The sequence below is a fragment of the Myotis nattereri genome (genome assembly GCF_964212035.1).
Source record: "Myotis nattereri genome assembly, chromosome: 18".
Taxonomy (NCBI): Eukaryota; Metazoa; Chordata; class Mammalia; order Chiroptera; family Vespertilionidae; genus Myotis; species Myotis nattereri.
Window position 1 is genome coordinate 6799898 of NC_138093.1, and position 285874 is coordinate 7085771.

The 285874-nt window shown below is 52.8% G+C and overlaps 2 protein-coding genes across 3 annotated transcripts; one reads left to right on the plus strand and one right to left on the minus strand.

The window, feature by feature from the left end:
• The first annotated feature begins 13258 nt into the window (after positions 1 to 13258).
• Positions 13259 to 30109, plus strand: DDX20 (DEAD-box helicase 20). The gene is made up of 11 exons (XM_081112498.1): positions 13259 to 13591; positions 13989 to 14083; positions 20940 to 21108; positions 22003 to 22117; positions 22237 to 22379; positions 22525 to 22663; positions 22757 to 22815; positions 24508 to 24590; positions 24809 to 24914; positions 25031 to 25132; positions 27289 to 30109. The coding sequence occupies exons 1-11, from the start codon at positions 13300 to 13302 to the stop codon at positions 28440 to 28442; spliced, it is 2457 nt and encodes an 818-aa protein (XP_080968624.1). The 5' UTR covers positions 13259 to 13299; the 3' UTR covers positions 28443 to 30109.
• A 7243-nt stretch (positions 30110 to 37352) lies between these two features.
• On the minus strand, positions 37353 to 171667 carry KCND3 (potassium voltage-gated channel subfamily D member 3). 2 transcript variants are annotated; one of them, XM_081113170.1, is made up of 8 exons: positions 171413 to 171538; positions 165185 to 166359; positions 46508 to 46670; positions 41830 to 41931; positions 41352 to 41441; positions 39952 to 40008; positions 38677 to 38924; positions 37353 to 38040 (listed from the first exon to the last, which is right to left on the minus strand). In XM_081113170.1, exons 2-8 carry the CDS (start codon positions 166288 to 166290, stop codon positions 37839 to 37841), a joined length of 1968 nt encoding a protein of 655 aa, XP_080969296.1. In that variant the 5' UTR covers positions 166291 to 166359; positions 171413 to 171538; the 3' UTR covers positions 37353 to 37838. The 2 variants fall into 2 exon arrangements, with proteins under 2 accessions (XP_080969296.1, XP_080969297.1); XM_081113171.1 differs by lacking the exon at positions 39952 to 40008 and having other exon boundaries at positions 171413 to 171667.
• Positions 171668 to 285874: the final 114207 nt, after the last annotated feature.

Consider the following 285874-nt stretch of genomic DNA (forward strand, 5'->3'; position numbering starts at 1 on the left):
AGCAAAGAGCGCTTCTGCTTATCCTGGGAGATGAGAGAGGGAAGGAGGATGCAAATGAACATCTTTAGACGTGAAGGCTTTGCAGAGCCCCTTCTCCCAGGTCCTCAATTACACTGACGTGCCCACGTGTTTCGGGCTCGCGCCGAGAGCCCCGTGGGGAGAAGCTGGAGCGGTAGCCGAGGGATGGAGGGAGGAAAGGAGAGGCGCGGGTCTGTGCTTCTGTGACCTCTCGTCAAGCCCAGGTGCCCCCCCCCTCCCTTCGAGGTCGCTCTTCAGGACCCCGCGTGGGTCAGAAAAACCGACACCCGCGGGATCATGCTCCGGCATTTCCCACGCGCGCTGGGCGAGCCTGAAATTGCATTTCTCTGCTCCCTGGAGGCCGCCCCGCTGGCCCTCCCCACCCTCTGGCTTCCTTGCAGCTGTGAGCTGAGATGCAATGGTTCTCAACCTTCCGAATGCCGCGACCCTTTAATACAGTTCCTCCTGTTGTGGTGACCCCCAACCATAAGATTATTTTCGTTGCGACTTCATAACTGTAATTTTGCTACTGTTATAAATCGTAATGTAAATATCTGATGTGCAGGATGTATTTTCAGGGGTCGCGACCCACAGGTTGAGAACCGCTGTAAGGGCTCCTTTCCCGTGGGGCGGAGTGTCCAGAGGGGAGCCACCCCCAAGGCCCCCTGGGCCAGTCCTGGAGGTGAACCCTATGGTGTGGGGTAGAGAGAGGAGCCTGGACATCAGCCTAGAGTCCACAGCGGAAGCCTTACAGGGAAGAAGACCCCAAAGGGGGTTCCCCAACCCGAGGGCAGAGCTTCCTCACTGACACGGAGCACACCTGTGGTCTGTGGTTGCCTGGTCTTCAGAGTCAAGTTTAACCTGGTGTTTCTGCATCCGAGGGCTCAGGCACTGGACTCCTGCGGGAGGATGGGGTGGCTGCCGGCACAGCTTCCGGCACTGCGGCTGGGCTCATGGCAGAACCTGGGGCTGGGTGGGCACGTCCTCCAGACTCTTGACAACACGGGATGACGTTGAGCAAATGCTTTCCTTCCATTGGCCTCAGTTTCCCTGGCTGATGGTTTAAACCTCATGAGTCTAACCCTTTTATACTCCTCAGAAAACTCGACTCCCACAATGATCCGTGTAGTCAGGACGAGGGGAATCCGTCTTAGAGATAAAGGCTATGTCAGCAAAGCCAGACCGCATTCCATCCATCCGCTCCTCAGAGGATGACTGTAGTCTCAGCGCCGCGCTCGAAAGGAGGTCCCGGAGAAGTCGGAGGTGCTATTTCTGTGTGGCTCCCACGGGACTTTGGAGGACAATTACTGCCAAACGCTGAGTCCTTCCGTGATGCTGGGCCATTGTGACTTTCTTGCTCCCTGTCCCCCGAGAAGGCCAAGGTCACACCCGGGGCTGTGGGGCTCTCTCACCTTGTTCCTGAAGGAGGTCATCTGGGCAGAGCAGGAGGCAGGAGTAGGAAAAAGGGCTGCTCCCCTTCTCTCTTTTTCTAAAAAGGTTTAAGTGGTAGAGAATCAAGCCTGTTGCCATGGTTATATAAACATGGGTAAATATTTCTGGGCTGAGGATGGGGGGGTGGACATGATCCATTTTTGCAGAAGAGGAATCAAATGGTCAGCCTCCTCCCTTCTGCCCCCCAAAAGTCAGCCTCGAGGGAGGATGAGATTATCTCACTCGGAAGTGAGGACTAAATCGGAGAGTTTGAGATTGGTTTTGAACATGCTTTCTCACAGCCACCACCCTGAGCTGGGCTGGAACCCTGAGCAGGCATCTCAGCATTTCCCCCCTGCCGGTGGGATAAGTGTAAGGGAGATGGTACAGCCCCTGGAAATGCCGTCTATGGGTGTCAGACTCTTGGGGTTGACCCAGCCTAGTGAGGGAGGGTGGCCCCTCTGTCCCACTGCCAGAGCCGGAGGGTCCTGGCACCGATGACTAACCTCAAAGGGAGGGGCAGAACCAGCTGTGTCCCAACAGAGCTCAGCTCCTAAATTAAACAATGGAAACGCTGCCATTCTCCTGGCCCGGGTCCACAGCCCCCACCTGGAGCACCCGCCCCCCAAGTCCTGGCTAGCTCCTGAAGGCCAGCCCCGGGGTGAGGTGATGTCCATCTCATCGCCATTGGCAACAGAAGAGCTGGGGGCTCATCCTGATGTGAGGAAAGAAACACGTGACCACACGCCGTCTGGAAACCTCATCATCACATCACCGTCCCTAGGGTGGGGTCTATGTCCCCAGTGCCCTCACGCTCCACCCCTTGTGGCTGCCAACAGCCATTACCCGACCCTGCCCCCCGCCCCGCGGCTCCCCCAGGCCTCCTGAGCACCAACAGGAAAGGCTGATCCTAGAGATAAACACGTGTTGTTGGCAAGAGTTCAGATGTCACTGCGAACTGATCTCTCCAGGCGAGCAGGCCCAGAGGTGCTGAGCAGAGACTGCGTGTCTGAGTGCGCACACATCGGGGTGCTGACGGGGCGGGGGGGGGGGGCGGTGTCTGGATGGAGGCCCAGCTCTTCTCTGAAGAATCTAACTCCTACCTTTCATGGCATCGTCCTCTGTCCATTTGACAGAGGACCGGGCGCCTTGCCTCTTCCAATCCCAACTCCAGGGAGACAGCAGAGGGAGGGAGCGGCCTCTATGCTGGGCGGCCTCTGGGTTCCCAAAGGAAGAGTCTCTTTGGGTTTTAATCGAAGACCCCTCTGACTTGGTAGAGGAATCAAAGACTGCTCGTTAGCAGCTCCTTAGCTTTCGGGGTCTCCCAACGTAGCGAGTCATTCTCCCCACTCACAGACAAAGCCATTGAGGCCCAGAGAGTTTGGTCTGTGTGGTGATGCAGTAAAGTCTCCCTGTCTCCAAGGTAACCCCTTTCTGGTACCCTGGTCTGCAGAAAGCAGGCTTGCTGAGATGACTAGGGCCACGGAGGAGAGAGTCCCGGTAGCTCCCCCTCCACAGCACCGCCATGGCTTTTGCACGTAGCACTAACCTAGACATCGCTCCCACGGCCTTACCTTCTTTACAAAGTCACGCGGCGGCAAGACGGGGCTGTTGGTTATGCAGGAGCTAAATTTTTTTTTTTTTTTTTTTTTTTTTTGAGGAGAGAAGAAAGACATTGGAGGAAGAAATAGAAGGACAGTAAGTCCTTACTTATCATTGTCGATGGGTTCTGAGACTTTAGCAAAACGACATATAAGGAAACCTTTTTTACCGTAAGCTAATCGATACAAACAAGAGTTAAGTTCCTGTGGCATCTCATAAAGGGACATTGAGTGAGATGCCCTTATTCGAGGGCCTGCTCTATAATTCTTTGAGAAAACTCCGTGTATGAATGGGCTAACTCATCTGAACAATTCAGAGGGAATTTTAAGTGCAAAATTAGGCTAGTTCAAATAATATACAGAGCCCTTCTTGGAATTAGTTGCAGCTCTGGGCCTGGTGCTTATAGTACCTGAGTGATGGCTTATTGCTATTTGGAAAGCAAATATTTCCATTTTGTAAACATTTGCTGGAAAAGCAAACATTTTTTTCAACTGCAAAACACCTGAAGACTGCCAGGGCACAGCTAAAGGAAACGCTTAGGAGATTTGTGCAAACGAACGCTGGTGTACTGCCCTGACAAGGAAAGGGGCTCGCTCCGCACGCTCCTGGGGGACATTCGGCCACATCTGACGTCCCAGAGGCCCCGCGCTGGCTTCCCTGGCCTCGCCGTGGCCTGCAACTCAGAGCGAAGGCTCATTTGATCACACACCACTTGGCCATCGCCACCAGCTTCTAGTAGCTGTGGGCGAGGACCAGGGGTTGGCAGCCTGCCAGGGAGAGACTTGTTAGCGAGAGAGAAAGGAGGCTGCCTGCTTCTCCTCCCCAGGCTGTGCAGTGAGGAGGGAAAGAGGTCACGTCTGGGGTTTGGCTTAGTCCAGTGGTCGGCAAACTCTTTAGTCAGCAGAGCCAAATATCAACAGGACAACGATTGAAATTTCTTTTGAGAGCCAACTTTTTTAAACTTAAATGATATAGGTAGGTACATTGTTATTAACTTAATTGGGGTCCTCCTAAGGCTTAGGAAGAGCCACACTCAAGGGGCCAAAGAGCCGCATGTGGCTCGCGAGCCGCAATTTGCCGACCACGGGCTTAGTGTGTCTTCGCTTCCACCAGGCAGCTCCACCTCCGCTCCTTTTCAGGGGCCAGAGACCTGTCTTAGCCCTGATCAGACCTCAGCCCTGGGGGATGGTGGAGATTTCGGCCTGGACACCCTGAGGGGACCCAGTGTCGGGGTGACAGCCGCTTCTGTGGCGGCTTCTGCTCACCTGGGGTTTTGTGGGGTGGGTAGTGGCAGCGGCAGCAGTCCGTACCGAGACAAAGCCTCGGGTTTCCAGAGTGGAGAGCCAACGAGACCAAGAAACACTGTCATCGCTTAACAAATGAAGACACATATTGAAAAACAGGAGCTGAACATGCAAAGGAGCTCGGGCTGTTCCCGCCCCACCCCCTCCCGCCTGTGGACAGGTTTTCTTTGCTGTGATTATTCCCCATGAATCACCATCCGCCGCAGCGAGTGAGGCGATGAGAGTGAATAATGAACCCCAAATGGGCTTTTGTGTCTCTGCCTGGAGGGTTTGGGACATAACTAGCATTTTCATCTTTCTGACTTAGCGTCACAGCACTGGGGGAATAAGAGGGACCTTCTAGATAATCGGGGACTGTGAGCTCGTGGAAAGACCAGAAGTCAGGGCCGGGGCGGAGGGCGGGGCTGCGCATCCGGCCTGCCGCTGACAACACAGGGCTCCTCCTGCATTCAAGGCCTTCCTTGTGTCAGGCTCTGGCCTGCTCCTCCCAGACGCTCGAGGCAGGGGCTCCTCTGCCTCCATCCTGCAGATGAGGAAGGAGACAGGAGCCAGAACCCTCCGGGCACCAGAGGCCCTGGCTCGGGCTCCGGAATCCACACCCTTTGGAACGGACGAGTAATTTTATTTTAAAACTTTTCTGTTTGTCAATCCTCACCAGTGGATATTTTTTTTCCATTGCTTTTCAGAGGGAGTGGGAGGAAGGGAGGGGCAGAGAGAGAGAGAGAGAGAGAGAGAGAGAAACTTCGATGTGAGAGAGACACATCATTTGGTTGCCTACTCCATGTGCCCCAACAGGGGCTGGGGATTGAACCTGAAACCCAGGTATGTGCCCTTGATGGGGAATCGAACCTTTCGGTGTGTGGGCCAACGCTCTAACCACCTAGCAACACAGGCCAGGGCGAGACAAGTAACTTTAACCTCTTCGGGTCTGCTTTCTCCTCTGCGCTCCCTAAAGTTTGAACACTCTAACATTTCCTGCCCAAGCATTTCATTTTACAAGTCAGGAAAGTGCAGAAAGGTTAGGGGATTCTCCCTCGTCACTCACGTTGCTAACGGCAAAACCAGCCCAGAAAAACAGACCCACCGATCTTTTTACCCTGTCCACCAGGCAAGCCCCCCCCACCGCCCCCAATCTCACTTCGGCAGGTGTTTCTAGAGGAACCCCACTCCTTGCCTTTGAGACCTTCGGTGCTATGGTTTCAGATGATAGACTGGAGGTGTCAGGATGGGTGGGGCCAGTCACAGCACCAGGCGAGCTTAGGAGGCTGGTGATATCTGCCTAACCACCTCGGACCCCTCTCTCTGTCTGCTGTGTGCTATCTTTCTCAGGGATCGGAATCATGCGGTAACCACGGAAACAAGCATGGCGATGCCGTGTCTGGCGTGGCACATACACGCTCTCCCCAGGGAGTGGTGTTTACACTTGCTCGTCCTCATGGAGAAAATGTGCGTCCGTCTCTCACCCAGACGTCCTTCAGGGGGCAGTGATGACAGTCTGCCCCTCCCTACCCTTCCCCCTGCCCTTTGTTCTCCCCCCCCCCCCATCCCCGATGCAGTCATTCCCCAGGGGGGTGGTGAGTGTGCCCTGGGGGGAGGCAGGGTCCAACCATGTGCCCAGCAGCCAGTGTGCACCGCCCTCAGCACCCCATCCTGGGGTTCCCCTGCCCCCTCCCGGGGAAGGAGAATTGGAAAGGGGTGCAGGTGTCAATACACAGATCCCAGAGTGCCTCCCAAGTGGGGACAGGGTGTGAGCGTGCACAAGGCTCAGACACTGGAACGCGCTCTCGCCCCCCGGGGAGTGGAAAGTTAGCCTTGGCAGGTGAGGAGCCGGTGCCAGGTGAGGACGCCAGCGGGTATCGGTGTGATCTTCTCCAGTTGCTGTTGCTGGTGTTGCTGACACTCTCTCCCCGTCCCCCGAATTGTAATTAGGCGGCTGGGCAGTGGCTGGGAAGGGCCTGGGCGTGTGGAGAGGGGCGCGAGGCCTGCGATGACCGCCTGGCTCTGGAAGCTGGCCGTGCCCGTGGCAGGTGGGCTGCGCTGAGGCAGCTGAGAGTTGGCATGTGCCCGTGGCCCACAAAGCAAGCTGTGTGGCTCCGTCGCTCTGGTGGGTGGGAGGAGAGATGGCAGCCCAGGGACTAAATCTGGGACGTTCTGCCATATGGCGGATGTGGGAGGCGACCGGGGCCTGACGGCAGGCAGGGAACCTGGGGTCTGGGACCGGCTCTGCTGCCTCGAGACGGCCCTGCACACGGCCCTATAACCGTTCCAGGCCTGGTTCGCTCTAGCTGGAAGGTGGGGCAGGTCATCCCAGGCTACCTGCCCGTGGGAAGGGAAAGTGTCTACAGGCCCTTTGGAAGGTCAAGAGCACGGTGGCCAAGCGCATGCTCGGAGCCTGGGGGCGGCAGCAGCCCGCGGGGCATCTGTGTTGCAGCCTGTGCTCGGAGAGGGACATGCGCACCTCACACCCACACCCCTCACCGCCCATCTCAGGCGGCACAGGGAAGGGGTGGGCTGCTGCTCTCTGACCGTCTGGTCTTCCCGCCGCCTGGCGCTGGGCCCCTGCCCCCTACCCGAGGCGGCAATCCCTCTGCCCTCCCTCCTCTGCACCCCGCCTGTCAGTTTAATTTAACGAGGTTGCGGGAGAGGTTTGATCTAATCAAGCCGGTTGCTGTATCCATTCTGCTCCGAGGTCCCTGGGTGTCACCACCGAGGCTCCGATTAGGCAGTGACAATTACTTTTTCTGCCCTGGCTGGTGCCCCCCCTACCCCCCTCCTGTCCCAGGAGGGACCTGGGAGGCAGGCCAGGCTCCTGGGACCTAAGAATGGAGGATCAAAGGAGGGACTCGTCTGGCCAGAGAAAGCCCCCGTCTGCCTGACATGGCCTGGTTAGAGCTGAGGGCAGCCCGAGGGGTGGGGGCAGAGCATGTGAGCAGCTGCCTGGAGCGGCTGGAGGCGCCTGAGGACAGAGCTGTGCAGCATCTGTGCCATCGTAGATGCTCCGGAGATAAACCCACTTTGCCTCATTGTCAGGACAGGGTGGAGGGTGCGGGTGGAGGGTGGAGGGGCGGCCCTGGGGGTAAGGGACCCGTATGCTCTGCACACCCCAGGCCACAGGCCTTTTATTCCAGGGGCTCTGCCTGGATTCTGGGGTCCGGAGCAGAGAAACAGCAACAAAAACAGGTGAGACTCCATCCGTCTGAGTCTCCGTTCTTGGCAGGACATCAGCAGTGGCCGGAGGAGCTGCCCCCTGGAGCAGGGTTCAAGGGGCGGCAAGGGTGTGGGGTCACCGGCGTGTGTGCCTTGCGGGGCCGGAGGGTCACTGGGGTCGGGGTGGTGGTGTGTGTATAATGTCAGGCGGGAGAGGAGGCCAGGGGGTCTCGGTGCAGACACCTCAGGGTTCAGAGGTTTCAAAGTCCAGAAGAAACCTCTCCTCTGGCCGGTTCAGCCTTCCATGTCCCTCCTCTGCCAGGAAGCGGGTGCTCAGCACCTCTGTTCCCGGGCAGCTCACTGGAGAGAGACAAAGGCCCCCGAAGGCCATGGGAGTCCTGGGGGGGGGGGGTTGCCTTTTGCCTTTTGCTCCTTTGTGTCACCTCCTCCCATCGGGCTGGGCAGCTGACAGGTGCAGCCTTCCCAGGCCCCTTCAGGGTCCCCTCCCTGGCGTTCGTGTCTCCCCCAGATATCCAGCAGACAGCATCCTCCTCGGAGCTGCTATGACGAGCAGACACCCTCCTGACAGCCCCAGCGAGAATCCCTCCAATGCATATTCTATTGAGTGCATCTCACCGCGGCTGACAGCCGCTTTATCAATTACATTCCACGTTCCCAGCCTTCAGAGACGCCACGGGCCTCCCCACCTAATAAATCACAGGCCCCCAGTTATTGTTAAATGTCCCATCAGTCTCTAATAAAACCCCTGCCAACAGGGCCAGGTTATTTATTATGCTGCCCCGACGAGAATGAATGGGGCCCCGCTCTCACACGGAGAAGAGCGAACGTGATGCCTCCGTCCCTGAAGACGGAGGGTCTGATATTAAAGGGGCAATTAATCACCCTGGGCCTTGGGCAGAGGGGCGTGCCGTCTGGAGAGAGGGAGGATGGTCTGGCAGGTAAGTCACCGCGGCGAGAGGTGGCTGCACAGGGCAGGGGCCCCGCCTTTGCTGCGCACCCCCCCACCCCGCCCTCTGAATCCGGTGGGAAAAGGTCTGAAGGTCTGGTCGCCCCCTCGGCCGTGGGAGCAGCCACTTGGGATTAAGCAGGATCCTGAATAATAGATTCTGTCCGGAGGGCCAGGTACTCGTACTTGATAAACTTGAGAGAACGCGTTTATTGATGCTGCCAGTCCACTGAGCAGATGAACTGAATGAAGAGTGAATAGAGGAGCCCGGCTGGTGTGGCTCAGTGGTGGAGCATCGACCTGTGAACCAGGAGGTCACGGCTCGATTCCTGGTGGGGCACATGTCCAGGTTTCAAGCTTGATCCCCCGTGTGAAGCGTGCAGGAGGCAGCCGATCAATGACTCTCATTATTTATGTTTCTCTCCCTCTCTGAAATCAATAAATACATACATGTTAAAAGAATGACTATAGGAGGGAAAGAGAACTCGGGAACCGGTGCTCAGTCACCGCTGGCTGGAGATGGGCACGCAGGGAGCACTGGCGCCGGGAGAGCCATGTGCCACCACCGGCAGGACCCAGGACCTGTGAGGGGCAAAGCGGCCCTTGCAGTCACCTCTCAGGTAGTTCCCAGACTCCCATCATGCTCCACAGTCTGCAAGTTAAAATCCAAACCCCTCCCCTTGGCCGTCAATCCAATCCCACTCTACATGTCTGACTGTATTTCTCTTGCTACATAACACTCCCCCCCTTTCCCAAGAACACAGCACACTCGTTTCTTGGTAAGTTTTTACTGATTTCAGAGAGAGAGGGTGGGGGGAGAGAAACATCCATGATGAGAGAGAAACATCAATGATGAGAGAGAAACATCAATGATGAGAGAGAATCATTGATCGGCTGCCTCCTGCACGCCCCCTACTGGGGATGGAGACAGCACCCCGGGCCTGTGTCCCCCACCCACCCGGAATCAGACACTGACCTCCTGGTTCATGGGTCGATGCTCAGCCACTGCGCCACAGCGGCCGGCAGCACTCATTTTACATGGGTTGTGGTGGCAGCAAGGGCCTCCCTGAGGTGGGAGGGATGTATCTCCGCAGCCTCGTTTCCTGGTAACGCTGTCATACTTGCTCCCTTCGCACTAAAGGTCTGCGTTTCCTGAACGACTGTGGTTTCTCCCGCTTCCATGCCTTTGCACAAACTGTTCCCTTTGCCCAGAATATCTCCCTAACGTGTCTGCCTGGGGAGCTCTCCTCCACCCCCCTCACTGCCTGGCGAACCCCTTACCTACGTTCGCTTCGGCATCAGCCCAGAAGCCAGCCCCAGGGCTTCCTGGGACTCGAGCTCTCTCTCCTGGTGCCGCGGTCTTGGCAGCAATGCTGGCCTTTGGGACGGGGATGAGGAGGACGGGGGAAGAAAGCGATTGCTCTCCGAATGCCAAACGCGGTCTGCCTCGGTTTCTCAGAAGTGTTTCCTCTCCCCCACGAGAGCCGCACGAGCAGCAGGGCAGGCCCGGGAAATGTCAGTCCTGCGTGTGATTTTACACCGGCCCCTGTGGCTTGCGTGGCGCCTCCTGGATCAGTGTCTCCTCTGCGCCTGTGTCTCTCCCTGAAGGCAAGGGCGCTGTTTTGTCCTATTTTTGTGTCTCCAGCGTTTGGCTGATTCATCTGAGGTGTCGGGAGGTTTTTGTGGAAGGATGAATAAAGAGATGTTTGTGGATGGAATGCAAATGGTAACGTTGCCTACCCTTTGTTGCTTTGCGTGTCAAATGAGAAGAAGTGGCTATAAAAGCTTAGTACAGTCCCTTCTTTTCACATTTTCCCACAGATCCTCACCCCCGGGGCGGGGGGTGGCGTGTCCCTGCCTTTACTTACATTATCTTCTTTCCCTCTGGGTATAGGAATGATTGGAGGGGACCATTTGAACCTCAACATCCATTCCATTTGAACCTCAACATCCATTGGGAATCTGAGTCTTACTCCCCCTTCTTCCATCTCCCAGGTACCTGAGGTGAGACAGGCTTTCCAGGCAGAAGGAATCGCATAAAGGAGGCTGGGCACCCGTTGCGATTTTATCGGGGGGGGGGGGGCGGGCGTTGAGACCAGGAGGCAGACAACAGTCCAACTGGTTTCTGTGCCCGTTCCTCTCATGCCTTACGGAGCTATTCAGTGGTCTCTTGCCTTTGCGTTTTATCTTTACAGCGCCAAAAAGTGTGATCAAACACATTATTGCAACTTTTGGCTACAGAGGAAAACACTGTATTGATTTGTGTTTTTAGTTATAGCAATACAATTGACTCCCAGTAACCCCACTGCAACATTTGTGTCATCACCAGCACATGCAGTAACAGAATGCTGCTAGGACGGCAAGTGTTCTTGTCTGGAGAACTAGTCTTTTTGTTTCCTTGGGCAGGAGAGCTGGGTCTTCGGCAGTGACGGGTTTGAGTTCTGCAGACCACACCTGTGGGCAGACCACACCTGTGGGCATGGAGACACGGCAGGGACTCTTGAGCAAGAGAGTGTCAGCCAGTCGACCCATGTTTCTGAGGTCCACCACCGGCCTGGTGCTGGGCTGGAGAGCCTGGGGCACCCGAAATTCCTTCCTTCAGAAGCTCATCGTTTCTTGAGTGCGAGGGACAGACATGTAAACAAGGAACAAGAACATGGTGAGAGCTAGACTGGAAGTATGTGCGGTGTGAAAGGGGAGCCTGGGTTGGGCGATAAAAAAGGTGGTAACGAGGAACAGGATCTGGAGCTGGACTCAAACAACCTAAGAGATCCGCTTAAGGAAAATCATGCCGTCACCCGCGGGGTGGGTGGCTGGAGTGGGAAGAAGCTGGGCAGGGACAGCATTCAGCAGGTGGTTGCAATAGTTAGGATGAAGAAGGGGCCTCATCGGGCAGGTGCTAGGCTAGGGAGACTGGAGAAGAGGAACAGGTGAGATATGTGGAGACAATTACCTGCACCGAATGGTTAGAAAGGGGAGAGGGATGGTAGAAGGTGAAGTTGAGAATAATTCCCAGGTCTGTGAGATTTGGGAGTTGCCGGGGTTCTTGTTCCAGCATTAAGAAGGGTTCAGCAACCCGGAGAAGAGGCTGTGTGTAACTTAAATAAGAGTCCAGAGACGAAGCATAATTTTGAAAGGCATTTGGGGGTCAGAGGAGCCTAGCTAAAGAAACTAAGTTCTCCTTGTCTCAGGACCCCATGCTTTTCATTAACACAAACTGTCCTGAGGCGAGGCAGAGATATACTCTTCAAAGGGTCAGGTTTCATTTACCGAGTCCATTGTCAGATTGGAAGACTTGCCTACGGCTGTTCAGGGTTTGGCCAGTAGGAGGCAATATCATGTAGATAAAGATGCCCTGAGCTGTCTGGCAGCAAACAATTGAATGCATCCTGTTCAGGTTTGGGGAAATGCCCTGGCTACTCCAGATGATCCAGCCCTGCTGAGCGTGCTGGAATGGCTCCCGGCAGGGGATCAGGTGGGTAAGAGAGGTGGGGTACCAAGACGAAGCCTGGCACCTTTCCCGCCCCCTCCCAGGGGTGCCCCTTCTTTCCTACGGACGGTTGACATTTTCTACCTTTCTAAGCAAAATGCATCTCTAGGACCCTCTTTCAATGAGATTATCATGCCCAAGTCCCTCCTATAGGCTTTGGAATCACTGAGTGGTGTGTGTGTGTGTGTGTGTGTGTGTGTGTGTGTGTGCATGCACAATTGAAATGTAAGGACCAGGATTATGATATAAGGACAAAGGAAGAAGTTGGGTTTGGATGCAGAATTTTTAAAGTTTGGAATTGTGAATAAGTTGCAGACATGGAATCACGACTAAAGCTTGTTATAGGCAATCAGTTATTCCGTGAATAGTGAGCACTCACTGTGTGTCCGACTGTCCCTTTCCCATTAGAGACGCAGCGGCAACAGGACAGAACAGGCCTGTCCTCACGGAGGGGGCGACACCATAAGCCCACGTCATCGTCGGCAGTGGGAAGTGCCACGGAGGAAAGCAGAGCCGGGGAGGAGGAACGGGGAGCCGCAGGCTGGGAGCTTAGGGTGTCCCGCAAAGGTGGTGAAAAACTAAGCACCCTCGGAGGGATCGGGAGGGATGGGAGCAACGCACAGAAGGGTTACATTTGCGACGTCCGTTAGGCATCTACACGGGGACGCTGAGAAGGGGGATGGGTGTCCAAGCCTAGAGTTTAGGGTGGTGATAGAATTCGGGAGTGTCAGTCCGTCTGCCAGCTTCCATGCAATTCACTTGCATTAGCGCTCGGGCGCCGGGCGCTGCGCTGGGGGCTGGGACCCGAGATGAATACCTCGGTCCCGCGGACGAGACCGGACCGCGCGGTCAGGGTCTTCTAGCCAGACTCCCGGCGCCTTCCGCGGGCGCAGAGGGGCGGCGGGTGGGCGCCGGAGAGGGAAGGGCTGTGGGGAGGCGACCGCCGAACCCAGGCGGGGAGCCGGGAGCGTGACGTGTGCGCGCGTCACAATGAGCGCGCGGTGCGAGCGTGAGGCGCGGCGCGGGGCCCGAGGACCCGCCCACAGAGGCCGGGAGGCGGGGCGGCGGCTCCAGCGCGGACGCGCGGCGCCCTCTGCAGGCCGCAGGCGGCGACGCACCGGTATCCTCCCCGCTCCTCCCTCCGCCTCCCCAGGCCGCACGTGTTCGCGGCTCTAGCTGCAGCGACGTCTCTCCACGCCTCCGACTTCCGCCCCGCCCCGCCCCGCCCCGGCCGGGCGTGTCCGTGTCTCCGCGGAAGAGTGCTAATAAAGTTTTCCTTCTTCTCGCTCTCAGGCTCCCGCCCCGCCCCAAGTACCGCGAGATCACGTGGCGCGGCTACCATGGCGGCGGCGTTTGAAGCCCCGGCGGCCTTGGCTCCCGAGGAGAACGCTGCTCCCCCGGAGCATGTGGCGGAGCCTGTGGCCGCCCCCCGCAGGCCGGCGCGGAGCCTGCGGACGGCGCACGACGTCAGCGGCCCGCGGACCCGCACGGGGGACGTGCTGCTGGCCGAGCCCGCGGACTTCGAGTCGCTGCTGCTGTCGCGGCCGGTGCTGGACGGGCTGCGGGCGGCCGGCTTCGAGCGGCCCTCGCCCGTGCAGCTCAAGGCCATCCCGCTGGGGCGCTGCGGGCTCGGTGAGGGCGGGACCCCGGGGCGCTGCGGGCGCGGGGAGGGCGGGGAGGCCGAGGGGGGCCCGCGGGCGGCGGCGCGGTCCGGGGAGAGCAGGCAGGCCCTGCCCGCGTGCAGGCCTCCGTTAACCGGCTCCGGTGCAGCGGGGGCGCGGGGCTGAGCGTAAAGCTGGTTGCGGCTGCTGCGCGCGGGCACGTGGCTCTCGGCTGGAGGGGACCGACGGGAGGGTCGGGCACGGGCACGAGGCGCGCTGCCGGGCACGGCCTGCCGTGTCGAGAGCTAACTGGACGCGGAGGCGCGCGCTGGGGATTTCTGCAGGCCCTGCTAGCTCCGGGGTTCCTGTTTGGCCCCCAGGCACCCCCAGTCGGTACCGTCTAGTGATCATTTTGTTTTTCTTTGCAGACTTGATTGTTCAAGCGAAGTCCGGCACCGGGAAAACCTGCGTCTTCTCCACCATTGCGCTGGACTCGCTTGTCCTGGAGAACTTGAGCACCCAGGTGAGTTCCCGCGGAGGAGGGTGCGCTCCGCGGGCTTTACCGCGGGGCGGATGCAACACCAGTAGCTCCTCAGAAATAGATGCGAACTCGGTGACGGACTGAGGGAAGCCACGTGGAAAGTATGAAAGTGAGACAGCAGGGCTGTCAGCAGAAGAAACATACCGACCTGTAGAGAATGTTCGTGGGTTTATTTGAGCCAAAAGCCAGGGAGCAAGACACCAAGGGATTGAGGTAATGCCGCAGAGAATGGCAGGTTTGCTCCTTATTTTACGCATTACCATCAAAAGAGGAGCTGCAGGTGGGTGACATGAAATTCACTGGTGCTAGATTAGGGAGGCGGGAGAAAGCAAAGCAGGGAAACCCTTGGGATTGATTGAAAAGTCCAATGATAGACACATGTTTTGCACAGGTGGGTACAGGATAATTCAGTCACTAATATGATAGCAATAGCAATGAGGATTTAAGCTTTCCCCCCTGGTGCATTGGTTGTGCCCCGAGGGGTCTGGAAAAAGGAGTTACCTTGACATTCCAAAGGAATCTTCCATAATAATAAACGAGTAATATGCTAATTAGACGATGCCCTTCCGGATGAAGGGGATGAGGCAGAACCCCTCCCCCCCTCCCCCCAAGGCTGCGGTGGGGGCCGAGCCCCTTGCACGCATTCCGTGCATCCAATGCATCCGGCCTCGTGTTATCATAGATGCAAAGACAATAGACAGGCTTAGTCAAGGTAAGGATTGACTTTTTTTTTTTTTAATATATTTTATTGATTTTTTACAGAGAGGAAGGGAGAGAGAGAGAGTTAGAAACATCGATCAGCCTCCTCCTGCACATCCCCCACTGGGGATGTGCCCGAAACCCAGGTACATGCCCCTGACCGGAATCGAACCCGGGACCCTCCAGTCCACAGACTGACGCTCCATCCACTGAGCCAAACCGGTTTCGGCAGGATTGACTTTTATCAGGGAAGATGCTAGCCTAGGACATGACTACCTGCCATAAACTGCCTTTAGTTAAAAGTTTTAATTTCAGACCATCCTGCGTGGTTACTTTAGGTCTCTGAATATGCAAGGCCGCCATGCTGGCCTTCCCTGAGCTGGTCAGGTTAGCTTGTGGCTCCTCTTGGTCCCCAGGCCATTGAGTGGTGGTGGTGGGGCTGGTGACCAAGGATGCATAATTAGTGTTAGAAGCTAGGAATTTTCTATTATTACTGCATCTTAAATAGAATGTCATGCATGTCAGTTATGTCATTACTTGAGAATACCGATTGATATTATTTTTTGCTTGCTCATGAGATTGGGGTGAGATTTAGCATTCGGACTGGTTCATGGCCGTGTGGTGCTCTGGCTTTTGCTGATAACTGCAGGTGGCTGGTCCAGCTCGGTGAATGTATCATTGGTCTCCCATCTTCTAGGGCAGGGGTGGGGAACCTTTTTTTCTGCCAAGGGCCATTTGAATATTTATAACATCATTCTGGGGCCATACAAACTTATCAACTTAAAAATTAGCCTGCTATATTTAGTTAAACGTTTAATTAACTCACCCCTAATGGCTTGGCTAGGATGTGGCATTCCCCACCCCTGACAGTCTGTTGGAATAGGTCTAAGGTGAACAGGAGATTTGAGTTTGGGGGTCATTTCTTAAAAGATTTGTTAAGCCCATATTATTAATAGTTTGCCAGGCATTGGGGATACAAAGATGAAGCCGGTAAGATCCTTACAGGTTTGCTTTGTGGTTTAGTAGTTACAGCAAGCTATTTCACATTCTCAGTCATGTATCTAATGATGGTTTTTCACCCAGAAACCTACATTCTTGGTGTGTAAAGCTTTTGGAGTCCTACCTTATACCTACCAAATCCTGGGAGAGGCTGCACAGAGGAAATCCTTCGACTCCCCAAGGACCTGGGTTATTCTACTTGTGAACGGCAACATATTTGAGATTTAGGCTTTTGATAATTTGTCAGCAAGGCAAATGCCAAAACCCTGAATAAGTTCCATAAATAAGACCTGTATTTTTTAAAATTTAAGATCTTTGTGTTAAGAAGTAATACATATTCATTTTTGAAAATGGGGAAAATTCAGAAAAATGAATAAGTACCAGAAAACAAGTATAATCTCACATACCTAGAGAGAAACTGCTATGAACAGTTTTGGCATATTTTCTCCTAGTTTTTATTTATTTGGCATATTTTCTCCTAGTATTTATTTATTTATTTATTTATAGATCTTTATTGTTGAAAGTATTACATATGTCCCCTTCCCCCCCTCTCCCCATTGACCCCTTCTAGCCCTTCCTGGCCGACCCACCTCCCCCCGCCCCAGGCCTTCACTACCCTATTGTCTTTGTCCATGGGTTATGCATGTGTGCATATAAGTTATAAGTTCTTTGGTTGATCACTTCTACTCACCCACCCTCTCCCATCTTCCCTCTGAGATTCTGCATTATGTTCAATGCTTCTGTGTCTCTGGATCTATTTTGTTCATTAGATTCCACATATGAGTGAGATCATGTGATACTTGTCTTTCTCTGCCTGGCTTATTTTGCTTAGCATAATACTCTCCAGGTCCCTCCATGCTGTCTCAAAGGGTAAGAGACCATCCTTTTTCAGTGCTGCATAATATTCCATGGTATAAATATACCACAGCTTTTTTATCCACTTGTCTACTGATGGGCACTTGGGCTGTTTCCAGATCTTTTTTTAATTTAAAATATGTATTTATTGATTTCAGAAAGGAAGGGAATGGGAGAGGGAGATAAAAACATCAGTGATGATAGAGAATCATTGATTGGCTGGCTGCCTCTTGCACACCCCACACTGGAGATCGAGCCCACAACCTTGGGCATGTGCTCTTACTGGGAATTGAACCGTGACGTCCTGGTTCACAGATTGACTCTCAACTACTGAGTCACGCCGGCTGGGCTCCAGATCTTTGCTAGTGTAAATTGTGCTGCTGTGAATATTGGGGTGCATACATTCTTTCTGATTGGGGTCTTAGGTTTCTTAGGGTATATTCCTGGAAGTGGGATTGCTGGGTCAAATGTCAGTTCCATATTTAATTTTTTGAGGAAACTCCATACTGTTTTCCACAATGCACCAGTCTGCATTCCACCAGCAGTGTACACTAGGGTTCCCTTTTCTCCACAGCCTTGCCAGTACTTGTCATTTGTTTTGTTGATGGTAGTCATTCTGGCGGGTGTGAGGTGATACTTCATTGTCTTTTTAATTTGCATCTCTCTGATGATCAGTGACTTTGAGTATTTTTTTCATATGTCTCTTGGCCATCTGTATGTCCACTTTGGAGAAGTGTCTATTTAGGTCCTTTGCCCATTTTTAAATTGGGTTGTTTGTCTTCCTTTTGTTAAGTTGTATGAGTTCCTGCCGAAACCGGTTTGTCTCAGTGGATGGAGCGTCGGCCTGCGGACTGAAGGGTCCCAGGTTCGATTCTGGTCAAGGGCATGTACCTGGGTTGCGGGCACATCCCCAGTAGGAGGTGTGCAGGAGGCAGCTGATCGATGTTTCTAACTCTCTATCTCTCTTCCTTCCTCTCTGTGGAAAATCAATAAAATATATTTTAAAAAAAAGTTGTATGAGTTCCTTATACATTTTGGATATGAACCCTTTATCAGATGCCAACTGTGTTCTCCCTCCCAGTGGGCTCCCTTTTCGTTTGTTGATGGTTTCTTTTGCTGTGCAGAAGCTTTGTATTTTGATGTAGTCTCATTTGTTTATTTTCTTAGTGTCTTTTGCCCTAGGACCGTGGTCGGCAAACTGCGGCTCGTGAGCCACATGCGGCTCTTTGGCCCCTTGAGTGTGGCTCTTCCTAAGCTTTAGGAGTACCCTAATTAAGTTAATAACAATGTACCTACCTCTATAGTTTAAGTTTAAAAAATTGGGCTCTCAAAAGAAATTTCAATCGTTGTACTGTTGATATTTGGCTCTGTTGACTAATGAGTTTGCCGACCACTTCAGGAGATACTAGTATATCCGTAAACATACTGTTAGGAGAGATGTCTGAGATTTTTCTGCCTGTGCGAAAATACCTTCTAGGATTTTTATGGTTTCACGATTTACATTTAAGTATTTTATCCATTTTGAGTTTATTCTTGTGTATGGTGAAAGTTGGTGGTCTAGTTTCATTTTTTTGCATGTATCCAGTTTTCCCAACTTTTTGTCTTGCTCCTATTCTTAACGGAAACGCTTTTAGTTTTTGCCCATTGAGTATTATGTTGGCTGTAGGTTTGTCATATATAACCTTTATTATGTTGAGGTATGATCCCTTTATTCCTACTTTACTGAGAGTTTTTATCAAAAAAGGGTGCTGGGTTTTATCAAATGCTTTTTCTGCATCTATTGATATGATCATGTGGTTTTTATCTTTCAGTTTGTTTATGTGATGTGTGTCATGTTTATTGATTTGCAAATATTATATCAGCCTTGCATCCCTGGGGTAAATCCCACTTGGTCATGGTGTATGATCTTTTTAACATATTGCTGGATTTGATTTGCTAATATTTTGTTGAGGATCTTAGCATCTATGTTCATCAGGGATATGGCCTCTAATTTTCTTTCTTTGTAGTGTCTTTATCTGGTTTTGAAATTAGGATAATGTTGGCTTTGTAAAAAGAGGTTGGAAGTGTTCCTTCCTCTTGAATTTTTTGGAATAGTTTGAGGAGGATTGGTGTTAGTTCATCTTTGAATGTTTGGTAAAATTCTCATGTAAATCCATCTGGTCCAGGACTTTTGCTTGCTGGAAGTTTTTAAATTACTGCTTCAGTTTCATCAGTTGTTACTGGCCTACTCAGGTTTTCTTCCCGATTGAGTTTTGGAAGATTGTATGGTGTTTTGTTTTGTTTTGTTTTTTGTCCTCACCCAAAGATATTTTTCCATTGATTTGTAGAGAGAGTGGAAGGGAGTGGGAGAAACAGAGAGAAACATTGATGTGAGAGACACCTTGATTGGTTGCCTCTCATATGCCCCTGTCGGTACAGGGGATCAAGCCTGAAACCAAGGTATGTGCTCTTGACCGGAATCGAACCTGGGACCCTTCAGTCCTCAGGCCAACACTCTATCCACTTAGCCAAACTGGCTAGGGCTCCTTTCCTTTTTTTGTTGCTTCTTTCTCTTTTCCCTGTTTGATTTTTCTTCACAACACTTTTTACTTCCTGCTATTATTTATGTACTAGAGGCCTGGTGCACGAAATTCATGCACTCAGGACGGGGGTGGGGGGGGAGATCCCCTCACCCTGGCCTGCGCCCTCTTGGAGTCCAGGAGCCCTTGGGGGATGTCCGACTGACGGCTTAGGCCCGCTCCCAATGGAGTGGGCAGAGGCATCAGCTCAGGTTCTGGTTGAGAGGTGCTCCCCCTGTGGGACTGCACTGACCACCAGGGGGCAGCTCCTGCATTGAGCATCTGCCCCCTAATGGGCAGTGCATGTCATAGCGATTGGTCGTTCTGCCATTCGGTCGATTTGCATATTACCCTTTTATTATATAGGATGTTTGTTTATTGTATATCTTATCATTTGTTTATTATATATCTTCTTACCAGTGTGTGGGCTCAGTGGTTGAGTGTCAACCTATGAACCAGGTCTCAGTTTGATTCCTGGTTAGGGCACATGCCTGGAGTACAGGAGGCAGCCGATCAGTGACTCTCATCATTGATGTTTCTAAGTTGCTCTCTCTCTCCCTTCCTCTCTGAAATCAATAAAAATAAATTTTTTTTCTAAAATGAAATTTTAAAAAAAAGAATGAAAGTGCCATTAGAGCAAGGATTTTGTACCGTTAAATGTTGACTTCACAGCAATTTGTATGTTGCTTAGAACATAGTAGGTTCTTACTTAATACTAGAGGCCCAGTGCATGAAATTTGTGCATGGGTGTGGTCCCTTGGCCTGGCTGGTGATGGAAGCACAAGCATCTGGGTGGAAGGGCAGGTCCCAGCTGACCTCTGGGGCCTGGGCAGCACCTGGGTCCCGGGCCCTCACGCGCCCCCCCTCCGACTGAGTCACGGCGCCCGAGTCCCCACATAGAGATGCGGTGGGTGTGGCCGGATGCCGCGGACCGGGGTGCAGCGTGGTCTCTGGGCCGCCCCGCGTGCGGGCGGGCAGTGCGCTCTCTCCTGGCTGGCCTCGCAGACTGACTCCTGTACGAACCCACGGGGAGCCCTGTAATCCCGGTGGCTGTGGCCCGGCTCACCTGGAAGAGGCCGCACTGGTGCAGGGTGGGTTCCTTGCGGGCGTCTAGCACCTGAGTGTGGGGTCCCTGGCGCGCGACCCCTGGCGTCCTGGGGGAGGGTAGCAGGGGGAGTGAGAGTGAGCTTGGCAGGCATCCCACATGCTCACCGCACCTCCGCCCCCATCACCCCTGCCCCCAGGTAGCTGACGAGAGGTTGCAGCCCCCCTCCGGGGCACTGTGGGAGGTTGGTCACCACCACCCACCCCCAGTTCCTCGTACCAGCCTGGGGCCTGGCCCCGATTGGGCGATCAGGGCCTGCCAGTCGTTGGTCGCCATCTGCGGGGCAATCGGTCAGGGTGATCAGGCCCCTGCTTGCAGCTGCCTTGGCCTGGCACCGCCTACTCACCTCCACCATCCTGCCCCGGTCCCGCTCTTGTTGCGGCTCTCAGCGCCTGCCTCCACTGCCACTCGCTGCCAGTGTGTGCCGCCCCCTGGTGGTCAGTGCATGTCATAGCAAGCAGTCAAACTCCTGGTTGAACAATTGCATATTAGGCTTTTTTTTATATAGGATTTGCTGAATGAATAAACTGATCATTCAAAGGAAAATAGCTCATTATATAATACGCCAATCACATGTACTTATTTGATTGACTCATTAAAGGTGTGTTTTACATTTTCTTAGATTTTGATCTTGGCACCTACAAGAGAAATTGCTGTACAGATACATTCCGTTATCACGGCCATTGGAATAAAAATGGAAGGCTTGGAGTGTCATGTCTTTATTGGAGGGACTCCTTTACCTCAAGACAAAACCAGACTTAAAAAATGTCATATTGCCGTTGGATCTCCTGGTAAGGTATCAATGCCTGTCCGTAACAGGAGCTTTTAGGAACTAAACATTTCTTTAAAAAAATAAGTTTTTATTGATTTTTAGCGAGAGTGGAAGGGAGAGGGATAGAGAGATAGAAACATTGATGAGAGAGAAGCATCATTGATGGGCTGCCTCCTGCACACCCCCTACTGGGGATATGTCCTGATCGAACCAGTGACTTCTTGGTTTATGGGTCAGTGTTCAACCACTGAGCCACACTGCCTTGGCTGAACACTTTTAATATAACAATAATATTGTGCCCTCGCTGGTTTGGCTCAGTAGGTAGAGCATCGGCCTGTGTACTGAGGTGTCCCAAGTTCGATTCTGGTCAGGGGCACATGCTCAGGTTGCGGGCTCGATTCCCAGTGAGGGGCGTGCAGCAGGAGCTGATCAGTGATTCCCTCTCATCATTGATATTTCTATCTTGCCCTCTCCCTTCCTCTCTGAAATCAGTAAAAATATATTTAAAAACACAATAATATTAAGGCTGTTGAAGAGCATGTATAGGGCAGGCTTCTGAGAAAGAGGCGCGAGATGACTTTCAGGAAGCCTTTCTAAGCCATGCATTGGGTTATTCTTTGCTTTAATCATCCAGTCCTGAATCACTCAGGATTAGAGTCTAGCATTCAGCCCCTTAGCCATTCAAGTTTTTGATAGGAATAGTGTATTTTCCATACTTATTGCTAATGACATGTGAGGGGGGAAATGGAATTGGGCAAAATCAGAACTCAGAATTTCTGATTTGTGGTTTAGTGCATAAATGAAGATTGCATCAGGATAGTCAGCAATACAACCTCTGAGTAGAGTGGCATTGGCTGAGACTTGCACAAATTTTTTTCACCATAAATATTTCTTTTTTTAAAAAAAAATTTAGGCAGAATTAAACAACTGATAGAACTTGACTACTTGAACCCAGGCAGTGTACGTCTCTTTATTCTGGATGAAGCGGATAAGCTTTTAGAAGAAGGCAGCTTCCAGGAGCAAATAAAGTAAGAAATACAACTAACTTGGCTATTAAAATGGTGCCCCAAAGTGTCTGTCTGTAGGTTTTCCAGGTGGTGATTACTGCCTCAATCGTTTCCATGGCGTGTGTTCTTCTGTTTTGCAGTTGGATTTATTCTTCCTTGCCTGCCAGTAAACAGATGGTGGCGGTGTCAGCTACTTACCCAGAGTTTTTGGCTAATGCTTTGGCAAAGTACATGAGAGACCCCACTTTTGTAAGACTCAATTCCAGTGACCCAAGTCTCCTCGGTGAGTGTAGATACTGGACACTCACATTACTGGTGTGCGACGCTCTGGGATTTTCCTTGGTGCCCGTTGCCTGTGGCTTTTATATGTGCTCTTATGGGGTTGCAGCGAACGGTGTTTTAACAGACGGCTCTTGGCTTCTCCATAGGTTTGAAGCAGTATTACAAAGTTGTCAATTTGTACCCTCTGGCCCATAAGGTTTTTGAAGAAAAGGCCCAGCATTTACAGGAACTGTTTGGCAGAATTCCGTTTAATCAAGCCTTGGTCTTTTCGAATTTACACAGCAGGTAATTACGTGAAAGGCCGCCTGGGGGAACTTGTGAGAGAAAAGAATGGGTGTGGGGGCGTCTGTAAATTCTCACCCTCTGTCATTTTCACAGAGCACAGCACTTGGCTGACATCCTTACTTCCAGAGGCTTCCCCGCGGAGTGCATTTCGGGTGAGTTCATCTCACTTTAACCCTTGGTAGTATCCTGAAGCGCAGCCTCTCGGGTCAGGGCAGAAATACCGCGTCCAGAGTTGTCTTGGGAGGGTGAGGCTGTGCTGTCTTCAGAGTGAAGGAAATGCCAGGTTCGTTTTTCACTGGGATTTTTAAAATATATATATTTTTATTGATTTCAGAGAGGAAGGGAGAGATAGAAACATATCAGTATATTCTTTTAAGAAGTAATTTGGTATATAATAAAAAAAATTAGAAAACTGGACTTATATTCACACAAAGTTTGTTTTTGTCATCTTAAGAGGAAAATATTTTGCTTCTTGACAATCATTGTTAAAATGTTAAAGAATCGCTAACTGAACTGACTGTTTTATGGTCTTGTGGTTGGCAAAAGTGATTCATTTTGACACAAACCCAAGTTATGACTGCTGGCCTAGTAGGAATAAAAGCTTTCAAGGAATGTTTGATCAGTGAGGTCCATTTTAGAGGAAGGGAGAGGGAGAGAGAGGAAAAAAAAAAATCAGTGATGAGAGAGAATCATGGATCGGCTGTCTCCTGCATGCTCCCTACTGGGGATCGAGCCCGCAACCTGGGCATGTGCCGTTGGCTGGAATCGTAGTCCGCAGGCCGACGCTCAATCCACTGAGCCAAACCGGCCAGGGCTAGAGTTTTTATTTTTATTGATTTCAGAGAGGGAGAGAGAAACATCAATGATGAGCACAAATCCTCGATTAGCCGCCTCTTGTAGCCCCCACACTAGGGATCCAGGTTCATAGGTTGATGCTCAACCACTGAACCTTGCTAGCCGGGCCTTTTTAGAGTTTTGATTGGTATCTCAGCTTAGTCTTTAACCTATTAGCTTGTTTAGCCCTGGTATATCATGAGATACTGGGGACACTGTTTTCTGATGGACTAATATTTTGACTATAGATCACACTTCAACACAAAATTTATAAATAGCCGATTAAAGCAATTTTTTTTAAAATATATTTTTTTATTGATTTTTTACAGAGAGGAAGGGAGAGAGATAGAGAGTCAGAAACATCGATGAGAGAGAAACATCGATCAGCTGCCTCCTGCACATCCCCTACTGGGGATATGCCGGCAACCCAGGTACATGCCCTTGACCGGAATCGAACCTGGGACCTTTCAGTCCGCAGGCCGACGCTCTATCCACTGAGCCAAACCGGTTTCGGCGAAGCAATTTTATTTTCCTAAGAATTGTTATACTTTACATGTGACTTTCAGATATAATATTGTATCTGCAGGCATAACTTAATCACCATTTAAAATTGATTTAAAAAATATATTTCTTTATTGAGTTCAGAGAGGAAGGGAGAAGGAGAGAGAGATAGAAACATCAATGATGAGAGAGAATCATTGATTGGCTGCCTCCTGCACACACCCTACTGGGGATCGAGCCCGCAACCCAGGCATGTGCCCTAGGCTGGAATCGAACCTGGGACCCTTCAGTCCGCAGGCTGACTATCCACTGAGCCAAGCCGGCTAGCGCTTAAAATTGATTTTTTAAATTTCAGGTGTATTGCTTAACCATATTTTAAAAGATTCTGACTGTAGGTCTTAACCTAGATTTGCATATAAGGACAGCATTAACTTTTTAAATTGTTAAGACTGGGAGTTGTGATTCCTGCTTTTTTTGGATTTGATAATTGTGTGTTTGGGTCTTTTTAGGCAACATGAATCAGAATCAGCGTCTTGATGCTATGGCTAAACTGAAGCAGTTTCATTGCAGAGTCCTCATCTCCACAGATCTGGTAAATATCCTCTTCAGTTTGGGTGAATAATAATAATGTCTTATATTTTTATCTTTGTTCTTGAAATTAGTCACAGAAATGAATTTCCTTTTCCTTTGCTCCTTCCTCCTAAATATCTTCTTGTCTTAATTTGGCTCCTGGTTAGACTAGAATAGGGTGGTGTACATGGGTACCATGCTGCAGGGAATGCAGACAGTTGCTCTCTTTCTCGATTTAAGACTTCCCGTGGGATTGATGCCGAGAAGGTGAATCTGGTTGTAAATCTGGACGTGCCACTGGACTGGGAGACATACATGCATCGGATTGGCAGGGCTGGCCGTTTTGGTAAATAGACAAGTTGGTGTGCTTTGTTTAAGGGGAGGAATCTGGAATGTGACAGTGGACTTGGAGTGCCATTTAGGTGAAAATGACTTACTACTTAACATTCCCTCTGGCTTTAGGTACTTTGGGATTGGCAGTGACCTACTGTTGCCGGGGAGAAGAAGAAAATACGATGATGAAAATTGCCCAGAAATGTAATATCAACCTTCTGCCTTTACCAGGTATATTTGTTTGTTTCATTTTGCTATCAAAATAATAGTGATAATGATGAGAGGCCTAATAAAAATAGCCACTAACACAGAACACTTATATCGTCTCAGGCATTGCTCCAAGTACTTGACGTGTGCTAACTCGTTTAATTCTCACCACCATCCTAGGAGGTGTGTGCTATTACTGTGTGTATTTTGTAGATGAGGATACTGAGGCATAGAGAGGTTAGGTAATTTGCCTAAGGTCTTTCAGCTAATGAATAGCTGGGAGAAGATCGCAAGCTAATTGTTGGCACATGAAAAATGTCTTACTACATATTAGCTCCGTTTTTTAGTTTGTAGCCTTGTAATTTGATTTTATTGTTTTATAAAGGGAATATTTTACTGCATATCGCTGTGAAGGCAATTCTTGCCATATTCTCTTTTGTCACCATGGGGAAGGAGCAGTATCTTTTAAACATTGTTTTGAAATTTTTGAAGTGTTTTCTTTTGATTTTAGTGAATCATTTCTCAAGCTGCTCTTTTTAAGTGCCATCTTAGAAAGTGTGTGTCTGAAACTATTAATGACCTCTTGAAAACAAAAACCCTAAGAACTCTTATGTGGAAATATAGTTTATTTGCTATGTTAGTTTAGTATGCTTGTTAGTGTATATATCAGTCTACATATGTGTATATGTACACACCCATAACTGTGTACTTATATAGTGTATTGTATGACCTGGAATATGGGATATGTAGTTACTAGTGGCCCGGTGCACAGATTTGTGCACATTGAAAGGAAATTAATTAGAAGAAATATTTTAATATCACTATTTGCCCTTTCTTTATAATAGAAATGTCAAAGATGAAAGAAAATTAGAAAATGTATATGAAAATAATATATAAATTGATTAATAAACAGTAACATGATACAACAAAGATGTGATATGAAAACAAAAACATATAAAAACAACATTGATTAAAAACAGTGACAGATAAATTGATTAAACTTATTCAAATATCTCCCCGTATATAACATTAAAAGTAAAAACACTTTTAGAGTGCTTGACTAATTTCCCTTGTGATGAAGTATTTACAGCTTTAACTTTAATGTCACATGCTCTTCAAACTTGAAAGAAAGTAACATATAACTGACCATGTCCAAAAACTGGTTCAGGTAGGAATATTCCTACTCTGTCTAGATTGGCATCAGTGAGAGCTTTATATGTATTGCTCATGTGCAAGTCAACGTTTATTTTTAAATTGCCAGTGCGCGCCATATGTACCAGTTGGTTGGATGGACGGTTGGCCACTTAGCCTTTCATATATATAGATTATAGATTGAATAATCCTGACAATGAAAATTTTACCAAATTTATGCTTAACTCCTATAGTGATTTTTTACAAAGCTAAATTAGTCACAGGTCTGTGGATTCTAATAATTCTGACTTTGTAATAAGTCATTTTGTAAATTTTTTTTTACAGATTTCTTTACGCTAAGCCAGCAATTTTCAACCTTTTCCATTTCATTGCACACATAAATTAATCATTAAAATTCTGTGGCACACCAAAAAATATAGTTTTTGCTGATCTGACAAAAAATATAACTTTAATTTTGATTTATTCATGTTGGATGGCTATTGTGTTGGCTGCTGTCATAGTTTTACTTGACAATCTAGGAAAAGAGGTCAGTGCGCCTGACCAAACAGTCAGGTATTGCATGTTTTAAAAATTCTTACTGCACACCTCTTGAAAATTGCTGCTCTAAGCTTATGTCCTTATGTACAAAACTAGAGTCCCGGTACACAAATTCGTGCATGGGTGGGGTCTGGCCAGCCCGCCCCGATGGGGGCCGATTGGGGGCAGGGCCGGCCGGGGCCGGGGGAGGGGCCACGGGAGGGCTCCAGGGCGTGTCTGGCCATCTCGCTCAGTCCCGATTGGCCCGACCCCAGCAGCAAGCTAACCTACTGGTCAAAGCGTCTGTCCCCTGGTTGTCAGTGCACGTCATAGTGAGTGGTTGAGTGGTCTTAGCATATCATTAGTATATTATGCTTTGATTGGTTGAATGGACGATCGGGTACTTAGCATATTAGGCTTTTATTGTATAGGATACTTGTTTTATGAAACCATTCAGAAAATGCTGGTCTAGAGCAGCTGGAGAATGTTAATATGTTATTCCTTTTTTGTAGATCCCATTCCTCCTGGTCTGATGGAAGAATGTTTGGATTGGGAGGTGGAGGTTAAAGCTGCTGTGCATACAAATGGCTTAGCAAGTGTACCCAGCCAGCCCCTAAGAAAGCAAATGCAGAAAATAGAGAGAACCTCTCAAACTCAGAAAGCTCATGGTAACCACATGGCTTCTTGTAGAAATACTTCCGTATCTGCACTGTCAGTCAAATCCAGAAACACCACCAAACAGAAGCTTCCTGTGAAAAGCCACTCGGAGTGTGGGATCCTTGAAAAAGCAGAATCGCCCAAAGCACCGGGCCGGGCCGTGCAGTCGGAGGAGCAAGAGCAGCATTCTGCCGAGACCCCTGCAGAGCGCGCCCACAGTCCGCACCAGGCCAGAGCGGACTCCCCCGTGTCGCTCCCCCAGATTCCTTGTCTGTCTTCCTTTAAAACCCATCCGCCGTGCGCTTTGACTTTTGCAGAATTGTCGGAGGATTATGAGCACTATATCAAGGAGGGGCTGGAGAAGCCCGTGGAGATCATTAGGCACTACACGGGTCCTGGGGATCGGGCTGGGAACCCTCACAATGGTTTTGTGAGGAATGGAATTGCTGAAGAGAGAGTGCGGGTGTTGGCAAGTAGTAGTCAGTCTGGAGACTCTGAGAGCGACAGTGATTCTTACAGCTCAAGGACTTCGTCCCAGAGCAAAGGAAATAAGTCACATGTGGAAGGCTCTTCTGACGTTCAGCTGAGGGACTTGGCATCGACCCCTGTGGCTGGCCATACCTCTTTGGAACAACCTCTGAATGGAAATGACACCCCGAATCTGGTAGATTGTCAGGAATCACCTGAAACCCAGACAAAGGCAAGGCATAAAGAGGGGGCTAGCCAGAGCGCTAAGCAGAGCCGCAGGAACCCTCGGCGCTCCGCTCGGTCGCAGACAGAGCCCCAGGAAAATGAGTGGTCTGACCGCCAGAGGGACGCCCAGGCGGGTCTTTCGGGTCCCTACCAGGACTACGAGGAGTACTGGAGAGCTTACTACCGGGCCTGGCACGAGTACTATTCTGCTGCGTCTCAGTCCTACTATTGGAATGCTCAGAGGCATCCGGGGTGGATGGCGGCCTACCACATGAATACCATTTACCTACAGGAAATGATGCGAGGCAGCCAGTAATGACGGCCATACGCAGACCACCTGAAGCATCAAGTGATTCCTTTGACCTATAGTAGAGTGGCCGGTAGTGGCATTTTTGAGGAGCTTGAAAAGTCTTAAGGCTTTCTGCTGGGATACCTTCATTTTTCAGTTTGTTTGACCTACTAGGTATATTATCTTATTTTAAGAAACTTAATGGGCCGTATTCTTGAAATGTTTGGGGACAAAGAGCTAAAAGGTCCCAGGTGCCATTTTCTATAAGCCATTCCAAAAAGAAACATTTGAAAAGACTGCTATACCACTGCTTACTTAAGAAAATAAAAAGAGTTGAGGTTTGAAAACGGTTAGTTTATGCTGCGGAGTTCTTTACCAAAGGCTTGGGCTGCACTTCCATAGAGGTATGTACGTTCTTATAGAAATTTGTGATAAGTCAGAAAATCCCCTTTCTTTTAGGTTTAGGCAGGAAGGAGTAAACGTTGCTTCCAACTTTCCCAATAGTACTTGATTTGATGCTCTTTGCTTCCAGTAAACTTATTTGTGACAGTAAAAATACAAACTTAGCCAACTTTGTTTTGACATCTTGTTCATCTGTTGAATATCTTGTTTCTAAGATTATGAACGCTGCCCACTTCTTCACACTGCATTCAGCAGCTGAGCACATCAGGAAGAGGAGCAGCTTTTTATCTTGGTTAGTTTTTTTAAAAATATATTTTATTGATTTTTTAGAGAGAGGAAGGGAGAAGGAGAGGAATGGAGAGTTAGAAACATCGATTCAGCCACCTCCTGCACACTCCCTACTGGGGATGTTCCCGCAACCAAGGTACATGCCCTTGACTGGAATCGAACCTGGGACCCTTCAGTCTGCAGGCCGACACTCTATCTACTGAGCCAAACCAGTCAGGGCTCATCTTGGTTACTTTCTGGATCTTTTTAATGCATCTGATGAAAGCAATGTCCCAGGAAATGTCTTATCTGTAAACCAGAATTGGATGTGTTTCTAATTCCAAGGGGTTCCGAGACCCTCTGAGCCCATGAGGAGCTGAGGTTAAGAACGGCCTTATGCTGGGGGCTATGGGAAGGTCCTCACTCTTCGTGTGAAGTATCTGGTGGAGGCTGGAACTCCTGTTCAAACTCTTCCCGTGTGTCCTTGTGTATTCTAGAGCTTCCCTCAAGTTTTTACCTAATACTAGGGTCTAAGGGAAGTCATTTTTCTGCGATATACATCTATAAATTATGATTTAGAAAAACGTAATTGTAAATTATTCTTTCACTTCTTCTCTGTGGCAGTCCTATCATGGAACACGTTTGGCTCCCAGGCCTTTTCTGTGAGCTGTGTTTGTGGTGAGGGAATCCCTCCTGGATAGCGATATGTATTTATTTAGTTTTGAAAAGGAAAGCTCTCTGTGCCTGTGACCATACTTGGCTAGGCAGCATAATCAGTTCCCACAGGGCTGTGAGCACACAGCCGAGGCCATTGGCATTTTCCTTCCAGCACTCACATAGCACCGTCCCCAAGTTCTGTTTAACTTGGATTCCTGTCGCTTGGGATGGCCAGTGGTAGGGTTTGCTTATATGTATCAGGTCTCGCCAGATTAGAGTGAATGAATTAACACTAAATAGCAAATCCATAATTAGGACCAGTGTGTCAATAGAGACTAATTACTCATTTAAATAAAAGTATGTCATTGCTATGTAATTGAACGTACCTCTCTTTTTCTATCCTTTTCTCCTCAATGTAGCCAGTTGCGCAGTTTGTCATTGCTAGGGGATTTTAAATGGAGCACCGCTGCATCTTAATTAGAAATGAGGTTACCCATTAGTCTCAGAATTAATTGGATTCTCTTTTAAGGTTTGTTGTATTTTGTGTTTGTCCTTTTTTAAATATTATATAGAGGCCCAGTGCACGAATTTCATGCACGGGGGGGGGGGGAGGGGGTTGGGGGTTGGGGGGAAGGCCCCTCAGCCCGGCCTGCGTCCTCTTGCAGTCCGGGAGCCCGCGGGGGATGTCTCAGTCGTACAGCCTTAGCGCTGCCGTGGAGGTGGTGGGAGCGCACTGACCACCAGGGGGCAGCTCCTGCGTTGGGCGTCTGTCCCCTGGTGGTCCGTGCGCATCATAGTGACCAGTCGTTCTGCCGTTCGGTTGATTTGCATATTAGCCTTTTATTATGTAGGATAAGCTGGAGGTGAGCATATGCATAACAAGAAAATTTTACTAATTGTTTCATTTTCCATTGGGTTTGCTAGGAAAATTTTAGCCGAAGCCTTCCTGAATAAGGGATGCAGTTGTGGCTGTAGAAAGAATCCGTGTGTGTGGAAAAGACTATTGGCAGTTATCGGTCTAGGCCAGTGGTTGGCAAACTGCGGCTCGCGAGCCACCTGCGGCTCTTTGGCCCCTTGAGTGTGGCTCTTCACAAAATACCATGTGTGGGCGCGCACGTACAGTGCGATTGAAACTTCATGGCCCATGCGTAGAAGTCGGTATTTTGTGGAAGAGCCACACTCAAGGGGCCAAAGAGCTGCATGTGGCTCGCGACCCGCAGTTTGCCGACCACTGGTCTAGGTGCATGTCCCTGTAATCTGTTTTAGGTGAATTCACTTGAGAATGTTTTGTGTAAAGAGCATTGTGCTACCTACCTTTTAACCTTATACTAGTCATTTAAACATCTCAGGTTCCAGAGTTCTCATAAATAAAATGAGGAAGCTGGACTAGAAGACTTTTAGGGCCCCTTCCAGTTCTAAGATCTAATTACTATATTACTAATAAGAGAAAATACTTTCTGGCTAGGGAAAAGAATTATTTTGTGACTAGAGAGTCTTTATAAATGCAGGTAACTTGTGTGAATGGGTTAAATATCTGACGACAGCTTTCCAAGTTGGGCTTAATCTAATTTAAGTTGGGCTGGTGGTGGTAACATAGAGAAATCTTTGGGCAGCCTGCTTTGGATAATTCTGACTTAGAATGTAAATTACGATTTGGGGTAATTTTAAAGCAGTATTTTCTAAAGTAGCTTAAGGAGTAAAATTTACTAATCTTTTAAAAATGTGGTTTAAAGGTAAGCTTCAGCCTTCAAATACAAACGATAACTGAAGGAGGAGTTAGGGTACTTGTGGACCAACTCGTATGAGAAAAGGGAGTAGTTTGAAGTTTTAGGGTTTTTTCTTCCCCTAAATGTAAATAAACCTGTTAATCTTAAAAAATAAAATTGTATTTGTGATAGTCACAGCTGATACTGGACTCCATTACAAGGCGATTCTCTTTTTGTAAAGTATGTCCTTATTGATTTTTTTTTAGAGGAAGGGAGAGGGAGAGCCCAAGAAACATGAATTGGCTGTCTCCTGCACACCCCCTACTGGGGACTGAGCCTGCAACTTGGGCATGTGCCCTGGTTGGGAATTGAACCTGCGACCTCTTGGTGCCAGGTTAATGCTCCAACCAACCGAGCCACACCCTCCAGGGCACAGGGTGATTCTCTTGTCTTGGCCAAGTGTTGATTATTTGGTGCCTCTGTGAACAAGTGTGTGTGTCCCAGTTAACACTGCTTTTTAATGAAAAGAGCACATGCTGCTCAAAGCACATCTGGTTTCCAGTTACTTTTTCTGCAGATCATTTGAGTTATGGGTCTGTAGTGACACCTAGTGGGTGATAAGGATATGAGCATCTGTGATTGAAATGAATTTCACAGCCTAGGGCCTTGCGGCATCATGCATTTGCCCTAATGTTCCTTTTCTGTTAGTTTTCTTTGGGATGTGGTTGTTGTGGGCAAATTAAAAGGATTCCCATAGTTATTGCCACGTCATGGTGACATGACAATGCCTGTTGCTCTCACTGCCTGAATCAGAATTATTAAGGTTACAGCAGATCTTCAAGATAGCTCATCCAAGCCCCCCATGTTCACGATGAGGAAGCAGACTGAGGCCAAGAGAAAAGTGACTGGCATGGAGCCATGTAAGTAAGTGATGGAACCTAAACTCGAGCTCTGTTACCTGGTTCCCAAGCTTTCTGCTGTACTCGATACAGCCCTTAACTTTGAGCTTTTTTTAAAAAAATATATTTTCATTGATTTCAGAGAGGAAGGAAGAGGGAGAAAGATAGAAACATCCATGATGAGAGAGAATCATGGACCAGCTGCCTCCTGCACGCCCCCCACTGGGGATCAAGCCCACAACCCGGGCACGTGCCCTTGACCGGAATTGAACCTGGGACCTTTCATTTCGCAGGCCGACGCTCTATCCACTGAGCAACACCGGCCAGGGCAAATTTGAGCTTTTTTAGTTTGAGCCCTTGGCTTAAATAGATCAGGGGTGGGGAACCTCTTTTTCTGCTGAGGGCCATTTGGATATTTGTAACATCATTCATGGGCCAAAATTATCAACTTAAAAATTAACCTGCTGTATTTGGTCAAATATTTAATTAACTCGCCCTTATCCCTTGGCAGGGCCAGACCTAATGATTTCACATGCCTTATATGGCCCAGAGGCCGGATGTTCCCCACCTCTGCCTTAGATGAAGGAGTATATACTCGGTGTATTCTTAGAACCAGTAGAATTTCTCTCAATCAGGGCTGGGCCTCAGAGCAGAGCTGTTGACAAATCAGTCAAATGCTTTTCCTGTTGGCGAACATCCGTGATGAAAGATGCAAGCAGGTGAGAACTGCCATGGACGTCGGAGGAGGTGCTCGAGTTGAGGGAGGGCGGGGAGGGAAGATTGGACTAGGCTTTTAAGCACCTTTCTGAGACTCTGACTTAAAATTGTTTCCCCCTGATTACAGTTGTCAGACAATATTATAGTAGTTTCATGTGCTGTGACTTTTCTCTAGCAAGGTTGAAAGTATCCCTTTGTTTAGATTACCCTTTTTTTCTAGTGGATAGCAGGAGAATTGGTATTAAAATAAACAATCATTTTGGGGTTTGTGGCACATAGTTTAATCCAGATTGGATACATCCGGTACAGCAGTGGCACGTGACTCAATACTGTAAATGATACACGTTGTAACATACGCACTACAGTTTCAAAAGAAGACGACAGGAAACTCAGTATTTTTTTCTTTTTTTTTTTTTTCCATAGAAAGTTTTCACATGTTTATCTTCCTGCAGTTTTATACAGTAGTTCTTCTTTGCCATTGTGATGTTGGTAAGCAAAGCCCATTTATTATACGAAAATAGAAAAGAACACATTGATATTTTTCACGATAACATTAATTGGTGTGGGGGGGAGTGACTGCTAAGGAAAACATTACATTGGAATGTCTGGTTATCAAAAATATACCATCCCTCCCACCTCCCAGGTTTGTAAAATAGTCTGTTGGTCCAAGGAGCCCCAGGACTTGAGTCAGTGCCCTGCCCTGGTCGGAGTGACATCATCCAGTGTAGTTAAGGAACCTGCTAAGACAGATGTCATCCCACACATGATGAGAAGAACATAGAACATTCTAAAAAGAAAACAAGACTGAAAAGGAACCCCTTTAGCTGTTTCTTTTGCTGATAACCACTTTCTGTTCATTCAAATGATGCTTTTCATGATGCTGTTTGGGCTCCGAGGGTAACAATTTCTCCTTCATCCAGTCGTTTTAAAGCTTCACAAATGATACCGCCTTAGTAATCTAAGATCCCAGCACTGAGTTTTCTGCCTTGCTGTTAGTTACCTGGTAGTTGCAGTAAGGGTGTCTGGACCACTGGAATTGATTCATAACCCCAAGATCTAAGTTTAGTTCAATTTCAGTGATTACCTGTGCAGGTTGTTTTTTTTTAAAAAGGAACAAAATTCAGGTACATGTTTTAATGGACACTTTCCCTGCCTGTATTCTAGTAAGTGACATGATCCTGAACTGTGGGAATCCTAGTTTGAAAACTGGGTAAAGTCCTCCGCATGTCCACAAGTTGACTTTTTGTTAGTATAGATGAGCACAGTCTGTCCACTTTATATTCTGTTCAGGTTCTTTTTCTTAATTTCACTTTCTACTTGCTGGTCTTATACTCCTGTGTGATTGGAGACAGTTGTGTTCAACTGTCATTGAGCATGTCTGGCCTTGTGAACAGGATTCTATGCAATTAGTCCTGAGCTCAACATTAGTTATGAAAATAGGGGACGAAAGAGGACTCGTCCAGAGTTTGCTTTGGGGGGGGAGGGGGGCGGGGGGGGGAGTCCTGGCTCAGGGTGGTTCTGAATGGAATGTCTGCTTACGTTTAATCACCACCCTTGACATCCAGGTGCTAAAAATATAAGCAAACCTCCAAGTAATGCAACGTGACGTGGTGGACAGAGCCCTGGCTTCAGTCACAGTTGTGCCGTGTGGACGCGGAGGTCACTCAGCTGCTTCCTGCCCGTCTAGGATTTAGTGCCTGACCTACTACACCAGAGGTCAGTCGGGACGAGAGGACCCCGCAGGTAGGCGCTGAAATGTCCACGCCCGCTCTGCACTGGGAAGAGAGCATTTGACAAACACCTGCTTCTCAGAGTTGACTGTCCAGGCCAGCTCTGCCCAGGGAGTGGTGGTGTCCAGGGGCTGGTTTGTGGTAGCAGAGTCCTGTGCTTTCTGAGGGCCGTGTCCATGCACTGCTGACATCTGCATAAGGTCAGGCCTGTAGTCACAGCATTGCTCTCTGATGGCTCTTCTCCGAGGCATCGCTGCTCTGCCAGGCAGTGGGGAAAATCACTGGACGGACAGCCGAGGGACCTGTGCTCTGGTCCCAGCTCTGACATTAAATGACTGCATGACCTGGAGCAAGTCATTTAATTCCCCTGGGCTTCAGCTTTCTCTAACCTACAGAAGCGTCTTTAGCCTCCTCTAGTTCTGATAGACTCTCAGTACTTTATTTTCTAGGTTTCCATGCATCTGAATGTGGCCTATTCGTTGGTTTCTTTTTAACCTCTTGAATGCTGAGTGGGGCAGGTGGTTCGGGGGACCTACTATGCTGAAGTGATTGATGAGCTATGGAAGCTCAAGGTCATTGCACCAGAAAGCCATTGCACGGAAGACCCTGACATCTGGTTCTTCGGTCACAGGCCAGTGAGCGAGACCGACGAGGCCGCTCAGCACACTGGCCTCTTGTTTCCGTCCAGACGCAGCAGCGCGGTCTGGCTGGACCCGGTGTAAGAGTAGATGAGCCACTTCCCTTGGTTGGATGGCGTCTTCCTTTGGACCAGAGGCAAGTGGGTCTCCTGGCGAAGGCCACCCTGCCGGGCAGGGCAAAGGGAGAGTCTAACCTGCCGGTTCTCCTAGGAACTGGCCGAGTGCGGGGCTTGGAAATGAAGCTGGAGGAATACAAGCATTGAGTTCATTGGGGTCAGAAACGGGAAATCATCTGGGATGCGATGATTACAATTGGCGCGTTAATTTGTGGGGACACTGTGTGCTCCCGATGCAGGATGGGACATCCTGGGTTGGGTGAGCCATTGCTCTGGCCCTGGGAGGACCTTTCTCACACCGGCAGTGTGACTGTGTAAGCAACAGTGTTCTTCTTTGCGTCTTGATCCCGTATCCCACTCAGTTCCCAGGGTGTAAACTTGGATATCTAGACATTCCAGCTCTGTTCCATTGTCCATTCTTTCAAAAGAAAACTTCCTTTTCTGGTCCTCTGCCTGCTCTCTGAACGGAGTCCAGCCAGGCCCTCTGCCTGCCCTCATGTGTGTGAAATGATGGGATTTGCGTACTTATTCTCAGGTGTGTTCCGGTTGGGTGTGTACACGAATTCCTGTTGTAAAGCTTTTCTGCCATAAGCTCAGAGGGCCAGGACCACCCATTCTCGTGTTGGGAAATCCGTGGGGCCAGAGAAAGGACTCGGTCCGTGGTCGATGAGGTTAGCAAAGGAGATAAAATGGGAGGCTGCCTCTCTGCCCACCTTCCAGTTAGGGGCATCCTCCTAGCCCTGTCTTCCCGGCTGCACAGGGTCACCAGAGCAGGGTTCACAGGGAAGCCCACCCAAGGTGTTCTCAGGCTCCTGGCTGGTGAGACGCACCTACACGGCCGTGGTGGGCAGATTCCTGGCCTAGTTACACAGCTAATCACTCAGCTGGAGAATGGCCGCGGAGCCCGAGAGCTGCTGTATCAGCGCGCAGGCTAGAGGGCTGCAGCAGGGCCGCTGGGGGTCGGGGCTGCTATAAGCAGTGGAAGCGGAGAGGCCTGCAGAGCCACCGGAACAGAAGCGCCCAGGTTCCCAGGAATAATCTTCACCCCCCTCACCTGCACGAGGGCACCAGCTTGCCCCCACTCTGGGGGTCTCCAGGGACATTAGGCCTGAAGACTTCAGAACTCAGGACACCTTTCAGACCAGGTAAGGATCATCAAGAATCTCTTGCTTTTGCACGTTGGTGCAGCCTGTGGTCCTTGCACCGCCGCCCTCTGCAGGGAAGTGGCCTCTGGGCGTAGCTGTGGGTGGGCTTGGTGGGAGCCATGGGCGGCGGCGAGCCCTGGCTCTTCTGTCCTCTCCACTGGCATGTGCCATGCGCCGGTTGATTACGTTTTCAATATCCCAGTGTGATAGATCCGGTCATTCTCCTTCTAAGCCAGACATGGAAACTGGAACACCCGTGATCCCACCTCCAGGGGAGCACTGGGTTCTTGCAGGGGGCTTCCCTCCTCCCTCTTCCCCAGCTGCATCCACGCGCACCACTTCCAGGCACTTAGCTGCAGGTGCCTGCGTGGGGAGGCTTCCCTGGCATGTCTCGGGGCCACCAGGGTCCATGTAGACACAGACGCTGGACAACGGACAAACAGCCAGGGGCGAAGCAGAGAGTGACGGAGACGGAGGGGACAGACAGGGGACATGTTGCTGTGTGGTCATGGCAGCTCTGCAGGTCGGCAGGGCAGTGGGGGCCAGGCTCCGCTGACCTCATGCACCTGGGGGGATGGAGAGACAACTCAGCAGTAACTGGCTGCTTAGCCTAAAAGCTTTTGCTATAAAAGGAGGAAAAAACACACACACAAAACCAAACCTCACAAAATGCGTTGTTTTGGTTCAAAGGTACTGGGTCCATGGAGAAAAACGGTGCACAAAAATCCGTTGGTGTTTTTGTTTTCCACCTTTTCCCCTGAATAAATATTATCCATTAAGAGCCTTGAAAAGGTGCTTAGATACACAGTGTTATATTTTCTTCCTGTTTTGCATGTGTCAATTGGGCCTCTGCTGCTCTCGGTCTCCTGTTTTCCTCACTGGGGTCTCCAGAAGCAACTGCTATTTGGTCTGAGGCTCCCCCTCCAGTCCCATCCCCTACCCTCCCTTCCTCTGGCCCCTGGGAGGCAGGACCACAGGGCTGTGTCCACGCCAGTGAGCCGGGGGCCCTCTGCTGCTCTTGTTCCTCCCGGGCATGAGGTGCAGTGCTGGGGAGGGGGCAGGGAGAGGGGACGGGCGGTCCAGTGGCCTCCACCAACATGCCAGCCGCTTCTCTCCCACTGCCCCATGGCCCTGTGTCCAGTGGTCTTACAAGGCGGAGACCTTGACGACGTTGCTGGCTATGGCAGGAATGTTCGTGTTGGGGCCTGGGCTGGCAGGGGGTGGCCGGCTCTCCCCCTCGGGGGTTAGCGCTGGGGGTGTGGGGATGCTGATGATGGCTGTGGTGATCTGGGATGTTTTGCAGTTTGGTCTCAGTCCGTCGTCTGCTTTCAGATTAAGGCTGGAGCGACTGGGATAAAAATAAAAGAGTGAGCAGAGGATGGTGGCTCTTGCTAGTGTCCCAAAGCTTCCCTCCCCCCCGCCCCCCCCCCCCCCCCCCCGACATCTCTAGCTCATGGAAACTAGGAGGAGCCTTCAGCCTGCCTCTGTCTCTGCTTTGGACATCAGCCCGTAATTACTCATTTTCATTATAGGCCTAAACTACCAACAACTGCAAAGTCCTGGATATTGGGCTTTGGCCTCAAAGGAAATGTCTTCCCTCTGGTGGGTTGTTTGCCTATCGTTCGTGGCATTCGACTGTTGCTTTCCCGGAATTCCTTGCAGTTCACTGGAGGGGGTGGGGGTGGACAGATATATGCAGAGAAAGGAGGGAAAGGCAGTCTGAGGTTCAAAACCAGCCGGGGATAAGCTGTGTTGGACACAGTTGTGAGCATTATTTTCTTGGTCCATTCTTCGTACTGGGATAGGTCATTTGTGGATTTTCGGGGGAGTGTTTTTTTTTTCTGGTATCTAACCACACATTGGGCCTACAGGTCTGCTACAGTATCCCCCAAAGAGCCTTTGGGTTAACTTGTCAGGACAAGGAGGGGGCGGGGCATAGATGAGGGGGCAGAGGGCCAGGGTGCTCCTGAGGCTGAAGGCCCACCTGGTGGTGAGGGAGGGCTGCTCGCTGCCCTGGATGTGGATGGTGCTGAGCTCTTGCATGCTGCGCAGGCGGGTGGCCGGCAGGTTGGAGTTGGGCAGGTGTGTGGTCTTCTTACTACGACGGGAGCAGCAGGTGGTCGTGAGGCCCTGGTGGCTGGACAGCGAGGGGCTTCTCGTGGACGGGTAGTTCTGCATCGAGCTCTCCAGGCAGTTCTGCTCATACATCTGCTCGTCTATGAACTCGTGGTTCTGTGGGAAGCAGGAGGAGGGGGAGATGAGCCCCCAGACTTGGGGTGGCTGCCTGTCTCTGTTCCGGGCCTGGAGAGAAGGCCTCCCAGCTGCCTGGGGCACAGACAGGCATCAAAGGAAGAGGACAGTTCTACGGGCAGCCCTGGCGGCGGGTGGAAGGGTGGGGACTGTAGTTAAGGTGTGAGGTGTACTTGGCGCTGATGGGTGCAGGGCACGGGGGGCTTTGGTGGCATCGGCAGAGCTGGAAGCAGAGATGGGACTTACTCTGCAGGCTCCACACAGGACCCCGGGTGGCAGGGAAGGAGGCGCTGCTGTGGGGGGGGGGGGGGTGGTGCTAGGTTGTCTTTTCTGGACTGAATAGGGGAGATCCTCAGGAATCCTGGGTGGGCGTGAGACATTAGCTGAGAAAGGCACTGATCACTCTCAGAATTGGGAGGGCTTTGCGCTCAAAGGCCAGTGCGCTCAAGCTGTCAGGGTCATGTAATTACTGTTCCTGCACCTGATTAGGGGATATGACTAGCTGGGGGCACAGGGTCCCTAAGTCAAGGGTAAGCGTGGGAAGGGATTGCTAACAGCCTCCTGACGAGAGGCCATCAGATGGGGCTCAAGAGAAATGAGAAATGGCTGTTCGCCAAGGTGACTAGACATCTGTGGCACTAACGATCAGGCAAGGCCGCCAGCGCGCGGAGGAGTCTGACGGGAGGGAGCACGAGAACAGTTCAGAGACCGACACCAGCAGTCCCCACGGAGCTGGGGAGGCGGCCCGATGCGGCCTGGGCACTCCCAGGGCACCAGCGTGGGGCCGTGGTCCTCCGCCCTCCCCGCCCCTGGGGGAGGCTGTCAGGGACTCAGGGAGGCAGCTGGGAGTTCACGAGACACTGGAAGCTGAGTGAGCGGAATGAGGCCGTGGGAGGAGCGGCCCGCGGAGCCAGCAGCACATGCAGAGAACCAGACCAGGGGAGGAGGAGACTCCACAGACTCAAGGAATCAGAGAAAAGAACATCGATTAATTTTTAAAAAGTTATACCTTGATGGTGGACGTTCGTACAGACAACAGGGGATCATCCACAAGATAGGACAACCCCTACAGGACAACATGCCAACAGAAGATAAAAACACCTTTGATTGTCCATTCCGGCATTCCCAAGCTCAGAGATGACGCGCAGTCTCTGGTCCCAGCATTCCAGCCCCTGCTCCCAGCATTCCCCACCCTTGGCTCCAGCATGACCCTGCTCAAACCCCAGTTCATTCCTTCCATCCCAGCATTCTGCCTCTTCTACCCCAGCATCTCTCCCCCAAATCCAGCATTCCATCTCTCTCATGGCAGTGTCCCACCCCCACAATCCGACATTCGCCCCTCAAATTCAGCATTCTGTTCTACTCTGATGCCAGCATTCCATCCCTGGACCCCCCCATATCTTTCTTCAATGCCAACATTCCAGCCCTTCAAACCCAAATAATTTCACCCATTCCACCCGGCACATGCACTTGGAAAGGGCAGTCGGGGCCGGGCCCGTCCTTTGGCAAGCTCTGAGTCTGAGAGAAATCCTAGATATGCGCATACAGGTTGACACTAAGGAATATTTGCAAAGTCTGCAAACGGGTTTCCAGGGCACCTCCCCATTCTGGAAGTCCTCGTTGGGCTCTGCTGCCATCCAGTGTCCACACTGACTCATACGCGCCCTCTGACCTCTATCCCCTGCGTCCGGGAGGCAGGACCTTGGGTGTGGGAAGTTCTGCCTGTGCTGAGCCCCTGCCTGCAGTGCACTGGGGGCAGGTTCAAGACCAGGAAAGGGTTTCAGTTTGTCTCTGTCTCTCCTGACTTCCCTCCCCTCCCCCCTATTCCTAACACTTCTGTTGCCAAGGGTCCAGGGTGGCCCACTGCCCTTCCTTTCGGTCTGGTGGTGAGGCACAGGCATCATTCCACATTCCGACTATGTTGCCCGAAACCATGCCTCTCTTAGCAATAAACCGATCGGAAGTGAACGCCCTGGGATGCTGGTGACTAGCGGAAGTGGCCCCAATGGGGTCCCTGCTTAGGGAAATTCAGGTGCTACCGCCTTGCCTCCCTGTCTCCTGTTGCAAGAGGAATGTAGGGGCGAGGCCCACAGGGCATCTCCTAGCACCAGGGTAGGCCCACCTGACATTCGTCTCTGCGGTCCATAGCAACTCCTAGAAATTCTGCCCATTGGAGCCGGGAGACTGACAGGCAGAGCCCTGGTCTCAGCCACGGAGAAGGGGCCGTGGGAGGGTGCAGGGGGGTGAGGCCTCTGCGCTGCTCGGTGACTGCCCGCTCCTCGGGGCCCTCCTCACTGCTTTTGACTCTGAAGGGGACACACTTTGACTTCTGAAGCTGGGCCAGCTTGAGGATGTGCGTTCTGACCCCCGGAAGGGGGGGGCGTGGGTGTGGCAGGGGCTGGGACTCACAGTGGTTTTCTCCAGGCAGTGCAGCAGGTGGTGGTGCTGGCTCTCGATGAGCGAGGTGGTCTTGCCCACACGCTCCTCCTCCGGGGTGCCCTGTGCGACGAGAGACGAGGATAGAGCTGCGAGCCTTCCTCTCCACCCTCTTCATTTCCCCACAGAGGGCGGGAGGGCACTAGAAAAATCTGGGCGAACCAAATTTTAGGGTCACCATAGCACATGCCAGCCTTTGGGCTGGGGGTCCTTGGGCTAAAGCTGGTTTAGGGGTTGTGGTGACAATCCCATGGGAGAGGTATGTGCAGGGGGTTGCTACCTGGGGACGGTTTGGAAACATGTCCATCTCAGGGTTCAAACTGGGGCTTTGGGAGGGAGTGCTGGTGCCCTTGCATGAGAAAACAAGCCCACCATCCCCTCCACCTCCCAGCCAGGGTCCCCCAGGCACCTCCCAGCCCGGCCCTCCCTCCACCGCCCGCCAGGCACCGACCATCAGTTCCAGAGCCTCGTTGAGCAGCCCGTTGCGCTTGCTGTGCAGGTAGGCATTGGAGCTGCCTGTCTTGGCCACACGGATCCTGGCAAGGCGGGCCTTCTGTGATTGGCAGAGACAGAGTGAGGTGTAAGGACAGGGAGCCCGACAGGGCCAGGGCTGGGGCTGTCCCAGGGAGGCTGGTTCCCAGGTGATTTGGAGGCAGGGGAGGAGGCTGCTGCTCCCAGCCTCAGGGGTCTCCGTTCACTGGGCCTGGGCCTGATGCTGGGTCAGGATCAGAGTGCCCAGGGGTTTCCACTCGCCTCTGCAGCTGGGGGTCATCCTGGCAGGAGAATACCGCTCATCCAAGTCCCCCTCCTTCCAGGTGTCCCGACCTTTATCGACTCAGATATGGCTACTTCTCGTCTCCCTCAGGCTGCGCGCTGCTTCCATTGCTTGCCCCTCCCCAGCTGGGCCTGCCCACAAGCGGCTGGGGCTCCGAGCAGGCTGCCAGCAGGACAACTTCGACCTCATTTCCTGGGAAGCTGCCCTGTGGCCAGCACGTCCTCGTAGGGACAGTTCAACGCCCTTTCTTGGCTTCTAGAAGGGAAGAGGCCAGGACTTGAACTTGGGGATCTGCCTCTAACTGCTGAGGCAGCTCGCTCCCCTGGATGGGGAGGACGAGAGGGCACCTGGGAGAGAAAGGAGGGCAGGTAACCCTCTTCTCTTTCTGAGCAAAGACCATTCAAGCCCAGGACGATCCTCATCTGGGGTCCTGCTCCAGCCGTACCCCCAGCATCTCCATTCAAGCCAGTCCCTTGTCGGGGTGCGGCTGGTACTGCTTTGGGTGAGGACTGGTAGTTGAGAGTTGCATATGGAACCCCGATTGTGTTAAGCTCATCACAGCCTTACATAACTTGATCACACCACTTAGCGCCCGGCTTCCTGGTGTCTGGGGTCTGTCTCCATTACTTTCCAGAGATGAAAGATTCTCCTCTGTGGCACTTTTAATTTTATCTTACCCTGGGCTCCATTAAAGCAGCAGATTGTCACATCAAATGTGCTGTGGCATTTCATCACTTCCCACCCAGGATAAGGAGGTTCGCACTGTTTACAGAAAAACCCAGCACCTGAAATTGGGTGGGGCTCCGGCCTGCCTCTGGGCTCCTGAGGGCCGGAGTCGGGCTCATGCACATTTCTCTCTGGCGTGTAGTAGGGCTTCGCGCTGAGCGTGCTCAGGCGGGGCTGGTGATGGCCCAGAGGGAGGAAGCCACACCTGGGTCAGAAACCCACGATGAGCCCTAGCCGGCTTGGCTCAGTGGATAGAGCGTCAGCCTGAGGACTGAAGGGTCCCAGGTTCGATTCCGGCCAAGGGCACATGCCTGGGTTTCGGGCTCGATCCCCAGTGGGGGGTGTGCAGGAGGCAGCCGATCAATGATTCTCATCATTGATATTTCTATCTCTCTTTCTCCCTTCCTCTCTGAAATCAATAAAGAAATATATTAACAAAAAAAAGAAACCCACGATGATAAAGCCGCTGCTGGAGGCTCACTCCTCCATGGCCATGAGGACATGAGAGTTAACAGAGTTTGAGGTCACCTAGGCTCTTCTAAAGACACGAAACGGCCCTGGCCGCACGGCTCCACTGTTTGGAACACTGACCGTCCCGTGCACCGAGGCTGCAGGTTTGATTCCCAGTCAGGGCATATACCTAGGTTGTGAGTTCGATCCCAGCTCGGGGTGAGTACAGGAGGCAGCCAATCGATGTTTCCCTCACGCCGATGTGTTTCTCTCTCCCCCTCTCAAATCAATAAAAGCATATCCTTGGGTGATAAAGAAGTGGAAGATGCGAGGGGAAGTGACTGACCAGGGTAAGGCAGTGAACTAGCAAGACCAGCTCAGACCTGCAACTCCCAGCACAGACGTGGCCTCCGGAACATCCCTCTTCTCCCTGGAATGTCAGCTCCTGTCAGACAAGTTTCTAAACCTGCTGCCAATCCCAGGAAGCCGCACTTTCAGCAGATGTGGGGTCGCTGGGGTTGGAGGAGGGGCCTGGGCGGAGGGTGCGGCCCCCCGGGAGCCCTCCCGCTGTCTGGCTGCAGCACCCTGTGGCCCTGAGACTGGGGACCTCCTGCCCCAGAAGTAGAAAAGCCCAAACAACAGGCAGCCACACTCTCAGGTATGAGCCCCCCAGAGAAATGTTCACATGGAACCTGTACATGGATGTTCACAGCAGCCTGACCTCTGAACCCAGTGGCCTCGTCCCAGGTGCCCCTCAACAGGCCATGGTTAAACTGGCTCATCCACAGCACGGGGGCCGCCCAGCCAGCAGAGGAACGGCTGGATGCACGCTCCTGGCTGAGTCTCCAGGACACGCACGAAACGATCAAGTGCCTACTGGACAGCCCATTCATACAACCGCTTTGAAATGGAAACATCTGATAAAGGGAGGACAGGGTTTTCAGAGGTCAGGGGTGGGCGGCTTTAGGGTGGGAGGGTGTGGTTATAAAAGAGGGTGGGGACTAAAGCACAGACCTACAGAGGAGAGAACGTTGAAGAAAACCACACGCACCCCAACAACTAAAGCGGAAATCTGAATTGGGTTGACTGATGGATCCCATACGATCAGTTGTATCAACGTCCACACCCTGGTTGTGATAATCTTACAAGTGCTTGTGGGTCTATAATCTCAATAAGCATTTCCAGTAAAATAAAGAGATGGGCAGGACCTGGAGATGGGGACCAACTGCCCCCCCCAGACGCGCCCCCTCTGTCCCCTGCCTCCCCTGATCTCCAAGTCCCACGGTTCAACAGTGAGGCAAACATCATGGAGTGATTTCAGTAATTGCCCCCGAGCACAGCAGCCGACAGGACGCTGAGGCTTGTGGGCTGAGCTCACCGTTGTGGCTGTTGAGCTGAGTCACCTCCCTGCCCCTCTCCACACCCCACGACGTCCCCTGGACCCCCTTCCTTGCCTCAGATCCTAGGAGCAGGCAGCATCCCCCCATCCTTCCCCCGCCCGTCTGCATCCTCTCCCTTCTCTCGAGGGAAGTGAGAAGGTGGAAGACAAGCTGAGCAGCTTGAGGCGAGAGTATCCAGGGAAGTGAAAACACTACAAGTATTTACTCTGACTTCAAAGGGGCCTGGGAAGGGAAAGGAGGAGGGGGGCTGAGGGGCAGAAGGAGGGGCTTATCTGGTTGCAGTGGCAGAGAAGAAGGTGCCAAAGCCGAGGCCTCTGGATTAGTCACAGGATGAGCCCTGAGACTCCACGGGGAAAGGGCTTGTTCCACTCGTGCGCGGATGGGGTGCTCCAGGAAGCGGGGGGCAGGGGGTGCCAAGGGGAAGAGAGCTGCTGAGCGGGTGGCCACAGCCCTGGCTCTGGGGGAGCTGAGGATTCCTTTGACCCTCTCCTGCTCGGCCATATCCCTGTCAGCCCAGCCCTGGCCCTTGGGGCCCCGGCTCCCGGATGCGGGAAGGAGGGCCCCGTGTTGCCAGCCCCTTGCCTGGGAAGGCGCAGTGAAGTCAGGGCTGGTGCACGTGGGCCTGCTGTGCTGACGGGCACAGGGCAGAGAGGAGACTGTGTCTGGGGTGGCTGGCAGGGGAGGGGGAGCCCTGACCTTGGGTGTGGAGGCAGGAAATGGGCGGGGAGGCGGAGGGGACAGCACAGAGCAGCCTGGGCCTGGCCACAGGACTCACCCACGGCAAGAAAAGCCGAGGCTCCTCAGCATAGGCCACACGGAGGCGCTTGCTGGGATGGGTGGTGGAGTCTAATCTGCTGTTATTAAGCGTAATGACATGCCAGTCACACCCATCGGAGCTGGCGGCCTGGGCTTGATGCCCTTGGGACACAGACCCCTCTGCAAGTCCGGGGCCCTGCCACGGGGGGGGGGGGGGGGGGGGCTGCCCGGTGTGTGCGGGGCCCGCTGCAGTGCACGGCCTGCACGCAGTAGGTGCTTAGTACATGTTTGTGGAGTGAAATGAAAGCAAGAATGAAGTCAGGACACAAAACCTCAGTCTCCATGAATGACCCCTTCAGCCAGGGCCCTGGCCACTGTGACCAGAGTCCCCTCCAGGTGAGAGGCTCCGACGGTGGACGCCCCTCGCCCTCCCCTCTCCTCGTGGAAGTCACCACTTGAGCTCCACCGCCCGGCACCAGGTCGCTGTTCAGGATGGAAGGTGGGGCCGGTCAGGACGGGCGGCGCCTCCCCCTGCCCTGCCTGCCTCAGAGGGGACCCTGGACTCACTGAGCTCCCGGGGCCGTGGCGCCGCTCCGGCTCATGGCGGTTCTGGGCCTCGACCCTGAGCCGCGGTGCCTGAACCCGCGTGCCGTTCGTCCCTGACTCAATGGCCTCAATGTTCTCCTTCAGAGGACTCCCTCTCTCTCTCAGTGAATTTATTTCTGTCCCTGTGCTTTGTCGGTACCGAGAGCGGTGATGTCGGCCCGGCAGCTCCTGGTGGGCGGGCGGAGGGGGCCAGGCCACGGGAATTGTACGGAATGTCCAGGAGAGAGTCGGCTCCTGGGTCATGAGGGCTTGTGGGGTGGCAGCTGACGGCGGGAACGCATGGCGGGGAAGAAGGGACTCAGCCACCTCCCTTTCCAAGCCAGCAGGCGTCCACGCCGGCTTCTCCCAGGAACTCCGGCCGGCAGCCTGACTGTGAGGCCTCTGGCCCAGCGCCCGCCCGCCCGGTGTCGGCTCACCTTCTGCGCCCTGCGCTTGTCCGCTCTCTGGTTCTGGTGGTAGATCCGGCTGAAGTTGGAGACGATCACGGGCACCGGCAGGGCGATGACCAGGACGCCGCTCAGGGAGCAGATGGACCCGAAGATCTTCCCGGCGATGGTCTTGGGCACCATGTCCCCGTAGCTGAGGGGGGAGAGCAGGTGTGAGGAAGAGGGGCCGTTTGGCTCCCCTGCCAATCATCACTCACTCACTCACTCATTCAGCAGCTGCGGAGGTGCCTCGTGTGTCAGGTACTGAAGTAAGACCTGGGAATGAACATAGCAGACAAGATCCTTACGTCCCTCGAGCCAGCATCCTACAAGGGCAAGGCCGTAAATAGGAAGTGAATTCATAAAGGCACCGCGACCCGTGGTTACGTCCATGAAGGGAAGAGACACAGGTGCCGCCAGGGAGGGACTGTGGGCAGGAACCGCCGCAGGAACATTTAAACTCATGGAGAGGGGAAGAGCATGCCGGGCCGAGGGAACAGACAGCACGGAGGCCTGAGGTCCCAGGAGCTTAGCTGGTTCTAGAAAAGGTTAAAGAGCCAGTGGGGCTGGAGGGAGGAAGGGAGTTATACAAGACGGGGGGAGAGGGGGCAGGCAGGGGCCCGACCGCACGGAGCACGAAGAGCCACGGATGAGCCTTAACCAGAGAAGCACCATGGTCTCATTTATGATACTAGCATGTGCCAAACCCACCTGCCGACGGAGATTCCTGCCTTAGAAAGCCCTTCGCACACTGACCCCACAGCCCCAGGGACCGCGAGCCTGGCGTCCTCGCTCCCATCACAGATGCAGCCGTGAGGCTCCGAGGTGCCCTCGTTTGGGTGCAGCTGGGAGGAAACCCACTCTTGCTTTCATCTCTTCTAGAACCTGCACCGAGCGAGGGCGGACCACCAGCTCTGGAACTCGGCCCCGAGGGCGGGGAAGCCACTTCGGGACAGAGCCACTCTGAAGTGCTTCACGTCATGGCGGCGGCTGCCCCGAGACTGTCAGCCCCCCGGCCAGAGCCTCTCCTCCAACCAGGGACTCTCCACAGCGGTAAGCGTTTAGCCTCTTTAGTGAGATAATGGAAAGATTATTAAGCGAAGAGCAAACAGGTGCGACTCCTTTGGGACAGGAGCACACCAACGCCCAGCTCAAGGTCTGGACGGGAAACGGGCTTAGGATGACCAGGAATCGTCGCTGCGGAAACAGTGAGGCTCAAGGTCGCTTGTCCTGAGGGGGGACCACGGAGTCCTGGGCTCCACAGAGATGTGGGGGGCGGGGGGCGGGGAGCGGAGAGCCAGCTGGGAAGAATGAAGCCCTCACCTGCGAGCACTGGGCTCTGGGAGGACAGGCCGGTGGGCACGTATTTGCTGAGCGAAAGCATGATCTCGTTTAAGCCTCCCACCCTGGGAGTCGGCTCCTGTCTCGAGAACTGCCTTCCTTCTCCTTCAGTGTCCAGGCCCTTTGTCCCGGGCAAGCTGTCAGCCATGTCCCTGATGTTGAGGCTGCGATAGGTCCTCTGGGGACCCGGACCCAGGTCTGCCTTCTCTGCCACGTGCTCAGGGACGTACATGGCTGAGGACTTGGCTTCTGGAGCTGGAGACCTGGGCTCAAGACCCGCCCAGCTCCACCAGAACACGAACGCATGACGTGGGGCCTGTGTCCTTGTCTATAAAGTGCGTGGCCAAGGTCCTAACCCTGTGGCGACATGCACAGCTCTGTAAACAAGAGGTGCTGTTACTCTTGCCCAGGCATCCTGGTAGCCATGGTCTCTGTTGCTGAACTTGGGACACAGCTGGTTGTCCCAAGTTCAAGTGCTCCCAGTGGCGAGGACAGGGGGCTGTCCTACGGAGGTGGGTCGTGTTAGCCGGAACCGACTGAAAGACGGACATCGGGCCGGTGACCATGGACGTAACGAAGCGCAGCAGGAACATGTAAGAAAGTGCCAGGACTCCATCTCAGAGCTATCGCGTGGGTGGGGATGCTGAGGGCAGCGGGAAGGTTGCCCCCCCCCCCCCCCCCGCCTCAGGCAGAGAGGACGGGGAGGGAAGCTACGCCCACCATGGGGCAGTTATAAACAAACTCTGCTACGGAAAGTTGTGTATAAGCTTTGGTGCGGCCTGAGTTTTCATTTCTCCAGGCGCCCGGTGTAACTAGGTTTAACAGTTTGCGGCCGGTCAGACTGCTTTCTGAAGTGCCCGCACCATTTTACAGCCACACCAGCACCCCGTTAGGGCTCCCATTCTCCCGTCTCTTCACCAACACGGTGACGGCTGCCTTCTGACCCCAGCCTCCCAGCGGGTGTGCAGGTATCGCACTGCATTTCCCTGGTTGGCTAATGAGGTCGGGCAGCTCTTCCCCTTCCCGGATTTTCACTCTTGAGACCAGATCAGCCTCCTTCGAAGAAGTTGAAGCTGCAACAAACAAGGCTCCGGGCTGCCCACAGCCATGCTTTCTGCATTTGGGAGAATGCAGGCTGTCGGCAGAGCGGGAGCCGGCTGACATGCAGAAGGGGGTGATGGGAAGGGAAGTCTGATGACGTTTGGGTTCCTCTGAATTCTCTCTGAGGCCCAGCTTCACTTAGCCTTTCCTGCAGCTCAATCCCTCCTTGACTCTGCAAGTTACTATGTTTGTTTAACCTTCCATTGGCTCCCATGATGGTGATGAGATGATGGTGATGACGGGACTACTGCTGCTCTCCCTAAGCAAGCTCTTCCCATTTCTAACCAACAGCGACTGCGGGTCAAACCTGCCGGGCTGGGCTGGCCACTCACTACCCAGCAGCTGACTGCAGTGGCCACGGCCGCGAGGGGTAGTGCTCCCCGGGGCCCCCGGACAGTCCTCATGGCATCTATGGCCTATTTTCTCTGTGGAACGTGAGCAAAGTGAGGCGTGAGAAAAGGAAAAACAGAAGGTGTCTTGGGCTCAGACAGGATTTGAAGCTGTCCCCTTCCTCCCCTTTCTGCCTTCCTCCTCTCATGCCAACCAGGGCCGCGTCCTCCCACCTCTTCCTGCTCTGTGCCCGGGGAAGGCAGGGGCAGGAAGGCCCCTCCTGGAGGTGACGCAGGTGCAGGTGGCTACGGTGCTCACCTCGGACCTGCATGGGGCCAGGTGGAGGTGGCTGCCGTCCTGGTCGGGGGAGGGGGGGAGAGGGGGGGGCTCCGGCTCTGCTTCCCACCTCTCCCAGCATCCTCGGACCCGCAGTGACGTCGGGGCTGCAGGCGCAGGGACGCTCGCCCTCCTAACATGGAAGGCTAATTAAGTGCATTCGGGCTGAGGGATAATCACACCTTCCTCTGAACTGAGGCTGCACACACCACCCGCCTTGTACAATTAATTGCTGCCTTTCCTTCCTCCTCCAGGTGCCGAGAGATAAGCGGGAGCTGAGCTCCCATCCGGTCCTGCCTTGCTCAGATGGGCAGGGCTGCCGTCCAGGGGCCCGATCTTTCCTGGAGGCCGGGCACGGCCCTGGGGCCCAGAGACTGGGGCCAGCCAAGGACACGTGCCCACTCCTGACAGGCACGTTCTTCTAGAAACCACCTGAGCCCATTCTCCCAGTCTCAGTCCCCAGAGACTTGTCCCATGGACCCCTCCACCCTCTTGGGAGTGGAGGTGACAGAAACAGCTGTGAGACAGCATCTGGTCAGTCCCCACGTTCCCTCGGGGACTTGTCCCCCAGGCCCGCACCACCTTGGCCCCAGGCCCCAGGCCCGCACCACCTTGGCCCCAGGCCCCAGTCCCGCACCACCTTGGCCCCCAGAACCCAGTCCCGCACCACCTTGTCCCCCAGGCCTGCACCACCTTGGCCCCCAGGCCCCAGTCCCGCACCACCTTGGCCCCCAGGCCCCAGTCCCGCACCACCTTGGCCCCCAGGCCCCAGTCCTGCACCACCTTGGCCCCCAGAACCCAGTCCTGCACCACCTTGGCCCCCAGAACCCAGTCCTGCACCACCTTGGCCCCCAGAACCCAGTCCTGCACCACCTTGGCCCCCAGAACCCAGTCCTGCACCACCTTGGCCCCCAGGCCCCAGTCCCGCACCACCTTGGCCCCCAGGCCCCAGTCCTGCACCACCTTGGCCCCCAGAACCCAGTCCTGCACCACCTTGGCCCCCAGAACCCAGTCCTGCACCACCTTGGCCCCCAGAACCCAGTCCTGCACCACCTTGGCCCCCAGGCCCCAGTCCTGCACCACCTTGTCCCCCAGGCCCCAGTCCTGCACCACCTTGTCCCCCAGAACCCAGTCCTGCACCACCTTGGCCCCCAGGCCCCAGTCCTGCACCACCTTGGCCCCCAGGCCCCAGTCCTGCACCACCTTGTCCCCCAAAACCCAGTCCTGCACCACCTTGGCCCCCAGGCCCCAGTCCTGCACCACCTTGTCCCCCAGGCCCCAGTCCCGCACCACCTTGGCCCCCAGGCCCGCACCACCTTGGCCCCCAGGCCCCAGTCCTGCACCACCTTGTCCCCCAGGCCCCAGTCCCGCACCACCTTGGCCCCCAGGCCCCAGTCCCGCACCACCTTGTCCCCCAGGCCCCAGGCCCGCACCACCTTGTCCCCCAGGCCCCAGTCCCGCACCACCTTGGCCCCCAGGCCTGCACCACCTTGGCCCCCAGGCCTGCACCACCTTGGCCCCTAGGCCCCAGTCCTGCACCACCTTGGCCCCCAGGCCCGCACCACCTTGGCCCCCAGGCCCCAGTCCTGCACCACCTTGGCCCCCAGGCCCCAGTCCTGCACCACCTTGGCCCCCAGGCCCCAGTCCTGCACCACCTTGGCCCCCAGGCCCCAGTCCTGCACCTCCTTGGCCCCCAGGCCCCAGTCCCGCACCACCTTGGCCCCCAGGCCCCAGTCCCGCACCACCTTGGCCCCCAGGCCCCAGTCCCGCACCACCTTGTCCCCCAGGCCCCAGTCCCGCACCACCTTGGCCCCCAGGCCCCAGTCCCGCACCACCTTGTCCCCCAGGCCCCAGTCCCGCACCACCTTGGCCCCCAGGCCCCAGTCCTGCACCACCTTGGCCCCCAGGCCCGCACCACCTTGGCCCCCAGGCCCCAGTCCTGCACCACCTTGGCCCCCAGGCCCCAGTCCTGCACCACCTTGGCCCCCAGGCCCCAGTCCCGCACCACCTTGTCCCCCAGGCCCCAGTCCTGCACCACCTTGTCCCCCAGGCCCCAGTCCTGCACCACCTTGGCCCCCAGGCCCGCACCACCTTGGCCCCCAGGCCCCAGTCCTGCACCACCTTGTCCCCCAGGCCCCAGTCCTGCACCACCTTGGCCCCCAGGCCCCAGTCCCGCACCACCTTGTCCCCCAGGCCCCAGTCCTGCACCACCTAGGCCCCCAGGCCCCAGTCCTGCACCACCTTGTCCCCCAGACCCGCACCACCTTGGCCCCCAGGCCCCAGTCCCGCACCACCTTGGCCCCCAGGCCCCAGTCCCGCACCACCTTGGCCCCCAGGCCCCAGTCCCGCACCACCTTGGCCCCCAGGCCCCAGTCCCGCACCACCTTGTCCCCCAGGCCCCAGTCCCGCACCACCTTGGCCCCCAGGCCCCAGTCCCGCACCACCTTGGCCCCCAGGCCCCAGTCCCGCACCACCTTGGCCCCCAGGCCCGCACCACCTTGGCCCCTAGGCCCCAGTCCTGCACCACCTTGGCCCCCAGGCCCGCACCACCTTGGCCCCCAGGCCCCAGTCCTGCACCACCTTGTCCCCCAGGCCCCAGTCCCGCACCACCTTGGCCCCCAGGCCCCAGTCCCGCACCACCTTGGCCCCCAGGCCCCAGTCCCGCACCACCTTGGCCCCCAGGCCCGCACCACCTTGGCCCCCAGGCCCGCACCACCTTGGCCCCCAGGCCCCAGTCCCGCACCACCTTGGCCCCCAGTCCTGCACCACCTTGTCCCCCAGGCCCCAGTCCCGCACCACCTTGGCCCCCAGGCCCCAGTCCCGCACCACCTTGGCCCCCAGGCCCGCACCACCTTGGCCCCCAGGCCCCAGTCCTGCACCACCTTGGCCCCCAGGCCCCAGTCCCGCACCACCTTGGCCCCCAGTCCCGCACCACCTTGGCCCCCAGGCCCCAGTCCTGCACCACCTTGGCCCCCAGGCCCGCACCACCTTGGCCCCCAGGCCCCAGTCCTGCACCACCTTGGCCCCCAGGACTGCACCACCTTGGCCCCCAGGCCCCAGTCCCGCACCACCTTGGCCCCCAGGCCCGCACCACCTTGGCCCCTAGGCCCCAGTCCTGCACCACCTTGGCCCCCAGGCCCGCACCACCTTGGCCCCCAGGCCCCAGTCCTGCACCACCTTGGCCCCCAGGCCCCAGTCCTGCACCACCTTGGCCCCCAGGCCCCAGTCCTGCACCACCTTGGCCCCCAGGCCTGCACCACCTTGGCCCCCAGGCCCCAGTCCTGCACCACCTTGGCCCCCAGGCCTGCACCACCTTGGCCCCCAGGCCCCAGTCCCGCACCACCTTGGCCCCCAGGCCCCAGTCCCGCACCACCTTGTCCCCCAGGCCCCAGTCCCGCACCACCTTGTCCCCCAGGCCCCAGTCCTGCACCACCTTGGCCCCCAGGCCCCAGTCCTGCACCACCTTGGCCCCCAGGCCCCAGTCCTGCACCACCTTGGCCCCTAGGCCCCAGTCCCCAGGCCCGCACTGCCTTGTCTGCTTCTCTTTGTCCATATGTTCATCACAACAGCTGTTTGCTGGGGCGGCCTCTCCGCCTCCCACCTCCCTGGCCAGCCAGCCCTGCTCAGAAAGGGGGTGCTGCCTCAACTACAAATGGAGCATGGGCCACGACGGCCTCTGGTTAGTGCCAGGGTGGCCAGGGTGGGAGGAGCCCCAGGGGGATGGAGCACTTGGTTGAAGTCGAGGAGGGGACAGGGAGCTGAGACACAGAAGCTGGGGTGGGTATGTGCCAACAGGCCGATCCCTGGGGACCGTGTGCTGCTGGTGCAGGCCTTGTCTGAAGGTCCAGTCCTGATTCTTCCCGCGCCCCAGGGGATGGCCATGGAGTCGGCGACAGACAGAGGTGGGCAAGAGGCAGAGACAGGGCCAGAGGAGCCAGCCCCTGCCGGGCAGAGGTGCCAGTGATGTGGCTGCTTGGCCCCGTGTACAGCCACCAGGTGTCCCCACTCACCACAGCACTGCGCCCTCCGCTGCCCATGGCAGATCCAATGCCTTGCCAGGTCTCATCGGACCCCGGTACCCCGTGTGGGCTAGCACCCGCTCCCTCATGGGGGTGCCTCTTCCCCGCCTCCCCCAGCCCCACCCTCTGAGGCCCAGGAGACTCCCTCCTCTGCCCACCTCATCTGGACGGCACCGAGTCCCGCGTCTGAGTCCCAGACGCTGTCAGGGTTGTGCAGGGGCTTCCAGGTGACAAGCACAGCCCCAGCCGCGCTCGGGGTCCTGTCCACGCTGGCCTTTCACTGTCCACCCCCAGGGGCTCCCCGCGCAGGCCGCGGGTCAGCCAGGCCTGCGCACAAGTCCCTGCTCCACCTACAGCTGAGCGCCCTCGGGCAGTCACAGCTCCCGGGCCTCAGTTTACCCTCCTGAAAATGGCATCGCAGTGACCTACCTGGCAGGGCTGTCCTGAAAGTCACGCTTGTAAAAGTTCTTTATAAACTGTGGGTGGTTTCATAAAGATGAGAGAGTTTACTATGTGTGTGTAAACTACAGTTATACACACATAATTAGCTGTAGTTATATATAAACGTGGTGTCGTTCTATGACTATATGTAACGAGTTATAACTGAGCCCTCAGCTATTCTGCATGAGACAGCCTGGTCACCTCGGCTGCTCACACTGTCGGGTGACCCATCACCCCCACTCTGGGTCATCTCAGACCCCCAGCTCCAGGACAACCAGACAGAACCGAGACGGGACAGGGCACTGGCCCGCCTCCCCATGCCAGGCCGCAGTGTGGGGAGGAGGTGGGGAACTGGCCAGGGGGCACAGAGAGGAGAAGCTGGGAGCTTGCTTGTGGAGTCTCAGGGGGCTGGTGAGAGCTGAGCAGGGCTTGGGGGGGGGGGCCAGGGGGGGTGCTGGGAGCTGCTCGGTGTGGGTGACAAGGAGAAACGCTGTGTTTTGATTAGTAAGAGCCTCAGGGGGCTACAGACTCTAACACCCCGGCCTCGCCTGCCTGCTTTGTTTCAACAACAGAAAATCATTTTTCTAGACTCAGAAAAAGTTGTGTCACGCTTCCTCCGTGAGTGTGTGTGTGTGTGCGCGCGCGCGTGCGCTTGAGAACTCATTAAATGGAGGGTTCGCCAAGAACAGGGGCCCAGGTCTCAGTTAAAACTATTGATCGGTTGGTGGCCTCTGCATCAGGCACTGGGGACTCCAAAATGATCAGGACGTGGCCACCTCCTGCCCTCGGGACGGGCCGGGCTCCAGGCAGCCGCAGGCACGACTGTGGTGCCCGCGGCCCGGCCTGCGCAGGGCCCTCTCCACCACTGATTGGTATCTGGTCCGGCCACAATGGCTATTCATGGCCCTGCCTGGCCTCCAAAGGCAGCACCGGAAATTTCAAGCAAGAATCCGCTTCCTGGCCCAGCGTCGCCCGGGGTGGACAGGATATTACTGAGATGGGGCTGGATGTGCCCAGCGGTCTCTCGTCTGCCCTTTCTGCCCCTGATGGGGGGTGAGGGAAAGCGGGGCCCTGCGGATCAGCTCCTGGCTCCTTCTTGAATAAACTGGGTGAGTCCTGGTCTCTTCCTGCCCCTCTAGCTTTCATCTCCATCCTCTGATCTGGGTTTGGTTGGATGCCTGGGCTCAATGGCCATTCGCCTCTGCCAGGTCTTGGTCCCACAGATGGGCCTTTCCCTCCCCGGAGGGCAGGTCCCTCCTGCTGAGACCACACCTGTGGAGCAGTGGCTCCTGGTCACCCTGAGACCCGGGAGGGGGCACTGGAGGGAGCTCCACCCACTGTGGCCGAGGTGGCACCGCTCAGGCCCCGGGGCACAGGCTGGCATGCCCTGGACTCTGCCGTCTGCCTGGAGGGACAGCAGGTGTCAGAACTGTCCCTTCTGTTCCCAGGATGATCTACAGCCCATTAGCTGAGCCCAGGACGGTGGAGAATGCCTGTCTCCAGCCCGGAGCCAGCAAGTCCGAGTTTCCTGCAGACATTTCTGCGAAGGGAGAGGGTGGCTGACCTCCCAGGACCCGGGAGCTGGCTTGCGGCTGCCAGCCCCAGGCTTTCATAACAGAAAAGGCCAAGGAACCTGGGCGGAATGGCTTCAGAGAAGAGGACTTGGCCATAGCTTTTCCCAGTGTGAATGGGACTTTCCCTGGGGTCTCACAAATCGGGGTCTGTGGCAGCTGGAAAAGGGGGCAAGCTAGGAAGTGGAGGTTAAAATAATCAGTCTCAGCACGTGCACCCCCTCCAGCCTCCGCCTGTCACTCCTCCAGCTGCCAGGGCCGCGGGCAGGCTGACTCACCAGTTGGGCTGACATCTTCCAACACCTCAATCCACATCCAATTTAAGCCGATTTTTTCTGTATAAAACTGTTGAGTAAGGGGAGAGGGGATGTGGCCGGTGACTGTGGGAGGTCCAGTTCCATCACTGGGTGTGAGTTTCAGCCGGGAACTCCCTCCTCTGCTTCCCTGTCCTCTGCTCGGTGGGTTTGGTGACCTCGGAGGGTTTGGTGACCTCGGAGTTGCCTGCTCTGGGGAAGAGAAGACTCATGCTCGCTGAGTGGGGCAGGTGGGCCAGGCCCAGGGTCTTACACACACAGTTCCAGGAGCAAACGGGACAAGAGCGGCCGAAGAGTTTGGACCAAACCAGAAAAGGCTGTACTAATAGGGCAGCGACGTATTGTTGCTGTTTGCTGCCCTGACAGGGCCTGGCACACAGTAGGTGCCAAGAAGCATGCTGAATGAATGGGCCCTGGGTTACCTGGGAGGTGTCTGTCCGGCAGCTCTGGCTCAGGGAGGGGCGTGGTCCCTGCGTAAACGCGGTCCTCATTCACGAGCCAAACTCACTCCCAGGGCCATCAGTGTAAGGGACGGAGAACCTGGGCGGGTCCCTTCTCCCTCAGATGGGCTGCCAGGACTAAGGGGCGACTGCGCTCCCTTAAGGTGACTGAAGTTCTATTTTTAATTTCCCCTGGAGGGACGTTACTCACCAGGAATAGGTAGCGACACTGGCATTTTTCTTTGAGAAAATTTTCTAGACAATTTGGACTCAGAATCGCGCCCCCGCCCCCTCCCCTGGGCCCAGCAGGGTGACTCCACAAAGCTGAGGGGCGGTGAGACGCGGCCACTGCGGCCCTGGGACCTGCAGTGTCACGGGCCTGTCCCTCTGAGTGTGTCTCCCCAGTGGATGGCAGGGCGGGCGGGCGGGGATGCTCCTATGGGCGGCGCTACCCCCTCCCACCCTCATCGGCTGAGGTGACCCCGGCCTCTGGGGCTCCGGCTGGAGGAGAGCAGGGAGCTCAGCGGGAGGCCCTCGGGTGGGGCACGGATGGGAAAGAGGGGTCGCAGGGGCCCAGATCACCCCCTGAACCCCAGCGAGGGTCAGAAGCCAGAAATTCTGGTGCCAGCCCTAGCAGACTACAGTCCTCCCAGCCCACTTAATGCACAACCCAATTTAGTTTCCCTTTAAGAAATTATGTGTTTTTAAAAAATACATGAAGAGCTGGAAAGGAGCCATGGCAACGAGGAGGCTGAGCAGCAGGGCCGAGGCCACGCCTTTTCTCCCTCCGCGGGCGCGGGTGGGCGTCTGCGTGTCCAGGTCAGGCCCGCCCCCCCTCCTCCCACCACCGCGCAGGTGCACACGGTGCTGTTAGTCGGGAACACGGGGCCAGCCGGGGTGGCAGCCCTCGCACCCTGGGCCCGGTGAGCGGGCGCTGGCTCCGTCTGGGTCGCGGTGCCTTTATGCCAAAGCGCACCAGCGCCGGAGCAGCGCCAGCCGGTGGCCCGTGCGGTCCGAAAGGTTGGGACCGCCGCACTGGAGGACTCGCCCTGCCGCCGTGCAGCTTCCTCCTGCCTCGGGATGTGTCTGACCCTCAGGGCCTGGGTGGCAGCACCTGGACTAGAATCCGAGGGGGGGGGGTCCAGGCTGCACTCCCGGAAACTGAGTCCTGCCCTCTGGGAGCCACCTCAGGTCCCTGGGGCCAAGCTCACTTGCAGGCAGCCCCTTTGGCTCTTGGTAATTTCATTCATCAAAGAGCGCAGGGCTGCTCCCTCCCTCCCTCCCTCCTCCTCCTCCATCAGCCGTTTCCCTGCGTGGCATTTCGGGTTCCCGAGCGCCACTGCCCCAGAGGTGACGAAGGTGGTGGAAGGAACGTCCCGGCTCCTGCAGGACCTCACACAGGACAAACTTCCTCCCGCTTTTCATGACTTATCCCCTCATCCCCACAGCAGTCTATGCGGAGGAATGACCAACACTCCATTTCTCATTTCTCTGAGGAAACTGAGGCTCAGAGAGTCTACACCTGCACAGAGTGGGCGGGCTGGGCAGGATGCGAACGCTGCTGCAGGGGAGGGCTGCGTCCCAGCGCCCCTGCCTGTGCCCTGGGGGACGCTGTCCCGCCCAGGCCTCTCCCTCTCATGTCAGGGTGAGGGTGACCCTCAAGCCCCTGGGGAAGATGTGGATGCTCCGACCCCCATTCTCCCAGCAGAACCCCATGTGCACTCAGTGTTTCACTCCTTCCCTCCACCAACATTCTCAAGGAGCGGGGACCCCCGTCCAGGGAGGAACAACCTGACTCTTACCAGGGCGGGTTCCCCCTCTGCTCTCCTCCACCTGATTCATTAACTGTGCAACCGCCAGGCCTTTTCACATCCCCTGGAGACCGGACTGAGCCCAGGGCCAGGTGCAGGGGAGGGACTGCGATGCGCTCCAGGCCTCCTGGGTGCGGTGAGACTGTGCATGGCCCCTGAGTTCACCTTCTGGCTCCAAGCCCTGGGCTGGCTGCTCAAGGGGCGCCCTCACTGTCTCCCCCGGCGCAGCAGGCAGGTCTGGGCCAGGCTCTCTGCACAGCCCTCCCAGGCTCACGCCCCAGGTACACGAGCCTCGGGCTCTGTCCTCTTTGGGGGAGATCCTGGGCCAGAGAGCCTGCAAAGACCCCTTTCTTTCTTGCTTTTTTTGTTAATCCTCACCCAAGGCTATTTTTCCATTGATTTTTAGAGAGAGTGGAAGGGAGAGGGAGAGGGAGAGACCGAGAGAGAGAGAGAGAGAGAGAGAGAGAGAGAAACATTGATGTGAGAGAGAGAGACATCAATTGGTTGCCTCCCACATGCACCCGGGATCGGGCCTGTAACGGAGGTACATGCCCTTGATTGGAATTGAACCCAGGACCCTTCAGTCCTTGGGCCGACGCTCGGCTAGGGTGAGACCCCTTTATTGTCTTTCATCTCTGAGGGGCAAACTCAGGACAAGAAGTAGCTTGAACTCAGACAGGCCTTTGCTTTTCAGGAAGGCTCACACGTCCCCCGTGTGGCCACACAGAGCACACACAGCCTCTCACTTGCACACACCCACACGCGTGTGCACTCACGCCCCCCTCTGCCTGTGCCTGGATTCTGCCGGGGTACAAGCAGTGAACAGTGCACAGAAGGTCTCACCGCTGAGGAACTGGGAGGAAAGAAAGGCACATCCTAACTGGAATCCAGATTAGACACATGAAACCAAAAAGACCCAAGACCTACCGGGAAAGCTCATTAATGCTCTGTTCCCCTCCTCATTAAGCAAGCGCTCACTCATAAATATTCATAGAATTCTAAAGTAAGCGAGGTGAAAGTTAAGTTAATGCACAACAATGAAGGCTGCTCACAGCTCTTGAGCAGGCTGACCCAGCTCTTGTCTCCCCAGAGCAGAGATCTGGGGGCTCCTGGTCCCCCAGGGGCAGGAGAGGGGAGCAGGTATTGGGACAAAGCGTCCAGGAGCAGACTGACCTGTCCCCACCCTCAGGCGCCTGTGAAAGCATTCAGAGGCCCTGCTGGCCTCTTGGGCTGCGACGCGCTGGTTAGGGGAGGGTCTTGGCCTCCCCGTGCCCATCACCGGACACCCCATCTTTTTTTTAAAAAAAAAATATTTTTATTGATTTCAGAGAGGACGGGAGAGGGAGACAGAAACATCAATGATGAGAGAGAATCACTGATCGGTTGCCTCCTGCACACCTCCCACCAGGGATCGAGTCCACAACCCGGGCGTGTGCCCTGACTGGGAATCGAACCACGACCTCCTGGTTCATAGGTTGACACTCAACTACTGAGCTACACCGGCCAGGCTCTTTTATCTTTTTAATTTCGGCTCTACTGGGGTGTAATTGATAAAACAGTAAAATACTTGGGTGCATCCTGATCTGATATCCGAATACCCTGTGAGAGGACTGCCCCATCTAGTTAACATCATCCACTCACACGTTTACATTTTTTCGGTGAGAACGTTTAAGTTCTATTCTGTCAGCAAGTTTCAATGACACGGTGCAGCGTTATCAACCCTAGTCACCCCCCATGTCCTACACGAGGTCCTCGGACCTGACTCATCTTGTACCTGAAGGTTTGAGCCCTTGTTCCACTTCTCCCTTTTGCCCCACCACACCCCGCAGCCCCTGGCGACCACTTTTCTAGTCTGTTTCTGTGACTTTGTCTTTTAAAAAATTTTAGATTTCACATACAAGTGATACCACGCAGTATCTTTGGCTTCTTCCATGCGGCCCCCCGTCTTAAAGTGAAGTAGCTGTAACCAGAGAGAAGGTCCACGCCACGCCAACCCACACCACATGTCCCTGGGCACTTCCCACCAGCCGCCAGCCCTTCGCCAGGACCGGGAAGGCTCTCACCGCCCTGGAGCCTCCTCCGGGGTCTGGCCCCACCTCTCCTTGCTCCTGAGCTCCTGGCTCCAATACACTGCAGCCAGATTAATTTTCTTAAATGCGGGTTTAATTGCATCACTCCTTGTAGAAAACATTCATTGGCTCCCCACTGACTATGAATTGAGTGCAAATGCCTCACGTTCCGTGGTCCGCACGCTCCCTCGCAGGCTAATCACCGCGCCTCATTCACTTCCGGGCGCTCCAGCCGAGTGGAACTCGGAGCCCTTCCCAGGCAAGCCCTGTCCCCCCTTCCTGCCTCCAGCTTGTTAGGGGGCGCCCACTTCCCGGGATTCCGTCCCCTGCACCGTCTGCCCGTCAAACCCTATCCGTTCCCAGGCCTGTTTCAAATGTCATCCCTTCCCTGAAACGAATCCTGTGTCCCACAATCTGGTGTAATTTCCCGCCAGGGAATTTGGCTTGAGCCTCTCCTGTGCTGCTGTGCTAATACCTGGGCTGCTGTCATTCGCTGAACTGCAGGCCTGTTGTTATTACACAGCACGTGCGCATGCTGTTGCTCTTAGCTGGACTGCGAGGCCAGGGGCACACATCTATGCAGTCAGCTCATAGGAATAACGAGAACGACAGTAGGCAGTTAGACAGGAGCAGAGCCGGAGCAAGGGGCCAGGCACAGAAGGTCACCAGGCAGAAAGCCCCACTGCCTAGCAACGGGCAAAACTGGGAAAACAAGTATTGTAGGGTGGGACCGTGCCCCCAGGGTGACCGTTCCTCCCCTAGCACATCACAGGTCATGAGGTTTAGGACCCCCCCCAACCCCCCCCCCCCATCTTTCACGTTGTTGGTCATATGCTTCAGACCCTCCCTGACCTCTCCTCCCTGACATGTCACTAGTCATGCGGTGGAGCCCCTTAGAGGAGGGGCGGGGGCGGAGAAAAGCCTCATAGGACTCCAGACAAGCCCTTGCACTGCACTCCCTTAAGCATTAAGCCCTTGGACAATGGGGTTCTGACCCGCATCACGTGATCTTAGGAACCAAGCCTCGGATCTGTTGTCCATAGAGACGGGTTTTGGTCAAACGAGGGACAACATCTAAGCCTCAGTTGTGTTCTGGCTTCAGACCCAGAAAAGCAGCAAAACCAGCTGAAGCAGCAAGTCCAGCTGCAATGACCAGTGACCCCACCCTGATGCCGACCCCATCAGCAGAGCTCAGGAGCCTGAAAGGACACCCCCCTGAGAATCCCCTACAGTCCCCACCTTTAGACAACAGATAAAACCCCTTAAGAGCAGGACCCAGCGTGCACCCTCTTCTCTCTCTCTTGAGCACCCCCACGCCGTTCCTTCCCCCATTCTTCCCTCAAGAGAGGGGCAGGGTCAGGTTCTCTCTAGCCCCCTGCTTGTTCTGACTGGCAGCCTCCAGAGCTGTGTGCGAATAACTTCCTGTTGTCCTAAGCCACCCGGTGGTGGTGCTGTTAAGCAGCCCCAGGAAATACCCACAGTCCCCCAGGGCGTGGGAACGCCTGGCTTCCGCCTCGTGAAGAACAGTGGTGAACTTCCCTCTGAAATCCTGAGGGGTGTCCGGGGGACCAGGCGGGTGGGCGTGGGGCACTGAGGTGTGTCCCACAACTGGTGAGGGCCTTGAAGGACCCACACCCTAAGCAGGCAGTGTGCGCCTCCCTCTGGCCTCTTCTCTGAGCTCCTTTCATCAGTTTCAAACGAGGGACAGTGGCCAAAGCCCCCGCTGTCCTCCACTGAGCGGCTCTGGTCCCCCCACAATAAGCCTGATACACCCCATCAGAGCCTGCAGATCAGCCTGCCGGTCTCAGGCGCCTGGGGGCTGAGCTCATTGAAAGAGTGAATGGCCCTCTCTCTCTGCTCCTATTTTCAGCTCTGGTTCTCTTTTTAATGGTGCTGGGTTTACGCTCTCCAACCCGAAGAACATTTTCCTTGATGCGAAAAGCAAAAGAAAAATGGGAACTGAACAGCCTCTTTCCCGGTGGGTGCGTCACACCCTGCAAGCACGTTGTGACTGCGGCTCCTCCGTCCTCTCTGCGACCCCAGAGCTAAGTAGGGCAGTGCTATTAGCCGCTCCGCGAGGTTCAATGACTGGCACAAGGTCCCTCAGCTAGTCAGCAGCCCAGGCGAGGCCTGAGGCATGAACCCCGGGCTGGAGACTCTTATGGGGAATTCTGACCACAGAGCACAAAGAGCCCCAACCCGGAGGCAGCTAAAGACACGAATGTGGCCTCGCTGGGGGCGCTGCCCAGTTCACATTTGAAAGCAAAACCAAAAACAAAAGTCGAAGGCTGCTTTGCCTGTGACTAGACAAAGCCCCATGTGGCCCCCAGAGAAGGGAAGATGCGGGCTTTTTAGGGAAAGTGCGGAGGCAAACAAACATTTTGACTGGAGCTGATAGCCTCACCACAGCCAAGAAAGACAGGAATTAGTCCAGGCAAAGTTAGCAATCTGGTTGTTTGAATTTCATTTTGATTATGAGCAAAATTGAGGAACTGCCATCTTTTGGGAAAGCTGGCTTTATTTCTTCTTTAGTGAATTGTTTATCATGTCCTTGGCTCACTTTCCCATTGTGCCTTAGGGGGTTTTATTATTGATTTGTGTGAGCTCTTTATATGTTAAAGATACTAACCATTTGTCGAATATTTGCTACAAATACATTTCTCCCAGTTTGACTTTCAACGTCTGGGCTCATTAGCAATCTCCCCGGTAGCCACATGGATTCCTTTAGATGCCCGTTTTCTTCCTCGCTGGAATTCTATGTTATTTTTATTGCTGTAATTTCTTTTTTTAAGAGTCTCTTATTCTTGTTGAGCTATGTTTTCTTCTAGAGTTTGCAGCCATGGGACCATAATGGCTTCACTTCTAAACTTTATTTTTTAAGATATGTTTTTATTTGCTTTAGAGAGGGAGAGGAAGAAAGAGGGAAAGAGAGAAACATCGAGCCCCCAATCCGGCATGTGCCCTGGCAGGGAACCTAACAGCAACCTACTGGTGCACAGGACAGCCAGCCAGGCCCCGGCCTCAGCTTTCCACTCTTTGTTGTTGATGCTTCTAGGAGTCAAAGGTCCTTCCCAGGTCGTCTCTTATGCTAATGAGCTCATAGTTTCTGAAAGGTCAGAGGCTGAAGATTCTCATGCAGGGTTTCACAGGACAGGGGCACCTCGCAGAACCCCTACTCCGAGGAGACTCGCCTCCCAACAGTAATAACAGAACAGCTGGCACTGAATGGCCACTGAAAACAGGCCCCGCTGCTTCACCTGATGACCCGGTTTGATCAACAACCCCAGGAGGCCGGCACTCTGATTCCCAGCTTTCAGATGAGACAACAAAGGCGCGGAGAGGTTGAGTGATTTGCCCAAGTGCGGGGCAGAGCTGGGAGGCACACGCGTGGGGGCTGCTGGGGAATGGATGTGCACGCAGATGACGCAGGGAGTCCCGGCGTGAGTGACAACTGAGGCAGGACAGGACCGGGCATGGAAGAGAGGGAAGGCGGCGGGTATTGCCCTGGAGACCCAGGGAGCACATGCTGGCACCCGGCTGGGCTCCGGACCCTCAGGGGTTTCATACTGCAGAGCCGTCTTGCCCGGGAATCCAGAATCTGAGTTCTCGCAGGGGCCCCAGGACATGGAGCAGGCAATCTCCACACCTGCCTACATTGCCAGTTAAGCCCTGGGGTCCGTAAGCCCAGTGAGGGCAGGAGCAGATAATCACAGTGGCAACAGTGCCCGCGTAGTACCTGTCACGCACCGGGCTGAGAGCCTACATGCATAATCTTATGCACACCCTGTAACATTCCAATGAGGCTGGTACCATTATCACACCCATTTTATAGATGAAGAAACGGAGGCTCAGAGAGGTTACACAGCTCTAACTGGCAGAGTCTGTGTGACACCGAAGTCTGTGTAATATCATCACCACGTCCCTCTGCTACCCCGACCCTCGGGTGGGTGGCACTGCTAAGTCCAGCTTTCCTCTCCCTCCTGCTCTGGGACACCCGATGATCAGCAGGGAGCAGAGGAGGAGAGACAGGGCTCCGAGGGACCCGGCAGGGGACCTGGCCATTATTTCTGTAGAGCCCTGCGATAAAGAATCAATAAGGAAAAAGATTTGCCGTTTCCAGGCTGTTCTGTTGTATCTTCTTCCACTAATAAAAACTGGTACTGATTAGGATTGTGGGGGGAGGGGGCGCCTGGAGCAGCTCCCGGGACGGAGAGTGGGGGCTGAGGCTGGCCCTCCACCCCAGCAAAGCCCTGACAGAGCCCAGTGATCCCAGTTCCAGCCCTGGTCTCCGGGTGCAGGTGGTCCCGGGGCGCCGACAGCAAGACCTCAAGAGGCTTTCTCCTTCTCACAAAGCGTGGGTTCCCAGCATCCCTGCGGCTGCGAACAAAGGCGGAACCTAGCCTTTGCTCCTGTCTACCCGAGGCTGTCTCATGACAATTGCCTCGCTTTATGGGTTTCTGTCTCGGCTTTTCCCTTGTTGCTGCTGGTGTTTGAATAGACAAAGAGAGCACATTTATACACTTCAATTCCATCCCTATCGGTCCAGTGAGAGCCCCTGCCCCGGCAGGGCAGCTCCCTCACGTCTCCCCCGCGACAAATGCCACCTGTGGCCTCGGGTGCTGCAAGCTGCTGCCTTGCCAGGCCTCTGGTCCGAAGGCTCTGAGGCCTTCATTTCAGGTCACTGAGGGGGCCCGGCAAGTCCCGGCTCCCAGGCCCGTCCCAGAGGCCTGCACCCCATCACCTCGGCTGAGCTCTGGGTATGAGGGGGCCACCCACAGCCTCTGCTCAGCTTTCTTTCCGGGTCTGGGTCCGATACTGGGCTATGCTCTGTGCTCCGGCCACTCCCCTTTGCCACACCGGCCTCTGCTGGGGCTGCTCTCTGACAACGAGGCGAGGCGCCTGGAACCAGGGCACTCCCTCCCACCTGACCTTGAACTTCGCGAAGCTCACAGCCCTCCGCAGCCTCACTCACACGCCAAACGGATCCACGCTGGCCTTGACGCTGGGCCCCTGGCTGGCAGAGCCACTTCCCTACCCTGCTGCTTGGCTCCCTTCCTTCCCCATTAGGCCGAGGTCTCAGTATTTACTCAGAAAACACCCTGAAGCCAGGACCACAAAGACCAATCAACACAGCTCCTGCTGGCACGTGGCTCCCCGCTTAAGGGAGAAAGTCCTGTGAGCACACAGCTGACCTGGCGCTGCGAGTGCAGACTCAACGAGGTGACCAGCTGCGTGTGGTGTGCGCGCTTGTGTGTGGTTGGAGGCGGGGCTTAAGCAGGTCTTGAAGGAAAAGCAGGGATTCTCCGGGTGGACAAGCTTCTGATGGGTGGTGGTGGTGGTGGTGGCGGGGGGGGGGGGGGGGGAGGGGGGAGGGCGAGGGGAGGTTAATGCAAATTAACGTTCCAGACAGAGGACGGAGTGGAAGAGCAAGAAGCAGTTTAGGGGTGTGGAGGGTAAGGGCGGAGACCTGGGCGGCTCATGAAGCCCCTGGTAGGCGAGGGTTGGACAAGAGGGGCATTCGGGGCGATAACAGAGACATGGCCATGGGTGCCCCTAACTAAGATGGAGAACCGTCCAGTTCTGGGGAGACAGCATTTCTGACTCTAAGGCAAGCTGAGTTCGAAGCAGGTGGCAGGAACCGGAGGGCAGGTGCTGGTCCCTCTCCTCCGTTGACACTGGGTGACATTCTGCGCTCCCCACCGGAGCAGGTGACACCTCTTACATCTCAATCTCCAGCCAGTCTTCCCTCCCAGAACCAAATGACACTGCTCTTCCACGCACCTCAAGCTCAACATGTTGCTGACCAAGCTACTTATCTTCCCCGGCAAACGCGTCTCCTCGTGGTGCGCCGTGTACACCCACCTGCCTGAGTTAGCAAGCTGGGCGCCACCCTAGACGCCCCCACGGCCACATGGCCCACCTCGTCCTGGATGGTGCACCTGGCCTCCGACATTCTCTCCTACTCATTTCTACGGCCGCTGCCCCGAACCCCATCACCTCTTGGACCATCGTCACAACCGTCCACATTCTTCTTGCTCAGTCTAACTCCCCGCAGCCCATCCTCTGTCGCAAACAGGGACGCCTGTACGTCCATATTTATTTACTTCCTGCTTCCCCACTAGAATGTAAGCTCCACGAAGGTGGAAACCTTCTCTGGCCACTGTCATCCCACACAAATAAAAGCTCTTCGGGGTCCTCAAGTAATTTTTCTGAGTCCAAAAAGATTGAGACGTGCTTTGTTAAACCAGAAGATATGGGGAAACATTGTTTTTTTTTAAACATAAAAATGAGTATGGTTTGCATCAATTTTATAATTAAACTAGAATTTGTGCACCGTGGGGTCCGGCCAGCCCGCACAATTGGCCCCCTGGTCAAACTCAGGTTGAACTCCTGGTCGAGGGGACAATTTGCATATTGCCCTTTTATTCTATAGGCTAGGGCTTCGGAGAAATCGCAGTGGATGGATTCAGGCAGCATCCTGGTGGCCTCAGAGGTTCACAAGGCTCGCTTTTCTTTAATGCTGGCTGTGCTCACCCCCATTGCCTCCTCAGAGAAGGACAGTGGTGGAGGTAGGTGCACATCTCTTGCCCTAAATGCCAACTCGTTTCTGCAAATGTCTCCGACCTCACTCCCCTCCTTAAAGGGCAGGGCAGCTAGAACTACTTCTAAGATGAGTGAAGGAAAAGGTGACCAAGGAGGGGTCCCAGGTCCTGCTCCCTCTAAACTCTCAGCTTCCATTCTGAGTCGCTCTCTGTGTCCCCACCCCCAGAAGGCAGGGACAGAGGACAGATGTGGTGCTGGAGATAGCCAGGCTGAAGGAGGTTCGGGCCTAATGGGATAAATACATCTTTGGCAAATCTTCCCACCACGATTCTATACCTAAAAACAGCCAGTCTGGGCCCATGGTTGCTATGAAGGCTGACAGGCTTCCGTATTTCTGTGGGGCCATCTCTCTTCCCTCCTCCAGCTCATCATAAGCAAACCGCTGTGGTCATCCTGGGTCCAGGCGGTAATTCAAGTTTCAGGGGCCGGTGGGAGGCAGGAGGGCAGTGAGCGAGGGGCGCGAGCCAGGAGAGCAGCAGGACCATGCATCGGCAGCGTTGCCAAACCGGCCTTGCTCCCTGGTCCCTGGTGACACATGCCCTGGTCTGTATGGACACTGAGAAGAAATGGAGGCTGCGCTCTTTGCCAGCGTTGACACCTCTCTGTTTTGCACATTAACACGCTCACTGCCTGTCACCACGTGTGAGCCAGGCACTGCTCTGTGGAGGCTTCAAGCAAACTCGCTGGAGATCCTAGGGCCCAATTACAGCGCCCAGTGTACACTTGGGTCTTGACAGATGCTGGCATGATTAGTGCACATCTTCCCTTGCTTGCAAGCAGCCTGGAACCCTTGCACTTGTTTTGTCGGCATCTGATGTCGCCCTAATGAGTGGCCTTTCCCAGGGTGGCCCAGAGGGGCAGTCAAAGGCTCGGCGACAAGGAGCTCGAGGCCCAGGAGGAAAGGTGACTTGCCTGAAAATATACTTCAAGCCTGTAACAAGTTCTCGGTTCTGTAGGAATCATGCTCAAAATAAGAAATTCAAACAGGTCAGGGCAGCAGCAGCCAGCCAGCCAGCCAACATTTGTTGGAAGAAGAACAGAGAACAAATTAAGGGGGGTGCTGTCCAAATGCTGGTGGTGCTGATTCCTGGCACCACAGCGCTGCCTTCTGCCACCCACACAGGAAGGCCAGGAATCCAAAACAGACTCTCCCAGGATCACTTTGTTTATCAATTTCTTAATCTGGGAGGTGGTAGGGGTCAACTCCCCAAATATATGACTGATAAATGGTGTGGAGGTCAGTGCTCAGGGAAGGTGGTGGTGGGTAGTGGTAGCTGAAAACCTTTGAAAAGAACAAACTCAATTCGACTAAAGAGGCCAAGAAAGAAAGAATGAAGAAAACCCAGCAAGAAGCTGCACCAGGCAGGGCTTATTCCGGGGTGACCTGCCCGGGGCAGGGGAGGAAGGCCCTGCGCACAGGCGAGGAGCAGGTGAAGATGGTCACCCACGGGTTTGAGCGCATCCTTGACAAGGTGAGAGGCCGGGCTCTGAGCCGTCTGACATGGCCGCTTGGGAAGCCGTACTTCTACTTATCTCCTCCGCCGCCTCACACGGGACAGAGCAAGGGTTTGACCTGTAGGGGTTAGGGATCTTCCTTCAGCTCTCCCTGTCCCCATGACCACCTTTCTACGTTGGAAAAGGGGGTAAGGCTGGGGAATGAAAGTCGCCGCTGATGCCCACTGGAATTTGGGGAGAGTTTTCCTGTGAGGAGCAGCTGTCTTTAAACACCAAACAGAAGGCAGGTCTGGTTCTGGGGCTCAGACGCGGGTTCACTGCTCCTTCTGTTCAAAGGGGTTTGAAAAATAAAACCCAACAGCTTAAAATCCAGGACTCACGATGAACTAAACCTAAGGATGGTCTCCCAGCTACAGCTACTCATCCTCATTCCCTGTGGCTAAGCAGCGGCCCTCCAGCCCTGCCCTCTCCACTGACTGAGAACACACCAACCTGCCGCCCGCAGCCTGGACGGAGTTCAGAGGCCTCCTCACCCGACCTTCGTGCCGGTGGAGCTCTCAGCAGCAGCCTGGGCCGCGGCCGCCCCGTCGTGGGCCCTGCCACCATGAAGAAACGAGCCCTTTCCATGCCCATCCCACAGTCCAGCGGGCTGTGCGTCTCTCTCAGGATGAAGCCGCGTCTGCTGCCTGTGAACTTGCATACCTGGGCCCTTGCCTTCCGAGGACACGCAGAGGAAGTGTGTCACGTCTTCTACAGGACAACTCAGCAGGGGTCTGAAGACAACCACAGGCCTCTCGGAGTCCTCCTTCAAGGTTCCCAGCAGAATACGGTCCATCCCCCGACCAGCCATGTCACTCAACGGTGGACATGCTTCAGTCTGTCAATGTCTTTCTGAGAATGTGGGGCCCTGTTCTGAGTCCAGGGAAGCCAGCCACCTGCTTCCGGCAGGTTCACACCCACCTGGAGGGGCAGGCAGCGGCCTGCACCCCGGTGGCTGGGAGGAGGCCCAGTCCGTCGAAGAGGTAAGCTGAGAACTGTTTCTTGGAGAAACTCTAGGCTGATCGTCCTCCAAAGCAACCTGCGGAGACGAGGCTGTGCTGGCAGGAGACCCCGAGGGAACCAGCCAAACCTGACGAGGGTTCAACTCCTGATCCGGGAGCATCTGCACTAACACCTTCACCCTGGGCCCTGCGGGAGCTCTGCTGCTTGGGGGAGGGAGGGACTGGGGGGGGGGAGAGAGAGGAGAGAGAGAGAGAGAGAGAGAGAGAGAGAGAGAGAGAGAGAGAGAGAGAGGAGAGAGAGAGAGAGAGAGAGAGGAGAGAGGGGGAGAGAGAGAGAGAGAGAGAGAGAGAGAGAGGTGGGGGAGAGAGCGTGTGTGTGAGATCCATTGTTGTTGACTTTATAAAAAAGTATTCAGAAAATCAGTGTCTGTGTCATTTTATGTAAATCCAGACCCATCTGTCAGTATCTATTGTACCTCCGGGCTCTGTAACAATTTTTGAATACAGTGTTGTTATTTTTCTCCAGAAGCATGTGGTCACATCTTTAGAAATCTCGGGTGTAAGGGGATTTTGGCCCAGCGCATGGCTTCACGCCCTGAAGGGTGCTGAGACTCGCACGGGTGGGTGACTTCGGTTGTCTGGGAGATGCAACAAGTCGACAGGAACCCTGAGGGACCACGTCGCTGGCACTGCGTCTGCTGTGTCCCTGTCCCCGGGCTGCCTCTGGGACTGGGCACTGCCAGTTGGGCCACTTGCCTTCTCCCCAGGTTTCCTTCTAAACTGCAGTCACCACTGGGTCCTTTGCAATGAGTTCCCATCTCACTCCCCAGCCCGCTTCCCCTCCTTCCCAGTAACTGACTCCCTCTGGGCTCTGATTTTACCCAGAACCTCCTCGACTGTTAAAAGCTCCATAAAAAGTGTTTTTAAAGTGTCTGGCACAGATTATTATTCTGTCTGTACTCCACGGACTCAGCCTCCGCTTGCTGCCTCTCGGCTCTTTCCCTGCGCCTTCCGGCTTGTCTCCCACGAGGGCCTTGTCCCCACTGACCGTCTGGAGTCTCCAAGGGCACTGATGAGGGCATTTCACTGGCAGGACCGCAGGGCGGGGCCCCCGCTCACCACCACGTCCCCACGGCTGCTGAGGGGCCGATCACCGCAGCAGCCACCCCTGCCCACGTGCTCACTGTGTGCGCACAGGGATCTCCATTTACAACGAGGACCCCGAGGGTCAGAGCGCAGGGCCAGTGCGTCCGCCCCAGCCCAGCCCAGCACGGCCCAGCTTCTCCCCATGAGCTCATGACACCGGACTCCATGCCTGAAGAAAGCCTCTGTCCCTGACTTGCCCTCGATGGCTTTGCAGTTAAAAGGAGAGCAAGCATTTCAAATAGCGTCGTCTTGCCCTCTCCCTCAGCTCTTGTGAAGGCGCAGTAGGAAGTACACGTGTGAGGTATTGTAACAGGACAACAGGCTGCCTGCAGCTGCTTGTCGTTCGGTGCACCTCCACACTGTACCCCCTCACTCACTCGGCCAAGCGGACCAAAGGTGTCCTCATCTCTAGTTTGAGGACAAGGAAGCAAAGACCTGCCAGGCTTAGGGCCACACCTAGCATTTCAGGAAATGAGTGAGCAAGACCGTCACTTCCGCCTGCTGGCCTCACCCTGCATCGAAGCAGTAGCTCCCCTGGCCCAGTCTTCCGTCCAAGGTAAGCTCCCAGTCACCCCCTCATCTGATGCGAGCCTCGGAGACACTCCACACCCTTTGGAAGAAGGCGTCCTCTAAAGAACAAGGCGCAGGCCCACCTGCCCCGGGCCGAGACCACGCACCTGTAGCTACTACGGGCCAGGGCTTTGCTCTGCCCCCTGGCTCTACCAGGGACTTACCATGATTTGCCCACTTTGCAGATGAGAAAACTGAGTGCTAGGAAGGTCACGTGACTTGATTAGGTTCCTAGCGCTGGCATGGGGAGAGCCTGGGATACACTTACATAAAAAGTAAGTCTGGAGCCCTGACCCCCCTTAAGGATGAAGCTATGCTCTTCCCCACACGTCAGATGAAAAACTTGTTCCCGTCAGTGATGAAAATGGAAGCAAAACGAGAGGCAGGCGGCTCCACTTTCTCACCCTCCTGAGCGTGGCTCTCCACACAGGCGTGCGCTTGCTCCTTCCTGCCCTTCAGGGCTACTGAGTCTCTTTCGTTAGATATTTCTTTCAAACGAAGTTAATATTACGTCATATTTCCCAAGGAACAGTCCTTCATCTTATCACTTTCCTGCTGCAGGCATTCCTTAACCATAACAAAAATCACTCAAGGTTAACCTTGATTGAAGGGCCTGGTAGCCAGAACAGGAGCGCCAGGGCGGTACAAGCAGAGAATAACGAGGATGAGGATGGCGACTATGAACTGCACCAACGTGCCCGGTGCCAGGCCAAGCCCCCACTAGGCATTATCGAATTCATTATTTACAACCATTTGCGAATAGACATCACCCCATTTTACAGATAAGGAAACTGAGGCTTGCCGAGGTTAAAGAGCTTGTCCAGGGTCACGAGGCTGAGATTCAGACCAGATGGGTCTGCTCCTCAGATCCTTGCTCTTTGCAATAGTAACTAGAGGAATACCAAGAGTGTTTTGTCATTGTCCGAATTTTTTTTTAAAGGTTTATTCCGGGCTTAGACTTCAGACATAGTTTCTGCAGGTGGGGTCCCCTCTGGGACCCCTCCTTGTCATGAGCCACCCGTCTTCCGACGAGCCCCGCACCCTTTCTGAGCGGGAAGTCCTCGGAATGTGGTCCGTACCCTCAGGCGTTCCTTTAGAGCAGATCTTCCCATGAGGTTGCCCACCCTCCTGAAATTCTACCCAAAATGTTGTGCATTTTTAAAAAATATATTTTTATTGATTTCAGAGAGGAAAGGAGAAGGAGAGATAGAAACATTAATGATGAGAGAGAATCATTGATCAGCTGCCTCCTGGAGGATCGAGCGTACAACCCAGGCATGTGCCCTTGACTGGAATCGAACCCGGGACCTTTCAGTCCGCAGGCCGACACTCTATCCACTGAGCCAAACCGGCTTGGCCTGGGCATGTAGTACATTTTCTCCCCCTGGGAAAAACTATATAGTTTTCATCAGATTCTCAAAGTGATTTATTATGTACCGTCTCGTTCAAAAATGTATGTCATTGCTTTTGGTATCTCTCCTTACAGAGATGGCTGGTGACTGTGATACGGACGTGTCACTTTTATCATCTCCGGGCCCTCCTGAGCTGTATCCCGTTTTGGCCCCTCCCACCCCCGAGCTGAACTTCGCTCCATTGCACCTTCTCGACTCTTCCTTTATCCACCCCAGGCTCGCGTGGGAACCGCCAGCGCCCCTTCCCTGGCCCCAGGCATGTTCCAATGACGTGGCTGCCTCCTCCAGGTGTGCCCACCTGTTCTCCCTGTTCATGTGCCAGGCACCATGCCAGGCAGAGAGGATGCAATGCAGACAAGGTCCGTGCCCCACGACCAGCACTCATCACAGCGGCCACAGCTCAGTCTAGACTCAGTTCCCCTATTTGCCCGCTCCACCTTATTTTAAGGGAGAAAATTATTAGCAGGCCGAGTAAAAAATTTATCAGCTCCTCTGCTTTTAGCAGAGTGATATTTGCAGTCGCCTAATTAGTCAGAGGCCCCGTCATCACTCCTTTCTGTCCTGCGGGCGGTTTGCACGCTATGCGGTGGAGCTCTGCCCAGGTGAGCGAACCCACCCCCGTCTATAGGACCGTCTGTATGGCGGGTGCCCTCCCAATTCAGAACGTGGGGCAAGTAGGATACACCAGGGCGTTGCCACAGAAGAGAAAAAGTGGGGAGACACGACAAACCCAGGGATTCAGCTTGGGAAGAAGAAATACCAGCCCCCCTACCCTCACGCTTCAGGTCCTGGGACCCCGAAGTCCCTGTGGTCAGTCACAGGACAGAGAACAGCAGGGGAGCAGCTGGAGGACAATGCTCCTGTGTCCGTTTCTGGCGTCCTCAGCATCCTTACAGGCCCGGGCCCCCCTCTGCTGGTGAATGAACCAAGGATGCTCTCTATTATTATTGGGTTGAGCTCAACGGGGAGTCTCTTTATTGCTTTCACTGCCCTTCACCCTCCGAGTTATAGGTCTGTTCCCAGTTCTGCAGGAGACTCACGCTGAGTCAGAAAAACGCTCGCCGGGTCTGGGTGGGACAGCAGAGTCAGAACGGCCCGAAACTGGGGCTCCCACAGCAAGGCCCTGGGAGGCCCTGCCCGAGCCACAGCCCTGGGCACAGGACGGCCCTGGGGTCCTGCAGACTGCGGTCCCATCGGAGGCCCTGGCACGCGGATCCCTGGCGTGGAAAGTGTGGGCGTGAGAAGGCCCCGTTCCCTGCTTTCCGTCACGAGCGGGTGCCGGCGAGGCTGCGGGTCCCTCACTATAGCCAGATGGTGTGGGCCCCAGGCTCTCTGTTCTCAGAAAGTGGGGCAGGGCTCAGGGGCCCACCGGGGAGCTAAAAATAAAGCAGCCTGTTTCTGCTCCCGTGGTGGGGGTCTGGGTGGCCCCTGGGGAGAGACGAGCTGTGGTCCTCGCCGGGGTGACATCTTGCTTGGTTTTGCGCCCGGGAGCCAGTGCAAGCACCTGCTGCCTGCATGTCAGGGTCTCTGATCCAGGCTTGGAGCCAGGCTGGGAAGTAAGGAAGCAGGAGGTGACAGGGACAAGAGACCCCTCCAACCTGAACCTGTGCTTCCCTTACCCCCAGTCACCACCGTTCCCTGGGCTGCCCAGTGTTAGCTGCCGCAGCCCCAGTGCTGGCAACCACACACAACCTTCTGTGGTGGCGTACGTGGGGACGGAGCCGCATGCTCGCTGGGACGCTGGTTCCCTCAGAGCGACAGGGAACCCTCCTCTTGTCTGTACCATCCTGTCCCCCAGATGGCCCCCAGAAGAGCAATGTCTGCACGCACAGAGGGTCGGCAGACACACGCTGCGACAGGAAGAAGCAAGGCCTAGGGCAAGGGCCCAGGGTGCTGGTCCCGTGGAAGCCAGGACAGGGCCACCGTGAGTCCAGTCCCGCAACAGTGAGAAGCCAGGAGCGTGTGAGGAGGGTCCCAGGAAGGCAGGGCCAAGGGCCAGAGGGGCTGAGGTGGGAAAGATGCCCCGCCAGGTGTCTGTTTTTGCTGCAAGAGGCTCCTCTTTTGCCTGTCACCCAAGATAAAAATAGACAAAAGAAGAGAAACCTCCCCCAACCATTTCTACGTTCTTTTCTGGAGTAAAAGCTACAGGAAGGGCAGCCCAGAATGCCATGGGCCTACATGAGCACTTACAGTAGTTCAATAACAGTGACGATGCATATGTGTGCATGTATGTGCACACATGTGTGCCTGTGCATGTGTGTGCATGTGTGTGCATGTGGAGGGGTGATCTAGGTGGCGGTTGGCATGTCAGTCCCCATTCCTGAGGCTAAGCAGCAGCAAATCAACAACAAAAAATTATTCCTACCAGGCCTCACACGGCTAAAGCGTAAATATAATCATCCTAATCAATGCAGGCCCTTCAGCGCTGCTCACGGCTGTCCTGGGCTTCCTCGTTCGCAGCAGGTGGGGAGGGAGGGCGGAGGGCACGGGCCTCCAGCGTCCTCCCACAGGGCCGGGTGTCCTGAGCTTCCAGCAGGAATCCCTGGGGACCGTCGGAGCTGGCCCTGGGCCTCATGCCCCTCGGAGCATGTCCCGGCTTGGGAAAGAAAGGATGACCCAGGTAGGGACACACAATAGACCGGTCTCATCACAACTGCTCTGGGACTTACAATGCACAGACGCGGGTCACCATCTGGGCACAGCGATGGGCCTCCAGGAGGCCGCCGGGAGCCTCTGCTCACAGGGACTGTGGTGAGTCTGACACGCCTGGCCAGTCATGGCCGCAGACACCCACTGCAGCAGGCGACTTGCCCATGTTTGCCTTCAATACAGGAGGCCTAGGGGCTGGGAAAGTGATTGGTGACGTCGCCGGGGGCAGAGGAAGGCCGGCTCCATGTTCAAATGCCCCTGACACACCCATGCAGGGCTCAGGCCTGTCGCTAAGACTGAACCGGCAAGTTTGTCGTGTACAGAGAAACCTGCAACGGGTTTGTTCTCCGTGACCATCATTCGGCACCTCGGAGGTTTGTCTCCAATGCTCGGGTCCCTGTTATTTCTCATTTGTATTACGGTCGACCTCCTGAATTGCCCAGCTGTTCATGTCCTTACAATCACCCCCACTGACTTTATAACCTGGTACTTTTGACCTGGAAACTCCTAATCATCCTTCAAAACCCTACTTGGACATAGCCATCCCTAGGAAGTCTTCCCTGAGCTGCTATTCTCCCCACTCTCCTTCCTCTCTGTACCTTGAAAAGACTCTTCTTGTGAAGGACATAGTCCATGGACTTGCAATGTATTTTGTTTGTCTGTCTGTCTGTCTCCCTCTAGACCAGGGCAGCGATCGTGTCTAATCAATCCTCTTGGTAGCTTCTGAGTCTTGCGCAGCCTCTAGTGTATAGCAGATGCTCAGTAAATGCTGCTGAGTGAACGAGTGCCATGTGAGTCCCACCCGGAGTGCAGGCGCCTGAGTCTGGGAACCACACGTCTTCACAAGCCCCATAATGCTTAGCACAGACTTGCACACAGACCTCTGGGGAGTAACGGGAATGTTGTGCTCTGGTCCTGCCCCCAAACTCATCTGTACACAATGAAATCACAACTCTCACCACCGGCTCCTGGCAAGTATCGTCACCCCTTCTCTGTGTTCAAACCTCGCAAGCACGCCTGCATGATGGTATCTATCCCTGTTTTGCAACCACCTGCTCACGTATCTGTCTTCGCCACCAGACACGAGCTCCTTGGGGACGGAGTGTGTTTCTTATTCTTCGTTATATTCCCCATCCAAGTGCTGAGCAGAGCGTCTGGCACAACGGGAGTGCTCAGTGCCTGCATATGAATCACCACCGTGAGGGCGGCTGTAGCTAAGGGACCAGGAGCGGCTCACAGCTCAATGGAGACCAAGAGCCTCACAGAACAGCCTTGCCACGAGCCACTGCCCGCTTACCGAGGGCAGTAAAAATGGCCGGCTCCTGGGCACGGCTCCCGCAGCCTCCTCTTGTCCCTGTGCCTATGGCCCAAGAGCACCTGCACCATCCATCTTTAGCTGCCACGTCGGGCTAGGGGACTATTTGTGGAGGTCAGGGAACATGCGGGTCCCAGGCTCGGGTTCTGTCCCTGAGGGTTAATGGAGCAGCCCTTCATCTTCCTGTCACCCGGACCAGCGCCTGCTCAATATTAATCAGGTGCCCACTACAGTCCCTGTTCCAGGTGCTGAAAGCACCTACTGGCCAGAGAGCCTGAGTGGTCAGTGGCTGACAAGGTTGGAAGAAAGTCGGCCGAGGGCAGAGGGGTCAGGGCTGGACCAGCAAAGCAAAGGCAGGAAACAGCAACTCACAGATGCCAGGAGAGCAGCTTCCACCCCTGAGGGCGGCCCAGCTCTCTGTGGGCCCTGCTCCCGGGTATGGCTGAGATGCCGGTCTCGGGGCTGGTAAGGGCGGGCGGGGAGTGAACTCAGCTCTGGGCGTCCGGGGTCTGCGCGCTGGCCCAGGTGGCTTCCAGCCCAGCGCGGGGCTCAGTCCCCAGCACCTCGCTGAAGGGTAATCATTTTAATAAATCTGCATTGTGGGGCTCTTGCCTGCGAGTGAAACGGAAACTGAATCCATAATCCAGACAGAGGGGCTGCAGCTGCCGCGGGTTAATTACACACACGCCAAGCATATGGCGGCGCACCTCCAGACCAGCGGGCGGAGAGCACGCTCTGGGACGCAATTAGCGCCTGTGCTTGCATAAAAACGAGCCAGTGCCTCCACGACAAGAAGAAAACCGCTGAAGTCACACCCTCAGACCCGTGATTACCATCGCGGAGTCGCGCCACTTCTGTGTAAGCAACGTTGCCGCCTCCACTGCCGCGCAGGTGGGCCTGCCTGCGGAGGTAGCTTTCCACTGAGACCTGCCCGCACACCCACTTCCGTGCCCTCTGCTCCCCGGGGCATCCCTTCCTTCCCCAGGGCTGGGCATCGCACAGGCACCTGGTCCACCAAGGGGTGTAGGAGCCCATTATTCTTAGAACAATAGTAACAGCACGAACGCGCGGAATCTGGCATGTTACATGTTGTACCTCCTGAGCCTCGGTGCATGAGAGGAGGCAGGCCATCATATGAACCCCGCTTTTCAAGTGGGGAAATGGAGGCTCAGGGAGTGAAATAAGTTGCGTGAAGCCACCAGAGTCTGACCTGAGGGTTGCCCGTTACACTGGGTGGACGTGAAAAGGGGAAGCCAGGCTTGGGTCCTGGTGACAGCGCTTCGAGCCAGTCATGTCATTGTTTTGAGTCTTTGCATTTTTCCTCTCTGCACAAGTGTGATGATAAAACTTCCCTTCAGGTTGTTCTGCTGTGAGGGTGAAATGAAACCACGTGGGAGGAAAGGCAGGGAGCACCCCTCCATCCAGGTGTATGGGCAGCGACGCACAGTGATGAGCCCACCAAGCATCAGAGGTGTGGGCTGGCCTCCTCTCTTGTCTCCCTAACCATCCCCTCTCCGCCGCCTTTGCTTTAACCGCAGCCTGGGAGGGGCTTCCCTGGCCAGCCTAATCTGAATGACAGCCCCCTCAGCGGCACACAGGGATTGGAGCAAGGAGGATATGCACGAAGCGTCCCTGAAAGGTTATTGTCGAAGGCCCTTGGAGTCTGACCAGGCGCAGGGGGTCTGTTAGAACACCAGGTCCTCTGATGCTCCCGACACTCAGGGACCAAACAGGTCACAGGTCAGAGTGAGGAGGGGCGATGCTCGGAGCATGGCCCTCACCAGTGCGGGACTGGCCAGAGTCTCTGTAGGGGTGTGGGCAGGGCCTGCTGCAGCCACGAGGGACAGGCGGCACCTGTTGCTGCTGCCACCAACCCCAGGGAAAGCGATTCACGTCGACAGGACCCCCTGAGAGAGGCTCGGCTTCAGGTGACTCACGGAGGCAGCCAGGGGGACACCTCCACTTTCCTCTCCCCTTGCCCCTGGCTGTTGCCAGGACTCCTGGTCAGCGAACCGGGCCAAAGTAGCAGGACCTGGAGGGAGCCCTCAGCCCCCTCTCTGGACACCCCTCCCCCCATGAATAACGACGGGGATGGGTCTTTCACCCTCCCCCCCACTCAGGAGAGAACTGAGGCAGGACAGGAGGGTCCTGTTCACGTTAGCTTTGGCGAGAGCAAGGACGAGGTGTGGGTAGAGGTTTTTAGGGGTTGCAGGAAAAGGAACACACACTCTGGTCTCAGAAGCCTCGGGGCCCTGACTCTGTGGGTGACCTTGGGGAAGTCAGCCTCTTTGAGTCCGAGTTCTCATCTGTGAAGTGCAATACGGACCACCAGGCCCACTGGGAGGACCGCTGGATACTGTGAGTGAGGACTCTCTGCATGGTGGGGGCGCACAGTAGGTGTGCAATAGGCATGACCCGAATCTGACTGCCAGCTTCCTCTCTAATCCCAGGCCTCTGCCTGCCGTCTCCTCCAGCACCCTCTGGCCAGAGCCACCACCTCGCGCGTGTGGATCGCCAGCCTCTGCCAGGCCTGGGGTCAGCTCCAGGAAGCCAGCTGCCAGCCCTACCTGCCAATTTCCATGGCAACACTCTCCAGCACTGAGCCCTGTCCCTGCATCCCTCCGCTGGCTGCTGAGAACCGACTCCATGCCCCAGGGTCTGTGCGGAGCTGCTGGAGGGGCAGGAGGGGCTGGGGCCAGAGGGGGTAGGGTCCGTCCTGGACACCCTATTCGAGCGGCTCCGCAGGGCAGGGGGAGGGAGGGCCCTTCTGCTGGGAGAGCCAGCGCTGCCTGTACCTCGTTAACCGTTATCCGGAGGGAGCAGGGGTCGGAGGAGGCGCGTGTTTATTCATGCGCCTTTCACACAGTCTTTGTGGGCCTGTCACAGTCCCGGGGCTCGGTGGCCACTCCCCCTTCTTTACTGTCTCTGCCCCCCAGTTCCTGGGCGCTCCTTCGCTGTCTCTCATCCTCTCGTTTACAAGGGGAACGTGAGCATCTGTATAATGTCTTACAGTTTACCAGGCACTTCCCCATCCATTACCTTGCACACGTCTCCCAGCAGCTTGCATGCTTCCCATAATCACCATCACCCCCATTTTACAGATGTTCTGCGCCCCCAGGCGAGGCGAGGCTGGCGCAGCCTGGGGCTTGGCGGCGTGCCCACGGGCAGCTGCGGTCTCCATCACTCACTGGGCGCCGGGGCCCTGTAGTGGGGAGCAGAGACGAAGCGTTCCCAAGGCTGGAGGAGGGACTGTCTCAGGTGAGCTCTGGTCCTCTCCTCCGCCCGTGGCACAGCAGGAGAAGTAAATGCCTTCGCTATGGGGGGCGGGTGTCCTGCTGGCAAGACCAGGTGGTCACTGTACCCGTCTCAGCAACCCTATGCCTGGTCCGGGCTCCAGGGGACTCCAGCTGCCTTAGAGAAGGGGTGCCCAGAGCACGCCAGGGACACCCCTTTCTCAGCGGAAGGGCCGTACCAGCCAGAGGGGACCTCGCCTGCTCACACAGCCATCTCCGGGAGGCTTCCCCTACCCACCCTATGGAAGGAGCCCCGGACGTACAGGATTTTTCTGAATGGCACACACTCACCCCAACAATTTATGATGCTCGTTTCTTGCCTATCAGTCCCTCCCACTGGGAGAGAACTGTCAAAGGGAAGGGTCCTAATTAGATACTTGGTGACTGAATGTATAAACGAATGAATGAAACAGGCTTGATCTCTGGGAAGGTTCAGTTCATATTCACGAGCACCTACTGTCAGTCCCGGGCAGACTGGGATGGCTGTACCGTAGGCCCCCACCGCCTCTCAGAGCTCAATGTCTACTCCCTCCCCTTGGCCAGTTCCAGTCCAGACTCTCGGCTGGGACCTCTGGGGAGACCCTGAAGGACACGGCGCCCGCCTGGCATGGGAAGCGGTGCCAGGATTTTCCTTGGAAAGACTTGCTTTCCTTGACCCCCAGGCAGTACTGGGGCTGGGCATTGTGGGGGCCGGGCAGTGCTCTCAGAGGCCACGGAGTCGGGGCGTGCAGGCTCCAGGCAGTCCTCCCTCGCGTCTACCCTGCATCCTGCTGTGCAGCTTCACTCCGCCTGGAAGTGGGGAGCCAGAGACCCTCCTGCAAGGAAGCCCTTTGTTTCTGTGAGAGCCCCCCCCCCCCGAAACAATGCAAATGAATGTTTACCAAGCTTTCATCATGGCCACACGGTCCTTAGCCACTCTGCACACAGAGTCCTCCATTCCTCACAACAGCCCTGGGAGTGGGGCCTACGAGTGAGTTTGAGCTCCTACCTTCCAGGAGGTGTTGAAAGCCTTCCCCGCGCCGCCCCTTGTGGGAGGAACCCTCTGCCTTCTCCAGGAAAGCAGCGGGACCACTGGGGACCACTGGGGACAATCCGAGGAGCCCACCTCACGGGTGCTCTCCTGCCTCGTACAGCTCCATCCCACAATCCTAGGCACCCTCCAAGGTGCCTGCAATATGACGGGCACTTAGAAAATACGTGGCGAGTAAATGAACTTATTGAGCACCTGCGTAGTGCCAGGGCTCTGAACGAGAATGTGCACACATCGTCTCATTGAAGCGACACAAAAACCCTAGAAGAAGCTGTTGTGCATTATACTTAAAGCTCAGACAAAAGAAGTGGCTTAACCGAGGCCACACAACTCACAAACGCTGAAGCTGGGACGTGTCCCCAGGACCATCTGACTTGTGCCTAACAGCGGAGGTGCTCGATTAATACTCGTGAGATGGCTAATAACTGGGTCGCTGACAGCTCTCCCTGGGATAAAACACCAACATCGTGCAGCTGGCCCCTTGGGGAAAAGGTGCTCTGGGCATGGGAGGAGACTCCGGGTCTCCCACCCCCACCTCCCTGGCCTGGAATTGAGCCCCATCCACGCTCCTAATGGATGACCCATGGTTCCAAGGTCCCTCCCAGCCTTACCCAGTCTTGAGCGGCAGCTGTGAAATCATAGTGACAGATCCAGTTTAGTTCCCAGGACGAGCCTGTGATTGTGCCTGCCTCGGCAGGGAGGTGACCCTCTCTGTTCTTGCCCTGTGACTAACGAGCTCTCCTCTCTCGCTCAGGTAGCTCCAAAACCCCACCACCACCAGGAAGCCTTCCTGGGTTGACAAGATGTCAGCTGTCAGAGTCCTTTCATCCATCCAGAGAAAGCTTGGGGCTCAGGTCTCTGCCAGTGTCTGTCCTTGCCTTCTTGGATTAAGGAGGGGATCTCTCTCTGAAGGTTTAAGTCCCAGCAAGGAAGTCTCCCTCTTGTTCTGGAGGGAAGTCCTCTTTCAAGCAGGAGCTCCCATTTCCAAAGGGCCTCCCCGGGTAAGCACACTAGTGGAGGGAACCCTGTGAAAGGCCACAGGACAGAAGGGAGGCGAGGGGTGGGGGTGGAGGAAGTGGATGGCACAGATAATTTGGGGGAGGTGGGGAGGAGAAGCTTCCTTTAAAGAGATAAAGGAAGCTTTTCCGAGGCAAGGCTGTGCTGAGGGTCCTGGGAAGGTGTGCGCTAACTCCTGGCTCGGGGGTTTCGGCACATGGAGGCACTTCCATTTAGATGCTGGGATTCCTCCAGACTTCCTGCAAACCCCTTCCGTTCCCTCCCTTGGCTCTCAGGAACTTGGAATAACAAGGTTGGTGAGGCCCCTCTAAAAGCCTTCCTTCACAGATAAGAAAACGAGGTCCTGAGACTCCCAGGCCTGCGGCTCAACCCTCGGCAGGAGGCTCGTCCTCTGCGTGTGGATGGAGGGGGGCCAGCGGCAGCAGGGGCACCGGATGGGACAGAACGTTCCTCTCATCCCTCCCCTCCCCTGCCGCTCCGCCCCACTCCCCGAGGCAGCATTTCCAGGCGGCAGAGCAGGGCTGGGGTGCAGGGAGGGCTCTGCAGGAAAGGGGGGCCTGCAGAGCCGGGGCAGACACCAGTGACAAGAGCAATTTATTTCTCGGGCACAGATTAGACGGCAACTGAGAATTTCTCCCTCTGCCATCCATCAGCGGGCCGCCTCCGGCAGCCTCCGTGGGGTCAGGACATTTGTCTCGACTGCACGGCTCTGCCACTTTATTTGGGCTCCTGTGGCTCGAGTCATGCCAGAGACCCCCACACTAGCAGAAGGAATCAAACCCTAAGACTACCCACAGGGCTGGCACCTCACAGTCTGCATCCGCCTGCTCCACCCTGACTGTACAGACGCGATGCATTTCCTCAGGGCCTCGGGGAACGAGGCTGCATCTGCCGGGACACTGCCCTGGCTGGGAAGGGCGCAGCCCTGGATGCGCCACCCAGATGTGGGACCCTGGGATCTTCCTACCCACAGCCACAAGTCTGCGCTGGCTGAGTGCTCTTAGCTGAAGGGGGTGGCACCCTTTTTGATAAAGGGCTGGACAGGAAGTACTTTAGGTTTGCAGCTGTCCACCACTCAGCTCTGCCCTCTACAGCAGAGGCGCCACGGCAACACAAAGGTGAACGTAACAGCCACGTGCCAACTGGACTTCGTTTACGGAGCACAGGTGCCTGGCCCAGGGGCCAAATGCTACCGGCCCCAATCCCTGGGGAATGTGGAGAGACTCCACCTTCTTAACAAGATTTATCACTTAAAATGATGATTATTTTTACAATGAAAAACTGTAAATCAAGCGATGGGGCCAGTGGACTTTAGCCTAAATCTAATACGGCAAGTCTACACATTGTCCCATGGAATGTCAGCAACCATGAGATCTGCCCTTTCCTGGACAGGGAGCTATGATCTTTAGAAACATCCTTAATCAGCGTTGCACAGAAGTACAGGAGTTCTGAGGACGGGCTCCGGAATCACCAGTCGTCACTCTACTACTTACTAGTTGTATAAGCTTAACCTCGCTTGTCTCAGTTTCCTCATCTGTGAAATGGGGACAGGAGGGGTACCTGCCCGGGGCCACCGTGCAGCTGAGTGGATTCCTACAGAGAAAGCATCTAGAAGAGTGCCTGGCTCGTGGTCCGTCCTCACGTGTAACTGTTGCCAGACCCTGGTTGAGCTTCACAAAACACTGACCACAGGCTGACTGACCTTGGCTGACCTTGGAGGTGTGAGGACTGCTGGGCTACAGGCGACGGTCCCCATCCAGACGCCGTGGCACTGGGCATTTGGGATTTCTTTGTTGTCTTTGCCTATTTGATTAATAAAATATAAATTCTGGTGTTATCCTAGGACCCAGTTACCTGGCTTTTTAAGGGCTAAACAAAGACGAACGAATGGAGACCTTCCTTGCAGCCAGCCCTCTTTTCATGTACCTTGAAAATAATTGCCTAACCCCTTGCCCCCCCACCCCCAACCCAACTGTCCCTGCTGCTGCTGTGTTTGCCTCCACTAGGACGTTCCTGGGACCAAGAGGGCACCTCAGGAGGGACTCCTGATTCAGCAAAGTCGGTTGTTTCCCAGACTGTGCCCTTCAGAGTGGCTCACTGCGGGCCTCAGCCCTGACCTCACAGAAGGACACATCAGAACCATCTCTCCCCCTTGCCTTTTCCTTTACAAAAAGTCCGCTTAACATTCATAACTACAGACCCTTTCAAGCAAGCTCGTGACACACAGAAAGGTACAAGCTGTCAGAATACCAGGCAGACACAGGGCTCCCCGCACCCCCACCCGGCCCGCAGGCCCCCCAGGAACGCTAGGTGTGGGCTCCTCCAGCCTTCATCCCAAACGGTCCACCAGCCCGAACTCTCCTTTGTCACAGCATCCCCTCCCCCCGGCACTACATGCACTGGCCCGCATATTCCTCTAGCCCGGCTTACAGCCTGAGCACAGAGAGAGAGCAGCTGAGACAAAAGGGCAGCCAGGGCCACTGAGCGGTCACAAGGCAGAAGGGGCCGGAGCTGAGAGAGGCTCTCCTCCTCCTCTGCGTGATGGAGCTCGTGAGCGCCTGCTGGACACAACACTGGCCGAGCTGTCCATGAACTTGAAGCTCATGGCTCCAAGCGGCACATGGCCCTGTGCGCTCAGCAGGGATGGAAGAGAGGCATGAACCAACCCAGTGAACATCCGCCGGGCCCGGGCCCCTGGGCCAGGCAGTTTCACGTGGATCATCTCGTGGAAGAACCCTGCACGCAGGCAGTGCTGGCCTGCTTTCATAGACGAGGAAGGCCGGATTCAGAGAGATGAACATGCAGCCAGCAAGCAATGGATCTAGGTTTGGAAATCACATCTGATCAAGCCTGTACCCCACCCCCTTCACCCCCCCAAAAACAACTACCTCCCAAAGAACGAAAACACATACACACAGAAAGTCAGGTGCGGAAATAAAGTGCCGGCATCCAATCACATCAAGGATCACTACAGTATGTGTGTTACTGGGGCAACTGAGATGGGAAGCAGACTGACTGAGATACCGCTGGCCGAATGACACTAGGTAACACTTTCGGAGCACCTCCTAGCACCAAGCGCTGCCCTGCGTGCTTTCTGTGTGTTGGCTCAATTAGACTTCTCAGCCATCCCGGGAAGCAGGTGGTTGTTCCTCCCATTTTAAAGATGAGAAACCAGAGGCACAGAAGATCGGGCATCGGCCCGAGGCCACAGACCTAGAAATAGCTGTGCCAATGATTGACCTACTGCTCCAGCTCCAGTCCTTGTCTGGTCCCTGTTCTGAGCTGGACTCCTTGCCGCCCTGATACCTGGCCTTCTATCAGGCATTCGCAGGGGACTGGAAAGTGGGAGGAAAGGAGGCGGGAGGGACTCCTCTCCTAGATTTTCCTGTGCCTGCGGTAGCTGCTCCGGCAGTCGCTCTTGGCTCCCCTGCTGACTCTTCGGGGCATTTCTGATCCAGCCTCCAGGCTCCTGTGAGGACCACCAGCACCTCAGGGGTCTGAGCTCCAGCTCCTCCGAGCCCCAGGCTCCGGTAGGTCCTCCCTCTTGTCCTCCCAGCCCTGGAGACGGCAGCCGTGCCAGCACTTATCATCTCTGGGCTCCCGCGATGCTCCTTCGCTCCCCCAGCACCCCCACACGTTGTCATGAGCTCCCTGCATTAAACGCCCTCAGTGTGAAATGCCCCGGGTGGCTTCTCCGCTTCTCCCTGCTTGACCGGGCCCTGACCACGCTGGAGCCTGTTTCCACCGCTTCTTTCCAGAGCGCATTCCCTTGGCCACTGCCTCTTGGTAGCTGGGAATTCGAACCCCTGCAGGCAGGATCCACTTTTATTATTTAACATCCCCAACCCCCCCAACCCCAGACACTGCTCCCCAGGAAACACTTACGTTCCCTAGCGCGCCCTGGGCACAGGCTTCACGGGGAGGTTCCGGCTGCGGGAAGCCTGGTGGGGGGCCGGGCACGGTGCACACTGAGAGCAGCCGGTCTGACTCCGACTCCCCTCATCCCCACGCTGGGCACCACAGTCACTCGGCCACAGACTCAGCCTGAGCCAGATTAAGAGGACAGATGGTCACTTCCACACTGAAGGACATTATGGGGAAAACGAAGGTTTACAGCTTTAATTAGAGGGCCGGCTGGTGTCGGCACCATTTTGAAGACACGGGCATCATGAAGCTACGGGCATTCAAAGGCGGGCACTGCTTGAGCCAGAAGCCCTAGCCGGTTTGGCTCAGTGGATAGAGCGTCAGCCTGCGGACTGAAGGGTCCCAGGTTCGATTCCAGTCAAGGGCACATGCCTGGGTTGTGGGCTCGATCCCCAGTGGGAGGCATGCAGGAGGCAGCCAATCAACGATTCTCTCTCATCATTGATGTTTCTACTTCTCTCTCCCTCTTCCTTCCTCTCGGAAATAAATAAAAATCTATTTTAAAAAAATGGTCTCAAAGACAACAATAAAAATAACAACACTTTTGTTTGACGCTTACGAAGTGCCAAGCACTTTCTAAACATGGTACATGTATGAATTCATTTAATCTTCACAACAGCTCTACGAGGCGAGTGCGACAATTACCCCCACATGACAGATAAGGGAGCCAGGGCCTGGAAGGCGCGACGAAGGAAGGAGGAGACTGTCGACGTCCCGTGTGGTCAGCAGAACCCTTGTCCTGTAAGAAGGCCACACACGAGGGCTCTGGGTGGAGTGTGCTGGCATCTGCCCTTTAGAACGTAGATTAGTTAGTAGGTTGAAGACTGAGGCACTCTGCAGGGAAGAAACTGGCTTCATTTTGTTAAATCCAATGTTTTCTAAATTTATTTGCTCTGCAAACCTTCTGACCATTCTCTGGACGGCGCACTACAAGGCCCACTTTGGGAAATGCTGGTGTCAAAATTCTTTCATAAAATCATGAACAGAAATATGGGAAAGGGTGCGTGTTCTCCTTTATGACAAGGGAGCAGCACTTGGGGGTGAGCTAAGGGAAGTGAGGGTGAGAGACAACAGGAAATAAGGAATCTCAGTGCCACACGGTAAGTCAACAACACGTTGATGGAGCTCTGAGCTGGGCTTCTTGGAAAAGAGACCACAAACGAGCAAATTCTTACCAAGTGTTCCTTAGGTTGGCCTGTCCATTCCTTTGTACCCACGGAGCATGCTCACCAAGTTCATCAGGGCAGATGCCCTCCCGGTTTTAGGGAGCAGTCAGATCATTCTGAATCTTTTCTTCCATTCATTTGACAAATGCAACTGGGCTGACCCTGGGCCTGTGCAGTGTTGGGCGCTGGCCTTACTCCGATGCTGCCTCAGCTCTCAGCTCCTGTCTGCAGCCTGGATGCTGCTCCTGCCTGTGCTCCTTGGACCTGAAGCAGTGCTTGGTTTTTCCAGAGTCTCTGCTAGTCTCTGGCTGATGCCTCTTTGGCTCCCAGGGCCCCATGGACGTTTGGGTACTAATGCTGGTCCAATCCTGCCCCTGACACTGTGCCCTGGTGCAGGTCCCAGCCTTCTGCTAGGAAGTGTGTGCATTTGGGGCGGGGGGATAGAAGAGGGCACTCGACAAAAACAGAGCCTGCCCTTCAGGGGACACAAATAAAGCCAGGCCAGAGGCGGGGCATGTTCTCCTGGGACTGCCCACCTAGAAGCCTATGAAGTAGGTGTGCAGTGACACGGCATGTGGCACAAGGCACGCATGGTGTGACAGGTGGCGGGAGTTATTGGATGAAGACTCTTGAAGAAAAAAAGGCTTAAGCCAGTAGCCCCCTGAGGGCAGGGGGCTGTGGGCCGAAGGAAGCCTGGCTTGGAAACTCTGCTTTAGGAATAAGAGGAAGCCTGTTTGGGCCAGATCCGTTCCTCAGGACAGGAAAGGCTGCCCACTCCACTGGGGGAGGCAGGGAAGTGTATTCAATGTGCAGCTGCGGCCTCAGCCAGGGCCCTGTCAGGCCCAGGGTCTCGCTTAAGCAGATGCTTATTACAGACTTGCTCTGAGCACTTGACATGCCTCCGCTTCCCCAGCTGCTAAACGCCCATTTCCAAGGTCTTGAAATGCACCGGAAAGGATGGTTAATATGCAAATACAGATTAGCCCCCTTGCCATGGATGCAAAGCTGCCCGCTTGGCAGCCGCTGGTACTCAAGATTCATGAAATATTTGGCACAAGCAGGCAGAACAGAAAATGAACTGGCCGGGGCTGAGGACGGGGCAGGTTTAATTCCTGCACTCCTAATGAGTGCAACTGTGGCCGACACCCGATTATGCTCAGGTGGATTACACATGGGGCCAGTTGTCTGTACAAGACGTGAAATCCCTGCCATTTCCCCATGCTCCACATTCCCAGAAAGCTTTGGAGCAGCCTGACCCAGCCACTAAATGGTGTGTGCTCACAGCGGCCAGCTCATTTCCATACCGGTTGAAGCAAACATAATTAGGAAGGCAAACATGCCATGAGATGTGTACAATGTCTATACATCATACCACACATTGGAAGTCAGACAACAGTGAGCTTTTTGGCTCTCTGCCATTCTGAATGGATCAACCCCCCACCCTGCATGAACCCATTTGAGGAGCTTCGGGCTACGAGGCTGTTTTAACAAACATCCGAGAACATACACATTCGAGTGTGTTGTTCTTTCGAAATGGTCACCTTGGGACTAGCTGCGCCTTGTTAACACACTCCTGGAAGCTTTTTTAAAATTTTTTTTAGGGGAACTGCCTTTCCTACTCGCCCATTCGAAGTGCCTGTCTGCCACAGGAGCGGATCTCCACCTGGGAGCACAGAACTGATTTCGGTGACAGCAGAAAGCATTTGGAGTCCAGTGTAGTGAGTCAAGTGTGATCTTACAGTTCTTACTCATAGAGATTTGCTTTCCCAATTTCCTCCTTTTCCCCCCTAAGAAAGCAGTCAAAGATGAACTTTGCGTTTGTGAGCACTGCCTAAGTGAGGGGTGAGCTCATCATTGCTCCCCCGAGTGAAATGAGCAAGAGAAAGCCAGCCCCCCGACAATGACACACCAACCCTTTCTTCTTCTGAGCCACAGCTCCCAGCCTGGCACCCACTGCCGGCCACGCAGGCACAGCAGCGACACTGAACTAGCCTCCAGGGCCTCCCCTGTGCCGGCTGCTGGAACACTGCCTCCGACACCTCGCTCCGGGCCAGTTTCCCTGGCCAGCCAACCACCTCTTCACCCAGAGCCGCTCACCAGCCGGTGCCAGGGAGGACAGATTCATGCGAATGTCAATGTCCAAGGTAATCAGAGGCTGCAACCATGGCAACAGCCTCCAGGGAATGAACCAAACGTCCCGAGGAGGCGTTCTGGTTCAGAGGGGCAATGTGGCTCGCAGTGATCTGGGGCGGACCCTGGTCCCAGGGAAGGCCTTGCAGCCGTTCCAGGAGACGTGGCGACAGTGTGGAGCCCCAAGGGACCTCTCAGGGGAGATCAACTCCTAGTTGGAATCTGATGTATCAGTTAAAAACTAAACCGAATGCTGTCGAGTGTGGTCAGAGGGCGTGCTGGCCCGGGGAGGGGAGCGGGCTGTGTTGGGGTGGCCACATGCTTGGTAAGTCAGGGTGTCATTTATCAAGGGAGAGACACCATAGACCACGACCAGGTCCCTGGGAAGGCAGGGGAGCTGCTCCAAACCCTGCTCACCTAATCATTCCCCCCTCCCCCCTTTTGAAAATATCTAGGCTACAGACGCTACTTTGGGGACTGGCCATTGTGTACCATTGAAAGAATGAGATTTCTAAGAATGAACATTCAGGAAGCTGACTCCAAGGGAGGGTCCTGCCGATCGGGGGATTCTCCCCGAAGCGACGTCTGTGTTCTGTTCTCACCAGAGACCCACGACCTCTGTGGGCATCGTCCCCGGAGGTGCTCGCTGACACTGCGGAGAAGTGCATTCTGGGTTGCCCCTAGCGTCTCCTCCCCTGTGCTCTCCGGCCCGCTCCAACAACATCCCTGCCTTCGTTTCCCTGGACACGGGGCCTCCAGATTCAGAGACACTAGAATCCCATTCTTTCCTCTGAGGAAAACCATTAGACCTGCACTTAGCAACCACGGGAGGGTATTTTTAGCTCTCCGGCAGAAGTGTAATGTATAAAATGTAATCATCTCGGCCTTGAAGTTCCTCACAGCCCCATTCAACATGCAGTTGTGGCTGATGGATGTTCACAGAAGGAGCAGAAAAACAGAGCCCGCGTGCCGTCTGCCGCTTGCCTTCTCCGCTCAGGACGTGGGTACCAGGGACGGCGGGAAGCTCGGGAATACACAGACCGAGAAGTTCACTAGTTCCACTGGTAGGGAACTAGCCCCCTACGTGTCTGCTTCTGCTCAGTCAGAGAGCCCGTGGGCTAAATCCACCAACCACTTCTGAGTGCTCCCGTGGCCCCGACTCCCTCTCCTGACTGCGCTTGGGCAAGTTCCTTCACCTGTCTGGGCCCAGTTCCCACACCTATCAGATGACTTAGAATGAACCACAGGACATTCTCGACTTTCAAGGGCCACTGCACAGAATTGATTGCAGACAAACCCCACAAGTGGGCAGAGGCCCCGGGCGATCCAGCCGTGCATTTGCCGAGTGCCTGCACGGTTCTCCGTGCTGCCATGTGGCTGCTCCGGCCCTGGCCTGCGTGTGCCCCATCCACTTCCTTGCTCCTCGTTAGACGAATGTTAATTCCTAGGATGCAACCCACACCGCCTGTCCCCTCTGCTTCCAGGCTGCCTGCCCTGACTTCAGCAGGTGGGACCCCAGGAACTGTGAGTGTAGTTTAACTCCAGCCCCAGCAAAACAAAACCAGGCCGGTCCAGTCGGCTCCAGAACACTCACGGGACTTATTCTGAGGTCAAAGAAAGGTGACGTTTGGATTGGTGACTATTCAGACAACCTAGGGGTAGGGAAAGAGACCTATTTGGTCCCCCCTCTCCTGACCACCCTCTTTCCAAAGCAGATGAGGCAAGAAGAGGGGAGGAAGATGGGCAAAGGGAATTTACCTGGAGAAGAGGGAGAGGGGATCTGGAGCAGTTGGGCCCAGAGGTGGGAGAGGAGCCAGGGATGGTGGGAGCTATCCCTGGTCCTCAATCCCCACCAAGCCTGGCTCCTGGGATCCTCACCATCTTTCTGTATCCAGGGAGGATGGCTCACATCTGCACGGACTGACTGTCTGGGATCCTGTCTGAGCTCCATCACTCATTCACTTGCCCACTCGTGCAAATGCATTCAGAGAAGTTCCGACTATGTTGTGAGCACTGGAGTACCGCTCACCTCTAGGGGAGCTGGGGTAAGGTTTCTCTGTATCTTAAGTTCACCTACATCCAACAAGGCTCGAAACTCCATGCAACTGCCAACTTCCCGACTAGCAGGCAGAGAGGCGTGTACGTGAAACCTCTTCCCGTCTCTTTGCCGAATCACATTTCCCAGAGTGTGAAATGAGCTTCCCTCCCGCCAGCCACAATATGGCCCTATTATGCCTAATAAGACACGGGACTCCTAGTCAGCATGAGCTCAGATGCTGAGCCAAGGGGAGACACGGAGACTCTGCTTCCACTCCAGCATCCTTCCATCCAGGGTACCCAGTGTGGAGGCCAAGGCTGCAGACCAGGCAGGACCCATAGGTGGACCCTTCTCTCCATCCCTGGTTTCTCTGCCCCATTACCCCTGCTAGCGTGGGGTCTGGGGAGGAACAGAAGGGGGTGAGGGGTGGAGAGAGGTACTCCCACTGTCATGCACTGATGCTTTAACCTGCACAGCTGGCTGCCAAAGATGACAGATGTAGGTGTCCAACGGAAAGGGCAGCCTCATTAGAGGAGCTGATGGGGCGCTCTACTAAGCATGCTCCCCTACATTCCTGCCTCTAGAACACCAGTTGGAGGGCAAGCAGTAGTGAATGCACCCAGGCAGGGGCTCTGTGATAATTTTATGTGTCAACTTGCCTGGGCCACGGAGTGCCCAGATATTTGGCCAAACATTATTCTGGGTGTGTCTGTGAGGGTGCTTTTTGGATGACACAGATATTTGAATGGTAGGATGAGTAAAGCAGATTGCCCTCCCTAATGTGGGTGGGCCTCGTCTAATCAGTTGAAGGCCCGCATAGAACAAAATGATGGCTTGAACTGTTGCATGGATCTTTTCTGGTTCTTGGGCCTTTGGACTCAGCCTGGAGCTACACGTTGACTCTGCTGTATCTCCAGCTTGCTGGCTGCAGACTGGGGACTTTTCAGACTCCATAATTATGTGTGCCAATTCCTTGTAAGAAATATATGCATCTCTCCTACTGACTCTGTTTCTCTGGAGGACCCTGACTAATACAAGCACCATAAATATTCATTGGTGGGGAACTGGCGTGGAGCTTGATGGGTTGGGTTTCTGCGTGCAAGGGAAGGTTCTGAGTCAATGCATTTACATCCTTGCCTCTCAGCTTCCAGGGATTACTCTAATGGCCCCTGAAATGCAGCCTTGAGCAGGAAACTCAGCATGAAGTCACTTCCCTGGCCAAATATTCCTAGACATGGCCTATTTTTCAAAGTTTGAAATTAAAATCCATGCAGAGAGCTCTTCACTCTTTCCCAGCTCTGTGCTATGGGCTGAAAAGAACCAGATGGTGTGAAAGTTGGGACATGCTTTATCTCAGCCTTCGAGCAAGAAGCTTGCTTGGGTGTCCAGATGCAAGTACAAAGTCCAGGGAAGACAGCGCTGACTCCAGGGGGCCGTCTTTACCAGTGTCCTGCCTCCAAGGGGAAGGGCTCTCATCCGGGCATGTGTCTCTGTGTTCCTCAAGGTCTCTGAGGGAGGGACCACCGCAAGCTTTCCTTGCTTATTCCAGAGTTGGCTCATCCAGAGGATTTAAAATATGTTAATTCTAAGGAAAGTGAGTGTTTCTGCAATGCAGCCTTGAGTAGGTGAATCCAGGGTCAGCCTGGGAGCTAAACTGACTGGCTTGATCCCACCTCTGAGATCTCAGGCAAATTACTTAAAAAACCCTGTACCTCAGTTTTCTCATCTGAAAAATGGGGTAATTAGAGTGGTACCCACTCTTCAGGTTGTTGTGATGATTAAATGAACAAAAATGTGTGTATGTGTATATATATGGCTTAGCAAATGGCTGGCATAGAAGCACTACTATTTTAACTATGATTAGATATTTATCATTGGCAGAATGGTTCACCCTTCTTTGCATTCTCCTCTGAGCCTAGAACTTGCCTGCTATTCAAAGAATTATACCTAGGACAATAACATAGGGAGATGTGAAATATCTGAGTGCAGATTCCAGACATCACCCACTGCCAGGATACCCGCCCAAGCTAGACTCAGCAGGGGGATACTTGAGGCTTGGTCTTGACCATCAAAGGACTGATCAATTGAGTTACAGCAGCTGAGCTACATTCACCAGGTTGTAAATTGGCAACTACCAGTGCAGAAGGTACAACTGAGCAATGAGCAGAGGTCAGCCAGCCTGGGGGAAATGGACCTGGGCACCTCTGGGATCTGAGGGGCGAGCCATGGCCTCAGGATACCCCGGCTGATGTCCCGGGAGGATGGAGGGGGCCTGGCTCCTCCGGGGCCTGGGTTAGGAGAGAGGCACGAAGGTAGCACGTACAGTTTTGAAGTGTCCTGCTGGGACTTCTTTGCTGGTGCCAGATAAACTTAGTGCAGGAGCACAGTGTCTTAGTAATAAAGGAGGAGGAGGAAAAATAATCCAGGGAGAAATCAACTTATGGTTTATTTAAACCTTATTGGAATTTCGACCGTGGAAACATTTAAATATCATAGTTACTGCCGTGTGTCCTCGCTCCTGCTATTCCCCAGTGGCTGTTTTCCTGCACATTTGGTTGGGGAGCAGCACAATAAAGCTGCTTGAAAATTGCCTTCCTACTGCTAGGTAATTACAACAGGTTTTAATCCCCAATGTAAAGAATGAACCGTTATATTTTTAATAAAGGGGGTGCTCGGTGGGTCCCGGCCCCCTCTGCCCCCAACCTCTCCGCTCCACCTCTCTGCTCTGTTCCCTGTCTCCTCCCTGTTCCTCCAGGACTCCTCTTGTCCCCTGTTCCCTCCCTGTCCTCTCCCTGTCCTCTCCCAGGCAGTTGGAAAGCGGCACTGCGGGCTGGGCTGGGCCGGGCCGGGCGCCCTGTGTCACTGTTTAGAGAAAGGAATGGCCCCTCCAAGTCTCTGTCAAGATCATTAACTATTTAGCCTGACTCCATCCAGGCCATCAGACACACTCCCGCCTCCCTTTCTTACCCAAAGGGACATCTTTCCCATCTCTCTCTTTTTTTAAAAATCCCAAACCAGTGCGTTTGCGGATTAACGCAAATTCGGCTCTGAGCACAGGCGTGAGCTCATTGGCTCCTCCCACCAGACTGAGCAGAGAAAGTGCCTTTTGTTCTGGGATGTGGAGGTCAGCCTGGCAGCCACCTGAACACCTGCCCCAGGCCACACAGTGGCTCAAGTCCCCACCAGCTGCCCACACACAACTTCTCGTGGTTCCTCTGGGCTGCTTCCCGCCTCCTGACACCTTTCTCTCCTAACCCCTGACTCCGGCCACTATGTGCTGGGGAAACAAATTCTCTTTATGTGATGTCACCAGGAGGAAGAAACCATGGCAACAGCATCTGTGCCTCATGGGACAAAGTGGGAGTCCAGGGTGGCCTCTGGGGCAGGTAGACAGCAGGGCCCCAGAGGTCACCCCACTGTTCTGCAGCTGTGTGGCTCTGAGTGGCGCCTCCTGCTGTCTGGGCCTCAGTTTCCCTCTCTGTAAAACAAGGGAGGTAGACCAGATATCTTTGCATCCCTTCGACCTATGATACCCAAGATGTGACATTTCAGCTATTAGTATCCATCTCGATCCACTATCTGCTGCTTTGCCTTGTCCGGGCCCACGAGTCCTTCTCTGAGTCTAAACAGAATGGCTGGAGCCAGGCGAAAGCATGTGCTAGGCTCAGTCAATGGCAACTGTCTCCTAACTTCCAGGCTTATTCCCGGGAGAGGAGGGTGAGGAGTGTCACCTGCCCTGGTGAGTGGAAGAAACATCAATGGAGACCCTGCAGCCTCGGAGGGAGGGGGTGCGGCCTCCTCTGGACAGACCAGGGGCTCACCTTGGGGACTGGCTCCCTACTCCCTTTCTCCCTCAACCTTTGGGGAAGCCACTTACGCTCTCTGAGCTTTGGGTTTTCTTCACTGATTTAATGGGAGGACATTATCCATGCCCCCGACTTAGGAACATCATGAGGAAACGAAACAATGTTCTTTGGGAAAGAAAAGAAGCCAGAGGACCAAGGGGGAAACCGAGGCACAGGGTGTTCCACCGAAGTCTAGAACTGACGGACACGCCACACTGGAGCGAGGCAGGGCCTCCGGCGTCCAGGTGTGCATTCGCCAGGCGGGGCCTGTGTTTCTGGGGTCAGTGTTAGTGGGGAGAGAGGTAGCCCACGGCATCTCCCTGCCCTGGCCCAGGCGCCTGGGGAAGGAAGAGAAGGGCCTGGAAGAGAAGGTGTGTTGTCTGCTCTGAGGTGTGTATGTCGGGGGAGTGGGGGTGTGGGGGTGACAGTACAGGAAGGTGCCTCAGTGTGTGAGCCCAGGCGGTGCCCATGCCCAAGGTGCCCGAGGCTGGTTTCGGAGGCGTGGCCAGGAGGGTGGGGGGTGAGAGGAGAGCAGGCTGTGCTGGGGGCGGACAAAGGGAGAAGACAAAGATTATTTTAAACCTGGATTAATCACTGCTCCAAACGGGGACTGGGGGTGGGAGCCGCAGCTGTCGCCGGGAAGTGGTGGAAGAGAGGACAGCAGGGAGGGGCCGGAACCTTCCACTGCCCACCAGGACCTCGGACCTTGCTGAATCTCGGTGGCTTGCTCCAGAGGCCAAAGTAAGTCGATGGTAAAAACTATACTGCGGCCCGATTTTCTGGGCCAACTGGTCTCCCTGGCACTAGGCACCTGCCTTCCCTCCACACTGTCACCAAGAGTTAGCCTGCGACAATTTGGATCATGTCACTTTTCTCTCAAAAGCTGGTCATGACTTCCTGTTGCCCAAACAACTGGCCTCCTCCTGGGCCTGGCTTACTAGGCCCTTGACAATAAACCCATCCGCACCTTCCAGCCCAAGATCAAGCCTAGAGGCACGGGTCCAACAGCGATTGTCCACTCACCGAGCCAGGCACCGAGCTAACTGCTTTCCTATGTGACCTCCCTGAATACTCACATCCACCTTGCAGGTTACTTTTTTCAGATGGAGAAATGGAGGCTTAGAGAGGTTAGATAACCTGACCAAGGCCTGTCTGATACCTAAAGCTTCTGTCCCTAACTTCCTGGAGAGCGCCACACACATCCCTGATTTTCTGTTTGCTCAGCCCTTACATCCCCCTGGGACATCTTCTTGGTCCTCTCTGCCCGTATGAACTTCCCCCTTGTTCCTCAGGGCTCAGCTCAAATGCCACTAGTTCCAGAAGTCTCCCTGGTTGAAGCTCAACCGAGGACGCAACAAGCATTTATTTAATATTTACGGCTGCTTAGGTAGATCCTATTATCTCCATTTCATAGATAAAAAAACAAAAACAGAAAACAGAGCCTCAGGGAAATGAAGCCAAGCGTCCATGTTTGCACCGCTAATGAGCCATGGGGGAGGGATCCAAAGGCAGGTCTTCCAGGACGCCAAGTTCAGTGTCTTCCAAACACTCCCCGCTGCTTCAGCGAGCAACCCCTCCTTCTGTGTCCACAGTCCTTTGTGCCTTTATGTAGAGCTTGTCAGATTCTGCAGGTCCAGTGTCTGTGCTTGGAGGTCAGCGTCCTCGGTAATGGCTTCCGACCATGTGCACGAGGCATTGTCTTCACGACCATGAAGCCGCTATTGCTGTCGCCATTCCTGCAGAGGAGAAACCGACTCTGGGAGGCAGGAAGTGCTGAGTCCAGTGAACACAGTCTCGCTGTCCCTGTGGGATTTGGACACAGATCTGTCCCAAGTTCATGGTTCCCGCTATATAGGTTGGGGCTTGTAGGCTCTGGGAGAGCTGGATGCAGGCTTATTTATCCCCCAACGACGAGGGCCCTGGCAGCATTTTGGATTCAGTGGGAGCTCAGTGAATATGGACATGGACCAGTCCTGGCTAGGAGCCCTGGGCCTGTGGTCTCCATGGGGAATCTGGGCTCTGGGGACACCAACAGCTCCTTTAAAGCTTCCACTCAACTCTCTTCGGACGTAGTCTTCTCAAGAGGCGTGGGAAGCGCTTTTTCTACCCATTTGTCAAGGTTTTGGAGATGCTCATTTGGGGACACTGACACCTCCCTAAGTGGGAATGAGCACACTTAAAGGTGGAAAAACGGCCGCTCTCCTGAGCCTGTCTCCTTGCCGCTGACATTTCTGTACGAATTCCTAACCTTCCACAGGGTCCCTGCCACTCCTGCTGGGTGGAGGTCACTGGAGGAGAGAAGCCAGAACTGAAGTGTCTCCAGAAATGTGAGCGATCCTGGGAAATAGGAGAGGACCCGCCAGAGCGGAAACACACCTGACATGTCTTCATGGAGCAGAGCACCCCTGTTGGTCCCCGGAGAGGGGAGGGGAGACTATACGAGGCGGGGTGTCCGGATGAATGTCCATTCAACCAGAGGATTCTCTCTGGCCAAAAACAGTGTATGTTAATATAACCTTTGAAAAGTGGTGCTGATTAAGAACCAGCAAGGATTCACAAAGACCAGGTAACGCCAGGTTAATCTCTAAAATTCGTCTCTGTTTTGCTAAGGTCTAGATCCGGGTTTCTCAGCCTTGGCACTGCTAACACCCAGACCTGGTAACTCGTTCTGTGGGGGTGGGGGCAAGAAGGCTGCCCTGTGCATTGCAGGATGTTGAGTTGCACCCTGGCCTCTACTTACTAGATGCCAGTAGGAGCGCTCCCCCAGCCCACCCCTCCCTCCCACCCCTACACACATACTCGGTTGTAACAACCAAGATACTGTCTCCACACACTGCAATGTCCCCAGGGGAAAGAACTTCCCTGGCCGAGAACACTGTTCTGGACGATAGACCAGGAAGCTGCATAGCCAGCTCTGTAGTGAGGTGTCTGACACACCTGCACATTCTCCTGGAGAGGAAGAAGGAGAAAGATGGGCTTGACTTATGGGTAGTCATCAGCCTGGGGCTTGGCCGTGGTGACAGGCTCTGGGCTCCACACGTCTATCAACAACCTGGATAAAGACACTGATGAAATGCTCAGTTCATGTACAAACGTCCCGAGTCTGGTGGATATGAAAGTATGTCCGAGGAAAGACTGAGGACCCAGAAGGATCTCCGCCATCGTCAGGGGAGAAAAGCCAGCTTCCGAGCTGTGTGGGCCACACGCTACCGTGTGCGGAAAAGCAGGTGACGCACAAGAAACACTGGCAGTGCTCACTTGTAGCTGCACAAAGAAACTCCAGGAGGAGACAGAGAAACCACGAGTGCGGTCCACCTGTGTGGGAGGGAAGGCTGGGCAGCAGGGGGTGGGGAGCTTTTCACAGTTTACCCTGTTACAGTTCTCGGTCTATGAAGATGGAAATACAGTCTCCCGCTAATGAAATTAAGAACAGATCTTCAACCTACAGTAGGGGTCAGAATAAATACAACCCAATTGAACAGACAACAACATCCGTCCTGCATTAATTAAAAACCCTAATTCGGCCAGCACGATGAGGTCGGCTGGAGAGAAGTCAGGAGGTTTCGGTTGGCTGCAGGTTGCCAAGTCAACAATCAACAAACACACACCAACAAAGGCGTTGACTGTTTACAGTGTCCACATCAAGGGCAGCCCCATCTGTGCTCTGGGCAAGTCAGACCACATTCACCGTCACCCCTCCACTTCCCTGTGCTGCAGCGTTTGGAACTGACCAGTGTGTACAAAGGACAGTGACCCAGATGGCGCAGGGCCCGGGAACCATGAGAAATATGAAGAGTAGGTGGTGAAGCGAGGGATGCTTTAAACTGGAGAAGAAGACCCGGAGGGGACGCGGAAGCTGTCGTCGAGCATTTGAAGGGCTGCCCTTTGCAGGAGGGAGGAGGCCCCTTTTGTGTGGCTCCAGACTGCCGAGCCCGGCCCTCTTCAGTTCACTGGGAGGCCAATTTTAGTTCAGAGCCAGGTAAAGGCTGCCTTGTGAGATAATAATAAAATAGCCGCACTACTGAACACTTACAAAGCATCCGGCGCTGTGATAAGCCCTTCTCCCTGCATTATCTCCCCGATGCTTCACAACACCCCGACAGAAGTATATTCCTCATTGTCATGTTCACAAAGGGGAAAATTGAGACTACAGCGGCTACGGAAAGGTGCCGGAGGTGACTCAACCAGGACACGGAGGCTCAGTGTGACCCCAGCAGATATATTCTTGACCACTAAGCCTGCTGCCCGAAGGTAGTGAGCTGTCCATCATAGCCAGCATTCAACAGAGACGTCAACACGGTCTGGCCACCCTGCTATAAGGAAGCTCCTACAGGGGGTAGGAGTGGCCTGTTTCATGTCTAATGCACCGTGGCCTTCTAAGAAGGTAAGTTCTGTGTGTGTGAGGATTGCAGGGACTGGAGTGATCGGCATGCAGAGTTCCTACTCACATGTGTCTGGGGTAAATTTGGAGGTTTTGGTGGAGGTGGTGTCAGAAGTTAAAAAGGTGAGAGACAGTGGGAAACACTGCCCCCAGCTGGAGCTGCCCTGCCCCTGGGGGCTGGGACGCCACTTACAGACCAGGCATTATTATGCTTTCCAATTCGCCACACCCCTTCGTGGACATGATCTTATTTAAATATGCAACAGCCTCGTGAGAAAATATCCCTCTGGCAGGTGGGGTTGAGGAGGGATGGGACAAATGTTTCCAGACCGAAGGGGAGAATGACAAAAACAGAGAACTTAGCTGCGGTCATACTAGGGATGGGAGAAGAGGGGAAGGAGAGAGAGGACAGAAAAATACGTCACTGTTCCCCACTTCGTCTGGGGGCCGGCCAGACCCCCTCTGCAGTCCTCAAGTACTTAACAATGTTTTCAAGTAAAACAAACCACCGAAGAAAAGAACTGCCCCCCCCCCCAGTGTCCCATGAACCCTCTGTCACCGAGGAGCAGGGTGAGCCTCTACCAGATGGAAGAGCCGGCGCGTAAGCCAGAGATGGGAAGTACAGCCCAAGGAATACAGTCAATACTGCTGTAATACGGGGTGTGGTGCCAGCTGGGTGCCAGGTTTATCGGGATGATCACTTAGTAGGTTATATAAATGTCTCGTCACTGGGTGGTACACCTGGAACTAATACAACATTGTACGTCAACTGTAATTGAAAAGTAAATTATTTTATATAAAAAAAACCCCTGGCAGAATGGAAGTAAATCAACCGGAGGCTGGTGCTACGTTTTATAAAGTTACCTGACGTGTTGACTGGACAAGAGGAAGATGGGCAGAACTTACTACGACAAGCAGTCACTTTGGAGTGTCCGGGCGTGGAAACCCGTGCTCTGGGGAAGAAGCCGCACGGAGGATCTGTAATTGCCGGGAGTGGGTGTGTGGGGGTGGGGGTGGGAGAGGCATTTCCAGGGAATCCATTTACACAGGAGACTCAGAAAATTAGCACGAAGTCTCGAAGAACAACCTGTGCCTTCGATCTGACAGTGGCAGCCCTGGCGAGAGGGGTGAGGTCCCAGGTCCTGGCAATGGCCGTCGGCCCCCAGAGAAGGTGACGGGTGGTGCTGGGACAGGTCCCCCTGGGTGGGAGGACAGAGCCTTGGCCAGGAGCACTAACTAGGCTCTGCTCAGACCACAGGCCAATGTCCTGGGTGGCAACCCCAACGGGTGAGAGGGAGGAGCTGCGGGACTTCCTGGGAGCACCTGGGGAGGGGAGGCAGAGCACCGCCCCGCAAAGGCCAGAGGCAGAGAGGAGGAGGCTGCAAAGAGTAGAGACAGAGGCAAATGAACACAGGAACCGTCGGAGCCAGAGAACAGCATGGAAGCCCTGAGACAGAGAAACTCCAAGACAGAGAGACAGAACCCCTGCAGGGGCCGCAGAGAAAAGGGATGATGGAGGGGCAGCAACAGGAAGACACACACACACACACACACACACACACACACACACACCCAGAGGAAAACTGAGAAGAAACCAGCAGATGGACGGAAGAACCCTGGGGTTTGGCAGGCGGGGCTGCTGGCGAGAGGACTGAGCTGTCTCTAACTGTCTGAAGTCCCATAGCAACCCACCTTCCTGTCACTCACTGGTGACAGTTTTGCTGACACGGGGCTTTCCTCTGGGGGGGGGGGGGGGAGGCGGGAAGTAGGAGGCTGCAGAGGTCAGCTGATCACTCGTTAGACCAGACTGCACGGTTATCTCCGTGGGTCTGTATGGGTCAATGGGGAGGGGGGGAGGAGGAGGAGGAGAAGGAGCAAGGGGGAGAGGAGGAGGAGAGGAGGAAAGGAGAGGAGGAGGAGCAGGGGGAGGAGAAAGAGGAGAGGAGGGGGAGGAAGAGGAGGAGCAGGGGGAGAAGGAGGAGGAGGAGAAGACGGGGGAGGAGGAGGAGGAGGGGGAGAAGGGGGGGCGTCCTGCCTCAGCTGTGGGACCGGTTGTGGACCAGACTGCCTGGGCTTCCCTGCCTTTACTCTGAGGTCAGGCAGGTCCTGGGAAGGAGGACAAGCCATCACTTACCCTTGGCCTCTCGGAGCAAAGTGCACGCCCAGTGAGGAGGTGGAGGAAGGGGTAATAAAAATTAAAAATTTTTTTTAAAGTTGGAGGAACACACTATTTGAAGACAGAGCAAAAATATCTGACATGCGGAGCGCTGTCTTAATGACAGTGCGTGTGGGAGGACAGTTTAGTCATATTTTTCATTTTCTCTTCCCTGGGGAGCTGCGTTCCCGCGATCAGGCCCTGATAGCAAATTGGCGTGCTCCCTAATCAGTCCCCTTCCAGGATTATTCAGCCGCGCACTCGATGAGTCAGGGGCCTGCGAGTCAGCCCTGGCCACACGTTCAGGATGCTTTCCCTGCCCCCCGGGGCAGCGGGCTGTGGGTGCGCAGAAAGCTGAGGAGGAGGAACTGCCAGCGCCCAGCAGGGTGCTGAGGGAGGCCCTGGGGTGTCCACACTCCTGAGAACTTCGGGGGTAAGCATGTGACTGGTCCCCCATGTGAGCGTGGGCCATGTGAGCGTGGAAAAGGATATCTTCCAAGAACGCCTGGCTCAGGGCCAGGAGGAGGAAGTTAGGAAGCAGCTCACTGTCCCTCGGGCACGAACACCCCCAGGACCAATGATGAAAACAGTGATGACGGTTAGTGACTACAGGAGCAGGCACTCGCTGTGTCCTCCCCACAGCAGGGGTGCCACCCACGGCACTCACTGATATGGGGGGGGGGTGACAGAGGCTCAGAGAGGTGAAGTGACCGCCCCGAGGATGCAGCTGCTGTTGGTGTCTGACGCCCACCCTGCGCACCAGCTACAAACTTCAGTTTGCGGAGGGGATGCCACTTCCCTGATGCGTGGAGAGACCTGGAAGCATGGAACAGAATGGAACAGACTGGAACCTCACAGGGAAGGTGGGGGAGGGTGGGGGTGGGTGGGAAGAGATCAACCAAAGAACTTATTTGCATAACCCATGGACACAGGCAATAGTGGGTGAAGGCCTGGGGCGGCAGGCGGGGGCGGGCTGGAAAGGGTCCATGGGGGATAGAAGGGGACGGCTGTAATACTTTCAACGATAAAGATACATTTTTAAAAAAGATGATTTCAATGTAGTTTTGCCATTTAGGAGCTCTGTGACCACAGGCAGGTTACTGAGAATCCCAAACGCAACGGTGTTTATCTGTACATCGCGCTGTGCTCAGTGCCAGGCAAACGGTGACGGCTGAAAGGATGAAGAGATGAATAGAGAAGGGTTGCTCCTGGGATGAAACGAGGTGGGAGAAGCAAAGCATTTATCGCAGCGACGTCATACATTAAGCATTCAATGCAAGGTAGTTACTATCGTGAGCGATTATCCAGGAGCAAAATCTTAGCCTTCAGTCACACTGGTTCCCAGAGCTCACATAAAGCCAGGCAATTAAGGCTAAATAGTGACTTGTCTCCAAGAATCTAAGCAGTTGCCCCTGGGGTCCGAAAGGCAATATGTTGAATGCCATCCCATTGGTTTTAACAAGTTTAGACTGAGCTCGCCTGTGAGCCCGGACTGGGTGGGGCCCTGGGCAAGAGGCAGAAGAATGAGTCAGGCTGGCCCCCTAACGGGGCTACTCTCCAGCGGCAGAGGCAAGATCAACACTCATTAGCACGAAAGCCTTGCGCGCGAGCCCGAGACGCAGCCCGCATTCTCCAGGCCAGTGCAAAACTGTCATTTATTCCTTCAACAAACATCCGCAGCTCCCTTGCTGCACAGCACACGCCCCTAGCTAGGCACTGGGGACACCGAGACGTCTGGGCTGAATGCGAGGAGGGGCTCCCAGACCGAGGAGACCTCTTAAAAGTGGGTCAGGACAAGAATGCCAGCTCAGAGCTCAAACACAGAGCACGGCCTCTGTGCGGAGCAGGCTCCTTCCCAACACTTCCGGGCACGGGTAGGAAGGACGCTTTCTCTTCGCAGGAAGCCGTGCTCACCCAGACCCAGGCCAAACCTCCCCACTGGGCCCCAGCCTGGCCTCCCTCCGGCTGGAGGCTGGAGAGCCAGGCTGCCCCTCCAGACGCCTCGTGCTGACCCTGAGTGCAGCACCTCTCACAGTGGCCCCTACCCCCCTGGTTCCCAGGGACCCTGAGAACCCCGGAGTATCAGGGCTGGAATGAAGGTGGAACCCCACAGAAGCTGAGGACCTAATCGCTCCATCAGGCAGTGACACGGCCGAGGAAGAGCCCATCTGTCTGGATGCCTGGCCAGGGCTGAAGCTCCTAAGGCACTAAGGCGCTCCAAGACCCAGACCCTCCCAGAGCACCACCCCTCCGGGCCTCACTTGGGAGCCTAAGGTATTGGAGGGCACCTGTCAGACACGGCAGAGGAATGGGCTAGACAGCAGGGGCACAAAGAGCAGTGGGGGGGGGGAGGGGTGTTCCAAATGGGGCTGAGATAGCTTACAGGAAGCCAGGCTGCCGGGGCCCTGCCCACCCAGGGCATCCCAGGCCAGCTGTGGTCCAGGCTCTCGCAGGCCCAGGGGAAAGGCTCCAGGAAAGAGCCACAGATTTCTCATCTGTCTTTTAACCTGCTCCTTAAGCAGCAGGGTCATTTGTATCTACTGCCATATTCGAGCACACTTTCAGCAATGCTAATGAACTTGGCGCCGGACTCCTCCCCTGGCATGGCGGACATCCTGAAGAATGCCAGGCTGGCTACATACCCTCCCCCTTCCCCATAGACTGTCTGGGGAGGGGCTGCAAGGTCTGAGCCAGGTGGGTCCCCTGCCTTTAGTCCTGGTCCCAGACCCTCTGACCGTTCTCCCGTGGCCCCTGCACTGGTCACGCACTCATTTGCACAAGCACCTGTCTATCCTGCAGTCTCCTTTTTTTTTTTCCAACATTTAAATACCTTATAACGTTCAGTAGTACTACCTGAGCTTTTCTATTGAGGTAACATTAGTTAGTAACATTATGTAAGTTTCAGGTGTGCAACATTACGATTCCATATCCATATACACGACAGCGTGCTCTCCACCCCAAGCCTAGCCTGTGTTCCTGGGAGCTCAGAGCCTCGGGCACTCAGAGCCTCCCTCTTTCAGGAACTTCTCTCTCGAGGCCTGGGGCTGAGGGAGCTCAGTGCAGCCCACCGCTGGGTCACTGCTGGGGCAGCAGCGGCAGGCAAGGGACGTGCGAATACCTGGTGCAATCAGGCAGCGAAACCCTCTGTGGGCCCTGGCGCGCTGCATCCCTCCCGCGCATCTTTGGAAGGATTTGGGGGAGGAGGGGAGAGGCTCACAGCAAGTCTCCAGGCTTCCAGGCCATTGACCTGGATTTCCAGTGAGCCTGGTCCCTCCTGTGCCCCTCCCTCTGAACACAGAGCCCTGGAAGGGTCAGTATCTAGGGCTCTGCTCTGGGCAGCGTCTCAGGAACCAAACTCCTCAACGCAGGTCCCATTCTCTGCAGCTCCTGCTCCGACGCCCGCCCTGGCCGGCCCCAGCCACTGTCCAGGTCTAGGGATGGGGTTGGGGGCAGTGGGTGGAGGGCTGTTTCGGGGCAGTTCACTGCGTTGCTATAAATCAGTTTTGTTTTGCTTCTTCCCTCTTGCTTTCCTGTTTAACTATTTTTTTAGCCCTCCTAATGGGTAAACAGCCCCACTAGGGCGAGCCTGCCTGAGAGGTGTTAAACCTCCATGGGCCCCAACTCAGTCTCGTTCCCAGCCGGCCACCGGGATGCACAGTGCAGGAGCTAAATATAGAAAGGGCTCCCTCCTCCCCCACCCTTGCTGGCCTCTGTGGGCACAGCACAGCGAGGATCGATGCCGTGCTTGGCGGCAGGCTGCCTGACAGCTGCCCCTGCCCAGAGACCCTTACCTGCCCCTGCCGCCCATTGGCTGGGACGGGAGCCCTGACACATTGGGGACGGGAAGTCACCATGGTGACCTGCACAGCCTGGCGGGAGGGGGCAGGGGCTGGGCTGTGGGCTTGACTGGCTGCCCTGGCCACTCCAGGCTGGCGGCTTTGTGTCCGGGCCCCCTGCAGAGGGGGCAGCCCCGCGGGTGATGCAGGGCGGGCGGCTGCGTTGTTCTTGCCGGAAGTCCACGGCCTGCTCCGGGCCTGCTCCGCGTGCCTCCCCAGAACGCCGAGGACGGATGAATCAGTCCCAGCTCATCAGAGCCTTTCATGCTCAACCAGCCCGGATGACAGATTTAGAAACTGCGTGGTCTTGTTCTTTCGGTGGATTTCTGAGGAGCACTCGCAGCAGGCCCAGGTCTTCATTATCTCCATCCACACCCTCTGAGGAAGCATCTGCAACCGCACGGCTCTGGTGCTGGGTGCTGGGTGCTGGGTGCTGCACCCACAGAGACATGGAGCAGGGGCACTGGTGCAGAAAGGCCCCAGAACACCCAAGCCACAGCAAACAGCACGATGCTGCCATTGGTACCAGCACCTCGCTCGATCGTCCCAGCCCTGTGAGGGATTGCTAACCTACTTTGATTCGAGAATGGAGGGTTTGGTGCCTTTCAAAGCGCCCCCCTTCCCTCCCCTTAACTGACAGAAAGTACACACTCAAGCTTTCTAGCTCCGATGCTGGATAAGACAGCTGGTGTTTCCCAAACTCTGGGCCGTGAGCCTGAGGCATCAGAAACCCTTGGGAGGTTCGTCAGTGCAGAACCCTGCCCAGGACACGCGTAGGCCAGCTCAGCACGCCCGCCCAGGCTGCAGGCCGTCGGAAGGACCACCTTGCCCAGGCCACTCTCGGAGGAGATCCTTAGAGCAAGCATCGGGTATTTGCAGTGGGTCCTCTACGCGTGGCTCACGACACCGGGCATACCGCTGTGTTATTTAAGAAACAAGCAATTGTAACTCTCTCCGGTCTTACCAAACCAAACCAGTGACTTGATTTTTGAATGCTGCCCCCGCCTTGACCTGCTTCTCTCAGGACACTGCGTCTGGCACCTGGTTTCCCTGCCCACTCTGGGCTCAGACACCTCCCTCCCACCTCAGTCCTAGCTCTTGGGGGCTGGGGGTCAGGTGACGGCTCATTCCTTCCTGATCCCAGCTGCACTGTGCTCAGGGAACTGCTCCTGAATCCAGTCTGATCAAGGCCAGCAACACGGATCTAAAGGGAGCTGGAGAATCAGCTGTCTGCTTAGCCGCTGGGCAGCCGTGCTCCCACAGCCTTCCATGCGCCCCAACAGCCCTGAAGGTGTGTCGTCCCCGCACACGATGCCTTTCTTCCCTAGGAACCTGCTTTCACTGCCCCCCAACTGAAGCACCCACTCCCCACTCGGGCTAACGTCTGTCCCGCAGGATCGGCTCCGGATTCACTGTGGGACGATGTCCCCGCCCTCACGCCCCTCCGCTCCCCACCTCCCCCACCCGAGCCCCTGTTCCCTGCGTCCAGCCACCTATCGTGGCATCTGCCACGTTTCACAGGGCACACGTGCTCGATGGAGACCGAGGGGCTGACTGATCTCCACGAGGGAGCAGACTTGTCGCTGGGCTGTGGTCCTCAGACTCAGAGGCCTGGAGGACAGTGCCTGCCCTGTGCCTGTGCAAAATAACACGGGGAAAGGCCCTCAGCCCGGCGTCCTCGGTTCGCCTTTCTGCCGTCCTATGGTGGGCATCGTAGGCCCCCTCCTTGGTTCCCCATGACTCCTGCCTCCTGGTAGTCACCCCTTAGGTCCTGCCCTTGTGTGAAGACTAGACTCATTGACTTGCTTCTAACAGAACACACAGAGGGGATGGGATCTCATTCCAAGATTATAAAAAGACTGTGGTGTCCACCTCAGCCCCCCCACCCCCCTCCCCTCTTTCTGTCTCTCGCTGATGTACTGCCCTGGATGGTGGTGGGGCGGGGGGTAGCTGCCATGTCAAGCCACATGGTGAGGGGCTGAGATGGACCAACAACTTTGTGAGTCAGGCCTAAGTTCCTCAGGTGACTAAGGCTCTGGCTGCCATCTTTTTTCTTTTCTTTTCTTTCTTTTTTTTAAAGAAAAAATGTTTTTATTAATTTCAGAGAGAGGAAGGGAGAGGGACAGAGAGAGAAACATCAATGATGAGAGAGAATCATTGGTAGGCTGCTTCCTACACACCCCACACTGGGGATCAAGCCCAAAAGCCGGGCAGGCGCCCTGACCAGGAATCAAACCATGACCTCCTGGTTCATAGGCCGATGCTCAACCCCTGAGCCATGCCGGCCGGGCTCTGACATCTTGACTCTAACCACACGAGAGTCCTTGAGCCAGAGGCACCCAACTAGGCCAGACCTGGATTCTTGACCCACAGAGTCTGTGAGATAATAGATGTCTGCTGTTGTAAATAGCTAAGTTTTGGGATACTTCATTACATGGCAACAGATAACTAATGCATGACCTTTACATTCCTCTTTTGTGCACATACACGGTGGGCATGGCGAGGGTAAGTGGCACCTGATGGCACTCAGGGCAGGCCAGTGGCTGGGAGGGAGGCTTCAGATCCCAGAGCCCCCAGGAGGACAAACAGGTGCGACTCTACCCTCCCAAAGCCTGCTTACACCCTCACTCCTCTCCCCACCTTCCAGACACCCGAGCGCTCACTCGATGCTGCCTCGGTAACGTCTCCAGCACACACTGGCTCTCCTAGTATTTCTACTTAATCTGTCTTTCTACTTACATTCATTCATGGAACCAATATTTGCGGAATATGTACTGTGGGCCTCACACTGTTCACGGTGCGGGGGGTTCTGCAGCTCACAAGGCAGCCACCATTGTTTCCCCTGCCTTTTCCTTTTTCCCTCGGCTCCCCTGGAAGCCCCTGAACCAGGACACTCTCTGCACCTCTGGACTCCCCAGGGCACCCAGCCCAGCTCAGCACTCTGCCCACATTTCCTGTCTGAGGAGGAGAAAATGAAGAGTTGCCTGTCAGGGGCTTTTTAAAGGCATATGTTTGTGTGGGAAGGGACAGAAGAAGGGGCGGCTGAGAGCTCTGAGAGCCTCTCGCCTGTCTTCCCCCTTCAAATAGCAGATGGACTGACGTTCCTTTGGCACCTAGTGTATGTCTGGAAAGCAGCAGCCGGGCACCGTCCCGCACATGAGTTTGTTTCGTCCTCACAAATGGCTGCTTGGGAAGCAAATGTTGTTCCCATTTGATTGGTAAGTAAGTCAAGGCTCAGAGAGTTTGCACAGTAAAAATAACAGCGAACACGTTTGGAGTGTTCTGAGTTAGCTCACGTGATCCTCCTCCAGCGCAAATAAATATGAGATGATTGTCCAAGTTTATCCTTGTAATTTAGTAAGTGCCAGGGCCAGCCACGGGCCTGCAGTCCGCCTGCAGGAGTTCACACGCTGATGGACGGACGCAGCAGAACTGAAGGTCAATGTTGGGCCTTCGGGCTCTGAGCCTGGCCCTCTCTCACCACCAGAGCTGCTCTTTCCTGCCTCCCGCCCAGCTCGCAGCATCCATCCGACTGCAGCTCACTCTGCATTCCAGCGACTCCTGATCCGACAGTGGATTTGTCTATCTTGAGCTCTCCTTTGATTGAATTCAACATTTTTTTTTTTTGGTTTCAAAAATAAAGAAATCAGAACCCTTCTTGTTTGTGTGGAAATGTCACCCATTTCCTCACCTTGGAGGTTGTGTGTGAGGACAGGGAGAGAGAGGAGGAAAGAGGAAAAAAAACAAAACACAAACCTAGAGCGACAAGGAGATCCTTGTCTGTGGAGAAGTTTCGGGTCACAGTGAAGCTAAAGCCTCGCTCCTGTGCCTCTTTTTGGCAAGACTGTGTCAGTGGGAAGATGACGTGACCTGGCAGGCAATGACGCGGGGACTTAAAATTCAGAAGGCAGCTCCCCAGCTCTGAATCCACGTCCCCTCTTCCGGCCTCGAGAAGGTCTGTTTCTCTCATTGTCTCTCCAGCCCCACATGCTCATTCATGCAAGTCAACATTCTGCCCCACAATAGGTGTGATTGCTTCCCATTATGTTGTCATGGCAACACCCAGTGCCATCCAGGGGGTGGGGAGGTGGCAGGGGAAACAAATGAGTGGCCAATCAGGCTTTCTAGGAAAGTCTCACGATGACACACTGCTCACTGCCAAATGCCGGAGCCACGCAGAATGAAGGTTAGCGCATGAGGACCCTGTTAGCGGCACGGGGACGGCCTCCCTCTGCCGCGACCGAGGCACACTGAGTCCGTGCGAATGTGTTGGATGAGTGATGGATTACTGGCCGGAGTGAGAAGGGAGATACAACTAGCAAACAGGATCGAGAAAAGCAAAAGGCCCTTCGATGCTGTAACTGTTGTCCCTGTGAAGATACAGGCCTGATTCTTTCCTGTGCCAAGGCCTGTGGAAGATGTCGGAACTGTGGGCACTGCCAGCCCTCTTGCCCAAACTCAGAAAGAAACGAAAAAGTCCTGCTGTTGAGATCCCCACAGACAAAGTGGGTGAAGCTCTAGCTCCTGTAACAGGCACCAGAAGGGTCTGCCAGTTTGCACCTGTGTCTCTGCTATTCTCATCTCCCCCTGGTGAGACGCGGATCCTAGTGCCACAGCTCGTAGGGTTGCTGTGAGGGCTAAGGAGGCAATGCGCGGGCTCACGGTAAGAACTCGGTAGACGTCAGCATTATTACAGGTAACTGCAGACGCTCAGGGGGCCAAGGACTGCGTCACCGCAGCATCTCCGGGGTCTACCCTGGGCTGTGTCCTGGGAACACGCACAGCAGGGGGGAATTTTCAGGGGCCTGTGAGCCACAGCCATAGCCTTTTACTCTAGGACAGTGGTCAGCAAACTCATTAGTCAACAGAGCCAAATATCAACAGTACAACGATTGAAATTTCTTTTGAGAGCCAAAATTTTTAAACTTAAACTATATAGGTAGGTACATTGTTATTAATTAGGGTACTCCTAAGGCTTAGGAAGAGCCACACTCAAGGGGCCAAAGAGCCGCATGTGGCTCGCGAGCCGCAGTTTGCCGACCACGGCTCTAGGAGAAACGTGCTGGGTGGGAGACTTTTCCAGGAGGCTGACAGCTAGGCGTCACTCTTCAGGATGGTTGTTGACGTCACACCGCCACCGACTGAGGAGTTCCTTTAGCCCCACCTGGGAAGGCCCATGAATGGAATGGGCTTTGCCTTGAAGGTGAAGCACATCGTCAGCCAAGGGTGCCTCTGCCCACGTTTGTGGGAAATCTCTCAAGGCCCACACCAAGAAGTCTCCGCCTCGCATCGCTGTCCCAAGGGCCACTGCCTGGCTCTGAGCCCCTGGAGCTTTCTGATCAAGGCTGGGAAGACAGCCAGCTTGAGGAGGCAGCTGAGGTCGACTGGAGCAATTAATCCTAAAGGTTACCGGAGCCTGTCCTGCTGGGGAGCAAGAATCCAATTACCCATAGTGACAGCAGCACGGTCCCCGGGGAGAGACGCGTCTGCGGGGCGGCCCAACAACCTGTCTGCTTGAAACCTTCCTGACAAGCAGTCCTCCCCTCCATTCCTCCACTCGCCACCGCCGGACACACACCTCAGCTGACCAGGACATCACCTGGGCTGCAGTGCCCAGCTAGTGGAGCAAAGCACTGAGTTCTGGGAGGCTGGGCCAGGACCAACCCTGAGGTCTCCTGAGAAGAACCCATTTCTCCTTAGAAACAAAGACCCGAAGAACTGGTCAATTTTCCAGGCTGAGCCAGACCTTCACGATACATCAAAAGCGCGTAGGAAAGAGAATGAGTGAGAGAATCCAAATGAGTTTATTTGGGCATCAGATAAGTATGCAAAATTATGCAGATATGGAAATGGGCATATCATTTTCAATCAATCGTTCTGCCATCATCAGAAACAGATTTATAGGTCTGGATAAGGGGACCACTGAGAGAGAATTTTGGCTCCCTGGCCTCCACCATTCCCCAAATGTAGGGGAGGGAGCAGGGAGGTTGGAGGGAGCTGTGCTATGCCAGGTGACCTTTTTCCCCTTGAATGACCCAGACCAAGACGGGCTCCTACTTGCCCAGGACTTCCATGCTGGACAACAGTGAAAAAGAGGTCAAATCTTTTGCGAGGCTGCCACTGGGGAAAGGAATTTGACTTTTGTAATGCAAATTGGCTTCCTGGCTGGCAAGTGCATGATTAAAATGATATGTTTCAATGCGGGAGCCAGACAGCAGATTTGGCATGAGAGAGCAGCTGCTGGTGCCACATAAACCAGTATGCAAGGTGCATGCGGGGGTAGCTAGAGGAGAATTTGTGGGGGGCATGGAGACCCCAGGACTTGCTAATCAGCATGGACCATTCAGGGGGGGATTATATAAACACATCCTGGGTGTATTGTAAGAAAGGCTAAGTGCCTTTTCTCTCCTTCCTGGGAAGAGCTCCATCCAGTCCCAGATCGCTCAATCAATAATTCATTCACTTATTCAGTGTGGACTGAGTCCCAACTGTGTACCAGGTGCTGTGCTGGGCGCCCAGCATACAGCAGTGAACAAGATAGGCAAGGCCCATAACCTCAAGGAGCTAACAGTTTAGTGGAAATTGCTCACCAGAACTCAAACCTGGACTCTGCCACTTAAGAATAACCTTGGGCAGGTTGCTTAATCTTGCTGTGCCTCGGTTTATCTTTAAAATAAGTATAATGGGAGTGCATACAGCCACTGCTGCTTCCAGTCATGACGGGGACTGGTGCCTTCCTGTCTTCAACAACTAGGAAATCATATAAAATACATGAAACAAATGATTCCAGACACTGGACAACACACAGCACGGGATTGTGATCCCCGAGAGAAATAAATCAAATAAGGAGGAGGGGCTACAATTCTGCCATCTTACACTCTGGACCAGGGGTGGGCAAACGTTTTGACTCGAGGGCCACAATGGGTTCTTAAACTGGACCGGAGGGCCGGAACAAAAGCATGGATGGAGTGTTTGTGTGAACTAATACAAATTCAAAGTAAACATCATTACATAAAAGGGTACGGTCTTTTTTCTTTAGTTTTATTCATTTCAAACGGGCCGAATCCGGCCCATGGGCCGTAGTTTGCCCACGGCTGCTCTGGGCCCAGTCTCCAGGCTGTAGCACGGAGAGGGGGAACCCAAACAGAAGCCAGCCTTTTAGACTTCAAGGAGACCAAGGCAGCTAGAATGTTCAGGACAGAATATCAGAAAGAGTTCTGGATAGCTGAAAGGGATCCCCTTAAATCTTTGGCTAAATACTGATTTGCACATACAAAAAAAAAAAAAATGAAACTCCATAAGGCTGGGAGAAGAATCACAAAGAATCAGGCCAAACAATTTTCAGAGCTTAAGTGGGGCTGGGGAGAGTTGGCGTTCCCATGAGTAGAGTAGACAGACCTTATAATAAATCAGGTAGGGTCCTCAGAAGGGTAATACCTCAGTAGTAGAGCTAAAAGGCAGCACCAACTCACCCTAAGAGAGCTTAAAAACAAGCCTTTGAAAGGATCAAACTGATCCCAAATATACTTTATATTTACAATAAAGTATATCGTGGACCATAGATTAATCACTAAAAAATAAAACTAAGAGCTAGGACTAATAAGTTAGCAAAGGAGATAAAATGGAATCATAAACATGATCAGTTAATACATAATAAGGCAGAAGAAGAAGAAAACAGGAACACAGTACAGATGGGACAATTAGAAAATAAATAGCAGGATAGTAGACTTAAACTCAGCTACATTACATTAAATATAAATGGTCTAAAAATTTCAACTAAAACATTATCATATTAGATAATGACGACCTACTATATGCTGTTGATAAGAAAAATACTTTAAATATAAAGACACAGGCAGGTTAAAAGTAAAAGAATGGAAAAAGACATTCCAAGAAAACACCGATCAAAAGAGAACTGGGGTGACTATATCAGACAAAGTAGACTCTAGAACAGGGGTGGGCAAACTTTTTGACTCGAGGGCCACAATGGGTCCTTAAACTGGACCGGAGGGCCGGAACAAAAGCATGGATGGAGTGTTTGTGTGAACTAATATAAATTCAAAGTAAACATCATTACATAAAAGGGTAGAGTTTTTTTTTTTTTTTAGTTTTATTCATTTCAAACGGGCCGTAGTTTGCCCACGGCTGCTCTAGAACAAGGGCTATTAGCAGGGCTGTATATGTGAGGTGAGAGGCACATGGAGACTTTGCATAGATTATAGTAAGTATTGGAGTTTTAGCAAGTCTGTGTGCTTGGGAGGTGCAGAGGAATTCTGGGAAGAGCAGAAGATACCTGTTACTGAGATCAGCAAAGATTGGTAGTAGATAAAGTAGTTTTAATATGAAACTTTGGGGCTGAATAGGGCCCAGACAAAACAAAACAAAATAAAAACAAACCCAAAACTGAATCCCCTTGTTGTACAAAAGGGACTAACAGAAAGTAGTCTTCCAGGCTGGAGGCAGTGAATGATGAACCGGGAAGCACAATTAGAGACGATGGAACAAGATTATCGGAGCCATGAGATTATTTTTCTGTGTGTGGGTTACACCCACAAAACTTTGCCACTTAACATTAAAGTAATGCCTGCATTTTCAGTGTCTGTGTGTGTAGAAGGCACTGTGGGCAGGGTGGGGGGGGGCACTGAGGATGGGTGAAGAGGGGAGCTGTCCTGGGGATGGTAGGTTTAGAACACCTTGTGTTGAGCTGTGCTAGCCCAGAGCCTGAGATCAGGGAATCATCTGACCACAAGGCCCCCTCCATTCATTCATTTATTCAGCAAAAATTTCTCGAGCACCTACCACATGCCAGGCGCTATTCTAGATGCAGGGGACATAGCTGTAAACAAGTCATTCCTTGCCCTCAATATGCGTACATTCTAGATGGCAGAGACAGGTAGTCAACAAGTATAAAATAACAAGATAAATATAGGTAATGATAGGTGCTATGAAGGAAGCAAATGAGAGTAATGGGACCAAATAGAAGTGGATGGTGGGCACATGGCTGGGCGGTGTGGCATTTTAGATCCAGTCGGTGTTCAGGGAAGGTGTCTCTGAAGAGGTGGCATTTCCTGAGACATGAATGATGAGAAGAGGCAGCTCAGTGAAGATCAGGGGAAGTGAGGCAACAGCCAGTGCAAAGGTCCTGAGGCAGGCATGGGACTGGCATGTGCAAGGACTGAAAAGAAGGCCACAGGGGCTAAAGCCCTGAGGGCAAGGAGAGGAGGCAGAAGTCGCAGCAGACAAGGTCTAGAAGGCCAGGTAAGGGGTTTGAATTTTAAGTGCCTCATTTTGTCTCTTATAAAAGTAGCCCTAATCTTGATTGGACAATGTCCCTGAAGCAGGCTGGACAAAATTACACATTAACAAACACAGAATCTCAATTCAAGGTTCTCCTAGTCAAACCCATGCTGTGCCCAGCTCCCGAGAGGGCATCTTTGGAGCATTCTGGAATTAATTGGAAACAAGTGCCACTCTCCTCTGAATGAATGACACTGTCCCAGAGGAGCCGGCCTGGATGCAGGGAGATGGGCTCCAGTTAAGAGCTCAGGTTGTTGCTATACCATCCCCACTCCTCTCCACCTCCTGCTTCTTGGGAAGTGAGCAAAGGACAGCTTTGCCCCTGGGCCACTGGACACACGCCTGACCTGATGCCATGGGCAGCACAGGGGAGGGGGAGACCCCAGCCGGCCCCTCCAGCTGGTAGCTGAAACGGAGGCCTCCACTCCCTGCCGATGCTCCATCTGGGAAAGGTCACCCAGACCCTGGACTCCCAACCAACTGGGCAGAAACAGCACTGGGGCGGGCAGTGCACGCAGCCACACAGGCACTGTCTGCACGCGAGTCCTGACCCAGGGGACGAAGGGGCGACAGGTCGTCTGCCCACAGTGCGGCCTCATACATTCCTCCCGCATCTCTGGGAAATAATCACACGCCCCACACCCAAGAAACACAGTCAACAGATCCTGGTTTCCTAGATACGCCGGTGGCTTCTAAAATTAGCCAGGCAATGACAAAGCAAATTGGCATATGGACTGCAAATAATTCCAGTACCAGCTAGCTTGGCAGTGCTGTAGCCTCCCCGAACTGGGTGCTTCCTCCTCGTCCTTCTCTTGTTTCTGAAACAGTCTCTTGTTGCTGAACACCCCAGACCAAGTGTAAGCTGGAGGGGCAGCCAGAGCCCACAGTGGGCCCTGCTCGGGGCTGGTGCGTTCGGATGGGCGGGAGCTGCCCCGGCCTCCTCCTACGTCACTCATATCCACCCCCGGGCCCTCTGCCACAACCCACGCCTCCCATGCCACCCAGTAGCTGTGTGTGCCATGCCAAGCAGCAGGCCCCTTCCCTTTTCATGACCACGTGGAGCTCCTCCCCTGACATTCCCACCTCTGGGCTCCTCTTACTTTGACCCAATCGCTCTCCTGGCTCCAGGAGGAAAACTTTGCAAAGTATCGCCCTTACCTAAGCGTCTTCATTCCCCAAACCGTGATGTTGGGGATGCTGACCCCAGGCTGGGCCCCGTGTGGGCAAACCCAGAAGTGGTCCCAAGAGGAAAAAGAGGGGGCCATGCCCCAGAGAGCAAGGAAAGCCAACGCTATCAAGCTCCCCCTCCCTGCCACTCTGCAGAGTGCCCTGCACAGCTGTCTCAGTGACTTCTCCAGCCGTCTTCTCCCACAATGCAGGGGTTGCTACCTCTTAGCATCTCCTTCGCTCTATTCTTCCTCCTAACTCTGTACACCAACTGAGGAAAGACACTTAAGTGAGTTGAGTAACTGCCAACGTGATAGGTGAAGAAAGTTCTGCTGGAATTCCTTTAACAGCCCCATGGCATAATGGCCCTCATACCCGACTGGGTCAGGGCCAGGCAGTTAGCAGACCCTGTCTCAGAGGGTCCGAGGGGCTCTGAGGAAAGGACCATTTACAGAGTGGGGGCAGGATTAGTGGGACCAGCAAGCAGTGCCAGGTACTTGGGGACCAGCAATGACCAGAGGCTGTCACCATCCCCAGGCCAAAGGGGGGGGGGGAGCACGGAGCACCAAGGGCTACCTGGCAGGTGTGCTTAGCAAGGAATGGTGCCCAGAGCAGTGAGGACATGGTTTTCCCACCCTTAGGCCTCCTGCGTCACCCAGCTGGACGCCAGATGGCCAGGGAATGCAGGGTGAGTCCAGGGCCTGAAGCAGGCCCCAAAGGGCGGAAATGAAGCTGGGAGGAACAAATAGAATGGCCTGTACATGCAGGAACCGCTCAGGCCCACATCACCCTTGATGCTCAGAGCCCATTAAGCCAGGGTTGAGATAAGGCAGGGGCATGAAGGGCTGTGTGGACAGAAAGGAGAGGAAGGAAGAGGAGGATTGGAAGGTGAGCCAGGAAACGTGAGCTCTGGTCTGAGTCCCTTTGGACAAAACCCTCCATCTTACATATTAATTAAAATCCTAAAATAATTTTTAAAAGCATTTGACTGCAAAATAGACTACTTAATCTGCAGCCTATGCCTGGATCAATTTTTTTTTGCCTCGCTCTGTCCCTTGGGCTGAGTACAGAATCAGTGGTTTTAGTGGTGTTCACTGTTGAATGAATGACAGATCTTTTTCCTTGTCTTCCCTTCTCACTTGGTTCTTTTCTCAAGGACAGAACAACCTCTACCCAAGGAAGTGCAGCACTTCACACACACACACACACACACACACACACACACACACACACCCCTAGTCATTGACAAAGGACAGAATCAGAGGATCTCAATACTTCAGGCTTCTCATTAAGCGGATGCTCACATATATCATCCAGGATGTTGCATGCATTATCTCAGAATCCTCCCAACCACACCTTGGACAGGCTGTGTCGTCATTCCGACTGACAGGTGAAGGAACTCAGGCAAGGACAGCGTGCCTGACCGGCGCCTCTCAGCCCTCAGATGCATGCCCTGCACATCCCTCACCTGCTACCTTTCCTGCGGTCCTGTACCACCTGGCTTCCAGCTGGACCCAGGCAATGGGAGGCACTAGCAGAAGATGGGAGGGCAGAGGAGGCGAGAAGCCGGGGCCTCTCTCTCTCTTCCTTCTCTGCTGTGTGTGAGGGAAGCCGAGGGAGGGCTCTTGTAATGTAGCCTCCCCTAAGGACGGGATTCAGACCAGAGCTGCTAATCTCTGCCTGCATCTCCACCCCAATCTGGCTCCTTACTCTTCGTCACCTGCTCACAGTTCCCTGCATTGCATTCCCTCTCTGTTTCCCTGGTTTGAACTTGGACTTTGATAAACAAGGTATAGAATGCGGTTCAAGGTCACAGGTAAGAGAGGGTAGGTACGGTGGGAATTCGAGCCCTGGTTTCTGAATAAAGTGCTCCTAACTACTCTCATTGACAGCATCTTAACTCAGAAATCAATTTGAGAGAGAGAGAGAGAGAGAGAGATCAGCTTAGCCCAAACTTCTCAATGTACTGAGGACCAGAGAGGGTGAGTGACTTGCCCAAGGTAACACAGCTAGTTAACAGCAGAGTAAAGGTTCAGAGTAACAAGTCTCCCAACTGTTGCCAGTAATGTTTTCCCTCTATATCATCAATCCCCTATTTCCTCCAAGGTCTCGGATAGGAGGAGTTGCTGCTTATTTTCAGAATGGACTTCCTTTTTGCGTTAGAGCTGAAAGAGCATTCCGTCCTCCCTCTCCCAGAGCTGTTAGGGAGATCGGCACGATAAGCCAGGGCTCTGAGCTCCGGGGCTCTGAGCTCTGGGGGAGAGAATGCGGATGCCTAAATAAAAGGCATTACGGTGGTGATGATAGCAGGGAAGCGCTTGTGGGTAAGCAATGATTTAAAAAAAAATTAAAGTTACTGCCACAGCCACAGTGCTCTGTTCTCAAGGCAGCTGGAAACTCACTCTGTAGACATTTCTGTCTCCAAGTATTGGTTGCCTTGAAGCTCCAGAGTGCCTCCAGGCAGCCCTAATTTGTCGGAGATGAACACAAAGGTGGCGATGCCATTAGGAACCCGAACCTGTGGCCACAGGCGGCATCTTTAATTCATGAGCCCGGTGGCAACCGGGAGGAGAGGCAGGGAGGAAAGACAGGGAGGTATTGTGAGGAACTGCCTGGAGCCTCTGCCTTGAAGGCCAGGTGAGGCTGAGACTGCAGTCTGCTCCAGCACAGCCTAGCGGGTCTCATGCATGTCTCTAGGAGAGGTGACGCGGACCTGGTGGAGACAGGAACTCAGGCAGCACAGCTGCCGTGAGCAGGGGCACAGGGAAGACCTGCTGGCCATTACTCCCATCCTTCTGTTCATTCATCCGGCAGACGTTACCGCGTGTGTGTGACACAGTGTGAGTAGGGAGCTCTTCGGAGTCAGGAAGTCGGCCTTCACATCCTGGCTCTGCTCACTGACTGTGTGACTTGGGGAAAGATGCTTATCCTCTCTGTGCCTTTATTTTATTTTTGTTAATCTTCACCCGAGGATGTTTTCCCATTGATTTTTAGAGAGAGTGGAAGGGAAGTGCTATAATAAACCAATAAACACGATGCCCAGGCAGCATCGAAGATCTGGGCAGCACCAGGCCTTGCAGAACACTCACGCGGTTAAGAGAGGAGGAGATCAGGCTCCACCGGGCCTGCACAGATTGGCCAAAAGCATGTCTAGTTTGCACTTCTGGCCCCGGAGCTTCTCTGTTCTGGCTGTTAACGTGTGTGCGTAGACCAAGCCACAGGTGGCAGCTCAGCTGGAGCCTCTAAGCTGCCCAGCCATCCCAGCAGAGCAGCCAAGGGCCCCTGGTGCTGAGAAAATGCCTCCCTGTGAGGTCTTTGCCAGGCTGGATGGTGCCCTCGGCCGCCGGCTCAGTTTATTTAGGAGGCGAGAGGTCGGGCTGCCACCGCCCTGGGCTATTCAGGACACAGGCTGTTGAGAAACAGCAGCCTGACCTGTCTTCTTTCCTATGTGGGCTCCCTGCACCCTACGCTAATTTCCCTGGAGGGGGAAGGGTATAGCTTCTGGCTCTGACCCTGAGAGGGACAAGAGCACACTCCCAATCTCGCCTCCTGCCTGACACAGAAGCCAGACTGGCACACGCTCAGTAAGTGAAAGCGGTAGGCAGGGATCCGCGAAACCGAGGCCTTCGCTGCTCTTATCCCTGCATCCTGAGCCTCCCTACGGGTGCAGGGACCAGCATGAAGGGTTGAGGGGACGCTTCAGACCTTACATCAAGTGCCCCTTGACCTCTGTGGCCAGCTGACTGGGGATCGCGCAAAGCAAGGAAGGACCGCCGGCCTGGCTGCCCACTCCCAGGGCTGTGCGGGCCCCTTTCCACCAGCGTAGGCGGCGCAATCCTTTGCCCTCGGCGCTGGCATTCTGCAGCCCCAGACTGTGTGCCTACAGCCTGCCAGTTGCCGAGAGGCCGGCAGGAGCAGCTGCACACAGGGTCTCTGCCCAGTCGCCGTGCTGACGGCTCTTTGGGGGATGAGGTCATCCCTGCCTGCACAGGGGCACGCTGACAGCTGGGGTCTGAGTCACGTTCTCGTGCTGAGGAGGCGACAGGGCCCGACTGACCCAGAGGGGTGCTGGTGGCCACAGTCTGAGGCCAGGTTGCAATCCCAGGTCCTGCCTGTGTTAGGGGTCCCCATCTGACAAAAGCCAGCTGGCCACAACCCCTGCCGGGGGTCACCCCACGCTCCTCTGACAGGTCGGCTGGCTCTGCCACCAGGAGGGGCTGGCCCCGGGTCATGACTGCACTTCCCGATGACAACAGCGGACACACACGGGCGGACTCGGTGTCAGGCTTCGTGCGCGGCACCTGACAGGGTCACCTCATCAGTGCTCCCAGCAGCACTGCCTCAGCTCCTACTGCCCCCCAACCCTGCAGGTGGGCAGGAGAGGAGGCCTGCAAGGGCACCGCTGGTAATGGCTGGGCAACGACGGAAGCCCAGAGTGTGAACTCAGAGCCTGCAGGCTTTCCCAGACCCCGACTCCAAGTCCGCGTTCAACTTGGCCCTTTCGACCAGCAGATTTTTGTTTGTTTTTTAATAAATAAATATACATATATTAACATGAATGGGGTAGGCAATGGGGATAGTTTTTATTTTGTGGTTTTTTAAATATTATTATTGATTGCAGAGGGGAAGGGAGAGGGAGAGACAGATAGAAACATTAGTGATGAGCGGGAATCATTGATTGGCTGCCTCCTGCATGGCCCCCACTGGGGATTGAGCCCGCAACCTGGGCATGTGCCCTTGGCCCGAATTGAACCCGGGACCCTTCAGTCCACAGGCCGATGCTCTATCCACTGAGCCAAACCGGCTAGGGCTAACCAGCAGTTTTAATGATGAACAGGGCAGGCTCTGGAGTCAGACCTGGGTTCTAACCGGGTGACCTTGGGAAGAACACGTACTCTCTCTGGACCTCAGTGTCTTCATCTGCAAAATGGGTTGAGGACACTTGCTTAGAAGGATGTAGAAATGTCATCATGTACTGAGCACAGTGGCGTTCACTGGACAACACTCAGAAAATGGTAGCAGTTATCTTGTATGAGTGTGTTTTCTTGGCTTAACATAGGTGAGCTGCCCAAGACTGAACTGATTACTAGCTGGGTGACCTGGGTGGGTCATTTCACACCACCCGCCTTCCAGGTGTAAACCCCAGGCTGGGCAGTGGGGAGAAGGCAGTTTCTGGATGGCCTGTGATTTCACACTTCATCACAGAAAAGCCACCAAGTAAACACACCACACACACACACACACACACACACACACACACACACACACACACGGATGCATAAAGACCGAGACCTCTCTAATCTCATTGGGGCCAGTTTGGTCCCCACCCTACCCCAAGCTCTCTTTACTCCTCCTCCTGACTTGACTGCTCTCCATAGTACTTAGCACTAAGGGATGCACTGAATATTTTATTGACGTTTATTAACCCTCCTCCTTGCTAGGCTCCAAGCTCCAAGGGGCGCTTGTTCCGTTCCCTCTCGTTCCGGCCATACCACGAGCTCCTGGAACAGGGCGCACCGGGTGCTCCCTGAATGTAAATGTGCACCCAGTGAACGGAAGAATGGGCCTGGGGCACCCAGCTCCATGTCCTGGCTCCACCGAGGGCCCTGTGTCAGCACTGCCCCCGCCGCTCCCTCCATCTGCCCATCTCTCTGCTACTAAGAGAAGCGAGTGACTCAGCTTCATGAGACGCCGATGTTTACCGACAGGCCATAAAAATGGCTAATAAATGTCTTCACTTGGCACCGATGATGGACTCTGCCCTGGGCTGAGCACTTTATGCGTATTCACCAGATTAACTCATTTACTTCTCCTCTCAGTCTAACTGTCTCCAACTCACAGGGCACAAAACTGAGGCGCAGAGCAGCCGATTGCACAGGGAACCAGGCCAAGCAGTCCCGTTTCAGAACCTACACTCCTCACCCCTCTGTCCTAGGGCCTCCCAAAGGGTCACGGCACCCCTGCTGGCTTCCTCTCTCATTCCCCCCAGATTTTCCTATCTTTCCATTGCTTCTCAGTTACCAACATCTCTCCCACAGGCATTGCTATTCCTTCTTTCCTCCCTCCCTCCTTTCCTTCCTTCTTTCCACAGATATGGGTTGAGGCTTCCCACATGCCAGTCACTGTCTTGGGCACTGACTATCCTGGTAGAGAAAGGAGTCCCTTCCCTGTGGGCACCCGGAGACCCTCCCAGGGACAGCTGTCTCCTTTCTTTTCTTGGAACAAGTCCGGTGTGTGGCGAGCGCCTGGATACATGGTTTGTCAGACCCTCGTGTTGGAGCCTCAGGCAGGATGGCTAATGGGGTCTGGCCTTGATGGGAGCTGGGAATGGGAGCAGCACCTCCGAGGGATAAAAGGATGGAGCCCGGGCATCCCTTGCCCGTCCTGTTCTCTTCCCCAGCCTAGCATCCTCCCTCCTCCCAGCTGATCACAAAAATGCCTTCTTTGCCTAATTATTACATATACTAATTATTTTCATTTACATGCCTAGCTTACCATTTATGTCTAATTATTGTGCATCTCCAAGACAATTATGTGTACCATTAAGAATGTATCAGGGTAACTTTGCGGTGAATTTTATTTAACATCAATAGCAAATGGTTGTGTGTGACTAATCTCCAAGGTTTGTGGTTCCCATAGCACGAGACTCCCTCCACTGGTTTGAGGGGACCGTAGGGTGGGCCATGTTACTCTGTGATGGTGCATAAGAACCATACAAGAGCAGCAGTTATGGAGTAGGTGTGATGGTGACAATTTATTGAACAAGTATGTACCAGACACCAGACGGCAGTAAGCATTTTATATACATTGTATCACTTAACCGCCCAGACCTTCCTATTATGAAAGTTAAGGCAAGTAACACATCTCATGTCACACAGCTGGGAACTGGCAGATCTGGGGTTCGAATTCAGATGTGTCTTGTATGATTCTGACCATTTTTCTGCCTCCCATGTGCCTGTCCCATGGAAAGGCGCAGTGAGTCCAGCGGAGCCCTGGAGGCCACCCAGTCCACTCTCTTCGTTCCCCTGAAAAGAGGCCTGAGGGGGGAAGTGGCTCGCCCAGTCAGACCAGGCCAGAGCCGGACAAGCCCAGTGCAACCCTGACCGTGGCTTTCCCACTGCTGCTCTAGGAGGCAGCTGCCCAGGAACAGAAGCAGCCTCCGAACTTCCCTTCATCACTCGGGTGGACGCAGGCAAGGATGTGTCTGCCCCTCACTGCTGGGTTACCCCCCTGGTCAACCATGGTGCTTGCTACAGAGGGCCAATGTCCACATGAAAAGATGCTCAACGTCACTAATCCTCTGAGAGATGCAAATTAAAACCACAATGAGATATCACCTCACACCTGTCACAATGGCTACTATCCATAAATCAACAAACAAGTGTTGGAGGGGACGTGGAAAAAGGGAACCCTCCTGCATTGTTGGTGGGAATGAAGATTGGTATGGCCACTATGGAAAACAGTATGGATTTACCTCAAAAAATTAAAAATGGAACTGCCTTATAACCCTGTGATTCCACTTCTGTGTGTACATTCAAAGAAACCTAAAACACTAATTCGAAAGAATACATGCACCCCTATGCCCATTGCAGCATTATTTACAATAGCCAAGCTATGGAAGCAGCCCAAGTGCCCATTAATAGACGAGTGGATAGAAGCTGTGGTTCATACATACAGTGGAATACTACGCAGCCATGAAAAAGAATGAAAGCTTAGCAGTTGTGACAGCATAGATGGACCCAGAGGTATTATGCTGAGTGAAATAAGTCCGGGAAAGACAAATATTTCACTTGGAACCTAAAGAGCAAAATAAACGAACAAGGAAAATTGAAACAGATTCGTAGACACAGCGAACAGACTGATGGTTGCCAGAGGGGAGAGGAGTGGGGAGACTAGGTGAAAAGGTGAGGGGCGTGAGAAGTACAGATTGCCTGGCTGGTGTGGCTCAGGATTCAAAGAAGTCAATGGCCCTGGGGAGAGGTTCCCCTGCTCCCCACTGAGGCTCAGCAGGTGGGATCCCCTGCCCTTCAAGGTCTCCCAGAGGGCCCTTCCCCAAGGGCTTCTCCCCGTGTCCTGGCCCCAGGGCCTCAGGGCAGCCCCACACAGATCTCATACACTCCCTACACAGCTCTTCCTGGGAGCAAAGTCACTGTGGGCTGTGGGCTGTGGCAGCCCTCACTCCCTGCACCTCCCATCCTGCCTGCCAGTGTTGGGGAGAAGGCCACCCAGCCTGGGACCAGGGGAGGAAATCTCTGTGCGCAGACAGGACTGTTCAGAGGAGAGATAACAGCCTGTGACGGCATCAGGGTTAATAGCGCCTCCTGCAAACTCGGAATCCGACAGCTCCGGCAGCTGCATTAAAATCCAAACAGTCCTTCCTGTGGATTTTTCCGATTAATGCAAATGTGTTTTGCCTTGCAAATTGAAAATCAGTTGCAAGCACCTGGTGTAAGAATTCCAGCAGGGAGTGGAGAACCCTGAGGGGAGGCCGGGCATGCTCACTCCAGCCAGCCAGCCCGACCTTGCCCACCTCTGGTCCCTGGGAAGCCAGGCAGGGTAACACGCCACCCCCTTCTCAGCACCCACGTGGTTCTCAGATGCTGGGACTCCCAGGCCCCCTTTTATCCCCAGTGATGGAGGGCAGGGCAAGGGCCTGAGGTACAAATCAGGGAACCCCTCCACACCCCTTGTCAGAAGTCCGCCCTGGGGCATCGTCATAATTATCATCATCACTGCTTATTTTTCAGCAAAGAAACCGACAGAGCCTGGGGGCTACACCTCCAGGTAGGAAGTGTTCCTTTCCCGTCTGTGATTGTCCCAGGTCTGAGCCTGAGCGATGCCTTCTCCTACCAGTGCTGGAAGCAGTGGGGAATATCAGGGGCTCCCCAGGAAAGCTGGGTGGCGAGGAAGATGCTGCGGGGACCCCACAACTACCTCTCCCACAGAGCCTGGCCCATCCTGCTTGTGCCTCGCTACCTGTCGAAGCCTTGCTCGGTGCGGAGCTGAGCTGAGGGAATACCTCTCGTCTGTCCCCTCCTCCACGGGCCGTTGTTCATTCAGCTCAGAGATAAAGTCGGGAGGCAGGGCAGTTATGAACGGGGCCCATCAAGCTCCCCCTTCCTCTGCTACGCAATTTAAAAGCAGGAGACAGAGAGAAGCGCTCTGGAAATCCAAATTAAACTGTATTCCTGCAGCAATCATGCACCCAATTAAAGTAACCCAGAGCCTATTGTCCTTTGCTAAATTTAGAAAATGCTCAGGTGTGTCTGATCCTACTCTGCACGGCTATTTTTAATACAGATTTAATCATATTTTGGGTTAAGAGAAGCTAATTAGGTAGGCAGATTTAGAAAGGCTGCCGGAATGCGGGACAAAGCGAGGCGGTTTGATGCAATTCACTGTGTATGATTTTTGGTTTGTTTGGTGTGTTTTTTAAACAGCACGTTGTGTTGGAACTGGGTTTTGGATTCACAGTAAAATGGCTTGAGAACTGAGGCTGCAGTGGACAGGAAAAGCCCTGTTAGAAGTCAGTGAATGCTGGGGCTGGAGGGGAACCCCAAAGGGAGTCTAGTCTCCTCCACTCTCTGCCTCCAGTGGCTGCTGAACCCAGACACACTCGGGGCAGAGGCCTTCTCTGTCCCATGTGACACCTACAAGCCTCTTCCTCCAAGGACAGGAAGGCCGGCACTCAGTTCTCCCTGCGGGAAGGCACATGCTGGGGGCTGGATGGCCCAATCAGGGGCTGAGCAGCAAACCAAGGAACTGCCCCCCTGGCCTGGGCCAGGGGCCTCTGGCTCCTGCCCATCTGTCCCCGGGCAGTGCCTGCCTCCGGTGCTTGGCCCTGGGCTGGGCTCTACCCCCTCAGAAAATCCATCTCCATAAAGCACCACGGACTGCACCCGAGTGTGACAAAGACAACAGGCCTTTCAGCTGGACTCTGTGCTGCATCATCCAGTGACTGAAAAAACACCCCGGGGCCTCAGTTTCTCCTCCAGCAACCTGGGGGTTCCGGTCTCTCTCTTTCCTTTTCCAGTTCACAAAGGGAGTCCAGCTACGGACAGCAACAGCGTTGAGAGGACAACTCCCTCCTGGGACTCCACGTGAGCTTCCTGTTGGGAGCTCTGAATTCTGATGGAAGAGCATCCACAGGATTAAAGCAGCGTTTCATAAGACGGCGAGGGAGGCTGCTCTGGGAACGAGCCTCTTCAGGTAGAAGCCAGAGAGGCCTCCAGAAAGCAGCACCCAGTCAAGAGTGGTGTGACTGTGGGAAGGAGGCAGGGAGGCCCAGGCTCCCCTCTCAGAGCTAACGGACTTTCCTGAGCCCTGTTTTTAATCTCCTCCCCCAGGAAGCCCGTCCTGAAAAACGCAGCCACCTCTCACAAATCACGTCCCCGGAGGGGCGCGGGTCACCCCAATCCCTTTCTGCCTGGCTCTGATGTTGACGATGTGAGTTACCATGTTTTAGAGGCAGATGTACCCTCTTGATTATATTCTTCTGAAGGCAGCTCCTGAGATGAATTTCTATCTGGAGCCCATGAGCCCTGGGTGTGTGGGAGGTGGCAGGGACCAAGCAGGCTGGGCTCCTCCCACAGCAGCTGAGGGTCGGCAGCACAGCTTCAAAGGGAGGGACAGCAGGTCTGAGGTCCAGGCTGCCTTGGCCCCAAACATGCCACCTTCCCCAGGTGGCCGGCGTCTGTTGTCCTGGTGAGAAAATGCCATCGTCCTTCCCATGAACCAGTACTTTCCAGCCTGTAACTGGGCCAGTGCTGGTGTGAGGACAGCCTGGACGTGGCGTGAGGGGCACAGGAGGGAGGTGATTTTCCTGGTCCTACAAGGCCTGCCTGAGAAAGCCCACTCCCACCCAGCCCATGGCTCCCGGCCTCCATGCCCATTCACCTCTGGCCTGATGGGAGGCATCCGAGTCAAAGACACGGCCTGGTCAGGGGAGGCTCTGACCACACCAATGTTTTATGTTCCTTAAAAGTGAAGGCCTCCAAGGGGTCAGGGCAGCTGATCACTGGCAGGCTCAGGGACACCAGAGCAAGGAGAGGCTGGCCACAGCCAGTAGCCTCAGCCCCAGGCGTGGGAGGTCTAGACAGACCCAGCGAGTGCCATCCTCTGCCCACGGGAATCTGCCCACGGTCAATCTCAGACCACCACCCTGCCCGGCTGGTGTGCATTCTGGAAATGCCAATGCCATTCTTAGTAAAAGAGCAAAAGGGATTGCAAATCTGCCAGAAAATGTGTGTGTGTGTGTGTGTGTGTGTGTGTGTGTGTGTAAGTATGTGTGGTTTGAGTATGAACGTGTGGATATGCAGGTATGTGTGCATGAGTGTGAGTGCACATGTGTGCATGAGTGTGTGTGGTATGTGCTTTTTTAAAATTTAAATATATTTTTATTGATTTCAGAGAAGAAGGGAGAAGGAGAGAGAGAGAGAAACAGCAATGATGAGAATCACTGGCTGCCTCCTGCACATCCCCTACTGGGGATCGAGCCCACAACCTAGGCATGTGTCCTTGACCAGAATTGAATCTGGGACCCTTCAGTCCGCAGGTTGATGCTCTATCCACTGAGCCAAACTGGCTAGGGCTGTGTGAGAGCATGGGTGTGAGCATGCATGAGCATCCATGATCATGCGTGCCTGCAGTGTGTGCGTGTATCTGCCCCTTGTCTGCATGTGCACAGTGCAGGCAGAGATGCAGCTGCACACACAGGCTCTGGACTCCGTGCCCTCACTTGCTCACCTACCAGGTGAACTGGGCAAGTGCTTCAACCGGCTATGCCTCAGTTTCCCCATCCATAGAATGCAGATATGGTCCCTAATTCACGGGACTGCTGTGATTATGTGAGCTAATGCGCAGAGAGAGCACTCAGTGCTTGGTATAGGGTTCATGCCCAGCAACGGTTAGCTATACTGCTAATTTTTGTTTATTGACCCAGGTCAATTGGCTGATAAATATCACCTCTTCTTCAAACGGAGGCATGAGGGGATCCTTGAGGTCACCACATGTAAAGCCACTTCCATCCATTCATTCCGCACCTCCATAAACACAGACCTACGCTTGTAAGTAGAGGTTCAAATTCACAAGAAGGACCTTCCCTGAAACGCCATCCCTCGAGTCCATGCCAGCAGGACCTTTTATACGTTCAACCACCTTAGAACAAGGTCTTTCGGATCCTCACAGTCAAAACCTTTAAAACTGGTCCAAGTGGACCCACTGGTGCTCTGACTACAGAGAGAATTCCGAGTCAGCTGTAGCGCCCACACCCTGAGCTGTTTGGCTCATTCGTGCAACCGCCTGCTTGCCGCACTCCCAGATAACTGACTTGCCTGTTTTACGCATTTATGTAGAGAGCTATCTACATGAATGGAGTCATTTTGATATCTTGTCTTTAGTTGGTAATTGCTCAGAGAGAAAAACATGTCCTTTCCCCCTGGGAGATGCAAATCTTTAGTCTAATGGGCACAGTGAGCAGAGGATTTGGGTGATACAATTGGTGATAGTAATAATGAAATGCTGCATAATAATTACAGTGGCAACAACACTAACGGGGATGGTGAGGAAGCTGAGCGCACACAGGGGCCAGGCGCCGTGCTCAGCCCTCACGCACGCTGGCTCTCCTCATGCTGGCGCAGGAGCAGAACCTGTGCTTTTCGCTGCAAACGGATGGGCCCACTTTACCTGTTCGGGTGTGTGGAGAGGGGCGAGGGGCCAGCAGCCCCGGCTGCCGGTCCAGAGAGTGCGAGCGTGTTCACGGGGAGAACAGTGCGCCTGGTCTCGGCACAGAACACCCCAATGCCCTTTTCACTCATCCACACACAGGCCCCCTATGCAGGTATCCCAGCAAGTGAGCTACAGGGAAATACACGCCACAGGACTGCCTTACAAAAATAGCAAAATGCACAGCGCAGGCCCGCTCTGTATAATTCATGCAGAAAACATGGAAACATCTTATCCTGATAAATTGTGCTTTCTGTGAATTTGCTGATCACACGCGCACGCACACGCTCGCGCCCATGCACAGAACACCCCTGTGTGGCTGTCTCTCCACAAAGAGATGGAGAGAGCCCAGGTCTAAAGGCTGGCTGTGCCCTGGAGCGGGTGGTGGTGGGGGTGGGGGGAGGCTGTCAGCTTAGGGCTGGAGCCTGAGTGGCCGGGTTGGTGACCACTTCCTGGCAGCCCAGGCAAGTTTTCCAGTTCAGACTGTGGAGCCTAAGAATCTGCAGCAAGTCTGTCACATGCCAGCAGCAGGTGAGCAAGGGGTCAGGGAGGAGGAGTTAGAGCCACGTGGAAGAAGCAAACCCTGAACAGAAAAACATGACAAGGTAGGCATGATTACAATGCTCAACCGAGAACCAGGGGGGGCTTCCTGGAGGAGGGGTCTGGGTCTTGAAGGCGAGTATGGTGGCCAGAGGAGGAGAGTGGGGTGGTATTCTAGGAGGAGGAAATAGCAAGAGCAAAGGTGCTGGGCACCGGGAAGCAGAGGGTGGACAGTCAGGACTGCAGCACCAAGGCTGCAGTGGACAGACAAGAGCTGAGGCTGGCCGGGTAAGGGGCACCAGACCTGAAGGGAAGGCCTCAGCCACCTCACCAAGTGACCTCCCCACTTGGCTGCCACTTAAGGCCTGTCCACCCTTCGGGGCCTGCTTCAGTGTTACCCACTCAAGGAGACCTCGACTAGATAAGAGCCCTGCCAACACTTTCAGCCCTCCCTCCCTTTCCGCGGCACTTCTAACTCCCACTGGAATTGGAGAATTATCTGTGGGATTTGGGGTCACTGTCTTCCCCGCCCCCCAGAGAGCAAGCTTTCTCATTCACCCAGTGCCTAGCACAGTTCCTGGTACATATGAGTCACGCAATAGGTGCTTGCTGAAGGAATGAATGAATGGCTAATGAATGTCCTTGCAAGGCATCACGGGGTGGAGACTGGAGGCCGGAAGGCAAGTGGAATAGCGGGCCTGGAAGATGACAAGGCTCTGAAGTAGAGGGCAGGGCATGAACAGAAGGCGCACAGCAGGCTGGTGCGATGGATCTGGGTGTGAGGAAGGGAGAAGCTGGGGCCACCACCCGGACAGGCCACGTGCCATCTGCAGAGATGAGGACAAGGGACTAGGAGCAGGTCTGGGGGAAGGAAGGCCAGGGGTGGAATGAGTAGTGTGGACACAGTGAGCCCGAGTTCCCAGAGGCTCAGGACAGTCCCTTCCTGGAAATAGACACAGTGACCCTGTGGCCACCCCAGCATCCTCTCCACAGGCAGCATCACCATTCACGCTGACCCTGCGGAAGCCTGGCCAGTCCCTGAGCCTATGATCCCGCCCGCCCTGCCTGGGGCACCGGCTCCAGGGAGCAGAGGGGGTGCAGCCTGCACGACAGGCTGCTGTGTGACCAGGAGGAAATGGATTGAGGCCGACTCAGGGACTGGTGGTGGGCTGGTCCACACCAAGCCCATCCCTTTCAGAACCTGCTTCCTCCTTAGACAAGTCCATGCCTGCAGGCGCGTGACAGGCTGCCAGCCCAGCCTGGAGGGACAGAACCAGAGGCAACCGGAGGCGGGGCTTCCTCACCTCTCGGCCTGATTCCCAGGAACATTCCAAGAGACCCACCTGGGGTCAGCCCGTTTCTGCCCCGTGTGGCGTCGGCATGTGGTCCTGACGGCATTCGAGACGCACAGGTAAATGGGATTTTGTCTCCGGGGCCCTGGTGACATCAGGCACACAGGTGACCGAGCCTCTCTGCCCTCCGAGAACATGGTATTGACACTGTGCACTGTGTTTCTGTCAAGCCAGATTTCAATTAAGATTTTCTCTCCATGTTACTAGCTTCTAAATGAATAAACAGACATTTTAATTACTCTGGACACACACCTCGGCAGAGGAGCCTGATGGAGGGCTGGGCAGGTCAAGAGTAGCTGCCCTGCCCCCGCCCAGCCTGCTCACCTTCCTGCGGAAGTGCCACCCTGACCCAGCCTCTCCCCAGCTCAGCAACCGTCAGTAACTCCTCGTGGCCTTTGGGACGAAGTTGAAGCCCAAAGCCAGTGCTGAAAACACCCTGTAGCCTGACCCCAACCTACCTTGCCAGCATTCAGCTCACTTCCCCCCGCAGGCCACACCCTCCAGTCAGACGGGACTCCTCGCTGCCTTGAGCCCTCACAGAAAGACAGGATCATGGACTGTTGGGGATGGAAGGAACTCTCCATTTTCCAGACAAGGATGCCCAGGACCAGAGAAGGTCAGCGACTTGAGGCCACGGTCTGGGCCGAGTCTAAGGAGATTCATTCCATTCAACATGTATTAAGTGCCTATTTCCTGCCAGACACTCCTTGTTTGTGTAAGAGCATGAAACGTACATTTAACAAATATGGGGGCAGGCACAATAGTAAACAAACAGAGAAGTCCCTGCCTTCTTAGAGAGCTGGGAGCGACATACTCAACAAAGACACAGATCAGACGGTGACAGTGATGAGTGCTGTGAAGAAGGACAGCGCAGGGGACGGAGTACAGAGCGATGGTGGAGGCACATTTCATCGAGGTGCCAACGGGAGACCTCAGGCTAAGCGGCCTTTGAGCAGAAACCTGAAAGAGGTGAGGGTTCCCTCCCAGGCCCCTCTTGCCCTCTCCGCCGCTGCACACAGTGGGGCTACACAGGTCCTCCATGCAAGAGGACCTGCTCCTGGGGGTGGGGGCCTGTCTCCAGACCCACTCAGGTTTTCGCCACGGAAATCACCCAGGGTCTTGTTTCACCCCAGAGTACACATTACTTTTCCTCTCCCGCTAAAGCAAACTTCTCTGCGTCCCTTCCGGGGAGGTTCATTTAATAGTGTGTGAAATGACATGTCAACAAGAATCAGAATAAATGGCATCCTAATCCCCAGCAGGTGACAGGCAGCCCAGGGCAGGCAGCTCCCACAGCCCGCAGGGAGCTGGCTGGGACCCAGCCTGGCTCTGGGCAGCGGGATCTCTACACTCAGCCTTGCAACGGGACCTGGGTCTTGGAGCTTCTAAAAGCGGAACAGGAGCTGCCTTTGATGGAGAAACCAGCTATCGTCTGACACGCAATTAGCAAGGACAAGTGTTCCCCCGGGCAGACGCAAGCCTGTCAGTCACCCATCAGGGATCATGTGGATGAAGGGGCCTGGACCGGCTGCCAATAACCATCAGCTCACCTTGCTGAGCATGGCCGCGTGCTTTTCACAGTCCCGAGTCTGTCACTCACTGCCCTGGGGACTTGGAGGTGTGAGAATGCGCCTCTGACCTTTGCCCACCTGTTCCAGGAGGCCCAGGCCACGTGGACTTCATTTGATAATGGAAACAGCACGTGTTCTCAGATGCTTCCTATGAACTGGGACCTGTGCTAAGAATTTTATGTGCTTTATTCTGTCTAATCTGCTCATTCATTCAAATACATGTTTACTGAGCATCTGCTATGTCCCAGGGACAGTTCTAGATAAATAAGAACAGTATCTAGCAGTGAATCAAATGGTACATTGACTGTGGGGCACTCGGGCCACCCCGCCTCCCATCTCACTTTGGTGCATGGGGGTGAGATGCTGGGGTCCTCACTGGGTGGTACCTCGGGGTCCTGCTGTTCTGCTGCCTCGGGGCTTTCTCGGAAGCCTGCGGAAGCCCTGGTACTCACAGGGCATAGCCATGGCAGACAGGCGCCAAGCGCTCCAGCTCCGGGTGTGCCCGTGTGGTGACAATTCTGAGGCGTTGCCTACACAGTCCCTCAGAAGTCCCCCCACCCCCCGACAACCAGGTCACTCACCCAATGCTGGCCTTTCCCCTGTCTCACTCACCCTGCCACCTGGACTCGGCACACCCACACACGGTGGCCCCCAAACTAGGTCTCAGACTCTGTTTCCAGGGAACCAAACTAAAACCCGAGAAGATACATATTAGGGAGAAAATAAAGTAGAAAAGGGAATAGAGATCTCAGGTCAGGAAAATAAATGACAGCATTCCCATTTTCTAGATGAAAACGGGGCTCTGGTTCCGACTCTCAAGGTCATCGACTAAGTGGCAGAGCGGGGACTTCCCGCCTCCTTTCTGGTGTGGCAGTGGGTGCTCTTAAGCACTCTGTTCCTCGCTCTTCCTGTGGCTGCAGAACCAGGGCTGAAATCGTGGGTTCTAGGGCGGACCATGCCGGAGGGGAAGGAGAACTCAGAGGCAGCAGCAGACTCTGGGGAATCCCGGGCAATAAGAAGCGGCAGCGACCAGGGCAGAGGTGCCCTGGCCTCCACCTGTCTCTGCGCAGCTCTCTCTCTACGGAGCACCATGCACAGCCTCACCTCACAGACAGGTGCGGCCCTGACACCTCCCCAGGCACACGGCACTGTTTTACTCTCCTCTGCCCATCGCCCTGAGGCTGGTAGTGCTGGAGGAAACCTGGACGCTGGCTCCTGGAATACCTTCAGTTTTCAGGGGAGGAGGCTGAGCCCAGAGAGGGCGAGTGTCTTGTTGAAAGTCACACAGTGAGACGGGAGCTGAGTTTGGCTGGAGCTCAGGAGTCCTGCCGTTCGCTCGGTGGGACACCTGGACAGGTGAGAGCCTGGAGGAAGGAGGCTGGGAGAGCAGGGGGCCACCCAGAGGCCTTCGTGACAGTGTGATCACTCTGCCCAGTGAGGTGGCGGGGCGGGTGTCATTCACCCTTGTTACAGGGGAAAGAGACCGAGGCTCGGGGAGTCCACGCAGCCCAGGGGTGGCATGGCCATGACCCAAATCCACAAGTTCTGACTCCACGTTTCCTGCTTTTCCAATGACTCCAAGCTACACCCAGCCCGGCCTCCCAGTGATTACCTTTCATTAGCTTCGGAAAGCCTCGGCTTTGCTGAATTCCATCAAGGACTAAATCTGTCAGGAAAACGTAAAGACAGGCCTCATCCATCTTCTGGACAACTCTTTATTAGACTTATTATTATGTAAATACAGAGGAGGAGGGCACTGCATTAAAATCCAATCTGGGGCTGCCTCTGAGGCAGGGGTTAGATGGCAGAGGGGTAGAGAAAGGCGGTCCCTCTGTCCTTATGAGGGCCACGGAGAGGCCGGCCGAGGGGGAGCCTGGGCACGGGACGGGTGGGACCTGTGCCAATGCCCACACCTGCTGCGTGCTTGGATATGCCACTGCCAGGCCCATTAATGAAAGGTTGGGACGATAAAAAGGCCAAGCAGTGCCCCTGGCTGGGGCAGCTCAGTCGGGCCCAGACTCCCTCGCTCTGTTCCTGTAATAGGCTGACTGGTGCACAGGGGACTCAGTACATGCTCCTCTCGACGCGAGAATACACTCCCTGGGGCCACTACACTCCGAGAGGAGGAAGTGAAACAAATCTGGGCATTTCAGCCATTACCATTGCAGGAGGCCCGGGTGAGCCCACAGCGTGGGCGGCAGCCAGCTCCTCGCCCCAGCGTCCTGCCCGCCCGCCTAGGCCTCTGCCCACAGCACACCGTGGTCCTGCTGCTGCCACGTGACCGTGAGCACTGTGACAATGGGGCTGGGTCTCCCCCCTCCCCGCCACAGTAGGTCCTGCCGGGAGAAGTTGGCTCAGGATGAGTGAAGGGCAGCACAGGGCACAGCGGGCAGCACACTACACGCACAGGGTCTGTGCTGGCCTCTCTGTGCCCATCAGAACAGGGCACTGGCCAGCAGGTGGACACTCGCTCCCACGGCCCCTGTCCTGGTGCCCTTGTGCAAGGCAGGCCAGCTCAACCCTGCATGGCAGCTTGTATGGTGGCACCGAAGAGCTTTCTGGGGGAATTCACAGAAGACAGGTTCGCACTGGATTACCAGAGCAGCCTAGGACACACGGTTCAGCCTTCAGGGTCAAGCGCGGATGCCAGTCCTTCTATGGTCACCTCCCACTGATGAAGCACTGCCGCTCTAGGCGCTCTACTGAGACCGACCTCTATGATCTACCCATTTAATCTCCACCACAATCCCGCCAAGCAGGGCCGCTACTTCCCATTTCACAGATGAGCTAACTGCTCACAAGGCTACAGCATGCCGACATCCGGGCTGGGAAATCCTAAATTGGAATTCGAGCCCAGAGGAGGGAGGGGCGTGGCAGCTGTGTAGGCCTTTGTATGAAAGTCACTCAGGCCCCAGCCCAGGCCTCAGCCTGTCACATCCTCACCCTCTCAGAACTGAGGCCTGGCGCCCTCGCCTCGGTTGGCTTCTGAGCTGGAGTAGCTCAGCGGCTGGGGAGAAGCTTGAATGCGGTCCTGGGCCATGCCCAGCGATGGAGGATTAGAGCAGTGTTTGCTGAGAAACCACCTTCCGGCACTGCCGATGCCTGCACCAGTAAGGGGCCTCCGACCCTCAGTGCACTGGCCCCACGCCTCTCTCCACGCCTACAGGTGGTGCGAGGAGCATGGATTTGGGTGTTCGATGGACTGGGCTTGAGTCCTGGCTCCTCATGGACTCTGGCTTTTCTTACAGACCCCGTGATCTTAAACAAGCCTCAGTTTCCTCCTCAGAGAAAAGGGGAGAATACAACCCACCCAATGGGTGTTATGCGGACTCAGTGTGCTGATGTGTATAGCAGCGGGCCCAGTACATGGCACACAGTAGGTGCTCAATAAATATATGGTAGCTGTTCTTCCACATAAAACGTCAGCTCAGCTGCCCCATGGCAGCATGCAAGTACAGCAAAGCATCATGGAGGCCATGCTCAGCGTAGGGACACGATGGAAGAAGGGGCTGGTGACATCCACTGTGTGTGTGTGTGTGTGTGTGTGTGTGTGTGTGTGTGCGCGCGCGCGCGCATGTGTGAGTGGGGGCTCCACAGCCCTGATCTGAGCTGGTGACCAAGTGGTGGAGCAGGGGGAAGGTGTCCGGCAGAGCCTGGACAGAGCAGCAAGCCACTGCTCCACACATCCTGGTGCTGAGCTCAGGGCGGGAGCAGACGCAGTGCGCAGTGCTCCCTGTGGTACTTGTTGAGTAAAAGAGATGGAAGAGGCCTTGTCTGAGTCCTCCTGGCCTCCAATGGAAGGAGGCGGCCAGACTTTTCTTGATGATGTTCAGAGCCCCAGCCCGGATCCTGCGGGGGCCCACCCCCATCCCCGGGTCCCTCTGGATTAGCAATGCCTATTTCCTCCTCATCCAGCCTTGGGGACTGAGAGTGCTGTGTCCTCCTGTAATGTTCTCCCAGAAACGGGCAGATTATCATTAAATACCGAGATGTGAGACTCAAGGTTCTGTGGCGCTTTGTCTTTGCGAAGGGCTTGTGTGTGGGAAGTAAGTCCTGGGGGCCTCACTGGGCAGGCAAGGCCAAGGAGACAGCTGTGCACTGGCTGATTCATATTCAGTCAACCAACCAATAACAAACACGTAGGGTGGGACCGTGAGCCGGGAACTCTGTTAAGCAGATTGAGGACGAGTCCTTTTCTCTCACAGGGCCATCGGCTGTTTTGGAGATGAGTGACTTGCCCAATTGCTGTGTCAGTCAGTCATTCATTCACCGTGTGAGAGGTTACTATGGGTCATCACCTGGTCTGGGGGTGGGGATACAGCAGTGACAAAACAAGATTCTTGCCCTCGTGGAGCCAAGCAGTACTTCACTAAAGCACCGGCCCAGCACTTTAAAGTGTATAATATTCTTGAACCTCATCTCAATTCTCGCTGAGTCCTGGGACAATTCTATTTTTGTTGTTCTCATTTAATAGATGAAGAAATTAAGGCTCAGAGAGGTTAAGTGACTTGTCCTAAATCACACAGCAGACATTCAGTGAGACCGGGACTCAAACCCCAGTTTTCAGACACACCAGAGCCTGTATTGTTGAGGCATACTCTGCCAGGACAATGGCGTTATCAGAAGAGCAAACGGAAGAAGGGGGTACCCATTGTGGGGGCTTTCCTTCCTCTATCTGGGGCTTTCGAGGGAAATGCAAGTTTGGAGGAACTCTACATATTCTTATAATGGTTGATAAATGACCCATGGTAGACCAGCTGTCTAAGAATTGCCACAGGGACCTATGAAATCCTGGGCTGGGATAATACTTACTTGATTCTTTTTTGTATTTGTGTATTTGCTTGCATTAATTTTGTTTTGCTTTGTAAACCTTGTCTTGGGTACGATGACATTTCTCCAATGGGGACCATGTGTGCATAGACACGAGGGGGGCCAGATAAGCAGACAGGGAAAAGTGAAGAAGGACAGGAGGCAATGTCCCGATCCCCAAGAAGCCTTGTTTGGCCACCGCTCATTCCTTCCAAAAGCTAGAGTTCCTAGTGTGCCCTGGGATAGAGAAGGGCCGAGGCAAGCCCCGTCTGCCTGTGCCCCATATGCCTGGCTGATGCTCTCACCTGCTCAGCTTCTACAGAAAGATCTATTTCCAGGAGCTGGGCGGCTGGGCAGGGGCTCCCCTGCCAGAGACGAGGTAGTCTCCTCTATCTGTAAATGGCTCCAACTCCTGGAAAAACAGCCACACACGAGGCATGAGTGCTGAGCAGCAAACAGCTCGCTCCCCACAGAGCCCTGTGTGACTCACCAGGACAGAGAGCCAGCCTCCCCTGGGGCCAGGCCGGCAGCTGCCCGGGGGGAAGCCAGTGAGTACAGGGACTCTGGCCCACACTTAAAGACAGGATTTATTTCTTCCCTTCCCCACAGCCTGTTGAGCTATTTTCTAGTTTTTCCACTTCTGTTTATTTTTGTCCCCAAGGTGGAAGAGAAATTCCATCTCAGCGGGGCAGGCCATTTCCCCAGAGAGGCTTGCAAACCCTCAGACCAATTAGCTGAGTGTCCCTGGCCAGGGCCCTTGCTCTCCCCCAGCAAGCAGACCTCTCCACAGGCTTTGGCCTAAGGCCATCCAGGGTTCACTGTGCACTGCAGGGGAGGGCAGGGAAAGGGAGGAGGGACAAGGGAGGGGAGATGAGGGGCTGTGAGCAGGGAAGGGTTTCTGGGAGGCCAGAGAAGGAGGAGGGGAGCAAGCAGAGAAAAGGGTCAAGTAGAACTGGAGAAGAAGAAAAAAGCAGACGGTTCATCACTGTAGACATTATAGCAATCTTTTCCTTGGGGCCTAATGTCATACTCCGATGTGGGCAAAAAATCACAACCAGCTTGTCTGGGCCTCATTCCGGGCGTCCGGCATTGTGGGAGACTTGGTCTTGGTCCCCAAGGGGCTTAGGGCTGGGCAGAAGGGTGAGTATGAGCAGCCTGTGTTCAAGGTCCAGTGGGACATAGATAAAGGTGCTTTTGTCTGGGAGTAGAAAACCCAGTGGCAGTTCCGACTCGGTCACTCCCAGTGGGGGAGGGAGCCTGGGGAGCCTGGGCCTGCACTGGCCTCCCTGTGCCTCCGTTTCCCTTCTGTAAAGTGAGGACGATACATGTCCCGCCGACCTTCCACGGTCATGGGGACCCTCGAAGGAGACACTGTGGGGGAAAGTGAACTGTAAACTCTGAAACTGGACAGAAACAGAGCACCAAAGGCTGGGTGCTGAGATGGGAGGCCAGGCTGGGTGGTCAGAGTTCTGGAGGCCAGGGCAACGGGCTGGGCTGGGAGAGATACACAACCTGTCTTAGAAGAAACAAGGAAACAAGGTGGGGAGAGGAGGGAAGAGGACACCAAAACAAAGGCATGGAAGTAGGAATACAGTCCTATTTGTGGGACAATTAAAAATAATTCTGTTTTTGTTCTTTCGCTTGCTCCCTCCCCGTTCCGTCTCCCACCCCTGGCATTTTAGGTGGTTCCTTCTGCCTAGAACAGGCGCCATCTCCCAACCCTCCTGTCTGATGAACTTTATTAACATGTCAGATCTTTTTTAGATGTCATTCCCTCCGAGAAGCTCCTCCTGGTCCCCAAGGGTGGGTGCTCCTATATCCTTATGTTAGTGCTTTCCAAACATTTTTATCACAACCCAAACTAAGCAACATATTTGAGACCACACACACATCAATATATAAAATGGAAACAAATGTAGAGAAACATTTTCCCCTTAATATAATTTATCCCATAATATCATCATGGGATATTTCTATTCTGCTCTATTTATTTTTTTTAAATGCTGGCTGTGACCCACTAAGTTAATTTCATGACCCACTAATGGGATGGCCACAACACGGCCTCTGCTTGCCCGTCATGGTAGCTACTCCCTGCACTGCCCCCCACACGGGTCCGCAGCTCCACCGACTGTAGACTCCCCGGGACAGGCACCTCATCACGCCCTCCCCCGGACCAGCCTCCAGCCCAGCAGGTGCTCGGACATGTTGACTGGATCCGTTACTGAGTGCAGGGCTGTCTGCTGGAGCAGTACAGTGCTTAGAGTGGGACAGGACGAATTAGCCTTGAAAAGCCCGCAAAGGAAGGCGAGGTTTTTTTGCTTGTTTGTTTTTTAAGCATTTAAAATTGATTTTTAGAGTGAGAGGGAGAGAAACATCAACATGAGAGTGAAGTATTGATCAGCTGCGTCTTGCATGCCCCCGACCATAGATTGAGCCTGCAACCTGAGCATGTGCCCTGGTTGGGAATTGAACCAGCAACCCTTCAGACCACCGGACGGTGCCCAACCAACTGAGTCACACCAGAGAGGGCTAAAGGTGAGTTTTAAGAGAGCAGCAGGACAGAAATCTTGGCAGGCAAGGAGGAGGGCCTGGCCCAGGCACTGGCTGTAGGAACCACAAGAAAGGATCCTCCTGAGGCTGTTTGAAAGGAGAGGTGACTAGGTGTGGTTACACCAGAGAGCTGGAGGGCTGGCAGAGACCAAGTGGCAAAGTGGACCCTGAGTCTCTGACCTGCAGGAAGGACAACTTGCGACAGCTGTTTTTCCCAATCACTACAACTCAGTAAAGACCCCCAGTCACAACAGCTTGCATTTACTGACCACCTACTATGTGCAGGTACTATACCAGATCCTTTGCATACATCCTCTGTTTACAACCACAGGCCTAAGGAGGTTGCACAAGGTCACACAGCTGGTGAGTGGCCCAGGCAGCACTCAGGTCGGATCAGCCCAAGTCCACGGTCCAGCTTTCCCCTGCACCATCTTGCCCACACCCCACTTCTCACCTCCACCTCCTGTCCTGCAGTTTCTATAGCTGACAGTCTATAAGCCCCTGGTTTCTCCAGAATTGGGAGTCACAATCAGGTTATGGTGATGGGTGGGAAGGATGGGGTGAAGATGGAATCTGTGTTGACCACCCTGAGTGTACAAACATTGAAGAGATGAAGAGCAGCATTCAACAAACATTAAAAGGGAACCTTATGTGGCAGGCACTGTCCAAGGTGCTGAAAATACAATGACGAATAAAACAAAGTTCCCAGCCCTTGTGGAGTTCACATGCCAGAGAAAGGAGGGAGCCAGACAACAACCAAATACACATATAAAATGGTGCAATGCCAGTCGAACTGATAACCACAATGGCTATGTGACTAACAGGAGGGTAGTAGTATGTACAGTACATACACGGTGGGTACGCTGGACAAAGGGATGGTTCACCTCTGGCTGGATGGAGAAAGACAGATTGAGATTTCATCATGCTACTCAGAACAGTGTGCAATTTAAAACTTATGGTTTACTTCTGGAATTTTCCATTTAATATTTTCAGTCCGTAGTTGACGGAAAATGCAGAAAGTGAAACTGTGGATAAGTGGGGAAACTGTACCAACTTTCTTTGTACACATTCTTCCCTCTACCCAGACTCTCTACCCTCCCTCATGTTCTGTGCGATCCCTCAAGTCCTGAACACCCCTGGCATTGCCAGAGGACCGCTCAGCCCTCCTCCATGCCTCTGCGGGACCTTGGCCACACTTCCAGTGCTGCTCCCACACAGCAGCCACCAGGCAGTGAGACAGAAAGCTCATTTGTGTCTAATCATTTTCATATCTTCAACGTCCTACATGAGGCCTGACACACGGGGGCTCAAGAAAGGTTTTTAGAATAAATGAATAAGTGACTCCATGAGAGAATGGATCCCTTTAGCTTTTGAATCAAATGGGCTGACATTTATTTAACACCTTCTGTGTGGCAAGCACTGTGCTAGGCGCCGAGGGGTGTCACCTCCAGTCTAAAGGTGCCATTTCTGCCCTCAAGAAACACAGTCTGGCTGGAAGACTAAGGTGATTAACACACCGGTAGTAACAGTGGTGGGAATAGCACCGAGCACTTACTGGGCGCTTGCCGCATGCCAGGCTCAGTTCTCAGAGAGTTGCCAGGTGGGAACTCATTCTAACCCTCTAACCACCCTACGAAGAAGGTGCTATTATTATCTCTAATACACAGATGAGGAAAAGAAAGCTAAAGCCACCCAGCCAGGAGGTGGCATACTGAGTTCCAACCAGAGTATAAAATAAGAAGGAAGAACTCTAAATGTTGCAAGAGGAAAAAGGAGAGAGAAAAATGCCTGTGGGCTGGAGGACCAGGGGGACACTTCCAGGGAGAGGCTGGACTTGGGCTGAGTCATGAATTCCTTTCCCCTAACCTTTCCTCCACCCTGCTGGCATCCAAGACCCTTGCCCCCCTGCACCTGGAGCCCTGGGGAGACCAGTGCACATGAGGTGACTCTGCAAGGCCGCTGATGTCACCAGAGCTCCTAGGGCAGCTGGCACCCCAGCTCCCACCAGGCGCCTCCCCAGATCTGGAGCCCCAGGGGGCAGGAGCCCACAGCAGCCGCTGATTAATTTCCACTGACAAGAGGTTGCGTCTTTGGCAAGCACGGTATTAAATAGCTCCTTTTGATCATAATTAAGTTTCTCTCCGGCTGATGCTATAAATAGCCATGCCCTATTGATTGGAGGGTCTGGGCTGTGAGCTCAGCGTCCTCCGGGAGCCTTTCCAGACCTGGCCTGGGCTCTCACGGCCCACGCTTCTCTTCCTGACACGCATCATTCCTAATTTCAAGGGCAGGTGCAGCCAAACACCAAGCTGGGGTTTGGCTCGTTTTCCCAACTCTCCCCACCCTCACTGCCGGGCCAGCCAAAATCGGAGTTGACTCACTGGGTCACTTGGCTTCCCAAGGGAGGAGCAGGCGGAGACCAGGACACCTGGCCTCTCCTCCTGGGCCCCTCAGGACCTGAGCCTCCCCTTTTCTCTGCAATGGGGACAATATCTTCGCCAGGACACCTCCCTGACCTACCGACAGGAAAACTGAAGTGCAGACACATGACGATCCTATGAACAGTTTCTGAAGAAGAAACAAACTCACAACTAGGGTGTCCCTTCCTCTTTCTCTTCTTAAAGAGAGTAGAAGCAATCTTGTTCTGCTGCGACGTCCAAGAGAGGACGGGGTGGGGGCTGGGCCCTCCAAATCCTAGGGTCACAGTGCGGGGAGGGCACTCGGGACAGAGCACATTAATTACGATGCTCCCTCTGCCCAACACAGTGTTATATGGACGGGAAAAGCACCAGGTAGAACTCCCTCCTTCTCCTCCACTTGAAGCCCACCCAAGTCACTTCCCAGAAAGCAACCAGGTTCTTTCTCCAGGACTCCAGCCCAGCTCCCTGGGGGCCCCATCATCACCAAACACACACAGTGCTGCTGCTTAGCATAGTCTGGGGTTCTTTGGTGCTTGGCTCTATTTTGTTCCCACCCTAGGGATGGGGTGGGCTGGGCTGGAAACAGGAGTCAGGACAGAGAGGAAGATATGCTCTAAAGTTACCAGGCTTGGCATGATCCCACCTCTGCCACCAACAAGCGCTACGGTCCTGGGCAAGTAGCCTACTCTATGCCTTCGTGGCTTTTTTCCATCTGTAAAATAAGTAGATGGAATAAAATGACCTTTTCCGTTCCGAGTTCTACAATGGTTTGATTCTAGGTAAAAAGGGTACGCGCATGCCTTTGCCAGGAAGGAAGCCTGGAAGAGCTGATGTAAAGTTTTCTTTGTAAAGCCAGACGTTGCTTGGGCCCCCAAAGGAGGAGGGTGTTTGCAGAGGGCCAGCCCTGGTGTCAGACTCCAGCCCTCTGCTCTTTACAAAACCACGGCTCTTAGACCAAATCTGCCCCATCCCCTAAAACTGGCTCAGAGCCATCCCCATTCATTTACCTAATGCCTGTGGCTGCTTTTGTGCTACAAGAGCAGAGGTGAGTAGTTGAGACAGCGACTGTATGGCCCACAAAGCCTAAACTATTTACTCTCTGGCCTTTACAAATTAATATGCTATTCTCTGCTGAGGCATGTGAGCAGGTGGGGAAGAGGAGGAAAGGACTTCCCACTGAGCTCAGGAGTATGTGCCACCCCGCACTGTCCTGCAAACCAGGGCCCAGTCGGAGTCGTTGGTGCTTTTCCCAGGACTTGGATTGGGACCCTGGAGTCCTGGGAGTTCTGGCCAGTGACCTGGCAGCCTGGAGACAGCATGTCCCCAAACCACCAGACATACACAGAGACACACATACGTGCACGTACGTATACACACACACACACACACACACACACACACAGCTGGGTTGGGGCAGGGAGGCATTTTCCTCCTGTGTATGAGAAGCTCCTAATCCAACTCGTATAAACACATCCCACCTAACCAGGCTGTGCTCTTCCCTGCTGGGGCTTATGGAGGGTTTAGAAACCCTCCTCAATCCCTGATAGAGCCCCAAGCTGAGACCAGGGTAGGAGAGAGCCTCAGGCCCAGTCGCCAGTGCCTAGAAGCAGAGCTGCCTCCAGGAAGAGGAGGACGAGTTGGTCACTGACAAACAGTCCAGACTGGAGGCCTGGGAACTTCACTTAGCAACCTGACTGATGGAGGAAGGAGCACAGCACGGCTGCCAGGGAACTGGGGAGCAGGCGGCGCCGGTGGAGGGAGGGAGCAGAGCAGAAGCAGTACGGGGGAAATAAAGCCTCCACACTTTGTGCTCCCCAAAGCCCCCTAAAGCTCTCTAGGCTTGGGCTGCTCAGATTGGGGTTTCTGGGGGGAGCTGCTATTGCTCCCATTCTTCTCCACCCTCTGGAGCCGGCAGGCCCCTCCATCTGGCCCTGTCCTGATCTCCAGCGTCCACCGGCAGGCTGTGGGGTCTGTGATGGCCTTCCTCCCTTTACACGAAGCCGGATCTGGTTTTCCAGGGCGAGGGGAGGCGGGGGCGGACAAAATCTCCAGATCAGTTCTCACAGGGCGCTGCCCGAGGCCATATGCCACCGTCTCCTGCGCTGCCATTCCGCATCTTGCTTGTAATTGCTTTAGAACGACACTCATCATGTTCTATTTTATCACCCGACGACAGATCCATACAGGGGAAGGGAAACGCACGCACACTCACAGAGGAAGCCAGACTGCGTGACGGTCGGGGAGAGCAATTGTTCAAAACTCCGAGAGCCGGACTCTGTCCACGCGCCTAGTGAAGGCTCACTGTTCCGCGTGGGGAGGGAGGCAGCCGGGAGGACCCCACGCTCCTCCACTCCCTCTAAACGCTCCACAAACCCTCAGGCTTTCTTGCTGTAACTACCCAGGGATGAGGCTTTCTTTCCGGGAGAAAAGGCAACGAGAAGCAGAGAAGTAGGGAAGGCCCTGAGGTAAATAGCCCCTGGCCTCCCCTCCCCCCCCCCCCATCCAGGGTCAACAGGCAGGGTCTCCCTCATTCATAAAGGTCACAGGGGCTGGAAGCTTCCGGGGCCAGGAATGGAGCCACAGACTTAACTAGCGGGTGGGAACCTCGAACCCCCTCCCTGCCCACGGCTGGGAAGGGTGACAACCCAAGAGGTCGGCGGCTCCAACCAACAAAGGGAAGCGCCTGTGTCATCCCTGTCCCTGCCGGGTGCTTTGTGGTAGACAGTCGGCGCCACGGAGAACACCAAGAGAGCCCCGTCCTCGCAGCCCTGAGCGCGGAGGCGGGCGGGCGTGGGAGCCCCACAGCTGGCGGGTCCCACAGTCCCGGCAAGTTCCCCCTTCCCCATGCTGGACCAACCCCCCATGCCCACCACTGGGACCTCTCTCCTCTGCCCCCCTGGCCTCGCAGCAGACCCCAAACCAGCCCTCCAGCAGACTGCCGCTCATCGCCATTTCGGGCTTCAAATCCGCACCCAGAGAAAATGCCCCCAAATCCAAGATCCCTCTGGCTAAGGACACTGATCCTCAGAGCATCTGCTGAAGCCCAGCTTAGCAACCCTGAGGAGGACAGCCCCAAATGCAGAAATGGGGTCTGCCATGGAGTGGGGTCCAGAGACCAGCCCGAGCCTGGTTCCGTACCTACCTCCCCACAGGGCTGGTCAGGCCCAGAGGGTTCCAAGAGCAGGGGCCTCCGCAGCCCCTCCCCCAGCCCAGAACGTGTTCAGGTACAGAACACTGGAGACCACTGGGGAAACAGGGGCCAGGTTTGGAGTGAGGGGACGTCCCCTGTCGACCCCCCAGGCTCAGACAGGGAGAGAGGTCTGATGGACACTAGGCAGTGACATACGCCAAACTACCTCCACCGAGGAGACACTTTCTCTCAAACCCCTTCTCACATCAAGACGGGAATGAGGGAATGAGCTTACGTCCCCAGGGACGGGACGGAACAGAACACACTGTTTCCAGAACACTTTCCCATCAGCGCTCATCTCTCTCTTTCTTAATGAGGAGCCCGAAGGGAGCCTTGGAGACGGGGCAGGTGAGTGAGTGACTAGGGAACCCCATCCAAACACCAGCTTTCCTCTGGGGAAGCCCCCAGCCATGCTTGCCTCCTGCCCCTCCCTGGAGAACAGGGGCCACTTGCCAGGAGCCTGGGTGGGGGCACAGACAAGGCAGCTCTTTTCTTGGAGGGGAGAGGGGGGAGGGAGGTGCCAGGGAGGACAAAGCTCTCTCTGCCCAGGGACAGGGCTACAGCCTGGCCTGCTTGGCTCCTCCCTGGCTGACCCGCCAGGGCCGGCAGCCGGGATGCTGGCTGGGCACAGAGGGTCTGTCCACCTGTGCTCATTGCACATGCAGTGGCCGTCCTCAGCTGTCCCTCAGAGAGCAAACACTGACACCAGGCTATTGTGCTCCCAGCAGCCCCGTCACCCCCATCAGACCCGCTTGGCGTGATGTTTCCTGGTCTTTGTGGAATGTGTCCAATTTCCTGACCAACGTCCTGATAAATAATTGTTTCCTCGTTCACTCCCGGCAGCTCCAAGCGAGGGACGGGAGGAAGCTGGTTGGATGGGGCTGTCCCTTTCTTTTGTTGCCGTGGCGTCTGAAAGCCAGGGCTGACCTCTGCCTAGTGCAGAGGGCACAGGCTGCTCTGCAGAGGGCTGTCTGCCTCCATCTCGGCAGCTGCTGGCAGTTACCAGCTCCCTCCTCGCGGCCACCCTCTGCACCCTGTGTCTCTGGCCCCCTCCCCTGATGAAGCTCTGCCTCGTGGCGTGAGGAGCCTTGGGTGATGGTCCAGGAAACCAGGGGGGACCTCAGATCTCACGAAGGGAAGAGCATTGTCTGGGGAATAAAGTGCTCTGAGTTCCAGTCTGATGGGGGTGCTGCCTGGCTGACACTGGCTATCATCTCAGCTTTCCTGTGGCCGTAAGAGTGATGCCCGCAGAGCCGAGTCCTTGGGCAGCCACAGTCCCACTCCTGTTCTCCCCACAGATTCTGCCCTGAGCTTTCCTGGCACACCATCTGGTATTTCTGGGCGAGCCAGGAGTTATTTACCAGTGGCAGCTCTGTCATCTGGCCGTGCCCGCCCACGGGCAAGGGCAGAGGAGCCCCTCCGAGCCCCAGCACTGGCTAAGGCCGGGCAGCCACAGGACAGGCACTGACCTAGGCACTCCGTAACATCATTACTTTTAAACCTCACAGTGTCCTCATTTGCCAAAAGGAGAAACCGAGGTCCACAGGAGGACTTCCGTGTGGTCAGAGCTGGGGATGGACCGTCTCTCTGTGTTCAGAGCCCAGGTCCCGCCTCACTCTCAGAGGGCCTCCCTGCAGAAGCCAGGCCTGGCTGCCAGCAGCGACCCCAGTGCTCAGGAGCGAACCAGCCGGTGGGCCCTCCCCTTGGGCTTCAGGTAGGAGGAAGTCAGTGCTGCCAGAGAGGAAATCCATTCTCCTCCCCGACCCTGAACCGGACAGCCACCTCGGGCCACTGCCTCCCATAGTCTGGGACTTGAGGCAATGTGTTGCGCTGGCACCATAGAAACCAGTGGTAATTTGACCAAGTGAAGGTCTGTGCCCCACTCTCGGCCGCTGTGAAACTGAGTCCACGTCGCTTACGGTAAGAACGCTGTGACGGGTCGCAGAGACAGCCACGGAGTCTTCCGGTCCCTTTGTGTTCACAGCCCTGCACAGTGTGACATTGTGGCTCCTCCCACCAGAGACAGGGCCACGCCTGTTCTCTAACCCGTGAATCCGTGCTTGGCCATGTGACTCGCTTTGACTACTGGGACATTAGCAAATGTAACACACACAGGGGCTCGAAAGGGGCTTGTTCATTGGGGATTGACCTCTCTTGTAGCTCTGGGGACTCTGTGACTGCCACCATTTGGAGGATCTGGGCTAGCGAGCTGGACGATAAGACAAGAGCCATGTCATCCATCCTTGTTGCCCCAACTGATCTGGAGCCGGATACCAGACAGGTGACACCTTTCTAGACCATCCATCCCCAGTTGAGCCGTTGCTTGCCAAAGAGACCGGCTGACCAGCCAGGCCAAGAGAACCGCCCAGACAACCCGCAGAAGCACGAGAAATAAGCTACCAGATTTCCAGGGTGGTTTGTTACGTAGTAGAAGCTAACTGATACAGGGTCCCTCAAAGGCACTGATGAAAAATATGACCATGAGAGCGAGAATCCAGGGTAGTGGAAAGGGGGCTGATCGAGACCCTCCTTTGTCGTTAAGTGACTCTGATGAGTTTCTTAATGTCTCTGTGACTCAGTTTTCTCATCTGTAACGGGTGGGTAACAATAACGCCTACTGGATAGGGCTCTTGTGAAAACTGAATTAGTAAATGCTGGGCACTTAGGACAGGGCCTGGCCCACTACTAAGGGTTTTCCTATCGTTTTTATTAGAAAACCCCTGCCAAGATCCCAGTGGTTAATGAGTTGTTCCTGGAGGGAGGGGCTGATGAAGACCTCCAGCTCCAGGGATGGCTGATCAGAAGCAGTGACCTCAGGAAAGACTTCCTGAGATGCTGAGAAGGTTACGGGGGGCCCTCCAGCCAGCCAGCCTTCAGGGCCGAGAGGGACCCAGGCAGGCTGCACCGGCTCACCCACCGCTGGCCAACACACACAGGATTTCTCCTCCTGTACAAAGGTTTCTATCTAACCAAGTCCTTGGCTTCTCTGAGATCATCTTACTGCCTCCTCCAAGCAGTCTCGGGGTTGGGAGTGAATTAGTCTTCACAGAAAAGAGTGGAGGACACATGCTTACCCCACTTCTTAATCCCAGCCACCCATCAGCGCTCCTGAATCACCTTTGGTTATAACTCTATTGCAATTCAACGGAAAAGGGAAACAGGCCCTTAGGCACTGGCATGGCTGCCTGGGCTCCCATCCAGGGCGGGAGGGGGCAAGGGGAGGCCACCTAGACTCCACCTGTGCCCAAGTACTAGACTCGAGGGTGTCACCGTCTTCCTGGCTTGGCCCACGGTGCTGGGCCAAAGCAGACCGCTACCGAGGGTGGCCCAGCTGGGACCCTGAGACCACCAGGTGGGTAGAGGTGAAACCATAGACACTAGAGCCTCCCTACTTGTGGGCTGTGGCACACAGGTGGCCAAGAATGGGCTACAGGCAGGTGGAGGTATGTACAGGTCTCAGCCCCCAGGGCAGCTGGGTGGGGTCCAGCAGGAACCTCCTGCCTCAAGCAGCCTGGCCAGCCCCAGGGGCGAAAAGTTGAAGGCGTGGCCGGGTGACCACACTGGGAAGCACAGATCCAAAGTAAAAAGACTGTCAAACTTGGAACAAGGAAGGAAGCACAAATTCAGAGGGGCTCCTCTGGGCCAGACCGAAGTTTCTCTTGCTGATGCCCTAGCTCAGTGGTTGGCAAATCTCGGCTCGTGAGCCACATGCGGCTCTTTGGCCCCTTGAGTGTGGCTCTTCCACAAAATACCACGTCCAGGCGCGCACATACAGTACGATTGAAACTTCGTGGCCCATGCTCAGAAGTCGGTTTTCAGAAAGGAGATAGACGAAACAAGTATACAAGACGAGTGTGGATGGGAGAGTTGGAAGGGGTCAACCTCAGTGAACGTACCTCAATCATATTGAGGACATTTTTAGCAAAGGCCAGCTTAGGAGTACCCTAATTAAGTTAATAACAATGTACCTACCTATATAGTTTAAGTTTAAAAAATTTGGCTCTCAAAAGAAATTTCAATCGTTGTACTGTTGATATTTGGCTCTGTTGACTAATGAGTTTGCCGACCACTGCCCTTGCTGATACGAGGAGGTAGACACAGAACAGGCTGGAGAAGAGAACCCACTCCTGTTCTCGCAACGTCGGGAAAGGGAGAGGCCGCAGTTCCCACCCCACCCGGTGGGGCCCCCTGCGACAGGAATCCTCGGTGCTCGGGCACTGCAGAGAGAGTGCTGTCCCTGCACCTGTCTCCCATCCCCCAAACTCTGCCTGAGCAGAGTTACAGGTGCGCCGCCGTTCACCAGACTCGTCACCGCAGGAGCGGGCCCACGTGGCCAGCACAACAGGACGTTTGCTGAATGAATGAAGGGAGTGGGCAACAGAGGATTCCAACCTGCATCCGGAGGCATGTGCTCCCCCCACCCCACCCTGACACACCTGGGAACAGGACTATAAATCCAAGGACTGTCGAATCTTTCTAATTTTAAACCAACGGGTCTCTGGTTTAATTTTAAACAGTTAACTCGAAGAAAAAAGATATTTAATTTGCTCTTTTACAATGAAAATATACATACCTTGATGTAAACACAGCCCCCCCCCCATTAAAATAAAGTTATCCTTATAAGGTATATTTCATTAAATGACACTGCCACGCCCATGAGAGGCACTCATGCCTATGGGCGCAGAAGGGGGTTTTACAGATGCTGCTTAAAAGACAAGATTTTTTCCTTGTCTGTTTGATATAGTTCATGATTATTTAAAAGTAAAGCATTGAGCATTTTTACTTATAGGAGCAGCCAATTCATAGAGGCGAGATCCCCACCAATTCTCTCTGGGTTCCTCAGTTACAGAGTCGCTTTCTGGAGCAGTGGGGTGAAGGGTAGGAGGCAGAGGGGGGCTCATCTAAGGACCACAAGCCCCAGGCCTGGCCCAGAATGATGCCTCTTGCGGGGGAGGGAGGGTCAACCCTCAGCAGGTCATCCTTCAGGATGGAGGGGCTCAGGCTGACACAAAGAGAACAAGGCTCTAGGTTCCCGTGTCCACAATGTTCCAGGGTTACCCCAGGACATCTCCTCCCTCCCCACACTTCCCTGCTAGCAGGCCTTCACACACACACACACACACACACACACACACACACACACACCATGAGCACGGTGCCCCCTCCGACTCTCACCTCCAACTTTCCCTTCTGCTGAACCGCTCTCCCTCCCAGCTCTGCGAGCCAACTTTCCCGCATGATTTACACACTCCTAGAGGTTCCGTCTCTTCCGGGACAGCTCCAGGCTGGACAGATCCGATGATTGCCTTGGCTCTGCCCCATCTGGACAGGAAACATCCCAGAGCTACATACTCCACCCCAAATTTGGGCATGTCCTGTCTCACTTCAGGCCCACAAACGCACAGACCTGGCCCTGCCTCACCGCCTGATTTAGAGATTTTCCCTCGGGTTGTTTGACCCACACGTGCGGGGCTCCTCACTCTGCCTGAGGTGAGCCGGCAGGCACAGACCAGCAGGCACAGGCGGGTGGCAGCGGGCCAGGACCTGGCAACTGAGGCCCTCCTGCGTGCCAGGCCCTCCGCTGGGAGCTGGGGTCCGGGACCACAGTGCCCAACTGTGAGGAGCTGCCATGCAAACAGGAGCTGTTTCCCCAGGTCTCGGGTGGCGGTGCCGGAGGGAGACGCCCTGACCCGTTTCCACCGCCCCCTCCCTGCCACCCCGCTGCCCGCTCTGCAAGCCTCGTCTTCTCTGCGCTCCGGAAAGAAAGCCCCCGAGAGGCTCACAGGCTCACCCTCTCCCAAGTCCTCTGTGATCATTTAGTGATTGATTTCATTCAAGTCATTCAAGGTAACGTCCGCCAAGCTGCCCACAGATACTAATAGCGATATATGGATTCCCTAGCATTCCTGTGGGAAACTCTCGCAATAATATGATGGAAGTGGTGAAGGGAAGGGCCACTTACAGACCAACAGGATAAGAGGGGAGAGAAATAAGCCGCAGGAGGGGAGGGGGAGGGAAGAAACCAGCCCCTGGCAAGAAGGCACGGACTCACTGGGCCCAGACCCCCCCCCCCCCCCCCCCCCGGCTCCTCTGTGCTGCGAGGGCCTGTGATGCTCACCCAGAGGGCCTGGGGAGGGGCTGGCTCACCCCACAGGGCTTGGACCTGCCTGGACACGTGTCCCAGGGCCTTCTTGCCACTGAGAAGCCCTGACCACCATTGGACTTGCCTTCCAGAGCTATTCCCAACAGAACTGCCGGGGTCCCAAAGGCCCTAGCCTGCCGGGTTCCAGAGGCAGTGATGTGGGTTTAATACACAGAGAAGGGTGGTGGTCACTGACCCACCTTCAGGTGGAATGTACTGCCACCCACAGGGTACCCTGCCTCCTCCTCCCCCCGCCGACGTCCAGGCAGACCTGCTGCCATCTGCCGGGGCGGCTGCTGCAGGGAGCCCCCCTCCCCAGGGGGAGAATGAACGAGGCTCTTCCTAAATCTAGGATTCGTGGGGCTTACAGCTGTCTGCCGGTCTCAGGGCTAACATCTGATGCCTTCCCTCAGGGGCCCATCCAAAGGTGCCTGGGGGGCTAAATTCCCAGTCCCCTGCGCTCTCCAATGCAGTGCTTTGTGGTCCAGGCTGCTGACCTTGATCTTATCATTCAGGCTCACCATCGGGTGTCACCACCAGGTCCCTGGGGCCTCTGGAGCAGCGGTCGCCAACCTTTCAGACCTCACAGACCACTGGTTGGCGACCGCTGCTCTGGAGAGTCCCCCTCAGGACCGCCCAGACCCCTCCGCAGACCTGCACCTCTCACGGCCACTGGGCACAAGGACTGTTTTGACTTCTGCCTCCTTGGGGGTGAAGAACAGGAATTGGAAGGTCCCAGTGCCCTACCACCTCGGGGCTGGCTCCCCAGGCTGCGGATCATCCAGGCTACTGGGCTGGTGATCAACTTCCCTTTGAGGAGGGAGAGACCTGAGCTTGTGAAACAGGCAGGGAGGTGAGAACTCCCTAAATCCAACCCCTCCTCATTCAGAAGGGGGCAGGGAGGACCAGAGGGAGGAAGTGACTTGCCGAAGGCCACACACCTGCCACTCAGCCTGGCCCCACACCCACATCTCCTACTCCCCATCCAGTGGTCTTCCCGTTGTCCCTCAGGCCCCACCGGGGTGAAGGATGTGGTCACCCACGTGAGGCAGCTCCGGCAGAAAGCACCTCACTCTGCCCCTCAGAGGGAAGCCGGCCTTACATGGAAACACTAAGAAAGTCACACACGGTGTGTGGGGGCGGGGGGTGGGCACAGCGCTTCGTCATCTCTCTAGGCCCTGCCCAAACTCTGAGCACGCCATCAGCCTGCAGGAAAATGTTTTTAATCAGCTCAACGCCCTTTTGCCAGCCCAGGGAGAGGGAGAGGGAGAGGGAGCAAGGGCAGAAGAAAGTGGGGGCAGGGGCTCCACTCAGAAGATGGGGATCCAGGCCTCAGGTACTCAAGTCTCAGGAGAACGGGCAGCTTCTGGAGGCAGAAAAGAGACAGGCCAGGGAAGACGGGAAGAGGAACAGACGTGGGCTCACATATGGCACACTGCTCCCCATCTCTGGTGCAGAAGTGGTGGGAAAAGGCAAAATGAGCCCAATATCAAAGTGTCACAAGAAAAAAAAAAAGAAAAAACAAACAAACAACAAACAAAAATGTCATAAGACCCAGCAAAGGGGGTAGGGGGGGTCAGGACGCATGAAGAAAGAGCCGCACCTGGTACTGGGAGTCCTACAGAGGCCTCAGTGCCTGCGACCCCCTAGGGATGACCTTCCCCAGGGCTGTCCTCCCTCCATCTCCTGGAGCTAAAGGCCGGCAGACCCCTATGAGGGCCTCGGGCCTCGGGGCGTGGGGGCAGCCTCTGCTCTGGCAGGTGCCCCATCAGAGCTGCTTCCCTCCACTCCAAACACCCGAGTACTGGCCTCCCGCTCTGTGCCAGGCTGAGCCTCCATTCCAGTGGGTCGGGAGGGCAGCTGAAAGGCTGAGTTATCCCCAAAGGCCCGCTGTGGGGTGGGTAAGGCTGTCAAGGCCCAGGTGTAGCACCTGGGCAACAAAGCCACCAGCGATCCGAGTCTCTCCAGAGAGGGCAGTGGCATGAGATTTTAAGCAGTTATTCCAAAAGATATTGACACAGAATATTTACATACTATATATATATATGCCATTTTTCCTCTCCCTTCAATTTTTTTTAAAGCATAAATGCTACTTCTACCAAAAAATTTCCCATCTTTTTTTTTGCCTTCCTTCCTTCACCGGTATGCCTTCGCCTGAGGACGGGCGCATGCTTGTCCCTGTTGGCCCAGACAAGCCTTGGCCCCAGCCACTCCGACCTCTCTTTAGTCACCATCCCACCATCCTGTGTCCACTCTTCTCTCCTGATCTTTGCCAACAGGCCCACGAGTCTTCAGCCCTGGGACGGGGTATCTTCCTTCCTCTGCCCAAGACAGAGGCTGCGGAAGGAGATTTCCCCCAAATGCCTCTCCCGTGGAAATCTAGGTGGTTGGTGAGAGGTTAAGAGCCGACGCTGGTCAGACCCATGCGAGTCTGACCTCAGCTTGTCCGTTCACCAGCGGCAGGAGGCCTCCGCTTCCTCGGCTGAGAAATGAGGTGATAGCAACATGGGAGGTTGCTGGGCGGGTGACACGCAGACACGCATGGACATACTGACACGTAGCACAGGCCCTGCACCGAGGGCAAGCACGGCAACATGAGCTGTGACTGTGGTTGTTGATGTTGTTGAAGGCCCCTCACGTGTCAGGGGGAGCTATTTCTACTCATGCAGCCCTCAGTGGGAGTTAGCAAACAGCTGCTTCCCTGCCTTCTGGATAACAACCCTAAAGAGACTCCACACGGCTATTAAATCGCCATTTCCGTCCCGGGGCCAGCCTCCAACGCCTAAGCGACTGTGCACGGCGCTTCCCTTGGGGACAGGCAGCAGCGGCTGTCTCTCTGCTGTGACTCCTCCTTCCCCCCACCCCCCGCCCCTCACCCCGCAGGCTGATGGCCTCCCTTACCAGCCTGCTCGCTCGCTCTCTCTCTCTCATAGCTTTTCCTTCAACCTTTCTTTCTCATTTTATACATTCACTTGTTTATTGTCTGCCAGACCCAGAGAACTCATTCAGTTTATGCCTCCAGCCTCCGCCTCCAGCATGCCGCCTGGCACACGCAGACCCACAACGTGCGTTAACTAAATGATCGAATAGATGCATTCACATTTAACTTGTTCCCATGATCTTTCCAGGGCCAGCTACAATCCCACCTCCTCCACGAAGCCTTCCCTGATTCCTGCCTCTTCCACCTTCCCCTCACACCCTCCTGCCCTTTACTCAGACTGCGTACCGTGTTGCACCCAGAAATGTAGCTCTGTGTGCACAGGGCACCTCCGTCACTGGACCGAGACTCCCGATGGAGCAGTGAAGCCTAAAGGAGCCACAAAAGCTTGGTCTGAATCCAGCAATGCAGTGACAGCAACAGCGTGGGAGCTTGGGCAAGTTACCTCTATGCTCAACGCCTCGGCTTCTCGCGTGTAGAATAGAAACTAACGCCCACCTCCTGGGGTTCAGTCCGCACCCCCTTTCTCTCCTTCTAGGGACACATGTCACTAGGACTGTGTCTTGCTCACAGCGAGAGCTCAACCCATGTTTGCTGATTGAACCATCACTGTCCCTGTTGCTTATCAAGGGCCCAAGATGGCATCTCCCTCCAAGAGGGACAGGCCAGAGGCGGCTCCCAGGGGTGCCGTAGTGCGTCTGCCATTTCTCTCTAAGGCAGGGGTCCTCAAACTTTTTAAACAGGGGGCCAGTTCACTGTCCCTCAGATCGTTGGGAGGGCCGGACTATAGTTTAAAAAAAACTATGAACAAATTCCTATGCACACTGCACATATCTTATTTTGAAGTAAAAAACCAAAACGGGAACAAATACAGTATTTGTATTTGCATGTGGCCTGAGGGCCGTAGTTTGAGGACCCCTGCTCTAAGGAGAGGGAGGGAATGAGTGGGATTAGCAGTCTCTTAAGTCCCCGAAGACTCTGAACTGCAGTGACCAGGCCAGTGCCACCCACGAAGGCTGTGCCCCTGAGTCAGCATCACCCTGGGGCAGGCACGGACCTCATCTCTTAGCCACACGCCAATGGAAGGGTCCTGTTACTACTATTATTTTCCAGCAGGGCCATCAATGAATTCTGCTTTCCTGGGTCAGTGCTGTTTACTTAATTATCATTGTAGGAGACTAAATAGAAAGCCCTGTTCTACTTGGAAAACCAGTGTGACCTTTTAGCTCCAGCAGAAACACAGCATGCAAGGAACTTCCCCAGGCCAAGGGGAGAGGGGGCACGGAAGCGTCCCCAAAGCTGTTCACAGTGGCACCGACATTCCCCGTGGGTCCCCCTCTCCTTCCCTTTATGTTGTCCTCGGCAACCTCAGCTGTTTCCCCCACTTCAGCTGATGGTGTTGGGAACTGCCTCTTTAGCCCCCTTCTCCTTGCAAAGCTCCTTTCCACCTGCCACCCAGCCAGCCACCTCCAGGACGCCAGGGCTCCCTGCAAACGAAGCAGGTGCAAAGCCAAGCTCACTGTCTCTTCCTTCCCCCTGACCTCCTGCCGAGCTGGTCCTCCCAGTGTCTGCCAATCCTGCATCTCGAATCGGCCTGTCTTACTAATATAATCCCGGAGTTACTTCGACGGTTCCTTCTCCTGGGTGTCTTTCCGTTCTAGTCCCCCCTCTCCTTCTCCACAGTGAGTGTCTGAGGACCCTCCTTCTTCACCGCTGCCCTGGACCAATCTGCTGATGGCTCCGTGTCCGGGGTCTCCCTTCTAACGTGTCCCGGAGACAGCTGCCACGTCAATCTCCCTAGTCAGTGCGTCCCTGCAGCACCTCCAGTGGCTCCCCCGTGCCTCCCAAATACACTCCTTAGCCGAATATTTCAGGCCCTCCGAGTCTGTAGCAAACTGTTCATTCCCACTCACCTCTAGCCACAGCCACATATCCCTAAACACTGGCCAACAGCACATTCGTTAAGCTCCCCAAGCACCATGCCCTTTTGCAATGTACTTACAGTTCCCATCTCCACATACCCAAATCCTACCCACTACTGTTGGCATAACTGAAATGTCACCTTTTCCGTGAAGCCGATCATTCATCGGCAAATATTTACTAAGCATTTATTCTGTGCCGACACTTCCTGCTCCGTTCTCTCCTGTGCGCTTATAAACATATTCAAATCCCCCGCTATCCTGCAGATTTCTCAGGGACGGATCCGAGGTCTCATTTATTTCTAGATTCCCAACACGTACTAGGTGCTCAATAATCTTGGTTGAATTGCATCAAGATTTATGCTGTCCATGGTTCTGATATTGCTTCATTGTTGTTTTTTTCCTGCTTACGTATGTGTGATCAGGAAGAAGTAAAAATAAACTAATGATACTTCTCAGCAGCCATAGCCTGTAATTATGGTTAACTCTCTGTCATCCATGCCCCTGGAAAATGGTGGCAAGAATTCACCAGAAGCATAAACACATTACTTCCCCTCCGCCTGACATGCATAGTTTTTAGGGAGCCAACTGGCCTTTTGAATTCTGTTTGGCTGATCGGGTTGTCACTTGTGATTAGTCTCTCAGTCACTGGCCGGGTTAGAGGGATGGACGGGGAGGTGAAGTTCTGTGCCGGGGGGAGGAATCCGGTCCTAATGAAACGCCGCTCTGTGCGACCTCCAAGGCAAGACGGGGCAACATGAACAGCGCGGGCACTCGGGCTGTGTCAGCACAGCCCCAGGGCTGGCCGGCTTCCCTCGGACGCCTCAAGGATAGAGCGGTCGCAGCCCCCACCAGCCCGCGGTGAAGTCCAGAATTTGTTTTCTGTTTAAGGATGACAGCGACGACAAGTGCCACTGGGACTGAGTAAGGTTCTGGGATGGAGCAGCCTTGTTGGCATCAGGATGGTACCTTGCTGGGCCACTGGGAACCACTGGATGCAAATCCAAGAAAATGAGATTTGCAATTCTGCATCGATAGCCAGATAGAACTGGGGGGGGGGCGCATCCCCCTCTTCCCTTCTGAAGCAAACAAATAGTGCACGGGGTGATTCGGCAGCTGCATTCATTGGGAAAATTGATGCGCATTTCATGTGTCAGGGAGCTGAATCCCGGAGAAGGAAGCCAGCCTCCCAGAAAATGGTTTCTTTATATAGTTCCATTCATTTATTGTTTGATTGGACTTTCTGTATATTAAATTCAAGCTGTTCTGCTGCTCATGGGTATTATGATGCGTTGGCTCAGTGGGAAATAATGAAGGTGATGGGATTTTACAGCAACACATTACAAAGGAGGCGTCCCCAGCCTCATCCATCTCTCCATCAACTAGCTAGTGTGTGAGGTGGCACTTATATTAAAACGATTTTTCTGATTCAGTTTAATGACACTCATTTGAGTCCTGACACCCGGAATATGATTACATGAGCTCGATGCAATCTCCCTCCATCCAGTCCTGGTCAGCACAGGCTGAGTTATCTTCCCTCCCCTGCCCCCACCTTCCCACCCACCCATCATTTGCATTGAGCTCCGAGGAGAAAGGTGGGGGCTGGGAAGAAAGGGCCTATGGATGCTCTGTCCTCAGCAAAGCAGGCTGGACAGAGGCAGGACTCAACCTGGAGGCCACCTCTCAGCCTTTTTTCTAAGAACCTTGGGTGCCCAGAGGCACTGTGGTAACCTCTTCCTGCTCGTCACAACAAGACCCATTGGATGTTGGTCTGGGGTCACTATGGCACACGCCTTCCGAAAGAGATGGGGCCTGGGTTCCCATAAGAAAAAAACTGACATGGAGATCACCAGAGGATGAACGCAGATATGAGTAGACTGTCAGCTTCTTGGGAGTGGCTGGTTGTGTTCAAGGCCACCTGCCTGGGGACAGGGGTTGGGGGACTCACAGCTGAGGGTCCCTGCTCCTCTCGCTGCCCAGGGACAGCGTGCAGCCCAATGGCGCAGGGCCAAGGGCCTTGCCTGGCCTGGGACAGGCGCCCCCTCCTATGCGAGAGAAATGAAAATGCTGAGGAGAGGGAGGGCCAGGCTGCCTTCTGTTTACACAATTTTCAGGCAGAATAATTGCTGCTTCTTGGGAAGAATCACGTGTGTTTCTATTGGTGTGTCTAAAGGGGGAAACCCAAACAGAACCAAACACAGAGACTGAGAGACTGAGGTGGATTCTGATGATTCCAGAAGGGAGTTGTGAAATGGGCCGCAGCCTGACATCCCGGTCCAAAAACTGCAACGCTCTGAATGGCTGGATCGGAAGACGGATCTAACATGATGCCCCCGGCGTGAAGCACCCAAGAGGCCCACATCCCAGCTGTTGAAATGACTCTCTCCCTCCTCTGTAGCCCCGAAGCCCTCCACCTGCCCCTCTGTTTAAGCAGCCACCACAGCCACCAGCTCTGAGCTGGGAATCTGTTTCCGTGTCTGAGCCAAGACTTCCCCCGGGCGGTGAGCACAGTGCCCAGCCCTCGGCAGGTGCTTGGGAAGTGCTGTCTGGGTTGGAAGGAAACCTCAATCCAGGCACCGAGGCGCCTGCTTGCTGCCTGCCCTACATGCACGTCCATGCTCTAACCCGGGCTCTTGGCTTGTGCGTCTGTGCTGGGGTCTCGTTGGCCCTGGGCCTTGGAGCCATCCTGCAGACATCGGGGCCTCTTCCTGTGACATGTGTCTCCTAGGAGTGGAGAAGGAATGAAGGACTTTCTTCCGGGCCAGTTTCTTGCTCTGGGAGCTGGTGAAGCTTCCAGCAGGCATGGGGGGAGGACGACAGCAGGTGCTGCCTGTCCCCTCTACCTTCAATATCATAGAATCTCTCACTTGCCCCATCGCATGCTATCCATCACCCTCAGTCCCAGCCACCATCGTCTCTTTTTAAAAAAAAATATATTTTATTGATTTTTTACAGAGAGGAAGGGAGAGGGATAGAGAGTTAGAAACATCGATGAGAGAGAAGCATCGATCAGCTGCCTCCTGCACACACCCCCACCCCCCCGGGGGTGTGCCTGCAACCAAGGCACATGCCCTTGACCAGAATCGAACCTGGGACCCTTCAGTCCCCAGGCCAATGCTCCATCCAGTGAGCCAAACCGGTCAGGGCAGCCACCATGCTCTCTTGCTGAGATTACTGTGATAGTGTCTGTTCTATAATGTATTCACTACCCAGGACCTGGAGTGATCCTTTAAAAATATAAGTGATATCTATTCAAAACTTTCCAGTAGCTGCCCATCCTAAGATGATAAAAGCCCCAGGGCGAAGTCCTGGCGTGGACCATGAGCGCCCTTCATGAGCTGCTTTCCCCGTGACTCCCATTACCTGCCCCTGCTCTTGGGGCTCCACCATGAGAACCTTCTTGCTATTCCGAGAAGAGCACTCCAAGGCCCCTCCTGCCCAATGGCCTTTACAGTCTCGGTTCCCCAAGCTACCCAGGGCCTGGAGTGACTCCAGTCCTACGAACCAGTCCTCACCCACAGTCCTTCAGGTCTCTGCTCACGTATCACCTTATCTGAGAGATGCATCTTGACCCAACACAAAATAGCAACTGTCCCTGCCCTACACCCTCCCACGCTCAGCACTGCCATTCGGCACATCACACTCTATTTTTCTCTGCAGCACAACTTGCCGCACCGTGGGAAGTATTTATTTATCAGTTTGCTGCCTGGTCTCCTCTATAGAATGTAAGCTCCACAAGATCAGGGACTCTCTGTTCTCTGCTGCTGTGTATCCAGTGCCTAGTAGCTACTCAATAAATACCTGCTCACTAAGGAAGTAAATGGAGGGATACTTCATGTGTCGGGGGTGGGGCTTGTCTATGGGTCCCTTTCTGTTCCTTCCAGGCCCCCAAGACTACAGTGGGGAACATGGCCAAGGAGCCAAAATAGTGAAAGACAAAATTTAAACATCCCTTGCAAGAAAGTGCCAACCCTGCTAAGGCTGACCTCAGAGCCAGAGAATGCCCTGTGTGGCCTCCCACCTCTGTCCTGCCCGCGAATGTCCTGTCTAGCTAAACATATGGATAGAACTTTCACTGGTTCTTACAATGGCCAGGAGTTGGTTAGCAAATGTGTAAGCTGGGGCACAAACTGGTTTGGTTGAAGAGATGTTTACTGAGGCTTACTGCCCTGTGCTATGTATGGATCATACATGGATCATACTAGGCCCTGTGCTATGTATGGATCATACATGATCTTTGGAACAGAGGTCTACCTCTATCACATCGTGGGGAAAGATAGATAAACAGATAAAGTTAATAAAATGTGGCAACTGACAAGACAGAGATATTCAAGGGCTATCATGGGGGGCAAGGGAAGGGGTACCCGTCTTCTGGAAGGCAGGGAAGGCCTCCTAGAGGGCTGAGTTTTGAAGGAGGATGGGAGTTAGGCGGACACAGGGCAGGAAGAGCATGAGCAGAGGCCCCTGAACCTTGGTCTACTGCTCGTCCCACCCTCCCTTGTTTTGGTTCAAAGGAAGAGAACTGAGTCTCATTCCATTAATTTTGTCTGTACCTTACATTGGGCTGATGTGCAACCCAAGGGCCTGTGTATTCTTAGAGCTACCATGCTGACTGGCACACAGTGGGCACTCAATACATTTCAAATAAATGAATGACTCCTTTTTTGGGATGCAGGTCTGCACCCGCTCTTAGGAGCTTTTTAGCACCAGAGAACTTAAGAAAAGTCAAACCAAGAAAAGACATCGAGGCCAATCATTCCCAGTAAGTGCACTCGATCACATGCCCTGGGCAGGGACCCTCCACCATCCAGGTGGGAATTACTGACCAGTGTCCCGGGCCCAGGCACTTGGGAACTGGGACGAGAGTTGGGGGCACCCAGAGACTGGATGAAGGTGCAGCCGGAATTTTAGGGATTGAAGGGTTAACACAAACAGATCTCAGAGCTCGATCAAGTACCCTGTTCTGTGCTGAGCCTGCATTGATCTCCCAGGCTCGGTTCCCCTCTCCCAAAACCTCAGGCAAGCCCCCTCCAGGATTACGTTTCAAAGGGAAATGCAAATCACCCGGAGGCTGTTTCATGCTTGGAAGAAGTAAAAATTGATTCTGCTGTCGTTAAAGTGATTTTTGGACACTGTCGAAGCTCTCTCATCATGGGGCATGTGGTGGCAGAGGCTGCTGGTCACAATTACATAACCAAGCCAACCAGCAGCACTGGGCATCTCACCAGGAGCGACACTGCCCCTTGCCCTTCCCAACCCGCCTTCCCCTCCCAAAGATAGCCAAGAGGACCGCATCCCATCCGGGCCTGGAGCTGGGCCCAGAGCTGGCCCTCGATGGCCCTGGTGGATGCCCGCTCACAAGGCTTCCCCCGCCCCAGATGCGGCGCCCCCAGGGCTTCACCCACAGACGGACTCAGGCACCAGGCCAATTGTCATCCCAAACAAAGTCAAACAAAGTTAAGAAGGAAAATCGGCTTTGAAAAAGCCTGCGACATATAATACATTCCCAAACTAATTCCCCAAATAAGATGAGTTGGTCTTATTTAATATTGGGAGTTCTGCATTATCCCTTCCCTCTGTTAACGGAGATAAATGAGGATTTACTCTATTTATAACATCAATTATGAGCACAGAAATTAATCCTTTAATAGGGCATTTGGGAGCTCAACTGTCAAGGGGGCAGAAGGGAAGCGTGGGCTGGGTGCAGGCGTCTCCCCCCAGCACCGGAGGCTTCAGAGGAAGGCCACCCTGGGGCCTGGGTGGTGGTGGAGCTGTTGTTCTGTATGTTTAAGATATTTTCAGATATTAAATAAGCGGGAATAATCGGCTCCAGGAGATCCCTCCCCGGAAGACACCTGAGTCACTCATCAGCGAGTCCTGGGAAAGCAGGCAGAGAGGCAGCCTGAGCCAGGAAGAGCCACCTCCTCCATGGGTACATGGCCCTCGGCCTGCCGGTCAGGCCTGCTCTGAGGAGCTGAAGATGGTCTCTCCAGACGGGAAACAGGAGCCCAGGGAGAGATTAGGGTGAGGAGGGTTGGGAGACAGGTGTCTGCTAGGAGCTCTTAGAAGCAACCAGAGAGAATGTGGCATGTGGCAGAATACTGGCCTTTGATATCCCACAGCCACCAGTGACAGCAGAGAGTAAAAAACAGACAAGCTTTCTGGAATGGTCCACAGGCCTACAGCTAGCCAGTGGATGTGCTCGGGACAGAAACCAGCCAGGGCAGATAAAGGCTTCCAGGGTTGAGTCAGTAAGATCTCCGATAAGGGCCAGAAGACCTCCTCGATGCCGCAGAGCATCTCAGGGGATGGGCCAGACTCCAGGTGAAGGCTGCTCTCCTCTCTCCCAGGGGGCCAGGCCTGGGGCAGAGGCACAGACCTAGGGTCCACCTAGAGAGAGGACAGGTAGGGCTGGAAGGCACTGAGAATAGTAGACCAAGCAAATGGAAAAGGCGCCCCATTCACATCGACTTATCCCTTAAAAAGCATCTTGCCAAGCACCTGCTATGTCTAGCCAAGCAGTGAGCCTGGTGATGGTTCCAACTACAACTCAGGTCACAGTCAAAGCAGCTCGATCCAGCACTGGATGATGGCGACCAGGGTGGAGGGGAAGGGGAACACTGCTTACAAGGTTAAGGAAGATGCTACTTTCTTGCCCACTAGCTTCTCCTCCTAGATATATATTTTAAAAAATTTCTATTGATTTCAGAGAGGAAGGGAGAGGGAGAGAGAGAGACAGAAACATCAATGATGAAAGAGAATCATTGATTGGCTGCCTCCTGCACACACACACTGGGGATTGAGCCTGCAACCAGGGCATGTGCCCTGACCAGAAATCAAACCATGACCTCCTGGTTCATAGGCCTATGCTCAACCACTGAGCCACACCAGCCAGGCCCTCCTAGACAGTTGGATGCATGAGGGAAGGAAGGGTGTGGAGCCCAGTCAGGGAAAGCATGCTTCTCCCATGGAGGTACCCTTCCCTTCCTCTTTACCTTCACTCTCTGGCACAGGCTTCTTGCTCTCTCCCAAGACAGTAAATGAGGCCAAGACTATCCATCCCTGACAAGGGACTTGCCCTTTGACCTACAGGGCGAAGGCTACAGAAAATCATGGTCTGCTGGGCGGCAATAGAATGCTGGGATTTTCTATGAAAGCAGCATTCATTGGAAGGCAGTATTTTGACTTGCCAGAAAGAACTGTTTAATTCATAAAATCCCTGTGTGCCTAGAGCAGTGCCTGCCATGTAGTACTCACTGCACCGATACTTTCACGAATCGAGATACAACCAGAATAAAAAAAGTAATAACTCCGAAGGTCTGATTCCCACCCATGGGCCCTGATGGCATGGAAACAAGTGGTGGTGAGTGAAAGGAGAAAGGGCACTGGATGGAGGCAGCCAGACTGGTATTTAAAAATAAGCTCCGGCCGTTATCAGCTATGTGACTCCAGAAACATACTTAACCTCTCTGATCCTCACCTTCTGCATCTTCAAATAATCTTTCCTACCTTGCAAGGCTGTTGTGAAGACTTAAAGAGATAATATATGCAAAGTGCTCAGCACACAGCTGACAGATAGTAGACACACACATGCTGCTACCCTAATAATAAAAAGTAATAGGAGGTGGCCACTGAAGCAGCCACTGGTGTCCCCTGAAACAATCCCATTTTAGCTCTCACTGCCCTCCATCTGCCCTGTCTTCTCCCCACGGCAGTCTGAGATATCACTCTGGTGTCATGAGGCCCCTCAAAGGGCACGTGAGGGCACTGGGCAGTCAGAGCCACATCAGAAGCACAGCCAGGCAGCTCCTGGCCACGGATGAGGTCTTCCATGTGACGGGATGGCCAGGGTCAGCCTGGAAGGACAGAGATGCCTGCTTCTTCTGACACAGGGCACGCATGCTCTCTGGCCCATTTGATCCCTAATATCCCATCAGACCCGATCGCCCACATCTGCTACCGGAGCCAAGAAACACAAGGTCAAATGAGTAGACATTCTTACCCATTCTGGGTGGGAACAGTGTTTGAAGAAGAGTGTGTGGCAGAGTGGGAGGAGGGGCAGGACGACCTCTGTCAGAAAGACAAGAGGTAAAGGGAATGCCCCACCCAAAGTGGCCTTCACAGATGGACAATGACACCCCTTGCTCGCCCCCTTGCTACTCCCTCCGATGTGGCAGAGTGACAAATGTAATCACCTGTTCAGTCATTCCCAAGAAGCATGCCCAGCACTACAGAAAAACCCACACTAGCGGCCACAGGGTTCCAACCACGAAAAATCGAATCACCAGGACGCCACCAAACGAACTGTCAAAGACCAAATAAAAAGTTTCATGAATTCTCCACCAGCAATATAATGCTTCCTGGCCTCAACAAATATAGACCCAGCACATGAATTGTAAAGGGGGTTTGTATTAGCCTCCGTGACTTGCAACGGCTGAAGCAGAAACCCTAAGAAATACAGGTCTCCCTAAAGCTGCCTTCATTGACCCTAATCCTGTTAGGGGGGAAATTGTACTCTCCTTCCTGAGCCCCCTTTTTCTTCTTCTTCTTCACATCCCAGGACCATAAATACTTTTCTGTGACCTCGGTTGGAGAGGGGACCTCTGGGAGGTGGAAGAGACAGAGTCACCGGCGACCGCGCTGAGCGTCCTTGCCCCTCCCTTTGACAATACTGCCGCTTCTGTGTCCGACCACGATTCCTTCGGACAACCTCACAATCGCCCAGGTAGCCAGGCCATCCCATCACAGAGGCGGGCTGAGAAAGCAAGGCTGCTCCTCCTTCAGCGAGGAAGAACTACGGAACCTTGGGCATCTGGGGTAGCAGAAAGGAGAAGTGAGGCAAAAGGGAAGTCAGCCTGCAAATCCACTACAAACAAGTGCCGGGAGGGTCCGAAAAGAGTGCTGCCGGTGTCTTCCGTTAATGCAAGTATGTCCCCTCCTGGTGATACTCACCAAACCCTCACAGCCTTTTCCTCCCCACGGGCTGCCCTGTTTCTCTTCTTTATAAGCACAGATGTAAATAAAATGCAGCCATTGCCTCCCCACCCCCCAACGCACAGAATGCATGGTCGAAAAAAGAAACGGTGACTTAACTTTCTAAGTTTTATAAAATACACCTACAGAACGCTCAACTCGGAGCAAGCCACTGCCCCCAAACGAATCAGTCACGTGCTTTCCCCTTGTGATCAGGCAACTTTCCTTGTCACCCATGTTGGATACACCGCTCCATCCTCTCTGCCAACCCTGACACCATCCAGGGCCGCGCCGCCCCATCGCCACGGCCCTGCTCCAGGCCGCCAGCACCCACTTACCCCAGCGTCGTCATGGTGACAATGGTGTACCAAAAGGAGGCAGGGATGCTTGTGAACTTGCTGGCAGAGGAGCCCTTCTCGGCGTAGAACATCACAGTGGCGAAGATGATGATGGCCATGGTGAGGGAGAAGAGGAGAAAGCCGAGTTCGGAGGCACAGCTCTTGAGCGTGTAGCCCAGGATCCGCAGGCCCTGCGAGTGTCTGGAGAACTTGAAGATCCGGAAGACGCGGAAGACCCGCAGCGTGACGAAGGCGCCCGACACGTCCTCGTTGTTGGTCATGACCAGGCCGATGTAGTAGGGCATGATGGCCACCACGTCGATGATGCTCATCACGCTGCGGATGAAGCGGTAGCGGCTGGGCGCGGCGAAGAGCCGGAGGAGGTACTCCACGGTGAAGATCATGACACACGCCGTGTCCAGGCAGAAGAAGGCCACCGAGTAGCGCTCGCCACACGGCAGCTCCTTGCTCCCGGGCACCGTGCCGCACGGCACCGTCTCCACCACGTTGGTGATGACCGAGACGGCGATGAAGAAGCCAGTCACGTAGTAGAAGACCAAGGCCATTGTGCTGGTGTGCGGGTTCTCGAAGGCGCGCCACATGGTCTGGCGGAAGCTGAGCGAGGGCATGGACTCCTGGTTGTTCTCCGAGTCGAGGTCGTCCTGCAGCCGCTCGGCGTTCTCCCGCTTGCGGTCCTTGTACTCCTCGTAGCAGCAGTCGCCGATGATCTCGGGGAGGATGCCGTAGAAGGCCAGCTCGTCGTCGTAGGCCGAGATGCACTCGTAGCGCGGGTAGTGCAGCTTCCCGGTGCGGTAGAAGTTGAGCACGCAGCGGAACACCTCGGGGTCCCGGTCAAAGAAGTACTCCTTGGTGTCCTCGTTGAAGAAGAACTCCTTCTCCGTGCTGCCCAGCAGCGTGTCTGGGTAGCGCTCCAGCGTGGTCCGCCAGGTCTCGAACCTTCGCCCGCTCACGTTGAGCACGATCAGCTCGTCCTGACGCTTGTTCTTGTCGGTCGGGGCCAGGGGCATGGGGCAGTTGGCCACTGGCATCCACCCGATGGCCGCAGCCCTCGCAAAAGGCAGCCAGGCTGCCACTCCCGCCGCCATGGTGACTCCAGCGCCGGGGCGGCCACCGCGCAGACTGTGCACACCAGCTTGGACTCAGTGCAGTGACCCCTGGGAGACAGGAGGAGAGAGGAGAGAGCCAGGTGAGTCCTGATGGGCGAGCAGGTGGGACGTGGGACTCTGGGAAGGGTCACTGGTGAGGGAAACAGCAAACGTCTTAAAAGCAAATGAATTAAATGGAAATGACCACCCGAGAGAGGACAGTTCTCTCTGTCCTCCCGTGGGGGTGCACCTAGCACGGGGGTGCGGCGTGTGGATCACCAGATGTTGCCACCTGCCTGACAAATTGTCAAGTTCCGAGAAGGCTCAGAGCATGTGGAGGGAACGCCTCTTTTGCAGGAAGATGGGGGGAGACCCGGGAAATAATTAGCTCTGAAAGGTTATGGCCTTCTTGCGAATTCAAATCGGGAGAGGGTAAATGAGTTCTCATTAAACGAATTTCAAAGTGGAATAAACATGCTAATTTTTATTTCTCTCTTCACCCACCAGGGCAATCAGGAATGGGGTGTGGATGAAGGAACTCAGGGGAACACTTTCTTTCCACTCCTCGCTGGTGAGGAGGCTGGGGTTGCCCAGCCTGGAATGTTCTGTGAGATGGCCGGTGACTACGGCAGGCTCAGGGCTCGGTGGAGCTCTGTCCCCAAGTCCAATGGAGAAGGCTGCCCCACGGGAGTGTTACTCTCTGGGACACCCAGCCACCTAGTGTCCAATCGCGACCCTCAGAACCACGACAGGAAGATGGGACAGGCTCTGAGGCTGGGCATGGGCCCCTCCCCTCCTGTGAAGGACTCTGGGATTCTTCATTCACCTGCCTCCCATGCACTGCCCCTCCCCCTCCCAGAGGAAGCTGATCCACGCTCACTGCCATCTCCAGATTCCTCGCCTCCCGTCTCCATCTGCCCACCATCCTTAGCTCCCGTGGGTTATATAACAATACTCTTCCCCATGCCAGCCTCTGTCACCTGGCCCCACCCGGCCCTAGGCAGTTCCTGGTCTCCGCCCCCACCGCTCTCGGACCACACTGTGCACGCCCCTCCCCACCCCCTGCCTGCACAGAGGGAACAATGGCTGGGAGAATTATATTTGGCTTTAGGAAACAGTTTTACCTTCCCAGATCTGGCTTTTTAAAGACAACAGTGAGATGGCTCTGCAATCCCCAAATGTACACCATCTGTGGATAGCCATGTGGTGACACAGAAACACACGTAACATGACGGGAAACTGTTTGGGGTTAACACACTCGTGTTCACGAATCCTAAATCGGTCACTCAGAACCAATCCTTACTCAGAATTATGGGGGCCCTCTGGAATGCAGTTGGTTTGATTCTGTGTTTAAAGAAATGAGGATGCCCTAGCCAGTTTGGCTCAATGGATAGAGCGTCGGCCTGAAGGGTCCCAGGTTTGAGTCCGGTCAAGGGCACATGCCCTGTTGCGGGCTCAGTCCCCAGTGGGGGGTGTGCAGGAGGCAGCCGATCAAGGATTCTCTCTCATCATTGATGTTCCTATCTCTCTCTCTCTCCCTCTCCCTTCCTCTCTGAAATCAATAGAAAAGTATTAATAAATAAAGTGGGGGTTTTTTAAAAAAAGAAAGAAATGAGGCAGAGGTGAGCCTTATCATGGGATCTGAGCTCCATCTCTCCTTGTCAAACCCTCTTCCTTCTCCTGACTCCCAGCTCTAGGCTTTTCAGGTCTACCTCCTCTCACTCCTGGGCTGCCACTGGCCTTTCCCACCGGGTGCCCCGGAACAGGAGAGGCTTAGCTGGGTCTCCCTGCTTGCAAGAAGCTGCTCTTCTCCCTTTACTCTCAGCATCCCTGACCCCAGGCCTGTCACCTTGGCCTCCTTCCTCATTGCTCCACCCAAAGAGTCGCCATAATGAGACCATGGCTCTGACTGCCCTCATGAAGGTCCCAGTCCCTTCAGGCCTCCTTCCCCCTGGCCTGCTTGTCTTCACCACCACCCCCACCGTTTCTCCTCTTCCCAGAAATCCATGCTGCTCGGTCATCTCCCTAAGCCTTGCTCTGATGGCCGTATCCCACAGCTTCCAAAATCAAATTCAAACCGAGCCCAGCACTGCAGCACTCCCACAGCCGGCTCCTGGCTTACCATTCCTGCCCCGGGTAACATGCGCCCATTCCCTCCAGCAGTGAGATCTCAGACGGCTCACGCACAGACCTGTGGGGGTCTGTCTCTGGGCATGCTCCCTTCCTCCTCTTGGCAACATCCTCCCCCTCCAGCCCTTTTAGATTCCCACCTGGCCCTCACCCTCACTGTGGTGCCCCCCACCTCGCCCACCATGAAATTCTCTCCTCCTGTGGGCTCCCATACGGTGTTGCCCCTCATCTCTAGCACCCGTTCCCTCTGGCCTGGATTACAGATGCTTCTCGTGTCTTCTTAGCAATCATGGCTCACAGTAATTGGGCAGTTACTGCAGGCCAGGCACGGCCCTGTCTCCTCTGGACTCTCTCATGCCTTCCCCACAGCAGCATGGGAAGAATCTAATATGCACTGGTCGGGAAGCGGGGACAGGGACCCCACCTTAGCAGTCTGAGCCTGCAATGGCGCTAATTGCTTCTCTGGGTCCCCCTGTGAGAAGAACAGCAGCGGAAGTTCCCTGAGGCCTGCTGGTGCCAGGCACAGTGCCACATGCCGGCATGGACCATCTCAACTGGCCCCGCCAACAACCCGAGGGGCAGACACCACCGCTGCCCCCATTTTGCAGATGAGGAAGACGAAGCATGAGGAGCTGTACGAGGTGATGTAGTAAGTGGGTAAAGAGCTTTAAACCCAGGCAGTCTCATCACGGAGTCAAGGGCTCAGCCAGGCCACTGCCCTGCTTCCCCACGCCCCTTCTCCCCCACCACAGGGCAAAGGCCATGATGCCTCCAGTGTTACTTGACAACCAGGAGGGGGCACAAGCCCTGACCCCTAGTAAAAGGTACTAAAAAAAGGAGCAATTACCCCACTGCTACTTTCTGCGTGTGTGTGTGTGTGTGTGTGTGTGTGTGTGTGTGTGTGTGTGTGTTGTGTGTTGTGGGGGGAACATGCAGGTTTTGGAAGGGGAGGAAAAGTCCCACCGGATACCATGCCTGCAGCCACCCCAGCCATGCCTCCACACAAGCCTGCAGACATGGCCGGCTGAAGCAGGGCTTCTGGTGGCTCTCACTGCAGCGTGGGCCCCCTGATGGGCACCGACACCTCCTGGAGCCGACCTGGGTATGAATTCCTGCAACAGGCACAACAGTGCGGCCCCATTTCCAGCCAATGGCACTGCGCATGCCTAAATGCCGGGGTTTTACTAGGACGTGGACGCCTTACAGATGAAAACTCTGAAGCTATTTTTGTTTTTGGCAGAGGAGTTTGACAGTGGGAAAGGTGGGGGTGGGGGCAGCCAGGAAAAAGACATTTAAACAGGTGAGTGCTGAAATGACAAAGGCAGAAAATCCTGCAAAAGGGAAACATCCCCCCCGCCCCCCCTGCTGTAAAAAGTCCTGTTAGACAGCTCCTGCTTGGGAGGGAGAGGGCCCAAAGTGGGCAAAGTGGCCAGACGGCCTGTCCTGGGCATTGGCGCCTAACCTGAGCACAGGCTCAAGGCAGCGGAAAAGTCGCATCGCCAAGGCCTGCCCTTCAGTGACCTCGGCAGAGTGCGGAGGTGCAGAGCCCCTGTAAACTTTTACTTTTCACAAATTGCTATCATATCGCTGAGCCCAGAATGAGGCCAGTCTGGGGGAGGGGAGGGTCCTGACAATCCAGGGGGCTTTCTCCTGTGCCCACAGGGTTTGGGCAGGCAGGGTGCCAACTGACAGGGTGCCAAGCTGGGGACCCTTGGGGTACAGGCCTGGGATACCCACCCAGGTCCTCTTCTCCCACAGGGCCACTCCTAGGAAAGTGACCGCAGCACTTTCCTGAACTCGCTCCTTTTTTTCCAGCCTCAACAGCAAAAGGGAACAAGCTACTAATCTTTCGTCCTCTGGGGGTCTCTTGTGCGCTTGCATTTTGCTCATTCAAGTAGTGACAAGGGAAAATAAACATATCCATTCCTGACCATGTGCCAGCATTTCCACATGGGGAAATGCACAGATGCTTTGCATGGAGTTCCTGCACGCCCAGGCCCCCTTTCTGCAGAACTAAAACACCCAAGTACCCTTGAAGTGACAGTAAATACGGCGTACATTTAACCATCACGTACATTCACGCAAAATGCCAACACGCACCGTACAGCAACCCTTGCCGGATCTCATAAACAGATCGCTTTGCGCCCCAGATCCTGAGGAAGTTCAGACACCCTCTCAAGAAATATAGCGGAGCCTTTGCTATAAGATTCCAGGTCCGGAACCTCCGCCTGTTGCTGACATGTCACGGCTGCCCGGGATAAAAAAAAAAAAAAAAAAAAAAAAAAAAAAAAAAAAGCAGGACATCTTGGACTTGATTCAAATGTCAACACTAAGCAAGTGCAGGAATTCAGTTGATTCCAGGTAACTTCTCTACCCAGTCCCTTCCGCACCCTGTCCGTCCCCAGTGTAAACACCACACAAAGTGAGTCTGTCGACCCCCTCCCAGGGGCGCTGGCCTCCTGCGGTCCCTTGGCGGCCTTTCCCCCCAGAGCTCGCAGGGTAAAAGCGGCGGAGTGGGGACCAGAGGTGCGGGCCCCAGCCTCCGGTAGGCACCCGCCGGCTGGAGAACTTTGAGAAGCGCCCCAAACTGCTCCCTGCTTCCGACCTCGGCCATTTCTCTGCTCTTCTCACAAAGAAGGGGTGCCGAGCAAGCCATCGCCACCTGCCGCCGGATCCCAGGGCGCTGCCTCTGGCACCCCCGAGGGAAGGCAGGCCAATGGAAAGAGGGCAGAGGTTCACACCCCCACCCCCAATTGCCCATCGCCTCGCTGAGCTGCCCGGAGGTGGATCCTCAGCCCGAGGGAACAGAAGCCTCGGGCCGGCTGCCTGCTCCCCCGCGGCGCCGGCCCCACCCCCCATCCTTCCGGCGCCCCAGCGCCCACCCACCCGGGCTCGAGTGGGAGGGTGCCGCGTGGGCAGCAGGAGCAACAGGCGTGGGAGCCGCGCTCCGTACACTTCCAGGCTCCGGGAGGCTCGGTCGCGTCCCTCTTACCTTCGACGAAGCCAGCCCGGCCCCGGCCCCGCGCCCCGCGAGCGCGAGGAAGCTCCGGCTGGGGGGCCGCGGAGGCGCCGAGCGCCCAGCAGCCGGGGAGCGCCCAGCAGCTGCCTCCTCGCCAGTGAAGTCTCGCTCCCTCCCTCGCTCAGTCCCTTCACGTCCGTCAGTCCGCGGGCCCCTCCCTCCCCCGCCGCCCCAGCCCCGGCTCAGCAGCGCGTCCCCTCCTGCCTCGCCAGTCGGCTCGGCTCGCTCGCGGGCTCGCGGGCTCGCTCCCTGCCCCCGCCGCTGCCGGCGCCGCGCGAGCGGAGCCGGCGGGCCACCGGCTGCCTGGCGAGGTCCCTCTCCCAAAGGGAGAGGCGGTGAGGGCGCGGCGCGGGCGGGGCGGAGAGGACAGTCGGGGGAGGCTGCGAGACTGCGCCCTGGGCTCCCTACCGATCCCTGCCGGCGAGCGGCTGGGGAGCGCGGGCCCCCAGGCAGCGGAGGGAGAGACGCCGAGCGCCCAGGCTCGCAGCGAAGGGTGCCCGGGGCGAGGGCGTGAGGGGGAGTGACTCCCCCTGCACGAGGGTGTGTGTGTGTGCGCGCGTGTGCGTGAGTGTGTGTGTGTGTGTAGAGGGGCGCGCGCGTGAGCGGGGTTGGGGGGTGGGGAGACGAGGCAGAGCCTGATGCGTCTCCCCCGCGAGTGGAGGAATCCTAGGGTGTGCCTGGAGGTGGTGGAGTGTGCCCGCGAGGGTGGGCACGGGGGTGATGAGCGTGGCGAGGTGAGTGCGGCTTGGGTGGGGGTTGAGCAGGGAGCAGGCGCTGGAGGCGTGTTTGTAGGGAGAGGTGGCCGGGAGAGCCTGTGTGTGCGCGCACGGGGTGTGTGGGGACCGAGCTGCGTGTCTGTTTCTCGCCGACTGTCCACCCGACACCAGCCCCTGCTTTTGGCGAGCCCGGCCACCTGGTGAAGTGAAACCTGCCACCGCGCAAGCTCTCCGGCTGGCTGCGCCTCAGCTCCAGGTGCTGGCTCTGGGCAGGTCCCAGGGGTGGAGGGTGGGGGGGGGGGGGAGACACACATCCTGCCCTGACCCCGCATAAGAGCTGCTCTCCTGGAGCGCGAGGGGCACCACCTGAAGGTAGGGATTCCACCTCCTACCCCGCCAAAGTGAACCCAGTACCCAGATCTGAGTCCGGACTTGGGAGCGTGAACTCTCAATCTGGGTCCGTCCAGTCCGTCGGTCCGTCCCTGAAGCCCGTGGATTTCCCACTGCCTGGTGCGTCGGCCCAGGATGGGGAACGGACGGTCGGCATGTGCCAAAGAGCAGCGGTCCTCCCTCACCTCCCCACAGCATCCCTGGAGTGATATGCGACCCAGACTCCCACACTTGCGGCGGCGTCCCCTCCGACTGTGGGACCCCCGGCTCTAAATTTCCGTGTCTGTGACCCGATGCCAGGAACCCAGGACCTCGGCCTGGCGCTGGGCAGCAGCACCGGAATGCAGGACTTGAGCGATCACAGCTCTGGGTGCGGAGAGGTGCCTGCCCCAGAGAGAGACCGAGCAAAAAGAGAAGCGAAGGAGCGAAGGGGAGGGTGTGCTGGAAAGGCTGTCCTAGCCAGGCGGGGGCTGGGAAAGGACCTCCCTGATCCAGAAGGGGGCTTCTCGCTTGTGAGAACCCCCGTCCTGTTCCAGATTAAGGGGGGAGGGCGGGTCATTGTGATGTAGGCCCCAGTGGCCCCTGGGAGCTTGGAGCCCCCCTTTCACTCACTCCTCCCACTCTCCCCAAAGCCCCCTCCAGAGTGTCAGTCTGAAAGGCGCACAATTGGCCCTTCAAGAGGTGGGCGTGGGCTGCACTAGCATTTGCCTGGAGTCCCCACGCCCTGTGGGATTTGCATACTGATTTGCATACAGTAATAATGATTAACAACACTGCCACTCCCTGGCAGACAGGGGAAGAATTCAGGGAAGGCCCTGGCACTGCTGCCACTTCCCTCCTCCCTTCCCTCTGGGGGAGAGTGAATTTTCTCCCCACTGCTGGCCTCAACTTCTGTGCCCCCTGGGAGTGCCTCAGAGCGGTGGGCAGGGCCAGGAGGGGCCCTCAGTCCCCACCCCCAAGTCCACCTCCGGACAGTTGAAACCCAGTATTTTATTTCTGCCCAGGTTTGAACTCTTGTACATTCCCATCTTTGTTTTGCATCTTGGAGGTACTCAGCAGCTGGGTCTGCCCCAAAGCTTGGAGGCTTTGGGGAGCAGTTAGCTGAGAGCATCCTTCCTCCTCAGAGAGGTCACATGATGGGCCACCTGCTGTCCTGATCTTGTTGCCCTGCTTGAAGGCAGGACACTGATTCAAACACCCCCCCCCCCACCCCCCCAGCCCCGCAACCCCTCCCCACACACCTGGCCCCCATTCCTCTCAGGCTCTCATCTCATCGTTTAAGTGAACTATCTGTAGATTATATTCTCCTTTCTGTTGAGAAAAAACCTACAGGAAAATATGAAAGATTTGAATTCCTACTCTAGGCCAGCTTGGGTTTTATTTATGGCCCTTCTCGCAACCAGGTGACCTGGAAAATGAGAGAGAGCAAGTGAGGGGCAGAAGGGAGGCCCTGCCCGGGAGATGGGCCCTCCTCCCTCCCTGGCTCCTGCCTCTCCTGCCTCCTTCTAGGGGCCTCGCCCTCCCCCTTCTCTGCCTCTGGTCTGGCCCGGCCGGGATTTTCACTTGCTTTTCCCCCATGACACGGCCGCTTTTCCTTTAACTCTCAGCTTCTATTTAAAAAGCTAATTTGGGAGCTTGTCGATGCTCCCAATTCAGACCGTTTAAATAGGAACAGAAAGTCAGGAGCTGCCAGGGCACTAGGTTTCCTCCCCTCGCCACCGGCACAGCTAAGGCATTGTTCAGTCACTCAGCTGGCCCTGGGTGGTGTGTGTGTGGGGGGGGGGGGCGCTCAGGGTGTATTTCAGGCTCTTTTCTATTTAAAGACGGTGCTCCTATGGACAACTGTTGTCTCTCTATGTCCTTTCCAAACTGTGCACACATGAGATTCTTCTTTAGTCCCGTGGTTCTGGCTGCTATTTGCAGAGCTTGTCACCGTGTGGACTGTGAGGCAACCCAGCTCCGAGTCTGCAGCCTCTTCGCTGACATGCCTGTGTGGCTATTTCCTGGGCTGTTCTGCTCAGGCTGGCTCTTTGAAGCCGTGCCTCAGTGTGTCTAGAAGGGTGGCCCCCACCCTCACTGCTTGTGGCTGTCCTATTTCAGCAACCTGCCCCGTGATGGGATGGGAGTTGGGAGGGTTGGACTGCAACTCTGAGTTGCTGCAGGCCTTCTACATTCAGGGTGCTGTGTATCGTAGAGGTAAAAAACACAGGCTTTGAGGTCAGACTGCCTGGATGTGAACCTGCCTCTGCTATTTACTAGCTGTGTGATCTTGAGGAAGCTACTTAACTTCTCTGTGCCTTGATTTCCTCATCTGCTATAAAATGGCAATACATAGTACTGTCTACCTCAGTGATGGCGAACCTATGACACGGGTGTCAGAGGTGACACGCGAACTCATTTTTTGGGTTGATTTTTCTTTGTTAAATGGCATTTAAATATATCAAATAAATATCAAAAATATAAATCTTATACTATGGTTGCAAATATCAAAAAATCTCTATATGTGACACGGCACCAGAGTTAAGTTAGGGTTTTCAAAATGCTGACACGCCGAGCTCAAAAGGTTCGCCATCCCTGGTCTACCATATGGGATTGTACTATCACAGATAAAGCACTTAGAACAGTGCCTGGGGCATGGGAAGTGTGATATAATTGTTGGTTGTCATTGTTGTTCAAGGCAGGAGAGGTGGGAGCAGGAAGTATGAAGAAATCGCCTGGGGCAGACATGACTGCTGGATTGTACACACAGACACAAGCAGACACACATGCCCAGGCATATGACTATAAAAACGCCACAGCCCACAATGGGTCAAGTTCACCTTGTGGAGATAGTTGATTCTCTAAGCTCCAGAAGAAAGAGAGACTCCTGATGAAGGAATAGAGAGAGAGCCAAAGGGATGGGGATAGGGAAGAGGCTGGGCCCTGTCAGAAGCCCCTGGCGCCTTTCCTAGGGGCCAATTTACCACATGGACCGCCTTCCCTTATTTACCTCACCACAGAGAGCAAGGGGAGTGGAGATCCATGAGGGACTCAGTAAGGGTGGCCTCCCAGTCTCCCTGAGTCTCCCCTGGGCCTTGGTGCCCTCTCCAGTGGACCCTGCCATTGCCTCCCATCCCTCTGCCCACACCTGACCACATGAACGTTTACTCAGTCCCTGAGCATCTAATGAAGGTACAGAGAGGTTAAATGGCTTCTCCAAGGTCACACAGCTAGGGATCCAGGAAGCCACTAGCAGGAGGGGGCTCTAAATGCCCACGCGTCGGAAGGCTCTCCAAGGAATCCAGAGCAACAGTGTGAATGCCTGGATTGTACTGGTCTTGGCATTGCTCTTGTGAGTGGAGGAGCCACTACACTCCTTGCTGGGTCTCTAATAACCCTGCACCGGAGATATTACCACCACTTTATGGCTGGGAAACCTGAAAGGGGAGGGTGCCTGAAGCTCTGAACCCTCCCTCTTGCCTCTCCCCTGGGCTATTGGTATTTTCTCTTCTGAGAACAGAATGGCCCCTCAGTCAGGAAAGGGTCAGATGTCACAGAGAAGGTCTGCCCTAAGAGAACGCTCTTGACCTGGCTCTGCGGGGCTCTCCTGTGCTTGGCCTAAGGAGGTTGGGCGGGGTAGGGCCCAGTATGTCCAGGCTGGTGCTGGACGCTCTGAGTTCTCTTCAAGGTGAGGTCTTCCTGAGGAATCCCAAAGCTGAGGGGTGCCTTAGCGTTCTCTTATTTCCCAAGGTGAGGCGGGTGGCGGGGTTGGCAGCACTGAAAAGCTTGCCCTGGTCCCAGAAGATTAGGGATTGCCTGCTGGGTATGGCCCAGACTGTCCAGCTTGGCCAGGCCTGAGGTACTGTCCAATATTGGTGCCCCTGATGGCTGGACTCTCACAACCATCAGATGCACCTTGCTAAGGAAGTGCGGGAGCCCTCATTTCTTGCCACCTTCACCCCATCTGGGAGGTCTAGGTGGTCACTGCATTAGTCAAAATGCTTGGACCAGTTATAGCAAATGAGTGGTGGTCAAGATCGGTGGCCCCCGTGGAGCTTCCGAAAGTCAGTCTTTGCAGGAAACCTTTGCCATCCGGACACATGCTCCAACCCAGGCAGGTCCTGGGGAGGCAGAGTCCCAGTGGGGGCTTTCTGCTCATCGAGGCTTCCCTCGGAGGAAGAGGCGAGGGGAAGGAAGAGGGAGCAGGGGAAGGAAAGCAAGACTGAGGAGGGGACACAGGCACTGGGAGGAAGAGAAACACCCCCACCATTTGTTCAGTGCTTTGCCAGGGACCATCTGCAGGAGGGTGGCTAGAGGCCGCAGGCACTCTGCTCTCCTCTGGTGGCTCCTTGCTTTGTGCACTGATGCTTCCCAGGCTGTCCTTGTCCTCCGTTTCTTCATCTGTCCTTTTCCCGGGAGAGCTGATGGAATCCACTAGTTTCAAGTTCATTCTCATGCTGACAATCCCTTCCTGAGCTCTCCCTAACTATCCAGGTGCACCTCTACCTTTGCATACAGCTACCTCTTGGTTTCATCTTGCCACCCTCCTGCAACCTTCTGCAATGTAGATTGTTCACTCTAAAATACCCTGTTCCAAGACTATCCTTTCAGGGATCATTTCTATAGTTCGTGAAATACCCTGTTCCAATCATGTCGTCTCCCTCGCTTCCTTTCTGGCCTTAACCTTCTTCCACCCATGCACACACCTTTCTTCCCAGCATATAGATCTTTTCTCTGTTACCTGACCAGAGCATATGCATCACACCTCCATGCCTTCGTACATGCTGTACCATCTTCCAGAAATACCCTCCACCACTTCCTATTTGCTTCTGTCTTCCTAGTGAACTTCCACTCGGCAGGAAACCTTTAATACCCAGCCCAGAGGTCACATGAGACGTATTGGTAAAGTCCAGCCCCATTCCCCACTTGGGCTTCCACAGTCCCTCCTCATACCTCACACATAGTTCTTATTACCTTAGTTGTTTGCGTCGTGGTCTCGCTCTCTGGCTTTACGCTGGGTTAGGCAAGGCCATTGCTTAGCCATCTCTGAAAGTGCTAGCTCAGTGCGTGGCACATCGCGGACACTCTATACACTTGCGTTAGGAATTATTTCAGCTTTCATTCACATAGCTCCCTTGACTGTGTGTAATTGAGAACGTGCAATACATTTGTCAACTGGTCAACCTCTAAGTCCTAATTGATTGATCTTAAGGGCTGGCATGAGGACAGAGAGAAAGGATGAGGGTGTCCAATTTGGGGCTAATCCTGGATGTAAAGAGCCTGCCTCCTTCAGCCTTTTTCAGCTCTACAATATGAGCCTCAGTTGATGCTGCCTGCAGAGACCTAGCCAGTGATCTGCTCTTGAACTAGATTAGTTTTCAGGGAACTCTTCCCTTTCCTTCCTGGCAGAATGTCAATCACATCCCCAGAATCTCACCTTCTTGGAAACAGCCAGGATGTGGTCAGTGGGCAATGCACGTGGATCGCCTGCAGCTGTGACTGTGCCTGCCCATAAAACCAGCATGGGAGCCTGTCAAAGCCCATTAGCCAGAACCCTGGCTTGGCTCAAGGAGATGCTCAAATCAAAGCTTACTGGACCAGAAGTTTAAAACTGTGTCAAACCCACATGACTAACCTGGGACAGTGGAGGCTTAGTGGCCAGAACATGGGCTTGAGATAGACCTGGCTTCAAATCTTTACTTTAATTTACAAGTTGTGTGACCTTGGGTGAGCCTCTTTACTTCTCTGATCTTCAACTTCCTGTGAAATGGGTTCTAACGATGGCACTGACTCATAGGGCTTGTGAGGACTGACTTAGAGAAAGTATATAGGACGTCTCATATGCAATTATAAATAAAATTATATTGGCTGTGCCCTAGCTGGTTTGGCTCAGTGGATAGAGCATTGGCCTGTAGACTCAAGGGTCCCAGGTTCGATTCCAGATCAAGGACACAGGCCTGGGTTGCGGGCTCGATCCCCAGTTGGGGGCGTGCAGGAGGCAGCCGATCAAGGATTCTCTCTCAACATTGATGTTTCTATCTCTCTCTCCCTCTCCCTTCCTCTCTGAAATCAATAAAAACATATTTTAAAAAATATTGCTGCCATAATATTGTAAATGAGTTTACATGTGTTCAAAACTAGCTCTTTTAAGTCTTGGGCACAGCTCTCTACAGTGCTTGTTTGTGAGGAAGTTTAGGAAGGTCACTCAAGTGTTTCCATGTGGTTATTGCTCATACTGAGACCTCAGAAATGTGTAAAATCAGAGAAGTTTATCTGTATATACTTTTTTTTTTTTTAGCAGTGGACCTTTATCTAATGGGCAGTAATGTGTTCCAGGCATTTCCTGATAGTAAGTACAAATAAAATCATGAAATTATTAAGCCTTCAAAACATGACTCCCCAAGCCAATACATTTTTCTATTAGCTCCTCTCTCCATCCTGTGGCACCCCACTTCTGCAGCCTTAAGCTTCAAGTGCCTATCTCTCCCCAGTCCCTCCTCCTCAGCAAGAACTGTTAAAATCATTTAAACTAAAGTGTAAGTGACTATCCTGTTCAGAGATACAATATTCACCTTTTAACAGACCACAGCCTTAAGCCACAGCAATAAAACAGAGTAGGATTTTAGGTACCCACCAGAGAAATGGAGGCTCTTCCCAACTCCACAGTCAATGTCCACTCAGAAAACTGGCCCCATTAATGCACCCATAAACACCAACATGGGCTGTTTCTGAATTCTGCAGCTAGAAAATCAAGTCTCCAACCTTTGCAAAAGCACTGTAATAAGGGGATTTGTACACCATTTTTTGGTACCACTGTCCTCTTGGTAAACAGACACAGCTCATGAGTGCCAAGGCCCCTCCCAGCTCTGCACACCTATGATGCTTATATTCAAGTGGATTTTTGCTTCAGAGCTCAAGGCTGGGGTTGGGTGTTTCTGCCTCAATGGGTCTGAGGGACACCCAGATGCAAAACTGCTCATTGCTTTGGTGAGTCAACAAGTAAACAAAGACTGTCCATCTTCTGTCCCCATAATGCAAGGTCATAAGAGGTTTCTGGATTTCTCTGTAAAGCCTTGTTAAAAAGGATCCTCATGGCCCTTTAAAAATTCTTCATTATGGAAAATTTCAGACATACAAAAGAAGAGAGAACGGTGTGATACACCCCCATGAGCCCATCCTTTAGCTTTGATAATTACCAACTCAGGCCAACCATGTTTTATCTGTATCCCTACTCACTAGCACCCCCCCTCCCCCAATAATTTTGAAGTAAATTTCAGATGTCATATAATTTCATCTGTAAATATTTCAGTAATTGTACCCTCCTTAAGGCCAACAAAACCCATCTCTCCAGGGAAAAGTTCCTTTCTATCTTCCCAGAGATAGTCCTGGGTTAGGCAAGTTCAAGGGTTTGCTGAATTCTGCCCCAAGTCAGTCCTGCTCCTTGGGGAGAAAGGGGCAAGCATAAAATGCCATGCAGTGGTGCCTACATGTGCAAGTTTTTTGAAGTTAGTAGGGCTGCTGCCCAATAATTGAAATGAGACCTAAACAGAGAGGCAAGAACCATATTCATGAATCTCAACGGGGCTCAGCATTTTTCACATTTAACCTTCACCAATTCTTATTTTCCTCCCATCTGACAAATAAGAAATTTAAGGCCTAAGATCACACAGCTAGAAGGTCCCTGCGGCAGAGACTGATGCTAACCAAACCTAATTCCTCTTTTTCATGAGCAATGAAAGAGCACATTTCCCAGGATCCCTTGCAGCTAGGTTTGGTCATGTGACTAAATTCTGGTCAAGGTAATATAAGCCAGTTCCCTAAAAACATCCAGGGCAATCCTGCGTGCTCTTTCTCCATCCACTGGCTGAATGGAGAGAATTTCAAGGACAAGAAGGAAGAAGCCTGGTTCCTTGGCTGACTGTGTAGAGCAGAGACCCCTCCTAACCTTTATTGGTCTGTGAAATGAGTAAAAAGGTAAACTTTCATTTTGTTCTCATCTATTATGTGAAGCCACTGAAAATTGGATGATGTGTGTTAATGCAGTAATCCTACCCTGACCAATACAGTGGCACAGATGGGATTTAAACCATAAGTTTAACTACGCCAACGTTCAAAGTCTCTTAGAACATGAGAACCGATTATAAGACTTTCCTACCTGTTCAGCATTTGATAGAACTGTCTGCGAGGATCTCACATTTTCAATTTGTGTGTTTCATACAGTAGCCACTAGCCATGTAAGGCTATTTTAATCCAAACTGAAATTATAGTAATTAAAATTTTAAAATATGTTTCTTAATTGCACTGGTCACATTCAAGTGCTCAATAGCCACCTGTGGCTAATGACTATCACAGTGGACAGTACAGATGGAGAACATGTCCATCATCATAGAAATTTCCACCGGACCACGCTGTCTTCGGTAGACCTGGCATTCACAATGTACCTCCCCCGAAAAGTTGGGGTGGTGCTAGCAATCAGGATGCCTCCAGCCTCACAGGCCTCTCCCCTTACCCAGACCTTGGGTCCATACTCCTCCTGCTCTAGGTAACCCTCCAGCTGTAATCTCGAGGTCCCCCTGTCCTCACTGGCAGCAGGCTTTGCCATGACCTCCCCACACAGAATGAGCCCAGCCTGCCTCTCACTGGGCCGCGTCTGCAGGTGCTGAGCATCGTAAACCAAGACACTGGCAGGGGTCCTGGGGCCGTGCTTCCTGGCCTGGGCTAGGGGTGCCCAGCCAAGGAGGCGAGTACTTCAGTCCATCTTTGCAAAACACAAACCCCACCATGTCGCCCCTTGGCTGAAATCCTCCGATAAATCCCCTCCAAATTAAGCAGACAGCCCCTGACACATCTCCTGTTTCAAACGCTTGTTTACTTCTGCTGCCTCCTACTTTTTCCTCCTGGGCCCCGGGACCTTGTGCTCTGGCCACATGGAAAGTGCTGTCGATCTGAAGCCTGCCGGCTGTTCTTTTATCCCCGAGTGTTTGCTCAGGCTGTTCCTCCTGCAGGAACTCCTGGCCCTCACCTCTGCTTAGCCAAGCCTTAGGCTAAGCTTGGAAGCACATCTCCCTGGAGGCCTTCCCCGCCCGCAGCAGCGTAGGACAGTCTCCTCCTCGCAGCCCTTGGCCACCTGCCCCACCCGCTGCAGAACTTTCCACACTTGCCAGGCTTCCCCAGGGAGCAGGAGGAGATGCTTGCAGTTGCTTTAGGAATCAAAGCAAAGCCATCTTGAGGAGGTTTTTCTGAAGAGACTAATCCTTCTTAATCCCTCAAAACTATGAGTCTAGGTTTCTCTCTCCCCTCAAAACACGCACACACACACACACATGTACACATGCACAAATGTGCACCCACGTACGCATACACACATGCACACACCCACATGCACACACGTGTGCACACAGGCTTCCCATCCATTTAACTCCTCTGCAGTCACCAGGGAGACAAGTGGTCCCTGTAAATCACAAGCCTCGATGCCCAGAGACCTCTGCTCCTTGATCCCAACCACCTGCTCAGAACAAATGCCACTAAATCCATGAAACAAGCCCACTCCCCCCTTCCTACCTGCCACTGTCTCGTCATCCTGCTCTCAAGCTAGGGTGTGGCAGCTACAACCCCAGCCGGTGCCCCCACACACCGTGGGCCTTCCCTCCATGGGTGGTTGTTACGGGGGTCAGGGCAGGCAGAGGGGGTGGATGCCAACTCCTGAGACAACATCACGATAAATCGCCACAGCGGCTCTTCCAGGGCTCCTACCTAGTAAATCAAATCTATTGAACAATACATTCACTGCGAATTTAAGAAGTTGTTCTTCCATTTTTTTCAGTGTATGTGTTAAATCATGCCCAGCGTCATAAAAAATGGAGACAGCCAGGCTCCGTGTGAAAAACACAATCCCCAAACAACCACATGCTTAAAGAAGTTAGAAGATGTCTCGTCCTCTCTGAGGCTCCATGGGCGTTCTTCCCACCCAGACAGACGGGAGCCCCCAAAGTGGTAAGCGCGTGACATTTTAACTAATGCCTGAGTTATTTTGCAAATACAGGTTCACTGTTAGAGGCTGGCTCTTTGCTACAGATTCCTGAAATGGACAAAAAAGGAAACACACAGCCTTCTCAGCCAAGCCCAGTGCTGCTCGGAGGGGTGGGACGGTGGCGAGGGAAGCGTGAGGGGGAGCAACTTACAGACTGTCTTCCCAGAAAGATTTCTTTTGCTTCCCACTTCTCCCTATTCACATGCTATGGAGTTGAAATTCCAACTTAAGGTGCCGTTTTGCCCAGGAGATGTGAGTATGCTTTTTCTTTTCTGCAACACCCCATCCTACCTAAATATTAGCAGGGGAACCGTGGGGCAGAGTCTGGCACTTAATAAACATTTACATTGAATGAACAGGTCCTCGTCCAATAGCAATAGCTCAGCACACCACCCATGAGTTTCACACACACTGAGCAGGCACGAGTTTCTGTGGTGAGCAAGGCGGGCACAGGCCTGCCTCCTCAGACCCCTGCACTGATGTCAGGCTGCTAAACCTCATTGCAAGTCACTGAAGCCTGAGGGGTGAGGAGAAGCTAGATTTGCAAATTCTCAAAACGATCTCAGGTAGATGTATTATCATTTCTCAGATGAAGAGTTGGAGGCGAGTGTCCCACAGCTGGGGCAGTGACAAAGCTAGCGTGTGTGATGGGGTGTGGCTGACGGCCAGGGGATCACAGGCAGGAGATACTTGGGCCAGCCCGAGGGGCCAGGGAAGATGTGCTGGAGGAGATGACATCTAAGCTGAGCGTGGAAAGAGGACAAGGAAGCAGCCAAATGACCGAGGGGGTGAAGTGGACAGCAGACAGCCAAGACAGCAGGGTGTCGTGAGCTCAGGGGGTGCCCAGAGTGCGAGGCCAGAGGCAGGCACGCTAAGGGCTGGGAAGCATGCTGCGGAGCTGGGCTCCAGCCTGCAGGCCGCAGGGGCCGCCTGAGGGCCCTGACACACGCAGATGCAGTCAGATGCAGTCAGATCGGTGCTTGAAAACCTCTCCAGCCAGCAGTGTGGAGGATGGATTTGAGGAGGACCAGATGGGAAGCAGGGGGACCAATTAGCAGGAAAGAGAGGATGAGGGGCTCAGCTAGGGCCGTGGAGCTGGGCATAGAGAGAGGGGCGTGAGAGGAATATGCTGGAGACGAACGTGATCAGGACTCTGACTGATTGGATGGAGCAGCCTGGAGCGTTTCAGGTCAGGCTGTGCTGCCCAGCCGGGTGACCATGCCCGACTGGGGGAAGGCAAGCAGAGCGGCTGGGGTGCAAGTGCAGCCTTCCTGGAGAGAGGGGTGGGCACAGTTCCCTCTCAGGTCCCTTTCCAGACAGAGCTATGTATGCTGGGCTGGAGGAAGCTGTCTGTGGGGACATCTGAGACCTTCAAGCAATGCTGACCGAGGACATAGACAGGGCATCCTAAGACAGGCTCAACACTTCCTGTGGTTGGAGGGGAGTAAGTTTCCAAAATAAGGCTGAACAGTATAGAGGTGGATAGGACTGCTGATCGCCTGCGAGATAAGAGGAAACTCCTGGACTCATCCCCTGCCATCTCCTCTCCACCCCCTTATCGCCCCCTACCAAGCATGTGTGTACACACACACACACACACACACACACACACACACACGCGCTTTATCATCCCTCAACTTCCCACCTCCCCCAGCACACCAGCCCTTTCGCACTCCCTCTTTGTGCCGCCTGTTCTCTCTGCCTGCAGTCGGTCCTCCTCCTCCACTGGGCAGATGTCCCCCTCCTTCCAGCCCAGCCCAGATGCCAGTCCTCTCTAATGCCCAGCCCACTGCCCCAGGCGTCCTCACTGCGCCTCCCCCTTCTGGTGACTTCCTCCGAGGTCTTCCTTCATCACCAGCCTGAGCTCCTGAGTCTCATCTGTCTTGGCTTCTGTGGCAGCTGCACCAGGTCTGACCATCACTGGTGCTCAGATTTGCTTGTGGGATGAATGAGCACGTCCCTGGAGGGGGGCCGGGCACACCTTCCCCAGCCCCGGCCCAAGGCCTTCGCATCGTGAAGGAGGATCATCTCTGCCCTCCGGATGGTCCTGTGTCACATGGGAAATAAGCCCACACACGAGAGAGGGCCGTAAAAGCAGTGCCTGCGTCGGTCCTCAGTCCTGCATGAACAGGTCTCTTATTTCTCTGCAATTGGCCTTAATTTTATCCCCATTTTACAGATGAGGGCTCCACCTTTGGGGAAAGCAACAGTTCTTTTGGGCTGAAGATCATTTTGGGGCAAAATGAATAGATGAAGGAGACCATTTGGGGTTCTGCCCTTAACTGAGATTCCTCAGGCTGAGCACAGCTGGCTGAGCACAGATGGCTGGCTCAGGTGAAGGCCCCAGAGAGCAGGGCGTTGGTCATTTGCCAGGTGGCCTGCGTAGTCCCTCTGGGTTTCTGACTGGCTTCTGGGGCAGGAGGGGACTGACCATTGTGACCAGCTAGTCAGCCCCCTGGGCACCTTTCCTGCCTCCCTCAGGCTGGGCGCCTCCATCTGGCAAAGGTGGTGCTCACAGCAGGGAAAAGACGAGGGCCAGGTGGGACTGGAGCCATTGTTGTCATCTCGTCATCGTTATCATCACCACGAATTAATGACACCACCAGTGACACCATGACAACAAGCCCTGGCGTTATGTGCCACGCACTGCGCTGACGCCTTACACGCATCCCTATTTTTCAGTCCTTACGGCACTTCTGTGAAACAGATACTGTCTCCATGTGTCAGCTGAAAAGCCCAAGGCACAGAGAAATCCAGCCATTGGCTCAGGATGGTTAGCAGAGCTGGGCCTTGAAACCAGCCTGAGTCCAGAGCCCCTACTCTTAGGTATTGCTCTGCGGGGAGGGGCCGAGGCTGACGCACCCCGCCAGCCACGGAGGACACAAGCGGGGAGGAGACGGGAGGCCAGGCCTGCTCATAGCTCAAAGCCCCACATCCCTTCCAGGCCTCTCCAGCTCCCGGCAGGGATGGGCATCTGCTCCTCGGCAGGTGAGAGCTCTGAGGAGCCCCCGAAAGTGCAGGTGAATGGGGGTTCTGGGTAGCTGAGGGTGGTGTCCTTCCAGCCCCCCAGCCCTGGTCACCATTCCCCCAGCCACGGCCTGTGGATTGCTGCCTCTCTTGGATGCCTGGCTCGCTGCTGTCTGGAGCCTAATCCCCATTCTGGCGGTTTTGGTTGCTATGGTAATTGAATTCACTTAAAGTTGTCTCCAAGTGAGCCTGTCTCCCTTCCTGCCCGCAGCCTGGGCAGGCAGGAGCCCAGGGCTGAGGGCAGGGAGGAGGAGGCTTGGTGGCCTGTGTGTCTCTCCTCATTCAGATGTCCTCCTCAGGGGCCAGCAAAGAGGGCCATGGAGAAGTGCTCCCTCCCATCCCTCTCCATCTTCCTCTTTGCCACCTTGCCCTCCTGCAGAGCGTGGAACTGTCAGGCCAGGACTGGTGTCACAGGGCTGGCTGGGTGGGTGGATGGGGGAGGGGCAGGCGGGAGGCACTCTGAGAGCCTCTTTCCTTCCTCAGCATTTTGTTTCTCATTCAACAAACACCACAGCTGACTGTGTTCTGAGCACTGCTGGTTGTGAGGTGGTCTCTCTGGGGGCAGCTCAGGATCCAGGGCCCCCAGAAAAGCCCCTAATAGCACGTTTCCAAGTGGCCAAAAGGCTGGGATTTCAGGGGAATGGCCAGCCAGGGTCAGGCGCTGACAGGGAGACTAGGAATTGTGGCAAATCCCATTCCTCCTTTCTCTGTTGGAGGGAGGTTCAGAGGACTGAGCTGGAAGCAGAATGGACCGTCGCTGGGTGGGAATTGAGGGGCAAACCTTAGGCGTCCCTCTACCCGTTTTAATGCAGGACGGTTTCTGATGCGATGCCAGAGCTGCCTGAGGGTGTGTAGGTGTGAGGAGCCCTCCCAACGCTGTGCCTGGATGAGAAGGGTGGGGCAGAGGGGCGACAGTAGATTGCGGGCGGCTGTGTGTGTGCAGGTGTCAGACACCTGTGAGGGAACTGCTGGCTGAAGCAGACAAGGAGAATGTTGGATGGAGCTTCAACTGTGTGCCAGGCACTGGGCTCTGGGCTCCGAAGACCTTGAGGAGCTCACGATCTGAAAGGATGACAACTGAGCAGAGCCCAGGGTGCAAAACACTGGGGGCAGGAACGACGCACCCTGGGAGCCCAGAGCTAGGAGAAGAGGGCGGGGTGCCCAGTAAGGGTGTACATGGGCGGGTGGGCTGAGTAGAGTTTTCGAGGGTGAGAAGTTCTGGAGGCAGAAAGTTACTTGGTGCAAAGACAAGAGCGTGAGCAGGACCACAGAGCAGTGGAAATGAGCAGCAGGTGGGAGTGTGGGCTGAGCCAGGGGAGCGCGGAAGCCAGCAGGCCAGGCTGGGCCAGATGACGGAAAGCCACGTTGGGTTGTACCCGCAGGCCACAAGGGGTTACTGGGGCTGGACCTGTGTTTTAGCAGAAGGACTCTGGCAGAGCTAGAAGGGAGGGTGGAAGTGGGAGATGGGGGCTGGGCTGGGCTGGGCTGTTGAACCAGCGATGAAGGCAGAGCCAGCTGAGAAGGTGAGCAGCAGCGTCTGTGAACCCCGGTGACAGGGATTGGTTGTGGGGTGTGTGCAGGAGGGAGGGAGGAGTAAGGGCAGGAGGGAGGGAAAGCCAGAGAAGCTTCTTTCTGTGCTTAGTGTCGGGGCAGGGAATGGACGTCAGTTCGCGGGAGCTCTGTGTGGGATGGGTGGGGTAAGGCACATGCCCTACAGGCAGGAGGAGGAATATCTCCAGCCCTGGGGAGAGGGCTGCTTGTTAGAAACGCGCACGTGGGAAGCATCGGCCGAGAGGTGACCGCCGAGCTCATGGGAGAAGACCCTGCCCTGGAGAAGGCGCAGAGCGGGGGTGAGAGGAGGCGAGCACTGCGCCCTGAGAGTGGGCAGGCAGGGCAGGCAGTGTCCATCCTTCTGGAAGGCGGAGTGGCCTGGAGCGGCTGGTGGGAGAAGCAAGCATGTGTGTGGTGGGGCTTCAGGAAGACGCTGCTGAGAGGTGGCCTGGTACACGGGTGGGGAGCCGTGGCTCTCAAACCCAAGTGCCTCAGGGATCCTGTAAAATACAGATCACCACGCTCCATCCTGGACTTTCTACCACATTAGGTCCAAGGTGGGGCCAGGCGTTTGTATTTCTAACAAGATCTGAAATGCAATGTGATGCTGCTAGTGTGAGGACCACTTTTTGAGAACCACCGCATATCAACAGTCTAGATGAGAAGGCTCAAGTGCAGGTTCATCCAAGTTGGAGATGAGAGGAAAAAGCCGGGCTCTGGTCACAGAGCAGAGGTGGGGGAAGGTGGGGGAATGTAAGGCCGCTCCTTGGAAACAGAACAGATGCCACTGAGGACCCAGGGATGGGACGGGGAGGAGGGAAGCCAGAGGGCAGGCCAAGGAGGGGCAGGCCAAGGAGGGCTCAGGATGCGATGACACAGAGGAGGGAGCCTGAGGGACTGCAGCCCCGGCCATGAACATGAGATGGAGAGGACAGCGGTGAGTTAGGCAGAGAGGAGTGTGGGGACTAGAACCAGCCTCAGGGTCCTGTTCGGCATCCTGGCCCAAAGTCTAGAGTTCATCCTCGAGAGCCACAGCTCGTCCCCATCCCTTCCTTCTAACCTGCTGGAGTCACCACCAGCCGCTGCTGTGAGATCCTGGACAAGTTACTTAACATTTCTGTGCTTCCCTTTCCTCATCCAACAAATGGAGATAACAACATTACCTACCGCAGATTTGTTACAAGAATTCAATGCAAACTCAATGTATACAAAGAGCTTAGAAGGCTGCCTGCCACACAATAAACCCCCAGAACGTGTTAAATATCACCAGCATCATCATCACCGTCATCACCATCTTCATCATCATCACCATCTTCACCACTATGATACTTATTAAGGTCAATGACCATCTTGTGCACCTTCCCAAGTGGAACAGAGGCAGCACCTAATACCCTGGGTCACCTCTCTGGGGGCTGCGCTGAGCACAGAAGACCGGGTGCCTTTCCATTTTCCTTCCAAGATCTCAGATCAGAGACGTGCAACTCACTGAGGAGGCCCCTGACGCCCTTGCTGGAACCCCTCCTGGGTGACCGCCCTGCCAGGGGAGGCACAGGACTTGTTTTCTGCCAATGGAGCGAGGCCATAAAGAAATTCCAATTCATTGGTGCCCAGGAGAACATTACCAAGATAGACGAGACACCATGGGCAGTATTTAATTATGACCAGGCAGAGCAAATAGGAGGGACGCAATAAAAATGCTAATCAGGGAAGAAAAAGAAAGCAGGCTTCATTTTCTTCCAGAATAGACTAAAGCCCATTTCCCTCCTTCCACTCTCCCCCAGACCCCAAATGAGTGTCACAGGCCTGGTTCTGATTGTGACTTGGTGACAGGTGAGTCCATTTAGCCCTAGTCCCAGCCTCTTCCTGCTTCCTTTCTCCCGCCTCCCGGTTCCTAGAAGAGCCCGCAGAGGGAGGGCGGCTGGCTTTCCTCGCAGGCACTTCAGCCAGAGAGAACTTGGAAAGTGAATGAAGCTATTATTCAGGGCTCAATTCCATGCTCCAATGGGCATTGTAGGAAGGGACCAGCCAGCCCCCCTTTCCCCATCCTAATCTGTAGGACGAGGGGGTGTGGCTGGCGAAGGGCCCCTTGACTGGTCCGAACTTGTCTCTGGCCTGGAAGCCAATCCAACTCAGACCCTCTTAGGAAGAGACGGGGGACACTGGCCAGGCCCATTGCCTTGTATTCCCAATTCCATCCGACTTGGCTGAACTCAACTTTGGGGCATGATTCAGGGTTTTGCAGGCCATTCCTCTCTCCCTCCCAAGTTGGCTGACTCCCTGGGTAGCCGATCCTTCCTTGCTCGCTTGCTCAACGTCCACGTTGCTGCCAAAGACAGATTGATGTCTCTCATTTCCCTCGGTCTCCGGGAGGCCTGGGCCAGCCCTCCGGCTGGTTTTAGGTAAAACTTGCTTCTTTGCTGCCTCGAGGATCTGACTCAGCCCAGGCCTTTTCCCCAGGCTGCCCTCCTCTGTTTGCTGGGCTCACCCTGGCTGGTGTCCATGTGATTTACTGCTCTCTTGAGTCTCTCTCTTGCCTCCTTAAAACTTGTGCAGCCACGAGCCCTTTCCGACATCAGCAGGGCAGGAATCAGCCTGAGGACTGTCTGGTGTCGTCCTGGACCGCCCCTCTCCGCACGCTCCAGGGAGGCAGCCGCAGACCCTCACCTCCCGGCTACCGTCTCTCCCTAGAAAACAGCTTTTGGATAAACCATGTACACACTGCCCATTTACCTGCTGTGAGATCTTGGATAAGTTTCTTAACATTTCTGTGCTTCGGTTTCCTTACCCAACAAATGGAGATAACATTACCTACCGCAGATTTGTTACAAGAATTCAATGCAAATGCATACAAGGAGCTTAGAAGAGTGCCTGCCACACAATAAACCCTCAGAAAGTGTTAAATATCATCGTCGTCGTGGTCTATATGATATTTATCATCAAGGTCAATGACTGTCTTATTTGCCTGCATGTCCAGGTGCTTGACAGAGTGTCTGGCGTGAATAAACAATCATCACTGAACCAATGAATAAATGTACTCTTAAGCTAATTCTTCCAGTGACATTCCACTTTTCAGAAAACTTTAGATTTAGATTTAAAGAGAGGACCCGCACACCGATGCCAATGCTGAGGGATACACGGCTGAAGGTGAGTTCCCAGCGTCTCGGGGGAGGGTTCAGGGTGAGGGCCGGCTTTCATATCCAGTCAGCTACGCAGAGTACAGCTCGCCTGGCCAGCAGCTCCTAGGGACTGTCCCTAAGGTGGAAGTTCCCTTCTAACTCTAATGCAATAGAACCTTAGAAGCCAGCCAGGAGGAAAGGAGACAAAGAAACGCTGCTCCTCGTGGCCGGAACAATATTCCTGGGTCCTCCCTGGGCTCCAAGGCATCACAACCTGCAGGGGGCCAACCAGACGAGCGAGTGGGCCAGGGCCTTTCTTCCCTCTCCTTTCTGATGGTATTCTTTTAAAATGGATTCTTTTCACATGGTTCAACATGCAAAAGTCCCTAAAGTCTACATGTGGAAAGACCCTCTTTGTCAGCAGCCATCCACACGTCCCTGGCACAGCCCGTCTCCAGTGACCTGAGACACCTCCAGAGGCATTTCATGCCCCTTCAAGCCAACACGCCTACTCCCCCTCCTTCACACAGATGCCAAGCTTGCCTCACACAGCTATGCGCCTTGAACTTTCTTCACTTAATATGTTTTGGAGATTATTCGATATCAGTATTCTTTTTGTGGCGACACAGTGTTCTATTCTAATAAATTCATTTGCTTCACCAGCCCATTTCAGTCTTTCTACTCTTTAACTTTCTACTCTTTACCTTTTCATGAGCAATGCTGTAATGAATCTACCTGCTGTGGGCAGGCGGATCCGTAGGAGGCACGTGACTGTATCTGAAGATGAATTTCTATTCGAGGAATTGTTTGGTCGAAGGCTGTGCCCATTTGTAAATTTCACAGTTATTGACAAATTGCCTTCCATCGATGGCCTGTTTTTTTAGAGATGACAAAACTGGAGTTTAAAGAGGGTAAGTGACTTGATTAAAGTTATATAGGTTGCAATAAAGTAACGGTGAGAACTAAGGTTTTTAGGATTTTAGCCCAAGACTCTGGGCTCAAAGAGATCAGGAACATGTAAGAAAGAGCAGACAGATTCCTGAACTGTAACAAAACCTGCAGTTTCACAGAGTCAACATTATATACTGTGGACGCATCTTTGAGCTGCCCTGAGGGAACCCACAGAAGGAGAGAGACAAGAAGCACTTTGGGTTTAGCATCTGCAATAAGGACAAGAGACAAGGAGACACGTTGAGAATATGGGAAAGGCCCCCGATCAGCTTTGGCTTCCTGGAAGAGGAGGCAGTTAAGATGACATTAGACCATCTAGCAATGTCCTCCGCAACGTTGCTTATGATTTCCCTTTTCTTCAGCACTAAGTCCCATCCCAAACCCTTTATCAATATTATTAATAAGCGGCAAAATGGATCGCCTTGTGAAAGCATGGTGTAGTTGGAATAATAATAAAGGCTACCACATGCTGAATTCCCACCGTGTGCCAGCCGATGCTTTCTGCCTCAGCCACTAACCAGCTCTGGGCCCTGGAGCAGGTGACACTCCCAGGTGTGCATTGGTGCCTGCATCTCTCAAATAAAATGGCTAATCCTCTGACCTCCCACTCCTCTCCCGTCCTCACATCAGCCTTGGGAAGTTCCCCTTTGAGAGAAGATGTCACAGAAATAATAATACTGATTGTCATTCACTGTTACAGTTTTCCAAGGTGGTTTTACATGCTATTTTATGTGCTCTTCATAACAAGGATGTGAGGGAGGGAGCTAGGGGGGTACTAGTCTCTTCTGGAGGTGGAGAAACTGAGACTGGGCCAAGGTAGATTACTCAGCTCAAGTGCCACTGGGGCAGTGGTGCAGCCTGGGCTGGCACAGCCTTCAGTCCTGACACCTGACTCTTCCATCTGTGATTCCACATTCACCCGAAGGCATTTCAGTTGGGAGCAATCCGAAGTCCCCGTGCCCTCCAGGAGTCTGAACTTAACTGGCCTTCGAGGCGCTGCCCACCTCCCCCAGCACCTCCAGAGCACACAAAGTCTTCCCCTGGCTGCTGGGGGTCCAGTCTGCCCTTGCCCAGCCTGAGACCCCAGGACCTGCCCGGACCATCGCTTATGGCCTGTTTCTGGGTCCCCTCTGCTGTCCTCTGTTCAACAACCAGATGCCACCTGCTGGCCTCCCTGATGCCAACCACATGTAAGAATGGCTGTCTAGCTTCCATGACATCATTTCCAGATACTTCTCTGTCTGCTGGGTGGCCCCCCTCCCACAGCCTACGGCTAGGTTTGCCCCTAAGCTGCTCACCCACAGTGGGATGTCCCACTCCAGGCCCAGACTGGTGACTTGAGATGTGATTGATGCTCTAAATGCTGTTTCGACAGCCCCCCCCACGCCCACCCCACTCCTGCTCTAACCCTCCATTCAAGGCTGGAACTGATGCGCTGGGTAAGCGGTGATGTGGTTTCTGGGGGCCTGTTGGTCCATCTAGAAAGCGCCCGAGGTTCCCTGTTTTGCAGGTATGAGTAAGAACACAGCCATTTGAGGGACGGCTCTGTCTGAAAACAGACATGATTACTATTTCCATCACCTTTTTAATCCTTTAATCACACATTTGCAACAGGGAGCCCGGTCGGGGTGAGTCCATTTATATAAACAGCAGGCTATATGCCAGCCAGGCTTAGAGGAAAGTAAGAATCATTTCGTGACCAGAAAATGAATAATCCAGCGACTTATCCCCAAACAGTCCACATCAAGCTGCTGGGACTTGTGCTCACACCATGAGGGCTTTGGCGGAGACCCAGCACCCCTCCAAGGCCCCGGGTGCTGGCCTGAGCCCTCAGCTCTGTTGCTGGGCTGGGCGGCGTGGAAGGACCGGGCCTCTGGGCAGCCGGCTGCCCCTGAACAAGGAACCTCCCGGGTCTCCAGCCCTTGGATCCTGGTATTAATCTGGAGGCCCACCCTGTCATGGATGGAGAAGGGGGTTCCGAGATCACTGTCTGGAATGGGCAGGTCCCTAACAGATAGAGGGGTCTCCCTTCCTTTTGAGATAATGGGAGGATGGGACAGATGGGACTAGGGCCCCACAAGGAGACGGGGAACATCCAACCAGGGCTTCTCCATGTGAAACCGAGGCTTTAACCAGTGGCCCAGTTGGCAGAGGCAGAGCGGGGCCTTGGCGACCCTCTATTCTGAGAAGGCCATCAGCCTGGGAAATACACCCTAACTCTCTTAATTTTAGATAATTCCTCAAGCTGAGGCCAGTCTCCCCTCCAGGATTGGCTTACTTGTATGTTAGAATCTCTTTCCTGATCTGAATGGGCCTTATCGCTGGCTATTGCTGCCTAACAGACCACCCCACAACGAAGCGGTGCGCAGGTGAGCATTTATTTAGCTCACAGTGTGTGGGCCACCTGCGGCCAGCTGGTCTTGGACAGACGTGGCTGCACAGTCAGAACACAGCTCTGCACCCTTTTCCTCCTCCTCCCGGGACTCGTGAGATAGCAGAGGCACTGAAAGGTGAGTAGAAACGTGAAATGCCTCTTAGAACCTAGGCTCGGAGCTGTCGCACTGTCCTAGGGCGAACGGCAAAGTTGAGAGTGGGGAAATGGACTCTCCTCCTTTATGGGAAGAACAGCAAAGTCCCAGTCAAGGGGCTAATGACACAGCTCGTATGCACCCAGCCAGGTGGCCAAGTTGTGCTCCATCCCAAGAAGCTCTCGCGAGGTCTCCCTCGTCCCTCCCCTAATTTGCTCAGGCCCGGGAGATGCGGGATGGACAGATGACAGGGACCCTCAGAAGGACTCAGTTAGCCCAGCGTCACTTGGACTCTGACTCTCTGTCCATCTGCCTCTGGGTGGAATGTGGGCCCATAAGATTAGGAAGACAAAAGTTTGCACTCAACCAAATGATTACTTCAATCTCACGAACTATAGTTTTCATGTCTCATATTTTCCTGGGAAAATGAAGTGGCCGAAGGAACACACAGCAGGAGTGGAAAATGGAAACCTCTGCAAATTCAGGGCACGTGCCCAGGTGACTGCTGGACGGGAAGCGTGAACCGGAGAGATGAGCAATGCTGAGCCCAACCTCAGCCCGGACCACGCCTGGAGCCGGGACCTTGTAAATGACCGGAACGATGATCACACTGAATCTTGATAGAGGAGCCTGGCCTTCCCAAGAGCCTGAGCTCCTCAAGCCGGTGAGTTCAAGACACAGATAGTTAAGTTACCACTGGGGCAGAGTGGCAGTGAGCTTGGCTAAGGCAACATCGGCTCTCACGATTTTCCGAAAGTCTGCACATGAAACGTTCCCTTCCCAGCCCTCTAGCCCTCGGTGCCCCCCAATTAAACAAACCCTTGTTTCCTTTCCTGCCATAGAGTCTATTATTTCACCGTGCCTCGTTTATGAGAGGTTCCGGAATTGGGGTTGTGTGCAGTGGCTGATGACTCTTCGCTATTACCCTCGCTCATTCTCTGTGGCATTTCAACACTTCAGTAATGAATTACCTCTACCATTTCTGGCACAAAGAAAGGAGGGCTTAAATTAATTTTCAGCAAGGGATACGATTGGTCCCGGCAACTTCCTCCCACTGTGTTAACATCAATGTCATGTCTCGTTAAATGCCGATAAACAAGTGCATCACTGTAACAAGCCACAAATTGGCTTACTGACACCCCCATCAGCTGTTCTCTGCTTCCCAACCCCCAGCTTTACAGACACATGGTGGCCAGGCACAATGGGGACCCGGGGTTTGCTGCTACTCGTTTTTGCTGGGTCTGACTCTCATGTTACAATAGATTGTATTAGTTTGGGTTCTCCACCTCTGGGGTTCAGGTGGCTGCTCCACAGAGGGGGTGGGCTCCCTCCTCTTCCCCATCCTCCCCAGCTTTCTCAAGCAATGGCCCTTTGGCTGTTACCAGGGCAATCCTCACCAGCAAAATCAGCCAATCACACCACCAAGGACAAAACTGCCACTAGCCCTATCACCTGCCCACTTAGTGTGCTGCTGGGACCCAGGAGATCAGGCAATGTCTTAGGTCAGCAGTTGCCAACCTTTCGGACATCACAGACCACCAGGGGTCTGCAGACCACCAGTTGGTGACCGCTGTCTTAGATGATGCCCACCATAGACAGCCAGCCCTCACTCCACAGGTGACCCCATCTAGTCTTTTGTCTTCATCCAGACCTCTTCCCGAACTCCCTCTTCTCACCTCCACTGGACGTCGAATGGAGATCTCACACTTAACCTGTCCCCAGTCAGGCTTCTCCCTCTGACCTGCTCCTCCACAGTCTTTCCCGTCTCAGTCAGTGGCAGCTCCTTTTTGCCAGATATTCAAGCCAAAAACCTGGTGTCCTCCTTGCTTCCTCTTTCTTTCATCCCCACATTCAGTCATCAGCAAATCTTACTGGCTCTCCCTTCAAAATACACCCAGAATCTAACCCTGCTTGGCACCTCGCTCCTCTCTAGTCCAAGCCACCAGACTCCTACGTGGCCTTACTGCGTCTGCCCTCCTGCAGCACCCCGCTCCCCTCGCCTTCTAGTCTCAACAGCAGTCAGAGTGGTCCTTTCCAAATGTGTGTCAGCTCACGTCACACTCCTGCCAAAATCCTCACTTGGTGAAAAGCCCATGTCCTCACGTTGGCCTTTGAGGCCATACGAAGCCTGGCCTCGCAGCTCTCTGGACTCACCTATCCCCTCGTTGCTCACTTTCTTCTGGCTGTTCCAGTCTTCTTGCTTTTCCTCAAGTCTGCTAGGCACACTCCTACCTTAAGGCCTTTGCAATTGCCATTCCCTCTGCAAGCAATGCTCCCCCCCCGAGCTGACCCCTTCCACTCTATTAGGCCTTTTCACCAAGGCCTTCTCTGACATTGCTCCCTCCACCCCCAGCACTGACACTCCCTGCGTCTTCTTTGCCACATTTATCACCATCATACTTTACTTTTGCAGGTGTGTCTTCTCCACGACCATGTTAAGTTCCATCAGAGAAGATCTTTTTTCAAGGGGATCTGTTTGTTCATTGCTAGTTCAGCATATAGCAGGAACATGAGAGCTATGAATGAATGAATGAATGAATGAATGAATGAATGAATGAGTTCCATTACCCCTCTCAATCCCAGCTGGAACCTCAGGCAACCATGGTGGCCTGATGGCAGGCAAGTCCAAGAGAGGGGTCCAATTCCCTTCTCCTGACAGCTGTTTCCTTAGGGCAGAATATTCTTCTCTCGCTTCATCAAACTCCAGCTCATCCCTGAGGGGTCAACTTAAATATCGCTTCTTCAGCCGAGGGGACTAAATTAGGCTCCTTGCTAAATGCTGCTATCGTTCTGGTATTTCCTTTTGCGGCACTCTGCACGTTCAGCATCGTGTGATAAATTATTCATAGCTGTTGTTTAATGTCCACTTTCCCTATTAGGCTGTGAGTATCACCGGGCGGGTCTGCATTAGTCTCTGCTCGCTGTCAGGTCCTGGCCTGCAGCACGTGGCTTGGCACTTGTGTGTGCTCAGTTAGTGACAGTTGACAGTTGAGAGAAATGGGGTGGAAGGTGTGCAGTTAAAGCTAGAAGACACGGGGAGGCCTTGCTATGGTGACACAGGGTAGACCCTCACAAATAGCTACCGACTATTCCAATCAGAGAAGGACACCATTCCAAGCAGGGACCAAGGCCAAGTTCACCTGAGCCGTGACCTCTGACTGGGCTGCTTGTTGCTGCCTTATGGGTTTAGTTTGCTAACCCAGCTCTCAGGAGGCCCCCTGCCCACAGTCGGGATGGAGCACCTATGGGTAAGGAATGCATTTACCACTCATTAAAACCGCACACAACCTTAGAGCCAGAGGAGACCATTCAATCCTGTGCGCTCGTCTTACAGAAGACAAAACGGGGGCTCAGCGAGCTGAAATGACTTGCCTGAGGTCACACAAATAATTAACGACAGAACGGAGCTGAAGACCCAGAGATCTGGTGTGAACACGTCATCTTTTCACTACGTCACAGTGGTGCTTCTCCCCGCGCATGTCGCCCCCCCCCCCGCCCCAATACAATAAAACTCTTTCTTTTTAAAAAAGCTCAACATTGACATTAAGAAATGAAAGAGTGTCTTAAAAAGTGAAATGGACAAGAGGCGGAGAAAAGGAAACCCTGCACGCTGCTGGGAGTGTAAATTGGTGCAGCTACTGGAACTGTATTTTCTTGTCATTACAATTTCTAATAACATTTTCTTTTCTCTAGCTTACTTGCTTGTAAGACTACAGCATATAATGCATATAACATACAAAATGTGTGTTAACTGGCTGTTTATGTTATTGGTAAGAATTTTGGTCAGCAGAGTAGGCTATCATATTAAGTTTTCAGGGAGTCAAAAGTTATACCGGATTTCTGGCTGTGCAGGATTGGGTGCCCCTAACCCCCACGTGGCTCAAGGGTGGTCGATTTGGGGGGAGTAGTAACAAGTCAGGGAGCTGCATGACCAAGCCTCTGCAGGCATCTTCAGTCTAAGCTCACACTGTTGTCCCCTCCCCACTGCACTCCAGACACGATCTTCATCCAGCTCCTCGCCATGCCAAGAGCGCTGCCTCCTCAGGGCCTTTGCACAAGCCGCTCCCACTGGCTGGAAAGCTCTTTGCCCCCATCTGCATTCCTAAACCAGCGAAGAGGGGCAAGCTGCCTGCTGTAGTCGTGGCACAAACTGGGGAAGGAGGCACAGAAAGGCTGCTGGCTGGGAAGAAGCAGGAGTAGTGACCTGAGTTTCTGGGAGCCCCGCATACTGGTTGTTCAGTTTCCTTGGAGGTCATGTAGATGTTGCCATATTTTGCCAAGGAGGTGATGAGTTCTCGTTCTCTCTCTCTCTCTCTCTCTCTCTCTCTCTCTCTCTCTCTCTCTCTCGGCTCTGCTGTGGGCAGGAGGGGATGCTCTGTGCAGAGTACAGTTTCAGTGCATCCTGGCTGCAGGTCCATTTCTTAGTGGGGCTTCAGCTTTGCACTCAAGAAACTGAAATAGAGCAGCTGCAGGTGGAAAAACACCACCGCTTCATACATTTTGAAGGACAGTGAAAAAAGACCTTGGCCCCAAATCAGATTGTTCCTGATCTAAAATTAAAAGTGACTTAAGCCTGAACATTCTGGAAGAACGGCGCATGATGGTGGGGAGAGTGGGATAGCCTTCCCACCCCGTGGCTGGGAGCAGACATTTCCAAGATTTCCCTGGACAGGATTTATTTACCGTCTTTAAGAAAAAGTTGCACTTTTCATGAAGATTTGCAAATGCCAGGCACACGGCATGCCGGGTGCCCAGCCAAACCTCTTGTGGTTAGCCTAGAAATGAGATCATTTCACAGTAAGAAGGAGGTCAGGTTGCAAAGAGGGGAATTCATTTGGCTGCCTCGATATGTAGGCTGCTGTAAAACCACAGGACAAAGTTTTGTTGGCCTGTAATAGCAGCAGGCCTGGACACGAATGAGAACGCCTAACGTATCCACTCCCGTTTCCCCACCTCCCGCATGTCTCTCCTATGTGCTTCTGCGTCCAGCTTCTTAGAGATGATTGGAATTCCCTTCTGCAAGACAGGTGGACCATAAGAAACTTCCCAAAGTTGCCAATGCTCTCTCCTGAACTCAAAATGTACACACAGGGTCACTCCTACCTCCCCTACATCATCCTCTTTGCGGAGCCAATGTGAAAATGGAGGGCTTCTCCTTTGCCGGCCAAACTCTCAGAGAGGAGCCTTGCCCACCCCTCCCTATCTGACCCAACAAGAGTTAGGGAGCACCTACTATGGGCCTAGGGCAGAGCCCAGTGTCCCAGAAGCATGGAGAGCCCAGGTGGCCAGTTCCCTGACCTGAATGCATTTGGATCCTTGCTGGGGAGGCAGGTGGATATGACATGATTAGAGAGCAAGGCAAGGTGTTGGTTCATGAAAACGAGTGGGGATCTAACCGAGCCAGAGCCCCAGTGGGGCACGTGGCAGCTGAGGTGGCGAAAGGGCTCCGTGGGCCAGGCGTGCTGAGGAGACTCAGTGAAGAGGCAGGACTGAGGGTGGGGTCATTTCCTTTCCATCTCCATCTACACTGATTTCTGTTTTGTCTCTGATAAACTTCTACCAAGCTTCATCCGACGGAATAATACTCAATTCAAATGCTGGGCTTCCTGAGGTATACCAGAAGGCTTTGCTGATGCTGCTAAAAATGGCTGGGCTCTTGGTCCTCCATAAAGCAACGTTAGTGAGGGCTGCCCCTGCAGGCCAGAGGACTAGCCTAGCACCACACTAAATGAAGGGGCTGCGCTAGGCACCCGACAGCCCAGAGATTGTCAGCTGTTACTTCCGCTTGTATAACAAATTCAAGTCCTCAGAGCCTGACTTTCTCAACTGTGAAATGGGCATAATAACAGCACCTGTTTCCTAGGTCTGTTGTGAGGATTAAACACAGTGAGCACTGCAAGTGCATGTGGCAAATGAGCATCTGACACACAGTAGGTGCTCAGTATCTATTTACTGTTATTCTTCTTCCTTTTGGAATTCTAAAATGCAAATCCTTTAGCAACAGGGTGTCCTAGCAACCAAAATATAAACAAACAAAGAAGCAAATAGGATATCAAGAGCTCATAGACTGTACTCACATGTTGATGGTCACCCCAAACCATGTGGCTTCCCTATTCATGTGGGTCCTACTGGGGGAATCACTGTCCGCTCTTCCTCTGGAAAGGACAGAGACACAAGACCCTGCTCCAGTCGTTACCCCTGCTTGTCTATTCTGGCCTCTTAGTGGAAAGGGTACTGAAATGAACCACAAAGTACATTCTCCCGTCTCTTCTGTTTGTTTGTTTGAAAGCAAAAAGGAAGCGATGGGCTTAGAGCACATTTCAGATCCATAAAAGACAAATTAATTATCCCCAAGCAGAAGCTGACCTTTAGCTGGCCCCAGCCTCTGTGCCCGAGCCACAGCTGCACCTGCTTTGAAGATGACAATATCCACTCGCTAATACTAATAATTAGTCACCAAAGCGAGATAAAGAATGCAGAGCAAAGTGAACCTGCAATTACCGTACTTGTGTGCATCCCCTGCGCCCTTGGAGAGCCAATTACCCCGGTGCATTACCATAATTGGACTGACATGCTAACGGCGTCCTCCGTTCTTTGAAAGTGTCACCGTCCCCCTTTCCTGCCCTCACACCCCGAGCCTGGCCCGTTGGCACGGTGACTTATGGCTAGGGCTGGCTTAAGATTCCAAAGCTATGCATCCTCTGAGGGTGTAGGGGGCTTACCAGATGGCCCATGTGCAGGCCAAGCATAGGCACAGAGGATTCTGGGATGAAGGTCATTGCTGCCCCACCCCCCACTTCTCCCTCCCTCAGCTTCATTTTTAAGGGAAGAAGACACAATGTGCAAGCGGCTGCATTGACCAACCGTCAAGCGTCCCATGTTTCCCACTGGGGGGCCGCCTGTGCCACTCTGACTCTACTCAGCAGAGGTCTGAGCCTTGAGAGACAGGTGTGTGGCCTGATTAACGGGACTGCTCAACGAAGGATGCTCCCAAACTTACAATCATAAGCAAGGACAGCTATCCCTGCAAATGAGGAGTGGGTGGCCCTGGCTCCCAGGGGACTGTGACAGAGCTTGGACAGGAGCAGGTGAGGCAGCAGGGGGACTCAGGTGGCCGCCTGCACCAGCCGGGGGAGCTCAGCGCTGGTGACAGGCCCTCCTTCCTCAGCCGCCTTCACCCTGGCCCTGCTGCCTCAGGACCATTTTTCATGAGGTGATCAGTATCCTATCGATCACGAGAAGACTGCTGAGTACCAGCACCAGCTTTGCGTTGGCCAGGAAGCAGGTTTCCAAAGCAAAAGTCAGCTTTTAAATGTTTGTTTGCGTCCCCTCCCCCATTCTTTCCATCTGATTTCTTTTTCCATTGAGCAGCAAGAGCCTTTTTTTACAAGTCACTGCAAACTTCTCAGGGAAGAGGTTGAGGTGCGAGAACTGGGTGCAGGGATGTGGTGGAAGGAACCCTGGGTCTAGCATCCTGCCAGGATCTCTGTGTTGGTCAAGTCCAGGGCACCACTTACACTGAGTTTGCTGCAGACAGTGCCTCCTGCAACTCCACAGAGGACACAGCAAATGGGGCCCCTGCAGTTGGGCACAGTGGTGACCCTGATGATTCACACACACACACACCCTGTGCCCTGGACCTTATGGGCATTTCTGCAGTTCATGCATGAAATGGTCCACAGGGGCAACTTCTGCTCTAATAAGCACCACAGTGTACCTGCCCAACCCCATCATAAGCACACACAGATGTGCTCCCTGGTTACCGCTGCATCACAGTATTACTCCCCGTGTGTACAGGACTCCAGAATTATAGCACTATGGAGTCTTAGTGGAGGCTCCATGGTGGCTGTTATTATATTACGTTAGTGGATGTTATGTTGTGTTAGTGCAGTGGTTCTCAACGTTCCTAATGCTGCGACCCTTTAATACAGTTCCTCATGTTGTGGTGACCCCCAACCATAAAATTATTTTTGTTGCTACTTCATAACTGTAATTTTGCTACTGTTATGAATCGTAATGTAAATATCTGATATGTAGGGTGTATTTTCATTGTTACAAATTGAACATAATTAAAGCATAGTGATTAATCACAAAAACAATATGTAATTATATATGTGTTTTCCGATGGTCTTAGGCAACCCCTGTGAAAGGGTCGTTCAAGCCCCAAAGGGGCGGCGACCCACAGGTTGAGAACCACTGTGTTAGTGGATGTTACTATGTTGTTAGCAGATGTTACTATGTTGCATTAGTGGACGTTACTGTGTTGTGTTAATGGATGTTACTATGTTATGTTAGCTGATGTTACTCAATTAGTGGATGTTACTGTGTTCTGTGAGTAGATGTTACGATGTTGTGTTAATGGATGTTACTGTGTTGTGTTAGTGGATGTTACTATATTAGTGGATGTTACTATGTTACCACAGCATGTTACTACACTCCATAGTGAATGTTGCTATGTTGCTATCGTATGCTACTTAATACTCTATAGTAGATGATACTCCCTTAGTGGATGAACTGAGTCAGTGTTCAAGCTCCTGAACTCCAAAACCCAGTGAAAGAAAAGGGGAAAATTATTCTTGACTCATCAGATGTCTTGTCCTCGCTATCTGTATTAGTCACAGAGACTTAGAAAGCTACACACATACAACAAGACAAATACTGTCACCAGCACAGAAAGACATGCAACCCCACAGGCACACGCATCCCAGGGATAGCCAGCCGCTGTCCACAGGTGCACCCATGGCCTAGACAGACCCAGGCAACACCAGAAGGCACACACTTATGTCACACAAATCACATCCATCCATACATCAGCATACTCACTCCACAGGTAGCTATAGAGACCCATGCATATGCACAATGTTCTGGGCTGTAAATGTGACCTGGAACATGCCAGAATGAAGTCTATGCCATTACTTTACTGAGTTCTGGGGTAGGCATTCCTTTCTGGGTGGCCAACCCTTTATTGCTGGAAATATGCAGGCCAGTTGAATGTTTTTGTAGTGTGATTTACAGGACTCTGCCTGACTCCCCACAGGGCCACCTCCATTCCTTGCTCCTATTTGCCCATCACATTCCCTTGAAGAGGTCAAGCATCTCAGCACCTCCCCCGAAAGGCTGTGCACAGCTGCCAGCGCCAGGGGCTGAGGGATTTCAGACACACTTCCTTCGCCCAGAATGTGTGTTCTGGGGTCTCAGGAAGGAGATAGGTCCAGGTGCTCTGACTCTGCTCCCAGAGAAGGAAGGTAGAATTCGCTTCTGGTGGCAGAAGGTAATTCATTACAGCCCAAAAGGAGAAGTGCTGGGAACAGAAGCATCCGTGCTGGAGGGGAGCGTCTCTAAGTGGGATCTGACGTCACTGAGCCTAATTGCTTTGTCTCCAGCTTGTCCCTAAATCGGCCTTAGCAGCCAAAGACGAGGAAGCTCTGAAGGCAGGTCCTGACGGAGGGCTGTATGGCTTGACCAGCCCAGGCTGAAGAGGGGCTGGTGTGGCCTGAGCCATGGGTTAGGGGGGGAGAAAGGGGCGGTTCAGGGAAGAGATGGAGGTCCCACCGCTGCTATTAAAAAATCCCTGCACATATTTGTGCTTCGATATCGACTGTTTAGCCTGAAGTGACTCCTAGGCAGGGGGCTGCTGAGGGGAGAAACGGAAACATCTAAGAGCAGGCAGATCCTGGGAAAGGCTCAGGAATCACCCCCAGGGCAGACAGCATGTGTTATCTCCCATCTCCCCGCAGCCTCCACCTCACGAGAGGCTGCTGTAGGGAGACAAATGATCCCCATTAATTCCATCAGGTAATGAGCCAGTCGGTGCCATCATTAATTATACTAATTAAAACACACTGGCCTTTGAGGTTGGCACACACTTCAGAGCCACCTCCATTTCACTTCACGCCATCTCTGCCTGGGGTGACTGGTTGGCCAACACAGGCCCCGAGATCCTGCAGAAAGAAAGCCAGGCCCCACCAGCTAACCTGAAGCATTTGTCCTCTACCTCATTCATTCATTCATTCAATGAACACCTACTGCCCTGGGTGCTGGGGACATGGAAATAAGACAGATGAAAGACCCAACTAGCACAAAGTACCAAGCAGGCTGCTATGGTGACTGGTACTTAACAATTTCTAAAGAATGTTCACAAATCTCATCGCATTCAGTCTTCAAACCCTGCGAGGAAGGAGCTCTCATCCCATTTTGCAGATAAGAAAATTGAGGCTGAGGGCCATTCCAAGGCTTGCTGCCCAAGGAGTGTAGGGCTGGGACTTGAGCCCACACTCTGATTCCTGGCTCTTCCCTTTCCAGCCAAGGGAGCAGGAGCCAGTTCTGACTGGTCTCAGAGAAGCTTGTCCAATGGGGTTACATGGGACTTGAGCTTTGGTTGATGAGAAGGTGGAATGGGTGCAGTAAAAGGGTGTCTCAGGTGAGGGTGGCATGAACAAGGCTGGGCTGGGGAGGGGCACCGCCCGCAATCGGCCTCATCCTGGTGGCTGTGGTGCAGGTTACACAGAGATATGCATTCGTGAGGCAGAATGGAGGCCAATCTAAAACATCCTCAAATTCCAAAAGGCAAAAGAAGTGATTCTGGACTATTTCTTTGAGGCCAAATGGAAAAATCTAGATGGCTTAGCCAAGACGAAGGCCAGATGAAGTTTATCCTACGCATCTGTCGCACTGTCAGAGCTGCAAGCGGCAGGAGGGTTTCATTGTTCAGACCTCTTTTTCCATCGTCCACTTCATCATCCTGCACTCTGCTCTTCCGTAAACCAAACAGGCCTTCCCTGTCTAAACACTTGGTCCCAGGCCCCTCTCTCGGCCAAGCGACCTGTCTCCTCCGTCGCCTGCATTGCAGCCTGTGTGGGGTTCTGGCCCAGCTCCAAACCTGCCTGGTCCTGCCTCCTGGGTGTGTGCAGCCTGGCCCTTGGCCCCTTGGTACAAAAAGGCCTCTTGCCTTGCTCAGCCAAGGGGGTGGGAAGGGAGGGAGAGAGACAGAGCGGGAGGGAGAGAGGGGGAATGAATGTGTGTGTGTTTCAGGGTGAGATTCACGGCTTCAAGAAGCAGTCCTTGCATGTAATCGTCCCTACCCTGAGCGCCCACATGACCTCCTTGCTTCTGGGGAGAGCTGAACACCTGGCCCATTCTGCCCTGTGCCCTGGCCCACAACGGTGTCTCATTTGGGCCCAGACGTTTACTGACTACGTCAGGACCTCGGCCAGCAGGGCCGCAGTTTAACAGGCAGCCTGTGTGACGTAGGCACATGGACCGGGTCTGAGCTATTCATATTTAATGGTACCTCCCAGCCTCCCAGAATCACGTCCTCCCACCCTCAGCCACCACTGCCACCAGATGCACGTCTGCTTAATTACAATTCATCAAGTGCTCGCCTATTAATAAAGCCTAATTAATCCAGTCACGCCACCCTGCGATGCCAGCAGAGATGCAGGGCCCATCGGCCACCTCGGCAGCAGCCCTGAGCAGAAAGGGGTGGAAAGAGGCCTTGCCCCGATGTCGCTTTCCCACCCGCCCCCCATCGCAGGGCTTTGAGGGCAGCTTCTCCTCAGAGCCCGGCTGGTGCCTGGCACTGTCCCATCCCCTGCACACACAGCCTAGGTGACTGTGCCCTAGCTGCCTCCCTAAACGAATGGAAGCTTCTTTGAGGACAGGGTGTATTTATTCATCTTTGTCACCATCCGGCCCTCCCCGGCCCACCCCGCCGGCTCAGGCTCAGGATGGCAGCGTGTGCACCTGCATGCACATGGCGGGGCTGGGGGCGGAGGCTGAGGGGTACCTGATGACACCCCCTGTGCACAGCCCGGGAGCCGGGTTGGGTGGCGGAGGGAGCACCAGCTTGAAGCCACCAGACCTGGACTGCAGGCCCAGCACTGCCATTTCCTAGCTGTGTGGCTTCGGACAAGTTCCTTGACCTCTTGTGCCGGGTGTCATCACTGGTGAATGAGGACGGCCCTGCCTGCATTGTATGCGGCTGTGAGGGCGACAAAGTAACTTTTCCCAGAAAATAAACTGTTGTCTACGTATAGGGGAAAAGTCTCACGCCGGGAGTATTCAGTTGAACACATGTTCATAAACTGAACACATTTCTGCAACCAGCATCCGGAATGAGAAACAAACAAGGACCGCGTCCCAAGGACTTGCCTGGGCTCTCCGGCCACGAAGGAACTCCGTGCAGGGTCAGCGCAGTGCCCGGCCCTCATGTCGCAGACGCTCACTGGTTATTGCTCCTCCTCTCCCTCCTTGGTTCCCACACAGCCCGGCTCTGCCACCACCACACGGCCCCCGACGAACACAACCAGCAGCACCCAACCTGTGGTGAGAGCCTCAGGAGCACCCACGCTGTCACATCCACCTGCCCTCCATCAACGTCGACCCCGAAATAGGACCCAGCGTCTGGTGGCTCCTCGGAGCTCTGGGAAGAGGGGGAGAGGGGGAGTCAGACTCCCAGAGCCGAAGGAGTCTGCAGGCCATCACTCTGAGCTCCTGACGCCCAGGCTCTGTAGCACAGCCTCCAGCTTCGGCCCCATCCACACACAGTCCCAGGACACGCCTGGAACCATGAAATGTCAGAGCCTGGGAAGCATCTCAGGGGTCATTTAGTGATTCTGTCCCTCACTATCTTATTTTATTTCTAAAATAAATTTTTATTAATTTCAGAGAAGAAGGGAGAGGGAGAGATAGAAACATCAATGATGAGAGAGAATCACTGATAGGCTGCCTCCTGCATATTCCACACTAGGATTCAAGTTTACAACCTGGGCATATGCCCTGACCGGGAATTGAACCCTGACTTCCTGGTTCATAGGTCAACAATCACTGAGCCACACCAGCTGGGCTCGGTCCCTCACTTTAAAGAGGAAAAACCTGAGACTCAGAGAGGGCAGACTTGCCCCAAATCACCCAGCAGGGAGTGAGGCAGACATAGGAGCCAGATCTCGGCTGCCCTTCCCTCCTCACCCCTCTCACCCTCTGGGCCTTGGAGGAGGTCACATCTGCAAGGTGGCTCACTGCTGGGACTGCTGGTCCCCGGGCTCTGTGAGAGGGGACAGCTCCTCGATCCCATGCAGCAGGACAGCGATGTCTCCATGGGTGAGGCGAGGGGTCCCTGGATTGTCTTTGAATTGCAGAATAGTAACCTGGGAAGGGACTGCTGAGGCCTGAAATCACTCCCAAAGTCCAGACACCCTTTGGGATCCAGAAGGCTTTGGAGTTTGGAACTCTATGGAAAGGGGGCCATGGGGACGAGCACCCAGCATGCTGGGCGTGTTCCACGGTGGAAGACTGGTCTGATGTAAGCAAGGACTTTCCACTGGTGGGCGCTGCCCAGAGACAGATGGCATCGGGGGAGTGAGTGAGTCCTGTCGTCTGAGGAGCCCACTCGCAAGCCGCCTCATTGCTTCCCAAGGGCCTGGCACAGGGATGTGACTTGGATCAGTGACTGACCTTCTGAACCTTCCAAGCCTCTCGCACTGGGATCCCAGGCGCGTGGCTGCCATGCTGACCCAGGGAACTGCACCAGCCACACGGCCTGCACCCACCCAGCAGGGGACCCCTCTTCACACCCTCTTGCTCCATCTCCCCCCCACCCCCAGCCCCCGCCTCCCCTACCCTGCCTCCAGCCTCCAGCCAGCTCCACCCCAGGAAGTGCCTCACAGAGCTGGCCTTCAAATCCGTGTGCCAACCAGACGGCTTCGGATAACCTGTTCGACCTCCCTGAATCTCGGTTTCTTCATCTGTAAAAACGGAGGGACGTCACGCCTGCCTTCAGGGTCCCGAGGATGGAATGAGCCATCCAGGAGCCTCTGGCAGCAGATTCTCCGGACCAAGTTCCCTCCTGCTTTCCTCCCTTCCTTTCCATGGGCTCCTCTTTCCCTTCCTCGGTAGCCCGTGTCACAACCTGTCACGGCGTGTTTGGTCGTTGCTACTTGTTCACTGCCTGGCGTCCCCACATGCGAGCGGTGCCCCCACCGCCTGTATGGCATGTGTACCAGGTGAGCGTGAGCTGAACACACTATGAACCAGCCTCCCGACCTTCAGGAAGCCTGATGCCACTTCGGCTGCCCTGTCGGCTGCCGGACAGGTCTCCCACCAGCACATCGTGCCTTGGCACAGGTGAAATCTGCCTCTGCGTCTCTTCCCCTAGGATCCCAGCCTCTGCGCTCACCACCCCACGCTCCGCCTTCCTGAGCACAGAGAACGAACGTTTCCACCCACAGAAAACAGCCCTTCGGAGAGTTGGTGGTTATCTCGCTTCTCCCAGCCTTCTTCCCTCTGAGCAAATTACAGGCTTTCCCTCTGCCTCTGCCTCTGCCCCTCCTGTGCCACTCATTTTTAGAGTCCTACCCAGCAGGCACCCCCAGACAGGCCCCCCCAACTGCATGTCGCCATTGCCAAGGGCTTAGTCACTCCTTCAGAAAGGTCCGGGTTTTGGCATGACATCAATTTGCCACCCCTCCCCCCATCCCCCAAATGCCACAAAGGGCAAAGTTATTAATGGCCACGAGGCCCACATACTAGTATCTCTATTTTCAACAGAGTTTGCTGCTTGACCTTTTAAGCCAAAAGGTCATCTGTGCTCACATTCGGAAAACTATAAAGCCCTGTGCAAATGGAAACGGTGTATCTCAACGCTTGGGCTGACATTCACGCCCTCTGAGACAGGCTAGGAGAGTGGGGGTGTTAGCTCTACTAGGAAGAGCGAAGTTCTAAACACAACCTTCTCAATCAAGGCAGGCTGCCTGGAGGAGGAGAAAATAATTGGGGCAGACGGCCTGGTCCATGTGAAGCGAGCTGTTTGTGTTTCACGACGGTAAGAGAGTTCTGTGTTGGGGAAAGACTTCTGTGTCGTGCCAACTGGCTGGAATTCACTTATTGCTCAATAAATCCCATTGAAGGGCCTCGCGAATTAATACAGTGATGATCCTCCTGCCTTTCCCATGTACATGAATTCAGTAATAACTGTAATTATTATAAAGTTATAATAAAACACGATGTGCTCTGCTGCTAACTCAATGGCAATAAGGATGAAGTATGGGGACTTCCCATCTCTGCATTCATCATTTCCCCCTTAATTATAAAACCATTCCCCAGGCCGAAAAGCAGGAGGAAGAGGCCTCATTCTGCCCCGATGGGGCTTCCTTCAATGTCATTGCTTGGATTATGGTCCCAGCCTTCTAGCCTGGTGAGGGCGGGGGAGGGGGCCATTTCAGCCAAGGACCACCCGCCACCCTCCCACCCTCGGGAACTGAGTCAGAGGTCAAGTGGGAAGAAGGATCCCAACCCCTCCCACCCCTTCCACTCCATCTGCCCTTATGAACTACAGGCCTTCCCCTCCCAGGCCTTAGCTGATGGGACGAGGGTGGACATCTGCGCCCTGGGGGCCAAATATTAGGACAGAGGCTGAGGGGTTGGGTTCTGGAACGGAGGATGCTGCAGGGCAGGGCTGGGCAGCGGCTTCCTGCCAAGTGTGCAGGTCAGGAGGGAGCATAGAAGCAGCCTCTCCCTCATCTCCCCTGCCCCCCCCACCAGCCTCATGACAACCCTGGGCTCGGATCCTGCAGGTCCCAGCCCCACTCCGTTCCCCGCGGTCATTCTGCCGCACGGCCTTAGCTCCTTTCTTGCACTTATTACAAATCAGATTCTCTTGCATGGCTGGCTAGGCTCTCTGGGAGGTGGCCTCCGTGATGACGTTGAACTTGAGGGATGTGCATGAGGGCCCTTGGGTCCACACTGGCGGGAGGAGGGGCAGCAAGCCGGAGCAGGCAGAGGGATGTGTGCTATCACACAGGAAGCTAGGGAGCTAAGAGGTGCTACGTGGGCTGACGTGGCGGGCTTTTCTATTGGCTGGGACCACCCTCCGAAGAGCACGACCTTGGGCTCGGCAGCCCTCTGCATCTACGTGTGAGCGCCCCTAGTTTCTACAGAGCCCTAACTCATGTCTGCATTTAGTCCAAAACTTTTTTAAATTTCAGGAGCTAAGTATAGACCTAAAAGTACAAAGAAACCCCCTAATTTGGGGGATTAAAACTGTGGTTTCCTTTTTCAGCAATTGTCTGAAGCTCTTCGCTCTGGGCTCTCTTTCAAGTGCCCCGTCTTCAGGAGCCTCCTTTCTGGCCTCCGGCCAAGGCCAAGGCTGAGAGAAGACAAACAGGATGGGGGCCTCCAACTCGCTGCCCCTCAGCCTGGCCCTGGGGCCTCACTCCCACTCCTTCCTCCATCTCGGAGCCCCTGCAGTGTGGAGCCTACAGTCTTGGGGGAGTTCAGGCCAGGGCTCCAAGGAATATTCATTCTCTCTCCCTGCCCTCTCCCTCCCCTGGCAGTTGGAGTCAATAAGGATTATACTCAAACTCTGAGTGTTCCCAGTGCTTATTGGAAAAAGGAGGGTGGAGAAAATCCTCTTTTCTTCCTCCCACCTTCAAAGCTGATGAGAAATCGGCAAAGCCGCATCCAGAAGCTCCCAGCCACCTTCCTCCTTCCTGTTCTCGGTGGCACTGCTGCCTCTTGGTTTCAATCTGAAATCGTAGGTGCCTCTGCACATCTTTCTGGCTACTTCCCAGCCCCGTCTAACCTTGAGACTGAAAGAGTCTGTCAGATGCTGACCCAAGGGGCGTGTCCACAGGCAGGTGGCCTCTCGAATGCTGGGCAGGCGAGAATAGAGATGGAGCCTGGGCAGGACTATGCAAGGCCAGACTGGGCTGCAGCCCCACAGGAGAAACGGCCACGCCCTTGTTCATCCACAGCCCGCAGGGAGGCCAGGCTCAGCAGGTCTTACAGCTCACATGCGCGCATGCGTGCACACACCACGTACACAACTCCAAAATCACTGGTGAGCGGTAGCTTTCCCCCGAAGGTGTGATGGAGACAGAGGGGATGACACTGTGCGCCAGGTGCCCAAATTTCCGGACCATCACCCTTTGACCATCCCTCTGCTCCTTCCCCAGATTTCCTCCCCTGTAGCAGCTCCTTCCTCTTTCTGGCTCATTTTAATCCTTCCTCAAACCCCTCTCCTCACAGCTCCCTCAGGTCCATAGGTCTCTAGTCCCCTTCCCACACAAGCCTCTCAAAACCAACTCAGACAGCCCACCCAGCAAGGCCAAAGGGAGCCAAAGAGGAAGCCACACAGAGCCCGATACTTGACCTTGAGGAGCTAAACCCATTCCTCCCCACCAGGAGGCAGTGTCCTGACTGCTCCCCGAGGCCCTGCCTCTTCGTCCAGGAAAGGTCTCTCGACTTAGATCCAGAAACGGAACATTGAGTTCCACCACCGATTTGTCCTGGGATCTGGGGTCACAAAGGCACTTGGGTATTTCACCTTATATCCCCCTGACTTTGCCTCAGGAGCCAGTGAGGAACACGGGGCCACTCAGCAGGTACCTGCACGAGGTGGGAGCAGACAAAGCTGGTGCCGAGGATCCCGTCGCAGGAGGAGCTGGATGGAGAAGGTGGGGTGGTGTGGGGCCAGCCAGGCCGCTGGAGAGACGAGAGGGCCGGGTCACACCATCTCTGCCCATGCTGCCACAGTGGGGACCAGAGACCGGGCTGCTCCCAGCGGCTCTGCCTGTGAGAGGGAGATAGCTGGATTAGCCTCAGGCCTGTCAGCCCAGCCCCTGACTTGAATGCCAATGAAGGCAGGATGCAATCTCTCCTTCAGGCCTCTGCTCCCCGTGGCTCCCGTGCAGGCTTGGGCCCACGTGAGCCAGTGGCTGGACCGCTTCAGGCTGTGCTGCTCTGTGCTCGCACCTGCACGTGACACACATTTCCACAGGCTGAGCTGCTCACTCTCCCGTGAGCACGCTCACTCTGCTGTGGATGGAGCCCATGGTGGAAAGGCCATCTTCCCCATCAGACCAGGTGGTCCCAGGAGGCAGGGGGAGGAGAGGCCCGAGGGCAGGGCGGCTCTGTGCTGGGTGCCTCTCCCCCAGCCCCTGGCCCCAAGCCCCCATCTGCATTGCTGGGTCTGCAGGTCTCCAGGACAACAACACTGCTCACCTGGGCTGCAGGGGCTGAGGAAAACGGCAGAATTAAGGGCTTTGAAGCTGCTTGTGACCCATTTCCCTCCCATGGAGTCACCTCTACTTTCCCAGGCCCAGGGCCACCTGGCTCATCCCACCCTTCTCTTCAACCCTAAAGAGTTAGTGTCAACAGCTAGTAAGTCTCTTTGGGGGGAAATTATTAAAAGGCCACTGTTTGTGACCAGTGGGCACTGAGTTTCCCATCCCCGGGGTGCTTGAGGCTGAGCCTGCTCTCACTGGGGGCTCAGGGCTGTGCCAATGGACAATGCCAGCCTGCAGGGACAGGAAGCAAAGGAAGCTCCCGTTAGGGTGTCTACCATTCCCGCTGACCTCAGCATAGGTCCCTACAGCAGCTGCAGGGTGGGAATGCACTCTAAGGAGCCAGGGGATAGGAAGGAGCATGAGCAGAGCTGCCTAAGCATCTAGGTGGCCAAGCCAGGAGGCCAAATGCTGTGGTAGGGTCGAGTCAGTAGGCCTGCCTTCTCGTCCCAGCTGAGCCCCTGTGGGTCTTCACTTCTTCTTTAGAAAAAGAGGCAGGGAGGCCTGTAGATTTCTAACCCTGTGGGGACACAGAGGGAGGCTGAGGCCATGACGAGGAGCAGGGATCTCCGGGGTTTTGTCAAGGATGTGACAGGACCGCCCCTGGGGCAGGACCCAGCCCCCAGAGCACCAAGGATGGGCATCTGAAGACTCAGGAGCCCAGCTCCCGCTCCCGGGAACAGCCCGTGCCAGGCCTGTGTGGCCAGGCACTGCAGACAGTCCCTCTGCACCGAGGACCTCCTGGAAGGGGGCCAGGCAGGGTGACTCACGTCCCTACGAGCCTCCCTCCACACACTCCCTCCTTCCAGCTGCCACGGCAGAGGAGCCAGACATGACATGCTCTGTGAGTCCATTCAGAGGAAATTCCAGGTGACAGGAATCTGGACAGCGGATCCCCATTCAGTGAGGAAAGAGCCCTGGGAGCCTCCTGGGAGCCGCGGGGATTCTGTATCCTGACCTGGGTGGCGGTTACACAGGTGTGGGCGTGTATCAAAATGCACCAGCTGTCCACTAAGAGTGTGTCCCTCACTGTGAGTGAAATATACCTCAACAACAAAATCAGTGACAAAGAGAAATGGTTCCAGGCCAGGGAGCGCAGCGCCAGGGACAGTGGGCAAAGCAGGGCAGAGAGGGACGTGAGTGGCCACAAGGAGCGTGCTAGATGGATGGGGGTAGACCTGAGACAGCAGCCCTGGAAAGATAGAGAGCGACAGGGAGAGCAGGAGAGGAGGACAAGGCAGGAGGAAGTCACAGCCACCGAGATGTCAGTTGACCTTGGGATTCTTGAAAGCTCCTCCATCCTTCTACAGACGGCGAGTGGAGACATCGGCACATCTGGGGGATGAGCTGAGATGCCAAGCGGCAGGGCTAATGCTGGTGGCCACACAGAGTGACTGAGTGGGGACAGGTCCTCGACACTCGTCCGCTTGCAGGAACTCAGTGCTGAAGAGGGAAGGACTTCTCTTCTTGTGGAATTCCCCGCCTTCTGCTGCTCATCTAACATTTAGAGTTTGCAGACGGCTGGGATGTGACACGCGCCACTTACAGCGGGGCCGACAGTGATGTACAGTGTTAATATTAAGCTCTAAGTGGCTTCTGTATGTTATCCAAAAATGAGGAATAAAAATGAGCAAATTCATTTCTTCCTTTAAAAAATGGGTGGTTTGTAAAAATGATGATTCCGAGCTCAAAGTCAGAGAAGGGATCTGACACTGGCGGCTTGAGCAGTCTTCTCACGTGGGGTGAGCATGAGTGTTTGTCCTCATTCATCTCAGATGAGTCAGGAAATCCCTGGAGGCCCTCCACAGCCTCCTCTGCCCTCCCACCTCGCCCACCCCAGCAGAGCCAGACTTGGGGCTCCCACCGGGAGCCCTCTATTTTCCTGACTAAGAGGGAGGGCTATGGAGCAGGCTGCCTGGATTTGAATTTTCTCTCCATTACTTACTGGCTGTGGGACCATATACCTCAGTTTTCCCATCTGTAAAATGAAATAATAGTGTCTACCTCTTAATGTTGTTATGAGAATTAAGTGGCTTAATATATGTAAATTACCTAGTCATACATATGCCTGGGACATTATACATACTCAATAAATGTTGTTATGATTTTCACCATTATCCCTGAGCAGGCCTATTTCCCAGACTAATACATGGGTGTAGATAAACAGATAAACAAATCAGCATGCACACACGTAGAAAGGGGAGGACGCAATGAGACAAATTATTTTTTAATGCAGGGAAAAAAAATCCTCTATCTTCCCAAGGCATTTCAGCTCCTTGAAGAAGGCTCTGGCTTCTACCCGGTTGTCTCCTGGGCACAGTGCAAGGCCGACAGGGAGACCCCGGCATGGACCAGGGGGCGGCAGGCTGTGGCGTGCACTCAGAGCTGACCCTGGCAGAGTTCACGCTCTTCCACTTTGCAAGTTTTTGTGAACTGAATCGAGTGTACCTGATGCTCAATGAGGGATTCCAACTGCCTTCACAAACCACTACTGGTTTCACCCAGCTGCCACTAGGAGGGTCCTCTTGAGTGAAGGGAGGGTCAGTGGTGAGCAGGACGGGGCTGCACAGATGTCCCATGGGGGGGGGGGGGTGGCGGTCCCTCGGCCATGCCCACAAGCGCTGACCCCTGTGGTTGGGAACAGGTTGTGGTTCACTGCGATGGTCTAGATAGAATCTTGTCGACCTGGGTCTGATTACACGTGTTATTCAGGAGTCCGTGACATTTCAGTTTGGTGTTATCAGTTGTGATCCACCAGAGTATGATTTTTGGTTCTTCAGTTAACAAAAAGTACACATCGGAGCTATAACAGCACCTTATTACTGAACTTCTGCAGAAATAATTCTGTTACACAAGTCTGGAAGTCTCTGGCTTATCATCCCTTTTGTTCCTTTGAAATAATTGTTTATGCAACACAATATTTTTTGTTTCTTTTCTAAAGAATATAGTGCTAAGCTGGAACATTCTGGAACACAGACTCTCAGATGGAAGGGGACTCAGAGGTTGTCTAGCGCACAGTGTCCAATCCAGACTATAGACTGACTATGCCATGGACCCGAGGGCGCAGCTAGGGAGCGAGGGGGCAGGAGGAGGACTCAGCCACGACGCCTCTCGCAGAGGGATGGGCATGAGCCAGCAAAGACTTGGCTGCTCAGCCATGACCCGAGTTAGAGAGCACAGGGACCTTGGTGGCTCCCAAAAGCTCCTACAGAAGCTCTTAATCTACACCTCACCTGAGGTCCCAGCATTGCTCCTGCTCGGCCCTCCTCGCCCCGTACCCAGCCTGTCTTCTACGTCTCTGCAGACCCACCGCCAGGGCCGGCTCAAGAGGACCTTTCTGAGTGAGCTCCATGGACTGGGACCCGTCCCAGCTGCCCCCCAAGCGGTGCTGTGGCTGTCGCTTGCCTGTAGTCTTTGACGGCTTTGTGCTCTGCGCTATAAATAAATTATTTCGGATGCTTATCTGCTTCCCTGTCTGCTTTTCAAGTTATTTTTGGGTGACAGGCCTCTTCTGTGTTAGGTGGGGCCTGCATTATTGAAGACCGTGCCCGTCTGTAGAAGGGAAATAAGGTCAGCGAGCGCCTGGTGGAGGCTGGGGTGGGCGCCGTGGGTGCAGGGCAGTCTTCAGATGCAGAGCAGTGCTTGCCTTCTCCTGGTGAATTGTCCCAGGCAGATCGCCAGGTCCCCAGTACAGGCCCAGCTACTCCCCACATATAACCTTGAGCCCGAGCTCCTCTCATCTCATTTTTACTCTGCATCCCAGGCACTGCTCTTCACACAAAGGGAATGTGCAAAGGACGGAGAGCAAGAGTTGGGATCCTGGGGCTCCTATGCAGGCCTGCAACTTCCTGGTGACCTTGAGTGAGTCACTGCATCTCTGGGTCTCAGTTTTTTTGTGTGTTTTTTTTCAATGCTTTTTATAAAATTGATTTTAGAGGGAGGAAGGGGGGGGGGGAGAGAGAGAGAGAGAGAGAGAGAGAGAGAGAGAGAGAGAGGGAGGGAAACGTCGATGTGAGAAACATCACACATGCACACACACTGACTGGGGACTGAACCTGCAACCTGGCATGACCAGGAATGGAACCGGCGACCTTTTAGAGCAGGGGTCCTCAAACTACGGCCCGCGGGCCACATGGCCCGCTGGGTGTTTTTGCCGCCGCTGTGTACATAGGAATTTGTTCATAGTTTTTTTTTAAACTATAGTCCGGCCCTCCAACGGTCTGAGGGACAGTGAACTGGCCCCCCGTTTAAAAAGTTTGAGGACCCCTGTTTTAGAGTATAGGACAATGCTCAACTAACTGAGCCACACTGTAAGAGCTGCATCTTAGCTTTCGTAGCCTTACAATGAGACTGCTGATGGTGCCCCGCCGGGTTAGAGGGGTGTACAATGGGGTCACCGTCCCCTCCTGTGGACAGCTCTAGCTGCTGGGGCCCCAGAGACACAGCTGAGCTCAGACAATCCCCCTGGCCCCTCCCGGAGAGGTCTTGGGGCCCGCAGCCAGGGCCTCAGACATTTCCAGCTTGGCAAGCTGTAGTCCCGTGACCTCAAGTGTCCATGCAAGAAACTGAAAAAGGGCTGAGTAAAGATCAAAACGGAGAGGAGGCTGAGATCAACGCAGCTCCTAACAGAGACGTCCTCCTCCACCCCTGCCCCTCCCTCCAGAGCCCCCAGCTCCGCCTCTTTCTCCAGAGGACCCTCTGCAGGTCCCTCCCCTTCACAAAGGCTCCTGCTGCTGCACCTCCCACCTCCAGCAGAGGGTCCCTCCTTCAAGTCCCTGTGTCTTTTCCTCCCTGGTAGTCAGCCCTTCAGCCCCGGAATCATCTGTGTTTATCGGGGATTTCTGAGTCTCATTAGAGAGATGATTCGCCCGCTCAAGTAGAGTTTGTACTCCAGGGAGCTGGGGCTTCAGGAATCACCCCCTCCTATTTTCAGGACCCCTGGCCCCACAAGGTCATGTCCCCCATGGAACTTCGAAACCTGGGCGCCCATGTCCCCTTGAGGTCCTGAGCTGCTGCTCCCACAGTACAGCCACCCAGTTGGGCCCCTGGAGGACTCCCTATTTTTACCCGCCTGCTCGCGGCTCCGCGTCAGCCTGTCACGAGCTGTGACCCACCCTCCCAGGCCCGTTCCATCACTCAGCTCCGTTCATTATCCAACTGTTACAGCTTTTCACCCTCCACTGATTTGCAGCGGGTTCCAATTAATAATTGTAAGCGGTCACCAATTTTCCTCAAGCCTAAGGCAATAATGGAGATTTAGGTCTAAATGAAAATTTGCTAATTTAGAAACATTTGCCCACAACTGGCTGAGAAGCGCTAATGGGCAGGCCTGGCTTCTCTCTATGTCTCTGCAGGGGGCAGGCCTGCACTGCTGCACCCAGGCGACCTGGCCCCTGAGGGGACGTTGGGTGATGTCTGGACACACTCTGGTACACTTGGTGGGGGTGCTATGGAAACAGTGGGCAGAAGCCAGGGATGCTGCCCAACATCCCACAATGCACAGGAAGCTCCTCCCAGGGCAGAGGGGATCTGGCCTCAAATGTCAACACCGCGGAGGCTAAGAAACTGGGTGTAGAGCATCCCCAGGCTTGTCCCCAGACTCCTCTCCTCACTCAGCCCTGTTGCCTCCAGAGCAGGCCTCGGAGCTTCGGTTGCTGGAGATCTAGAAACTTGGAAGAACAAAACAGTCTCCCCCAATGTTCTAGACCTATTTTCTTTGGCCCACATTGTTTGTTTGAATGGATCCAATATTCAAAATTGGTAGATTTTATTTTTAAAAATCAGGGTTTATGGCTTGTCCTGGAATATGAAAGGTCTGTTAAAGGTCTGCCCACCCCCTTTCCCCAATGGCAACATTCAGTGAGAGCTGAGGAGTGGCTCCCCACAGCCCTGTACATGGGGTACGCCTCTCTGACATGCCATTTATTGTCATCCTTGTTCACTGAGAAACACTTCTGTGCCGTCCCTCAACCAAACGTGGAAACAGAAGGAAGACTCATTGCACCCACAGCCTTCACTCATTTTCATCACCCATGATGCTCGTGGGCATCTGACCATGCAACCTCTGCTCCCAAGAGCTCCAGCTGGGGCAAGCAACGGAGCCTTGGGCCCTCGGGAATCCCCCAGGCCCGGCCCGCACACTCACAAGATGCCGGGAGGTGGGTGGACAGTAACTGTTCTCTTTTCCCGGGTCTGAGTTTCTTTTCTCGGCAGGGCTCCTGAGGGCTGGGGTCCCTGAAGGATCCATGTCAAACATTTCACTGGAGCTACAAGAGAGGTGAGAGCAGGCCTCAGTCCCCCAATCTTCTAACACAGAGCGGTAAACGGTGGCCCACGCACTAACACGGCTGGCTGCCTGCTCTGTAAATACGTTTCCTTGTGCTTGATCAGCACCTTTGCCTGTTGTCCGTGACTGCTTTGCTGCTCAGCTGGCAGAGTTCAGTGGCTGTGACAGAGACAGACATGGCCCAGGAAGCATGAAATACTTACTGTCTGCTTCCTGCTTCCTCACAGCAGCGGACCCCGTGCTAACCAGGCAGCGCCCATTTGCACACACCTTGCATTTACAAGGCACCTTGTTGATCCTCCCAACCATCCCATGCTGTAGGCGGGCCAGGCCAGGAAGGTGCAGACATTAGGAGCACCGGCCGGGTGCCCTGGTCTGTCACACTCATTTGCTCACCGCGGCCTTCTGAGGTCACTATTTTAACTTTACAGATGATGCAACCGAAGCCCAGCGAGGTGCGGGGACAGGCCCGCAGTCACCGGTGGTGACCAAGCCGGGTGTGAGAAAAAAGCCTCCTTGCTTCCTAAGACCAAGCCCCTCCTCTCTGCCTCCACATCTGTGTCTGTCTCTCTCCCCGTCTCTGGCGAGATGCCAGCCCTTTACTCACTGGGCCTGGGGAGCCGACATGATGGAAACAAAATAAAATGGAGCAGCTTCATTATCTGCCGGAGGACGATGATCAGAGGGGTCTACTGTGTCCTGATGGGCTGCCTCTGAACTGTGTGTCTAATATCGCTTCTGTCTGGGTTAGGGCGACAGGATGAACTGTCCGTGGGTTAATTAGTTTCTTAGAAAGTTTATTCATGGCTCCCTCTCCCCTCTGCAGGGCACAGAACATCTCACGCTGACTCAGATGCTCGGCTTCTACTCTATATGGCCAGAACATAACATGCACCCGCCTGACATCCCGTCACAGCCACTGAGCTGCGAGATCCCTTCCCCTCCTCTGCGGACTTGTCACCAACACTGCCAACAGATTTGTCCACACCCAGCAGGTGTGGAGAATGGACCCCCAGGGGGCCTGGTCCATAGCTGCTCCCTGTGGCTCCTGGGAGGGGCAAGAGGGAGCTGACGGTGACTTTGCCCTTCTCTTTCCTACTCTCATCCACATCCATCCATGTTTTCCGGGCTTGACAAGACGGCCACCACATCCAGGAAGCCACCCTTGATTAGCCACCCATCCATTCTGAACGCAAAGTGAGGGCAAACACCCTGTCGCTGCCCCACTTTCCCCCCGCAGGCCCCCAGGTGGAGAGGGACACCCTGTTTTGCCTCCTGAGGTCAGATCACTCACACAGGTCTATAGTTTCCCATTTCGGTTTGTTTGCTTGACTATTAAGGTTGTTCTTTTTATTGTTTTTGAGTCATTTTGCAAGTGTGTTTTTCCTGCCGCCACCATATTGCCAATTCCTTTGAGGCAAGAACCACATCCAATTATCTCCAGTTTCCAGCACCCGGTCACACACTCAGCACCAGCCCCCGTGGTCCAGGCAGCAGATGCTCAGAGGGCTGGCCGCCCCCTGAAGCTCTCAGCATCACATGGAGGTCAGGGTGTGGCGAGGAGCAGGTGCAGGCACATGTGGGCTCTGCCCCTGCTTAGCTGTGTGCACTGCCCAACCCATTCCCTCTGTCTGTCACCTGCCTTTGCACATCTGTAAATGGAGATAACGCCGACCTCATTGGATCCATGTAACAATTACGTGCTTATGACACACGAAGTACCTAGAAGAGGGCCTGGTGACCAGTAAGCACATACAAACACCCTGTCGCTGCCCCACTTTCCCCCGCAGGCCCCCAGGTGGAGAGGGACACCCTGTTTTGCCTCCTGAGGTCAGATCACTCACACCGGTCTATAGTTTCCCATTTCGGTTTGTTTGCTCTCAGCATCACACGAAGTATCTAGAAGGGGGCCTGGTGACCAGTAAGCACATACCCCTGCATGCGCAGGTCCTGAGGCCTGTGAGCGTACAGCACCTGCTCCCTCACCCTGGGCCTCTGGCTTCCTTCTGGACACCCCACATCTGGCTCAGCCAGGGAAGGGGCGAGGCTGGGAAGGACCCAGGGTGAGCTGAGCAGGGCCCCAATGGCTCGTATCTTTCTTCCCTCCCAGTGTGGGGAAGGACCCTCACTCACAGACCCGGAATCCAGGTGAGACCCTGGAGAGACCATGGCCCTGACTTGCTCCCCAACTCCCAGCTCAGCCTGGAGCGCTCCCTCCGCACTCGTGGTGTTGACATTCCTATTCCTCCCTCCTCCCTGTGCCCCTGAAACTGGTCTGCCCTTCTCCTCAAAGTCTCCCCCTCCCAGGCCACTGAAAGCTTCAGTCATTGAAAAGAAGAGAAGCAGGCTCAGCAACGGGGACCTTGGAACTGGACTGAAATTCCTGACAGATATTTACTGCAAAAGAACACTTCTCTTTACAGAACATTTCAATCTGGCCGAGGTGTGATGCGCAGGGTAGGGCGGCAGCCATTGGCCAGGCTGTTGATGTGGCAGAATCTCTCCTGCGGGTGGAGGTGGCGGTGTAGGCCTGGCCGTTCCTTTGGAATTAAAGTGGAACCGAAACCTGCCTGCTGCCGAGTGGCCCGGGGCGTGAGGCCGACTGCAAGCAGCCCCCCGCCCCTGCGCCAGTCACAACCCAGACACGCAGCCCTTTCACCTGCTCTCTCTGCAGCCGAGGACAACTGACCTTCGGACCACAGGTTGGAGGTGGCAGGGAGAAGGGGAGAGCTGGTGGGGATGGGGCAGGTGAGGAGACCAGAGAGGCCTCTTCTGCAGACGAAAGACAAGAAAAGAAGCAGGCTCTCCCCACCTGCAGGCATCTGCGACTCGGGCTCCACTGTGTCCTGAACACATTCCCCGACTCAGAAAAACACAGCAAGTGGCTTATTTGTCTTTGTAGCTGGAATAGTGCCAAGCACACAGTTGGTGCCAAACCAAGATTTATTTCATGATGAAATGAACAAAAAACTGAACCAAGCAGGATGTTCGGGCTGGTAATTCTCTCTCCTGGTGATGTCTTCTAGGCATCACCCTAGGGTTCTCTCAAACACCCGAAGCCTCTACATTTAAAATCCAATTGGACCGAATCTGCCCATCTCTTCCCCGGAACACAATCAGATTTCTACGTAGCTTTTAAAAGCTGTACAATTTCATAAAGTAATAGGTTCTTGCTCTTAAGTTCTTGATGGAATCTCAACATGCAGAAGCACGGGCAGTACATCATCCCGTCTGCGTCTCGGGGTTGCTGCAGGAGAGAGAGGATGCCCTCTGGCTGGTGCCAGGAAGCGACTGGAGGGCAGGCAGACTTGCCCAGGAGCCCCAAGCCCGGCTTCATCGCTGAGCTTCCCGAGCCTGGGCACAGGGCCCGGAGCAAAGGGGGGACAGAGGGGCAGCAGGGAGCACCACTCTCCGGGCGGGAGGAGCAAACGCCCATCTGGGGAGTCTACTAGGACCGGGGTCCACTCATTAAAGCAGACGCAACTGTCTCATCTGCAAACAATTCATTAGTCTAAATGGGCCTGCAGTCAGACCACCCAAGCATTCACCAGACAGTTAATTACGCACAAAGCTGGAAGGAAAGAAACACAGCGCGGAGACCGCGTCACACTCTCTTTCATGATATTTCCAACGTCCGGTTTCTGACTGACACGCGGAGCCCAGCTTCGTGGCAGTGGCGCGAATCCAGAGAGAATCTGTGGGGGATTTTGGGCAGACGGCCCCTCGGGCCCTGCCAGCTCCCCAGTGTCCGTCTCCACAGGGGCCTTCAGAACCCACACTAGCGTCTTTACTCACACAGTTCCCTCTGTGGAATGTGGAGGGGGGAGGGGGGGGGCGCGCGGGAGCGGGTTGCAGATGAAACCTTTCCCTTCAGTTAGTCCTCAAGTTAAATAAAGATCTGGATCACTTCCTGGTCCCAAGGAGGAGAACAAACACCTGGGCTGGGAGCCAGAGGCACACTGTTCCCCACGGCCACCGGCCACTCCTGCTCCGTGGGCAGGCCTCCTGTTTCCTGCTTTTCTGAGAGCTCACAGTCCCTTGTCCCACCTGATGTCGGGTCTGAAAGTGAAGGGAGGTTTAGACGGCAGGTGCATAGACACAGCCCAGGAGGCTGGGAGCCCCGAGGAAGGCGAGGAAGCGGCATGGGCAGAGCACCTATTCCCCACCACGATCCCACTGTGCGTATCACTTGACATTCAGCGCGAGCCTGTGTGGTGGTATTCTTATCTCTGTCTCCAGTGAGGCGGTTGAAGCTCAAAGAGGTTGCTCAAGACCACCCATGGCAGAGCCAGGGTGCGAACGCAGGTCTTGAGTCCCATATCTGCTGCCATCCCAAATGTGGGCTGCACTGGAGAGGCAGTCCTCCAGAGGGTGAGAAATCCAGGCTTCCTCCCGGTATACGGGGGTGGACGGGGCCCGGTGAAGCTGGCGAGCACACGGGGAAGAGGGATCCCTTTCTCCACAGCCTGCAGGGAAGCAGTGCTTGGGTGGGGCTTGCCCCATGGGCTCCTCGGCTCCCTCCATCCACGTGGGGGTGGGCGGGGTGGGCTGTAGGAATCAGCTGCTTTCGCAGTGCATTACCTCCAGCCTACACTGATGCTTGCTGGCTTGGAAGAGAGTGAATGAGTCCTAAAGCGGTTGTCTCTGTTGCATCATCAATAGCCGGTTCCTCTGCAGGAAAAGGGGCTCTGGAGAGTGAGCTCCTCACACCTTGGCTGGCTGCTGCATGACCCCCTGGCAGGGTCCCAGGTACCTCGATCTGCACGCTGACTCCCCACCTCCCACCTCCAAACTGTTGCTCTGGCTGGAGACCTGCTGCACCAGATGGCCCCCAGGCCTGCTCAGTTCAAAGCCAGATCCTCCATAAAGCCTTCCCTGAACCTGACATCTCTCTCCTTCCCTTGCTCAAATTTGGAAGCAACGGGCGCATAGGAACCTTATTTATCCATTGTGCTCTGGGCCTGGCACCTGTCACACCTCCAGCACCATTACTGTCATCATCGTAGGCTCGGAGTGCGGCTATGTGCTAGGAAACATTCTAAGCACCTTACATGTATCAATTCACTTACCCTCACACTCATCCCAAGGGATCAATACTGTTCTTATCTCCCGTTTCCAAACCGGGAAGACTGAGGCCCAGGGACGCTGCCTGCGGCCACTCAGCTGGAGGCGGCAGGAGCAGGGATACATCGCAGGCAGGCTAGGCCGGGTGCACACATTTGTGCTCAGTATGCCCAAGAAATACCTGAACAAAGAAGGAAGGGAGAGGGGGTCTGCCATTTCTTAAACTTCAGACAGGTATAACACATACAGACAAAAATAGCATATGAGCTGGCAAGGGGTGATGACAGCTAAAGCATTCTAAGACTCTTAAATTTGGGGGGAGGAAGATAAAGATACTGATTAATTTTAGAACAGTTAAGTCTGCATATTAAAATATCTAGGGTAACTATTAAAGGGATAAGCACATAAAATATAACTTCCAATCGCGTAGAGGAAAATGGAAGAAGATAAAGAGCACATCCATCAACCCCAGGCTGCCAGAGAAGAGTAAACATGAGAAACAGAAAAAGTGGGGCAAATAGAAAGCACAAAATAAAATGGTAGAAATAAATCTAAATGTACCAGCAATGGGAATAAATATAAATTGATAACCTCTCCAGCTAAAAGACAAAAATTGCCAGACTAGATATTTTTTTAATCCAAGTAAATGTTGTTTATAAGAACACACTGAAAGTAAAATCATGAGAACAAATACGCCAAGCAAGTACTAACTAGAAGAAAGATGGTGTGTCCATACTAATCCAAGCTAAATAAATGGCGAAGCAGAGCATTAACTGGACAGAAAAAGGATTAATTACTATGCAATGATAGCTTCAAAGATACAAGACTCATAGCTTTAACCTCTAAATACAATCTAGGGCAACCACTGAAAGAATAAACATACACGACAATTTTCACATGAGTAAAGGAGAAAATGAAAGAGTAAATATATTTAAAAAGTACTTCAATCTAATGATGGGTACATGTCATTATACATTTGACCAATCCCATGAAATGTACAACACTGAGAGTGAACTGTAATGTAAACCATGGACTGTGGGTGCTTACGATGTGTCAGGGGAGGTTTGTCCATTGTAACAAATGTCCTGCCCTGGTGAGGATGTGCATAGTGGGGAAGGCTATGCCTGTGGGGGTGGCAGGAGGTATGTGAGAAACCTCTATTCCTCCCCCTCAATTTTGCTGTGAACTTTAAAACAGCTCTAAAAATGTAAAGGTTTAATCTAAGTAAATAATACACAGGGGATAAAAGATTAAAAAAAAACCAGCATATGTACTTAAATAAGCAGTGTAAAAAAATAAAACCCACAAGAATAGAATACCGGGGGGCCGGGGCGGGGGGGGGGGAACTAGCATTACAGTCAATCCAAAAGATGGCAAGAAAGGAGAAATGAATGAGAAACAGAAAAATAGAAAGTACAAAATAAAATACAATGAATTTAGAAATAAATCTAACGACATTGGCAATCAAAATAAATATAAAACCTGAAGGAATTGCTGGAAGATATTGATAAATCCATCATTAGGTGTGCGATTCTGACATACTTGTCTAGGTTATTGATATATCTAGCAAACAAAATGATTAGCAAGGCTTGGAAAACACAATTAAAAGATTGAGCTAATGAATACATACAGAATATTGCATCCCCTGAATGGGGAATACGTTCTTTTAAGACACCCATGGAATATTTACAAAACAATTGATTAGCTGCTAGGCTGTAAAGCAAATCTCGAAATATTAGTTTTGAATGATCACTTTATCTGACAATTATGCAAGTTAGAAATTAGTAGCAAAAATGGAACCAGTAAAAAAGCACATCTTTGGACAACGAAAACACATTTCTAAATAAGTCATGGATCAAATAAAAATCATAACAACAAAAAAAATTTAGAAATGCTGGAAAACAAAAACACACTGCATATCCAAACATGTGGGATGCAGCTAACACAGTAGTTAGAATGAAGTTTCTAGTTTTGAATTAGCTGTGTCTCCAACTTAAGAAATGAGAAAAGAATATTAGACCTCTCTCTCTCTCTCTCTCTCTCTCTCTCTCTCTCTCTCTCACACACACACACACACACACACACACACACACACACACACACACGAAGGAAAGCATGACTTCCGGGGCAACCCTGTACTGGAGAAGTGACATCTGATGAATATCTTAAAGTCACCTATTTCCTCTCCTAGAGCAGATCTTGGGAGTCCACTCTCCCAAACAGATGCACTCAGGGTTGTGTGGCCCTTGCATGTTGCAGAGTGGATATCAGAGGTATTGACCTCGCAGGGGGCAGATTTAAGGGCTTGGAAAGGAAGGTGTCTGGTGCCCCACCTCACCCCATCCCACCCCAGCTCTCTCTGACCCTGGCAGGTGTGAGAGCTGCACAAGCTGGGTTGATCCTCTGGCTGGTCCAGGAATATCTAATGTACCCTCTGCAAATTGGGCCAAAGCAAGAAAAGAATGGCATTTCTGAGTGTCTTCACCCTCTGCTTTTTTCTTTTCTTTTCTTTTCTTTTCTTTTCTTTTCTTTTCTTCTTTTCTTTTCTCTTCTCTTCTTTTCTTTTTTTTCTTTAAACTCCATATCAGGAAAGGTAAGGAAAATAAGGAGAAAGTCCCCACAAAGTGAGTGAGTGTGCACATCAAACAGAGAGCCTCTTTGGGGGCCCAAGGTCAATGATGACCCATTTGAACTCTGTGGAGACCACTTGTCAGGGAAAGGGAAGTAATTCCCCCCAAAACATAAAGAAAATGGAAACCAGATTCCCAGGCCAAGAGCTCTGCAGTTTCTAGGGACCTGAGAGAAGAGAACTGTTCTCGCAGAGGCGGGCCCAGCAGGAACCAAGGGTAACATCCCCTCCATCTGCAGGGGAGTGGTACCCCCTCTTGCACTCATTCCAGTAACAAGCCTCTGCAGAATTCATTAAAGTATTTTAAAACCAGTGGAGAAAATTAGTCCTTGTGCTTAGATTAACCATGCACACACAACCAAAAAATAAATACAGTAAAGGAGGGGGGAGTAGAGCACAAAACAACAAAATTAACTAAACTTTGAGTGTCTAATAAACTTGACATTTTTAACAGGCACGTTGAAATTCCACCCTGTGCTTGTGACAATGATAATAATTGAATGCTTAAGAGATAAAAGTCTATTAAAAATAGTGACAGCAACTAAAGCTGTTGAGAGCTTTAAAATTCAAATTTTTGTTTTAAATTCAAGGTCTGTGGCCCCTCCTCACTGAGCTCACTACAGCCCTGCGTCTGGTGAGGCTGTGAAGGGGCCCAGCTGGGAAGCCCACCAAACCCCCCACAGGGGCCTGGGCCACAGGGCCCACAGGTGTCAGGACCCTTAGGGGCAGGCCCTCTTGGTTTTAGGGTGCTCTTCTGTAGGAAAGGCCCCCTGTTTGTGAAGTCCAGAAGCAGTCACATAGAGCTCCCTTCTCCAGTCCAGAGCCCGAAGGAAATAGAAAGTCCTTTTCTTTTGTTAGAGGTTAAATTTACATAAAATTTACCATTTTAAAGCATACATTTCATTTGCATTCACAATGCTGTGCAACTACCTGAAATACCAAGTTCCAAACTGTGTTTTATCACCCCCCAAAGAACACCCGGTGCCCATTCAACAACCACTCTCACTCTCCCCACCCCCCAGCCCCTGGCAACCGCCATTCTGCATCCTATTTCTATAGATTGACCTATTCTGGATATTTCATATACATGGAGTCATGTAATATGTGACCTTCATGTTTGGCTTTTTTCACTTAACATGTTTTCAAGGTTAATCCACGCTATCACATGTATCAGTACTTCGTTCTCTTTTATGCCTGAGTAGTATTACATTGTAGTGTACACAACATTGTGTTTATTCATTCATCCTTTGATGGGTGAAAGGTCCTTTGGGGAGGTGCCTTAGGCTCATATTCTATCAGTGGCTAGGAGATTATGAACATAATTTAGTGCTAGCTACATAATAACAACCATCCAATCAGAAATCCTGGTTCAGAATACTTTAGAACTCTAGTTTTTTAAGTTTAGGAAAGGATTGTTGGGTGGATGAATAGATGGGTGGATGGGTGGATGGATGGGTGAGTTCATGGCTCAGTAGATGGAAAAGGTGAGTGGATGTATTTATTAAGTGGGAGAGCACTAAACTTATAGTTCAGAAACCCAGATTCCAGCTACATGGTTGCCACAGAATAGCTCTATCACATACAATCACTTCATCTCTGTGGGCCTTCATTTTCTCACATGAAAAGCTAGGCCCTTAGACCAGATGGTTTTTTGTGATCCCAGGAGATCCCCCTCCAAATTACCCTCCCAGGATGGAGGGGAATCCTGGCTGGCTGTGCTGAAGTACAGGTAACATTACCCCAAAACAGAAAAGTAGACAAGCTGATTTTGAGACAGATTCACCTGACCTGGGTATTCCATTATTGCTTCCCAGTTTGAATTGGTTCATCAAAGACGTTCTCCTTGGCCTCACTGAGCCCCTTACCCTTCCATACCTACTTCCTACCATACCCTGGACCTGCCTCACTCATTTCAGACCATGTCCTATAGATATTCTGCTCCAGTTGTCCCTAGAAAAGCTGTATTTCCCCAAATTTATGATTTTCTTTCTCTGGTAAAGCAAGTGGATCCCCAAGGCCTGACTCTGGAGCTGAGAGACTGATGTGCTCACAGCCCGCGTTCCCCACAGGCTAGCGCAGGTCCCAGAGCTGACTGTTAGTGGAGGCCATTTCCCCACCCAATTACCACCAACTTGTGGGTTATTTTCCCCACAAACATGTATGTAGCAAGTTGCCATGGAAATTAAAATGATTTGTTGGCATTGGTATCCTGAAAATAAAATGTGAGCCACGCTGACAAATAGAAGAGGTAAGGGAGGGGTAGGGCTATCAAGAGACCCGCCAAATATATTTTTCAGGAAAGTGGGGAGAAAGTATCCTGCATTATCCGACGATGGAGAGGGCGCTGGAGAGAGGAGACACGCCTCTAGATACTGGACTTGATTCCACTGAGGCTGGCATTCATTGTCTGCTATGGGGACAAGAAACTCTTGAGGCTCTCTGTCCACTACTTCCTCCCACTAATGAAGATTAAGAACAACAATGAAGTTAGGCTCTGTAATCTGACCCATTAGTATGCATCTTCCCCGTATCAGAGGGGAGTTATGTCGGCCTATGAGCTGGCCTCATAGATCACCATGATAGTAACAAGCTAGGGATAGTAATTGCTTTGGTTTCAAAGAATTTTCTTTCTTTTCTTTTTCTTTTTGCACCTAAACTAGTCACTAAGGACTGACCCTATTTTCTAAGAGCCCAGCCTAATACCAAAGGGCCCAGCCAAGTCCCCCAGGGCAAAGCCTAGCCCCAAAGAACCAAGACCAGATCTGAAGGGTGGAACCTAGCCCCAAACAGCTGAAGCCAGTCCCAAAGGGCAGAGGATAACCCCAAAGGGCGGAGCATAACCCCAAAGGGCATAGCTTAACCCAGAAGAGCCAAACCTAGTCCCAAACCCCCAAACCCAGTCCAGAAAGGTGGAACCTAGCCCCCAAGAGCCAAGCTTAGACCCGAACAGGTGAAGCCAGTCCTGAAGAGTGGAGCCTAGCCCCGAAGAGCCAAACCAAGACCCTAACAACTGAAGCCCAGTCCCAAAGGGTGGAGCGTAGCCCCGAAGAGCTGAGCCCAGACCAGAACATTCGAAGGCAGTTGAGAAGGGCAGAGCCTAGATCTGCAAAGTCTTGTGCTCTGTTGAGGAAAGCCTTACTTCATTTGATTACTTATAATAGAGAGATAGGCTCAAGTCTTCCAGGGTAGGCTCAGCTCTCTTCAGAGCATAGCTCCAAAGAGCTGAGCTAACCCCAGAGATAGGCTAACCCCAAAGAGCCAAGCCTTGCCCATAGGGCCCAGGCTAGGTCAGAAGAGCCGAGCCTAACCCCTGAGCAATACCTATTCTTCCAGAAAGCCCAATAATTGCAAATCCAGACATCTCTTCCCAGAAGGCAGCCAGGTGTCTCCTGGATCACCACCCTGTCCAGGGACATAGACTATCTGGAACATAGAGCAGGTGTGTGGTGAGAACAAAGGGTCTATCTGCCCTTACGCCACCAACATGCTTATGTGATCGTCTACTAGTTCTTATCCCTTTGAATGACTTCGCGTCAGTGTGACCCCCCTTCTCCCAGAACATGTGCTCTCTCATCATGGTTGCAGCAGGCTTCATATTCTATTAGAGGACTTTCAGGCTTTGTGGAAAAGCAGATACGGAGTACGGGGTCCTCCCCAGAGCCTCAGAAGTCACACCAAGAAGGCAGCTTCCTATCACACCTGTGGTCACAGCCAGCCAGGTTCGGGGGCCATTAGGGCGTGTTAGCAAGCAGACATGAGGAAGGGGCACACAGCCACACTGCCTGACTCAGCCAGGGTCTCGGCTCCCTCACCAGTCCTAACCTCACCACCTAATATTGATGTAAACTGTTCCAGGCTTCCCACAAAGACTGGATGATGTGAGGGTCTCTGAAAATGCCTCAGGTGCCATCAGAGATTAAGGTCCTGACCCCAATGGCAGCTTGTCTGCTCTGTGAAAAGAGAATCAGCTTAGGCTAAGGAGACCTGAGCTGACAAGCTGTGTGGCTTTGGGCACATCACTTTACCCCTCTGGGCTGCTTACTCCTCTCTAAAACAAGAAGACTGTTTGCCTAATCTTTGAGGCATCTTGTGGATCCAGGGAATCTATGATTCTACTTTGAGGGTACTTGTCCTTGGAAATATCAACTTCTTGTAGAGTCTTCTCAAGTTGGTAGTTCAGTTACTGCTGCCACCAAACTGCTGCTAGTTCATGGTAGTGAGTGAGCTGGATCCCAGAGTTAGGAAGTTCGTTTAGTCAACAATTATTTACTGAGCATCTACTATGTCAGATACTCTCCTAGACATGACAAAGGAGATGTAATCCTTGCCCACACAGAGCTTAGAGACTATCGAGGGAGACTAAAACAAGCCAATAAAAGGTGAATGTGATAGGTCTGGTGTGAAAAGTGCTATGAAGAAAACTAAAGCAGGCTTGGGGGGCGGGGTCCTGGGTGGCAGTGGGAGGACTCTGTCACTGGGTGGTCAGGGAAGACACCTCCTATAAGGAGACATTTGAGCAGGGACCTGGAGGGAAGAGGGGCAGGTTTACAGGAAGAAACTAGAGAGGGAAGAAAGAAAAGTTCAAATCACCTTGCTGGGCTGTACCTCAGGCACGTAGCTTTCCTGTCTTCCTTAGGAGGCAAAGCATGTTTGAGATCTGGCTCCAAAGTCACTGTAGGGCCAGGGGGTGGACAGGATCCTCCTACGGCCATCATGTGACCCCTCCCCCCACCCTCCCCATAGCCTGGCTCAGGAGTCAGCCTTACCTGAGGGAGAAGGTGAATCCTGTCACTTACTGTCACAGTCTGAACTTGAGCAAGTGACTTGGCCATTCTAAACTATATTCTCTCATCTGTATGATAAGAACACGAATACCTACTTCCTAGCACCATTGAGAGGAATGGATTAGCTAATGCATTCCAGGTCTGGGGGTTCATGCCCCTCTTCCTTACTTCTCATCCCGGGCGCTCTCCTGGGCCTCCAAAGTCCTCAGGGAAGGTGAGCCCCTTCCGCAGAGGTCCCTCATCCCAGGGTTTCACTTTCTTCCTATACCCACGCATTTTCTAAGGGACTACACCACATGCTCTACCTCCAGCCTGAAATCCTTTCCTCCCCTCTCCGGCAGCAGCCCCGCAGTGCTGGATGGCTTGCCAGCCAGGAGAAACTGGGCAGGGCTCCTGCAAAGAGCTGAGTTGGGCCGAGCCGCCTGGAAGCACAGAGCAGGAGGGCGCTTAGAGGCCAGCTCCCTGTGACCACCTCGCAGCTCACCAGAGCTCGGCAGCTAAGGACCGGCTCGGGAGCTGCCTCCAGATTTGATGGTACAAAGAGCAGTTTAAAGTTTTATTTTACAAAACAGAATAAATTAAAAATGCATTAGAAATGAGGCCCTTACTTAACTACAGGGTGTGCTAATGGGCTTGGAGCCTGCGCTCCCTCCTTCTTTAAGCTCTTAATGACTGAGCTTTAATGTATTTTATTTCTTGAAAAACAATCCCACAAGCGCTCAGTACAGTAGGAAAAACATTTCTAAAATCATTAGACCGCTGCACGGTAAATATTTATCACAAGCGCAGCTCCCACCTGCTTGCCATGAGGCATTGATTTCCCCCCTGCCTTGTTTTGCTCCCTCTTGCTTTTCATTTCTCTTCTGCTCCCCCTCTCAATGCCTCCTCCCCGCGGGTCCTCACTGGAGGCTGAAGCAAGGCTTGGTCAGGCCTTCTCAAAAGAGAGATTTTCAAAGGGGGAAGAGTCTCTATCTATACTCAGTCCAGTAGGAACTCCACCCCCCACCAGCTACAGGGCTTCTTGGTCTTATTTCAGGTGGGTAAGGGCTCTGCTGCCCTGGGACTCCAGACTCCATCCTCATCCATCAGCTGTCACTTGAAACTCTACCCTCAGAACCACATGATCACACGGTGGGAAAACTAGTAGGCTGGCCACTGAGAGGCCTGGAATCCAGCTCTAGCCCTGCTGATACCATTGTGTGTCCTTGGGCAAGTCACCTCACTGTTCTAACCTTTCAAATTGCCATCCCTAAAATGACAACACTGGGCAGGTTGTCCCCAGCTGATGCTCTATGACCTCTAGCTGAGGAGCTGGCTTGCAATCCCACTTACTGGCTGTGTCACATGGGCAAGCTGCTTAACCTATCTGAGCCTCACCTGTCTCACTTTTAAAGTCATACACTCATATGTATAAAATATAACCAGAAAAGAGGGTTCTGACATTTTAAATATGGAAAATATGGAGAGCACTCAGCATCGTGCCCAGCAATTATTAGGGCTGAACAAGATTCATTTCCTCTTGCCTGCACCTCTTGCCGTTCTTGGAGGCTGACATGCTAAAGAGACTTGTCCTGGGGGCAGGAGGGGTGGTCACAGAATGGGAGGGGGGTGGTGAAGACAAACTGTCCATTTGACACCTTGGCCTCATCTGGGCTCATGTCCCCAGACCTAGAGGAGACAGCTGGGCCTCTTCAGATGAGAGTATAGCAGGGACAAAGGGGTCTTCTCACAGGTGAGTCACCACGCCCCCACCTTCTTCGATGCTCACTCCTGCTGCTTCCATGCTTTAAAGCTGGTTTTTATCTGACTGCCTATACTTCACAAAGGGCTTTGGCATATGTAACCTGATTTGATCTCCAAAATCTTCTGAGGTGGGTAAGAATTATATGACCTTATTTACAGGTAACTGAAGTCCACACAGGTTTACCCTGAGGCCACATTGATAGGAAGGGGCAGGAGCAGGGCCAGGACAAACCCCACAACACACCGATTCCACACCTGAAAAGACTGACGAAGGTTTTCTTTACTCACATCCCTTAGAGGCCCATTATGACAGTGAGGGGAGTCATCACAAACACCGGGCCAAACAGGACGCATTCTTAAATGTTTTGTGTGCAATAACCATCACCATGGTGTTGATCGAGATTGCCGATAGTCTCCTGATCCCTGAAAGCTGCCATCAATAGAGATTATCAATATAACTTCTCAGAATTCAGGCAAGTGCCCAGCTAAATGAGAAATCCTAGGGTGACAGGCTATGACCCCTTTCTGAACTGCAAATTTCTTTCATTCCATGGTATGAGAATAGGTCTCACACAGTTTCTTTTTTCTTAAGTTTGTAGAGAATGTATGCCAGGACCTATGATAAGGATTTGTCATACATTACCTCAAGCCTACAAGGTAGACAACATCAAAACACCTGCCGAAGGTAGGCATGTCATCCCCACTGTAGAGAGCCATGAACGGAAGTGATGGCATAGATCACACAGATAATGAGGCATTAACAACTGGCCCCCTCCCTTGCCTTTCTCTACTATAGAGATGAGAATGCTAAAATATTATCTTTTATAGTTTCTCTTTTAATAAAAGAGTCTGGACAATAAGATGTAAGTCAAAGTTCTGGGTGAACCTATGGAATCGTCCTTAAGAGCTGACTCATCTACCATGACCCTCACACACTCTTCCTGTCTAGAACAGAAACATGGAACCTGGAGCTGTGGCATCTATTTTGCGCCCTGACAAGGAAAACCACGTTCTAAGAAACGGTGTTAATAGGTAAAAAGGAGCCTGGCCTGTAGGTGACATTCTTGAAAAGGCTCATCAGCCCTGCACTACCTACCTGTAGACTTACACGGGGAAGAATTAACCTATCTCAGCCCGTGATCCACAGTGATACTTACAGGGATTACGAAATTCAAACTTGAGACTATATGACAATATACCCAAGTGTATAACTGCGTGTCCAAATCCTACCATTTTTCTAGTAGAAGAAGACAAAGCATAGGTGTTGGGTAAAAAAAAGGGCAGATGACCCAGAGCAGCTAGGACATGGTCCATCCCTCCCATTCTCACCGCCCTGCCACACTATGACCAGCAGGACACTAGCTAGGGCTTCCAAGGATTGAGATACCTTAAGGGCCCTTTCCCACTCCCCTTTCCCAGGAAGTATGAGTCAGTCCACAGATGACATGAATGGTACTTCTACAGCATAAAATTATCTTGCCCTGGGGACAGGAGGAAGGAGGAAAGGTCAAGACTCCAGTTCCATTTTTACTTAAAAAGTGATGGGAAGATAAATATCTATCCCGCTGATTGTTCAGAAAATTGAGTCATGACCAAACACCAGGTCGCTAATCCTTTTTTTGTACATAATAGAGCAGGGGTGGGCAAACTTTTTGACTCAGGGGCCACAATGGGTTCTTAAACTGGACCGGAGGGCCGGAACAAAAGCATGGATGGAGTGTTTGTGTGAACTAATATAAATTCAAAGTAAACATCATTACATAAAAGGGTACGGTCTTTTTTTTTTTTTTAGTTTTATTCATTTCAAAGGGGCCCGGATACGGCCCTCGGGCTGTAGTTTGCCCACGGCTGTAATAGAGACTGCTGCTGCTTTCAGCACCTTGGAGAGTATTTATGCTTTTCAGACTCTTCAAGGGCCTTGCCACCATGCAAGGAGTTCCTGGACGTTTTCCTGATGACTTTTGGCATTCTCTGAACTTTTTACTCTATCCCTGGAAAAAGGGGAGCCCCTGGGGCCTGAGCCTAGTGATTGGTATCCTATGGATTTGCTGAGCCTGTGTGGGGAGGCCCAGCCACTACCGTCCATGGCAGATTTCAAGGCTGGTGCAGTGTACCACTGTGAGGGCAGGGAGAGATCAAGGCAACACTGAGAGCAGTGCCCAGTGGATGTAGGAGATTAATATTATTGTTGAATAAATGAATAAACGCCGCATATCTACCAATCTAGTAATAGTATTTACAGCTTCTGAGGACTAAATATGATAATTCTTGTAAAGGACTAAAGTTTTAAAATGCTAACATATAAGATGTGCATAATAATTGTCAGTTATAATCCCAAGAAAATTATATAAGGATCCTCCTTACTGCATTGTTTATAATATAAAAATAGAAGCAATGTAAATGTTTAATGACATAGGAATCCACATGACAAAATAAAACACGCCCACGGAAATATGTTTACCGAATAGGATGGTACTGGTTGAGACCTTTTCCTTTGGTAATAGTGCAGTTCGAGCAGAGATAGTAGAGATGGAACACAAAATAATTAAATATTATAGGGGCTAAGTTTGAAGGAGACCTGATTCTTAATCCTGAGGGATTGCCTCAACATAGCACCATAGTAACAATTCTTGGAAAAGTAAAAGTATTCCATGCTTATACCCTGGTGAGTTTGAGACTTTATAATCAAACTCATTATATTCATGATATAATGTAAAATGCAAAACTTGGGCTATAAAGCTGTACATTTGATAGGGTTCTGTTCTGTAAAATATAGAAAAGGCTTAAAGGAAATACACCATAACATTATTATGGGTAGATGAAATGATGAGTAATTTTAATTTTCTTCTTTATGCCTTCCTTTTATTTCCAAAACTTCCTCAGTAGGCATATATCATTTATGTTGCTTATATAATCAGGAAAATTTATCTTAAAAACTTTGCTGTGTGTCTTCCCCTGAGTTCCCCCTTTTGGTGCAGGCTCCCAGTCATTCTTGGTGGCCCTAATGCTCGCATCCCCTTCCAGGACAGAGAGACAAGTAGCGTGCTGGGGGTGAAGTAAAGTTTCAGTCTAATCAAGTCTCAGTTTCAGGTGCTGATTTCAGCGTTTGGTGAAATCTTTATCCTTGGGATGCTGAGTCACCACATCCCAGAAGCTGAACCAGAGCTCAAAGCTCCCTGGTCTTTCCACCGGGGTCTCTGAACATTTTAAAGAAACATGTTCTCAGGGGCGACTGATCATTGTGTCAAGTGCAACTGCTTTTCCCAGGGCCAGCGTTGCAGAATAGCGAGTGCTTGTAGTTCATCACAAGTGCTCTGATGAGACTTTATCCATATAAATCATCTACATGGTGTCAGCTCTTGCTTTTCATCCTTTGGTATAGAAGCATGCAGGGAATAGGGTTGGAGATACAGCATTTTTCCAAGGAACGGTTGCCTGAAGATGAGGCTGGGGTGAAGTGGTTCACACAAAGCCACTACCCCAATCCCGAGGTGCTCAGTGCAGCTGAAGGGCAAGGGCCATCAAATGCCACTGACTTCAGTAAGAGGACAGAAGAAAAGGGTGCTCATCAAACATGAGACTGTGTTTCTGCTAAGAGATTACTGTGTTGATCTTTACTGCGTGCTATATTGCATTCATCTTTTATCAACCAAGAACTATGAAGAAGGAAAACTAGCAGATGCCCGAGAGAAGATTCGTTAAAGGTTTGGCCATTACTGGGCTATCATCCCAGCCAGGTGCCTGGGTGCTCTGCTCTGGCTCTGGCAGATGTGGGAGGTTAGAACAAGGGCAGCATGAAGGAAGGACCAGCGGTCACAGAGGCTGAGTCCTAATGGTTTACACTTGGGGTGGGACTGATCCCAGTGACCTCCAATTGCCTATGCACAGTCAGGAGCCATAGTTCCAGACAAAATCTGCGATAAACATAAAGAAGATGCGCATGCACTAAGAAAGATTTCATTTCCCAAAGCCATCTCTCCTGTTTCTAAATGTCCGACTCTTCTACCAGAGATCAAAGCCTTCATTACAGTGAAAGGGGAGGTCTCTGTGTGTCCATGACCCCAGAGAGCAAACACAGCTCCTTAGATTTACATGAAGTTCTGAATGGCCAGTGAAATTTCAGATTCTACACTGAAAGTGAGTTTCCATGGCCGGTGAAGAGTAGAGGTCGGGAGGTGACATGCCTGAAGGAGAGAACAGGCCCGAGCTGCCAGGAAAAGAAAAAGGATGAAGGAGGCTCAGGTAGAGAAGTCAAACTAACTCCACCCCGTGGCTTGGAATTGGTGCAGTTTTCAGGAGGACACAGAACCCTCCTGTGGACAAGAGGCCACGTAAACGGAGACATCCTCTAGTTGTGCCTAGTTCCTTTCTCAGTGTTCGGTTCCAGACCTGCTCTCTAGAGAGAGGTTCCCCTGGAATTGGGGGACCTGTTCAAGCCAAGGTATGGCTACAATGTGTGTGTGTGTATGAGTGTGTGTGAGCATGTGTGAGTGTGTGAGTGTATGTGAGTGTGTGTGAGCGTGTTTGTGTGAGCATGTCCGTGAGCACGTGTTTGTGAGTGTGTGTGTGAGCAAGTGTGAGTGAGCGTGTGTGTGTGTATGTATGTGAGTGGGTGTGTGAGTGATTGTGTGTGTATGTGTGAGAATGTGTGTGAGTGTGTGTTTGTGTGACTGTGCCCATTGGCTTTTGGGGTAACATGTTTAACCACGGTTCATTTTAACTGAGCAATATTCATGATGTTGGGGAAGAGTCAGAAGATGCAGAGTTAGGGGCATCTGTCTGCACAATTATTGCCAACCCAGCTTCCATTCGGAAATCACTGCACTTTCCTTCAGAAGCACTTTTCCATTATTGGCAACATCTTGACATCACCTCCGAGAATTATCCATATTTTTTGACCAAAGGATTGGGCTTTGTCATGTCCGTGGGATACCAGCCAGAACTTGAGAACCTTTTCTTGTACAGAGATTTCCATCCTGATGATACCGAATCAAAAGTTATAATGCATATGCATGACCCATGGCCAGACAATAGTGTGGTGAAGGCCTGGCGAGGGATGGGAGCAGGGTGAAGGGGGTCAGTGGGGGGAAGGAAAGGGGGAACTGTAATACGTTCAACAATAAAGATAAATTAAAAAAAATTTTTAAGTTAAATGTGACTGCCCAAATAGCTCATGTTAACCTCAAAACAATCGATTTCCATTCTGTTCCTGTCTCCTCCCCCAACTTCCATAACTACTATCTGGTCAGTGGCCCCTCTCCCACCGCCCCTGGAGGAACAGCTGCCCTGCTGGCTCTGTGCTCTGGGTCTTACCCCAACCACACCCCCTGCCTCCTCACGGACTAACTTCAGTTAGCTCCTTTCTGGTATCGTCATCTTCTCTTTTGAGACTGGCTCCTTCCTACAATCACACAAACATGCTCAAGTCTCTCAGATCTTAAGCAAATAAACATCACCCCTTAATTCAGCTTCCCATCTCCACTTCTCTTTATGGTTTAGTTTTTCAAAAGAGTAGACTCCAATTGCTACCGCCCTTTCCTCATCCCTCATTCAAACTCCCCCTGACCAGTTCTCCTCGGTGATCTTGCCCATCTCAGGAGCCTCACGCACTTGATGCCTGTAGAGACACAGTTGTCTTGCTTCCTTGCACTGTAATTATTTATGTACATGTACTATCGACTTGATACTGGCTTGCAAGTGTGTCTGGGGCCCTTGTTATATTAGCATCTCCCACCGTCTCCATACAGTGCCGTGCTCACAGAAGAATGAAGCAGGGGGTAAGGTGACAGAGGAATAGACTCCTGGGGTTTGAGGAGGATGTCCCACCATGGATAAAGATTCTCTCTGGTGTCACGTAGAAAATACTCTCAACTGGCTTTTTCCAACCCCCACCCCACAAGGAGAGTAACAAATGGATTTGAAGCAGGAGATGGGAAGGATTGGATAAGACAAGGACATCTTCTTGGGGTAGAAAAGATTTAGAAATGATCTGGAAGGAAGCAAGGTGGGATTTCAGTTGAGGTAGAGGAAGAAGAGATTGGAGGAAAGAGGTGACAGATGTGCACACACAGGATGCAGAGGGCGTGGCGTGGTTTGGTGGCGGACAGGGAGCAGTTTTGGCTGGAGTGAGGAGGAAGGGGAGTGAGGAGAAATGAAGATACTGAGATGGGAATGGAGGGGGTTTGTGCATGGACCCTGAAGGCCAGGCAAAGCAAGACTTCCTTCTCCAAGGCCCACTGTTCACCTTGACCCCAGGGACCCATTTGCTCAGAGAAGTTTAATGTCCTGGTTAATTAAGGGTGTGACAGAGACCAGATTATAACCCTACTCTATCACTTCCATGTTTATGTGACATTGGGAAAGGGATTATTTAAACTCTGTGTCTCAGTTCCCTCATCTCTAAAAGAGGGAGAATAACAGTACCTGCTTAATAGGGTAATTATGGGATTAAATGAAGAAAGCACTCAGGACACTGCCTGAGTTAATGTAAATTATACGTTAATTTTTTTATTATTCCGGGGGGATCTTAAAACCATAGTCCAATACTTGGTATCATAAAATTCATCTAAACAGATCAATCTCAGAAGACAGGCGACCTACACAAAAAAGACTTCTTTACATTCCTAACAAAGATATACAGAACAGAGCCAGACCTAGGGGAATGGCAGGGCCAGAGAGAACACCCTGAGGTTGGGATAAGCTCATGAGATCCCAAAGTCAAGTTCGGAGAGCCACACTGGGTCCTGACCGGGCAAAAGACTCAAGAGGCATCCAGGCAAGGGACTGGGCAGATGCCACCAGCTGCAGTGGGGACAGGACACAGGAGGCCAGAGCGTGAGGGTGGGCGCAGGGCCCAGGAAGTGGGATGCAGATGCCCCCCAAACCCCCCCTCCCCGCTAGTGCTGGGGAAGGTGCTCAGCCTGAGCCAAGAGGAAGCTGACTTCAGAGAGGCCACATGCTTGAGCCATCTCAGAAGCGCTCTGAGAAAGTCAGTAAACAGGCATTTAGGGAGGCGTTTCTGAAATCCCCGTGAACACATTCTCAGCCAAGAATATAAGTTTTGAGAAAGCAGCTGCCAATTTGTGAGAGGGGTGAGTATTAGGAGGAGGAGTACGTCCCCCTCTGGGAAAGATGACTGACACAGCAAAGGAGCTTAATGAGACTCCATCGTGTCCTTCCAGCCTCTCTCCTGCTTCCTCCCAGGGAGTGGACGCAGATCTCTGGAGTGGGGGAGGCTATTTGCTGAGGGGTAAAAGCAGGGTAGTTTACAGCAAGTGATTGCTAAGTTTTCCTTGGGCTTAAGAGGCCAACAGGGGCCTTTCCTTGCAAAACAAGAAAGAAGAGAAAACAAAGCCTGTATGGAGATCCTGCAAAGTTTTCCTTTTCATTAAATTTCCAGAAACTAGCAGAAAGGAGCCCAGTGCTGACAGGATGCCTCAGCTCTTCTAAGTGTCCTTGAAAGGGTTGGGCCATCTACAAGGCACAGCTCTCCAAGCAGAGGAAGCACCAGCCTAGTTGGAGAGACAGAATCTCTACCCCCTGCATAGCTGGAAAAAAGCTGTCTCTTATCTACTAAACAGGAAGTGGACAGGAAGTCATGATCAAATGTCTCTAGGTGATTTGAGGGTGTGATGGGCAGGGATTAACATAATTCAAGTGCCTGCCATGTGCCAAATACTAATCTAAGCACAATGCAGAAATTATCTATATATATAAAAGCCCAGCAACCGACCGGCGGAATGACCACAACAATTGGTTGACCAGCTGCTATGATGTGCACTGACCACCAGGGGGCAGACACTCAATGCAGGAGCTGCCCCCTGGTGGTCAGTGTGCTCCCACAGTAGGAGGCACCGCTCAGCTGACCAGGATGAGTGGCTGCTCCCCGCAGGCCACGCCCCCCCCACTAGTGCACAAATCCGTGCACCAGGCCTCTAGTCTCTAAAGAATGCTAAGATAAGATTCTAACCTTAGCCAAATTTATATATGATTAATTGGGGAAAAATGGAAGGAAGGAAGGAAGGAAGGAAGGAAGGAAGGAAGGAAGGAAGGAAGGAAGGAAGGAAGGAAGGAAGGAAGGGAGGGAGGGAAGAACAAAGGGAGGGAGGGAAAGAAAGTTCTTATAGTCAAACAGGATTCAAATCTTACTTCTGTTCATTGCTAACAAGCCAGGACTTCATTTTCCTCCCTTATAAAACAAGATTGTCTTCAGGAAGAAAAGAACACAATATGGAAATTCCTAGCTCAGAGCCTGGTACATAGTAGGTGCCCAGTTAATAATTGTTCATTTATTAATTTGCTGAAAGGTACAGTTGCCATCATGGGAAGAGAATGGGACGTAGACTCTGCAGAATTCAAATTTGATTTGGCCACTTACTGACTGAATGACATGGAACAAATCATTCAGCCTCCTAGGCTTTAAATGCTGTCTTCTTGTGACTGATCAAAACGACCTACCAAATAGGATTATGGTGAAGGTGAAATGAAAGACTGTCTGTACAACGCTTAGCGCAGTGTCTACCCTTTGAAGACTCTATAAACAGCAGTCATGGTGCCAGCTCCCTGGTGACAGGGCTTTTGTATTGAGGACAGCAAGATGTGCAGAGAGGTTAGCAGCCTGGGCATTTAAATAGTCACATGTCCAGATTGCAAATACATTAACCTGATCCTGCATATTGAACCTGCATGCAAATATTTAACCTGTAACTGGCATGGCAGTTATGAAAGTGAAAGCTCCATCACCTGATTGCGCTTTCGGTTTGAGTGGGGAGGGCCAGGGAGCCAGCTAGGCAGCTACCTGATCTCCCCAGCTCAGGACAAAGTGTCTGGGGGCTCTGGGAAATCTGTTTCTCCTGTAATATCAACGTGGAAAGCACTGTTCGCCCACCACTGGCTGCAAATGTGCCACACCACAGACCTCACACCAAACGTCTCGCTGGAGAAAGACAGCTGAACTGTCTCCCTCTACTGTGGTCACGGTGATGTCACTGAGGGGTGGTGATGTCATTGCGGGGCATTTAGGGGAATGAGGAAGAGGGAGGGAGGAGAAGGCAGCTACTCCCCTGCTCCATCTGCTGGGACCTGGCCTGGAGGGTATTTTCCCTGATTCCTCGCCTGCTTCCTTCCCCACACTCGCTGCACTGGGGAGTTGGGATGCTCCAGGCTTTTCCAGGTCCTCCTTCATCCCCAATGACAGTTCGAGTTTATTAAGAAGTTGGTGCTGCCTCTCTTTTGCCAGGTCCTGGGGAAAGTTGAAGTTGATTAATGATCCTGAGACCAGGAAGAGGAGAGAAGGGCCGATGTTCCAGCCACCTCAAAGAGAGGAAAGTGAGGTCAACCAGGCATCTGAAGGGCAGCAAGGGGCACAGAGCTAGCCCTGCAGGAACCCCCTGTAGACTACCCCGTTTGGAGGCCACGTGAACACAGCCCAGGGTTTTCATCGTTTGTAGGGACGGAGCTCAAGTTCATTAAGTTTGCTCTCAGGCCTTTTGACTGGGACGGTCTTGTGTTTGGGAAAACGTGAGACAATGGGGATTATAATTGGGACAGATGTACTTAGCAGCTGGCAGAGTCCTCACAACAGTTCCCTGACCTATGAAGTAAGAGTCATTATGCTAACAATGGCCAAGGGGAAGCCTCTGAAATTAACCAAATCCCCACCTTCTTCACTGACCAAAAGTGTAACCAGAAGCACAGTCCAGGAGAAAGTGAAGAGGTTGGCACCATCATCAAAGGGTTGAAAGACATAAGAGTGATGGTCTCATCACATCTTCATTTAATTTATCTGGGTGGTCCCTGAAAAAACCAGATAAATATAGGCACTTGATGGTGCACTACCATAAGTAAGTGGTCATCCCCGGCATAGCTGTGGTGCTGGATGGGAGATCTTTACTGAGGAGGACTAACACAGCCTTCGGCACTTGGGATGTGGCCATGGAGCTGGCAAATACATAATTCTCAGTCCCCATCAATAAGAGGATAAAGGCAGTTATCTGCATATGATGAAGACAGCAGCATGAGTAGTCATTGCTTTCTCCAGGGCTATGTTTACTCTCCACCACAATTTAGTCCCCAGAGGTCTTGCTCATCTCAAAATTCCACAGAACATTATCATGGTCCACCATGAATGATATCCCACTCCCTGGACTCGGCAAGCAGGAAGAAGCTACTCTAGATGCCATAGTAAGGTGTGCTACTAAAGGGCGAGAGATAAACCATAGGAGGAGTCAAGGGGCTGGTATATTAGTAAAGTTTTACAAATCTAGTGGTTTGGGGCATTCCAAGACATTCCCTCTAAAGTCAAGGTCAAATTGCTGGACTCTGTACCTCTAACCATTAAGTAAAAGGCGCAGTGCTGGTAGATTTCTTTGGATTTTAGCATAGAATATATCACACTAGAGAATAATGCTCTGATCAAATTTTTGGATGACTCAGAAGGCTGCTGGTTTCAAAGAGGGCCAAGAACAAGAGAGCTCTGTAGCAGCACCAGTAACTAAATAATCCACCTGCCACTGGGGATGTGACTCAGCAGATCTGATGGTGTTTAAGATATCCGTGTTGGATGAGGTTGCTCCTATTGGCAAGCGTCAATAGGAGAATTAATGTGCAGAACCCAAGGTTCTTAAAAAAGGCCACAGCTTCTGCAGCAGAAAACTGCTTTCTGTTTGCAAAATAGCTCCGGGTATGCGACTGGTCCCTAGCAGAAACTAAATGCCTGATCATGGAACGCTGAGTGATTATGTGACCTAAGCTGCCTGTCATAAGCTAAAATGATCATGTCCACCAAGTCATAAGGTCAGGTGAACACAGCAACAATCAATCGTCTAATAGAAATTATATTTTTGGAATCAGGCCCAAGTAAGCTCAAAAGGCCTAAGTAAATCACATCGATATGTGGCCCAGTGTTCCACATCATCTACCTCCCGTGCACTAATGTCTACTCCTCATCTCAACCTATGGCTTTGTGGGGGTTTCTCTATGACAGCTGATGGAGAAGGAACAGGCTCAGCCAGGTTCACAGATAATTCAACACAGCGTATTGATGCTAACTGAAAATGAACTGCACATTTGAGAGGCAAACAATTGATGTTTCTCTCTCTCCCTCTCCCTCAAGTCAATAAAAACATATCCTCAGGTGAGGATTAAAGAGAGAGAGGGGGAGGGAGGGAGGGAGGGAGGGAGGGAGGGAGGGAGAGAGGGAGAGAGAGAGGGAGGGAGGGAGGGAGGGAGAGATTAGTCAAGCATTTGGTGGTGGGTCAATTACAGTCAACCCTTCCTATCTTGGAAGGAACAGGAATTCATTATTAATGGTCAACTCCTTCTGCATATCAGCACTGAGAGCTTATACATGTCTAACTTACCTCCATATGACAGTGCATAAAACCAAAAGACTTATTTTACAACAAAAGGAGATGTGACAATGGGCACATGACCATGAGCTCATTGTTTCTACCATGTGCCCCATCAATGGAAACTGCTGGCCTAGTAGGTTGAAAAAAATAATCTGTTAAAGGTTCATCTAAAGTCCCAGTTTAGGGATAATACTTGTAAATTTGGAGCACTCTCCTTCAGCGTGTGGTCTGTGTTAAACCAAAGGCCACTACATGGTGCTGTGATCCAACAGCTGCAATACATGGACCCAGGAACCAGGAGATGGGCGCAGGCTTGGTCCTCTCCCTCTCAGTGACTCCATCCTGCAGCCTTAGCTTCTACTCGGTTAGAGTCCTATTTACCAGAGACAGCGGAGTATGTTTCCATCTGGGGAAACAGGAAGGACCACACTGAACTTGAAACTCTGGCTGCCACCTGCGCACTTTGGGGTCCTCATGCCAACAGAGCAGCAGCCAAATAAGAGAATTCCTGAACTTGGGAGGGTAATCAAACTTGTTTACCATGAGGAGCCAGAGTTGCTTCTACATAATGAGGGTAGGAGGGGGGTGTCATGGAGAATATTGGGGACCCAAGAGACTTTACCAAGAAACCTCTGGTGCTTCTGTGACAGGTGATAATGGTGAGTGGTAGTTGTGACAATTACAACTCTACAAGAGCTCAGATTTCTCATGGGTGAAAGTGTGGGTCACCCCACCAGGCAAGCAATCCAGACCAACTGAAGTGTTGGCCAAATCTGGGAGAAATCTAGAAAGAAGAGATGCTAGAGGAGGGAGGTCAAGAGTACCAGCCGTGGTCTGGAACCAGAGCTAGCATGGGGAACTCGAGCTTATTTCACTAACCCTCTTGCTTTCATCCTCCCAAGGTTGCTCCTAGCCATCACCTTGAAAAGGACCCTCTGGTTAATTGGACTTGTACCTCATTTCTCAGGGAAAAATCAAGGTAAATTTGTTCTCACCAAAGTGGAGGCTCCATATTGTATAATGGGATCCAGATATAATCAGAAGCGCAAGAAGGTCTGACTCTTGTTCCGTCATCACTGTGCTAACCAGCTCTGCATCTCATTTACTGACTTCAAGTAGATAAGGTCTTACAGCATCCTAACTTACGTCTGCACCTAGAGCAGCTTGCCATCTGTCACAGGTCTTCTTGTTGTCCCCAAAGCTTAACATGCTACAGGGTCCTGCATGGCACTCACACATTTGAATCCCAAAGTGAGGGGAAGTTAATGCTCAAAGGCAAACATTTGACTAGTAAGAGAAAGGAGTCAGTAAATTCCCCCCCCCCCCCCCGTTTCCTCCCAGATTGACTATTCGGAAATGTTGTTTCTGAGCTTCTCAGAGAGCTACACCATGAAATCAGTAACATGCAGCAGCTGCCAGTCACATGTAGCATCAATAATGCATCCATGCATGGGTGCTCTCTCCTCCCTGGTGAGCAGCCATTCTCCCTCGCTCTTGCTCCCTGGGCGTGCATGCCCTAATGAATTAGTATTGCATAAGCCTTCATTTCAGGCTCTGCTTTCTGGGAAACCCAGATGAAGAGATGACTTGAGAAAAATCGCTGTGAAGATTAAATTTTGAACAGTAACAAAAATCAAAAGGCTTTGTAAGCACATTATGTACTAGCACGTTATGTGAATATTAGCTTCTAGTTATTGGGTCTACTTCAACTTTATATCACAAGGTATAGTGGAACAGAAAAATCCATAGGCTATAGAGCAAGTAAATATATAGTCTCTTGTCTCTACCCCCAGTTCATTTCTTTGAATTCTAATCCTGGTCATCTGAGTTACAGAGTATTTGTCACTCTACTGATTCTCCTTAAATGTCAAGGGCCACCTCTTCCAGGAAGGCTCCTGGATTGATCTAGCTCCTTTTCCAACCCAGTGATGATCATCTCCACCACCAGCAAACACAATCTGAGACCATAGTTTCATGAAGACCCTTGTTGACTAGAACTTACTCTTGTATATTTACAGGTGAGTTCCCTTAGTGCAGAATCTGTCCTTACCCATTTACTTGACCCTTGGGTGGCTAAAACATTAACCACCGGCATCTGCAGCTGATTCTCCCACAGGATGGCAGGTTTTCCTATCATGGGGGGGCTGATTTGTGCAAACCCTCTGTACTCTTACCTGAGTCCCCTCAGACCTACAACCTAAGTGCAATCACATGGAGTCCGGGTACTGTGGGGACAGTAATGGGAAGACTGGACTTGTGGGAAGAAGACCTGTGTTCTGGTCCAGGATCTACCACTTAAATGCTGCATGATTCTGAGTCCAAGATCTGTGTTTATAAAATGGGCATGCATCCCTACAAAAGCACCCCCAAGCATTGCTGTGAGTCACACAGAGGAAGTATACTGAGAACAGATTGTTAAACTGCAAAGGCCCTCTGCACCTATAAGCTGGGGTTATCGCTGCTGTCTATGCAGGCCCTGGAGGAAAAATAATGCGCCTCTTTTACTTGAAGCAGAATTTGTTTTGCAACTCACAGAGCACAACGGGAACCTTTTCTGACATTTGACTTGAGAGCCAAGAGATTTGCCCTAAGCAGCTGGATTCAGGAGAAGCAGAGGAACGTAGCAAACAAAGCTTTGGTCTAATATTTCATTTTAACCAGAAATAACTTATATTTGTAAAGCATGTTAGCATTTACAAAGTACATTTCACAAAGTGCATCTCATTTTTTCCTCACATCTCTGTGAGGCAAGTATATTTCCCCCCATTTTACAGATAAAGCAACTGAGGCTAAAAGAGCTTAGGAATCTGGTCTGAGGTCTCCAGTATGAGAATAGTGGGTTTGGAACTCACTCAGCACGAGTCCTGAGTGAATGCTTTTCCCCTTAATACCTACTAAGCTAAACTTGGCGAGATCCACCCTGTGGCTTTTGGTGGGGTGAGGGGGCATCGGATCCAGCTGCCAATCTGATATACTCCTGACGAAACTAGTTGGGTTGAAAGAAAAAAGAAATTCTCAGGGGTTTCCTAAGATCTTAGTGCATAGCTTGAGTGCTGCCCAACACCTTTGCAAAATAACAACACATTTAATGTGTGTCTCATTGCCTATTGAAGCTAAAATTATGGCTCTAACCACCAACCCAAGGTAATCAGGCAAAGTTCACATAGTCCAGGTACTTAACAGACTGCTCATCGATCAGGGAGTGAGGTGTATGCCCACCCGACTACATCTTGCTCATTGGACCCTTGCTCAGGGGCAAACAGCTTCATCTATAAGCATGAGAACTTCTGCCAGCCCATCTCTGGACTCTGGCTGGGTCCTCAAGGTTGTTGGGGAAAGGAGTAGGTCCAATTTGGAAATCATTTCTTAGGAAAAGAGGCCAGCATATGGTAAATGGAGTCAAGTTCCTTTAATGTGGTTCTTTGGAATTACCCATTCTTCGGAGTGGGTAATTCACCAAATGCTAGGCAATCTTTGCAGCTGGCTGATGCGGTGGGACACCATGGGGTAATTGAGACTGAATTACAGAGACTTAGACTGTAAGATTGGGTATTCTGTGAGGCCACCCAGCTGACACAAGCCACTTGCGTCTTCTCCAGTGGGAGCCAGAGTGGTTCACATTGGCTCAAGTTTGCAAATGACTCTTCCCCTTCATTAGCAGCCCCGGGATAGAAGAGAATTGGTGGTGGTGCGATTTTAATGAAGCTGAGTGTTTAGAATCCTTCAATAGGCCTTTGATAATGCCAGAAAACATCATCTCCCTTCGGCAGAGCAAAGGAAGGGCAACCAGGTCCTTTAGGGGTCATTCGTCTACCTCCTGACTGTACTCCTTATAGATCTTCTAAAGATTTTCAGCAACGAAGGAAATGCTAACTTTTCAGAGCTGTTTCCTCAACTCCCGTTGAAGATCAAAACTATAAAGCGTGGAACAAGGAGAATGTGTCTTTAGAGCCAGAGCCCTGGACCAAGGGAGAGCAATACAGTGTCAAGAATGCTACTGCCACTTGAAGGGTCAAAATGACCCCGTCTGACTGCTCCCTCTCCTAACCTGCCTTGGTGCTCAGCTGGGCAACTGCTGGAAGTCTCCTGGCAGCGAGTAATTGAGTGAGTCACTGAGGGGCCGCAGAAGCAGAGGCAGAGCCCTCAGGGACATGATGCTCCCGGTTATGGCCATTGAGTTTCTTCCATCTACGGCTTCTGCTTTCCATGTTTCAATTGCTCTATTTTTTTATTTTTATTTTTTTTTGCTTTTGTTTATCGAGTGGTCATCATTAGCCAACTGCTGGAAACATGTATTCTATATACTTTAGCTCAAGAAATCTTCAACAAACCACAGGGTAAGTAGTGTTACTTCCATTTTACTGAGGAGGAAACTGAGGACATGGAGGTTAAGAAACTAGTCCAAGTTCATACAGATAATAAGTGTAATGGAGCCAGAACTTGAGCCCAGATCTGACCAACTCCATCGTCTGCTCTTCACCGTTGGCCTCATTAACTTTTCTGTGTCTGAGGTGCTCCCCCAATCCTCACCCAGCTTCTAGAGGTCACTGCAAGATAAATTTTGATTCATACAACACCTGTGGGGTAGGGTTGCTAATAGGTATCACAGTATTGTGATTATTCAGTGGAGGCTTTGGAATTAGCCATCTCAGGTTTGAAATTATTTTTTTAATTAGTAGCTACATGAGCTTGGACAAATCACTTTTCCTTCTTGGACCATAGTTTCCTCACCTGTAGAATGAAAATAATAATAATTTCTATCTCAGGATTTTTGTGAGTAACAAATTATATAATGTATGTAGGTACCTTGCCTTCCTGACACATCATAAGTATTTCATAAATGATCATGGGGATGACGTGAGTGAGGAGGAGATGGATGGGCCATGGGGTCCTTAGGAAAATAGATGGGTGAAAGGGAAAGGGGGATGTCTAGAGATGGTATTTTTGTCTCCATCTCCAGAGGAGAGGAGGTGGCAACTGCCTAGTATATTATTTAGGATTCTCCAATAGGGGAGAGAGGGAGAGAGAGAGAGATAGAGATTGGGGTTGAGATTGAGAGAGATAGAGGTAGGTGGAGATTTTAAGGAATTGGCTCATGTGAATATGGAGGCTGGCAAGTCCAAAATCTGTAGGGTAGAACATCAGGCTGAAGACCCAGGAAGGTTTGATGTTGTAGCTAGAGACTGGCTGCTGACAGAATTCATCTTTCTTATGGGAGGTCAATCATTTCTGTCTTAACATCCTCAACTGACTGGGTGAGGTTCACCCATATTCTGGAGGGAAATCTGCTTTACTCAAAGTCTAACATTCAAATGTTAATCTCATTTCAAAAGTACCTTCACATCTAGACAAATGTTTGACCAAATATCTGGGTTCCCTGGCCTACCTAAGTTGACACATAAAACTAACCACTGACTTCCCAATTTACATATACTCATTGTCCAAGCAAAGCCCCAGGCCAAGGACCAGAGTCTTACCCATCTAAGCAGAGAGGAGTAAGTAATCCCAGCAAGTGGACCTTAGTGCAGCCAGGGGTAGGAAGAAGGAGGGAGAACGGGCACGGCTGGACTTCATGGCACAGTGGCAGGTGTTTTCGTGCCTCTTCCCTGCCTGGGGCTCCTTCTCTCACTGCAGCCCTTTACCAAGGTCACCGAGCAAACAAATGAACCAAGCAGAGAGGGTAGCGGGCAGCGCAGTTGTAAGATGGAGGATCCACTACAACTACTTTGGTCAACCAGCCCCCAAGTTTAAAGAGAAACCAGCCCTCTCCACCTCACTCACTCACTCACCTCCACCTGTTCAGAAAAGAATGATCTAGGCTACATGGACAGCAGCCTCCTGGAGAAACTCCAACCCTGTCCCTGGAAATAGCACCAAGATAATATACAAAGAAATCCTGACAGGCTAAAAAAATGGTCTGACTCTAACAAAATAAAACTTAATAGAAAGAAAAGTACAGTCCTTCATTTAGGTCTAAAACAAAACAACATAAAATAAAACATCTAGCAGGAAGGATTCGGAAAATGTTCCAGTTTAAAACTGCACCTGGCTAACATTCCCCAGGGAAGCCTTTATTGACTTCCCCACCAAACTCCCCACAGAATAGCGATAAGAATGAAAACTTGCAACATTGAAAATGAACCTGATAGATGACTTCGTGACAGATTCTGGTGGGAACCTCTGCTTTCTAAGAGGCAAGCAGACCTGGAATAAAAAAACCCTTCCAGGTTTAACCTCCTATCACGGGGAGGTTTGCCTCACTGTGGTAGAGCCAGCTGGTTCTTGCCTCGTCTTCCTGGGCCCACATAGGGTCTATATTCAGCCTCCCTAAAAGTTGGGTGTTGCCACGTGTCTGGGTTCTGGTCAACAGAATATGAGTAGAGTGCACCATTTCCAGGTTGGCCCATAACAGTGTGCCAAGCACACCATCCATGTTCTCTTTCTCCATCCTCTGAGTGAATGGAGAGCATCCCAAATCCCAAAGACAAGGAGGAGAATGGAGACACAAGACGGCTGGAGCCCAGGTCCCATGAAGAGTAGAACTAGCCCCTGCTCCACTTCCCGACACCAATGCACATTGTACTGGGATGTGAGTGAAGAATGATCATTTACTATGATAACCAACTGAGATCTTGGAGCTGTTTGTTATAGAATATAGGCTCCCTGGGTACACTCACAAGATGGAGATGACCTAAAAAGTCTGGAAGACAGAACACAGCTGTCCTTCTCTGGTTCCTAAATGATACTATTGGTATACATAGGGAAAGGGTGGTAGCTGGAAGCAGCAACAGGGAAAATCTTGGCTGTACATATTACTAATTGTAATTTTTTACTCATTCATTCAACAAATACTTATTGTGTACATACTATTGCCAGGCTCTGTGCTCAGTATTGGGGATGTAACAATAAATAAAATAGACATGTACCCTATGACAGTCTAATGGAACATACCAAACATGAAACAAATAACTAGTACGAAAGAGTCTATGAAAGGAGAAAAGGCCACCTTGTGGGTACGGGGGGAGAAGGGGGTTGACACTAACCAAGGCCCAGCTGAAGTCCTGGCAAGTCCCTTGGGCATCATATCATGATTTTTTATTTTTATTGATTTCAGAGAGGAAGGGAAAGGGTGAGAGAGATAGAAACATCAATGATGAGAGAGAATCATTGATCAGCTGCCTCCCACATGCCCCACACTGGAGATCGAGCCTGCAACCCGGGCATGTGTCCTGACCAGGAATCAAACCGTGACCCCCTGTTTCATAGGTCGATGCTCCACTGAGCCACGCTGGCCGGGCATGATTTCAGCTCTGACGTTCTGTAGTTCCCGCTTATTTCCTGAGCCTGGTTCTCCATCTTCCCAGTCATCCCACAATATGGACTTCTCTGCTTTGTTAAGATAGATGAGATTTCTGTGGTGTATAAACAATAACCCAACTACCACAGCATAAAACAAAATGATAGCAGGGAAATCAAACAGATGTTATCACAATAAAAACAGATGTAAAAGTCCCTTTCAAAAGATAAAAAAACAATCTTGAGTTAAGTTCAAAATTTTTAAACTAAAAAAAACAACAACACACCTTAAACAAAATAGCTCAGAGAAAATAAAAGAGTACTAAAGAGACAGCAGGTAAATGCAAATAAAAGACAGCAAAGCTGAGATGTTAATACAAATCAAAGCTGAATTTAAGAAAAAGGATTTAAGGGGCCTCAGTGGTTAAATTTATATTTTTATTTATTGTTAGTCACATAAATTATTACTATGAGAATGAATTATTACAAAATTTAAATCAACGCAGAAATACATGGAATAAAATGTGAGCATCTTCCTTCTATTCCTTTACTGTTACTCCCTTCCTCAGAGGTCACTTCTGTTAAGCATCTGGCATGTATATGTCTAGATCTTAATGCAGGGATACATTCACACATTCACACACTAGGACGTGGGAATCTTGGCAAGTCATGATCAACAGATGCATCTCTGAGAGCTGGTGACAGCCTCCGGCCACAGCACCTCCTGGCTACTGTAGTGTTTGAGCAAAGGTTATGCTCGCCCTGGGCAGTGACCAGCCAATCGGAGCACAAAGGGAATCCTAGGGCCGGACCATTTCTGCCCAGAGCAGGACTGCCCCATGAGCAAGCTGCACCACAGCCTCAGGCTCTTCCTAGACGACCTCCCTTCCTGCCTCCCCTCCCTTCACAGTGTCACATCTACACCATGGTTTGCAGGCTTTTCCTGCCTGCTCCAGCTCTCTCCTCCCCTGTTTTTCACTAGCAGACCTCCATCATGGCCCCTGCAAGAGTGGGGTCACAGAGGAGCCAGGGGATCAATGCAACCTGACCAAAGTCGGTTTCTGGTGGTCCACTGGGTCTGTGGGCCCACCTGGTGGTCATTCCCCTGGTCACTGCATGTATAACTGGGATGAACATAACTGGCAATTGGAGTCAACTCCAGGGTGGTCCTTGGCCTGTGAGATAAGAGCTGAGCTAACTTCATGGGAAGACCAAACAGAAGTCTCTGAAACTGCTTTCCTTTTGGCCAATAGAAAATAAGATAGCATCCCTAGAGGGATGGCAAAGATTAAAGCTATCTTCAGGGATGGTAGTCCTTTCCATATCTATTAAGAGGAAAGTGGATGGGCCCTAGAGAATGACTGCAGACTCCACAGGCTCCACCACGTGGAAGCCCCGCCCCAGCTGCTCCATCAGAGCGGAGGGACAAGGTCTCGGTCACATGATATGCGCCCAGTGATCTGGCAAATGCATTCTTTTCTGTGCCAACCAAGGAAGAGAATCAGAAATGGTCCACACTTACATGGAACAGACTATATTCATTTCCAGTTTTGTCCCTGGGCTAGGTTTCTCTCCTACCTCTGTCATAATATAATCTACCCAGATCTGGAACATCTGGTCACCCTCCAGAACATCGCATTGATCCATTACATCGATGGCCTCATGCTGACTAGTCATATGTGCTCCTGAGACGATCTGCCCTGAGAAGATTCGGGAAGCTTCTGTTACCTTGTCTCACACTCACAGTCAAAATCATACTTGATTATCACGTCTTAGATGCAGTCCCTTTCAATCTCAGAAACAACACAAGAATTTTTGTTATCGTCGCCATTATTCATCACTGTTTTGAAAGCCCTAGCTGATTAAATACAACAAGATGTACAAATAATAATAAAACAAGCTTTTAATGGATGCTTATTAGATTGCAGGCACTGCTCTGAGTACTTTTCAGTTTTCACTTAATTCACACATTAATCCTTTGATTATCGGTACCATTTGAGGTGGTGCCATTATTATGTTCACTCTACTGATAAGGAAACAAGTCACTAAGAGGTTAAATAATTTAATAAAGGAATGAAAGTAGTAAGTATTGAAAGGCAAGAACATGGTTATCACAATTTGCAGATGCCATAATTGCCTTCCTTAAAAAGTCGTTGAAAACTACTAGAAAATTCCACTGATAGAAAACACCTTCTCTCCCCACCCTCTCCCTCTTGTCCCAGATGCTGCAATGCAGATGTTTAATTTAGTCCTGGCAACAGGGTGAGATGTCTGTCTTGCCCACTCCCTCAGCTTAATCTGTAATTGCCACCTGTCCTCCCCAAGCAGTCTGGTTCACTCTTACTTTGCTCCCACCAGCAATCAAGGGTTGAGCCCCAAAGACATCTGGAGTCTTCAAGCCCAGTACTGATAAGCAGAAACAAGCCCAAAGCAATGAAATCCTTTAGAAAAATCTTTGGCCATAGATGGTGGCGTCTGTGAGGCTCTGACAGCTTCATCCCCAGGCTGAGTGACAGAGACGGGGAGGCGGGGCCTGCAGAAGTGTGTCCCTGTTCTAGACCCAGACTTCAGTATCAACGGGGGCTGCAGGGGGGTCAGGCCCTGGTCGCAGCTCCAGAATCTGAGAGTTCTGAGAGCCCGGCCCAGGGCCCAGTGGCCTGCCTGAGAGGGCAGCTTAGACAGGGCTCAAGGAAGCCTGGGCATCACGAGGACCCTGCCTGTCTGTGGAGTTGGTAGCAGCGGGGAAAGGGAGGAGGAAGAAAGGGACCGCATAGCAGCTAAAGCTGGCCCTACAGGACAAAACTCACTATCCTGAGGACATTGGGCCCTGCACATATAGTGGCCGTGACTAGCCAGGACACAGCATGGCCAAGTGCAAACAGCATCGCACCAAGATCCAGAAGACCCACAGGCACGTCCTCGTCTGCCACTGCTGGCCGTGCTTCCTGTGCGACGGCCTCGCCTTGCGCAGTGTGGGTGCTACACAGGCGGCCGTGGGAAGCATCACAGAGGCTAGAGTTGAGGTTGCTTAGAGAAATGTTAGCGGCCTATTTCTGTGCCTTGATTTTAATACATAAGCTTCAATTTTCCTACTTCTCTTGGGATATGAGGCCCCGGAAGTGGTCTGGGCTTTTGGACTCTTGTGTTTATGAATCTTTGTTGTAGGATTGACCCTGCCTGCTCTCTGGAGAGCATCACCTAAGTCCCAGACTCCTGGGCAAGGAAGCATCCTTCTGCATTCGATACAGTGGGCATTCCTGAAATGCACAGTGAAATCTGTAAACCGGGCACAGCCAGGCCTTCCCGGACCATTTCACAGGGCTATCATGAGTATGAAAAAAAATAGACATGAAAGTGCTTTGTAAACTGCAACATGTGTACAAAGGCGGAGGACTTGTTACCGGTATACTGATGTTTCTTAAAATCACCTCTCATTCCTCCCCACTGAGCCATCAGCAAGTGGGCGTAATGATGCCTCTCTCAATGGCCCTTGTGAGGATTGGGGGAGGCAGCGGTGCAGAGCGTGTGTAAAGAAAGCACTTGGCCAGTCAAGGTCAGGCAAGGCCACTAATCCATTCTGGGGGCTCAGGTCCCTGCTGCTCCCCCCATCCTGCACGTTCCCTTTCTACTCCTCCTATGACCTGAAGGAGTTTATAGTCAGACCGTGGGATCCTGGAAGCCAGTTTATCACCCAGACCGTCCGATCTGGAAACAATGGGTCTTTGGATTGTGTGGACCCTGTTCTGCCTACAGGCAGGGTAGGAGGGGCTTTTCAAAAGAAGCCAGGGTCCACCTGGGACAGGTTTGATCATGTGGAGCCATGACTGCACCTTCCGCCGCCTCTCCCCCCTTCCAAGATGATAATGAGTGCATTTCACACTGAACCTATAAGCTGAAGAATCTAGTCCCGTGAGAGGATGTCGGCCACACTTACCAGGGAAACTGAGGCAGAGTGAAGCTGTAACAAGTAAATAGTTGGGGAGAGGGAATAAATAAACCCAAACAAGATGGAAGATTCTCTTTTTAATCCTAAAAATACACTGCTTCCTGGACCTCGTGGGCCATGTCCAAAGACAGGACTTGGAGGGGAGGGCAAGGAAATTCCAGCCCTGTGCCCAAGGTGAGCAGGGATACGCTGGAATCACTCACCTCCCCACCCCCTCCCCGGAAGTGGCTGCATTTCCTAGGAGGCTGGATGGGTGTGGAGCCCTCTGAGGTCTTGACCAGGAAGCCCCCATCCATTTCCAGGGTTCTGCAAGAGGGCAGGGGGAGAGGAAGGGGCGACAGTAAGGCTACTGTGAGGGGCTGAGCTGAAATAGGAGGGAACAGGGGTAGGAGGGACAGTCTGACGGCCAACAGAGAGGGTGGGGAACAAGTCTGAAGACTGAATAGGAGGGGTTGTAAGCCACCAGAAATGTCTCCTGCTGAAAGGAATTCTGTGTAAACATGTGGAGATTAGCACATGAAGGTGACATTTCTCAGGACAATAGGGAATGGGCAACCACTGAGGTTCGTGGCCTGGGAGGTGGAGACTAGGGGGAAGCTATTCTCCAACAGCCTGTCTTGATCTTATAGCCAGTCCCGGAGGTGCCTTCGCCAGCCCGAAGACACAGGGTAATGTCCCATGGAATTCCCTCAGTTGTGAACGATGGCTACAGGCTCCGTCCGTGCTTTTCCCCCCTCACTCACTCTGCAGACTCCAGTTCTGCCTGGCATCCTCCAAACAGGGCTCAGCCTTTGAGCTCTGGGTCATGAGAGCAGGAGCTGGAACTCTGCTCCCCGCAGGAAGGTGATGGCCAGCTGCCCAGGGGACATCGGAAGCAGGGGCCAAACAGGACCAAAGCCGCTTCCAGGGACAAAGCTGGAAGCAGCCTCAGACCATCATCTAAAGCTCGGCCTGGGTAAGAGCCTGAGCTCAAAGTCTGCCTCAAAGATCCAAAGCCCACCTCAAACATACTCTGTCTGCTTGAGATTTCTGGCATCCCGTTCCGCAGGGGCAGTTTGTTTATGCTCAGTGCCCTTAGGAGACCTGTGGCACAGCCTAGATGAAACAAGTGTGAGCTTTCGTCTGCAGCCCATCTTTGCTGCAAACGCGTGGGGGAGATGAGTGTAACTGACTTCTGCTCTCATAGCCATGTACCAGGGTCTCCTCTCTCTTCCCCGGTCCTTCCTTCCCTTCTCTCCTTGTCAGTCTTCCAACGTGTTCTCCAACTTTAAGCCTAGCATGTGGCCAGTCCTCAGGACTACCTAGAATTTCTCTCAGCCCAAACTCACCCTCCACATAGCTGGAGAAGACAGGTACCTATGCTGTGTGATTTCGCAGACATTAAGATTCATTTTTCAGTGGCAAATCTTACCGGTAAAGATGCATTCCCATAAGATCAGGCGGAGTTTCTCCAGGAATACTCCATTAGGGTAAAAGCACCCCTGCCAAAGAGGAACTCGGTGACGGGTCATTTGTATCCCAGTATAAATTCACCTCCTCTCTTCAAAATAGTGCCTGAGCGTTTCCCAGGGGAGCCAGGGCCATAAGTGCATGCAGTCCTGGGTGTTACAGAAACGGGAAGGCAGTGCTGCTATTAATGGAAATGTTGGGCTAGATAGTAAAGTTAGACTCATCCCAGCTGAGAGCTTGGGAAAGTCACTCTCCCCCTCTCAAGCCCCAGTTTCCACCTAAAAATCCTCTATTCTAATTCTCAAGGAAATCATTAAAACTTGGTATAAATACTCTGAGAACACACACACACACTTCAACAATCACTTACTGCACACTGACCTTGTACCAGGTCTGAAGATAGTGCGGTACATTCTCAGATAACAAACAGGACAAATGATAGCATCAGTGTACTAAGTGCATCAATAATCACTTATGCTCAGGGCCCTAGGAGATCCCAGAAGGGCCACCGAATCCAGTCCCAGATGCAGGCAAAGGGTAGACCCCTGATCTGGAATACTGAATAGACAAGGCAAAGGAGATGGGCCGAGGGGGAGGGCGCCATACAGAAGAATGGCATGAGCAAACCATGGGAGTGAACCACCGAGACAGGCATGGGCAAGTGTGGCCAGAGGATTTCTAGAGCTTCAGTTATGAAGAATGGCGTGTCAGGAAACATGGCTGGAATTATGCAGGAGCTAAACTATGGAGAGCCTTTTGTGCTATTTACAAAGCTCAGAGTTCATATTTCAGGCAAGTCATCCCAGAAGGGTTTTAAGCAGGTAAGTGACATAGTCACTTTAATTATGGATCCTCTAGCAGCAGTGAGGCCGATGGATCAGGAAAAGAAAGAAAGTGCCAAGTTCTCTGCTAGCTGACATGATGGGAGGCTGCCTGTCCAGCCCTGTAGATGTGTGGCTTACCCAGGATGCTGACAGAGCTGTCACTGCTTAGACTTTATGGCTGTTTGGCCACACGCCGACCTGGACCCCTGCAAGGACGTCTGGCCGCACCTGCAGTGTTTTGCAGGTAGCTTTTTAAATGCCCGGATATCCTAAGCATAGAGGGACATCGGGGAGGGAAGTGTGCAGTGGGCTGCCATGGGTCTCTCTCCTGTGCCGTATAGGTCTACACGTTTGCCAATAAATTGGATGAGACATTAGGCCTTCAGGTGACACAAAGCCAGAATACAATAGCTAATGTATTATATGCTAGAATAAAGACCCTACAAATATTCTGACATGCTAGAACAGTGGTTAAAACCAACTAGGTCCATTTAACCAGACAAATGTTAATAACCAGATACATGTTAAGCCCGGCTTTCAGGTTTCTTCAAAACTAATTGCACGAGCACAAGATCTGGGATACCTGCCTTGACGGCAGAAATATTCGTTCATTCATCCAGTGCTTACTGGGAACCTGCTATATGTCTAGCCCACAGCTCCCCTGCTCACTGCTCTCACTGTGCATAGCACATTTTACTAAAATCAGATCTGCCTCCTCTTTGTGCCCCAGAGCCTACGGCAATGATGGCGAACCTTTTGAGCTCATGTCAGCATTTTGAAAAACCCTAACTTAACTCTGGTGCCGTGTCACATATAGAAATTTTTTTATATTTGCAACCATAGTAAAACAAAGACTTATATTTTTAATATTTATTTTATATATTTAAATGCCATTTAACAAAGAAAAATCAACCAAAAAAATGAGTTCGCGTGTCACCTCTGACACACGTGTCATAGGTTCGCCATCACTGGCCTAGGGCAAAGGACAGAGATGACAAACTGCTTGAATGCTGACAGGAGCCAGAACTTTCCCATCATAGCCTGTTTAATCCTCATAACAGTCCTACCCTGTTTACCTTACAAATGGCAAAGGTAAGGCTCAAAGATGTTTACTACATTGCTTATGGCTTTGTTGCCTGCATTTCAAAGTTGACATTTGAACCCAGATCCAACTGGCTCGACGGTTGGTTCTCGGCCCATTACACTACACCGACCCCATATCACATACGGTCCCAACACTGTGCGCTGTGAGCTGTAACCGGCCATGAGCAAGACTGAACCTGTCCAGGAAACGTGGCTGCCTAGTAGGTCAAATGAGCAGGACCTGGGATGGAGGAGAGGAGGTGGAGTAGAAGGTGAGAGTTGGCCACAGATTCCACGAGTGCCAGTGGGTAGCTGCTCAGGTAATGTAGCCAAGGCTGCTCTGAGAGCATGAATGAACCCAGCACAGGGGCTGAGAGGGCCCAGTGGTGCTCTGGGCTGCACAGACTACACAACCAGACCCTGGTCCAGTTCCAGCCAGGATGCTTGGGCAGGGCACAACCACCACCTAGAAATTGTCCAGAAGACATTCAGCATGTCAGGGTCTAGAAAGCATTTCAAAGGAAGAATGATTAAGAGGAAAGGTAATATTTAGCCTGGAGAAGAGAAGGCTTAATATGCAAACAGCTGTTGTCTTCAAATATTTGAAGAAGCAATTGTTTAGCTTTCCTTTTGCGTATGCAGCCAATTATAGGTGCTTATGAGCTGTGACTTCTCAATGTTGGGGGCGGGGGTTGTGGAGAAGACAGCTAACACCTCCTGGATTCACTGCCATGGGCCAGGCACTTATAACATCGCATTTAATCCTCATAATAGCTCTGCCCAGTCTTCTATTTTACAAACAAGGAAGAACTTAAGGAATCTGCCCTCTCTCTGTTTGTAAACAGAGCCAAGGCTTGCACCGAACTTTGTTGTTGCTCTTACACAGAACGCCCTGTCTTCTGCACCTTCCCTAGAAGCACGTTTGCTCACATAGGGCACCTGCACTGGATGGCACCCGACGACCATTTCCCTACATGACGAAAAGCGCTCACAAATTCAGGAAGCATTCCTCGACTCATTGTGTCGACTTCCATGTCCTGCCAACCAACCACATCTCTCGGTCCGGATCCAGAGCAGAGACAGCGACCCTTCCAAGACCTTCGAGGCCCTTTATAATCTATTCCTGCTCACCTTCACATCCTCCCCTGCCACGGTCTGACCCTTCCTCTCTCTCCACGCTCTCAACCAGCCCACCTGCTCCTTTCCCATCCAGGCCCTTGTCTAAACCATGCCGGCCACACCCCTCTGTCTATTAGTGCTTTCTCATTCTTCAGATCAGAACTTGTGTGTCATCTCCCCTGGCCTCAGTGTCCTCCCCATGCTCACAGAGGGACCCTTGGCTACCTCTATCCTGGCATGTTTCTCATGGTCAGGGCTACTCGGTAGTCCTTGAAGGTGGAGACACTGTCATGCTCTTTTGTGTCTCTAGGGCAGCGGTTCTCAACCTGTGGGTCGCGACCCCTTTGGGGGTCAAATGACCCTTTCACAGGGGTCGCCTAAGACCATCGGAAAACACATATATAATTACATATTGTTTTCGTGATTAATCACTATGCTTTAATTAAGTTCAATTGGTAACAATGAAATTGGGGGTCACCACAACATGAGGAACTGTATTAAAGGGTCGCGACATTAGGAAGGTTGAGAACCACTGCTCTAGGGCATGGCACAGTGCCTATTACATAGCTCTGTTGAGTGGATGAATGAATGAACAAATGCATGAATGAATGTGGGCTTTGAGATCAATCAAATCTGGATTTGAAGACAGGCTCTCCCACACACAGATTGGGTTAAAATCTTAGGCAACTGACTCAGTCTCAGAATTGCGGTGTCCTTATCTGTTAATTTGGAATAAAAATACTACATCCTATGCCAGCCGTGGGCAAACTACGGCCCGCAGGCCGGATCCGGCCCGTTTGAAATGAATAAAACTAAAAAAAAAAAAAAAGACCTACCCTTTTATGTAATGATGCTTACTTTGAATTTATATTAGTTCACACAAACACTCCATCCATGCTTTTGTTCCGGCCCTCCGGTCCAGTTTAAGAACCCATTGTGGCCCTCAAGTCAAAAAGTTTGCCCACTCCTGTCCTAGGCACTGCTGTGAGAATTTAACATATTTGAAAAGATAGTGGCCACCACAACTTATGCAGAGCTAAGAATAATGAGACCAATAGAGTCTCAGTGGACAAGCCCACTTATTTGCACAAGTCCAAAGTGATCCACTCACTGAAAATTTTTCTTATTCTGGACAGCATTTCTTTCAATGCCAAGAATTATAAAAACATATGAACTAGAGCACTGGACTCTTCCATAGATCAAATGGACGCCCTTACCCAGCGTGGCCTGCCACGCTCTCATGCTCTCACGTGTCTCTTGGGTGGAGGAGGCAGCCCCATCAGGCAGCCTGCCCTGGACAGCCCCCAAGGACCAGGCTCTCACCGGATTACTTTTGTCCCAACCCTCCCCCCTATAATACTCAGCCTCCCGTGCTTGGAGAGCTTCCTCTGGTTTCTTCTGTGGACATATATGCCCCTGCCCTGTTGCTCCCTGGTTATCTGTTCTCTCCCCCACCCTTGGCTGTGAGCAATGTGAGCAGAGGGAGAACAGCCAGCTCATCTTGGCGGCTCCAGCTGCAGGGCCTGGGGGTGTCACAGACGTCACTGCAGTGGCCTGACCAGCACCCACTGCTTTTTTCCAGGAGCCCGGCCACGGTACTGCTGGCGCCTCCCACTGGTGCAGGTGTGGGTCCCTGACCATGCAAGGCCTGAGTCTCCCCTCTAGACTTTCAGACTCAGAACAAAGAGCACTTCCAAGCCATTTTGCCCTGGTGGATTGGAGCGCAAAGATGTGAAGCTGGGAGCTTGAGGCCGGGTTTCTGACGTGTGCAGAAAGCTAGTCTGGGATGAAGGAGAATGAAAGAATAGGGGTGAAGAGTCCTGGTGGTGTGAGGGGCCTGGTTCACCGTCCCTGAAGCTGGAACTCTGTTGGCCTCCCGGCAGCTCGGGCTTTAAACATTTAAATGACTGAATAAATGGGTGCCCTCGAAGAGAATGTATATCGAACTTAGATGGCACAAAAGCAGTCAGGTCCGACAGACAGACCATCAGACAGAAGCAAATGGACAGTCCGCCTCCTGAGATGGGAGTCATTGTAACAAACAGCTTTCTTGTTCCCAGAGAGACAACACTCCTTTCATTTCCCTGATCTCTCAGAGGGTCCCCAGAAGAGTGAGCTTCGGCTGCCCCAGCAGGTACCTGTCCATTGCAGCATTTTTGTAGGTTCCGGCCCTTCTCTGGCTCACTCTCCATTCCCTCACCGCATTCCCTGGAATCACCTCCCAAAACACTCTTTGCACACACTCTTCCCTCTAAAAAAGTCTTCCAGAGGAATACAGTCAAAGGGACGCTGGGGAGAGGTGCCAAATAAAACACTAATCAATCTCCCCAATCCTTTTCCCCGAACCTCCACACAGACAACCACTCCTCTGGCTGGCGGTCTGGTGACTTTAAGAATCTCTAAGTATGTAAACACATTTTTGTTAAGTCATTAAGCTTGTAGAAATAAGAAATTAATTAGCATTAGCATGTTGAATCACTTAGGTGTCAGTAGCTAATATGGCTAATTGACATTTAATAAGCCTTGCTATCTAATTGACTATGAATTGCATTAAATGTTAATTCATTGCTTAGTTATTCTTTACACAATTATTATATGTTAATGTGCATTTAATGGCTTATTATTTGGGTGACTGTCCCGAGGGCAAACAAGTTACCTGTTAATTCTGGTTTCAGCATGAACAGATTCAGCACACTCCTAAAACTGTGCTCTTAAACCATAATCAATTGATGGATTAATTAATGTAATTTAGAACCACTGGAAAAGAGTCATCAGTGGACTGGGCCCCAGTCCCCTGGTTAAATGGACTGGGTTTGTTCATCTGCTATCAGTTTCCGTAACATACGATACTGTCCCTACCAATGGCATTCAGCTAGTTCCTGTGTCTGATAAGCAGGAAAGAGCCCATCTTATCGGGTATTAGTTTTGGCCCACGAGTACGTGTTAGAAGGCTCATGAACAGAGGAATGCTGCTGACCCAGGTGCCCATGTGTCCTACTAGAAGCATCAGGTCTAAAACAAGGGCGGCGCTGGTCCTGCTCCGCCTGGTGCCGGCCCAGCCACATGCGGAGGGTTCTGTCCATTCTAGGAGTGACATATTAAAGAGCTATCACTTGCATCATATAAAGATTGGTGAAGAAGTTGAAAATTCATCAGAGTGAAGAGAATCCCTCTTCAAATCCATGATGAGGTGTGTGGAAGATATATTCGTTCTCTTTTTTAACTTACTGACTTAATCGAGAGTCCTAGGACCATGTTTGAAGTTAAAGGGAACCAGTTTTGGACTCAGTCGCAACTGTCTGAGACTGGAATGAGCTGTCTCGGGAGGAATGAGCTCCCCGTCATTGCAGGAGTTCAAGCGTAGTCTCAACAATCTTTTGTGCAAAAGGGACTCAAGCTTCGGATGGGCAGCTTCAGGAGGTGACCTTTCTCATCCCTCCCAAGACAGAGTCCAGGGTTGTCATGAGAGATTGCTCGCCCAACCATCTCTCTGGCCTGGATACAGTCTTGAGCCCACACGACCTGGCTCACGTTCAACATGAGGAAAACCTCATGGGTGTAACATAGGCTCTTGGGATGCGATTCTCATTGGTTGCTCGGCTGTGAATGCAATCTCGCTGCATTGGTGGGAAAAGGCAGACTTGGGGAGGGCCATCTGCCTGGTTGATTTCCCTGGTGCCACCCACCACGCTTCCCTGCAGGTGTCCTTCGCCAGCTCGGGGTTGCAGGCAATGTTCAGAAGGGATGGGCTGAGGCTCTGGAGTCATTTATCTTTGACAGGACAGGACGGGAGAAAGGGCAGGTGCCTGGCAGGCAAATAAACTTAATGAAGTTTGTAATAGACCATGGAAATATCAGCCTCGTGATCAAAGCAGAAATAAACCACAAGAAACTATTAATTAAGACTCTCGCTATCTCCCTTTTTCCATTTCCTTCTTTTCTGTGGAGGTGGGGGAGCCACTGTAATTGTTCCCAGCCTTTCAAGGATTCAAAGGCGGATTTTGTGTCTCAGATTTCAAAGGGCTGGCGCAGTTACTGGAGGACTCCAAGGGTCCTGATGTTCCCAGCTTTGCCCTTTGAGGTTGGGGGGATAGGGCGGAGGGGCATGCCCTGTGCCAAGTGTCTGCTCCTGTGGATGAAAAGGGCCACATGCTAACCTAACTCAGGGAAGGCCTGTGCGGCGGCCTTGCAACTCAGAGACCTAAAGTAACCACAAAGGATGGTCTGAGATTAAAACCTTTCAATTAAAAAGCAATTTATGGTGGGTAGTCATGACCTAGGTCAGTATCTTCCCTGACAAAGATCAATGTTGATCTTTCCTGAGCCTGTTGTAACTTCCCTTTTCCGGACCCCTCAGGGCACAACAGATGGCGCCAGGGGCACAGACCACAGACTCCCTTATTACCTGTTAATTGTTGACTGTCAACTATCCTGCACCCACCTAAGAAAAAAGAAGTATGTGTCTATCATTTTACTTTTTATCCAATCCCAGAGGCTTCCCCATTTTGCCTTCTCCCGCCACCCTAATCTGTCACCAATGGAGTTCATGTAACCCACTTACTTGGCCTCTTTTGATTGTAATGCATAAAACAAGGTGAAAAAACACCATTTTCCGGAGCATTGCCTCCATACATTGAGATTCTGCTTCCCGGCAATTGTTGGAAGTTTGGCTCAAATAAACTCGCAAAATGTCTTTACAGGTTTGAATGTTTCTTACATGAACACTCCCTCAAAGTTCTACCCCGGAATGTTCTTGCTCACCTGACTCAACACTCCCCTCTCCCAGGAAGCCTTTTCTGTCTGGGCAAGTTGCTTCCCCACTCACTTTCCCTGAGAACGGCCATGAGGACCCAGGTGTGTGGGAGTGAAATGAAAGCGATGATGCGCGGGAGGATCGCAGAGCAGCGCCCTGCACCTGGGCCTTCGAGGAGCCCGAGCTGCGGGCCGCCGCAGTTTGCTCTCTTTTCTCTCGTCCCCTTTGGTCTGCGCCTCAGTCCCCACGTGTCCATCACAGACCTTTTCCTTCTCCCATCCCAGTCTGCCTCTGCTCTTAGCTCCCCCCGCCCCCACTCCCCTGGGATCTCTGGGTCCCCACTTCTTCTCTGACTCTCTTTTCTCAAGTCTGGACTCTGTGCTCGTTCTTCAGACTCAGAGCACGATGGTATGGGAGGGTTTCAAATCCCATGAGGGGGGAAATGAACTCCCCTGAATGGTGATCGCCACTGCCTGGGTGAAGCCTGTGAAATCCAGAATTTACTGCTGCAATTATTCCACCTGAAGCTGAGCCAACTTGGCTGGGCTGTCAGAGCGGCATGCGGGTCAGGAGCCAACTGCCACCTCCCATTGAGCACGGCCAAGCTCTCCAGGCCTCTGCTAAGTGCAAAAAATAGGCACAGGGGCTCGGGCAGCTAAAAATACACTGGTTACTACGTGGCCTTCCTGTGCCCCGCAGACGCAGGGGGGCAGCCGGGCTTCGGGAACCCGGGGCTCCGCAGCTGCAAGGCCACAGCTGGCCGGGGGAGGAGGGGCAGGAAGGCCCATCTTAATCTTGGGAGCGCACAGCAGGCCACAGAGTCTGTCAGAGAAGTCCTGGGGCCACAGAGCCCACGTGGCAGTGAGATGGTCATGGCCACCACCCACAGCCGGCAGCACTGGGCACACCCACAGTCTCTTTAGCATGTGTCTCCCCACTTGATCTCCGCTGTTGCCCGCTAAGACGGCAGCTGCCACCCGTCCGTTTTAACTCTTCTGGTCCACAAACCGAGGCCTCTTGTCCCGGAAGGAAAATGCTTCCTGTCCCCAAGCAGCCTCCAAACATCCAGCCCTCCAGAGCGGCTGGTCTCCAGGAGGGAGGGGAGGGTGCTACTTTGCTGAGCACCACTGCTGAGCAATGCTGAAGCCAGTGTCACTCCTTTCCTCCTTTACCCATGAACCCGAGGCTTGGAACAAAGTAACTTGTGCAGAGCTTCTCAGCTCGTCAGTGGCAGAGCCCAGGTGCCTGTCTTTCTCCACCCAAAGCTTGGCTCCTCTGCTCCGTCCTCTCCATCACTGATTCTCAACTGGTGGTGGCTCTGCCCAGCAGGGGACACTCAGCAATGTCTAGGAACAATCCTGGTGTCACAGCCGTGCGAGGGGTGCCAATGGTGTCTAGATGGCCTGCCATGCATGGCACAGCCTCCCACAACCAGCACACAGCGCCAAGAGTGCCGAGGTCCGACCCCTGTTGTACTCATGCCACAGCCGCGCCTCCATCCAAGTGGTGGTCAAACCTGGATGTCCCAGAATTCCCCAGGGGCTTGTTAAATCAGAATCTGTGGGGGCCTGGAAATCTGAATTTTAGCAAGTGGGCCGCCACCACCCTCTCCCGGGAGGTTCCAATTTAGGTAACTGGGCACCACACTGAGAACACTTTCCGAGAGAAGAGTTGCAAAGGGCAGGTGCCAGGTCCCTGTCAGCTCTGAACTGCCACCTGACACAGGGTAAGCAGCTGAAAAATATTCCCAAATAAGAACACACACTTGCACATATACACCAGGGGAACCAGGGAACCATGTAGCCACAAAACATAAAACTCCCACAGCCCATAGCCAATTCTGTGGCCTCCCTCACCTGTGCGTCAATTACCTAACAAATCGCTCCCTTGGCCAGTGGTCACTGCAAGTGTGAATTAGTGTACCTCGCTCCCAACTCTCCTTTTTATGTAAATGAGCCAATACATGGGATCAGTAGCTGAAGTGAGAATGAGTGAGAACACAGGTGTGTGATCCCGATGAACAGGCAGGCAGGTTTGGACCTGGAAAGGTACCAGGGGATATCATGCCTCAAAAGGGAGGCAGAGTCACGGGAATTGACCAAAGACAAAGGGGAAACAAATGGGAAGTGACCAGCACAAGGGGAGGCAAGAGCCCATGGGCTGACTAAGATTTCGGCCATGCCTGCCGCTGGGCTCTTTCTTCCCGCCATCTGGGAAGCATCCCAGGATGCAGCTCCTAAGCATGTGCATGGATGGGGCACCCTGCACCACGTCAATCACATCCCCCCTATGGTTATCCAGTTGGCTCAACAGATGTTCACTCAGACAGGAGAGACAAACGAGACACCACGTGGAGAAGAAAAGCCACGCGTCTCAGCATCCTTCCTCCTCAGGAAGGGCTCTCAGGAGTCACACCTCAGAGTGAACAGAGGTCTGGGGACAGCCCGGCCTGAGTCAAGAATAAGGAAGCCTTCCTCCCTCCCTTCTTCCTTCCTTCTTCCCTTTCTTCTTTCCCGTTTCCCTCCCTCTCTCTCTTCCTTCCTTTCTCCCTTCCTCCTTTCCTCCCTCTCTCCCCACCTCCCCTCCCTTTTTCCTCCCTCCCTCCCTCCCTTCCTTCCTTCCTTCCTTCCTTCCTTCCTTCCTTCCTTCCTTCCTTCCTCCCTTTCTTCCTTCCAGGAGCCTGCAAATGTGGTGGCCCTGGTGGAAGGCACCGTCCAGCCAAGGACCCCTGAGCAAGGACTTAGGGGGATGGGTTTTCAGTCTGAGGTTTAAGTTGGTGCAGCTTTGCTTCTGTCTCTGCCACTCAGAATGCTGGCCTTGGAGGGGCAGCAGGGTTCCCTTCGTGGGATTGAAGGTGTCACTGAGTTGAGATGGGTGATACTCAGAATTGGGAAGAAAATGAGTTTATACCCACAGGAAGGAGATATTCTTAGCTAGCTGTCAGGCTGACAAATTGAGAAATCTTGACAGTCTCAGAATTGTGTGAACAGAATTATATCAAATAGCTCCTATATGCATCTTGCACACTGCAGATTTTAACTATATGCCAGGCTACAGTAGGTGCTCAATAAATATCTGTTGAACTGGTGAATAAACCCTCATTATAGCTATGAACATAAAGAATGATGGGTCCTTTTTTTGCAGACTAACTTCTCTTATGTTCTCTGCACTCTTATACGAACTATTTTATGCATCTTGAGGGAGACCCAGACTCCAATGACTCTAAAGTCTCCAACATGCATGGTGGCCAACAGTATGTAGGGTAAGCTCCCAGCCTTCGTCCGTGCCTGTTGCCATGGTAAACTGGTGGACTTGCTCTACCTTCCCTTAGACTCCAACTTCCGTGGCTTTTGGCGGGGCCAGGCATGGACCCAAGCTGGGACACACATGCGTGCAAAAAAATGTAATTGAATTCCTAGTAATGAAGCCACAGGACTAGACAGTGGGGATTCAATGGTTAGCAAATAATAGACATGACCTTTCCTTATCTAAGCCATATTGTAGGAGAGAATATTAATCCAATGATGATGACATGATGAAATTCAGCTGTGATAATTGAATGCTCCGATGACAGACACAGGGCCGGAAGCTGCGAGTACTTGGCAGTGACGGCCCAACGAAGTCAGGGGCAATCGCGAAAGCCTCCCTTGAAGAAGTGGTTATTTTAGCTGAGAGCAGAATGATGAGTGGGGTTTCAAGATAATGAGGAGGGAGGGTGTAGTTTTCTGGGCAGAGGCTCAAGAAATGGAAAACAAGGCCAAGGAAAGGCGAAGGAAGAGAGGAAGCCAGCCCGAGGCACAGGCGGTTTAACAATACACCTTCATGGGTGGCTGCCCAGGAAGTGTTTTTCCCTCTGAGTTTGCTCTCAATGGCCTTGACTACAAGAAAGCCCACGTGGCAGAAATGGAGCGAGTAGAGAGAGTGACCAAAGTCGAGGTTGGAGGGACAGGCAGGCCAGAGAAGGCAGGGTGTCAATGATTTGGGATTTTATTCTAAAGCCAAGGGAAGTCCGTTAAGGGGCTGTAAGCAAAGGCCTGATCATATCTGTTCCCCTTTTTTCTTTCCTTTCAATTTCTTCTGGCCCAATATAGAGAAAGCGCGACGTTACAGAGCGGGCAGAAATGGCTCGGCAAGACCACGAAAGAGGCTACAGCAGGAATCAGTGGCCTGAACTAGGTAGCATGAACTAGGGTGTAGGGAAGATGGAGAGAAGAGGTCTGGTGTAAGAAATATTTGGGAAATAAAATCCATAAAATGGATGATGGACTGGATGTAGGGAATGAAGAAGGGCGGACGTCAAGGTTGACAGAGAGCTCACCAGGATGGCCAATGACGTGTGGAACCCTGGACAAGTATCTGACTGGGTGGAGTGGGGTGGGGTCCCCTCTTTCCAAAAAGATGTCCTAACTCTGTGTGTGAGAAAAGCCTGGCGGAGAGGAATGGATGCCCCTGCCAAGGCGGGTGAGGAACGGGTGGCGATCAGACCAGTGGCTTTCAAACATCTCCGTCAGAAAGTCAGAAAGAAAACGCCGTCACCTCATTCCTGCTTTTGTTTCACTCCGTTTCACCTCATATTTCATGTAATGGGAGCTGCCATGGAGAGCCTTTGATTTCCTCCCTCCTTCTCCGGCAGCGCACGTGGTCTGACAGCCTGAGAGGCTGGGTTTGTGGGAGACCCACGGGAAATAAACTGTCCCAGCCTCCAGCTGTAGGTGCGTGGCTGTGTGCACTGCGCAGGTGCAGGCGTGTGTGCTCACCTGAGCATCGCCGAGTGTGTGGGGGTCAGACATGGGCCTGAACAAGCAGCTGGGGCACAAGTCCAGACTGTGATGGTCAGTAGCCCTGTGTGGCCTTGGTCTCCACGGACTCACCTGTGAACGGTGTAATAACACAGTTCCTCCCTGTCTCAGGTTGTCAGAGGTTCAGGACACAAGGAACAAAACACTCCCTTGTGATCAATAAACTCTACTGATAATTACACTATCCTCCATCCATGGGGGGCACCTCCCGATGGAGCTGAGCTCCGTGAGTCTGTTCTGACGCTGCCCTTGTACCCCCTAGACCTCTGAGGCCTGATCTTCTCAGAACCAAGCCAGCTCCTGACCTTGGCCTAACCCCTCTGACGGCCTCCTGTGCTCCTGCTCGCGGGCTGCTGGGCACTGCCAGGGAGGGCCAGCAAACTCATTTGAATAGGGTGCCCCTAGACTTAGTCACTCATCAATTCGACAAACACCGATTGAGCACTTACGTGGGCAACACTGTGTCACTCTCTGGGGACCATAGTTGAGGAAAGCGGAGGCTTTGGTCACAGGAGCTTTCAGACAAGTTCAACACGCGCCTCATGAGAAGTGTTATGGTGGGTCCCAGCCCAGGGACAGTGCAGAGGAGGAAGGAATGGCAGCGAAGGCTTCCTGGAGGAGGTGGCCCCTGCAGGATTCTCGAAGGACAGCAGGTAGCTGTCCCTGTGAAGGGAGTCTATGCAAACTGAGCCTCGGGCCTCCGCACTGCTCAGCAAACCTTTAGGTCCTCTTGTGGCATCCCCCAGGCCCGCTCCCCCTCCCCCTGCTGTTTCCCCTCCCCTCTCTACTGCATTGCTCTAGGCATTCGCAGCCTCTAGATCTTCCTCCTCTCCCATCCTAGCCCATGGCTACCGGGTTGGTCCTACCACAGCACTGGTAGCATTGAATCGCTCACTGTTCAAACACTCATGCATTCAGAACAAAGTCCCAACTAAGCTGGCACTCAGGGCCCTGCACAAGAAACCTCTCCAATAATATCCTATAACACTCCACCTTCCACTTTCCTCTGTGGAAATCATATGGCCCCGAGTCCCTGCTGTCTCCGAATGCCCTCTACACTCCCCACCCCACACCTGAAAGCCAGCCTCCCTCTCCAGTGGAGTATGTGACCAAGAATGCTCAACGATGGCTCCCATCACACACAGACCAGAGGGACTACTTTCATTCCAGGGACAAAAGGAAATAATTATGGAGCTTTAAGTATCAGAATGAGGGTGGGGTGCAGGGAGTAGGCAGAGGAGACCGAGGGGCTCGTAGAAATCAGTCCACACTGGTGGCTATGGACACAGCTTCATGACAAACACACAGGTTTATGCCTAGTTCTTCTCAAAACTCAACAATTCTGAAAGGACTGAAAATTATTTTTGAAATGTAAATCCACATGGATAAAAACATGGAAGTAGAGATCACAGCAAGTGAAAAATATGAACATGATTTTTGTAACTGGGAAGCCCATGGGAAAGAGAACGGATTTAGCAGAGCAGCGCAGCACAGAAGCTAATGAGAGACAAGCTGATTCCCACCTATATCGAGTACCTCCCAGGCACCCAGGTCTTGCCTTTTCGCCCCTTGCTCCTCACCATCCAATGCATATGACCAGCTGTGCAGGGGCCCAAGCAAGTTCACACGGCATGATCCAGCCGGGCCTCATCTCATGTCTATCCGCCGTCCATGCACGCTGCGCCCGGAGCTCAGCTCCATCATATGCAACTCAGAACCTTTGGCCCAAGGGAGCAGGGACGGTGGATGAACTCTGCTCCCTCCCTCCCTTGGACAGACTGCTCTGAGGTGCTCTCCCTCACATTGGGAAGTCAGTCCTGTAAGGCTGAAGAATCAGTTGCTCTTGAGCCAGGGGGTGCCGAGCACAGGAACATTTTTGCATTGGCCCCCCCTTCCCTGCCTGTCTCCCATTTTCCTTGCTTCTGTACCCCTGGAATTGTACTGCCTAATAACATTCAGGACACTGGCTATGGCTCTGAGGACATACCAGGGAGCTTAACGAAATGAATGACCACTCCCACCCCACCGCTGGTTACCAAGCATGAGGAGGGCTGAGTTGGGAAGAAAGAGAAAAGTTGAAATTGGATGTGAAATGAAAGCATTGATTTAGATCCACCTGATCCTTTTAATACCTGAAAATAAAACTTCTAACATCTGAAAGCGCCTGGCAAGCTATAAAACCTGGCCAAGGGCAGGGAAGGGAGACCCAACAGGGCAGGTTCCAAGGACAAGTGCTGATCTGCTGGTCCATTTTTTAAGTTGTCGTATTTTTAAACAGAAGAGAACTAAGAGGCATCGACACCTACTATGTGACCTGCATGTATATACACTTACCTCATTCCATTCTTACTGATCTCATGCAATCTTTCCAGGTGGCGGTTACCATCCCTGTCTTACAAACCAGGGAACTGAAGCTCAAGAGCACGAGGTTCCAAAGGTCACGTACTAGAAAGCGATGGGCCAGGACTCAGTTGTAGCCATGGCTGCAGGGCCCATATGCATCCCAGCAAAAGTGATTAAAAGTCCGGCTATTGATGTCAAACAGATGGGGGTGCAAACCCCAAGGCGGCCAGTATCTAAGACTGTGTCTCTTGGACACATGGTTTGCTCTCCCTTGGTCTGTTTCTTCATTGATAAAATAGAGAAATAATTCCCTAGTTACAGGCTTGTTGTGGGGATTAAATGAGACCATTTATACACAGAGTTTAGCATAATGCCAGGCACAGAGTAACTCAGTCAGCAATGTCTACTATCAACATTAAACTATACTGCACTCTGGGCAAGAAAATTATTGTCCCATTGAAATGCAGCAATAATTCAGAAGCCTAGAACACAACTGGACGCATAGCAGATACTCAATAATTGGTTGAATCTAAAGCTGAGTTTCTTCTCTCCTGTAATAATGTACATACTCATATGAAATGTGTTACATTCTGCCCTATATTGGAGATATTTCACCAGAACAAACACATTAGAGCCACAACATTGGAAGTATTTTCTCCCTTGAAAGACTGTAAACTCCTTAAAGATAAAGGTCTTATCTTGAACTTCCTTTGTTAATTTCCTTGTTTATTTGTTCAACAAACATGTATGTAAGACTTATGGGCAAAATATTGCATGTGATATTTAGAGAGAGAGAGAGATTATTAGAACCTAGATCCTGCCCCCAGGAGCTTATAACCTGAGCAAAGCTGAGATGGCGCAGGAAGTGAGGTGCAGAGGCGGTCCGGAGGTGGGGGGCTCAGCATGTAGCCCATGCAGCATCCCCCAAGGCACCTGGCTGGGGACCAAACAGTTGTGGAACCAATAACCAACAGGAGTGCCTGTGATTAAGGAGCGTGCACCCAGGGCAGGAGGTGGAGTGACCTGAGCACACGTTTGTAGGCATTAAAGTTTCATGGTGTTTTGGAGAGTGAGCTAATGGTGTGCTGTGCTCTCTGCCCTTGTTGTTTGTTCAGTCTTCCCCTCCAGCTGCTCGGGGCCGTGTTGCCCTCTAGGTAGAAAGTGTATTGGATCCGTCCAGGAGCCTGATGCTGACCTGGTTTAGGCATTCCCGAATTCCAGACGGGCATGAGTGTGGCCAGAGCCTTCCCAGATGTGTCAGAAGAGAGAAGGGACAGAGGACAGGAAAGTGGAAAGAAGGTGACCTGCTCCAACTAACTATATTAGGCTTCTTCCCTCGGGGGGTTCCTCTGAAAACTTTGTCTCGGGAGGAGAAATTGGCTCATGTGGTTCATCCTCTCTCTTTTTCCTCCTTGTTCTAGGAGCTCAAGGGTGCATGGGTGTGTGCACACACACACACATCACATTCTGATGAGCACTCACCCATGGCCCTAGAGACAGACCCCTCCCCCTTCACCCTGCCATTTTGCATTGTTACATCAGGGGGACAAAAGCCTTCTCTCAACAACAGCCCCCTATGACCCTCTCCACCAAACAATGCCTAAGGACCCCAGGGCTGGAAACCCTCCAATGGCAGTCTCAGTCAACTGTTCAACCCAGGCTGAGAGGTCAAGCTCAAGAAGACATACAAATGCCCAGCAGGTACATAGAAAGGTGTTCAACATCACTAATCATCAGGGAAATGCAAATCAAAACCATGATGACCTACAGATATTACCTCATACCTGTCAGGATAGCTCTTATCTATACTAATAAAAGGGTAATAGACTGAGTAGACTGGATATCTTCCGGACGTCCTTCTGGACATCCTCCAGACAAAGCCACAGTGGCGGGGGCTGAGGCAGAAGGCAGTTAGGGGCGGTCAGGCAGGCAGGCAGGTGAAGCAGTTAGGAGCCAGTGGTCCCGGATTGCGAGAGGAGTGTCCGACTCCCTACAGGATAGGGCCTAAACCGGCAGTTGGACATCCCCTGAGGGGTCCTGGATTGGAGAGGGTGCAGGCCAGGCTGAGGGCCCATGCATGAATTTCATGCACCAGGCCTCGAGTAAAATAAAAAGATAAGAAGTACTGGCAAGAATATACAGAATGGGAACCCTTGTACACTGTTGGTGGGAGTGCAAATGGGTGCAGCCACCATGGAATGCCCTGTGATTTCTTGCCTCCAAACCTCTGTTTATGCTGTTCCATCTGTCTGGAATGCCCATCCTCTCATCTCTGCAGACCCAAATTTGACCCGTTCTTTAAGACTAAGCTCAAAGTCCCGCACAAAACAGTCTCTGATTCCCCAGTATGGAGATGGTCTCCTCTTCCTCCCACCGCACCTCTCCTACGAATTCCACTTTCTATTCTGTGTGGTGGTTATTCCTATATTGTCTTAGCTCAAGAAGGAACCCCAGCCTGAAATATATCCCCCACTGATATCTAAGTTTTCACCCCCAGGCTCTCAGCTAATCAGCACGTCAGTGAGTTCCCACTTGATACAAGACAAAGTAGCAGTGGGGGGAGAGGGAGATTCAGAGTTATCAGACCCTGAAGGAGCCTGCAATTACATTGAGGATATTCCAAGTGCCTAGTAGAGGATACACACAAGGAGTGCTCTAGAGTTAAGAGAAGGGAAAGAGATGGTCAAGGTTGAAATGGACGCTTCTTTGGGTCAAATATTGCCTTTCCAGAAATTCTCTTTGAACTTACATATATTCCTGACAGTGAATAACTCAGTATGCTACCAACACCCTGGCATGAATTTGTTTATCAGATGGTTTTTCTGGTGACTAGGGAAGAAATGCTAGTGTGTAAACAGTAGGTGTTTAGGGTGAGTGGGGCAGGACCTGGTGAGGGTGAGGCAAGCATGGTGTCCAGGGTTCCAAACAGGAGGAGGCCACCACACTGAGGTTCATGCAAGGCCAGGGTTGTCACTTAAGCAGACCTGAGAGGGACTGCTCATCCTAGGCAGCATGCTTGCCTCCCTTAGTCCCAGCCCTGGGATAAGGACCAGGATGGCAGGGACAGAATTCTTTTTCACAATGATGCCAAGAACCACCTTGGATATGAGCCCCATGCTTTCTATCACCTTCTCCCCCCACCACAGTCTGTAGTAGGACAGAGAAGATGGCACTGCCAAACTAGCCTCTCACCTCTGCTGGAGTGATCCAAAGCCCATGAGATTAAATGATCTGAAATCTCTTCCAATTTGCATGATGCTCGAAGAAGCTGAACTTTCCTGTTTGGCTCAGGCATAGTTTCCGTGATGGGCTGGGTAATCACCTTTCCAACCCCAGCTCCCGCCCCATGGCCTATATTTGCCCGGGTAATGCTATTTTTGGTGCTAATCATGGTAAATAATGCAGGGAAAAGGCACGAAGGCTCTAGAAGAAACTTTAGAAGGGAGCCGTTTTCAATGTCTCTCAAATAGCTTTCCAAAGTGAAATGCAAGGAACTTATGAACCAATTTTTCCAACACCACCCCTGCATTGATTGAAATCTCAGCTCCTTTAAATGACATCCAGTTTCTAAAACATTTATTAAAAGTGTCTCTGAGACTTAAAGGGAAAACAAATGAGACAGATAAAAGACATGGTAGCTGTATTGCTCCCCCCAAATGGCCCCAACCTGTCCTAATTCCTTCTAAAATACCATTTTATGATACCCTTAAAACAGATGTAATTTGGTGGGATCTTAAAAGACCTCAGATCTGGGTCATTTTATGAAACCCAGAGAAAACGCCAGGCAATGAAGCCCTGGATGTCCTCAAATATTAAACTTTCAACTGGGTGCACAGCTCCCAGGGACTCTAATTTAGCGAAATGCAGCTAAGAGGTGTCATTCAACCTGTGGCATTCATATTCCTCTGGAATCAGACCACACGAGAGAGTGCCCACCTGCACCGTTAAGAAGAAAAAAGGTGCAATGCTGCTTTCAATTTCTATGATGCTTTACAGTTTACAAAGCACAGGTGTAGGTATCATCTTTTTTCCTTCTAGCCCGTCCCACTGCAGATCCAACCAGACACCATCAGAGATGTGGAGAGGTGATGTGCTGGGAGCTCCCCATTCTCATTCCTCAACATGGCTTAGAAAAGTGTCTATGTCTTGCTTTTATGATTTCTATTCCCCATGGCTGTGTCTCCCTGTCCGTCCAGAATCAGAATCAAGGGGGAGCGTGGGGGGAGAACTGGAGACACATCAAACTGCAATGCCCCCATTGGAGTGCAGTGACATGACAGTGTTGATCTACACAATGCCACAAAGTAGGCCTTATAATCCATGCAAATATCCCCAGTAACTCCTACTTCATATCAGGGGATGTCCTTGTACAGCTCTGATGGGTCTTTAATGAATCCCAGGAGGGCTTCAGGGTCCAGACGCCCAAAGCTGATAACTGAGGTTATACTGTTGGGAGTTGTAGCTCCCCATTACTCAGCAGATATTTCTATATGTTCTCTATAGGCTGCAATTCAATATTGGCCATACATTAGAATCACCTATAGAAGTTTTAAAACACACTAAAGCTTGAACATCATTCCCACAAACTCGGATTCAGTTTTTTGGGCGGTGGGACCTGACCTCAATATTTTACAAAGCTCCAGGGGATTCAAATATGCAGCCAGCATTGAGAACCACTGTTCGAGATTAAAAGGTTCTTAAATGTTAGAAACCAGAATCCCCGGTAGGGTTTATTAAAACCCAGATTTGAGGGACCCCCTTCTAGGGTTTCTGACTCAACTCGGTGGGGTCTAGGGTGGGAGATGAGAACTTGCATTTGCAATCGGTCCCCAGGAGTTGCTGCTGCTGCTAATCCAAGGACCACACTTTAAGAATCACTGCTCTGAAGTGTCACAAAGCATTTCACTTACATATCAAAATCAATTCAGCTAAACCCTTTAAATTTACAGGGAACACCACTCAGTGACTCAGATAATCCTACTTACTTAGGTCGAGTTGTTTGCCTGCCTCAGTGTGAGGCAACAATGTAGCACAATGATGCTGGCTTTGTGGCTCTCGCTCTCCAGTTCCCTCTCTCTCCTTTTCCTTCTTTGTAGGGATGGAATCTAGAGAGCATTGTATTTTTTGAAAAGCCAAGAAGGTCATTTCTAACATTCTGCCTGGGGGCCTCAAATGCCTACCCAACAGTTAGGGTAGCTTCGTGCTGGGTCAGCCTTGGCAGAGACCGATAGGTTCTGGTTTCAGCACCATGGAGAGCAGCCTTCGTGCTACACATAGTGAGAGAACAAGGACAAAGCAACCGCAGTCCTCGCTCCCAGTGAAAAGGAAGAGGAATGAAAGACACTCGGCAGTTCCTAGTCTGTAACAAATTCCGAAATCCCACTGGGCAAACATCACCAAATCTCTTAATAGTACCATTCCCTCAAAACCCGAATGGGCCTTTGTTCTATTTGCTTCTAGGCAGCGCTAGGCAGTTGCACGTGCCAACAATCAAATGAAAAGTTTCCAACTCTCTTGCCTTCCTACTGGCATGCCTCTCCCGTTCTCCCTCCCTCTATCTCCCTCCACTTAATGACAGCTATCTTGAGCCTGTCAGGCTGTGAAAGACTGTGTCCCTAGCATTCAGAATAGTGCCTTGCCCCTGGTAAGTGCTCAATAAGTATTTGTTGAATGAAATATTTAGGGGAAGTATACCAATGTCTTCAATTTATCTTGAAATGAATCCAGAAGTTTGAGTGATTCTTGAATTTGAGCAAGCACCGGAATCACTCAGAGTTTCTGATTCAATTGGTCTGTGGTCTGGGGTGGTTTGGTAGACGGCTGGAAGAATGGACAAATCGATGATTATGTGATAGGACAAGTATAGCGTAGTGTTCATGATAGCCTTGGGGTAGTGGGTATACAGGTGTTCAATGTAAAATTCTTTGAACTTTATGTTTAAATTTTTCCATAATAAAATGTTGGGGGGGGATTTCAGTGGGAAAGCTGAGGGTGTTGAGCCTCCCCAGACAATAACTAATTAGCTGGTTGTGTTGGGAGCAGCTCGGCACCTGCAGCCTGGCTAGCAGGGGGCCTCCAGCAATGCCTCCCTCGGGCCAGATATGGGATAGTCGGTGCTCTAAAGGCAAGTAGGAGAGAAAGACTGGAAACCAGAGAGCAGTTATTCTGTCCGGATCCTTCGCTGCTGAGAAAGAAAATATGCAGCTGTCCTCAGCCACCCAGAGGTAGGATGCAGTCCCCATGGCAGCCCTGAGCCCACACTCCCTGCCTCCCACTGTTCCAGGGCGAGGACTGCACCTCCCTCTGCACACCCACAGCATCCAGGACGGGGCTCTGCGTTTAGATGGGGTAACATCGCAAACCATGAGCCTCCACTGCACAAAGTCTATGTCATATCAGGAATGGAGCAAAGTCTCTGGCTGGAGAAGCCCTTCTGAGCTGTTCCCAGGCAAGGCCCATGACTGTGGTGCCAGATAGACATTCCACTTTTTCTCTCCAGAGGTCTGTGGCTCCGGACAACAAGTACAAGGGTTTTTCTAGAAAGGAGAAAGACCTGTCAGTGTGTACTCGATCACTGGTCAAGGAGTCCATGACATCCCCTTTTGCAAAGGCCCTGACCCAACAGCTCGGTACAGGCACACTTGTGCCAAAGCGCACCAGCAGGTTTCAGACCACGATCTCTGCAGTGCATTAGAAAACGTGAGTAGAAGAATGGGAAGGAGGGCAAGCAGGGCTGTGGAGACTGCGCTTTAGCTCAACTACTTGAGAAAGGTCTTTGTCTTTCCCCTCCATCTTTTCTCCCACCCCACCCCTTCCTGCTCTCACAGCCTCAGAACCAGGGCAGCTCAGACTGCGGGAAAGGAAAGCAGAGCTGATGTTCCCGTGTCATGTGGGTAAGTCCACATGGTTTTCTACCATGCTTTTTCCCTGGTGCCTTTTCAACGATGTCAATAAAGCCCTCCCGCTTGTGGGTGCAAAAAAAGGAGTTGAACAGGGAGATGGGGGAAAATGTGAAACTAAAGAACCCAGATGAGGGCCTTCAGGCTTGGGTGTTGTGACTCAGGGATTAAGGGGAGCTGGTGTGGGAGAAACACCAACTGCAGTCATCATCCCATACAGCATCACCGCAGCAGCTGGCGAAGGAGTCGGCACCACACCCCTCTCTGCCAGGGCCCCTCTGAGCCCACCCCACAGGCCAAGCCAACCCAGAGCCTGTCCCTCAGGACAGGCCTGGTGTCCCATGAGCCTAGAAACTCTAGTGTCCACCATGCAGCCTGTCACACCACAGGAGCTCAATAAATGCTGCTCCCGCTGTGCGAGAGTGCACGGCAGCTTCCCACCTGTTTGCGTTCCCACACATCACCTGGCCCACCTCGCGGGCAGAGGCCCAGCTCGCGGGCAGAGGTAGGCTCCAGCCAGCGATGGCACAGACATCAGGTCGTGAGTGCTTAACACTCTCCTCACGGAGCTGTCACCGGCACCAACGTGCTCTCCCTGCAGAGCGCGCCCCACATAGATTTTCTTTGAATTCTCCAGGAAGATATATTGATCCAGCCCGAGTGACATCAATAGACCCAGGTAACTAAATAACACCTCTGGAGTTTGCCTTAAAATATGTATGACTTCGCCTCAAGACACCACCTGGTAGCTTCGGCACCTCCCCTTCCTCGCTCTCAACCCACTGTGACTATTCAACACCACCACTGTCTCAACCCTCCCCCCACTCCCCAGCCCAGGCACTTCCTGTCCAGTCCCAGGGTGACATAGAGAGGCCGTTAGTAGAAATTAAAGTGGAGGTTGACAGGAAACGGAAAAATCCTGCACTTCCACCCCAGGTCCCCAAGCAGACCTTGTCAACTCTCAACACAGGCTTCTCAGGCTCTGGGCTCCATTTCTCCACATGAAATTACCTGGAGGCCATTCCCTACTCCCTCCCAAGGTGGGTGTGTGCACTCTGCCCCACCCTGAGGAGCCCTCTCCTCTGGGCACACTCAGGAAATGGCACGTCCTCCCCCAGTGGGGCTGGTGCTGGCGTCTCTGAGGGCTGGCTTGGCTCCCTCGCCCCCTCCCTGGCCCCCACTGTGATGCCTGCTGCTGCTCAACCATTGCCGTGGGACCCACAGAACTAGGCTCACACTGACACTTTGTCGCCCACGAGTCCTGTGACCTAAAGCCACCTTCTGTGCTGCAGATCTGTCCCTGCAAACTGGAGATGATAATGTCCATCTCCCAGGGGCAGAGCAAGGGTTAACTGAGCGGATGCACATGGCGTGTTTGGCCTAGTGCCTGGGCCATGGGATTAATAATAAAAATAACAACCCCCTCTGCAGAGCATTGCCCAGGCACTAGGCAGTGTCTACACAAGTGAGCCTAGTCGTCGTGACCACCCCACGAGAGAAGTGCTGTTGTTGGAGCCACTTCATAGACATGGAGTGAGCTACAGAGAGGCTCAGGGGCTTACCAGAACACACAGCCAGGAAGAGACAACGCCGGGATTTGAACCCAGGCCTGTTTGATGTCAGGGCATGGGTGCTGAACCACTGTACCCACATACCATCCGACACACACCATTGCCCTTCTTCCCTCCTACCTACTCTCCCAGCTGCCCCCTCACAGTGACACTCGTTGTCAGCATGTCAGACTTGAGAGCAGAGATGGCAACTTTTCTCTGCAAGTATTTTCATCAATGGGAGCCATGAAGTCTCTGCTACCTACGCAACTCGGCAATGTGGTGTGAAAGCAGGCGCAAACCATAAGGAAAGGGATGGGCATGGCTGTGTTCCAATAAAACTTTATCGACAAACATGGCAGCTGATCTGGCCCAGGGGCCATGGTTTGCTGACCCTGCTCTGGAGGAACAGCCCAGCACCAGGGAGAAGAGACAATAGGATGGAGAGTACTTGGCAAACACTAGGTGCACCGTAAGTACGTGTGGGCTGCTGTAGAGGTCATTTTGTCCATCACCTTGAATCCAGGCAGTAGCACCAATAAATGAGCAGTTCTTTGATTACAGTTTCACACGAAAGCTGAATCTGCTCTTACCTGAATTGTCTGTTTTTATGTCTAATTTGGGTCAGAAAGGTTCCCTCCTACCTTGGTTCATGTGTGAACTGAGTTTTTCTCCACTGAGAACAGTCTGTGGGTCAAACCCAAACCTGCCCCTCCCCCCAACCTGGACAGTTTCACTCACCGAGAGGCAGGCCACGATCCGCACAAAGCCACTTTGTCTACAACCGAGGTTCAGTTTTGCTGAAACTGGGAAGGGCCCGCTGCTTCCTCCCCAGGCGACTGGGCCACAGGCTGCTGGAGGGGACACGACTGAGCTTTCTGGCCGCCTCCCTTTAACGAAGTGCCAGGGCGATCGAAAGGTTGCCACTGCAGGAGGAGCTGGGGGACAGCCAATTGGGTGGGCTGCAGCGTGGGGGTCCTCACCCCCTCGGCAGCTGTCCGGCCTGCAAGAGACAGAGAGAACGTATTTTGAGTTGTTTTCATTTGTATTTATTGGTTTGTGGGCATAGGATGTTTGAAATGCCCATACGGTCCCCAACCCAGGATACGGCAAAAATCCAATCTCAGAGTTGAAACGAAGCCAGAATTAAACAGCCCGTTCCACGAAACGTGTTGTGTCTAGTGCTGAGCGCTTCGGGGAGGGCAAGGGGCGGGGAGAGCTTGGGCTCTGACACTGAGGGCCTAACCCAATGAGCCAACTCCTGTCTATTTGGGGCTGCTTTTTTGGCCCCCTTGATTCTTCTTTCTCCTTCCACCCATCTCTGGAGCCAGCCTCTGCTTCCCCACACCTCACAGAGCCCTTCCCAAGGCCAGTGGCTCCACGGGGAGCCCAAACCCTGGGAGCTTTTCACTCCTGGGGCAGGTTTAGCAACAGGGGAAAGTGGAGCTGCAGGTTGGGGTGCAGTATATGTGGGTGCAGACCACAGTCACCATTTGGTGTGTCTAACCCCCAGGATAAAGAGGGTGTGCCTGTTCCTTCCCACAGGGAACTCCCTGCCCCGCCACTCAGCCTCTTACAGCACACTCTCTCTCAGTCTCACCACTTGGTACTTGGCTACCCATCATCTTGTATTCTTCTCTAAAGAGCCTAGATGTTCACTCCCTAATTATAAAGCAAGTGCCTTGAAAGCAGGGTTTGAGATGCAGAATAACGGCCGTATCTAAAAATGCTGAGGACAAACAATAGCAAGCACAGCAGTCTCTCTGAGGGCTGTGGAGGGCAGAGCGGAGCTCATGCCCATCTCGCAGCCTTTGTAGGCATATCCTTTCTTCTGGAATAGCCGCTCCCACCGCCAGCCTCCACGTGACCAGGCCTTCACATCAGTCATCCCAGCTCAAACACCATCTCCAGAGAAGCCTTCTCTTGTCACTCAAGCTACAACCATCCTGGGGCATGGATGAACGGGCTCCATTGTGCAGATGCGGAAACTAAGGCTCCCTGTGATTAAAAATGCCTTTCCCGTGGTCACAGAGCTACGTAAAGGCACAGACTGAGGTCTTCGGAAGCCAGAATGTCAGAGCGGCACCATTTCTCCTGTACCGCACCTTGGCAGTTGTCATTTCTTCCTCAATATCTGTCTACCCTGGTTCTCTGCCACCTTCGAGAGAACAGGGTTTGTGTCTATCTGTCAGGTTCATTGTGTGTGGCTCTGCTGTCTGTGACAGGGTGTGGCACCTCACTATCGAGTGTACTAATGATCACACGACAGACTAATCAATGAATTACCACCTAGTCGGGTCAAAATAAGTGTTTGTTAATAAACTGAGAGCAGTGAGCCCAGAACAGAGATGCAGACACGGGAGCCTGCACTTACTCTAGTCCTCTTCCTTCAAGGAGGAAAGTGGCTCTCCTGGAGGGGCCCTGGGATGGGGGCGCCCTGGGGGAGGGAGAGGACTAGGGGAATTTTGTTGGAAATGTGGAGCAAGCACTAGGAAGTTGGATATCTAACATAAGCCGTGTTTGTGCCACGTTATAAATCTCAGCTAATGACGGCGCAGCTCTGTTCCTTTGGGGTCATCCCTCTGGCGTGAGTTTTCTTCATGCAGGAATCAAGGTTCACGCCACTCCCTCCCAGCCCCTCCTCTCCCAGTGTGGGTCTGAGTCTGGGTCAGAGGAGTCAGGGGCTGTTGGCTCGTCTCAGATGGTTCCATGGCTGGGAGAAGGAAGAGCAATAAAGACAGAAGTTATGAGCCTACAGCCAGCAGGGAGATAGAGGGGGAGGCTGCAAACACACTGTATCCATCTCTAGAAATTTCATAAGATTTGATCCACTCTCATGTCTAATCTCTTTTTTTCCCTTCAGGTTAGATTCTCCTTCATTTCGGTCAACCATTTTTTTTTTTTACAAGATCAAGTACATTTATTCTCTTGGGCTCCTTCTCCCTGTCTCCACCTGCCCTCTCCTCTGCCTTCCATGTAGTGCTCAGTTTGAAGCAAGCAGTGTAGTCGAGTTAAGTCCACAAATCTGGGTTTAAATCCTTACTTTATCAGGTATTAGCTATTTGTCCATTTTTAAAGCCTCAGTTTTCTCATCAGTAAAATGGAGATAACCCTCAGAGGCTCTGTAAGAATTAAATAGTATATATTGCCTGAAGGGTTTGGCACGAGCCAGGACACATAGTAAGAATTCAGTAAATGGTGACAGCTGTTATTCTCATGGCTAATCTCATGTGTCCCCACCCAGCTCCCTCTCTCCCCCTTCCCTTTGGCTCTGTGTCTCCACACAGATACAATCTGGCTTAATAAAACCCCGATCCTCTCATCCAGCCCAGTATCTCAAGCTGGTCATGATGCTGGATTAGCAATCCATGGTGATTCAGACTGTGTCTTTCTCTCCCTCCTTCATTTCCCCATGTCCTTCTCCCCACGAGACATTTGACTTTCTCCATCTTTCCTGAAAACACGCACTGAGACAGCGGCCGTCAGCATTACCCGGCAGTCATATCCCACCTCAGTTCTGCTCAGAACACTTGGCTGAGAAAGTGGGGATGTCGTTCACCTTGCCCCCCATGTTTAATTCATGTGTGTTGCAGACCATTTAAAAAGGCCCGACGAGCTGTGAAGATCGAGCTATGAGCCGTATAGACTGTACGTTATCGAATTAAGATGCTAAATGTGGGACCTAAGTGATGCCAGGGAAGGAGCAGTGAGCCTTAATGGTTTAGAATGATGGAGAGCAGGGTGGGTCAAGTCAGTAGCAAATTGAAAAGATGCATGACTTCAAGGAAAGGGCCATTTGTCACACTAGAGTCATCCTCAATTTCTCCCTCTCCCTCATTCTCCACATTCAATCCATCACTGAGACCTGTCAGTTCTGTCTCCAAATAAATCTCAAGTGCCCACGTCTCTTCATTCCCACTGCCACCACCCAAGGTCACGCCCCTAACTCTTCTTTGACGATTGCAATAGACACGTTTGTCTCTTTGCTTCTATACTGTCCTCCTCTAATCCAATCTCCATCTGCAACCTTTCTAAAACATAAACCAAATCATGTCACTCTCCTGCTTAAAAACTTCCACTGTCTTGCAATGGGTCTTATAATAAACCCCAAACTGGTTATCATGGTTTGGGGTCTCCCTGTGGCCATTCTCATCTCCAGCCAGGCTCGCCCCTGCTTCCTCTACTCTGGCCACTCTGTCCTTTCTGTCCCTCCACCAGGCCAAGCTCATTCCCACCTTCTTCAGACTCTTGTCTCCTCTGTTCCTTCTACCTGTGCAGTGCACTCTCTCACTCAGGGTCCCGGTATAGGGCAGCCATTTGGATGCCTTTTCAGTGTGACCTACATCACTTATACTCCAGCTCATCCTACTCATGTTCTCAGCAACCTTGCTGATTTCTGTTAACTTTTTTCTATCTGCTCCAAGAGGGCCGAGACCAGGTCTATCTGGTTAGTGCTGTATCCCTTGCACCTTTGCAACACAAGTAACACAGCACTTGACCCATCAACATGTGCTGAAAGATTAAATGAATGAATCTGTCACAGGAGGCCCCAATCCAAGATCTAATCTTTCATTGGCCAACTACAGACAACACTAATTTCTCAAACCCCTTCACTTTCTTGGCTCTGGGCTAGAAATCCATAGCTACCAAGAGTATTGAATGTAGAGAGTTGATCCTCAAAAAAACAAGGGAAAACAATAAAACTCCCATAATTAGTGGAAACAAACCAGTCCTTCACTCAGCACATAGTCACTGAGTGCCTATAATGTGCCAGCTGCTGATCCGATACCGGTAACACACGGACGTTTATCACAGCCCGAGTGGCACTTAGGATCTGGGAAAGGCAACCTTCAAACATATAAATATGTAATTATATGGGGTTAAGTGCTCTGAAGGAAAAGAAAGGTGCCATGCTGAGAATAATAACGGGGGAGGCAGGGTGGTCAGGCAATGCCTCTCTAAGAGAAGCTAAAACACTTAAGCTGCGACCTGAAGGATGAGTGAATGATGAAAGGGAGATGGATCAAGGGGAACGTGTGACCACCGAGATGGCCTGTATCTAAGAGCAGCAGCGAGAAGCCTTGGCGCATAAGTGAAGGAGCCCTTCCTCCGGGGACCAGGAGGACCGCGCAGGGGCTCTCTGCCGCTCTTGCACTCCCCTGTAGCCATAAGGGAAATAGGACTTTTAAAAGCCAATTCTTTTTCCACAAAAAATAACTTTGAGGACCCAATGCTGGGCATTCTGAACCCAGAAGGAACCCCAGAAGGCTCCTCCTCGGTCCCAACACCTTGGCTCTGTCTTCTGTGTGTGTCTTCGGCTCCTTGGAGGAGTAGAGCTGACCTGAAAAACCTCAGCCCATGAGCCACTCCCTACATCGCCAGGACCCCTCTCTCCCCTCTTCCCAGGGAAACCATATACCTCCTCGACTCCTCTGGGGGCTGATGGACAGGACCTTAGGGAGTCACACAACAGCTCTGGCATCAATTTCTGGGCACACTATATGGGAAAAAGTTACCATGCAAGTCTAGGTGTGCAGACCAAGTGGGGAAGGGAAATGAGATAAGAGGCCAGTGCCCTGCGGAGTCCAGGGAGCTGGGTCCCCTTCCAGATGTATCTTCAGGAAGCAGCCACTCCATTAGTCATGCGGGATAGCCCCCCATTAATCCTGCCCACAATGGGGATGTCTGTGGCCTCTCCTCGGGACCTGCAGGAATCTAAGAGGAATGCTGGAGGAGGAACACTGGAGGAACACTGTGAGCGGGATTCAGTTCTGCTCACTGACTCCTGGGATTGGTCCCTCCCTTGCTGTGTGATTGTGAGCAAGTCTCTTCATCTTTCTCCATCTCAGCACCTCTTCTTTCCCTGGAAAAATGAAGTCATCTAACTAGGTCAGGGGGTTCCTAACTTTTTTAGGGACCCTTAGCATAGCCCTTTGGAGGAAATCCTAAGTGGAAGCCTAATGTAGAAAAGAGGTAAAATAGAGTATTTTGTCCCTTGAGCAGAATCCCCGGAAGGTGCTACTGAGAAGGCCTAATGCTCCTCGAAACACAATTTGAAAACCACTGGAGAAGTCTCATGGTCTTTGATTCTAAAGGATCCAGAGGCTGATTTGCGCCCCCCTAACTCTCCCCCATGGGCTGAATTATGGGGGAGACATTCATATGTTGAC

Bases quoted from the DNA above. Each gene is read 5' to 3' on its own strand.
- KCND3 (XM_081113170.1), bottom strand. From the start codon at position 166,290: ATGGCGGCGGGAGTGGCAGCCTGGCTGCCTTTTGCGAGGGCTGCGGCC. The intron at 41,932-46,507 runs GTGAGCCGACAC...TGCCAATCACAG, and splicing joins ACAAGCGCAGGGCGCAGAAG to AAGGCCCGCCTTGCCAGGAT. The intron at 40,009-41,351 runs GTGAGTCCCAGC...GTTGTCCTGTAG, and splicing joins ACTGCCTGGAGAAAACCACT to GGGTTGTCCTATCTTGTGGA.
- DDX20 (XM_081112498.1), top strand. From the start codon at position 13,300: ATGGCGGCGGCGTTTGAAGCCCCGGCGGCCTTGGCTCCCGAGGAGAAC. The intron at 22,118-22,236 runs GTAAGAAATACA...TCTGTTTTGCAG, and splicing joins AGCTTCCAGGAGCAAATAAA to TTGGATTTATTCTTCCTTGC. The intron at 22,816-24,507 runs GTGAGTTCATCT...GGGTCTTTTTAG, and splicing joins CCCCGCGGAGTGCATTTCGG to GCAACATGAATCAGAATCAG.